At 35.8% G+C, this 288358-nt stretch overlaps 1 protein-coding gene across 3 annotated transcripts; it reads right to left on the reverse strand.

The window, feature by feature from the left end:
- Nucleotides 1–1260: 1260 nt before the first annotated feature.
- On the reverse strand, nt 1261–240338 carry ANGPT1 (angiopoietin 1). 3 transcript variants are annotated; one of them, XM_042972971.1, is made up of 14 exons: nt 239505–239562; nt 192509–192666; nt 188446–188555; nt 185744–185786; nt 184205–184317; nt 126570–126673; nt 98401–98556; nt 86876–86997; nt 73186–73418; nt 55335–55462; nt 46758–46859; nt 36115–36281; nt 13347–13477; nt 1261–1820 (listed from the first exon to the last, which is right to left on the reverse strand). In XM_042972971.1, the coding sequence occupies exons 7-14, from the start codon at nt 98530–98532 to the stop codon at nt 1660–1662; spliced, it is 1176 nt and encodes a 391-aa protein (XP_042828905.1). In that variant the 5' UTR covers nt 98533–98556; nt 126570–126673; nt 184205–184317; nt 185744–185786; nt 188446–188555; nt 192509–192666; nt 239505–239562; the 3' UTR covers nt 1261–1659. The 3 variants fall into 3 exon arrangements, with proteins under 3 accessions (XP_042828905.1, XP_007075893.1, XP_007075894.1); XM_007075831.3 differs by lacking the exons at nt 126570–126673; nt 184205–184317; nt 185744–185786; nt 188446–188555; nt 192509–192666 and having other exon boundaries at nt 239505–240338; XM_007075832.3 differs by lacking the exons at nt 126570–126673; nt 184205–184317; nt 185744–185786; nt 188446–188555; nt 192509–192666 and having other exon boundaries at nt 73189–73418; nt 239505–240337.
- Between the last annotated feature and the right edge of the window lie 48020 nt (nt 240339–288358).

The raw sequence follows: 288358 nt of genomic DNA on the forward strand, positions 1-288358 counted from the left end.
AAAAACTTGTGCCCCCAAATTCACTTAAGATAGATTATCCCATAGGAATATTTTCATTGAGAGAATTATAGTAGCTAGAAGTCACAATTTTTTAGATAACTGATTAATTTTCTCTTTTGGGGTGTTTTCCTTATGTTTCATACAGAATTTTGACAATTTTCTCCACTAAATAATTTTTTAAAAATCAGAAGTTGCTTATGAAGACAGAGCCTGAGAGAGAAAAACGTGAAGAAATAATGTAAAATAGTATAGTAGATTTCTTTCAAAACTTGTGTTTGTTTGCTTCAATGAAGGACAATCTTGCATATTCCAGATTAAACAGCTATTAGGTTTACCATGGATATAAACATGCTACGTACAATGGTATTTATAATTCTTCTTTTATTTTTATAGACTTCAAAGTGTATCTCTCCTAGAAACTGGAACAGGGTGAATCTGGAAAACATGCTTCACTTAATTAGCAAAAATTAAATTAGCATGAAATAACAGAATGAGGAATTGAAATGGTGATTTTAAAAATAATGAAGTTACACTTAAGTGCACACATGCAAGAAGATATTGTAAAATGAACTGTTCCAGTTTATTTGGTTTTACTCCAACTGAATACACTCTAAAATACTGGTTTCATGTATAATATCAAAGGAAATATTAAATGCATGTATATTATTTTAAGAGCATGATGGTATATTTCACATTCTTTAAATTTTACTCACGCTATAAATATATTTATATGTCACTCAGTTTTTAAAGTAAATGAAAACTGTAGCATGGGGGGTAATTTTTTGCTTTATATGTCCATACTTGGTCATGTCTATTTCTTTTCTGAAAACTGTATCAAAAAATCAGAGTAAATGGAGCATGTTTCTAACTCACACTATTATTCTTCATGCACTACAAGTCATTATCGTTTACCAAAATGGAATTTACATTTGAAGATGGGTTAACTGAAATCAACTAGTAAGTATGACTTAAGAGTTAGGCTTCTGAAATCCATTAACATTTAACCAACTTAGAGGGCAATGCTATTATTCTTAAACTTTTATCAAAATTGTGCAAAAGTATAAACTGATTTTTAGTAGGTTTGCATAGAAATAACACCATTTCACTTGTGTGATACATCTTTTCCAAAGGATTACGGCAGGCCTGTTTGTATTTTTCATGTATATTCTTTCTTTGTTGTTGTTCATTTCCCTCCTTCTCCCTTCTCCTCCTCTTCCTATACCTTCTCTCCTTCTTCTTCTCCTTCTCCTTCTTCCTCTTCTTCCTCCTCCTCCTCCTCATCCTCCTCCTCTTCTTCTTTTTCTTCAGTTTTTATATGAAATTAACCGTATTTATAATCTGGCTACCATAGTTCTAAAATAAGATCCAGTAGTAGTTTGAAGCACAGTGAACTGAGCAGTTTCTTCCCTTTTTAAAACATGATGGTGAGTGGCATTCCCCACAGTCAAGACTTATGAACACGATTAATCCCATCTAGAGACTTTTGTGAACTCTAAAGGCTCCAAGTCCACAGTCAAGAACCTTGGTGACTTCACATAAATGCCACTTGTGGCTGGAAGGGAGACAATATTGTTTGCTTCAGAAGTTTTCAAGCAGTTTCTTATCTGGTAGCTTCAGATTTTTTTTGTTGCTTTTATGACTGCTTTCGACATTATGCCTTCAAAAATCCAAAGGTCGAATCATCATAGTTGTGGAACGTAAGGAGTAACTGGGCCCTTTGAAGTAGTGCCACTTTATCCCATTCAGTTTTCCATGGTTTTGTCCAGCAGTATAGAACATTCCATTTAGATTGGATGGGCCACAAGCATCAAACCACCAGCCTGAAAAATTAGTTAATAATGAAAGAGAAAAGAAGGAGAAGAAACAATTATAAGTAAATTGAACATCTGGAAATTAGTGGAATTAACCAAGGTGGAATTCATTTACACTTTTTATGACAATTTGCAAATACGAGGCATTCAACAAAAAGCTTCTGGGTAAGTGCAACTGTTTTAAGCGACATCCAATTTAGGCAATGTATGAGTAGAGAGGAAAGCTTCCATGGAAACCAAGCTTCAGGGTCACTCCATTGGGACTCATTTCCCATTGTAATGATGGGAAACTTCTGGGATTCAAGATAAGATCTATTTCAGACCTAGATTTATATGTAGGGCAAGTAAAATGCAGATACCCTTAGTCATTCCATGTTAAGCTTGTTATTAGGACTAGAACAATAATTAGCGAGGAAGTTCAGAAGCTTTGACAACTGATATCTACATAGAGTGAAAGAAATGTTCTCCATCTACTTCATATTTTTGCCAACAACTGGCCCTCAGCTGCTTCTGAAACTAATTGGATACTGGGCAATGACTATGATGCACAAATTGAATTTGAATTACTATGTTCTCCCTATATTTTACAGCTATCTGGGAAGTGTTCATCAATAGTAGCCATATAGTGTCTATACAGCAGTATTTTTTTTCTGTGATTGTTCAAGCTCTTTCAAAACTTATTAAAAAGAAAAACAACTTGATGAGCAACATGGAGATCCTATGCTTGTATAGTTCTCTGTAAGGGTAACTTAGTAATTTATTTTTTTAATGAATTAAGTTCTTAGATTTTTAGATAAAACATAGTACTTTTTCTCTGTCTCCTGAAGTAACACTACTGAAATCTTTAGGGAGAGATCTATGCCAGAGACATTCTGGCATATTTTTATTTGGATACAGCTGACCTCCCTTTGATTACAGAGTTATACCTAAGGGACTAATAGCTAAAGAAAGAGAAAGCTGTACAACTGATGTTTAACTGATGTTAACTTGTGTATAACACAAGCATCATTTTGCAGAAACTTTAGAAAAAGTTAAATGGAGAAAAGCTTGTTCTCATTTTTCAATTTTGGAAGATGAATACAGCAAGGTTGTGTTTATAAAGTCATACTAGAGACATAGCAAGCTGTATTAATCACAGCGCGTATTAGAGAAGAATAAGGTATGTCTTGAATTTGGAAAGACTGTATTCAATGCTATTTTTCCAACTGTATGCAGACAACTAGATGTTAACGCAGTCAAAACATGAGAAACGAGAAAGTTCTTGTTTGGCAAGGAAGGAAGAACTGTAAAATTCCACATTTTTTTCTTAAGATTAATTCCTTTAAATTTTTTTGATAAATACAACTAGTAAAAATGTGTTATTTGTGTTACAAAAAGCATTCTAATATTAGGGAATGCATTTGCCCTAAAGACTCTCAAAACACCAAATGAAACCCAACTTGATTGCTCCAGTGTTTCGACTTTCTCCTCCTTTTCTCTGACTTTCTTGATCTTTCTTGACTCTTCCATCATGTTAATGATCCTTTCATAGTGTTTCAAATATCCACCACGGTCTCTGAAGGAAAGGCAGCTACTCTATTATTAGGAACTTCTATGAATCATAGAATGATCCTCCAAGTTACATTAGGTACTTGAGGTAAAAGTATGTATTTTTGTTTGGTTTAGAGAAAGTCACAAGAGTTCTGGACAACTGTGGGAAGGCAGAAGTCTGTTTCCAACAGCAGCCTGGCAATAAAGGGCACAGGCTGAAGGGTAGATTCATTAGGAAATTTTGGATGAGTTTAGCAAAGACACAAGAAACAGCAGGGGCACGTGAGAGAATCAGACAAATTGATCTTCTATATTTTTTCTGATGAGTAAAGGAGGGTAATGTTTGTGGTAAGGGGAATGGCATTTTGGATATCTTGAAAGAAGACCATATGGCTGGGTCATAGTTAACATGAGAAAATAGCAGCCTCAAGCTGAGAAGGTCAGAAGATCAAATCACAGTCTTTTATCCAATATCCTAAGGACAATGTAAAGGCATGGTCTATTTACAGGCCTACCTCATGTACTTAGCACCGTACCTAACAGTTTGCTTAACAAATGACTGGGGGAGTGACTATAAGCTTACTGACAGATTGGCTGTTTTTGACTATTTCTCCTTACAAATTTTCAGAGTCTGAAGTAGTTTAGTTTACTAAAAAGTTATATTTGATAGACACCACAATACATAACATCCACGCCTACTGTGTTCGTTCATTCTTTATTTATTCCTTCAATATGTAATTATTGTGACTACTGTTAACACAATACTCAACAAGACAGAAGTGGTCCCTCCCTTCATGGAACTTACTTCTCATGTGAGGAACAGACAAAAAGCAAGCGAATAAGTAAAATACTTACGATACTTCATGATTTAAAAAAAGAGAAAGAAAAGAATCAAGGAGCTATGAAGGAGAATAAAAGGAGACCTACTTGACTTTTCACATTCACAGAACAAGCTGGTATTTAATGAGATCTGAAGGATGAGAGGGAGGCAGCCATGTGAAGATGTGGAAAGACTCTTTTAAGCTGAGTATAGCACATGCCAATGTTCTGAGGAAGAAAGAGAGCTTGACATGGTTAGAAACTAAAAGAACATCAGTGGAGCTTGTTCACTAGAACATAGTGAACACGGGGGAAACTCTCAGGAAATAAAGGTAAAGAAACAGGCAGTCTTGGTGGAAAGTTGAACAACGTTCATGGAAAACTTTAGAGTTTATCCAGTCTACTTGTCCATCATCAGATGAATAAGCAAAACATTCTCTCGAAATAGGAACCAATATTTAACCAAGGGAACCAGATCTATCAGGCTGAATGTTTAATCAAATATTATTGAGAACCTTCATTCTGTAACTATGGTCTGCCAAAGTCATCCTGAGCATATGTGGCAGAATGATGAAGGGGAAAAAAATGATTTTAAAATCAAGTCAACAAATATTAACCAACAGAAAGATATAGAGGTCAGGGTTGAATAAAACAGAAATCCTGTCTTCAAAGACTGCACAGTTTTGTTCATGGGAGAGACAATAAGCTGCTTAACAATGAGGTGAGGGTTGTTAAACAGAGAAGAAGGAAATCTACGGATACAGAGGCAGAACGTCCTGTCAGTGGGTCCACAAAGTTGACTTATTTACCACCTGAGCTGTGTCCTGAGAATGAATGTGAATTCACTGAACAGAAAGAAATTCTGAACACAGTGTGTACCCTGAGAGAGTAGGAGAGAGTGTCTGTCAGCAGCCTGGCTTGACTGGACTGCCAGTGGGTAAGGGGTTAGACAACAAAAGCTTAGCAAAATAAACAGGAGAGAGAACACAGAGGTTTTTATTTTATTTTCAGAAATTTTCTTGTGGGCAATGGAAAGCCTATAGTGTACCAGACAAGAAATTAGAAGACCCAGACTTTGATGCTGATGGCACCAGTTAATAACCAAGAGATCCTAAGCAGTAATAATAATGATATTTGCTATTTATAAAATAGTTAATATACATTAGGGACTATGCTATAGCATTTATATGCATTCTCTTATTTCATCCTTCAAACAACCTGAGTTGATGTGGCAAGTACTGTAATAAAGACACTGATGCCTAGCAGTAAGGAGATGGTTCCAAGGTCATGGTCACTTAGTTCCTCATTCATAAGATGTGGTTTATAATGTCTGGCCAACCATTTTCCCAGCATAGTCGTATGGCCCAAATAAGATGACACATTGACTATTCGGCCCTGTAAAATCCTAAATAAGTGCTTAGTGTAAGTTATGTGGAAAGGAAGATGGAAGGTTTAGAGTAGGAACGAACACAAAGGATTACATCTTGTGGGGCAGGCACCATAATGATTTAATAATAAAGACCAGGTCATCAGTGCCAACATATCTCCTTATTTGCTTGGTAGGGTCTCTTAGAGAAATATGCAATAATTTGGACCCAAATGAGTAAGTTGTGCAACGTTTGCATTGTAAAAACAATGGCATTTAAGTAACTAACATGATTTGAACAATTGTTTTCAGTGATTTCTTTTGACATCATGTTGAAACCAAAGACCTTAATGTATTTGACGCTTTATCTTAAGACCAGTGGGCCATGCACATAATGGACTATCGCAGAGCAGTTGATGATAATAAAGATGACGAATTAAGATGGCACGACACGAAAAGAAAGGGTGATTATTTCTCATGACAATTTTTGTTGCAGTGTCCTTTATAAGATATTCTGAACTACAAGGAAACAAAAATAGCTATTTGTGTGCAAGTAAGTATTCCATTTCCTCTGACACATGCAGTAAAACAACAAAGGAATTTCTACTTTCTACTTTTCTTTGAAAAAATTGAACATGGCCAGCTCTTTCAAACATAAATCCTGAAAAGACAAGGTTTTAAAGCATGATTATAGAAAACAGGCAAAAGTATAGTGGAGTCCTTGTTACTCATATGTACTCCTTGACATTCATAGATAATCCTGTGTGCTCATGGGTAACCAGGACCTATGTAAATTTGCATGGAATGAAGGTGTTCTTTGTGAACATATAGAGAGTACGCCTGGGTTTGCAGTTCCTCTCTGATAAGATACCAAGTAGCTGGATAATATTATATGTGCTTTACAATCTTGGGGAAATATTAACTCTGTGTGCCTAGGAATAACAAATGTGCCAATATGCTAAAGAAGTTAATCTAGGAAAGACACTTTAAACTTAAAAGAACGCAGTGATGCAAGCAAAGGACAGAAGAAACCAGCAGTGTCCATCTGCTGTTGGGACAACTGATAAAATGTCTCAAATGTTTTAAGATTGGCAACTGCTGGCTTGTACGTTGCCAAGCATTTTTCTTTATAACCTGTAACCTCATGTATATTTTAATAAGAAATCTGAGATGCATGTTTCTAATTCATTTACACTTAACTCATTAAAATTTAGCTTTGTCCTAACTATGCCTGGCTCTCCGGCCTTTAAAAATCATTCCAGTCTTTTATCTTTGAAGCAGAAAACTCACATTTTATCACCAATAAATAAAACGTTGCCCAGAAAGTAGGAATTTGATTCTAAACTTTGTACTCAGGAAGTCCAAATTTATTTGAAAATCAGGAAACCTAACTCTCAAATTCTTCTGATCCTAAACAAAATGTCTCTCAACACTTCCTTTCTAAGGTAAAAAGTACAACAAACTGTAAAGATATATCTGTTCTTATGGATTTCTTTCATTCATTTTCAATGCATACATTCTAGTCAGCAATGCGCAACAGAACTTGCACAGAACATAAGAGTTCCTCTCTTGCTAACTAAGAGTGAGGCTGCACAAAACTGATGGTGCCATTTTTCATTATGAAAATCACTTACTGAGTTCACGTGCACAAACTTGGCCTTATCCATAGGTAGCCTCAAGGAGTAGCACGCGGGAGGCAAAGGACCTTTCCTAGATGTCTGCGTTCTCTCTGTCACCTCATACTATATCCCTCTCAGGCCAAGGACTTGGCTTTTTTTCCCTTTCTCTTCTTTTTGTTCCAAAGATGAAAAGTTGTTGATCCTGGACAGTGATCTTGAATTCACTTAAAACCTTTAGGTATTCTCTTACTGTCTCTTCCCTCCCTTGCACTTCATTTCACTTTTAAGGTTTAAATGAGGAAATCCCTGCTAACGCGCTGCAAACAGTAAAATAGATACCTGTTGCCTTTGAATGCCACTCATTTTAAAAGAGGCCGGAGAAGGAGCAGATAAAGTGATGGCTTATCTGGAGGTTGTGTTCAAATCTTACCCTTAGTGCTGATTCTGTGACCTTTGGTAAATTATCTAATGTTTCTGTATCTCATTTCTTGCCAAAAGCATTACTGTGGTGCTGATTTAAAAGGGTTTTTAGAAGTGTCATGTAAGTTATTAAATATAAACCATTTAAGATAATGCAATAGTGCCTGTTCATATGAGTGCAGTAATATTTGCTATATTATTATGAGAGTAAAATAACACAAAAGTAAGCATTTGATGATTTCTCATGCATTGTCAATTATTAACCTTCGGTGGCAGACTTGTACTATGGGACTATCAGTTCTGGTTCACTTTTTTTTTTTTTCCAAATTTACCATTTGAAAGACATTTTCTGATATTCTCTGCTTTTCTTTTCCCAATAAGCAAAAATTTCCTTCAGAAAATAGGAATATAAATTTGTACTTAGAAATGTTCATATTTACTTGGAAGACCGGAATCTAATAAATTTTTCCAGTTCTTGAGCTTAGTCTTCTGGGGTTTAGTTATTCTTAAAATTTAGTCCCAATTCTCATATCTTCTATTCATCAAATTGTTTCACGAGTGTGCCTGCAAATACATATGCATACTTCTGTATTTTAAACCTCAGTTCAAGCAACAGTCACATTCAGATTCACACTGATTTACTTTTATGCCTTCTCACTGGGATCATTTGTGACTTTGTAATGCCCTTTCAGAGCCTGTGATAAAGTATTCATTCACTCGACCGATATTTATTGAGCACATACTATGTGCCAGGCACTGTGCTAGGCACTCAGTATATAGTAGTAGACAGCACAGAGTCTCTGCAACACACATTTTGTGGAACATTTTGTGTACTGGATATGTACAAATGAGAAATTGCTTTGAAATAAAGTAATGCAATGTAGATTTCTGTGGTCAACCTTAAATTACCCATATGGATCTTTTCCCTCAACATTTTTGCCTTAAAACCTAGGGAATGCCAGTTATCTGGCAATGCTTAGCACATCCTTCCTGGATTATTAAAAACTCTAAGATGATTATATTTTCCCAAAGATCTTGTCACTTAGCGTCATTTGCCAGTTGGAGAAGCTGCTAATTTCTTTCATTTTCTTTGTCCTCAAGATTATATAGCAGGCAATATCAACTCTTTCTGCAAGCATTTATCAATTCTGCTGTTAGCATCTGGGAAGTTGTAGGGTGTACTAAGAAATTTATGTGTATGGCTTTATCCTGTCTTTTAAGGGCTGAACTGAGAAATATCCTTTGTTAGCTTTAGCAAAGTCTTGTCTGTCGTCTGACATAGTTTATGCGTGGGAAAAGAGATCAGAGTTTCTACCACAACAGATTCTTTCTGTAGAAGGTTAGGTCACATTTTTACATAGTTTTTATATTATACACTAAATGTGGAAACTGTGTTGAAAGAAAAGTAAGGTAAGGAACAGAATGTAAAACAATACCATGTTTTGTTTTGTCAGCAACCTTTAGTAACTGTAGTTTCTAATAGTCTTTTAGAAAGACTATTTGAAGAATGCTAATTTAGTACTAAAGACCCCGTTTTCTTGAAATGTAATATTCGCTTTGAATGTGACAATCTAAGTTGTTCCTTTTCAGAATTTTGGAGTCAGAAGATTTTTACATATTTGTTTTTATATACAATAAATCCCTATAAAACAAAAGCATGCATTGAATGAGATTACATTTTCATTTTCTTAATGTTAAATAGTAGATAAAACTGTTAAGTTTAAAAGAAACTGATTCCTTTCTTTGGGCTCAGGAAGGCACAAAACGAACTGTCCTACAGGACTGAAAATATTGCCTACAATCATCTCTTAACTTGGTCCCTCCCAATACTGAAGTATATGGATTTTTCACAATATCCTACATATAGGAGGAAACCTAAGGAGAAAACTTACAAATTTTCCTAAGGTCAGTTGCATCATAGAACAAAGACATTTCTGGCTTATAAATCTGGGCTGATAAATCACCTTTATTTAACTATTAATTAAAAGGGCAGTTGCACAGAAGCAACTGTATGGGGCAATTTTGACCTTGAAATATATATTCTGGTCCCAGAAGAAATCTGTAACAAAACATGAAAAATTTTCAACATTTACATTGGATGGAAAAATTGCTGGCTTTCTGGTAAGGTAGAAACAAGTACATATACTTCTGGGAAAGGAGGTATAAAGCACTGTGGTATCTATTTCTATTGATGTAAATGTACTTTCTCAGCCCATTACACCTCCTTTCCACTCTACACTATACTACGAATCACAACCCATGCACTGAAAAATAATATCACATGGTTTTCCTTACATTAGCCACAGTGAGTACATAGAATAATAGAATCACAGAACCAGAAGAAAGTAGAGACTTTCTTGTCTAGACCCTCAACTGCAGGAACATGCATAAGTAAGCTCTTTTAGATAAAATAGCTTTATATTCTCTTCTTGAAGATGTCCACCACTAGAAATGAACAATCCTCCTTGGCAGCATTTGATCCCTGGACACTCCATCTAAAGTTACTTCCCCTTTCTCCAACAACTCCATCACGTTATATTTTGCCTCCGAAACTGGTTATGGTTTGAAATTGTTATTTATTGCTTACTCTTTTGTTGATGGTCTCCCTCAATAGATGCAAGTTCTATTCTGTCTTGCTCATTTCTCTAAGAGTAGTTGATCTGTAATAGTTACTTGTTAAAAATATGTTAAATTGATAGAAGAAAGTTAAGAAGTTAGGATATTGGGAAAGAATAAAGAAAGATCAAAATGTTCTACTTTATGCCTAACTGAAATACCTTCTGCTTTCAATTAAGCTCATCTCTTGTTGTTCAATCTCTGTCATATAAAGGTGGCAACGATACCACATTCGCCAACCCAAATCCCTGCATGTATTTGCACAAAACTATTTAGGACAGTTAGTGGGCGATAAATCTTACTCTACCCTTAATTTCTTTCAGAAGAAACAAAGGAAAAATTTTGTAAATAAACAAGATGAAATAAAACTTTAATTGATGGTGACAGAAAACTATGAATTATTAGCTTCAAAGACTATAAAATCTTATTGCTTAAAGGAAACTATTTAAAATAGGCAGCAAGTTCAAGTACAAATTAAAAAAGAAAGGAAAAACCATTAGATGAAGAAAATGGTTCTAAGGGAAACTATGACAGAATAAATACTGGTAGTGGGGAGTAGCTAAGTAGGACCTAACGTTCCAGGCAATACTCAAGTTACCTGGACTGTCATTGACATTCATCCTTATGCTCTCCAGTTCTTAGCCATCGAAATTCCACATTTTAGCTTTGCAGAGTGAATAGGTTTGCAAGGCCTGGATTCTTTCAAAAGGATATTTGATAGGGTAATGGCGTTTATTACAAAAACACATTTAGTTAGACCATTCCAGCCCAAGCAATAAGTGGAAATTTTCTCTCCCCAACATATGTGTTTATTGGTGAGTAAGAAGCAGGTCCAGGAATGATTATGGATGAAAGAACATGACAAAGTTCAATCATTTGAAGCAGAAATAAAATCATAAATCTGAGCAATGAAATTTTCTCACCAACAACCAAGAGGTGCATTTTCCTCTTTGCTTAGCTCTATATTTCTCATTATTATGACAGAAATATGAACATATTGGAATGCTCTTCTAAGGCAACATTTGAAATATTTTACTGTTGTTCTTTCAGGCATTGCATTTATTTGGTAAGAAAAGCTATCTGTAAAAATAGACATGGAGAAAATGAAGCACATTTCAATATTAAAATGAACAGCAAACTAGACAATCAAAGTCCTTTTGTCTCTGTATAAAGTTGTTGTGACAATTCCATTTATGGGATCAGGGAAGTAATGAAAAATTTTTTTTCTTTCAGGAAAACAGTTTAAAACCTAACCTGTGGGCACCAATCTAAATTTTAACAACTGTTTTGGGGAGGGGGTCATAAAGTTACATATAGAGGACTTTTACCTATTTGATGAGGTTGCAAATGATGCCAGAATAGCATTTTAAAGTTTAAGGAGGAGGATATGATAGAAGAAGAATCATAACAGGTTGGCTTTGATAATACTAGAGTTGGTCCCATGTTGAAATGATGTTAATGTAAGTGCGGTGGAGGGGGGTCAATGGGATGTGATTTGGTGGTGGTAATAATGGAGGACGTGGGGATGGGAGGAAGGTGGAAAGATTTCTGTAAAACCACCCCTTCCTATTCTTCCATGCTCTGTTAACTGATGACAAAGTGTCAACCTAATGATCCATTTCACTGGCTTCAAAATTTGAACATGATTTCAAGGGTTACAAAATGTTCATTTATTCATGTGCCATATTTTTAATTGAGTTCCTGTGTGCCACATCTACTGTGCTGGGTGTTAAATATAAAATGGTAAGCATTAACTTGCTTTTATTTTCCTTATGTACAAAGCGGAGATAGAGTTTGTCTCCCTGCTTATCTCACACAGCTGGTTTGGCATTCAACTAAGGGAGTACAACCTATGCAATAACATATACTAATATATAATAATGGATTTCGAGGGTTTTTTTTCCCTTACTGTCAATGAAAACATGGTTTGTTGTAGATTAACACAGAAGGAGAACCAGGAAAGCTGAGGGTTGGAGTGACTGCTATTCCATTCAGAGAGAGAAAGAACACAAAAACTGTGAGAAGAGAAGCACAGGAAAAAAGTTTTCCTTTACAGTTTTGCTGGGTGCCAACTCCTTCCTTGCCAGAACCTATAGCTTGACTTGAGCTAACTTGCTTGCCATTGGGTTTCAGCCACATGTTTCTCAAACTTCAGCCAGTCATGCATCAACTTCACAGATTTTTGCCATCATCCATTTATAATTTTTATTAATATTTAATTTTTTCTTTAAATCAATAATTTGTTTTAGATCAAATATTGTGAATACTTTAAAAACGCAAAGATTATATAATTCTTTTAAAGAAGAAAACAGTACCACTTGCTACAATAAAAGGGAGATATAAAACCCAATACAATTAAAACAAGATCACTTTATTCACTTCTAGGTAGGTTCCATTGTCTAACCAAGGCCCTGAGCCTGAGGCCTAAGGGTTTTCTCCTTCTTTGCTCTAAAGATTATTGAATGATTATCGAGTAAGTGTTCAAGAAGTATTATAGATACACTAGCACCAAACTGAGAATTTCTCTTTTGACACAATCAGAAGGCTCAAAGACAATGAGAAGGTTAAAAAAGGATTTATCTTTCTTACTTGGTGATATAGTACTATTTAATGGTATCTCTTATACCAGCTCAAATGTCTTGCAGAAGTCAATACCATACATTGAAAAGCCCTAGTGTTGCTGGTCTGAATTTTATAACTTTAGATCTCAGTACACTTCTTTATTCTTCTTATTCCATTTCAATAGAATGGCCAATGAACTGTACTACATAGTTGCAAAATACTTTGTAAGAACGTGTTTTTTTTTGTTTTTTGTTGGCTTTCCCCTGTATGCTGAATCCCCAAATTGTTATCCATTCCACTATGGGTATCATTATGATTATTTAGAAGGTAGAATAACTGGCACTTTAAGAAGCTAAAGAATTTTTTCAGAACCAAGCTTAGCATGCCCCCTTTACAGACAATGGGGGAGGAGGCAAACTTATAAATATGCTAGAAATGTCTTGCACGAGAACACATGGTAAATTAGTGGGCAGAACAAAATGATCTCTAGGGACTTGCTCTTAAGTTTCCTGACCAGAAGATCACAGTCCTTTCTCATAGATAAGAAACTTCAAGCCTCAAACCAATGAAACATAACTTAGAGAATGGCCCCATAGGACTTACCTCCTGTTAGCATGAGGGCACATTTGCACATACAGTTGTCATTATCTGCATCTTTAGTGCTGAAATCAGCACCATGTAAGATCAGGCTGCTCTGTTTTCCTGCTGTCCCAGTGTGACCCTTTAAATACAACCTGAAGTTAAGAAAAGGAAAAAGATAAGCTATTCAACAGAATTACAGAACCCATAAGACCAGTTTGTTGAATGTTTGCCTTTTTCATTATTTCCTCCCTTCTTTGCACTCAGCCCTTTTAACAAACTACTGCAAGACCCAATCTAGGAGAAAGAGAAAAAGAAAGAAAGAAAGAAAGAAAGAAAGAAAGAAAGAAAGAAAGAAAGAAAGAAAGAAAAGAAAGAAAGAAAGAAAAGAAAGAAAGAAAAGGGAGGAGAAAGGGGAAGGAGAGAGAAAAAAAGAAAGAAAAAGAAAAAGAAAGAATAAAGAGAAAGAAAGGAAGAAAGAAAGAAAGAGGACGGGGGAGAAAGGGGAAGGAGAAAGAAAGAAAGAAAGAAAGAAAGAAAGAAAGAAAGAAAGAAAGAAAGAAAGAAAAGAAAGAAAAAAAAAAGAAAGAAAGAAAAGGAAGACTCCAAATGACAGATAGCAAAATTCTCTATGGCTTGTGTGTTTGGTGTTTTTTCACAATGCATACTCAAACTCATATGGTTCTGATAGTGCAGGATCCACAAAAGGAAAATGGGTTGATTTTACTACAAGTATTAATCTCCAAAGAAAAAAATGCCTTGTAGAGTGCCATTACAGCATACAACTATGTTAATGTTAAACAGTGATGATGTGTACACATTATTCTTAACAGCAATACTAATAATAATTGTCATTGATTGAGGACTTGCTCTGTGCCAAACAATCTGCTAAATGCTTTCCATTTATTCTTTAATTTACTTTTATATTAAATCTGTGATCTAAGCATCAATATACCAATTTTGCATTCCAAGATTTAGAGAAGATAAATAAGCTGGAATCTGGCTATGTTTGACTTTAAAATCCAAGTTCTTAATCATTATACATTCCCTGAAGAAATGTTTGTTGAGCACATATTACATACCAGGAATTTTTCTAAGCACTTAAGATATACCAAAGGGCCATGCCATTAAGGGGCTTATATTCTAGGAGTATCCCTAAAATTAAGTTCAAAATGCCAACTGTTTAACCTCAAATATGGAATTCTTCAAAGAACCTAACCTACCTTACTCTCTAGAAACATTTCTTATATAAAATTTAAATTAACGTACATCCAAGGCTCTGCAACAGTTGTACATATAAAAAATCATCTGGTTATTTGTGAAAAAGGCCTTTTCACTAGGACTGGGAATTTATGTTCTCAATTAGTATCTGATATTACTCTTTGCAGACTGAAGAATACTAGTCTATAATTCAAAAACTAGTGGATAAATCACATTTGATGCCTAATGTAATTAGTTCTCTGATGTCTGGTCATTTCCTACTGACCCTATATATATTGTTTTATATTCATCTGGGCAATTGGAACAAATGCACACTTGCTCAGGTCCTTCAGTGGTTCCTTGGGGCTCAGAATAGCTACACTCAGGTTGTCAGGTTGTCAATTTGATATACAAGGTCTTCTCTAGTAGACCCTCTACCTTCTTTCCAACTCTACCTAACATGGTTCCTCAGTTCTCATTCATCAAAATCATCTAGGAATATTCTTTTAATATCCATGTGTATTACCACCTCTGTACCTGAGTCTTATTTATAAATCTTATCCACTCACAATATAGTTAATATCTCTGTATGAGGGTGACACTACTGGGACTTAGGCCAGCTCTGAACAAATGTTACATTATTATTAAACACAAATAATATGAGGGGCACCTGGGTGCCTTAGTCAGTTAAGTATCTGACTCTTGATTTTGGCTCAGGTCATGCTCTCATGGTTTGTGAAATCGATCCCACATCAGGCTCCCTGCTGACAGCACAGAACCGGTTTGGGATTCTCTCTCTCCTTCTTTCTCTCTGCCCTTCCCCCACTCACGTTTTCTCTCTCTCTCAAAATAAATATTTAAAAAAATAATACAGATCAATTAATATTTGGATTTTCATTCTTTGATACCTATATTTGACTTGGGTTTGCACCTAAGTATATGTAAAGGTCCCCTTATTATTTTGCAAGGTTGATATTAATTTTAGAAAATAACAGTAATGTTATATGGTTGTGTGAAAACATTTTACAGATATTCTGCAGAGATCTTTGAGTCAGAGCAAAATATACAATTAAGCCCTACTCAAATTTTGTTGTTTTCAATGATTAATAGAACCTATAGTTAATAGTAGGTTGGGGGAAGCTTCTAAAGGTAAATTCTCATATATAAGCCTGTATTTTAAAACTCTGAAGGGCCAGCTAAAAATCACTGGTGACAAAAATTGTAGATTTTTTTTTGTTTTATTTATTTTTGAGTAGAGAGAGAGGGAGACAGAGTGTAAGCAGGGGAGGGGCAGAGAGAGAGGGAGGCACAGAATCTGAAGCAGGCTCCAGGCTCTGAGCTGTCAGCACAGAGCCCAACACGGGGCTTGAACTGACGAACCATGAGATCCCAACCCGACCTACTGAGCCACCCAGGCACCCCAAGAATTGTAGAATTTTTTAAATGTGGATTTACATTTCAGGTTGTAGACAGCCCACTTGGAGGCGGGTTTCATCAGGGGAAAGTAAGGTTGAGAGGTCACCAGTTGGAGCCTGGGACAAGTTACCTGTGTGAATTCACAACCTTCCAGATTTGATCACTTTCTCAGCCTTTCAGAGACAGCCACACATTCTCCAAGCTAAGAGAGACTCTTGTTAGTTCGCCACTTACACTCAAAATGGGAACATTGTGGAATCCAGGCTCTCGTTTTTCTTAGAGTTTCACACAGAAAGCCAAATTATAATTGGAAAGTTGCTTATTTAGTGAACACAGAATCAGTTTGGGGAAGAAGATGAATGATTCCAAAATTATGTGGCTGCAACTGCAGGCCTAAAATCTCCTGCTCCACTGGAACTGGGTGAGTTTTGCCCACAGGTGCTCTTGGATGAGCCATGCTAAATTCCAACTCTAATTCTTGGCTTCTCTATGATTACTGATGACTTTCCTTCTTTTTTCAAAAGGTAAGTCAATACCAGTATCCTGTTAGTAGCTCTAAGCTCACCAATGGGGCTAGAGATTCCAGAACATGATAATTTTCTACACTATCATTTGCAGGTAACTTAAGCACCAATGTTCTATTGATATTAAGTAAGTGACTGCTATGTGCTGGATATAGTTTATACTTTTATCCTTTCACAAGAGGGTTGCAGTTTAAGCCTCATAGTTTACAATGGTTTCTTTGTGTTACCATGGCAATAGGAACGCCCAATTATAAATTTAGGAAGTAGAGAAAAGCAAAAAGAAGAAAACAGAAAGTAACACAAATCTCATCTCTGAATATAACTACTCTTGACATTATGGTTTATGTGCATTTAGTCTTTTCCTTGTTTTCCCCTTCCAAATTGAAAATATTTATTTTAAAATATATATGTAATATCTAATCATATTCTTATAAAAATTTTGAACAATGCACATAAAGTTGTTGCCCACAGGCCTGCCTCAACTACCTGTCTAGAAGTAATCACTTACATTAGTTTTGCACCTTTCAAAATAGTTTCTTTTCATGTATAAATACAAACTGTATTCTACATATTTCTTTATACCATGCTTTCCACACATAATTTTATAACCATTTTTTCATGCTATTACATATCCTTCTCCACCTTCATTTGGAGCTATTGTATGACTATACCATCAGTTGTTACAAGTTTAAGGACGCCTTCATATATCTCTAAATATGTATGCAAGCATATAAAGGGTAGAATAAACATCAACGATGTCTTTTCCTAACCTTTGCCTCTACAAACTATATTATTGCTATATGTTAGAGTCTGTAAGTAAAAAGAAACATTTTTGCAGATCCTTTAATCATCAAAAGGTCAGTCTTCTAGTCCTGGCAGTTCTTCTGTATTAGAAAAGTTTTACAACTGGTCTCACTGCCTTGAATCTTGCTCCTTCCCCTTTGCCCTAAAATCCATGCTCTGTAAGGCTCATTCAAAAACCTGCATCTCATTATTCTTCTACTCTGGTTAAAATCCCTCAGTTGTTCTCCCAACACATGAAAGATAATGTCCAAATGCCTTATTGTGGTTTACAAAGACTTGGAAGATCTTGCCATCCTCTATTTTTTCCCATGCCACCTAACTCCATACATATCATCACTTATTTCCTGACCATTTCCTGACCAGCCTTATCAATTACTTTACCCCTCAAATCAACATATTCTCATTTCTGTGCACATTTCCATGTGTTGCCCACATTCCTAGAAGGTCCATTGTGCAGTATATGCATACATTAAATCACTGTGTTATACACCTGAACCTAATATGTTATATGTCAATTATATCTCAATGAAAAATAAATAAAAGTGAAAAGATCAACGTTTAGAGGATTTTCACTGTACAAGACTGAGTTAAACCTGCAATTTATATATAGTAGTATTCACTATGTCTGAGTCTATATCCTTAGCATGTCACAGGGGAATGTTCTAGGGAAGAGGCACCATGGAGAGTCATTTTCTTGCACTGAGAAACAGGGATGGTGTTTCATAAAAATATGTTTCTCACCACTATTTTAAGAAATTTACAAACGAAGACAACTATGCTTCTGTGGAATCCCACAAGGATTCTGGGAGCAACTGTGTAGTCAAGGGTAGGTCATCTGAACAGTTAAGGGGCCCAATCTTTCTTAGCAGCTATTTAGCTAGTACAGAACAGCAATTATTGACCCAAAGCCAACACTCCTAGCTAGTTATTTGATACAGGCAAACTAAGAGCTGGCCATTCACCAACACCAAGTATTTTTTTCTAATTAGATAAGGAAACTTATTTAAATTGAGGTTCAAACAGAATATTTAGGTGGTTCTTTTACACAGCGGTTCTGTCTAATTTCTGAAGTCTTTATGTATAGTTAACTAACCATGGCTTTCTCTTCTATGTTAATGATACTTCACTTAACAAAAGAGAAGTCAATATACAGAAGGGCCAAAGTTGGCCTTGCATATGAATGTAGTGAAAGGAAAATTGAAGTGTGAGTCATTATAAAGAATACTCCCCCAAAATAACACCATGGGAATCCTGGACATTTATTTCTTATGTTCAGCCAGTGTAGATGTGGTTTTCATGAAGGATGATGTGTTAGGAGATAAAAACCAAACATTATTCCAGAGTAAAGTATTTGGCTTAGGGACAGAAATATGGAAGATGAAAAAAAAAAAAACACTAAAAAACCCCCCAAAACCCAAAATGAAAATAAACAAAACACCTAAAATAACACAAAAACTCCAAAGGACATGATTAGATATGATTAAAACGGTAGCCACTGAGTAAAATGATGGTATTCATCCTTTTAAACCCATTTTTCCTAATTAATGAGGATAAAACCCCCACATTTCTTAGCATGATTTGGTCAGTGGCTGTACAGAATGTCAGCATTATGATTGTTTTCAATTAGCGTCTTTTTTAATGTTTATTTATTTTGAGAGGGAGACAGGGAGAGATAGATTGAATGTGCATGACTGTGGAGGGGCAGAGCGAGAGGAGAGAGAGAATCAGAGAGAATCCCAAGCAGACACAGGGATTGATCTCACCACCTTGAGATCACAACCTGAGCCAAAACCAAGAGTCGGATGCTTAACCAGCTGAGCCACCCAGGCGGCCCTCAATAAGCATCTGAAGGAAAAATGAAACAGACAGGTGCATGTTGAAATTAGTCACTACTCCCTAGTCATCTGAGATGGTTCTCTAGTCATCCTCAATGAACACATAGTTATCCCTTTTCTTTCACTTATAGAAATTTAAATAACCAGAAAGGCTAAATTGTATTTCTTAATAAATGTAGGACAATAGCAAGTTCTATTATTGAATAAAAGACTTCAAAATAGTTATGGATCATACAAATGATTCTATAACTTTCTTTTCTTTAAAATAGGCAGCCCAATGTCATGAAGTTGGTTTCTCACTAATTTTATCTACTTAAGAGACTCCTAGGCTTCTTCCATTTTTACATCTTTACGGTATTCAGGAAGTCAAGAGGCTCTTTCATTACCCAAGGCAGTGGGAGTTGTATGTATGACAAATTGAAGTTTGGCCTTGGCTCTTTAAAACAGTAGAAAGACTCTCAGATATCTGAACTCTAAGGTCTTTCAAACTGACAAGCTGAGCAGATCTCATGCAGCAGATTTCTCTTCTGCTCTGAGCTCTTGCCCCGCCACCATATGGAACTAGTTTGTCTTCCTCACAATCACTTGAAGAAAATGCAAAATGACCTCCATGGTTTTCTTTCAAAGCCTGGTAACAATGACTCAATCTGAGTTTTCCAACATTGCTCTCTCCCAGTTCCTCCTGCTCCAGGGCTGTCTCGGCTCTAACTTCCCTCCTGTCCTTACCGAAAGAGCTGGGCACCATTAGCAAAGAGACTAGCAGAGCATGTCTTTTAGATGGAGTGTAAATCATACAGGTGGCATCTTCTGCTGAAAATAAAGACAATGTATCTCTTGTCAAAACATATATAGAGAAAAGAGCTTTTGTTTTAGGCTTCTAGCAAGATTAAGCATTTGTTTGGTGTTATGAAGACATCGTTGGGAAGTATACAAATAATTAGTATTGTTGGAAAAAAGGGTGAGAGAAAAACTCAGAAGACGCTAAACTGTTCAAAAAATTAGTGGAAGAGATAAGCTTTGGAGGATATGGAGGACATGGACTTTTGGAGAGGGATGAAGAGGATATTTTCAGTAAAGGGGTTGTGACGGGCACCTGGGTGGCTCAGTCCAGTAAGTGTCTGACTCTTGGTTTCAGCTCAGGTCATGAACTCACAGTTTTTGGGTTCAAGCCCCACATTGGGCTCTGCGCTGGCAGCAAGAAGTCTGCTTGGGATAATCTCTCTCTCCTGCTCTTTCTCTGCCCCTTCCCTGCTCAAGCTCTCTCTCTCTCTCAAAATAAATGTTTATAAATAAATAAATAAATAAATAAATAAATAAATAAATAAATGGTTGTGAAATCCATAGCACAATTAAGTTTTGAGGTTATTTAACATAAAAAAAGATAAGAAAGAAAAGGGTTTTCATCAGTCATTTGAATGTGCTGGGAATATCAAGTGAAAAGACAGACAATGAAGTTATTTGGATACTAAACATTTAAGATAGATTTTATTCCTTTTATTATATTAGTATTTGAAGCTGAAATTCTTTATGTTTTAAACGCCCTTTTGTTAAGTATATAAAGTTCTAGTGGAAATTACTAAGTCTGGAAACCCTGAGATACAGGAAAGAATATAAATTTATCTTACCACAAGGGGAGACTTGAGTCCTATATATGTATATATATATATGTATATATTCTATCTTTTTTTCAAAATAGTATTTTTGAGATAAACGTTTTATTCTCTCTAGTTCGGGATTGTCTAGTGTATCTTGTTCTTTTAAATGATGAGAGCTTTACTGATTTGGTAACTTTCTCCCTATCTTCACAATTCCAAAATGAGCCAATCTTCAAGACAAGCACAAATATTGCAGAGGATGCCTCCTCTCTTCCTTCTCCTCTAACTTGTCATTCCATAGATAAATTGCTTCTCTTGTGGCACATCTCATTTTGGGTACTGTAGTATTATTATCTACATGTGTGCTTTCGCTTCCTTACCATATTATAAGCCAGCCATCTTTATAAACTCCATATACTATAAACACAACAGGCATACAATAAATATTTGAGTCAATTATGAACTAAGTTAAAATTGTTTAGAATTTAAGTTTTACCCATTCAAGATATGGCTTACATGTAATAACATTTTAACTCTATAATTTAATTATGTCTTACAATTCAAGCCCCCTGGGCATTTATTTTCTGATGTGAAATTTGCCCAATATTAATGACTTTAATAATCTGATGAAATTATATTGGGATACTGCTATAATGAGGATGTAATTCATTTGTATATGTTGATATTTGAAGAAATAGATCATGAAATAACCCATTAAAATAAATACTGGGGAGTCCATATGAGAAATGAGACCATTGAGTTTACAAAGGGACCTATATCTGTACACGTGTCTCTATCGCATAATTCCCTCTGGAACCTAGATATTCATTTAGAAATCTGTTTCAAAAGCTTTACCTTAGGGTTCCTGGGTGGCTTAGTCAGCATCCGACTCTTGATTTTGCCTCAGGTTGTGATTTCATGGTTCATGGGTTTGAGCCCTGCATTGGGCTCTGCACTGACAGCACACAGCCTGCCTGCTTGGGATTCTCTCTCTCTCCCTCTCTCTCTGTCCCTGCCTCACTTGTGTTCTCTCTCTCTCTCTCTCATCTCTATCTCTCTACAAATAGATAAATAAACTTAAAAATTAAAAAAAATCTTTACCTTGTTTGTTAGAGGACAGAAGGTTTGTTTTCCAATGTTGGATCTAGGGCTGCGATCTCTGTTGGAGGAGGCTCTATTAAGTCAGTGTCATTATGTACAACACTGTTTTTCAAATGTTGGAGCTATATTGTCTTACTCCGTAAGTGAACATAATTATTTATTTGTTTGCAAGAGCCTGTCAAGGAGTATGTGAGACAATGATAGGAAAATATCTAAAAAAAGTCAGTCCATGTATGAAAATATAAGCGAATACATCCTACAATAGACAGCTACATGGCGATGATCTACATTCATAGATATAAATCTATATGTAGAAGGAAAAGTTCAAAAGAAGTTTCAAAAGAAAAGAGGGTGCAAGTAGGGTGATTAAAGACCTAATAATGTGAAGTTTGACTCGTCAAAAATGAAGAATATGACAGAGATTTAAAGATGCTTAAAAAGACATAAAGATCAAACAGCTATAGGTGGTGTGGTACAAAATATGTATGAATGAAGAAAATGGATAACAATAAAGTCATTAGTAAAAATTCTTCTTTCTTTCCTTTCTCTCCTCATACTCCACACACACACACACACACACACACACACACACACACACACACACAAATGGATAAATAAAATATTCGCTTCTGAAGAGTAAGATTATGTCATGTACATGTGTGCCTCCAGAATTAGAATAACAGAATAGAGTTTGGAACTTAACTTTCTGGGTTTGCAACCTAGCTAATCTTTGTGATCCTCAGTTGCCTCGTCTGTAAAATGGCTCTAAAAATTATTATGTTCTTTTAATACTGTCCTGAAGATTAAATGAGGTGATACATATAAAATCCTTAAAGGATTGTTACAACTTAGGGAATCAAATTTCCCTAACCAATAACCATAAAATACACAGTAGCTCAGGAAACATAAGTTATATGAATAAATCTAAATTAAATTAAAATATATATGATATTGATAGATATACATAAACATATGGAGAGTGATGAAAATAACGAGATAGAGATGTAGCTAATTAAAGACGTGCATGTAGGTAGTAAGCTGGAGAAATTAAAAATGAAATTTTCTCAAATTCATAAGGTGCCATTTCCTTTGAAAATTATTCTCGTTCTATATAGAGCAAGCAGAATACTAAGTACAAAGGACAAGAAACTTGCTGACTAACTACCTAGTTTAAGGTCCATATTATTTTTTTAATGTTTATTTATTTTTGAGAGAGAGAGAGAGAGAGAGAGAGAGAGACAGAGCATGAGTGGGGAAGGAGCAGAGAGAGAGGGAGACACAGAATCTGAAGCAGGCTCCAGGCTCCGAGCTGTCAGCACAGAGCCTGACGTGGGGCTTGAACTCACAAACCATGAGATCATGACCTGAGCTGAAGTCAGACACTTAACCTACTGAGCCACCCTGGCACCCCAGGTCTATATTATTTTTAACCCAGATGCCTGAAAAATGATCCTTTAGTTCAAATGTTTATTCTTTATAAATTAAAATTTCAACTTTTTGAGAATCTTATGTTTCTTTTGACATAATAGGGTCCTTTATTGGCTGAATCCAGCATGTGATTTTTTTCCCCCTTTCTTTACTCATAATTGATACTGGGGAAAAAATCCCTGAAAATGATCACCCATAGCAACTCATCCTGTAATTGTCAACCTTCCTCCCCAACAGCTTTCTTCATCATATTCAATCTTCCTGAATTGGTGTCATTTATTCTTAGATGGAATTGGATTATTGAGTAATCGGCAGCATTGCTGTATATCAAACTAACCATTATGCTAAGAAGGAGTGTGTTATATTTGCTTCTTAAGCCTCAGGTGCCCTGAGGTAGCTGTTATTTAGTTTTGATCATGTTTAGTGGAAGATGTGTAAGTGAAAAATGTTTGAGATAATGTTGGTCATGGGAATCTGTGCTCTGATTGAGAAAGATAAATTTCCAGTTTTATTTGTTCTCTGTTTCTGATTGGTTTTCATTATACATGCATAAATTGCATGGTAAGTTTCCACCTATTTGTTTTCACAGCATACATTTTAATGTCTCTCCCTTGATTTGCAAATATTAATATAATGTAGAACTCTGTAAAAATGAGTTTATCAGCCACCCAAATCTCCTCAAGGTCTTCACACTGGAAACACTGTTACCAGCTATCCCGGTTCCAAAGTCCAGTAAAATACAGTTTTCAAAGTTTCTCAATGGCATGAAGGTTGCCTGTGTTCAAAACTCAGGAAAAATTCTTCCTGTAATTACGGAAAATAGAGAACTCGCACACTGTTATTTCTGTGCCTCTTCATAGTGCTGAGAGAGTACACTCTATTCTGTACATGTAAAGATAATTTTCATGAAGTCTGTGACCATGAAACTATACTTTCCAAAGTTCATAAATACACACTGTACTCATTCTCTAGTTTTAGTTCTAAATACAGCGAAGTTCTTCCAGTATTCCTCCCCTTTTCTAAGAATATGTAGAAAAAAATGAGTGCCAAATGAATTATATGGCACTAAGACCTCTCTAAAAAATACAAACAGTCCCTTAAACATACTTCAATTCCCCTGGGGTCATGTGTGGCTGACAGAGTCAGCTCCCCATGAGTGGATCACTGACTGGACACCCTTCTTGTGCCCAAAAGACCATGGCCATCTAAAAGAGTTTATGGGTTTGCTTTTTTCCCCCCAAATTAAGTCAAGACCTTGTAAAATTTGTGATTGAAATTGGTGATTTTTTTAGCATAAGCAAGTTCAAGGGAGGTAGGTTTGTTCTCATTTTAATGTCTGTTTAAAGAGCAGCAACAAACTTTCTTTCCAGCATCCCCTAGGGGAAGACAGAGGGGAAAGGGTGAGTAGAATGCTGAAAACCATTGAGAGGCATTGTCTGAGGTTTCTTTGCAAAGAGGAAATACTTTCTCTTGTTGTACTTGGATAATGTGTTGCTATAAGTTCTACAAATAAGGCTCCAGTGTGCATAAGCAGATTCTTCTGTTGACCAAAATCATCAGTGTGCTTATTTCTCTTCAAAATTAGTATAAGATAGTATCCAAACTCCTTATCATGGAACATGGCCTTCTGTTTTCTGTAGCACAGTGAACTCCCACATATGAGATACTTGCTATTTTCTAACTGGTGCAGGCTCTCTCCCATCTCTGGGTCTTTGTCCACGTTGCCTCTTTGGCTGGAATCTTATGACCTTTCTCCTTCTGCCTTCATCCTCCATACTTTCTCCTTGAACACCTACTCACATTTCACAAATCCCCAAGGATTTCCTCTGTGAAGCCTTTCCTGGTACCCTTTAATCTCCTCCAATGTATCTCATCCATCCTCAACCCCAGCTGAATAGACCACTTTTCTTTATTGCCCAACTAGAGTCTAATTCCAAGTGTTCTTACCCATGGACTTTGAGTGTGGAGTTGAATCACACAGAAATATAAACAAAATTCAGTTTTTTCAGTTATTCTGGGGAGAAGATCCATAGTGCCATCATTTTTTTTTAAAAAGGTCCATGATTCTTTGATTAAAAAAATAAAGACATGCTACAACATACTGCAGCTGCAACTTTTGTTTGAAGCCAGCTATATCATGTTTTCTTCTATCTTCTAAACTATCAGCACCACAAGACCAGCAAGGATGGTGTCTCCTCTTAGAGTCATTAAAGTTTTAGTTCTGCATCAACATCACCTGGGTGGATTTGGTAACACTGACAGATCTAGGCCTTATATCAAGATCAGAATCTCTGGATATGGAACCCAGAAATCTACACTTTAAACAAACACCCTAGTTGACTATATGCACGCTCAAGTTTGGAAACAACTAAATAGTATCAGGGAAATATTAGCAACATGATAAATTTTTGATGACTAGCTGGCTCGGCAAATAAATGAACGCAGGCTCTGATTTCAAAATAATTATAGTAACTTTTAAGAGAGTAGTATTAGTGAAGTTATACAGATTAAAGCAAAATTATACTCAGTTAAGAAATGAACAGAATAATAATGTATATTAGACAACTGCATCTTTGAAATTATTGTTTTTAAAGGAAATATTGACTTGATGTTTCTCATAATTAGAGTATCTTCTGGATTAGAAGATGTCAAAGAAACATACACCATTCAGATGTAATTCTTCTGCTAGGAACACAAGGTGTACTTTAAGAATCAGATTATAAATAGGTACCAACTATTCATTTGATCTTTAATCACATCTATTATTTTTAAAGCAGAGTTCATTGAAATAGTTCTTTTATAACAATGATGTGACCTTCAAATTTGTATATAATGATCAGACTTAGAAAGTTCTCTCTACAATTGATTAGGAAGGTATGTGAGGGAAAGGAAGTTGAAGCCTAAATATGAATAAAACTAAAATCTTTATGCAGCTATTTAGTTGAATTTCTAACTGAGCCAGGTAATAAAACAGTACTTTTGATTCTTTCAATAGAGAATAAGCATATCAGCATAAACCCTGGCCTTTGTTTGTTAGCACCAAGAGACATATCTAAGCACTTTGCAGATATTTTAAATATTTAGCTGGATACTTTATTTAATATTAAAGCTGAATGTTATGATGCTACTATTAAACAAGATTTGTAGTTGATGCATTTAATGTTGATATTTATTGATACTTGGCATAATTATTTATAATGCTTTTACGATGTTTATGATTGAAATGGGTAAACACTCTTAGAAAAGAAATAAATCATCTAGAGAGAAAAAAATTATAAGTTACAGAGTAATAAATATTTTATACTTTCATTGTCACAATTTTGAAGTTTCTACTCAAAAAGTATAATTAACTAAATCTTGTAATTTTCATTAAGCTCTCAGTTATTCATCCATGATGAATTCTATAAAATCAATGTTTACTGTCACCTAGTGGCAGTTATCAAAATTGTAGGCAGAGAACCTAGTTCTTGTAGCCAAAAAAACTACCTATCAGTGTCAACAACACAGTATCCTTTTTCAAGATCAGTTGGCCTACAAAACAAGGTACGTTGTCTTTCTATTTTGTTAATATCGTATTTCATTTGCTTGGCATCATACAATACAGAAATTCTTGCATATCATTTACAGGTAAAGAAAAGAAAAGAAAACAAAACAAAACAGAAGAGCCTAGAGTTGAATAGATGAGGGAAATGAATCTCATCCAAGCAACAAACCAAAACCTAAAGGACACAGCACTCTATGAAAGTCTTACACGGAAATTGGCATATGCCGTCACTCTAAACCATAAACGTCTGAGGGCAGGAATTTTGACTTGTTGATCTCTGATTTCCAGCATCTAGATCAATAAATGCCAAATAGTAGCCAGCTGTCTGTTGAATGAACAACAACCAAAAATCCTTGTTGATATGTCTTTCATATATTTATTAGACAGCACTTCCTTTCCAGTCACATGTCAAACCTTGTGGAGAGATCCCTGCACACCTAGAGGGGGCAATCTACGGAAGAGCCAAATAATAGTCAATTACAATCCAGTGTAATAAGGAGTCTGATAAAGATATGCACAGAGCACAGTGACAGCAGAAAGAAAGGGGTTCTTATCCAATGCAGGAAGCATAACTCTTCAGATCAAGCTGAGGCTTGAAGGATAATGAAAATCAAGTCAGCCACAGAGTTTTGAAGCTCTTAAAGAATAGGGGTTGAGTTCTGTGGGTTTTGTTTCACTCATAATGCCTTGCATATTGTTGTTGTTCATATTTATTGAATGAAATTGATCAAAACACTGAGTGAAAAAAAAATTGACTGAAATATGAAAGACCATTTCAAATGAGCTGCCCTCAGAAGCTATCACTAGCTGCCAGTCCTAAATCTCTTCCATATTACGAGTTGTGTGGCTGTCCTCTTTGCTCTTAGCATTATGCTTTGTTCCTGTCCCCTTATACTTCATGCTTAGGCAAAAGCTAACCATTTACATCAATCTAACCATAGGCCTAGCAAGACATACCAGGTCTTATTTATGAGGCTTAACATATGCTATTCCCTCTTCTATCTCCAATTTTGACTATTTTTCTAGCTAATTCCAATTTGCCATTTGTATGTCAACTTAGGCTACCCTGTGGAAGTCTCCTCAGCTTCCCAAATTGGTTAGATCCCCCTATTCATGCCGTACTTGTCTTTATCGGTGAACTCACTGTGTTCATGGTATTGTAACTGCCTGTTTGTCTATTATCTGCTCCTTCCCCTATCCTCATCACACATGTGTAGGCACATGTGTAAACACACATACATATCTGACTGCTGAAATCCCTGTGGATATTTTATCCTAGGATAGCACATACTAGAACATAACAAATATTTTATTCCTTGAAAACAGAGCTTTTATTTTTTCAGTAGTGGACAGCACTAGGAGGACTCCCAGTAGTGGGATCACAGGACATCTCTCTAGACTATTTCCTTGAGGCAGAGCTAGCTGTTTCTAACAACTCTCACCAACCTAGAAGTTTCTAGAATAGCAATTGTCCGAATCCCAGCATTAGTTTTTCTAGAGCAGAAATCCTCTGGGAATCTTAAACCTAACAGGACTGGGACATTTGTTTTGTCAGCTTAGAAAAATCCAGGACTCTAGAAACTGGCATTAATCTACTTTAATAAAATCAAGGGATTTTCCTGACCATTAGAAGACGTGGAGAGGTACAAAGTGACTTTGTAAGATCATTCTTTTCTCCTTTTGAATATTTTGTCTCGGTCAGAGTATAAAATACAAATTTTGTTGAATAAAACATTTTTTTTCTCTGTTTCAGGAAGGAACTATAACAAAAATTGTAGTCTAAATATAGTAAGATAACTCCCACATTGGAGACATTATTTGGAAATACAAATAAAATGACTTAAAGCCTTGAGTTTGCAATCTAGGCTAAAAATTCAAGAGGGTAGAAACAGCCAGAGGATTCCCTATTTTTTTTCTACCTTGATCAGTCCAGAAGCGCTGTAAAAAATAACTTTCTTCTTGGTATTTCAACACATCTGCTACTGGTTCTAGCCAGGACTGTATAGCCCAGAGGATCAGAGAAATGAAAAACATTTCACTACAGAGAGTAAAACAAGTTTTGCAATACCTACAAAAATGCAGGGCTTAAATTTATGTGGGAGGCTCTAGAGAATTCTTTTCACTCTACACTAATTTGTCCTTGAAATACATACATGACATGGGAGTATTTTAATGATAAAAAAAATAAGATTTTGGAATTGGAAAGATTTCATTCTTACCTTCTTATTTTACTTCTGAGGACCTGAGACTTGGAAAAGTGAAGTAACTTGTCCAAGGTCATTCAGAAAATAACTACAGATCCAAGGCTAGAATTCATGGCTCTTAATTCCCAATACAAGGCTTTACCCATTACATCAAACTCTTCCCCAATGAAGATGTTGGTCAAAAGTAAATTTTGTGCAGAAAGATATTTAATGGCTAAATTATTTTTAAGGGTTTTTTGGACAATTTTTTCCCCAAACATTCCATTCATCTCTTCATGTGGAATCTCTTCAGAACAAGGCTTTAACACAGAAATAGTTTCACCCTGAAGGTATCATTCATCCCCAACAAATTACATGGAGATAATAAAATATGGAGAATATTCTTAAACTGAGCATCAATATTATAGTAAGATTGTAACTATAAGATGAACATTGTAAATGGTTAAACATTATCATTCATACTTTACTAATAGAGATTTTCTGTTGGTTCAAAGAGGGGTTACCTTTAAGCTTGTCATTATACTATCTGTGATAAAGGATTTAATAATCCAGTTAATACCATGGTAAGATAAAAGAATTAACTTTAGGGAACAAAGTGTAACCAAGAGTAGAAAAAAAATTAACGTGCAAAATCACTTGTGTAATAAAACATGTTCAATAAACTGTGCCTTTCTAACAATGCTGAAATTTTTTCATGTAATTTTCTTTTTCTTCGTATACATTAAAGTAGCACAGTAAATTTTCTCCAATTGGTAAATCTTTACTTTTTTAGCTATAATAATATAATACAACACTTTTTAAACTATGCTTTACAAACATCTGAGGTACTAGCAATGAAAGGGCCAAAAGGATATTGTAGTAGGTCCCCACACTTTAACCAAAATGGATAAGCTTTATGGGTTTTATACATTATATTTTGTAAGAATTTTCTTTAAGAGATTACATATTCCATTGCAAAAATGAAAACAAAACCTTAAGTGAATTAAACTTAGCCAAACCAATAATGGGACAAATTAACTCTTTGTACCTTTGGATGTGATAAAATGGGAAGTACATAATATTGTTTATACAGCATTCTCGCCAAAAAGATTTAATTTGAATCTCATCAGGAAGAAATAATAAGGTGAATCCAGAAAGAGACATTTCTGAGGAACACTGACTGGGATTCTTTAAAAATACTTATGGTAGGTATGTGGTAGACTATTCTAAGTAAAAGTTGACTGAAGAGATCACAGATGAAATGAGTGAACCTGGACTGGGTCTTGAAGCCAAATTAACAAATAGACAAAAATCCCAATCAGTAAAACATTTCTGGGACAGTGGAATATGGATTTCAATACAGAATATAATTAATTTTTTTATCAAAACCAGTAATAAATTTCTTGGGTGTGATGCAAATTGAAATAAAAATATGTAAATTTTTTTATAGTTGCATGGCATTTAAATTTGTCCAATACAAAGTATGTTTGCATACTCTTTTTGATTGGATCTCCATAACAAATGGTGAGGATGATAGGAGAGAGGGCATTATTCCCACTTAAAGATGACAGAACTGAGGTATTAAAGTAACATGTAAACTGCCTACGTTATATAGCTAGATTAAACTACTGTCAACTTGGTTAATCTGGGAACTATGTTTCCCAGGATATCCCTCCTTGTTCGCCAAAAGAGGACTTGGTGTGAGATTTGGAAGGTGGGAGGAAGCAGAGGCCTGAATCTGACCATCAGTCAATATGGAAGAGATGCCTGTCAGTTCCCAGCTTGTCCTTTTCCACTCTGCATCCAGCCTGCCTTCCCATGCGGTCAACAGTCCCAGACCTGTCAACGGATGTTTGATTGGTAGCATAGCTACCCTGAAGTGACATAGTTCCTTAGATCTCCCCCTTTGTGGTCCTCCTCTGGTGGCTGGACATGCTTGTTTTCTTGGATTTCCCTGCAAGCTCCAGCTGGTCCACTGCTATGCTGGGACCTTCACCTTTCAGACCTTCACTATCCCAGTTCATCTCACAGTTGTGCAAGGTGTAATCTGTATAACAAATCTCTTATTTCCACAGTGCTTATAATAGCTCTGTTTTTCTGAACACGGATACAACCAACTTGGTTTTATGGACATGGAAGCCAGACTTCACTATTTAATAGCTTCCACATCTTCTGATTCCTATTCCAAAACACTTTCCAATAGATCACAGTATCTCACCACACCCACAATTAATCTGTTATTTAAGAATTTTTTAATGTTTATTTATTATTGAGAGACAGAGAGAGGCAGATCGTGAGCAGGGGAGGGGCAGAGAGAGAGGGAGACACAGAATCTGAAGCAGGTTTCAGGCTCTGAGCTGTCAGCACAGAGCTCGACGTGGGGCTCGAACTCACAAACTGTGAGATCATAACCTGAGCTGAAGTCGGACGCTTAACCAACTGAGCCACCCAGGTGCCCCAATTAATCTGTTATTTTTAAAGCATTTGTTGTGGTGGGGGTAGTTGTGTATTTGCTTTTTAAACTCCGAGTATTAGGGCCATCAAAGTTTTCATGAGAACTAAAAGGTCACTGTAAGCCCTAAACTGATGTTTCCAGCAATTTGATATTTCCTCTTACTGAAGTATTTATTAGAGAGACCAAATTTATCAAAGAAATAAAGGGGCATAAAATAAATAAGAAATATATACAGAAAAGTAATTCCATTCTAGAAAACAATTTTTGAGCTGCAACTTTACAAAAACTTAATTTATAGGACAGAAAATTGAGAATAAGAGATAAGATAATGCCCATGAACATTCAAATTATTAAAGACAGAAATAGGATCAGAAGAAACAAATTTTATCTGTTAGAATATGTGCTTTGAGTGTATTTAGTTCTAGAAATTGACTTCTGTATTTCCCTTTATTGAGGGATGGCCATATGGTGCACACTTATGATATTGAACCTCAAATAACTTCTACTCATCTCAGTACCTGTGACCGTGTACCATGCCTATATTTTCAAGTGAAAACAAGGTGTCTGATGCATAGTATCTGCTCACCAAATATTAGTTATTAACTATCACTTAAATATATTATCTTGAATTCTGATGAAAATGGTTCCTATTCTCAAGAAGCTTAGAAGTAGTAGAAAAGGGAAACAAGCACAGTTATTTAATAAATACTTGTTAATGACTTATAATAGAATGTGGATACTGGATAGTTCGTCACAGACCCATTAGGGATCTATGGGAGCACAAAACATCCAAACTGGCCTATGTGAAGATGATGCATTTCTCGAGGAGATCAGTGTAGGGAGATTTATAAAGGAGGGCTCTCAGGATCAATCCCCATGGAAGAATGAAGAAAGCAATACTGAACAGAGAGAGGATGAATTCACACACAGTTACAGTAGAGGGCTTGGCTAATCCCAAGTGGAATTCTGAACCTGGGATGGCCCTTCAGAATTGTCCCAAACTGGGGCAAGGGGTTCTTTATATACTCCTGTATTGACTAGTCATTGGATGCAATCTGTCTGCAGGACAGTGACCTCGGGTGATGTGACTTTCTTCAGCCACAGGCAATGCTCAGGCAGGGGACCCTGGCTACAGGCTGTAAACCAGCAACATTCCTGGAAGGTGAGAGAAGGAGCACTATAGTTCTGAAGGGAGGCTAGGAGTGAGTTCATCACAACACATACCATAACATGTATTGGGGAAAACTTCCTGATATAAAGGAGAATCTTACGGGTTTATAAGATGTATCTAAGTCAAGTTTATATGTGTGGGTGCCAATATAACATAACCAGAGACACAGAAGGTTTAGGGAAATTGCAAGTAGTTTCTGGAACATAATCATAATGAAGAGTATCTGGTCAGGTGAGGTTTTTGGGAGAGTGTATTAGTGAAAGCTGATAGTTGTTGGGAAAGTGTATTACTGACAGACTTTAATCTGTAGATATTTGAACATTGATGAAATATATGAAGGAGGGCAGAAACCAAAGTCAGATTATCTTTTAGAAAAACCATACCAACAATAGTGTGGATGATATATTTGAGAGCATCAAGATTGGAGGCAGGAAAACTGTACAATAGTTTGGGTGTTAGATGATGAGGACCTGAATAATACTACCTCTCTAGAGGAAGTATTTAATAATTTCACATTAATTGTGTGTTATTTTACATGATATGTTTATCATGACACTCTCACATTATTTTTTCCTTATATATATTCTCCTGGGTTCCATAGATTTTATTTTCTATCTGAGAAAATCATTTGGAGTTTCCTTAGAGAATAAAAGGAAAGTGTGTGTATTCTATGTACATTTGTAAGCTTATGTATCCATTCAACAACACTTACTTTTATCAGTTTGTGTCCAGAGCATGAGAAAAAAATTTTAAACTTAGATTTATACATTATGACCACAGCTATTATAAGTTTCCAAAATAAAATTTGTTAAGGTAGAATACTTAAAAAAAAAAAATCTCAAAAAATCATCTGAATTTAATTTGGAGGAGGAAAAAATATTGAAAAATTTAAAAAAAAGAAACCAAAATCCTAATATGAATTCCATAGTTCTGTTTTTAGTTGATATTTACTTGAGTTTGAGCAGGTCAGTTGACCAAAGCCTCATTTCCTTCATATTTAAAATGTGTCTAGTAATACCTACCTCAAAACTTCAGTGTGAAGACTGAATGCTTAAAGTGTTAAAAACCATTTCATAAATTATAAAACACTACACAAATGCTAGTGTTAATCCTTTTAATGAATTATCACTGAAATTAAAAAATTCCTTCTTAATTCAGAAGAAAGAGAAATAAGTGGATGAGAAGCAGAGGCAAAGTCGGACTTCTGGGCTCTAACTTCAGGCACACCTGGTGTTATTGGACTTGAGTGAGTGATGACACAGGTGGGGAGGGGAGTCACAAGGGTGTACTCCCTTTTCAGGCTTCTGTCTGATTTTCTTCGAAAGAGTAAATAGGACCATTTCATAGTGTGCTTATTTTAAGCAAGCTTTCACCAGAAAAGGCATTATGTTTTAATGAATTCTAATTTCCCATTTGATGCCAATATGAATCTTATACTCAACTGCATGAGAAGGTGATGGTTACAGACTTATTTTCTGCTGGGTCCTGCCGAGAGAGAGGGCCAGAGCCACCAACTTTACTACAGCAGCGTGCCTATCAAGGTTCACGATTCTCTCAAGAAAGAAAAATGGGGATCCCAGAGTGCATGCCTTACTCTATCTGGGAAGACTTGCTTTTCAATCATAAATCTGCATCATATGGGTGAAGATCAGAATCATACATCGTAGGGACAGGAAATGATCAATGAGGGCAGTGGGGCATTCTAAGAGGAAGTAAGTGCTCCTTCCTCACACAGATGCCAGAATGACATTCATACCATGCACCCTGAAGCCTACTTTGGTTTCTGACAATCTTCCTAAACCTGTCCATGCACTCTTTGTCTTAACACCACCCCAGCCTCACAAGCACATGTGTATGCATGCAAACACACACACACACCTACAAAGAACTGAGAGACATTTTGGAAAGGAACCAAAGCAAATTCTTCAGGAGCCTAGAAAAAGACTAGACTAATTATTTGCTAGTCCTATTGTCAAGCTGTCTGACATTAGCCAAGTTCCATATAGTTTCAAGTTTCAGGTCAAAACATTTACATAAGAGTACCCCTGATGTTTTACAGTGGTTTCTCTTGTTATAAAACTCCCCAAATATTGACCTCCTTGGAAACACATCTTCTTACACTCCATTGCATTTTATAAATGTCTCTTCTTTGGTTTCTTGAGTTGTCATTAGGTACATCCTCACTACCCTCCCATGAGATGATGAAAACTCTTTAGATCTATTTCTTATCCCACTGTTGTGACATCATCACTGTTTGTTTAAAAAAATGATCCTTATGTCTCTAAGGATCCAATCCCCTACATAATCCATTAAAATAAAATGAGATATGTTCATGAAAATGTTGTGGATTCAAACCCTTAGAGAATAGCATGCCTCAAAAAGACACAAGCAGCAGAAAGCGTGGAACTATAAGAGGGCCACACAGGTTGGAAAAACAGCAGAAGGCTTTAGTTGCTATCACTGCATTTTGCTTGAAGCTATGTGCCAACCCTTTAATGCACACAATCACGTTTCCAAGACTGAGGTAGAGTAGCTACAATATGGAGAGTTAAAAATCACTGCAACACTAATTTGCTGATTATGAAACTGTCACACGCAATTATTAAGGATTTATATGTGCCAAGTATTGCATTAATAGGTAGTGATATAAAAGTAATGGAAATATGTTCCCTGTTGTCAAGGAATGCCAGCCAGTTATTTAGTGACCTAGCTAGTTACAAAGCTGGACTGTGAGGTCTAGGAGACTAGAGACCTTATCACCGACTGAAAAATTACCAGTGCCTGGTAGGGTTCCTATAACATAGAAGTAACACAATAAGGGTTTGGGGAATGAATTTATCATCCTGCATTATTTGCTTAGCCATCTTTTAATTTTTTTTTTTTGGACAGTGTACAAGCTGCTGAAAAAAAAATCAGGATGTTAACAAGAAAGTGTAGAATTTGTCAATTTGTACACCTACAATGATGTATTGTGTACACTGATGCCATTATTTGAATTTATTCTTGCCTTTACATTATTTTCCAAAAAATTCTAAATTATGCCTCACCTTATCTTTTACATAAGTCATATAAAAACATAAACTTATACCTCCTCTTTGTCACTTTCAAAATAATGTGAAAAAATAACAATTTAAGAAAGGTGAATAAAATGTAAGTAGAAAAATCATAGAAAGGAGTACTTATTCCAAGCCACTGAGTTTGAGTCAATTCTCTGCCATCAGTTTCATAGGTATGAATTCACTGCACCTATTTCACCACAATAACAGCAATAAAAACCACAACAACAATACTATTGTGCTTGACTTAATTCTTCATCCTCTAGTATCTGAGCCAACATCAAAATAGTCTGTGAAAATTCAAATTTAAAGCTTTTAAGAAGCCTTTACTGAGATTTTTGTATCCCTACCAAAGGCCTAGACGACCTAATTCTCATTCTGAAGGATGGCTCTCATCACTCTGTCTTTCACATCTTTCCCCTGAAACTAGTCAGTGGCGAGGCCCAGGACAGTTGGGCCCTAAGTCGAAGGAGGACTTACCTGTAGTTTTGCTTTTCATTTCCTATGTGGAATCGGTCGTATTGTGAATAGGCTCGGTTTCCTTCCCAGTCCATTAGCTCGATTCTTAGTGTGTACTGCCTCTGACTGGTTATGGCAAAAATAAACTCATTCCCCAGCCAGTATTCACCAGAGGGATTTCCAAACCCCTACAAAAGAAGATAGAGATGCAGCGGTTACTTCAGACAAAACCTCTTATCATGTTCAGTGTTAACTATATTCTAAATAATAATAAAACTTTCTTTAAAGGGAAAGACATTTTTCACATTTTTTTCCAATTAGTGACTCAATACTTTTCTGCTACATTTCTCTCCATTGAGCCTTATGTCTAATTCTTATTACAGTAAAGGCTGATATTCGAATCTGTATAGGTCAGATGATTTCAGATTAAATGCATCTGGTTAATAGGTTTCACCAGTAAACACTTCTCAGTCACAGACTGCTTTTGGAAATGTTTCTAAAATATTAGCTAATGGAGCATTTTGAACATAATTCAAACGTTTTCAATGAATACTATCAGGATATTCTTGGACAAGATATTTAACAATATTATTATTGTTTTTGTTGTTGTTGCTGTTATTATTTTTCAGGAGTCAAATTATACACAGATAATAACTTAAACATATTACTAGACCTTTGACTTTTCTAGCTTTAACATTTTCATTTTTAAATGTTAATAAGCAAACCTGTAAACCCAGGACGGGAATCATTTAAATGCTCTCTCGTTATGGATTTGGGTTTTGAGGCAGAAGGTTGACATGTAAGAGCTAGTGAGTGAGCCTAGCTGGCTGCTTTGCACCTGAATCTTAACATGGCTCTTATTTTCGTTAGGGCAATTCCAGTCACGGTTGTTAAATGTTCAAAAATAGTTTCTTTGTGGGTGAAAAAAAAGAAGTGGTCCCCCAAGGAAAGCCAACTCTCAATGTTGGTGATGTGAAACTACTGACATTCTAGATTAGGATATTCAGTTTTCGAATCCTCAAAAAGTATTCTTTGGCAACGCTTGAAGTTTAATGTAATGCTTGAACTGCATGTTTGTCTTACTGGCCAAACCGTGAGCTCCTTGAGGACAGAAGCTGTGCTCCTTGAGGACAGAAGCTGTGCTGTATCTGTGAAGCCTCAAAGACTACAGAGTGTTAGCATACACCCAGTACTCCATATGCTTTATTGAAGTTTGAAGAAGGGAGGGAAGGAGGGAGGAAAACACTATAGCATTTAATAATGACATTCAGAGAAGTAATTAAACATAATTCTTGGAGTGGAGGCTCTGAGCACTGTTGTGGAGAGCAGTGGAACTACCAAGGCGAGGGCTGAGCCCCATGCAGAGACCCTGCACATCCAGGAAGAAGGCACTGTGCTGCAGGCCAAGTTGAAAGGAGAGGCTTTCGCCATTGAGATGAAGGTGGAGCTCCAGTGGGTACAGGAAGTGCAAGAGCTAGAACTGGTCTGTCCCTGGGCCCAGCTGGAGCTGGAGGTGAGCAAGGCCCAGCAGACAGCTGAATCGAGGTGAAGTTCAAGCAGATTACAATGGCCCTGGGCCCTGGCACCATCAGGGACCTTGTTGTGGCTGGGCCAGAGATGCAGGTAAAACTGCTCCAGAGCCTGGGCCTGAAATCAACACTCATCACAGTCAGCTCCACTCGCATCAACCTCTTCAACACAGCCTTGGCTCTTCTGGGGCTAGGGTCTGAAGCGCAGCACCCAGGCCAAAAGGGAGCCTGTATGCCCAGCTCCGAAGAGGGCTTGCTTCTCTGGTATCCTCCTGCCCCTGAAGCTCCTGGAGACAACATGCTGTGCCTTAGCTCGTACTGCACGGACAAAACACTTCTGAGCATTTAAAAACAAAACAAACCAAACAAACAAACAAACAAAAACAACATAATTCTTGTTGTTTAAAGTGCCCACTGAATCATGATCACTGGAGCTCTGGCTGAAAAAAAAAAAAATTTCCTGGCTGCACAGAGAGTCAAAATATTTGAGAACCAGCCCCATGAATCTATGTCCAAACAACCTCCCCATTTGTCCCAGGCACGTTGATATCTGAAAGACACACCTCCAGCATAGCAGGATATACACCCTGATGTTTCAGAAAGAAACATTCTGTTAACGGAGGCAATCATTTACAAAGGTTTTACTTTTAAGAAGTGTGACGGTAGTACTGAGATAATCACAGCAATTCTCATTTTCCCAATACAGACGACAGAATCTGAAAATCTTGTTTTTTTTTTCAAATTTAATGTATATCAACTTTATAGAATTATAACTATAGTAGAAGTATTCTTAACGGATTTCTCCTTTAACAAACTTAACACACTCCTTATTTGACATATATTGATTGCCACACCTGTGTGGCTCAGTTTAAGTGCCAGACTCCTGATTTTGGCTCAGGTCGTGATCTTATGGTTCATGAGTTTGAGCCCTGCATCGGGCTCCATGCGGACAGTGCAGAGACTGTTTGGGATTATCTCTCTCACTCTCTCTGCCCTTCCCCTGCTTGTGTGTGCTCTCTCTTTCTCTCTCAAAATAAATGAACTTAAAATATATAAGTTTATGTATGCATGTATATGTGTGTGTGTGTGTGTGCGCTCGCGTGTATGCCCAGAGGATACTAAATGCATTAAATACATTTGTGTGCTACTGTCTCTGCCAATTGAGTTACTTACTAAACATCAGTAGTGTTGGGTCCCCAAACCATTTATGCCTGTTCTATTATTGTTCTGATAAGATTTATAATGTTATGTAAATAAGTTAAGTATTAGTGGGAAAAGAGCCACTTGTTTTGTTCTGTTTTGTTTTTGATAAAACCTAATTTAAATATTAGGTTTGCTCAATAAAAGCAAATCACTAAAAAAATGCTTTGGAGTTATGTTTGTTACAATTACTCCAAAAGACTAGAAAAATAATAAAACATTAGAAGATTTTAACTTACGTTGCTTTGCAGGTGTCTTATTTGCTCTAGTGAAAACAAAACACAAAATAAAAACAAAAACAAAAAAACAGAAGGTAGAACTTTGATGCATTTAATTATGGGAAAGTTCTAAAAAAGAACCACTGACCCAGAATTCCAGACTCTGGCCCTACATTTTCAATAATGTGTAAATGAATATATAATTTTATACTTAAAATTAAAACAAAATTCATTAACATATAGAAACACACTTTTAAGATTATTCCCAAATTTAACTTAGTTTTTAATTAACTCAACACTCTTCATTCAAATTGTACTGGCATATGCTCCCCTGAAGCATATATTCTCCCCTGAGGTCCTGTAGCTCAGAGCAAAGATATAGGACCCCCAGAAGTCAGTATTCCAGTGCTCCCTTGCTTCTCTGTTTCCGAGATGCACAAGTCATACTTTGCCAAAGTTCCACAGTGGCAGAGAATATCAGAGCAATTTAGGATGTGCTAAGAATTTTACACATTTTCGTGGCAGCAAGGCTACATACCAGAAAGAAGAGTGAAGCTTACCTTCTCCAATGAATAAGCAAAACAAAAAGCTACAGGGCACTGAAAGTCAAAGAATTAGCACATTCTCAGTTGCAGCAGCCACTGGAGGAGAAAGAAGACTGCTGGGATTTTTCCTTGCATTTTCTTCTCAGCTTAGACGCGTCAACTCTCTAGCCACTTGAGGATTCCCTCTGGTGCGCAGTTAGAAGGGATTCAGCAATTATACTAAATGTGAATAAGGAAGCTGGGAATGATGAAGTGTTAAGTTTTAGGTCACATATTTCCATGCTGCTGAAAGCACTGCAGGGATAAAACTGCTCAGCTTCTCTAGGGAAAAAGGGCAGTGATCTCCAGTGAGCCTCAAAAAACAGATTAGTGTCATTCCTATGAGAGCCTCTGTCCCCAGCGTGGCACGCAGTCTTGTACCTCCTCTGAGTGGAGCTTAACATCCCTTCCTAAACAGTTTGCTTTTTCTGAGTGAAAAGAGAAGAAGCAACTGAAAGGAAAACAACAAAATTTGATTTTATAAATAAAAATTCTATTCCATGCACCTTGCCAGATAAACTGTCTAAACATGGTGCATGGTGGGAACAAGATGTTCGGCCACAATGAATCAAAATGACTGTTAGAGAGGGAGGGTAGGGAGGGAACTTTCTAAAAGCTAAGGGCAGCCATGCAGAAAACACTGTTTCATCATGAAGATGAAAAATAAGTCAAAGAAGGGAAAATGGGTTCCCACATTAGTAAACTGTCTATTGCATAGTTTATCAGGCAGACTACAGATCTAATGCCTAGAAATAAAGGCTTGGCTTTGATTAAGTATCTTCTACTCCCTATCTCTGCTCCAATTTGAAGCATTGCTCTGCCTCATATTTGCTGTGGAACCTCCGATTATTAGTTTTTAGCCTCAGTTTCCTTATCTGCAAAACAGGGATTAAAAATGTCGTTTCCATATATAAGGTTGTGAGAGAGAAATAATATATTGAAAGCATTTAGCTCAATGCTGATACATGAGAACAACAAAAATCTAGTTGTTGTTATTATAGTTAAAGGATATATCACAATACATAGTAATGTTCTGTTTACTTGCCTCTCTCCCACCAGACTGTGAGCTATTTGAGGAGAAGCAGGTTTCATTCTACTCTGTATGCAAAAGGGAACAAAAACAATCCAGGACTATGTCTTAGCCTGGAAATGAATAAGGGGATACTGAAACAATTATTTAAAAGGTTTTTAGATGCTAGGAACTAATGTATTCTTACGGCAAGTTGAGTGTTGGGTTTATATAAATAAGTACTGTCATTTTAATCCAAGAATTATTGAATAAGAAATTAGGGGTGCCTGTGTGGCTCAGTCAGTTAAGTGTCCGACTCCTGACTTCAGCTCAGGTCATGATCTCATGGTTCATGGGATCAAGCCCCGTTTCAGGCTCCACACTGACAGCACAGAACCTGTATAGGATTCGCTCTCTCCTCTCTCTCTCTCTCGGCCCCTCCCCAGTTTGCGTGTGCTTTCTCTCTCTCTCAAAATAAGTAAATAAACATTTTTAAAAATAAAGAAAAAATAAATAAGAAATTAAAACCAACTGGTTGACACTGGTTGACATAAACCAAAGTGTAGACTACTCTCTTATTTTTACTTCTGCTTCCTAATGGAGAGAGAAGCTGTGTCCTCCAACTGTCCCTTAGTCCTAGTTCTTTTCATCTCTTTCTGTCTATATCTCATAAGTTTTAAGAACTGCAAAAGAGGTAATTTTTGAGATTTTAAACTCATGCCAATAAATTCATAGCTCTGACAGTTGCTTTCAACCAGGAGTGCATATCAGAACCAGCTGTGGAGCTTTTTAAAAATAAGATGACTTGGTTCCCACATGGAGGTTCTGACTCAATATGTCTGGGGTGTGCTTAGAGATATGTACGTTTTTGAAAGGTTCCATGGATGAGTCTGCTTTGTACCATAGGTGGGGAATCATATAATTATGATGTGGAACAGCTATTCTGAATGCAAATGAGGAAGAATATAGTAACCAGATGAAATTATCTGAATGGTACACAGGAAAGAGAGAGGCATAAAACCTCATCTTCATACGGAGCTCCATATCAGGAGACACAATTTGATAATGTATTATGGGACTGTCCTTGAAAAAAAAGTATATTGATCCCTAAAATATAGAGATGGCCACATCCAAAAAAAACAGGCTCATACTTTATCATACACATACCGGATTACCATAGGTCTATATTTTACTCCAAAGAACCTGTAACATCTGTATAAATAAAAATAAAAGCTTATACAAATTTTAGTGCTAACACTAAAAAAGCAGCAAGTCTTTATCAAAAGAATAAAAAATAGTAATAAAAATCCGACAATGCTAGGTCATATCTTTTCATGGAAACTATTATGTTTAGTTACTTCAATCACAATCACATGTAAAATTTCAGATAGATTGTTAATCAATGTTCTTCCTCTTTTAGCCCTTTAATGAAAGGCAAAAACAGACACTGGAATTTAACCTAATCTAATACTTAAAGTTGGCCTTAAAAACTGCATGTTGTTAAAAAAAAAAATACACACAGAGGAAAGATCAATATTCATTAATTTTGGCCAAGACCTGCAGAAATATTCAGTTTTGGTTGTATGTTCCCAAGTTAATAAAATAATTGTCTCTATACTTTGTTGCTTTTTTTTTTTTTGTCGGATAATGCTTCTAGGAAGTGTTGACTTTCTATAGCTGAAACACAATTGAAACCAGACACAGTCGATGTATTTTATGGGTTTCATCTTTTTTCCATACAAATGATTAAAGAAAACAGATATGAAGGCAGGGTTACTGATCTATGGCTTTTCAGAGGTGCTTTAATACACAATTCAATCATGTATCTCTTCCTGTAACTGCTGAGACATTCATCCCAAGAAAGATCAAAAGAATGATTTACTTCAACATTTTAAATTTCTTATATATATTTTTCTCTTTTTAATGTGAAGATGTTAAAAAGCAGTTGAAAATATGTTCTTAATTTCTTTCCAGAAACAAAGAGCTCTAAGAAGGTATGGTGCTCAAAGAACTCCCAGAAGGTATGGTGCTCAGACCGAATATTTGTGTCAGTAGGAAGTTCTGTTTATGGGGGTAATTGTTTTCAATACAAAGCCAGGTTGTCTCCAGGGCATTAGTCACTACCTTCCATAAAGTTAGGCCACTAGAGTACTATTTGGAATTCCAAGCTGACTGGGCTTTATATATGCAAAAGTACTGCTGATAAGTGCCATTGCAGGAGGCCACTAAATGGTATCCTCCTGGCTTGAAAGAGTTAAAATGGTTCCCTAAGTGCCTCATTAAAAAGGCCCACTGCAGACTTCCCTCTCTGCAAACATCTTTACAAATCCATAAACCAGATTTTGCTGAATCCCCTCATAAGGAAGGTTAAGTGAAAACAAAGCTCAGGTAAAAGGCTTTTGTAGGCTTAAAGCCAATGTTAAGAATCAAATAAGTTGCAAATCTTCCCTGGTGAGAGAGGTTTAAAAATAATAAATTACAATATGAATTTGTAATTCATGTGCTGATAATTTTAACATATTGTTCTGGAAACCTTATGAGGCAAAAGGCAGCCCATAGATATCAACCAGAATAAAGGGAAGGAGAGAGGCGAGGCAGAAAGGAAGGCAGGATGAAATTTTATTTCTGTACTCAGCACTCAAGAAAGAGGTGAAGCATCTTAGTGTATAACAGTAGACTCGTAAAGATTGAGGAGGAGGTGGGGCATGCCAAGAAGTTTGTGTTTTCCCAAAGGATCCAACACCCTAGCAGCCAGCTCTTCTGATGTTAGGAACAGAAGTGGGTGCGACTGAGAAGAGTTGGCGGAAGGAACCTACATCCATTCTTGTTGGGAGTCCTTATTTTGTCCAGAGGTAAAAATCTCTGGAGGAAAACAATGGGAACACTTTCTACCATGTGTTTTGGTGAAAGTTAACCAAGTTGTGACATGTGATGAATTCTCTCAATTAAAACAAAAAATCAGTCAGACTCATTTTTGCCAAAATGTTTCAGATTTTGACACTTCTCTCAATTTTCTGACCATGTAGAATTGACACTCAGCTGATAAATTGTTCTAGTTTGAATGAAATAGGATAGTCTTTGTATTTAAAAAAAGGGGGGAGGGGGGAGGGGGGAGGGGTAAACTTCCCCAAAGCTATAATTAAAGAATAATTCAGTCTCAGTCAAACATCGAAAAAAGTTGCTTAAAATACATAAATACTTATAAGACATGAATCATTGCCATACTTCAGGTCAGTCTGTCTTACTTAATGTGTCTAGTTTGCCAAGGCAGCAGGTGCTTACAAATAATAATTCAGCATTATGGAAAGTCACCATGATGATCACTTTATATTCATTTTTCTATTATCATTGATATTAATAATAATGTTTTTCAGATTTAACTGAACCTGTATCTACAGTCTGATTCTCAGATGACTTCTTCACATTCCGTTTTAGTGGTTTAAATAATCCTGAGATAAGATAGTTTGCAAAATAATATTTTTGGCAAGTAAAAATTTTGCACTCTTTGATGTCTTATTCTTGGGTAATAACTACTGTTTATTGAAAATGTAGTATGTCAAGTGTTTTATTTATATCTAATCCTCACAACATCCCTGCAAGGCAGGTGAGGTATTATCATTAATGTCCCCTTTTAACTGGTGAGTAAGTTAGGTATAGGTTAAATGATTTGCCAAAAATACTCCATTTGCAAATGGCAGGGTGAAGATTCAAACTGTTGATACAGACATAATGCAAGGCCCCTTTTTTTGAGAATTTAGATGAAATGTTTCCCATATGTTCTTAGAATCACATAAGTAGAAAGAGACCTTGAAGTGGAACTAATATTCTCTGTTATAATCTGGTGATTTACATTCTACTGGAGTGTTTCCACTGAAGAGAGGTCTTCACCACTTAATAGGCAGTCCATTCATGTTGGAAAGAATCATCAGAGACTTTTGTTCATACTCGGTCAAATTTTGCCTCTCTGGAATGTTCTTCCACTCATTATGGGGCTTCCTTCTTTAAAGCAGTGTTAAAATTTAGATTCTAACTCAGGGATGGAGCTTGAGATGCTGCATTTCTCAGAAGCTCCCAGACAATGCTAGTGCTGCTGGTTTCTGGACCACACGGTAAGGAGCAGGCTCTAGTACCACCTATCTCCACCCAGTCAATTTAAATAGCTATCAGACAGTTTATACCTAAATGCTTTGCTTTCCCTTCAGGTTACAGCCCCATCCATTCAGTGTTTGCACCTTATAGGATAAGTTCACTTGTTCAAAATCCACAAGAATTTAAAGCATTATTAATGATGGAATCAGACTACAGTAGACACCAGTGAGTCTGCATTTTTTGAGACTATAAACTATTAAATAGACTGAGCACACTGGTCTTGGTTTTTAATAGCTAACAACACAAAATGAGCTTATAGTCAGGTAAATCTATCCATCCTTTAAATACCAGGTTCTTAAGCTAATTTGTCACTTTCATCCTATACTCCTACTTAATTTTGTGTATTTTTGGTCTAGGTGGAAGACTACATTTATCTCTGTAGAATTCTATCTTGTTGGCTGTAGCTTTCCTTTCTACCTTGAATTCATGCTTTTTTGAAGACATTAAGGTTCCAACTTTGTATAACTCTAAACTTTATTAACCTACATTCAGAGTATTCAACTATGTATCTGATAATAAATATAGTAGACACAGAGACACCACAAGAGATGCCCTTCATTTATTCAAATCATTTTAACTGTCATTTGACCAACTATGAACCTACTAATGTGTACAGTGTGATGTCTATTAGCTACAGTTTTCACACATTTTCTATAAGAATATTAAGACAGAGCTTAGACTCATACATTTCTCTTCACCTTTTCTTTAACCTTCTGAGAGGGGAATTTGTCAAAAGCTAGTCAAAACAAGAATTACCCAGAACATTTAGATGTAAATTATGGAATTAGTCCATAAATGGAAGCCTCTTCCATTATTGCATCTTGACATTCTGTCAGCAGATTTTAATAGTTAATTTGGTAGGCATTGACTCTATGACTATTGGATTGTGCATTATTTAAAGTATCTACTATAGGAGCGCCTGGGTGGCTCAGTTGGTTGAGTGTCTGACTTTGGCTCAGGTCATGATCTCACGGTTCTTGAGTTGGAGCCCCACATCGGGCTCTGTGCTGACAGTGTGGAGCCTGGAGCCTGCTTTGGATTCTGTGCCTCCCTCTCTCTCTGCTCCTCCCCCACTCTCACTCTCTCTCTTTCTCTCTCTCTCTCTCAAAAATAAAGATTAAAAAAATATAAACTATCTACTATATTATCTTCAAAAAGTTGATCTCCCAACTTGCTGACTTTCCTCTTAAAATGGAGACAGCTAATAGGTTTGATATAAAAAATGAATAAGAATTTATGTATAGGGCTGTGTCATATTAAGCATTAGAAAGATTAGCTACGATGATAGTGATGGTGACCAGTGATGTCTGCTATAATTCTGGAGACCCCAGTGAACCATGCTTCACAGTTCACACCCTTGTGTACTCCTTGAATCTTGAATGTAGACTGGCCCTCTCATTAACTTTAACCAAAGGAAGCAGTAGAAGTGATACAGTACCATTTCTGGGTCTAATAAACCTTAAAAAGATTTATTTTTGTGCTTGAGGGATGCCAACTGTCACATAAGAAGTCTGATAACCCTGGATCACCATACTGGGAGAAGCCCAACCCAGCCACACGAAGGAGCTCTTAGTCAGCACCCAGCAACAACTTGCCAGCTACATGAGTGAGGCCACTGGAAGTACCTCTCCATAATCCAGAGCCATGCACACCTCCTTTGACCTGGATCATGTACTCAACCTGGGTCTGAGTTCTAGCTTTCCCCACCCTCATTCAACCAGGAACAAATCCAGATAATACATAACAGTTCACCAAATAATTTCAGTAATACATTTTTCTTTCTGATGCACATATGGAAATCATTTACTGAAAATGATTTATGAGTGTTTTGTGTTTAATAAAAATAATGTGACTAATGTATCATTTTATTTTTAAAATAACTGAAAAAACACCTAAAAGTACAAGGGCTTATCACACAGTGTGGTGAAGGTAACCTCATGATAAAACATCAAAAAACTAAATTCCTCCATCTTACCATTTTATAATCTTTCCAACCTCTTTGGAAATCCAGACTTCCATCTTCGCGATGTTGTATTACGGTCCAACCTCCCCCATTAAGATCCATATTGCAAAATACCTGATAGAGATAGGTAGAACAAAGTCAAGTGAAAATTATGTCTGCTTTAAAGAAAAGAGCATCAAATATGTTTCAAAACCAGAAATAGGATAGGTAGGCCCACAGATAAATTAAATAAAAATTACTATGTGAAAAATCTTGGTTTAGATATCTTATTGGGTATTTAGTTTTATATTAGAATTGTTTCTGATTACGTTCCAACATATTACTTAAATTGCCTGTAAAAATTTAAATCAGTGAGCTGAAAATTGTCTCAGTGTCAGATTATAAAAAAATTTTTAAGAAGTTTTATCTTGAATGGTAATAGGCACTTAAGCATGTTCAATTTTAAAAAATGCTATCTAGGTTTCTAAAATTCCACTTTATTGCCAAAACATAAGACTCAGAATTCTTAAATATTTAATTAATTGAAATGGTGATATAATAATAATAATGATGATGATGATAATGGATTTGAAAAGATAATTAAAAATCATATATATTTAGCTATTACATATTTCATTGCACATTAACTCCTGTATAGTTACATACTACAATCATTAGTCTTGATGGTTCAGTATTACATTAGAGGCAAAATTTGGTCCACAGCATATGGAGAACATATTATTTGCTTAAACTTTTGTCATGAACAATAATAGGAGAATATGACATACTATATTCCTTTTGAGTGTGACAAGCATTTCTTCCCCCTGTGGAAAGTTAGCCAATGCTATCAAAGACTTATACTCATTTCAATTACTCTAAAACAATAGTATTTATTTAGAAATTGATTCATTTCCCCCAGAGTCCACCCAGGGAGAGAAACATATCTGTAACAGGATTATCTTCAGAGAGTAATCACTGTAATTGATGTAGTGGGGATGTGGCAGTTTGATTATTCAAGGTCCTAGACATGGAGAACACCATTCCCCTGGCAGTTGACCGCTAATGCATTGTGGAGTCTGGCTAAAGGTATAGATATGATGCAACAGTGGCAGACAGGCTGTGTGGGCACAGTGATAAGTCTGAGTAAAGGAAAAACCTCAAGCGTTTTCCCTGAAGCCCTCAGTCTGGAGCACAAATGGCTAAGGGGTATGAAAACAATGGCAACAACTGTCATTCAAAGGACAAATTGTCCATGTACTTCCTCAGAGTGAAAGGAACTACGAGACAGATGCCTCTTTGGGAGCATATAAATTAAGCAAACTGCTCTCCAGAGGGCTCTTCCTCTAATTTCACAACAGTCACCCATCAGTGTATCTTTATTGTCCCTAGGAATTGACCCACATCCAAGATTATAAACTGAAATTCCACTCCCTGTCCCAAGGTTCCCCTTCTACTAATCCCTTAACCAATCTGTACCCACTCTTTGGCCTCAACCCAACCTCTAGCTACTCTTTCCTCCTCCCCAATTCTAACTGATTCATTCACTTAGTTTTTACTCAAACAGCATTTTGGGGCATTGATTCTGTGTTACACTTGGGTATACTATGATGAAGAAAAACTGGATCTTGTCCTCAAAATGCCTAAAAGTTTCAATAGTGATTGTTCCGGTAGGCTTATGGAGATGTAGGAGTTCATAATTTTCAACTCTAGTGACCTGAAGAAGATACAGTGATCTAAATGAACAATTTAAGTGGAGAGCTAACATACAAGAAAAGACACATAGAATTTGAGGTAGCATAGTCATCCAAAAGGAGGGGGTGGTTTAATGAACAGCTGCAAACGATCTAGTGGAGGTTGACCACAAGGATAAGAATATGGATAAGAGACTAAAGGAATAAGAAAGCAATCACCAATAACAATAGCATGCTTGCTGTTAAGTGCTAGATAATTTAAACACTATACACGTATTTTCTAACTTATCTCACAATAATGACATAGATATGATAATTATCTCTATTTTTCAGATGAAAAAAACAGTGCTTAGAGTGTTTCAGTAACTTACTAATGGCTATTATTAATAAGAAGTACTGGATCTAGGATTTGAACCTCATGTCTACCTAATTCAAAATTATACTGGGAGTAATCTGTTTAAAAGCAGTGGCTAAGAGCATGAAAAGGGATTATTTGAAGAAGTAAAAGGTGGAAAAACATGTATCTGTGGGGAAGGAGAAGGATCCAAGAATGGGTTGATGGAGGTAAAATACATCAATAACCTTTAGGTAGGCAGGGACTTCATCTTATTTGTCACTGTCTCCACTGCCTAGAACGGGGCCTAGCCTATAGCATGTACTAAATGAGTATCTGTTGAATAAATGAAGATGCAAGAAGGAAAGATAAAATAGGAAAACCTGATCAACAGAATGGAGTGAAAGTTGGGGATAGATTTTGATTCGGGGAAGTGATCCACTTAATCAAATATTCCAGAGAAGTCAAGAGAAATAAGGATTAAGAAAATGCACACTTAAATTTAAAATGAAGGAGTCATTTGTGACCTTGAGGAGACAACTGCAGGATTCCAATGATAATAAAATCCAGATGGCACAGGTTAAAGAAGGCACAGGTGGTGCTTCAAGTGGCCAAGGTGGAATTTTACTGGTGATATTTAATAAGAGTAAGTGAAAGTGTCAAGGAAACATTTCGCTAGAGGAAACTAGTGTCATTTGTTTCTTTTTTAAAAATTTTTAATGTTTATTTATTTTCGAGAGAGAGAAAGAGCGGGAGAGGGGCAGAGAGAGAGGAAGACACATAATCCGAAGCAAGCTCCAGGCTCTGAGCTGTCAGCACAGAGCCCGACGCGGGGCTCGAACTCACAAACCACGAGATCATGACCTGAGCCGAAGTTGGACACTCAACTGGCTGAGCCACCCAGGCACCCCTAGTGTCATTTGTTTCTTAAAGTTTTACCCTGCCTTAATTGGTTTACCCTGCCAGAATTTTTTCCAGATTTTTATTTTTTAATGGACACTGATTGCCTGGAAGTTTGCTAAACTGTGTGTGCAAACTTATATACTCAGGGAAAGGAATAACTACATTTGTAAATATATGTTGAGTAGAGAAAACTATTCTTCACAGTTTTGTTATTACTATTATCTATGTTATTAAAAGCCTAGACAAAGTTTTAAAATCATTCACAAATTTTAGACAAAGAAATTTCCTTTTAAACAAATGTATTCAGTAACTTGAGAATGTTAAGATGTTCTACAAGCACTTCTTAGATAAAGACCAGAGAGAGTCAGAGCTACATGGAGAGAGAGAGGTTACTCAGGCAGATTACTAGGTTGGAAGCTGAGGTGCAGAGAAGGTAACAGGTTGGACATATGCTCCACAATTCTTATTCTGACTTAATAATAACAGCAATGATAATAGTTGCCATTGTGGACTATGATCACAATAGAGATGAATCACATATTGGTTAGGGGCTGGGACCTGGGTGCCAAATTGCCTGTGTTCAAATCTCCACTCTTTTCTCTCTATCGCTTAGATCTTTGCAAAGACTGAATGAGTCAGTGCATGTAGAATTTTTCAAATAGTGCCTGGCACATAATAGGCTTTGTCATTACTCTCATCTCATAGATGTATTTTACATAGGAGATAGTATGTGTTTACATTATGCATTATATATCTGTATAATATCTTACATATTACAGCACATATTTTCTGTAATATCTTACATATCATACTATAGATTACTATTATAATTACCATTGCATACAATTTATTGTTTATAATAAGAATATGAAATGTACAAAGTCAAAATCCATGGCAGTTCAATAAATTGTCCTTATGATTACCAGCTTAATATGTTATATTAATATAGTTTATATATTTTATATACTTATAATTAATATAGTAATATAATATCTAATATAAATATAATAATATTGACACCACTAATTTTTGAGCATGCTACTTTTTATTATATATCTATTTAAGAAGTTGGATTCACTATAGCCAAGAAAAAAAAAAAACAAAAAACACCAAACATGTTATTTCTAGTCAGAAGAAAAACAAAAAAGCCTATGCTTAACAGATGAAGGAAGTTTAAGAAAATAGGTGGTTGGTTTCAAAAGATTTGACATGAAAGGACTTGAAAAGTTCATTCGCCAATATTGTGTGGTCTGTGCTATCTGGTGGTGTCCTTCCTGGAGACAAGGGCCCTACTACATTTACAATGCCTGTTGTATTTATTGATCATATGACTTGGGCTTAACTCTATCCAAGAAAAGATTGAACTGGCTCCTATCCCAGGCAAGGTCAAAGCTTTCAAGCATTAAATACCTTTTAACATAATACAGAGATTTAAACCCAAACAAAAAAAGGAAATTTGATTCACATAGTTCTTATGGTTTTATGCTCCATACAAGTTGGAATGATTAGGCTTGAGGATGTTAATTATTTTTCCATAAACTTAAATAAAAAGAGGCTCAACACATTTGCTATGGTCCTTTCCCAAGAATTAGGGGACTTATAATTCAGAAACAAATTTTTAATATTTTACAATAAGCAGAGTTATGATTTAATGGTTTGGTTTTTTGGATTAAACTAAACTGGCTATAAAGAATTTGGTTTTAGAAATTCATGAAATGAAAGGAAAAATCCTACTTCCTACTACTATGCAGTGAAGATAATTCAGAGAGAAAAATAACCACAGTCATTAGAAACACAAAACTAAAAAATAAATACATGAATGATCTGATCCTATTTTATCTGCTTGAAAAATTAAATAGTCCTAGGAAACTGCCTTTGACTTCTACATCTCATTTGAAAAGATAACACTGATCTTTGCAGACATTATTTCTTGGAAGGGAGTGATGTCCGAAAAATAACTATAAAACAATTCTGTATGCTTGCAACTCTTACTCTAAGAGATGAACACTTTGTAATAGTTTGTGTCAACTACCTAATAGCTCAATTTTGTTGATTGGTCCATATCCCATATCTTACATATATGAACTTTTTGTTTTATTTTTATAGGCTGGCCTTAAGTTTCTTACCCTTGCTAGAGCTAGAGTTTCTGCAAGCATTACAATAAGCAAAGATTGTGCCAAGCATATCCAAAGGTAGCACCGAATTTTAGATCTACAAAGCACAATCTACTCAGAAGAGTGAACATCTGATGCATTTTCCAAGCATTTTTATAAGAGAATTCCAGGGATTTATATCAACATAGGAGAACAAAGTGAGATTATAAGGTAGAAAGGAGCAGGGTGGCTTATAATCAGAACATGAATCAATTTTATGATAATAAACCCTCTCCTGTGTCACTCACATAGGTTCATATTAAAAAAATATAAATGGTGCAACTTTAGTCACCAAGAAAACAAACACAATTATCTTACTTAGCTCCCTCTCCGCTGTACTCCCCTCCGCACCCCCCCCCCCCACTGCCCCCAAGAGATACTGTCTGGAGTTGATGCCTTTATTACAAAGCCTGTGTTCGATACTTACTATGTGATTTGGGCAAGTTATTTTTCTAAAATAGGGACAATGGGAGCACCTATCCCATAGAGTTATTGAAAAGAGTCAACAAATGAGTTTTTACATCTAAAGTGTTTAGAATAGACCTGGCAAACTGTGAATGCATTTGAATTCCTGTATTGACCAGCTTCTAAATTATACTAGGGAAAAGTCATACAATAATTTTTCTTACTAATGCCATGCTAAATGAGATTTTAAAAAATTGCTATGTATGAAAAAGCACAGGTTTATCAGTCTAAAGTTTCCATAATAGAACTGCATTAGTACTTGTGAGAGGACCTGTGATCATAAAGGGGAAAAAATAAAACAAAGGAAGGAACACCCAAGTCAAGAAGAAAGCCCAAGTCTTTCTCCTTTCTGTTCAGTGATCGTTTTCTCTCACTATGCTCTGCTATTTCCAATAAAACTAAAATCTCATGATAGTCCTGACCAGACAACATGTGAACTTCCCTCCTCTGGGGCTGTCTCCACAGTGATAAAAATTTGCCTCTTATACGTTTATACTGATATTATTGCTAACTTGCTCAGGCTATTATTTTTTCTTAGGCCCAAACCTTAAAGCTTGACTAAGCAGACATTTGGCACTTGTGAATTTAATATTTTAGATGTAATTTATTCAGGAACAACCCTGAAGCTCCATCACATGCAAAATCCACCATTTTGCAGAGGTGTAGGTTGAAATCATGCTATCCTGATGAAACCAACACAGAAGTCAGCCAGTGAACTAGTGAACTGAATTCTCCAACCCACTCTTTTATGTAAATATTAAAAGCAAATTTGTTCAAGATTATGAGTTAAGATAGCATATTTTTCTTCTGCCCTAACAGGAGCAGTGATTCTGAAATAGCCTGTGCATCATTTGTATCTCAAACTGCTGGTAGTTATACATGAATTAAAATACATGAAATGATCAAAACTTTATTTGTAATGTCCTCTCTGCCAAAACCTGGGGCCATGTGACAGTACTGGGTGATAGAGTGAAAAGGATTCTGAAAGTGTGAATGTTAATCTAAAAACCTTAAAACTTGTTTTATTTTTATATTCATATATGTCATAGAATCATTAGATGTCTAAAGGAAGGTCACTTAATATTTTTAGATAACTTTATTGTTATAGTCAATTCTATTTTAGTGGAACTGACAATAATTTGGGGATTCTTTCAGGTCTTGGGGAATACTGTAGGTAAATTATAGAGTATTTCTGTTAGCTCCACTCCTCTCTCCCAGGACAGTTTCTGATACGCTTAAACACTACTATGGATGGTGTGTGAGTATGTGGATGTGTATACATGTGTAAATTCAATACCAATTGAATTTACGCTTAAGTATTCTTTTAAGATATCAGCAAGTATAGTAAGAAGGCTTCATTATCATAAGATCCAAAGGATTCAAAATGTTTCCCTTTACAATAAGTTACCCTCTTCTCTTTACTACCAGAGTCACCATTGTACCTCACAGTTTTTTTCCCCCTTTTAATCCATGGAGCACTTAATTTAAGTGAGGTTTTGCACAGAAGCCCCAAATGAAAAACAGGTGAAACTAAACTTCTTTGGTGGGTGGCCCAGGTAGCAATGTATGGAACCCCCCCCCCCCTTCCTCATTATAGAACAGCATGAAAGGACTCTTTTAGAAGAAATTTTTGTCCGAGGAAATGGAAAAAAAAACAAAAAACACTGAGCTAACTTCAACCACTAATCCTTACTGAAATGAGGAGAGACAGGATGTTGGGAGAGTCCAGACTCTGCTCTTGACAATGATGTAACATCTGGCACACATCTCTAAGATGCATTTCTTTCACCCATCGAAAGAGACTAATAATCAAGAAGACTAAATTAGACTGACTTACTGTATACTACATGGAAGTGTTGGTATTATCATCAGAAGGTCATTTATTCATTCATTCAAACACATATTTACTGAAGACTTGCTATGTGCCAGACACTGTGCTGGGTCCCAGAAAATCAAAGACAAAAAAGGCACAGTCCTTGCCTTGTAGAACCCTGCTGGTGAGAAAGTCATTCAAAGCTGCTTGAGGGAATTAGGAAAGGCCTTCTAAGAACACTTGCTCAGTATCCACAGGAAATGAGGACATGGGACTGGTAATTTAGGTGGGGCAAAGAGAAGAGGAAAGTTGTTTCATCTTTTGAGCATGGAACATTACAAAGGCAGGTGGTCTTCCTGGAGCTTTGGGTCCCTCTTGGCACCTTGGGCTACATAAAGCTTTTACATGTCAAAGAGCATGGCTCTCCTCAAGGCTCTCCATATATTCTGCTTCAAACAGACTGTCTCAATCCCTACATCTCCACAGTATGTTGTAATTATCTGTGTAACTGTCTGTCTTCACCACTACAGTGGGATCTGTTTGTTCTATATTGTGTCCCTAGGCAGGGACTGATGAATGACACTCACTGAATATGTATTGAGTGAAGGAATGGATGGATGATTTAATGAATAAATAGGGGAAAAGCATATATAAAGGAGATATGACAGCAGGAACACAGTGTTTGCTTCAAAGTTTACTTTGGATCTTATTCAACATACTGATGAATCCTATCATCCAACCTACTCTTTTAGGTAAACATGAAAAGCAAATCCTATCAAGATTGTGAGTTAAGATAGAATACGTTTCTCCCACCCTAATAGGAGCAATGATTCTGCAAACAGTTATATGACCCTGGCTCCCCCTCTACAAGCATCTGGACTGTACATGATATGTGCCATCTGGGTCCTTGGGGCTTTGAAGATTGCTCCTAACTCTTCTCCATGTACTTGAAGTGCATACTACTTCAACATGTAATCTATGCAAGGCAAGCATTTATGAGCAATGGGACATCCCAGAAATGAACAGAGGATAAATAGAAAACTTTGTGAAAGAGGGACAGGAGGTGTGGGGTTGGGGGAGGTCTGTACAATAGGGTTTTCATCTTTTATGGACCTGGCAAACAGTATCTTTGGGAGAAAAGAGCTCAGGCATATATATTTTCAGTTTAACAAGCCCACAAATCAATCTGATTATTCAGCAATTCAACTAGGATCTGCTTTACATCTCGTAAACAAACACTTCTGGTTTTACCTTTTTGGGTTCTGGCATATTATTAATATAAATAGTGTAGATTCCACTTTTATTAAAACCAGCTTGATATACATCTGCACAGTCTCTAAATGGTTTCTCTTCCTCTTTTTTTCCTCCCTTTAGTAAAACTGCAAAAAAAAAAATTGCAATATGTGAACAAGAATATCAGTACCATTAGTACCCAAATGGACTCCAACTATAACTAAGCAAGCCTTTATTTCCTCCAAACAAATGTCAATATTGCATTTACCGACAAATAAATCATGAAGACAATAATATATCTGACCTGACTCACAAAATTACAAAAGTAATGGAAAAATCTGTAGAGCCATTTCTAACTGAACACTTTTTTATATTTTGCTTAATTACTTAAATCCTGTTTTTCTCTATAACTTCTAGAATATCAATTCAAGGGACAAATGACGTAATGGTGTAACACCTCTAACTGGCAATAATTATGTCAATTTTCTTGCAAAATTTCTAAAATGTTCTCACCTACATTTCATAGGAAACTTTTAAAAAATGCTAGAGCATTTTTGGAGGAGGAAGAGATAAAGATCACAAATTCAAACATAAAAATACAGTATGGAGGTTTAAAATGCTAAAGTAGGTAGTATTGTTTTTCTGTGGCTTTAGACTGATAAGCTCCTAGAAATTTTTATTTAAAAATTTTTTTTAAATAATTAGATTTAGAAAGTAGAAAAGAGCCTCTAACCTAATTTACCTAGAAACAAAAGGGAACTGAACTTTGGTTTTTATATAATGCCTGAAGTTAAACTATCAGGCCAATAAAACACATATAAAAGAACACAAATGAGTAAGGTTTGAAATGAACTTATATAAGGGAAGAGTTCAGTGAAGGGTGGAAGTCAAATGGAAAAGGAAATTTAATTAGAGAGGCTCTCCTGAGAACTTAAGTTTATTCATTGAACTTCATCCATTATGAAGTTCTCATTAGTGAAATAAAAATACAAAAATGACTCATATTTAGTAGTCCTTTGCTAAAGATACACATGGCATATGTATAAAATATTTATAATTAGTATTTTCTAATAAATATATATGTTAGTAATTTGTTGCATTAACCCCTCCAAGAAGTTTTTTTTTGGATTATCTTATCATCTTGACCTTAAAGTCTCATGTTATTTAATAAATACCTGCTTTCAATCACTTTGAGTCACGATGGCCTTTTATACTGAGAATATCAAAGGTATATTATTTAAAAATGTTTTAAAATTGATTTTACATGCTCTAACAATCTAAAACACTAGCCTGATTTAAATGTAAGATGCATGAGGTTATTAACTGATAGGTAATTTATAGGTAATGTACTAATTTATAGGTAATTATAGGTGATTAATTAGGAAGTCTAAATTGGTGCAAAGAATGACTATCTCAGTATAAATACTTCAAACTTTCAAAAATAATTATATTTAAAGGAAATAAAACATCCACTCAGATACACTACCATAACAAAAATACAGAATTATAACTTTTAATAGTGTCATGGTTTTCTGTATAGCTCATATCTGTGCTAATGGTTTTGCCTACTTAATAAATAATTACAGCTGCAATATCAACACAGAATAAGTAATCAGAAGACTACACATTCATATGACAGTGAAGAAGCACTGCACAGAATGTATGCAAATAACAATTTAAAATGAATATATAAATGCTTGTTCAAAAGCCCTCTTTAATTGTAATGGGTGTGTTGATGGGTTATGTAAAGGTAATATTCTGAAAAACATCAACACAGTTCATTTGTGCTTGCTTATTTTAAGTTAATGGACTACTAAACAAAACCTCCCTAAATTCCAAATGTTTAATCTGTTGAAAAAAGTTGAAAATAACCAAATTAGATGCAAAAAAAAGGGGGGGGGATGTAAAGAAATGCCAAAAAAATTTAAGCTCCTTTGTGAAGATGAACACAGGAAGATGTGGTCAAGAGGAATTCAACGGTAAACCCAGTTTTCTTTTTTGGGTAAGAAATGGAGAAAGTCACTTATCTAAGGAGAAAATGCTTCTCTTACTGAATAGACCACTTCCTGCTCTCCCTTATTTAGTTATGCAGTGAGAATATGCACCCTTCCCACTTCTCTGTCACCCACTCCTCTTTTCTTTTCCATTTCAGGAAGATGTGGGTGAAGAGGCCCTTGTGTGGGAAAAGGGAAACCCACACACATTTTCAATAACAGAGAAAAAAGAAAAACGTTGAGTATTACTTTATTTTTCTGGAAACTAATCGTATAAAAGTGATGTCCAAACCGTGAATATAAGTCTTATAACTGGAAAAATGCTTTGAGTATTCCACCATAAAATGTACAGATAGTACTATGGTTATACTGTGGAGTTCTTGTTGTTGCAATGGCAACATAACCTTATGAAGATATTTCATTTTCTTGAAATATGAAGTTCTATTTGAAAAATAGAAACACACTCTTTGCAGAAGAAATAGTCATTCTTTCCAGAAAAATTGGACTTCTTATATTTGATTACTTATTAATTAGTAAATATTATGCTTGAAAGCTCGATCCAGGCCATAGTTTAGAGTATTGAAGGATTTAAAATCAGTTTAAGAGCTCTGTACACAGCTCTCCTTTGACATTTGTACTATATACTATTGTTTGGAAAAGGTCCCTTCTATAAACTACAAAGTGTCTACTACATGTCTCCGAGGCAAGTGTATGAATTATGTTACTCAGAACAGAGTGACTGAATTATATTAAGAACTCAAGAAGTGGTAGTTATTATTAATGTTACAGTAATAATAATAATATGATTAATGGCAACACTATATTATTATTCTCTCTTATAGAAGGGACACTAGCAGGCTGGGAAAGGCCACCAAGTCTAGCCAATGGAGTGGTGATCTTCCACCCTCAAATCCAACATTATAGCTGCCCAAATATTAGGGAGTTACAATTGATTGGTTACATTAGGATTATATTGAACTGGCCTCTCCTTGTCAGAGTTGGCTAACTTGTTTATTTTATTCATCGACTGCATCACATCATACTATTGTTAAAGTCTTAAAAAAAAAAAACCAGGTAATCTAATCTTGCTGCATATATAAACTTCCTCTGAACAGTTAAAATTTAAAGATTATTTCAGATGAAATGTATTTAATAACCCATTGTTAATAAAGGTTTTAATTCCATAACTTTAATTTGCATGACTAATTATTTTCTTTGTTAATTACTAGAGATGTACAGCTACATATTATAAAACTGGGCACATAGCAAACATTTTAAAACATAGGAAAACAATAAAAAGATGAATTTAATGAACATTACAAGTGTCAGAACTAAGGATACATTTTTATAGGAGATCTTGAGTTTCAAAAAATTAATAAATTAATAAAATTAATAAAAAATAAATTAATAATAAAATTAATAAAAATAGAAGATGATATCTGGAGGAATTCATGGTAAGTGACAAGAGATGGATATGGAAAACATGGTGGCGGAGGATATAACAAGCATCAACTGGACAGAGCCAGGGGGAGTGAACTGGAAACCTTATTGAGGTGTTAATCTATCTGTCAGAGTAGTTTAAATTTTTTATAATAACAGACTGGTTTAAAAGCATGAATTAAAAAATTAATCTTTATATCTAAAAGTTCCCTCTTTGATCACACACTGTTTTCTTTTCCTCTTCCATTCCTTAATTCTTAATTAGTCTGTCTTTCCACTAATTGAGTCTGGATGCCCACCATTACTATCAGTCCCTTACTAAGCCTTCCTTGCTTTCCTTTCTTCCTAACTTCTATCACAGAGTCAGGCATTAAAAACAGTTCAGGTGGAATTCTGGTGCTCTCCACCCACTGTCCTTTCCTCTACTAATCCCTTGCATGGATAAATTCCAACTCAAGGAAGGACATTTTTTCATTCTCTCACCCCTGCTTCCAGATGGCAAACACTAAAATGAGGCTATTTAATGACATCCAAATGCGTGTTTTCTAAATGCAGCTATGTTCTCCATGCTGCTCAGTCAAACCCTTGGTCCTTTCTAATAGATTTTCTATTATACTTCCTGAAACGTGTACTTCAGACCTTTCCACTTTTCCAAGGCTAAATCTTACTTCTATCATCTCTCATTCTTTATACATGACCTTGTTTTATGGTTTACTAAGAAGACCAAAGTCATTTGATATTTCCTCCACCTTATTCACCCATACTACAGAAGCCGGCTTTGCCTATCTTTTCCCTTGCCTTTTGTGTTGATGTCTCTTGGTCCCTTTACTATTCTCTAATTGTCCTTTCCCTTTCATCTTCATTGAGTTCCCTTCCTCTCTTCACCTACCATATACATATTGACTAGATTCTACTCTCAGATCTCTATTTCTTATACATTTGCTCTTTTTGCAAGCTATCTGTCATGGCTTCAAACTTCTACATAAAAGCTTTCTAAGATATAAACATTTTGACATTGTATGTTTGCATCTCTCTTGACCTCCAGATCCATATTTGTTTGTCTATTGGGCAGCTCCTACTGCTACCTCAACTTTCATTTGCTTAATGTTGCTTAATATTTCCTTCCAAATTCTGTGTTCTCTCTTTTCCTAACTAGTCCCACTACTCTCCCTCAGCTGCCATCAGTTAAAAAATAATGAAAGCCTAAATATAAAACAAATAGACTGTGGCTTTTTAATTGGTTTTTCAATTTAAAAGCTTGCCTCCTGTCCCCTCTTAGTTTAATCTATGCTATATTAATTTACTCAACAAATATTGATTGAACATCTTCTACGTGCATGACTTTTCCTAGACAGTAAAGATACAAACATAAGAAAACCACAATCTTCTCTTAACGCAATCACAGTGTGATGGGAGAAAGACCTACAAGACCTACTATACATAGTAGGTCTTTCATTAGTAGGTCTTCCATGATAACTCATGATAGCTGTATCCATGATTAGTACCTTCCATGTAGAGGAGAACTCAATTCAAGCTACCTTAAGCAAAAAGTTAATTTATTCAATCATAAACAATCTAGAACCGAGTTTTAGGTAAAGCATAACCAGGTTTCAAAGAATGTGAACAGGAACTGGTTTCGTGCCTTTTTTTTTTCTTTTTGACTCAGCTGATGACTCTCTACCTGGTCACAAGATGACTAGCAACAGCTTCTAGAGCTATGATGTTAGCAGCTTAACTACAGCACCAAAGAGAGATAATGCACAATTTTTATTTTGGATATATGTGTCAAATTCATTGGGAATATTTAGGGAGAATATATTCTATCTGTCAGGTAAACTTGGGAAAGGCTGTCCAGAAGAGAGAACAGTTGAGTGAATAAAACGTGTAAAACATTTATCTGAACTTAATTTTAAAAGCCTGGTATGGCAATTTAAAGACTTTATGCACACCAATATCAGCAAATAAATCTAGAAAGTCTCAGGAAAGAATCATTATTCATTCTTTTCATTTAGCCTTATCTCTATAGGCTAATCTCCATGATCTAAAGGGAAAGAATAGGAACACAAGCAGGTGCATGTATGTCTTTCACCAGCCAACATTCAGTCAATAAGACACCTGAGACCCTGATTGTAGCAACTGTTGACTTTATCTGGCTCTGCCTTTTATTTGCCCAATGAATTTCAATCCAGATGGCATGTCTGCCACTGGGCTGACTGGAGGGAAGAACCATAAAGCTTAGGAGGAGGGTCATTTCAATTCAGATGAACCCTCAAGAATAAACTTCCTGGAATGTGGAATTGGTAATTCTGAGTCACAGGAAACCTAGTATAGAACACAGAAGGCAATTAGCCTTTGCTACCAAAAACAATGTAAAAAGCTGAAGGCCTTGATTCTACTAATTTCCTAATAAGTTGCTTTAAAGGGATAAATTCTTTATTCCTTTAAAATCTTAGATGTGGTTAATGACTCCTACCTCTAGTATTTAGCAAACATCAGAATATATGTGGATCAAGTTATTGGTTTAAGGATAATCCTTATGTTACTTATTAGACCATCATCACTACAGAGAGCACAGTACAGGAACTGACCCTAAATCCATAATTTTTCAATGTGACAGGTTAGTGAAGTTAACTGAGCATATGGATAAGTAAATCACCATATCTGATAAGGTGCAAACAAGCAAACAACTGATTGATTAGATTCTATTCTTTTCAGCCAGGTGTGTGGGCATCTCATGGAAAAGCCATTTGAAGATGCTCTCTAGATTCCTAATTTATTTGAAAGGACTTTTAGAAATAGGAGAAGATAATACCTTACATTTCTAGGGTGTGGAAAATTAAAAGGTTTACAGGCAATATTCAACATTTCAATATTGTGTGGGTGGGTATGAAGGTGAGCAAAACTTACCAGTGACTCTATAAATACATATCACATGTGTATAGCTACTTAAATACATAAAAGCTTGAGGCTTCTGAACTGAAAATTTCCAAGTTGGCACTTTATTTTATATAAAAGATACGCATATGAACCTAAATATCTGGGGGTTGACATCTCAGCATGATTGGTTTAACCTACAAAAATGGCAATTACATACAGTTTAATGTAGCATATTTATATTATATGTATTTATGTGTATATATGTACTATATAGAGTACACCTGAAGTCTTTGGGTAAGTAGCTAAAAGCTTCTTTTTAAAAAAATCTACTATTCTTTTCCCCACAGTCCCTCTAATCCTGGTATAAGAGAACACTTGAACATCATTCACTTGCTACATTATAATTTTAACTAAAATTTTTGTTAAAATTTTTTTTTCTAAAAAAAAAACAACCCTATTCTGTGTATGTGTATATTTTGTAGATAACTAGCCATCATCTTCTTGGTGGAAATATAATAATCATGATCGTAATAAAATCAATTGGCATACTAGTATTAGTAACTAGCACACTTACTATGTGTTAAACTCTGAATTTTGTGAGCCAAGTATGTTTTATATGCTTTGTTTCATTAGTCCTCATAAATACCTAATGTGGTATATTTATCAATATGTTGTATATATGAGGAAACTGAGGCTCAGAGATGCTTTCTAACTTCACCAAAACTTCTAAGTAGTGAGATTCTTTAACTATAAAGCTAAGAATCTTAACTACTTCTTACTGGCCCCTGGAGTGAAGTCAAACTCAAATAGGACTCCAGTGACTCATCTGTCACAGAGTCCCCAGCAATACCTATCTCAGCTGACAAAGTCATATCCAGGGTGTTGGGTAAATCAGGACAGGCCTTAATTCTGGATGGCTACAGACTCTTCTCATGGAAGCAAGAAGTACTGGAAGAGTGACAGGGGGCAGAAAAGACAAGAAAGAAGAAAAACTGTTGAGAAGAGAAGAAAGGAACAGGTAGCAGAATTATCTGTGAGATGGGAATTCTCAGCAGAAATGTGGAGCACTGGTGGCCCACAAATTCAGAAGCTAACAGAGAATTAGGAAATAAGAGTTGCCTGAGAAGTTACATTGGATTTCATAATATCTATATCCTAAAAATTGTGCTGACCAAAGTCTACCTCCATTAGTCTTAGACACTATTCTCACAAGCCTAATTACTTGATCTTCTAGCCTCTGAACTATTTGCTGAAGTGACAAGTATAAAGGACGTGCTAGTGGGGAAAGGGAGAGTAAGCATATGTGTGGGTATTTGTGTGGGAGTGTGTTTGTGTTCATCTTCTAGAATAAGGCATGAAGACAACAACAACAAAAATGATAATCAAAAGGGTTTTTTTTGTGTAGGAGGAAGAGACAGTAATCTTAAAAGTAGGCAAAAATAAGAAATGAGAAGAGTTTGGGCAGTGTACGAGGGACAAATTCTATACTTTTTCAATGGCATTGTATTATGATGCAAATTAAGTCATGCTGAATATAATGAATTATTAAAAGCTTTGGTTTTATTCAATTTTTTATGAAAAAGGAGAAGATGAAAACAATGCAGAAAATTTACTATCACAATATTTTTAAATTTTCTTAACATTTTACTACTTAATGAGGTACATTTTAATTATCTGGAGAATATATTACCCATACGTATAATTATAGGCATGTACATTTTTAATAATATTGAGGTGTATGCATAAAGTGCATAAACTGTTAAATCTATGTGGACATGCAAACCACCTTATGCCATAGGTAGATTGCTAATTTTATGGTATTTTTTTTAGTGTAGAATAATGAAGCATCAAGCTAATTCTACATATTTGTACTCTAGTTTGATTAGTGTATTTAAAAATTTCCAATGCTCTTCTAATGTGAAATGACTCATATATATATATATATATATATATATGAATGTATATTTAATGCATATACATATGTATATATATACACATACATACACGTATGTGTGTGTGTGTGTGTATATATATATATATATATATACATGAATGTATATTTAATGCATATTACCCTTAACATAGCAAAGAATGGGGAAAAAAAAGAATAGAAAATTGAAAATGGATTTACACACAACCTTTGTTTAAACAAGCAATACTCATTTTTCACAAAAATTATTTCTGTGTTATCCTTTTGGGCACCCTGATGGGCAGTTATAAGTGCTACATGACCCTTGCCATTTGTTCAGAAGGTCATTCCGTTAACAAAAATATGTCAGGTGTTTCATGTGTGTTAATTTCCCATGTAATGTTTTTGGCCTGACTGGAATATATCGGTTTTGAACAAAAGATTTCTCATGCATGTGGGAAAGCTTAAAGGGCATCTTTTGTGTTTTGTTTTAAGTAGACAAATAAGTAATTTCAGCAAAAGTCATTAAAAACGGACTGAAAGTCCTTGGGCAATGCTGTAAAATGGAAAGCAGTTGCCAGATGCTTTTGAAAACTGACACACAAAAAAACCCCACAACACAACACCAAAACACTTCAAGTTTTAAATAAATAAAGACTGACTGTCACCAGAGGTATGTCACTTCGATTCTTACTCTTACGGTAAAATATACTTGAAAAATAATACTTGATTGCCATGCTAAGTTTGTATTCTGAAGTTGGGATTTCCCTAGTCATCAGATGTGATACAAAACCAAGAGAAGAAACGGAATGATTGATATGAGTCATAAAATGTGTGGATTTGTCTAGGCCATCAAACACTAAGGTGTGTGGTACTTTTATATGAAGCAACCTGGCAGCAGAGCTGGGGCTAGAACTCAGATGCCCTGATTCCTATTCCTTCTAGACCACCATGCCTTGCCCTCTAAATGTCATATGTCACAGAGGATCCAAGACACTGGTTAGGTAACCATCTCAGTCTAAGGTAACCTAACTCTAGGGAGATGAGCTGGAGGATTAATTATGGTTGGGATTCAGTTTACTTGTGCATTTGTAAGTGTGTATATGAGGCCACAACAATGGGACAAACTTCCTTTAGAACCAAATCTCCACTTAAAATTAAACCCAAAGTTCAAATTCACTACTCTAAAGGAACTCATGCTTGCTATGAAAACAGAATGTTCACAACTTAAAATAATTATGAGTATATGCAAAGACACAAAAAACACACATATTAAAAGAGGTTTGGCTTGGGGCACCTGGGTGGCTCAGTTGGTTAAGCGTCCAACTCTTGATTTTGGCTCAGGTCATGATCTCAGGGTCATGAGATCAAGCCCCATGTTGAGATCTGCACTGATAGCGAGGATCCTGCTTGGGATTCTCTCTCTCCCCCACTCTTTGCCCCTCCCCCACTCATATTTTTTTTCTTTCTCTCTAAATAAATAAATAAATAAATAAATAAATAAAGAGGTTTGGCTTAATTGGTATTTAATTTAATTATTTAACTTTATCATAAATTCATTAAAAAGATACATGGCTCTTAGTAGGTCACATATTAATGTGATTCCTTATAGGAGATGGTCCCACTCAGAATGTGAACATCCAAGCCAGTAGTAAGATGAGATTCCAGTGTATTTAATTATGATGTTGATATTCTTTAGTTGAAAATAAATGACAAGCTCCAATAGGAAACTAAAAATGTTTTTTATCAATAGTTTTAAAGGTTCTTTAAATGCTAAAAATCAATATTATTTTGTTTATATGTATTTAAGCTTAACTGTATAGTTGTTGTATTTTTCAGGTTTTATTTCATCTTTCTCCCTTCTTAAAGCTGAAGACATTTCATGAGGGTTTCACTGTATGGTTGATGTGATGCATACGTACTAAATTATGTTAATAAAATTTTTTTCTCTCTCTCCAGGTAATTATAGGTATCATTTGGACTCAGAGTTAAGTACCATAGCTTATCTATAAGTAACCACTGCTCTATTACATCCCTAGACTCAGGAAATACTTGTTCAGTTCAACTTGAGTGTGGATGAGTCCAGGAAATGACTTAGTTGGAATTCTATTAAAAATATTTTGTGCTTTGAGGCATCTGGGTTGCTCAGACAGTTGAGCATCTGACTTTTGATTTCAGCTCAGGTCATGATCTCCCGGTTGTGAGTTTGAACCCCACATTGGGCTCTGCACTGACAGTGCAGAGCCTGCTTGGGATTCTCTCTCTCTGACCCTCTCCTGATCATGTGCATGTGCTCTCTCTCTCTCTCTCTCTCTCAAAATAAATAAACTTAAAAAAATATTTTCTGCTTCTTTGCTTTAATCAATCAGATCATGAAAGCAGAATAGAAGAAGAAATGGAGTTTACTCAAGTCGAAATGTTGGAACATCAAGGCAACACTTTTGTGCGTGTGCGTGTGTGTGTGTGTGTGTGTGTGTGTGTGTGTGATAGTTCAGTTTCTGAAGCTGAAACTCTAATTCCAAAAGAGAATTAACCACAAAATTTCAAGTCTCCCCCAAAAGATGTGGTTTTGAAATGATTCATGGGAGAGGTCAAAGGCTGTACTATTTTTTATTTTGCTATCATGAGTTTCACTATCTGCTATTCACGCAATTTTTTTCCACAGAAATTACAACTTTTCAAAAGGCAGATAACATGCTCCATCAAAAAGGAGAAATATACCATTTCCAAAAATAAACAGTCACTTTCCCCTTAAAGCCATTGGGTTTTATGAAAGGAAGTGCTAGAAAGTGTGGTTCATTTTAAGGAAATTGTAAATGTTTGACATATAATTTTCTGTCAAGATAAAGCATTTCCCTCATTAAATGGGAACAAGTGCTCACTGTGGTGTTCAGCAGATGACTTCCTGTATTTTTCTTTCTCTTTCTACCTAATGTTAAATTGTGCATTACAAGTAGTCAACGAAAACCCAAATATTTTACTCAGTCAATGAAAATGATATATTCTATTTTTATCAATGTTTATATAAGTGACATTCAAAAAGTTTTAATTTCCTCCCATTGCTTGTGATGTTTTTAGAATCATTCTTAACTCAAGGGACTTGCAGGAGTTCAAACTATCTCATCCCTTGACTGAATGATTTACTTCACAAACTCAATAGACACTACACGGGAGGTAAATTCCTTTCAGATGGTAGAATTATTCTGTTCTGAGAACAGAACCAAATGTCTCCTCAGCACTGGGAAAGAAATAAATGCCTCATTTCCCCTTTTCAGAAGACCAGAGGACTGAAAATAATGATCAGAAGTTCCATACCACGGCAATCAGCCTCTGGGAAAGATATTTTAAACAAAATAATTTAGATCACTTAAAAATTTATAGTATCCATCATTATGTCTTCACATGATGTGAAAGAAGTTTTTTTATATTTTTATTTTTTATTTTAATGAGCTGCATGAGAAGCTCCTTATAATTTGAAATTTGCGCTTCATATTAGGGACCTAACTAAACAAGCATGCGCACGTCTCTCGGTATTTAAGTTTCTTTTACTCCTCTCTGTCCTGTGTACATCCCAACACACACTGCTCCCTGTCCTTTCACGGGCCAGTCTGCTGGGTGTGGGCAGATAATATTTTTTTGCTTTCACTTCTTCTTGCTCATGTTAATTTATTTTTTAAAGTGTATTTATTTATTTTGAGAGAGAGAAAGAGAGAGAGGGGGAGGAAAAGGGAGAGAGAGGGGAAGGTGAGGAGAGAGAGAGAATGCTAAGCACAGTGCAGAACCCAATGTGGGGCTTGAACTCACAAACCATGAAATCATGACCTTAGCCCAGGTCAAGAGTCAGACACCCAATCATCCCAGGCTCTTGCCCATGCAATTGAGCCATACATGCAACCAAACTCTCCCTATAGGAAGCCACATTCCACATCTCAGTTTAAGTTCACGTCTCAGTCTGCCTTTTTTTTTTTTTTTTTTTTTTGGCCTTTCTGCTTATTTGCCATTAAGACAAGACATTTCATAGCAGTCTTGTCTCTCTGCCATAACACTGTTCACTACTGTTTTTTTCCTCCCTAGTTCTGTTTTCCTTTTGGTCTCTTTTTGGCCATCCCTTACAGAACTCTCAATTTTCTCTCTTTGATTTTACATTCTTATGATTTTAAACTGGGTTCATAATCTTACCATGTAAATTCTCTGAAATTACACATAAGCTTGTGCCTGAGTGTTTGCACTAAGAGAGAAGGAATGGTAGGCTACTTTTCATCAGATTCTCGAGTGGATCTACAACCCCCCAAATGGTTGAGTCATTGCTTTATATGCACTTCTAATGATTTCATTTGCTGCACGGACTTACTACGTTGTGAGGACACAGCAGTCTATGCAGTCATCCAGATTTCACTCTTGAATTCCATATTCCTATTTCTCTGATTTCCAGATTCTAATTTCCCATAGTCACCTCAGTCAATATGCCCCAAACTAAACTCATTATGTTTCCCCCTTATACCTGTTTCTCTTTACATGTTGCTGATTTTAAGGAATGTCATCAACATCCCATCAGTTACTCAAAGTAGAAAATTAAAAGTTATATTTGACTCTATTTCTAATAGGTCTTTATTTCTTGTTGATTCTGATTCTCTTTTTTCACAAATTTCCCCTCCATCTGTCTTTCCATTTTCCCCCTTTGAATCTGACTTCATTATTTTTCTCCTAGGGGATCCTTTTGAGAATCGGATGAAAACCACTATCAACTCTTTCTCTTCCCTCCCCATCATAGTATATTAGATAACATACAGGCTCGAGAATCAGACTCTGGGTTCAAATCTCAGCTTGCTCGTTTGCTAGCAGTGTGATATTTAGAAATTATTTACCTCTCTATGCTTAGTCTCCTTATCTGTCAAATAAAGCTAATAAGGGCACATGCTTAAAGAGCTGTTATCAGAACTGAATGAGTTAATATATGCAAAGGGCTCAGAAGGTTGTATTTACTCTCCAAATATTTGCTAATATTTAAAAAATGGCAAACACACCTATCTGGTCCTTCTACTTCCAAGCTTACAAACTCTCCAATACATTCTTCCTACAATGTGACTTGGGTAATTTTTTCTAAAATGCAAATGTCAATATTGTCCTCATATATTAGCATGACCCCCTTTTGCTTTCAGAGAAAAAAAATGCAGCTTCCTTGATCTCCTTCAGTTTACCTCTCTAACTCCACATTTCACTGTCTTCCTGGCTTTGATTCTGAGATTTAGGTTATGCATTTAGGTATGGGATGAACCATAGTAGTTACCTCATACTGTTATTGTGGGGACTAAGTTAATACACATAAAGTTTAAGCAATGCCTGAATCATAGTAAGCACTCAACAACATCCTTAAGAAGACTGTAGATGCTGTATTCTGCCCTCATCATGTCTCTGTCATGATTCTAATATTTCTCTTGTATATTTCACTAGTGTCCTGGCATGTTGGCCTCACCTCTACCAAACGTTTATGAAATGTCATTGTGTGTTTATCTGTCTCTCTCCCCACCAAACTCTAGTTTCCTTGACGCTAAAGACTGAATTACATCTTTTCTCTCTACCCAGTGGTCCAAACCCCATCTGCTATATAACAAGAACTCAAAAAATATTTGTTAAATAGAAATGGATGAGAGGAATATTCTTATACCCAGAAGGGAATAAGAAACATAACAGTTGCTGTATAACTATTTTTGAGGGAATGGATAAATTTATTAATTGTACCTTGGTATAGCAGGAGTATGCTCCAAGCTGATTTAGACAGTAAGAAAACCAGCCCATGGTGGAGGGTGGAGGCTAAATACTATTTTCTTTTTTTACTCTCTTTCTTTTTTAGTGCACTGTTACGAATTAAATTCTTGATCACATAATATGTTTCCCTTGTGTGTGCTCAATGTATGTGGCGATGGTTTAATCACTTCTGAACAGAAATATGAATGGTGAATGTCTGACAGTCACAGCCCCTGACTATCCTTCCCAAAAGAATGCAAAGCCTTGTTTCCATGCCATTATCAATGTAAACTTTTTAAGTCCAGCAATAACTGTGAATTGCCAAAACCATGAAGCAATCAGCTAAGTTTTGACGCTATGATAACATTGAGGGCAATATGTTTTTAGTGGGTAATGTTTCTAAGAATAAATGTGACCAAATGTCTGCAGACAAAGGTAAGACAAAAAAAGTATCTTACCCAGAAGACTTACAAAATGGATGCAATTCAGTTTGAAATGATTATTTGCCTAAAACACCACTATTGCCTGTTTGGAACAAGAAGAGGACAGGTTGGTGAATTATTTAAGAAAATGTGTTTGTCAAAAATTGTACTTAGCTTAAATGCATCTTATGACATTAGATATTTTAGTAGGAAAAGTTCTGTGAAACTAAACAAAAATAATCCCTATGTGCAAAGATGGATTCACAATTCCTGGGCCGAACACATGTTTGGGGAAATGATAAATTTCCAGCCGGCACTTCCTAAGAATGTTTTTATCATGTAACTTTAGTGAGTTTTAAGTACTTTAGAAGGCATAAAAATAAAACTACAATTTTTTCAGCATTTACTATGGATGGGCACTGATGCTATATGTTTCATAAAAATGTCTTTTAATTTACTATAAACTCATCAGGTATGCATTATGATCCCCTTTTAGACAAGAAAACAAAAGCTAAAAGAAAGAGTTTGGATGATTCTCAACTCTTGAGCATTGTGTTCAGACAATTTCCATGAAAGAAATTTTGCTTATAGATAGCACTTAATAAATTTGTGTTTAACTGAATCTTGTTACTTGGAAGAGAAAGAAAGAACTAAAGTTTAATGAGTCAACTATGTCATGTGCTGTTTGCCTTTACATGCAGTACCTAACTTAATCCTTTCCCTATCACTAAGAAGTACACACAATTATCCTGACTTTACAAAATGATGAAACACCTCATAAAGGTTAAATTAGTTGCCGATGACAGAGAAAATGCACTAAAAATTTCTTCTCTTACTTTGTAGTGATATGTTCAGGCCATCTCCAGAAGTGACTGGGTCAAGTTGGAAACAGAGGACCCTTAAAGTCAATTAAACATTTTGGCTTTTTTATCATTAACACAGCTCATGAGGATTTTGGAAAAGCTTTCAGAAGAATGCTCTTTGAATTTTTAAAATATATATTTAAAAAAATTTATGCATTTATTGTGATATATTGATTTAGATGTACGTGCATATATTTAAATTTAAAAGTAGAATATGTGCATATAATCCTTTGATAAATAATAAATCCATTTGATAAATAAGTTGTTGGTCACAAAAGTTTGGAAAGGGTTTACTTATATGTTTTAGAATTAGAATGAAAAAAATTCATTTTAGTGACTGATATTTAATCCAGTATTATGATATGCATCATTTAAAATTTTATATTCACCATAACTGAAGATTAAGGCACCAGTGAAAATGAAGATATGCAGAGAATTAAAATCTTGATGGATACCTCAATAAGAGGCATTTCCATTTTGTGTCATCTATGAGTCCTTAAATGATCAAATATTTAGTTAGAATGCTTAACTACAGAATTAAAACAAAGATTAGCAAGAAGCAAATAAAACCGATGGTTATAAGAGCACAGAACCCATTGGAAAAATGGGGCAATAGAGTTACATGAGGATCACAAGTTCTGTAATTAAATTGGAATTCATCTTAGGATTGTATCATTAAAAGGAAAATAAATATCAAGAGAAGTATTAGGCAAGTTGTCTCTATTATTTTTATTTGTTTTGGATATGCTATATGACAAAAGAGATATAGTTACTTTTCTTCTACCCTGAGTGTATGTGATGGGTAGCATCTATTAGGATCATAATTGTTTAATAAATGTTTCTCGAACAGATGTTTGGTTGCCTGACGTTGCACCCAAACTCCAAACCCAGCCAGGAATTTTACTTTTGCAGTCACTCCCACCCATGCCTCTAAAAGTTTAAAGACATATTTGTTAGACAAATACTCAGAAAAGAAGTGAAATTATGATAAGCAGGCAGACATATGAGCTCTGTGAGAATCACCAGGGCTTGATATTTCTAACATCATGGAAAAAAAAAAGAAAGAAATACTCAACTCCATGTGCTTTAAGTCTCAGGATGATAAGAAAAATATGTTTTCAATGTTCCCCCTAATGTATTCAGTTCAATATGAGAATAGATATGTCTCATATTAATACTTAATTTCTAAACACTCATGAGCTCTATTAAAATTCTCTGGCAAAATCATACCATGCTTTCTTTCCAGTGGACTCTAATTCAAGGTTTTGGCAGGCGCTGACTGATTAGCAGGTTTTTTCCTTCCCAATCACATTTCTGAGTACACCCAAATGGAGCTCTGGGAACTTACTGTTTAAATATATTCTTTACAAAGTATATGAAGGACTTGTTTAGACTATCTAAAGGAGATAGAATTCAAGGTAATGGAGTGTAATAGAGAAATGTGAAATGTCTTTAAAACAAGATCACTTCAGATGGAATTATCATCTATATTCGTATCTATACATGAAAGCATGGAATAGAGCTAATTTTTCATATAACTCAAGCCCACTGTTAAATTAAAGGAGTCTGTGTATTGCATATGCACACTGAACCACCATGTGAATGGTCACATAAGCCACAGTTTAGTGACAACCATAGCTTTCAGATGGAAGTGGTCTCTTTCACTCATCACTATTTACGATTCTTTGCATCTTCACTCAGAGAAAGGCTGATTAGCGAAGCACCACTACAGAAGATGACTTTAAGCTTCAAACTTTGAAGAGCCCTCCTGAGGCTAGGGAGAGGATCTGCGTGAAGTGGATGAGCACACCCAGAGGCATTCATTCAATAATCGTTGGGTGGGGCTGGGCAAATGGATAAATATTTTCTGAAGACACATAGGCGTAAATATTGTCAATGGTCAAATGGCTCCAGATATTCCAATCATATTAAAAATTTGTATTTCCAACACCTGAAACTAATATAACGATATATGTTAACTATACTGGAATTAAAAAAATTGCACTTCCATTGTCACAAAGACACCCCAGAATAAATATGCCTGGATGTTCTGGTTAGGTCTTCTCCACACAGGACTAAACATAAGTTATCTTAATAAAAGCCTTTAACAATAAAGATTCTTTCTCCTTCACAACAGTTATTGGTAACTTTCATATCTCCTTTTCCCTGCAGGTGACTCCTCTTTCTCCCCCTCTACAAAAGAAATATTTAACATTAGCTTTAATATGGGAATCTTCCTGAAACTCTCCCCAGGACTCTGAACCAACCTTGAATACTGGCTAATTTCTGCCCTCTATATTTAAATGTCTAACACCATGACATCAAATATTTATCCACAACAGTATTTCAGATTTTATCTAAGAGCAAGCAAGAAAGAAAAAACCAGCACATTCTTTTAGTGAATATACTGTGAATTCACAAATTCGAGCTTATGAATACATTCTCTGAAGTTAAAAAATGAGAAAATTGTGAGTGCAAATTTCATGAAATGCTTCTGAGACTAATGTTCTTTTTACTGCTTTTATACAGCAATCAATACAACCAAGAAAGTTATATTGAATATTTACTTGCTGCATGTTAAATCAAGTATCTACTATGCCACACTGAAGAAATTCTTACCACCTTCTTTAGTGCAAAGGCTGACGAGGTTATGCACAGTATCCATCAGTTCCAGCTGCTGCTTCTGAAGAACACTATTATTGTTGGTGGCTCTGTTCAATTGTTTCTCCAGTTCCTGAATAATGTATGTTTGACGAGTAACCAAGACTTGAAGATTCTCTCTCTCTTCTTTTAAGGTGTCCAACTCTTCCTTGTGCTTTCCCTCCATTTCTAAGATTTTATGTTCTAATAAACTACAAGGAAATAAAGACATGACTATTTTAAAAGCAGTATACAGAAATGTGATTCAACTAGTTCCTGAGTTTATTTAAAGTCAGCAATTTTAGTTAGGTATGTCACAGTAGAAATATTTTATAAATGAAAGACTCAGACTATATATAAAACAAATATTTAATGCATATATTAAATTAGGACTTATATATAGAACATATCAAATGAATAATTACTAGACCATTTGTTGTCAGAATAACGTCTGTTTCTTAAATATAATTCATTTCCTAGGGTATATCTCATATCCAAGGTAGCGGACTTGAACCCAAACGATCACAGTCTGTAAAAGTTACAGTTCAACATTCATTAAGAAAATAGGTCCAATGAGAAACTGATAGAATAGTTCAGGAAAAAATATGAACAAAATATAGAAACTATTTTTTTAAATTTACTTTTCATTCATCTAGGATTCTCAAAATATTAACAATGATTAAATTTCACAATAGTTCTGTTGGGGCTAGGTAACAGTATATTGATGCAGAAACCACAGGACCAGAAAGTAAGCTATGTAAAATCAAGTGAGTTAGATTTCTTGGGATTTTTGATGCCTGGTCCTGCATCATAACCGCAGCTTATTTTGTCTCTCAATTTAAGTTTCAGAATGAGGCCTAAAAGCACCACAAGTTCACAGATCACTGCATAAATGGTTCTGAAAAGGAAGACCACAGGCTGGTGGCACGGTTTTACAAAAAGACTTGGAATTTTGCTCAGGGTGATGTAATCTTCAACTGAGAAACCTCCTTCTCTCACAACTCTTCAAAAGATACTCCCCTTGCATATTGCACATTAAAAATGATAGAAAATGCAGAAGCACTCTTGGATCCTAGCAACCAACTGTAAATAAAAAGTATTTACATTTTATAGAGTGTATAATATACTAAGATTCCTCGGAGGAAATCCTTATTCTTTCTCAGTTCCATAATCAGAAAGTCCAACTAGCCCTTCGTTTACAAGGTGTTATTCAAATGTAACATACCAGACTGGGCACTTATTTACCTTGGAGAAATGTAGCACTGAATCATTCCTATAAGTTTTCAAAAAGGGGACTCCAGGGAATGTTTTACATGTAATGCTTAAAATCATAAAACAGAGCCTGTTAGAAGAGCCAAATTTTCCTACTTGATGTTCTAGGGGACAAGTTGGAATATCTGATTAGCCTGTACACAGATTAACAAGTGTGGAGAAAACTGCTCTTGGGCATTCTGGATCATTGCCAACAAACCTGTCCTCCAAGAAAATGTGCCTCAGAATATGACAGGCATGCTGCCTATTATACCAAGCCTGAAAAATACTGGGATACTTCTATTCATATCACCCTACTAATTTACAACACCTTGGGTAGCACGTCCAGATTCACATGTGAAAATTTCCACTGAGACCCATTTGGGGTAGCTCTGTGACTTGTGCAAGATAAGAAAAGCCGTGTCTCTAGGCTCATTTTCAGTTTACTTTTTAATTATTTTTGTTTATTCTCCTAGGGGTAATGATCAGATACAAGATGCTCATAATATAAAATCAGTTAACTTACAAAAAAATTGTCTTTTAAATTCACAAGGGTTATAGTATACTGCCAAGAAAACTGTTATAGTATACTGCCAAGAATTGGCTGTTAAAATGATAATAATGTAGGGGTGCTTGGGCGGCTCAGTCAGTTAAGTGTCCGACTTCGACTCAGGTCATGATCTCGCAGTCTGTGAGTTTGAGCCCTGTGTCGGGCTCTGTGCTGACAGCTTGGAGCATGGAGTCTGCTTCAGATTCTGTGTACACCCCCCTCAAAAATAAATAAACACTAAATTTAAAAAAGTAAAAGTTAAAATGATAATAATGTAAAGATCAAAATTTGGATGATGTAGTCATATAATACTGGATAAAAATCTGAATTACCATTTTGTTTCTAAAAACAGATGAGCATTGGCCTTTCAGTTTTCCTAATCAGTAGGTAACATTCAGGTTTAGAAAATATCATGCTATAGTTATAACTTGTATTTATTACTTGTTAAATGCCAATAGTGTTCTCAGCACGATGTAAAACATAAAATGATGCCATTCCTACTCTAGGGATTTATTTTTAGAGAGAATACATCAAATAAAACAACAGCAGCTGTAAGAAACTTCCATATCAGACATAATGTTATTGGGGGGGGGGTTTACACCAATGTTTCAATGTTTGTCTACTTCTTTTGATGTGCTCCCTATTTAAGAGAATATATACTTAAAGATGGTTACTAACTGAAATGTCAGTAAAGGAATTTTGTTTGTTTATTTGTTTTGTTTTTCAGGATAATTCGGAAGGAGCTGAGAATTTAAAGTTGATCAAAGAATTCCTGTTGCCAAAGGAAACAACTCTGGGCACAGGTTTATGGAAGAAAAGGCCTGAATTTTCTGAGTAAAAAGAATATCCACTTAACATGTTGGAAAAAAAAAACATTAATTTTCACAATTCACTGAACAACCTTTACTGCACCATGACTACCAGGTATCAAAAGAAATCAACATAGCCTGTCATCTTAAAATAGATATTTATGCAAAGTATAGATGGAACTGCCCACAGAAGTAGGAACCCTGTTCTGCATCACAGACACCTCACAGGATTTGGAATGGAATATATGCAGGAAAAAATAATATGCATGAAACTACAGGCAAACTGGAAACATGTCACATTGCTTCAGTTCACCATCTCTTCCAGCCATTTTCTCATCTCATTTCTTCACTTGGAGTTCCTTTAGCAACTTTTACACTGTAGGAATTACTAATTTTATTAAGTATATCCTTTATGTTAATTATAACTTTTTAGACTTCTTCAGGCAAGACTGATCTCCTCTTGGCCCTTCCGTTTTCTCTGACACTGCTCATCCCTTACTTCCATCTTCTCTTCACGTTTGGCTTCCAAAAAAACCCTATTCTCTTTCCTTTGATACTTCTCAACCATTAGTTATTTACTTGGGAAGTCAGCCCCTTCTTCTCATCATTCCAAACTGGTTTGAATCCAAAACTTTCTTGCCAGAAAAATTCACATGCCATCTCTATTTATTAATCACATTCTTGTAATATACCATTATAACTGGGTAGCACTTTAAAACCCTTATCTCCTTTGATTCTTAAAGCAACATAGAGATTCAGACTTAGTAGATATTACAAGTCCCAGTTAGTATGAATCTAAATATCTTATCCAAAAATTGTGCTCTTGTGGTGTCAGAACCAAGATAAAAAGCCGTGTCTTATAACTTGTCAGACTAGAAATGTGCCCATGACATCCCAGTGCTATGAACGCTAGCATGAGAGTCACTCCACTTTGATTTGGTATAATCAAATATATCTAATATACCTACTTCTTCCACCCATTTATATTTTATCAGGAATCAAGGCATTACGTTAACATCTCCTTAGCTCCATCTGGTTATTCTGGGAGCTTGTCTTTCACAATATTTCAACCTACCAATCTTTTACATGCATAAAAACAAAGTTTCTTTGTCAAGCCAGTTTTTTTTTTAATCTGAACTGAGATTTTCTTAAACACCACTCTGCCTTAACCGCTTTGCCATTAAATTTAATTTTATCCAGTTTTGTCCTGAAGACTTTTACTGGTTCTCTTACATTTTCCCTCTCCGTATCAGTTGGGAGAGGTCACTTCAGCTAGATACAGAGACCTCTATAAATGAAGGCTGATGTGAAGGACAACATTACAGCTCTAGTGTCTTAAAATTAAATAGCCAAAGTAATTATAATTCTCCCTGATGATGGCCTGGGGCAACGAGTTTAGTTTACACACAAAGGCATAATCCGAAACGTGGATGCTGATTCTACACTCCAGTACACTGTGTTCTAGAGTGCATTCAGTATGTTTTTATCAGGTGTTCACTTGTTAAGAATCCCTCTGTCAAGTTTTGGGGAAGCCTAGATTAAATAAACAGTTTTTATCATGACACATGTTTTAGGATGCGTGTTCCACAAAACAACAATTTACGAAACTGTGTACCTAAATCTATACAAATAGAGCTAGAAATCTGAAGACAGAGTTTCTCACAGGATTTTCAGTACTTCCTGTTTCCCATCTTTCTAGAAGCACTTTGAGAAGACACATGCATAAAATTTTGGCACTTAACTTCTAGTTTAAGGCAGAGGTGCACTTTAATGAAGAATAAAATAAACAAAATAATCTAGGTCTTGAACTTCAGTAAAAGGTTCTAATTGAGTATATACAAAACTTTATTTGAAGATTTTGGTTGACTTCTTTCCATTTCCACAGTCGGCCTCCTCCAACATGTCTTATTGGAAATATTTCAGATCATTGAACACATCTTGAAACTTTCACAGAAAAAGCTCTCCCTTTCAAATTGTTTCCCACAATAGAGTTCTTAACATAGCAGCCAATGAATTCACAGTGGTGACAGTTGCCTAAGCTCAATGTGTGTAAAGATAGTCCTAAAACAAGGAGGAAGATGTTGAAAATATAGAAACCTTCTCATTTTTATCTGTCTGAAACTGCTCACAGATGTTTCCATTTTTTAATTGTTTTTAATATGTAAGGTGTCAACATGTGTTGCAAATATGGGTTTTAAAGATCAATTTTTTCCCCTTCCAAACAAGAGTACAGGGAGTACAGGTTAAATTTATACTTTAAATTTTTAACTTGAACACAGCACATTTTCTCTTAAAATATAAAGCCAAATGTTGATGTAATTCAAATGTGGAGCAAAATCATAGATTACTACAAGTAAACATTGGCAAATATTTTTTTTTATTTGGGGTAAGTAAAAATAAACTAAATATGTGTGGAAGTCAGAAAGAAAGATAAAAATACAAATGGATACACTGTAAGATATAAAAATGTAATACTTCTATTAAAAAAATGCCCAATAAGTGACAAACCACAGAAACACATCTTTGCCACATATATGACAAAATTTTAATATCCATTGAAGGGCTTACATGAGTTAATCAAACAAAGATAAACAATGAAATAGAAAAAAGGGAAACATACATGAATACGCTAGTCATAGAAGAAGAAATGCAAGTGGTCAATAAACATGAAAAGGTGTACAACCTAACTTTTCAAGTAGGCAAGATTAATAAAGTGGTTAGCAAGGCTTGGGAAATTAGAAAGCCCATGCACACTCGGGGAGAATATAAAATTTGGAGATAATTTGTCAATATGTATGAAAATTTTAAATAATCGCATAAAAATTCTAATAAATTTTAAATTATAGTGTATCTATACCTAGGAATGAGAGACATGTGTATATAGTTATATGTGTAATATATCCATGATAAATTTTTATAAAGTAGAAATAAACCCAGCATTTAAAAAGTAGTTACAATCTATACACATATGTATTCATCATTTCAGTACGTATTTATGCATGTGTGTGACTGGATATGAGTGTGTGTCTGTGTAAACACACAATAAATATTCACACATGTATATCCTAGTATATTCATAGAAAAAGTCTGGAAGAAAAAGTCCCCAACTTAATCTGTTACTGATGATTCTCTGCAGTAAGTGGTAATGGTGGAGAAGTATGGAATTAGAGAGGCTTGGCCTTTAATTGTATACTTTTGTATATAATGTTTAGATCAAGTCTGTGTTACTTTTTTTATTAATCAGAGAGATGTGTTAAAAAGTCATGAGTCTAGAATGGTCTGGCAAGATGTTATCTAAAAATTTAAAACTTGGAGGGCACTTGGGTAGCTCAGTCAGCTAAGCATCTGACTTTGGCTCAGGTCATTATCTCACAGTTTGTGAGCTTGAGCCCCATATTGGGCTCTGTGCTGACAGCTCAGAGCCTGGAGCCTGCTTCAGATTCTGTGTCTCCCTCTCTCTCTGCCCTTCCCCTGCTCATGGTCTGTATCTCTCAAAAAGTAAATAAACATTAAAAAAAAGATATTTAAAACTTGGGCTGAATTAGCAAACGCCAAAATGTGGACTGATAACCTTGGGAGCTGTGCAGTGGGCTTTTGAGGATGCAGAGTAGCAGTGTAAACACCATCTCTATTTTATTTATGTTAAGAACTGTTAATGTATTTACAATATTTAATATAAACTAGGTGGTTTGTGTTTTCCATTAAAAATATTTTTCAGTTTTTGTTTTGTGTGTGTCTGTGTGTGTGTGTGTGTGTACAGAGATAAATGACATTTGTTGGGATAGAACTACCGGGACATTTGCCAGTTCATCATTCATTCAACATTCAAAAAGCACTTAATACTATATATACAATGTGTAGAGAATTGTGCCTGGGAGCATGAAGACAAAGATAAATAAAATATAATCTCTGTGTTCCAGAAGGTCACAGCCCAATAGTAGAGAGACAGATAAACATACACACACACACACACACACACACACACACACACACACAAGCACACATATACACACATATTACAGTGTGATGGGTTAAGTGAAATCATGGGGGAAAACAATGCACAGTGTTATCATATAAGCTGTAATGACTGAATATATCAGGTAGAGTCAGAGAAGGGTTCTTAGGGAAGTTAACATCTGCACTGAGTTTTGAAGGGTGAACGGGAGTTTGTGAGTTGAATAAAGAACTACAGAGCATTTCAGACAAATCAAAACATCAGATGAAATAACTTCAAGACTTACAGTGTGATACTAACAACTTGCATGATTAAACACTTGTTATGTGTGTCTGGCACTTCTCAGTGCTTTATATGCATTAACTCAATTAATCCTCACATCAATTCCATGTGCTATTATTATCATCATCCCAGTGTTAGAAATTAGGAAACCAAAGTACAATGAGTTTAAGTAACTTGCCCAAAGTCACAGAAATAATATGTGGCAGAGTCGGTTATAATAGGAAAATGGAAAAACAAAAACCTAGGCAGTCTGGCCTCAGAGTTCATGTTTTCGGCCATCAGACCATACTTTCTAAAATACAAGATTTGAATAAGTAAGGCTACAAAATTAGGATAATAATGATCATGGACTGTGTTCAGTGCTAAAAAACTTGAACTCTCTTCAGTTAGTTACAGAGAATCAATATGGGATTAGGTAGATGCTATACAGAGATTAAAAAGTTGGGCTGAATTAGTGTTGGGGACCTAAAAAGAGTGAAAAATCATCTGACTTGCATTTTAGAAAGAAGACTTTGGCAGAGCTCTGTATGATCAGTTTGAGAGACATAAGGCTTAAAGCACAGAGGTCACTGCAATGACCGAGACAAAAATAATGGGAGTTGGACTTAAGACACAGTCAGTGGCAATAAAATGAACAAGATAGATGAAGAAAAAAATATTTAGGGGATGGGACTGAAAGCATCAACAGTCACTGTGAGTTGCGAGGAATCAGGGAAAGGAAAAAATTAAGATTACCCTTGGATTTTCAGTTTGATTCTGAATTCTATTTCACTCTAAAATCCTAAAATTAATGAAATTGAAATTTTTAAAAATGCTATATGCCATTAAATTCATTTTCTAAATACATGAATAGACACCTCTCCAAGGAAGACATCCAGATGGCCGACACATGAAAAAATGCTCAACATCACTCATCATCAGGGAAATACAAATCAAAACCACAATGAGATACCACCTCACACCTGTCAGAATGGCTAACATTAACAACTCAGGCAACAACAGATGTTGGTGAGGATGTGGAGAAAGAGGATCTCTTTTGCATTGTTGGTGGCAATGCAGGCTGGAGCAGCCACTCTGGAAAACAGTATGGAGGTTCCTCAAAAAACTAAAAATAGAACCCAGCAATTGCACTACTAGGCATTTATCCAAGGGATACAGGTGTGCTGTTTCGAAGGGACACATGCACCCCCATGTTTATCAACAATAGCCAAAGTATGGAAAGAGCCCAAATGTCCATCGATGGATGAATGAATAAAGAAGATGTGGTGTATATATACAATGGAGATTACTAAGCAATCAAAAAGAATGAAATCTTGCCATTTGCAACTACGTGGATGGAACTGGAGGGTATTATGCTAAGTGAAATTAGTCAGTCAGAGAAAGACAAAAATCATGTCACTTCACTCATATGAGGACTTTAAGAGACAAAGCAGATGAACATAAGGGAAGGGAAACAAAAATAATATAAAAACAGGGAGGGGACAAAACAAAAGAGATTCATAAATATGGAGAACAAACTGAGGATTACTGGAGGGGTTGTGGGAGGAGGGATGGGCTAAATGGGTAAGGGGCATTAAGGAATCTACTCCTGAAATCATTGTTGCACTATATGCTAACTAATTTGGATGTAAATTTAAAAAAAATAAAAAATAAAATAAAAAAAAAAACAGGAGTGGAGGAAAAAAATGTTCCATTCAATCAATCTGTAGGTATTCCATTTACAAGGTACAGAACAGAGTAATATAAATTGAAATGCTTTTTATTGATCCCTACTATACACAACTAATATAATTCAGCCTAATCTAATGCTAGAAGTTAGCAGGATTTTACCTTAGTATTTTGTAAAGAACTTATCAAATGGAAGATGGCTTTAAAGACTGTGACTTAACTTTTCATTTCTTTAAGCATCTTCAGGATTAAAATCAATATTTTATTATGCCATGACAGTAATTTGTTTGTAAGATATAATTTAGCATCTTGAAAGTACACACATTTCAATCACTTAAAATTAGTTAACTTAGTAACTTCCCATAAATTCCAGCTAGAAGATAGATGAGGCTTGTCAAATCAGTTCAGTGAATTCCCAAGGTAAAATAAATACTTTATATTTCCTACTCCAGTATTAGCAGGAATAAATAATGATCTATATAGGAATAGGCCAAAAACAACTGGCTTACCCCTTTCTTTAAACTTATATCTGTTTGTATTACGAGGATACTTGACAGCCACATCAATTAGTCTTGAGGCTGCATCATGTTGAAAAAATATTTTTATAATATTTAAGACAGGAAATCATTATGGACTTGAACCCTAATTTTGCCATAAACTAGCTGTTTGGTCATGGACAAGTAAACCTGACCTTTGTGAACTTCCCTTTCTATATAAAATAGAAATAATAATAGATACTCTGCAGAATTAGTTGGTGGATTAGCAGTAATGTAGGTAAAGCACCTGGCACAGATGTTCGCCTGATATTAGGTAGGTAGCAGATAGTTTTGATAAAATTATCTTGTAGTGTCCATCACATGTGTAGTTTCACGTCACTGGATGGGTGTTACCAGAAATTTCCCTAATATTCACTCTATATATTCAACACAAGTATCAGGAAAGCCCTAGTACTGCATATTTGTGTACATAAGATGCTCCTTTCCCTTCCTGTGTGCCCTCCTGGTCAGGCAGAATAATTTCTTCTGGAATAATTTTTTGCCTGGCTCTGCTCCCACCTTGGAAAAAGTTGGGGTTAAGACAGAGATGGACAGGTGTCTTGAAACCCAATCAGTTTACCAAACTTTTAGATCAAAACATTCAGTTACATATTTGGTTCAGCTCTAAGGATTTGAACTATGATATCTTTCCCCATCCATCTCTCTTTTCTATGGTCTTGAGTTGACTTGACAGGAAATATACTAGAGGAATCTAATAAAAGTTGACAATTACACGTTCCACTTTGTGATCCAGCCCCCTATGTGCAAGGTAAACATTAATAATTTCTTGGGTTCTTGGTTGATAATTTCAATTACATGGGCCAATTACTCATCTCTTACTTCCAAATGCTCTTTCCTTGAGGTAAGGAACAAAACCATTGTAAGATTAGGATAGCATCCAACAAAAGAAAAAAAAAATTCCTAAAGAAAGCAAACTGGAAGCTTTTTGGAGTCACCCCCTACTAGACTGTTAGGAAAACAAACAGTAGAGCAAATGTTGCTAATCCTATTCTTGCTTTGTGCCTTTGGCCATTTAGTGGATAAAGAAGTGAATCTAATGAGCCCCAAAATCCTTTTTCAACCCTACAAGTGATGCATTTAATTTGTCAGGATGTAAATCAGCAGGACCTCTCAGCATGATTGTGTAGTATAATCCCATCCATAAAATATTCCTCCTTGTTCTGCCAAAGTGGTGGACCCTCATAAGGGCCAGCTCACCAACTTGGCAGCTGAGGCCCCATCACACTGAAAGCTGGTAAGTCACACACCCAGACACAACCCCTGACATTCCATGGGGAGGAAGCAAAGCTTAATTTAGATAATCCCCTTTGCAAAGTGTATTAGCTGATCCAAACCAGACCTGGCCAACTAAAGTCATGTTGTTCCTACATTTCAGACATGCCTAAATGTAGAAATAGCTTTTTGCTACATTTGGAGGATTAAGATTTATTTAAGGAATGGGTAGGGATAATCAATAAGCTTCTTTAAAAATATATAAACAGCTTCACGTATGACTTTGACCTTCAATCCACTTAAACGGTGTTGGGGGGGGTAGTAATTCTTTGTTGCTCTAGAAAGTGCTGGGCAGAGTTCCTATAATTCCATTTTACATAGGGAAATAAACAATAACAATAAACACAACAGGGGAAGTATGCTGTACATCACAAAAGGATATTTTTTTTAAATAAAGTAAAGCACATTTTACTTTAAGTGGTTCATAGAAGACTATACCTGGTTTAAGAACAAATATTCCACCAACCCTCCGCTAAACACATTTGACCCTTCAACACGAAGACAGATTACTACAGAGATACAGCAATGTCAGGAGATAGGGTACACTGATAGAAAAATGCCCTCAGGAACCACAGGTGAAGTAATGCTATACTTGAGTGTCAGAGAGAGAGAGAGAGAGAGAGAGAGAGAGAGAGGAGTGCAGAGTAGGAGGAAAAGATGCATCTAAGTTTTTTCAGGCATGAGCACAGAGAAATTTCAAGTGAAAACCTAAATCCCTGAATTCATTGTGAAATAGTTATATTTCTGGAAAAAGGAATTGTTACAAGTCTGAAAAAACCATCACTAGCAATAAGTGTTGTGATTTGTAATATAAGAAGGCCTGAATTTTCCTTAGAAATTAGAATTTAATAAGGGAAAAAAATCAATCAGCAGAAGGCAGGTATGTACTGGGGATAAAGAGCCTCCTCTGAGAGGCTGTGGCCCAGGACAAGCCTCTTTTACTTGGCCTGAAGCAGAGGTCTTTCAAGTGCTTGAACCTTGACTCAGCTTTACCAATGGAATAGAGAGAACAACTTGTAAGCAGGTTCCCTTCAACAGACAATTTCATGGTGAGAATTCCATAGTAGGAAATGATACTACGTGCCATATCAAGAATTATGATGGAAAAATAAAAAACCCAAAATTATTTGGAAATAAGATAGAAGGGATATATTTAAGAAACAAGAAAAGAAAAAGAAGAAGAAAAAGGAAAAGAAAGAATGAATATGAGAAGAAAAGAGGGAAAAAGAAAGAGGCAGAGCCACCTAGAGAGAGAGAGAGAGGGAGAGGGAGAGGGAGAGAGAGAGCTGAGTATAGTGACACTTAAGGGACAGCAGTTGTTTTTGTAGTTAAGAGTGAGACCTTTTAGTCCTCCCGGGTTTTTTTATGGTATCCTGACAGCTCAAGTGTCAGATGCGGACCAAGAGATAATACACATATCAGCAGGGGAAGAACTGAAGAATGTGGATTCATACTGACAACTTTTTAAAAGATAAATCATATATGGTAACATACTTAGTGAGAGACTGAAAGCACCCTAGGTTACACCTTAAAACGAAATACCATGCAATTATTAAGAATGATATTAGATGAATATTTATTCATGAGAAAAGGTATCTGTTTCCAAAGAAAGCAGGCTGAAAAACAGTGTGTATAGCATGACACAGCTTTCCACAAAAAATATATGTTTTTATATAACATATAGCAACATATGCAGCTTTCTCAATGTGTCAGGATTGTGGTTTTTCATTTTGTTTTGTGTACTTTCTCCTTTTTCTACATTAAGGGTCTGTTATTTATGTAATTACAAAAACAACTGAAAAATAAGGTAAAAACTTCATTTTACTTACCCATTCCTAGACAAAGCTTTCACAGTAGCATATTGAAATACATGACTATAAGGGGGTTCACTTTTAGCAACCAAGTTAAAGCATGGTGGGACCCTAAAACCGAGGGATGGTTGAAGTAAAATATACCTGCTACATGTATATGTCTGGTTACTGTGAAACAGCAGGAGAATAAATGGTACTTTTCAGCAGGATTTTCAATTCCAAAACATTTCATTATGCAACCAGTTCAGGGTCAAGTCCTGTCAAGTTTATTTATAGTTATACAGTTTACCCCGTGACACAGTACAAAGATAAATAAATGTAAAACTTAGAAATACAAGTCATAGAGTATGCATGACCCCTTTCAGACTCTAAATCAACAGTCAGGTTTATCTTCTTCATGTATAAGTTCCACTGTAATTGTTGTCACTAAGGGCTACTTTTAATGTATAGTTAGGGAATCTTTCAAGGCTGCAGATAGTGGTATTGAAAGACCATGTGCTACAGTGGAAAGAGCAGGGCTAGGAAGAAAGAAACCTGAATTACATTCCCAGCTGTGCCACCAGCAAGCTGTGTAACCTTGGACAAATCACTCACTTCCACTAAGTCTATCCCCTCATCTGTAAAGTAAGAGAAACAGCAGTCCTCGTAGGTAACTTCCTGGTGAGAAACATGATGGAAACTCTAGTTCTAATGACACAAGGTATTGAACTAGTTTCTAGCAACACAATGGTTTTAAACCCAATATAATGGACAAAAACTGAAACGTCTTCAAGCCATTCAAATATCCAGAAGCCGCTTAACAAGCAATGCATTTGTCCTACAGAGGTCATTGCTTTGATTGAATTATCCATCATGAATGCCAATAACTTCAAAATGATATAGTCTATATACCATCCCACCTCTGGGGTGATCTTTAAGTCCCATTTCACTTACCTGAGATGATTCACAGTTTATAAAACACATCTATAAAACTAAATAAATTATTATATCCAGAGTAAATAACTTTAAATGGGGAAAAGGCCGGGGGGGGGGTGGTGGGGGTTGGTGAGCAACTCTTAAATTAGCTTTACACGTAAATACTTTTCTGGGAAAAATAAAATCTGCTTCTCTCTAGTGCAAGATCTCTGAATTCAACAATCTTGTAGTTTTGTGAAAGTTTAAGGGCAGATAGAGTGACAATTCAAGTTATAGAGTTTCAGAGACTACTTTTTTCCTCTATTGCTACAGATTTCATCCTGCTGAAAACTGTCACTATTTTGTGTCACTGAATTCAATCACAGAATCAATTTTTGTGGATATGGTAGAATTTGCACAACTAAACATTAGATAAATTAGTGCTAAAAGTTATAAAAAGCAAATGTTTCAAGAGTGTAAGCAACAGTATTATTCTTCTTATATTGCCTCTATATTTCCATTTTTGCAAACCACCTCAATCTTTTTTTTTAAGTGTTGACAGAAAGGTGAAGGATAAAAATAAGTACACCTGTAAATATTTGGAATACAACAATCCTCACCTGTTTTTCTCATGAATCTTTAAGATTTCATTTGTCTGTTGAAGAAGCTGCTTCTCTAGCTTGTATGTTGATAATGAATTCTCTAGCAGTTGTATTTCAAGCCGAGAAGTTTGATTTAGTACCTCAAGATAAAAGATAAAAGATAAAAACATTTCAAACTTCAATCACAAAGACTGAAAAGAAGTTTTAGTTTTTCATTTAGCTGTGTTTCCTTTTAAAATGATACTTCTTCCAGAATAATTAATTAAATGGTCTACATTCTACTAATTAATGTTTTACAATGTGTCCTAATCATTGAATTCATTTGAGACTGAGGTTGCAGTTGAATGAGAAAATTGAATTGTTAAATCCATGTTCATATATAAATGTTCATGTCCTGAATCCCTAGGATATTATTCTATTGTGCTGCTTGCCTCCAATATTTATATGATGAGAATTATTATAAAGTCTTAGATATTGTATACAATAATTAACAGCTAATAGGCAAGTAAAATTTGCCTGCTTCGATCCCTTACCTTAAAAAAAATTAATTATAAATGTGTAAACAGCTCTTGACATAGTTTAGACAGATTAATGACTACAAAGTTATTGAATAACTATCATATTAGGTCATGCCAGCTCTTCCAGATATCATGTCATTTTATGGACATGGGCACATAACACACTAAGGAAGAATTGCTACCATCACTTTATAAATGAGGAAATTAAGGTTCAGAGAGAGGCCAAAACTGACGCAGGAACCAAGGGAAGGACTGGGTTCTGAACCCATATAGTGTGACTCTAATTTTAATGTTCTACACAACACTAAGAGGTTTAGTTAAACCATCTTGGGTCTTCATCTGAGCAAATGAAGTGACCAGGAACCCAGATTGCACTGAAGACAGACTGTAGTATTCTTTTCAACTGCACTACACTGGGTACTCTAGAAAATATAAATGTTCAACTTATCTTGAATCATCAAGATTCATATTGCTAGTCAGGCTTTAATATAACATGAGCCTGTGAGTCATAAGCCCAAAGGCTTTGGGTTCATTCTCCAAAAAAACACATCACACACTTCAATCCTATAAGATGCCTTCAAACTGTGCCACTGTCTTTATTCCTCCCTATCTCTGTTGTGTCCACCCCTTCTACCTGAGTCTTCTCTAAGGGTGGTAAACAAAGCAAGGAAAAAAAAGTATAATTAGCTTAAAAGCTTCCTATGTCATTTGAAAATTTAAAACCATCACACTTTTCTTACTGGGTGGCTCAGTTGGGTAAGCACCCAGCTCTTGGTTTCAGCTCAGGTTATGATCTCACAGTTTGTGGAGGTTTGTGGGTTCAAGTACCATGTCGGGCTCTGCACTAACAGCATGGAGCCTGCTTGAGATTCTCTCTTTCCCTCTCTCTCTCTCCCCCTTACCAACTTGTGCTCTCTCTCTCTCTCTCAGAATTTAAAAAAAAAAAAAAAAAAACTTAAAAAAAAAAAAAAGAATTACTTTTTGAAAGGGACCTGGAAATCCTTCTGGAGGATCAATATCAATCTATATGTCCTCCTCTAAAAATGACACTATTAGAGTTTTCCTCCTTTTCTGTAGCAGGTCTAAACCTGGGATTACATCAGATGCACATAACCTTTTCAAAATATACTGATACGACCAGGGTTAGACTTGGGCTATGAGAGGTTGTGGGGGAAGGGGATGGATTTGCAAGAGAGCAGGACAAGAACTAGGGAGAGATGAGAGAGGCAATTGTCTCAGTTGTAAAATTTAAGCAGATGTCAAGAAATTCAGTAATCAAGATAATATTTTAATGCAACATTTTGAAAGATCAAAATTAGTGCAAAAATATCCATGCTGAACATAGTATAATTTTAAAATAAAGACAGGATCTGCCTCTGCACATGTGTTATTTCATTTTGCATGACTTGATCTCACTCTCCTCACCTAGGTCTCAGTCCCATGGTGGGGGAGGGGTGACGTGTTGGATGGTGAAGGAGTGGGCAAGAAAATAGCAAGATGGGGCATTTGTGCTTTAAAAAGTTCGAAGTTTCAGGGCACTTCGGTGGCTCAGTCCATCGAGCAACCAACTTTGGCTCAGGTCATGTTCTCGATGTTCATGAGTCCGAGCCTAGTTGGGCTCGCTGCTGTCAGCATGAAGCCCACTTTGGATCCTCTGTCCCCTCCTCTCTCTGCACCTCCTCCACTTGCGCTCTCTCTCTCTCTCTCAAAAATAAATAAACAACAAAAAGTTTGAAGTTTCTATGATTCATTCATAAAATTGTCATAAATATAGATCTGAAAGCCAATCTAAAAGTTACTACTATTAATCAATACTTATGAAGTGTTTTAGAGTTAAAAAAAAATATTTTCCTCTACTGAGTCACTTCATTTGAGGAAAAACAGGAGCAAGAGAAACTGGGATTTGAGGACAGAGTTCAAAGCAGCCCAGAGGAGAGAATGGTAGAGAATGTAAGGATTGGGGATACACACAATTTAATTTTGAACTGGTAAACATTTTTTCTATGCAAGTTTTTTGTTTATTAACTAGAATTAATATATAATATATATTATTATACATATAATTATATATAATACTATATATAGCATAGTAATAATACTATAATACTATGTATAGTATTATATTAATACTATATTATATATAGTATAGTAATAATTATATAATTTATATATAATTTATATAGTATAGTAATACTATACTATATATTATTATACTATACTATACTAATTATTAGATACAGTATAGTATTGTTATTATAATATATAATATATATTATATAATATATTATATACTATATATTATCATATATAGTATATAATATATAATAATATATTATGTAATATATTATATATAGTATAGTATCATTACTATAATATATTATATATATAATATATTATTTTATTTACTACATTTATTTACTACATTTACTACATTATTACATTACTATAATATATATTATATATATAATATATATATAATATATATATAATATATAATATATATATTATATTATAGTAATGATACTATACTATATATATAGTATTATATATATATAATATAATATATATTATATTATAGTAATGATACTATACTATATATATAGTATTATATATATATAATATAATATATATTATATTATAGTAATGATACTATACTATATATAATATTATGTTATATTATAATTAATTATTAATAGTATTAATATATTGTAATAATTAAATAAGGGATGAGACATCTGTATCTTTTGGTGACAGAACAGTGCTTGGCACAGAAAGACACTCAATATTGATTGAATGAATGAAAGGTACATTGTTTCACTGAATCAGGCATATTATACGCAGTTAAGCAAAATCCATTTTCTGCCTCATTCACCATACACTCTGCTCACAACTGCAGACATTCTCAAATACCAAAATTTTTACTTTACAAAGAACAAAAATTGTTCTCTATGTCACATGAGAGAACACTGAGAAGAGAATTGAGCTATCTAAAATTAAAAATGAAGCTGTCTATATGTAAGTCTGGAGACTATAACAGTTCCTAATTTTTCTCCACTTTGTCCTACCTCCAGTCAGTTTGCTACATAACACCAGAATGATCTTTTTAAGTCACCTTATGTCATCACCAATGTTAAATATGTTAACTGCTTCTCTTTGCAATGTGAATAAATTCCAAAGTTCTTAGCCTGGCCCACATGGTCTATGTGATCAGAACACTACTTACTTCTCAGATCTCATCCTGCCATTCCCTTCCTTGTTTTATTATGCTCTAACCACATTGTCCTTCTTCTTGCCACCCCAACATGCCAAATTCATTGCTACCTCAGGGCCTTTGCATTTGCAGTTGCCCACCATATCCCAGATGCATGGCTGATTTCTTATCAATCAATTCTTCCTTATGGAGGCCCTTCCTGGCAACTGTTTGAAATATAACTCCCCCATCATCCTCCATCAAGTCACCCTTGTTTTATTGGCTTTATAAAATCATCGCTATTGGAAATTATCTTCTGTTCGCTCATTTGCTGTTTCTCTACCCCCAGGAGGATGTCAGTTACACAGAGGCAGGACTACTCCATCTGGAGCCCTCCAAACTGCCAGTGCCCAGCATGGGTGGCATACTGGTACAGTCAGAGCTATTTGTTGGATGATATACTAGACAATGGACAGTGAGTTAGTTTTCAAGTTGGGTCATTGTCAGGGAGAGGGTAGCAGGCCATGTGAATGTTAAGTGGGCCTTCAATGATAACAATCTAAAATCTAAATCTAAAGAAGCATCTGAATATAAGAGAAGGAGAGAGACAGATCTCAAATCTCACTTAGTCCAGGCTAGGTGTCAGGTCATCTCAGGTCACTCCTGAGAACAAATGCCAATCCCTTCTCTTATTTTCCCATCACTTTGACCAAATAACCACTTTATTTCAATTCTCTCCACTGATGTATTAACACAGGCCTACAGTTCAAAAACAAGCTACCATGAGAATTGTACAAGAAACTATGATAAATTGGATACTTTCTTGCCATGTGTCTGTGAAACTTGCTGCTTAGCAATAATCTAAGTGTTCCATTAAAATGACTAAGACATTTCATTTTGTTTAGCCTAAACATATTCCAATGTACATCTAGAAAGAAAGAAAGAAAGAAAGAAAGAAAGAAAGAAAGAAAGAAAGAAAGAAAGAAAGAAAGAAAAAAGGGAAGGAAGGAAGGAAGTACGGAGGGAGGGGTATCTTCCTTATGTAAGACATAAGACTTGAAACTGAGAAGTTATGAACTCTAAAATGTTAGTTCTTTCATTGAAAAATAAAAATTTTAAATAAAAATTACTAGTTTTGCAACCAAAGTGAGTTAGAGAATTTCAGCCAGCTTCCCTTTAATACTTTTAAGAGTGCCTCTGATCTTGCTTAAAAGGAAAATCTCCCACAAAAGAACATTTCCTTCTTAGCATGTTAGCTTTGAAATCAGGTTTGTTTGTAATTTATACTTCTTTTTACTTTAATTTTGTTTTTCAGATGAAAAATGTAACACAAAATATGATGTCTTGATAATTAGATTTTTACAATGGAATAAAGGCTGCTATGTGTTCAAGGAATCAGAAGATCACCATTTTAAAACTTGGTGAAAGAATTTATTTGGTCAATAGTGGGCAGTGTGACAAAGTACCCCCTCCAGGTTATCTGCTACTTTCCAAAGGGAAAGTAGACAACTAAGACGGCGAGACATGGATGCTTCTACCCTGAGTTAAAATAGCATCACTGAGAGTGCGGCAAGCTGGCATTTGTGCTTCCAGATAATAGGGAGTGGTGAGTAATTCTACAAAGAACTCCCACCACAGTGTTCAACTCAATCTGATTGAGCCTTTAGACTTAACTTCCAGTTTAAAGGAACCGTGCAAAATGAATAAGTTAAAATGCATCACAAAGAAATACTCAGAGAAGTTCAGAATATGGGACACTCTACAAAAACAATGGGCCCGGTGTCTTAAAAACCTGAAGAAAAAAAAAAATCGAAAGAGTGCTCCAAATTAAAAGGGACTATATTACATCTTAAAAAAAAATAAAACACCTATGAAAATTTTTGTAGAACAATTGAGGAAATTTGAAGGTGAAAATTAGCTAATCTTAGACAGTTACTGTTACTCTTAGTCATCATAATGTTACTGAATTAATACTATCTAATTGTTATCTGTAATATTTTATATTTTATTTATATTATATATAAATAGCACAAGGAAAATCTCATTGGGTTATGGAGTTTAGTACAGACAGTGCATATATTACAGAGCTAATGCACAGAGGAGTCAGAATGGAACCCAGGTAGTTTGTCTCCGGAGTCTGACTTCTTTCCTACAGGCTCATGTAGCTGTACACAAGCAGCTTCACTCTGGCTAAGAAAGGTACCTTCCCTCAGTCAATAGACTCATGGCTATTGAAATTGTTTCTTTCAAATCACCATGACATCGACATCTTCTGCTTGTCATGGCTAATGATATCTGATTTCTCTCCTCTCCCCACTCCAACACTAAACTAGCACTATGAAGCAGGAAAGTGGCCAAATTTCTCATGCTTCTTAGAGTATACAGAAAATGCTGTCATCCAATGTTCTTAGTTGGTCAGAGTAACTTTGTGGTAGAGTGCTTCTATTCAAAGTCCTATTCTGACCCATCAGCTATTTATGGGTATAAAGAATCATCAACATATAATCTTTAGGACACTACCTTTGATTTTAGGAGCACTGGGCCGAAATCTACAGAAATTAAGGGACTAGTATTAGTTAATATAATCATTTGACAAGCATTTATTGAGAACCTACTGTGTACCAAGTGATGTTATAAAAAGAGCAGTGAACAAGACAGAGAAAATCCTTGCTCTCTAGAAATTTGTATCCTAGTACAAGGGGTGGCCAGCTTTTTCTATAAAGGGACAGATAATAAATATATTGGTGGGCTATATGGTTTCTGGCACAACTACTCAACTCAAATTTATTGGGAAAGCATCCATACACAACATATACATGAATGAGTGTAGCTGTATTCAATAAAAACTTTATTTATAAAAGGAGCTGGCAATTCAAATTTGACCTGTGGGTCATAGTTCACTGAGACCTCCTCAAATGGGTTATCTAATACTTTTTCCAGACCTTGTGAGAAAGTTAATTATCAGGGTATTTTTCTTGGATGACCCATTAGCAAATTCATTTTACTGCCATTTTAACTAGGCCAAGGTTAAATATTTATTCAACTATCTCTCTTCAAGTTAAAGAGACCCAGTGGCTCAACTTTGAGAGCTGCCTTCTCAAACCTATTTCTGTCTAGAGACTGATGCTCATTGACTAATCTGTTCCTGAACTGGCTTAAACTTGCAATTGTACAACTGAAGTCCAAACAACAGGTGTATGACCTCTGACAAGCAGATGACAAAATGAGATTACACATATAAGAAATTTATTAGGGGGAATGCCTGTAAAGGAAAGTTGGGAAGAAGACAGAGGTGTCTAGGAGCACCTTCTGACTAGGATGCAGGTCTAATCACAGTGAAGAAGAAAGGGAAGGAAAGAAGACTGAGTGGAAATCTTGGCCTCCAGGGAAGCTGTGAGAAAGTTCAGCAAGGCTGAGGGAGAGCCCTTAGCCAAAGTCATGTGTCAGTGGAGTCCAACAGCTCCCAGGGGCAGGTCTGACTAAGTATTGCTACTACAACGTGTCACCGGGAATTGTGCCTTCTGCATCAACATAGTGATGGATTTCAGAGTACAGCAGCTGGGGTCATTGGTCAATGAAACCCCCACAGTAGGAGACTGGAAAGATGCATTTTTATGGCAATAAGAAATGGCTTCATAGCTAACTTATTTGATGGAAAGTTAAGGAAGAAATGGTTTAGACAAGTTTTGCCACATTAACTCAATTAAGCTACCTGAGGATAAGGATTGCTTTACTTATTGTATTCTATACAGTACCTATTAAAACCTCTTGCATTAAGAAGACACTCAAAACATACCTTTTAAAATTCGGTTAAATTCCATTCCTAAGACTATGGTTCCTATATAAATAATTGGAAATTAGAGGAAACATAGGCTAAGTGTCTAAGGAACTGCCCTATAGTTAGTTACACAGCCAGCAAATGGCAAGGATAACACTGGATTCTAGGATCACATGAGACAATGCGCGGCACATGGCAAAATGGCAATAATTGGTGGTGCCATCAGCAGGAGCAGAACAGCAACAGCAGCAGTATCCTTATCATTTATAGAAAACTTTCAGCTGCTACTATTAGGTTCACATTACTTTTGTCTTTTCTGATTTCCATCTTACCCTCTGCTTGGGCCCATTTAGTTTCTACAACCTTAAAGAGAGAAAGGAACCTTGAGAGAGGCAGAATAGACACAAAGGGAGCCAGTAAGGCATGTAGACTGTGATGCCAGACTTCCTGGGGTAAAATTTTTGCTCTAACATTTACCACTAGTTGTTTCACTCAGGACAAGTTGCTTCACCTCTCTGGATTTCAGTTCCCACATCTTTACTATATTTTTTTCTAATTTTTAAATTTTATTTAAATTTATTTAAATTCTATTTTATTTAAATTTAACTTTTAAATTTAGTTTACATATATTGTAATAATGACTTCAGGAATACAGTTTAGTGATTCATCACTTACATATAAGGGATGATGGTGGTACCTGCCCCAAAGTTTTTTTTTTTAATTATTAAGTAGCTAATATATGTAAAATTGCTTAGAACAGAGCCAAACACCTATTATGAGAGGTGAATGCTAATACAGTTTGTCTATTAGTGTACGTCTAATCAAAATAGGCCCGTGGGAGAAGTCAGAAATAGACTTCCACTACAGGAAGGGACATGAATAATGTCTGAAACTAACTCCTTCATAGTGCACACTTGGAAAGAGGAACTGGAAGTAAAGGAGATATTGGTACAAACTGATAACAGAGTGAGAAAAACACTACAAGCTAGGCTGAAGAGGAAGGTACGGGCATGGTGTTGGCACCTGATTCTCACCACTGTGGCTAGCAGGGTCATTTAGACGTGCTCATTATCTATTTCTTTTCTGATTATGGTGCCTGTTAAACATATAAGTATTTTTAATTGCCATTACAGTAAAACCATGTTTCTGCCACCTTTTGTTAAGTTCTGGAAGGTCTAGACAGTGGACTAGAAAGCAGTAAGTTACTTGTCTTTATACCATTATCATGTAAAAGTTAGAACACTAAAATATGTTGCAAAACCATTGATATAAGTTCCTAAAATAATTGAGAACCTGAAGTCAGTTTAGGAAAAGTAGCACTTACCAATGTGAAACAAAGGAGAATTAACATGGAACAAAAACGTAGGAGCATACTTGGATAGCCCAAAGGGTCTATTCGTTTATAAATGCTGATTATTAAAGAATAGAACGCATTTAGATTAAGAAACAATTTAGGATTCATTCTGCAAACTTGCCCCTGCATCTGTACTTGAGTGCACTTGAATGGCTATGTCTAAGTAGAACAAACAAGGCCTGTTGCAAAGGTTCAACAGAGCACCACATGTGTACACATTCACATGAAAACAGCTTTACAGTAGCACAGACAATTAGAAGACATTAAAATGAATATGAAGGGGTACCCAGTTGGCTCAGTCAGTTAAGTGTTCAACTCCTGCTCGGGTCAAGATCTCACAGTTTGTGGGTCTGGCTGTGCACTGACAGCATGAAGCCGGCTTGGGATTCTCTCTCTATCCCTCCCCCACTCTCAAAAAATAAATAAATAAATAAACTTAAAAAAATAAACAAAATGCAAATGAAAAGAACTCCCAGGATTTACTTCTTAAGGTAGAACATAGTTGGTCTGAGCTATTGTCTTCCTTCTCTACCTGTCTCTCATCACAAGTTCTGATAGATTTGTGATTTTTAAGATATTTTGCAGGTTTTAGCTATCTTGAAATTCTTGGAGAAACTAATAAACTTTAATTGGCCTTTAATGACTCTTTAGTTTTAGCTGTTCCCTATAAGGCGGTTTTTTTCCTACAAATTTTCTGTACTATTTTCCATAAAGTACATATTTTTTAGCCTTAAGGATGCAGAACAAGTTTTTATCTCTTAAAATCCAATGTACAATTTGTACGTTAAGATGCTGACAATGGGACTCCCCCCCCACCCCCCACCACCACAACTCCAACTTCTAGGTAGAAAATGAGTAAAAATATCTCAAAAGGATTTGGGGGATGGAAAAAAATAAAACACTGCCATGTAAGTCATTAAAACTCATAAATGTATAAAAATTTCAAATATTCACTCCAGTATGGTTGTGTCAAGTATGGTTGTGTTGTTTCAGTTTCTGAATATACAGAATGCTTTGTAGGAGAAGGTGAGTATTCTGTTCTTAAAAAAAAAAGCAAGAGAAAATACTCTCATATTATTTATACCATAAGAAGCCAATGTTCATAGATCGCCATACTTGTTTAGTATGATAATAAATGATTATATAAAGTCTCATACTTTTTAGTTATAACATGTAGCTTCCCCTTCCCCCTCCCCTGTAGTTATCTGATAATAGTGTGCAGCAAAAAATACTTTCCAAAGCCCATGTGGTTTACTGCTCCAACGTAATCCACATTTAAGTTCTTATTTAATTAGTTTAATTATTAGTACTACTAATCCAGAGAGATAAAAAAAGGAAAGGAATGAGAGTGCCGATTCAACTCACTAGCTGTATCAGTGTGAAAAAATTGCTCAAAATTTCTGACCTCTTGTCTGCTTTGAATGGTTTTCATAAATATTATTTGTACATGGGAAAGCTGTTTGTATAACACATAATGCTCCATCCAGATAAATTGTCATTGTTATTTATCTTTAAATATCATTATATGATCTGTGATGTCATTAACAGAAACAAAATAAAATGGAAATAAGGTTGCATCTTATTTTTTAATTTATATTGTTAAAATAATTAAATAAGGAGACTATTAGACTGAGGTGGCTCTAATGCCTCAGTAACCTACATTAAGTAAATCAAAGCCTAAGCCAGAGTCAGTGCATCTGAATCGAAGAAAATGAAAATTGGGAACAACCAATCACAAACAGCCAGCTAGGCTTCCTGAAATAAGGCCACTGCTTGGGCTCTCATCAATCAAATAATTTCCTTGATTTGCTTCCACATCTTCTCTGTTACAACCTTTCCTGTAGCTCCCACAGTGGAATGTTCCTAACCACTTTTAGCTAAATGCTGCTCAATTTCAATTGATGTATGCCCAAATAAACTCTTGACAATTCAATGTGCCTCAGTTTATCTTTTAAGAATTTATTTCAGCTTCAATTCCAGAAATCAACTACACTGGGATAGAATCATCCCCTGGGTTTCAGAATAGTAATGGGAACAACTACTTCCATGGTTAAAATGGGACCAAGAAATCATCTTCAAATCATCAAAAAGATTTTCACTGAACTGTAATAGTAGGTTTGTGACAGTGCTGACTAAAGGGCATTTTACTGATCTGTACTAAGTATGATTGTACATAAAGAAGTATGCTGTTGTCCATGGCGCTATATATATATATATATATATATATATATATATATATAAAACTACACATTGCTGCTAAGTTAATTTTGGTTTTCCTGTGTATCTACTGAACGCATAAATACTCTGCAGGTGCCATATGGCTAGTGTATTATCAGAGGCGAAACAAGACAGGTCAAAAATGTACATCAAAGGCACCAATTTGACCCAAATGGTTATTTTGTTTGACACATATCATATCATAGTTGGTAGCTGCAGTGTTTATTTGAATTTAAATGCTGATTAAGTCCTTTGCCAGTCCTGTTTTTGCAAACACACACAAAGCTACATCTACCAACCTTCATTAAATCAAAAGAAACATGCATAGCATGTCAGGCAGTCATTGTTGTTATTACCAATAAACAAAAATGTATATGTTTCCCCAATCTCAGTGGTTGAAATGTGCTCTGTGTTTATGGAGTATGCTAAAGGGTTGAAAAAATTCTGCTCAGTTAAGAGTTTGTCGACTCTGGCCCAGGGGTGTACCTGGGTCTCAACATCTGTCAGCTTTCTGGTCTGTTCTGCGGTCTGAGAGAGAAGGCTGGTTCCTATCTCGAGCATGGTGGCCGTGTGGTTCTGGACTGCATTCTGCTGTATCTGGGCCATCTCCGACTTCATATTTTCCACAATGTAATTCTCAATCTGCAAGAGATAAAGGACAAAACATACTACATTATAAGCAAAGCTTCTCAGTTGGAGCATGTAATATTTACAATGACAAAACAAGACACAGCTGGCAAATCAGCCATCTGGCAGGGATCCTCTGCATTTCTGGGAGTTGGGAAATGGGAGCAGAGCACACAGGGACCCAGTTGCTAACAAACTCCTTATATACTGATACATATATATAATCCTCACAATCATAATGAAAATTTGCACTTGGATAGTGCTTTCTTATTTTCTACAACTCCTTCAATCCTCACTGCAAAGATGTGAGTGAGGTACAGATGGCCTCATTGTTTTGTGTGATTTGTTTTGGTTTGGTTTTATTTATGGCTGAGGAAACAGAATCAGACAAGGTCATTGATGAGCCCAAGGTCACCCAGCAAGAATGCAGCAGCCTTAGCATGATCATTTAAATCTAAATCTTGGTTCTCTGGTCTTTCAATAGACCACATTGACCACCGGTCTCAGAAAAACTCAGCCTCCTGCTTTCATTCATGTAATGAAAAGTAAAAGACCATGCTGGGTTAGGGGAATTACACAAGCAGTGGGAGGAGGGTGGGTGCCCCAAACACAAGCTTTTAAGAGAATAGTCAAGTATAGGCAACAGTATACAAAATGAGCTGCAGAGCCACGGAATGAGCTAAAACCATTTTCAGTGCTCCTTTGAAAGCTAAAAAAAAATAAAAAAATAAAAAAAGCAGAAAAGCACTGAAAGTATAAGCTATAAAGCAGCATTTGCCCTCCTTGCCTTGGGTAACATTTAGTCCTCTATGGTGCCATCTTAGGGAATACAATGGTTGTAAAGTAAATTATACCACAGGGGTCAGGGGGAATTCCTAAGTGACACTCTGAGGGAGGTTGTTAGGCACCTGAGAGAATAAAGCTAAGTATAACCACGCTTGAAAAACACAGAAGAGGCCTGCACCTCCCTGTCAGTGCACTTAATTCTCCCCCACCACTGTGTGGTGACTACATTTTATTACCCAATTACACATATGGGGAAACTGCATCCCAGAGAAGTCAGGTCCAAGGCCACACACCACAAAAACAGCCAGACTTGGATTTGAACGCTGAAGTCCTTAACTTTCATACCAACACTCTTAACCACTTGATAGCTCTGCCAAGTTGTTCTTCATAAGCCGGGTTCCAAATCATTAACAGCTACGTGATTTTTACTGATTTAGTGAACCATAATGCATCCACTATTTTATAATCCATAGTAATATTATTGTCATGTAATAAATAAAGTCTAAACCTAAATTCCCCTTTGTGCAACTCTGGCAGTTCACTTTCTAACACCGTCTCTTGCTTATTTCTCTTTATCAAACATAAATCTGCCCCAAGATAAAGAAAATGAAAGGTTAGAATCAAAAATCTTATTGTTATTAATAAATTCTGACTATGTTCTTGGTCAATATAAAGTAACTCCCCTTCATCCTTTATTCCCAAAATTAGAAGTAGAGGAAAAAAAATTCAACTTACAAACATTTATTATAAAACAAATATAACATTGATAGGTTAGAATAGCTATCCAGAAACTATCTTGACAAAATGTAAGGTCTAAACGAAGCCACATCTAACCTTGGCTTTATTCCAATTGAACTAACATATTTGAACAACAATGGAAAGGTAGTGGAAAGGTAGGTCGGAGTATCAGGCATCTGTTGTCTTGGATTCTGCATCATGTTTTCCTTTTCCTCATAACATCCTTTAACTCTCTTTTTGGAAATTATGAATGAGTATACTCTCAAAAATGGCAGGTAAATCTTCATCATGGAGGTGATTACATGCCATTTACAGCTGACATTTATCGATTGTCTACTATGTGGTAGGTATTGAACTAAGTACTTTCTTTTTATAACAGCACTTAAACCTTACAAGTTTATATGGTATGTATTGTTATAGCTGCTTTATAGGTTAGACTATTGAGGCCTAGAAAATCCACAGCAATTTGCCCAAGAAAAACAATAACTCAACTCCCAACGCCAAAACCCATGTTCTCAATCTCTAACCTATTCAGCTAAGTACTATTTAATTACTCTGCATATTATTGTGTAGTTCCTTGACCTTGTATGTTTATCAAAGCTACATGGGAAGCATTTTTTAAATGCAGATGAAGGTACAAGACAACAGAACACTGAGTCAGAATTTTCATGGGTATACACTAGACAACTATGTATTTTACACGCCTCCCAATGTAATTCTAATTCAGGCAAGGACCAGTGCTTCTCAAAGTGTGGTCCACAGAAGAATTACCTATATGAGATCTGTTTGTGAACAGTGTGACGTGAAATGAGGAAACTGTGTCAGAAAGCAAATTACCTATGTTGCTAAGCACACTATTACCACTTGTATGTGTGTATGTGCATATAAATATAGGAGCAAGACTTTCTCAATGATGAAAGTGATGCTGTAATGCTTTAATTTACATTCTGGAATTCTGGAGCAAGCTTCTTAACTTGTTTGCAAAACGACAACTTCCTTGAGTAGCAGTGATTTAGACTACTGAATTTATTCAATGTCAAATTCCCTGCTTATCAAGAAAGCTCAAATAATAACTTGGTTTTCTATGTAGATTTCTCTACTGAGAGAGAACTCACTCATCAGTGAGCTTCAATATAGATCTCTGTGATAATTATACATCAGTTTTTTGGTTGTTTGCTTAAGTAGCCTCTATGCCCAACGTGGGGCTTGAACTCACAACCCCAAGATCAAGAGGTGCGTCCTCTACCAACTGAGCTAGCAGGCGTCCCTATACACCAACTTCTTATGCAGTTGGTTAGTGGGAGTTATTTCCCAGAGCTCAACTTGCTCTGGGTGTAATACAGTTACGTGTTTCAGTCTCCAATAAAGGAGGACACCCTCTGGCATATAGTGACTACATCAAGGATCAGCTGCTTTGTGACTCTATGTTAGCTCCTATCTCTCTATTCTGTACTACTATGCTTTTTGTTTTTAACTTTAAAAGGTAACACCAGCAAAGCAAAATAACTGCTTTATGTAAGCATTCATCACAGTCTCCAAATTCTGCTGACCCTACTGTAAAAATATGTAAAAAACCTATACTAAAATTCTTATTTGGGCTGCTGTGATGAGTAACATGAATATAACTCTAGTTAATTATTTTTTAATTAAGTGGGGCTGCTTTCTGTAGGAGTAACTGCCTTTTAATACAAACGATAATGGCACATTTAAGTAGCAAAAACCAGATGTAGTTGATTTAAAGGCTGAGGAGGGAGGCAGAAGTCAAATATACAATGTGTGATTAATAAGGAGGGCTACTTTCATCTTATCTCTCAACATTCCTCTGTAGATGTATAACTGTGAAATCCATCTTGATGTGTCATATCAGCCAGGTTCAGGAAAAATTTGTAACAAATTTGATTGTCCTCATATTTTCCCTACTGGTTTTAAAAACATGTTCACAGACTATGATGGCTACTTCAAGTTTTAATATTTTAGAAACATCTAAGATGTCAGTTTTAAGCTTACAAGTTGCTGACCGCAAGACCTGATAGATTATAAAGTAGGAGACTCCCAATTTGAATCATAAAATTATTTGACTATACTGTCATTCTCAGTGTCTGACTCTAGGTAAAGTACTGGCCAAAAAGCCAGCATGAGAAGGTACGATGGCATTAGAAATGAGATAATGAACAATAAATAATGTTTAAGCAAATAAATAATGTTACATTTGGTGATTTAGTGTTTACAAAAAGCTTTCATAGACATTGTCTGACTTGATTCTTATGCCAACCCTACATGCAGGGTATTGACTCTATTTTGTGGTTTAAGAAATAGGGCTCAGAGGCCTTAGGTGACTTAATGGAGATAAAAGGAACAACTCAACTCTACCTTCTGATGTTCCACTAGCCTCAGAGTTGTGGGAACTGCTCTGTTGTTGGACTGGCTGGTTGACTGATTGGTGAATGAATGATTGATCGCATTTTTAGCCAGCTCACTGAGAATTAATTTACTCATTCCTTTGAGGAAAACATGCATCATGAGAGGGTGATTACTTCACTCTGCTTCACCATATTGGAAGCCAAGTTTATTTGAAGGGCGTTGAGAGGCTCTAGGGCCAGTTATGTGGGAAGTTCACTTTGCTAGCATTTTTAATACAATTGGTCGTTAAAAATCCTTTCCTCAGCTCCTACCTTTTTTTCTTAGTATGTAGTTTATAACATATTTGTTTCCTTCCACCCATTACGTTTCTTGCAAGCTATTCTAAAATATAACAAAGAGAATAACAACAACAACAACAACATGCTAAGCCCCTACTAAGGTTGGGTATGTACCAGGTTTTTATAAACATGTGGCTCACTAGCTCCTTATAACAGTCCAGGCACTGTATTATGTGTCCTTATTTCATGACAAGGAAACAAGCTCAGGGAAGTTAAGTCTATGATCACACAATGAGTTGGTGAAAGAACTGGTATGTTGCTTTGAAAGAGGCTAGATGACCCTGCAGGTTGTGCCTGATTCTAAAGAATAGTCAGTTATCAAGCACAAGCAAACTACCATCAATGTCATAGGCAAATTCCAGTAACACATAATATTCATTCAGGGAATACATAAAACAGAACAGATGGGGAGAAACTTGTTCAAGGACAGATAATTTTTCATTTTTTTAATTTAATCATTTTCACACGGATTGGTGACTGTAACATTCTGGGAAATGTTATAGGGGGTAAGAAAGCAAATATACAGTCAGTTGTGCGACAAGTTGCATTAATAAACAGAAAAATATTTTTAAGAAGTCAAGATTATCAGTCATTTGTAGTTCAGTCATAAATCACTTGCCCATGTATTTTGCCCAATGACTAGCAGAGAATTAATGCTATTATTTTCCATGATGAGACAGAGTTTGAGAGAGCTTTCTTACCGGGTCTTCAAAATTCTTGCTGCTTTGTGTTCATGAGAACTAAAATCTGTGTGATATTATGACATGCTTGCATATGAAATTCATTCTCTATCATTTCACTTCAAGGGCTCTCTTAAATAACAGCATATCTTAAAGCACAAAGAATAGAATTTCTCCTTGTAATTCTTAAGGAAAAAAACACATTTTAAGCCCTATAAAAATTGACAAAGGCATTGTTCACTTAAAATATGTTGTAGATTAAGTGGACTCTCATTGAATGTTGGTGCATATGGTATTACTCAGTTATGGCAAAACAACCGTGAAATAAAGTAAAAGGGTAAATATGGAAAAGCAATAAAAAGGTAAAACAATGCAAAAAATGCCTTAAATGTTGATAGTTTTATCTAATATCATTGTTTCATAAATCAGTGGCAATACTGAAAATGCAACTATATCTAGGTTTATGGTTTTATTAAAAAGATGCCTGAGGCCAAATATATTATTTGCAAGAATTTCTATTATTAGATCTCTCAGTATATTGCTTCTTTTACCACATGGCAAAGTATAATTGTCTTTTTAGACAACAGATCTATTTAGCAGACATTTGAAATAGTTTCTGTGCTGATATGTATGACATGAATCCCATTTCTCATTTTGGTATCTAAAGGAGCACTTAACTATTTATGGAAGAAAGAAACCATTAGAATCAGTGAGCTGGAAGAGACATTAAATATCATGAACTCCAAAAATCTCATTTTACAGATGTGGTGACTGAGATTCAAAGAGGTTATAGAAAACAAGGTGAAACAACTAATTAATGTCAGATGCCAGGCCATGTCCACTCAATGTGTGGGAAACTTAGACTTACATCATCAGGTTGGGTCAACAATAATGGCTGCCAGTGTTATTGGCTCACCCCACATTTCCCAATACAGTTGGTAAATACTCTGATGGAATTTACCTCTGACTACATTTCTTCATGTAAATATTATTATCTCTGTTTGACAGGGAGAAGCTCTGAGCTATTGAGAATAATGTGAGGGTATGTTTGTTATATCACCTGCAACAGAATAGTAGCAATATCCCCACTAAGGTTTAGAGAGAAGCTAAGTTATCAAGGGCACCCCAGAATATCCCATATGAACAAATTCTTCTACAATAATTTTTCTTGGCTCTGACTTTAAAAAAAAATTTTTTTAACGTTTATTTATTTTTGAGACAGAGAGAGACAGAGCATGAACGGGGGAGGGTCAGAGAGAGAGGGAGACACAGAATCTGAAACAGGCTCCAGGCTCTGAGCTGTCAGCACAGAGCCCAACGTGGGGCTCAAACTCACGGACTGCGAGATCATGACCTGAGCCGAAGTTGGCTGCTTAACTGACTGAGCCACCCAGGCGCCCGGCTCTGACTTTTTTAAAGACCACATTTTTGTGGTTGCTGCAAGTGGCCAGTCACATATAGGATCCAGAGTTGGGTCAAGACCCAGGAAAGTCATTCTCTCTTCATATATAAAGAAATGTGATATTTCCTATGCCGAAACACACTTTACTAGCCTGACATCTCTCTTTTACACTCACCTTCACTTACACTCACCTTACACCCAAAAAAATTCAGAGTCATGAAATTTTAAAAACATTTGTAAGCGTCTACTTAATATTTCCCTTTACATGTTTTTAAAAGCAGTTGGTATATAAAAAGCACACTCAGGAGTGAGGTTATCTAGATTTTAATCCAGGTACTGTTGTTGATTTACTCCATAAACTTGGGCAAGTTACTTAAACAATTTGAGTTTTAGATCTTCATCTATGAAATGAAGGTCTGGATTAGATTATTTATAATGCTCAAAGCTCTCAAATTACTTGATTCAAAATTTCCCTTATAAAGTAACAGAGTATTCAAGATTTTAATTTTAATTTATTATCAAAAATTGAAATATGGTTGTATATATCTACATCTATAAAATATATAATATATATCCTTAATGGCAATTAGGAAACAATCATATAGGAACACAATATGAAAGTCTTGGATCATGTCTCTATAGCAGGCACATATGTTTAAATATAAAAAGTTAGAATTTCTGATTTCCTTAATCCCCAGGCACCATTCTGTCTAAAATATTTTCCTTGCTTGTCTTTCACCAACAAAACCTGGCTTTCTTCTTAGGTTTCTTATATTAATGAATGGCACCACTACCACCTACCCATTCATCCAAGCCACACGAGTCATCTTTTCTTTTCCTTGCCTTCATTTTCAACAATCAATCAGCACCAGATTGTGTTGCTTCTGTATCCTGAAGAGTGCCTAGATCCACCCCTCTCTCCACTTCCCTTTTTTCCTACCACATCTCTGTATCCTCACAGGCACTAACTCAGGTCAGACTCTTTTCATCTTTCTTCTGGATTTGTTTTGGCCCTATAACTGGTCTCCTGACTCCAGACTTCCTCCAGTCCATCATCCATGGCATAACCAGAGGGATCTATCTAAAACATTAATTTGTCGTCATCACGCCACTGCTTAAACTCGACTTCCAACGGTTTCCACTACCTGCAGATAAAGTCACAACCCCTTAATCAGCATAGAAGAATCTGATCTGGATTCGGCTTCCCTCTCTTTTGCACTCTATGCTCCAGACACATCAAATTATTTTTCCAAGCACACATTTTCTTCTGCTTCCATGCCTTTGCATATGACTTTGCTCTGATTGACATGTTCCTTTTCTACTTCACTTCCCTTTTCATAGGCTAGGTCCTGTTTTTCAAAACTAAGTTCATGCTTTTCCTCCTCAAGGCAACTTTTCATGACTCTCCTCTCTGTAATATCCTTCCTTTGTATACTTCACTTCTAAAGCATCCTGTCCTTTTTTTTTTTTTTATAATAGCACTGTCTCCAGTACACCACTAGCTCCTTGAGGGCAAACAACTGCTCAGCTTAAATAGAGTAAATTTATTTTAATTTATTTTTAAGTTAGCTCTATGCCCAGGGTGGGGAGTGAACTCATGACTCCAAGAGCTCCATGCTCTACGGACAGAGTCAGCCAGGTGCCTTTAAGTAATTTAAATAAATTCAAATAATGCATGAATGAATGAACTTGTATATGAAAATACTAACAGCCCCCAATTGTGAGCTTAGCCTAGTTACATTTGTTCCTGAAAGTATGAAAATCACATTAACAATTATTAATGATGCCTCTCTGAATATCAATGGGACCAATGTAAATGATGCAAAAGTAGACAGATCTGAAGACATATATCTTCATTTACTGAACCACATAATCCCATCTTTTCTTATTGTTCCTTCCTTACTTTTTCTTTTCTCAATCATCTTGTTATAGGTAATTATTTAAAGTAAGTAAAATCCAGCAAACACAATGGAAACTAACATGTTTTAATCACTGAGCTATACAATGAAAGCAAAAGAATGAATAAAACTTGATTCTGGTGACTAAGACTAACTATAATACAAGTATGTTACAAGTACTAGAATAAAGGTACAAATGTCCTGCCCACCTGCCTGTCTGATGGGGTAGGATGAAGGAAGAAATGAAACCTCTAAGCAAGGGAATCAAGGAAATCTTTCCAGAGTCAATCCTATATGAATATGGCAGAGACGGCATACACTTCTTACATCTGCCTTAATACACAAAAATGTGGCCTGAAAAACTTGGAGGATGGAAGATAGAGAGGGAGCCAGGAGGGCTCTGACAGCATACAAGGAGCTATGCTTGCTTAGGCAAGATGGCGTCCCTGACTACCTCCTAGAATGTGCTATTCAGGAGATGAAGAGAGAATAAGCAAAGGCATGCCTTTGAGGCTACACACAGCGCAAAAGCATGCTACTGGATTTCTAATGTGACATTCATTTAGTAGACTCAGGCAGATAATTTCTTTGCACTTTACCATATTTTCAAATACACTAAGCATAATGTTCACACCTTTAATAACACACAGAGTTGTGTCTGTGTGTGTATGTGTATATATTTACTTGCACACATATGCTCTCATACACATACGTTCTCATACTCCCAACCTGTATGTATCAAGTTCTACATTCATATCTTGTGGTTCTGTTCATTTCACTGTAATTTACTTCATTAAAGGTCCATTTAACATACCTCACTTTCCTTTGGATGAGATATATTTTATGTCAAATTTAATCACTATAGATAATGTTTTTTAAACAGTCATGGACAGCTCCAGTATTCTGCCTAACAACTGAGAAAACTTTTTTCCCAAATTCTGAATTTACACTTTAATGACAGAAAAAAATGGAAGAACCACAAAGCAACTTCATACACATTGTTTTTATATCAATTAAAAGTGATAACTTATAAAATAAAGAAGATACGGTTTGAAACAAAAAATTGCAGGTATATCTTCCTTTAACTGTATGTGTTTTAGTTTCTTATCTGGAATGAAATTTAACCCCTTGCATGCTCCATAAAATACATTCCGGTTCACTTAAAAAAAGAAAGCTTTGACATCTGAACTAGAGACCACCCCAGCAGATGGTAAGCTCTAAAGGGCTGATGGAGTGTAAGAGCCTCAATAGGATAATTCTGAGAAACATATTTTTCAAACTATATTCTTTTCTCCTATGACAGTGATACAAACAAGTGGCTTATGATACTCATCTTTAAAGAAAACCTCCTGCATTAAATGAAACACTGCAGCATGGATCATGCAATTTAAATACTCAGCAGATGCTATAATAAACACATTAACAGAAGTTTAAAAGCCTTCATAATTAACAACTTTACAGATTTTTCAGGAATACCACCACTAGGTAGAAAATTGCTATCATTTTACTCTGGTATTTCATATGAAATTGCAAGATATTAGCACTTAAAATCTAACCTTTTTCCAATAAAAGCCCTCTGTTCAACATTCTGACTTTTTAGGCTATTATCTTTCCATATATACTGCTTCCTTTCTTGAAATAAAGTTGATCTATTTATCTTCCTTGTCTTCTTTAATATCTCTTAAATTTAGGGTTTTTAAAAATTACCTGCCTTTCATTTGCTTAAACAAGGTAAAATTAATGGTAAAATTACATATATGTGTGTGTGTGTGTGTATGTGTGTGTATGTGCGCGTGCACGCACATGTGTCTGTGTGTTTTCCTGTACAATGTGGGGTTACTCAATGGAACATACAATAAGTTTGTACAGGCATAAAACTGTCAACATCATTGTATAATAAACATTCCAAAGTATTATGTGTGAGGTCTAACTTTTCCTGAATAATATTTTTTGAGTAGTTCTTATTTAAATTACCCTTGGTCCAAGTACTAGCAAGATTAGAATGGAAACAGTTATTCAAAGCCTAAGAAAGGGACAGTGATTGCTGACAGTGATATGAAATCCTTATTTTTCCTCACTTTCCTCAAAGGACTACATACACCAGACATTGTCTCTTCTTTCACAAAGACCACTTTGGTGCCTTGGCAATGCTTATTATAACTCAAGTGCTATTGGAAGGGAGCCCAAATTACCATTACAGTGAATTAGCCCCTCTTAGAATTAACCACACACAAGAAAAGAGAATGAAACTAAGCATAAGTAACTGTTAAAATACCTGTTCTCATTGCCACATGTATTGCCAGAGGGATTTTGTAAAAGGCCCTTTTAAAGATTCGCTAATCTACTTTTGGGAGCTATAGATCACCTCACAGTGTTCCTTCTGATTTCATCCCCATCCCCAACAAGCAATGACCACTCACAACCTTCTGTTTTTCACTAACTGGTCTAAAAAGACCAGACACTAACTGGTCTTTCACTAAAAAGGCTGGTCTGATTTATTATAAAGTCTAAAATCTTGGAATCTTAAAAATATTAGATATCATGAAGCTCCCATTAAGATTTAGCAGATGGGGGTGCCTGGGTGGCTCAGTTGACTTTGGCTCAGGTCATGATTTTGTGGTTCAGGAGTTTGAGCCCTGCATCGGGTTCTGTGCTAAGAGCTCAGAGCCTGGAGGCTGCTTCAGATTCTGTGTCTCCCTCTCTCTCTGCCCCTCCCCTGCTCACACACTCTCTCTCAAAAATGAATAAACATTAAAAAAAAGATTTAGCATATGTCACATTTTGACATATTTGCTTTGAATTTCCTTTTTAGTAAAAATTAAAATGTTGCAAAGACAACCTAAGCACCCCCTCTACATACACAGCAGAATCAGTCATTACCCTAAAATTGATATGGACTTATGCTACATAGGTATATAAACAAAATAATAAACCATACCATCTAGTATATTTTCAAGATTTCCAAAAGTGTTATCATACTATAGGGTTCCTTCAACTCTTTCATTTTTAAATCTGCATCATGTTTTTGAGACTGCAATGTATTATTAGCAGTGAAGTTTTATTATGAAGTATGGTACTGAATCAGATTTAATAATTTTAACGGCTAATGTAAGTCTTGTACCCCAAGGCCTGACTTACTCTGAAGAGAGGAGTACAAACTATTACCCATTACTCTGAGTTCTAAGAAGGAACAAATTGTTTCTCAGCATCTCACAAAACCCCTAGGATTTCTTCTCTGAGGAGCGGAAGGAAAGCTGTGTGATGAACCTTCTCCCATTTATAGAATGTATTTCTAGAATCTGTACAAATAATTTTTATCTTTAGCAAATAGTTATTTCCCAGAGAGAGCAATTAGGGGGTTGAGAAAGAAAGGGAAACAAGAAAACAAGTTACCAGAACTAAAAATTAATTCTATAAGTCTTTCTCAAATGTAAATTACTATATTAAGATTTAAAAATAACCATGCCCACAGTTATAAAGGCCACCCTCCCAACTTCCTATCTATTGAATAGATTGTATAGTCTAGATTTTAAGGTACAAAATGACAAAAAAGTACCAGTTTTCCATGGCTTAAAACAAACACAACAACTTTCTGCTCAACATAATAAGCAGTATACAAAATGATATATTTATTTAGTATGTTCTCAATTACAGTAAATGTATTCAGACATTTGTATGCATTGGGAAAAGAAAAGAAACACTGAATTGTGAACACTGCCTGTCTCTGGCTGATGGGAATACAGGTGAATTTTATTTTCTTCTTGAAATAGTAAATATTTTCCACTTTCTTTAAAAAAAATGAGAATATAATTTTATATTCAGAAAAAAAATAAAGAGAGAAAGACAAAAATGTGCTTAGACTGCATTCACTCTGTGGGAAACTTCTAAACACCTGGCAATTTTTTAGTGGCTTGGTCAGAGCAAACCTGGGAAACATAGGCTATGATCCACAGACATGTCCCCCTGATTCCACTGGTTTATCTCCTCTAGCACTGTCCCTTACCCCTGGCTTCATGAGAACTAAGGAAAACAAATGAATGAAAATAAAAGAGCAGAAACAGCCACAGATAGACTCTCCTGAAGAGGAGAGGTTTTGTGGAAAGGCTGTAACAATAGCCACTATTAACTGAGCACTTTCTATGTGTCAGCCAATGAGCTAATGTCTTTTTTTAATTTTTAAAAATGTGTATGTATTTATTTTTGAGAGAGAGAGCAAGTGGGAGAGGAGCAGAGGGAGAGACAGAGAATCCTACACAGGCTGCAGGCGGCCAACGCAGAGCCCCATGTGGAGTTAGAACTCACAAACCGAGAGATCATGACCTGAGCTGAAATCAAAGGTTGATGTTTAACCGAGTCACCCAGCCACCCTGAGTTAAGGTCTTTAAACACTTACGTTAAATTCCTCACAACAGCCCTTTGGAATAGATATTATTACCATCTAATGCCAATAAGATGTTTAGAAGTACTGAGCAATTAAATAATGTAATCAGGGGTACAGAGCCCAAATGTTGGAGCTGGTATTACAACTTCAGTCTGTCTGATGCCCATGTCCATTCTCTTGCCACTAATGTCTGCCTCAGCTCCTTGGTTAGTGCAAGGACCACAAATGGGCCATTTCATGCCCAAATGTGTCTGGCTACAGTATTTTGTTTGGCTAACATGTCATTTTGAGTACAGTTTCAAGCTTTCAGGCAGGACAGATAATCTCCAATTAGCTACTGCTCCTACCTCTCTGGGACTTAAACTCCTGGAACTTTTAGCTCTTACTGTAAGCTGCCTTGATCCTAAAGGCATGGCCACCAGTTTGGAGTGATGGGGTGCAGCGTGAGGAGAAGGCACCAAACATTTGCCTTATTACCTTTCAATGGTTAAAAACAAACAAAAAAACTCTTCATTCACTTGTTATCTCTTTTTAAATACAATGAAAAATCTCCTTCACCACCATCATGGTCAGGAATATTGAAAGAATGGCTGGGTCAATATGTAGGGGGCCCTTTGAGGCCTTCCCAAACCAAGCATAAAGTAATTACTTTATATGACAAGGTGACTTATTCTTTCCTCAGCTCATGATGATATGCTATTTATGGCCTCATTAATTATCTTTGCTGAAAAGTATTTTCTTTCATTTACTCAACCAAAACAGAGATACCATCTTCATATAGCATATGGGTTAGTATCATGCTTGTTCTCCTGTTCATTACACCATCATCCTTTCAAACAAACACAGATGTCAAGTGAGTAGTTATTCTAATTTTATATACACACACTGAAAACGTTCTCATAGAGTGCATTCCAACATTATGACTTAAAAACTTAACAACAAAATTTTATCAATAATCTTCAAACCTTTTCTTCTTCTCAAAATAAATGTTTCCTAGGTTTCTAAATTAAAACACACTGAAGTCTAAATTGAAACTGCTAAACTAATTTTTGCTCAAAAATTTTTTGTTGTCAAAAGTTGTACTTACAGCTAAATATACTTACAAAAATTTTACAGATACACATATTTATACAGAATATTGAATTAGAATACAATGTATTCTAGGGGCTCCTGGGTGGCTTAGTCGGTTGGGCTTCCGACTTCGGCTCAGGTCATGATCTCGCGGTCTGTGAGTTCGAGCCCCGCATTGGGCTCTGTGCTGACCGCTCAGAGCCTTGAACCTGTTTCAGATTCTGAGTCTCCCTCTCTCTCTGACCCTCCCCCGTTCATGCTCTGTCTCTCTCTGTCTCAAAAATAAATAAATGTTAAAAAAAAAAAATTAAAAAAAAAAAGAATACAATGTATTCTAGAATACAATGTATACATATACATATATACATATGCATATACATATGGGATAAAATAGTAGACTGTAATTGTTTCCCCTTGAATATGCCATGTTTTATCAAGTAGGTGTAAGATTACAGAATAGTAGATCAGATAAGACATAATGGTAAACACATAGATGTGGGAGTGTAATTACGTATATTTATAGAACATATACATTTACATATTTTCTTATATGGGATGAACACAGTTCAGTAAACATCTACTACGCCACTTTTATATGTTTTCTGTATTAACAGGCCTTGTGTCATGGAGATATAAAGACACAAAAGGTACAGTTCTTGTCTAGTGAGAAAGGTAAGTATATTAATAGACAGTGTCATTATAATGTGGAAGAGAAATAGCTTGCACAAGACTGTGAAGCATAAACCCTCAGTTTGTAAAATCCATGACAATTTTATTCCATATATTCATAGAGAATAGTTTGGTAGGTCTTCTCAGTAAACTCAACATGACTGAGCACAAACATAATTTGGAGGAAGCCAATACTTAGCAGCTTCTTATCTGTCCTGATATACATTCCCACCCAGGGCTGGCTGCTCTCAGCATTCAGTTTCATCATGACTTTTTTTTTTATATTGAAATTATCAACATTATTATTTTCAGAAAACCAGGAAGCCCAAATTTTATATATCCCAGGATGTCACTTAAGGCTTTTACATTCTTGACCTCTTTAAAGCCAAAACAAACAGTTAAACAGAGCTCACTGCAGAACCAGGATTCTCACCTGCCTTACCTAACCCAGAGTCTATGACTGTGCTACCACAATCCATGCCCATCAGCTCAGGTGTAAGAACTTCTCTATCATCTACTTGATTTCCTTTAAGTGCGAGAAAGGTCTTGGTGAACCCACGGGCAGGCAGAATCTTATGGGATGCTGGGCTATCTTCAGCGTAGTGTTGCAGAGGGCTCCCGGGATGTGTCACTGAAGACTTGAGTGATTTGCTTTTTTCACTTATTGGCCATGTAAACTTTACATGTAAAGTAAACTTGGCCATGTAAACTTTGGCCATGTAAACTTTACATGTAAAGTCTTTTACTTGTCTGAGATAAATATTTCTCATTAGTAAAATCACCCTGCTAATTTGACCTGTCCTAAGTGTCTCATAAGTTCACACTCAAATAGATTGTGAAAACATTTGGTCATCTACAAGATGCTATGCAAATGACAGATACTTATATTTTGGTCTGGAGCTAGGTTCGGAGAAGCAGTTTGAAAAATCTGTTAAAAGAAGTGTGAATTCTCTGTTGCAGCTTTATATAAAGAGAATTAACAGCTCAAATTAGCCATTGTATTATTTATTTTAAGAGATTCAGATATACAGCCACATGAGAAGTAGCATATGGAAAGAAACCAATGAATAAGAAAAAACAGGAAGCTTTGGACTCTTACAGATTTGGGCTGACAACTGACTAGCTGTGTGATTTTGATCAAGTTGCTTTCCTTCTCTGTGCTTCAGCTTTCTGCATCTAGAAAAGGGGAATAGTAATATACTGACATCACAGAATTGTTTAAGGACTAAAGAAAAACCATGAGGGATTTGTTCTTAAAGGTCTGGCTTCCTAACACTAACACCGTGACCATGAAGAAATCACTTAACTATTCTAATCCTCGGTTTCCCCACTTGTAAAGTAAATGCAAAGATACTTATGTCAAAACAATTTTGTAAAGTTAAAATGAAAATATTTTGTAAATCATAACCATATAAAGATAAATGACTTATTACAGCATATTTTCGATTCCTGATACTACTGTCTGTCTAATGCTAAAGAGGTTTGCAAACCTTCATTCTTAAAGAACTGCAAAGTATCTTTACTATTTATACTCTAAACAATCTATACACTATATGGTGGCCAAAATGTCTGGGAACAAATAATAATGTTTTATTGTATTTTAATGTTTTTTAAATTATATATATATTCATTAATTCTTCCAGACTTTATAGCCACAGGGTATACAGAAACCTCTTATGCAACATATGCTAGTTGTTTCAGACCCTTAGAAGGAACTTTCTCCTTGAGCAATTTTAACCCAGAAATATCTACAATTGTGATTTTGACGATGATTAGACTCCGAATTACTAGGCCAGCAATGAATAAAGTAAGAGAATGCAGTGAATAAAGTTCCCAGATGTCCTTCATAAAAATACTGTGTGTGGTAGGAAGAGGGGAGGGTGAGACTGGGGGAAGATTGTAAAAGGGGGGAAAAAAAAGAGACAGCTTATTTCTTTAACATTTTAAACATTACAGTTAATACAACTAGCTGAACAATCTGACTTAAAAGCAGATAAATTAAAGTATAAAATTATTCACATTATAAAAGTATTCATCACTCTCCTTAGGATAACAGGGACCTGGAAAGTAATAACACTTGTTTTCTGGTAACTTGACTGATAAACTGAAGATGAAGCATTTCAAGTCACTGATGATAACTATCAATAAAAATTTAAGACAAAGCAAATATGACATTAAACAGCAAAAAGAAAATTTACTTGTATGGTCCACCACTGGACATTTGGCAAACTTGACAATGAAAGGCCATAAGTGGTTCTTTCCTCCACGAGAAGCAGTACCTCATTATGAGAGATTAATGTTTAGAATTTCAAAAACCTCAGGGGCTCAGCACTTCTTCATTTAATCGCACAACTAAAAAAAAAATCCTTATGGATGCTTGTTACATAAAAGATTCCAGACAAGTAAGCCTTTTGGGATTTCTGAGCTTCCTGTGTCACTTACCATTAATGCATCTGAAAACCACTGTGCTACTGGGCGTGAGGCAATGAGCCTTGTCCTTGCCTGGGGCATGTCTAATGATAGAACACGGGAAGGTCATGGCACTATGCACTCTGGGATTTCATCTTCAAATGGGATTCTAGACAGGAAGAGATTCTCCAACAAAGAGGCATTAAAATATTCCAACTTCCAAGACATTCAGAGAGGCACAATCACAAAAACAGAATAAGGTTGTTTCTCCTGAGGCAAAAACACAAAGTCAGGTAGAATAAGGACATTCTCCTTTTTGTTTTGTTTTGGTTTGGTTTTTTAAATTTAAGAGAAAGAGAGAGAGGCAGAGAGAGACAGAGACAGCCTGAGCAGGGGAGGGGCAGAGACAGAGGGAAAACAGAATCTGAAGCAGGTTCCAGGCTCCAGGCTCTGAGCTGTTAGCACAGAGCCTGACCCAGGGCTTGAACTCACAAACCTCAAGAACATGACCTGAGCCGAAATTGGACACTTAACCAAATGAGCCACCCAGGTGCCCCTGTTTTGTTTTGTTTTTTACTGTGACCACCAGTAAGAGGAATAGTTTCAATCAGGACAAGAAACAACTACAATACACACACACACACACACACACACACACACACACACACACACAAAGGGGCTTACATGTGCTCACAAAAAGGAGACAAACGTTTCATGAAACAATACTTACTCTAGTGATACAGTAAAAAGTAGAACCCAGGTTTCTGACCCTATGAGACTTAGATATTTTATTTCATTTGTACAGGAAGATTTGACTCAACCAAGTTTTTAGTTTCACAACCTACTAATGATTGTGATGTTCAATTTAAAAACACTGGATTATTGGGGTGCATGGATGGCTCATTTGGTTAGGTGTCTGACCCTTGGTTCTAGCTTTAGGTCATGATTTCACGGTTTGTGGGTTCGAGCCCTGCCTCAAGCCCTGCGTTGAGCCCTGCACTGAGCCCTGCATTGGGCTCTGTGGTAACAGCGTGGAGCCTGCAGGGATTCTCTCTTTCTGCCTCTCTTCCTCTCTCTCTCAAAAATAAATAAACATTTTAAACACACTAGATTACAAGCTGATATTCATAACTACTATTTATTATAGTCTCATTGTGTGTGAGGCAAAGTGCTGAAGAGTTTGCAGACATCATTGCATTTAGTTCTCAAAATCACCATTAGAGATGAATGCTGTTACCACTATTTCACAGATGAGGCATCCGAGATGAGAACTTCGCTCTGTTTGTGCAGCCAGGAGATGGAACAGTGGGACTAGAAGTCAATCCTTTCCAAACCATACTCAGAATTACACTTGTTACACCATCAAAAAGCCAAAAGTTGGTGGTATAACAGAAAGAATTCTGACTGGATTAGCACACAAAATCTATGCTTTGTCTTGAAGATCATTGTGCCTGTATACTGTAAACTCGGTGTAGCTCTTCTTGGGACATGGGTTCACTTGTTTTTTTTTTTTTTTCAACAAAGCTTGCTGTCATTATTATAAGTGACCAATTGCAGAGCTTACTGTGTATTGTTATATTTAGACATTCCAGTATGATGAATTCTAGATGATTACTGAATTTAAAGGCAACTTTAGTTTGGTAATCAGCCTCTAAGATAGTCCAATGATCCCTTCCTTCTGGTATTCATATTCTTGCCTAGTCCCCTTCCTGCATTCTACTGGTTTGTTTGTGTGACCAACAGAATATGGCAGAAGAGATGATATGTCACTTCAGATAAAAGACACCACAGTTTCCATCTTGGTCTCTCTCTCTCTCTCTCTGGGGGGAGAAGCAATATTATAAGCAGCCTCATGGAAAGGGCCACATGGTGAGGACATGAAGCCTTTGGCCAACAGCCAAGTGAATGACCTTGGCATAGATTCTCTAGCTCCAGTTAGGTCTTTGGAGACTACAGCCCCAGCCAATACCTTGACTGCACCCTCACCAGGAACCCAGAGCCAGAACCACCCAGCTAAGATATCCCCAGACCCCTGATTGTCATTTATCATGAGAAGATAAATGTTTACTATTTTAAGCTACTAAATTCTGGCATAATTTGTTAAGCAACAAAGATAATTAATACAAACAGAGCTTAGATTTGCAGGATACTATTTCAACAGAGTTTTTGTCTGTTTGTGTTATATAATACCTTTAATGGCAAAAAAAGCAGTCCAAAGGTAACAGAATACTCAGGTTGCAAAAATTAAGAGAATAAACTAAATCATGAATAGTGTAGAAAATAGTTTATTAGGTTTTCGAGGCAAACTAGACAGTCTAAAATAAAAGCTAGCAACCCAGTTTATGAATCATTGAGACTCCTAATCTCAAGTTAATATAACAATGTCAATATATTAACTAATCAGCATCTTCTTTACCCTTGTTCTTTCCAATTGTTGATTATTTTAAAAACCACTGGCACGTACCACATAAAGCTGAATTAGAAAAAAGAACTGAAATTCATATATGTTGAGTTCCGCTGCTACTTGTAGCTTATGGTAGGGCTAGTCTTTGAAATTTGAAAAGTAGACCAAGTGGGCACCATCATCCCCCTTGCCTCCCCCTTCCTCTGGTGCTTAGGATTCTCCAGCATCCTAACCCCTTTCACCATGGTATTCACCCAGGTCTGCTTTTCCTCACAATGACTTCGCATTGCATTAGTTTACACAAGCATAAATGAATGACTTCCAACTTAGTGCTCTTCTGGTTAGTTTAATTTTCTAAATGGTACTTGTTTACTCAATTAAATCCTGATCTCTGGGTTCATAAAGATCATTATAAGCTGAAATGAAGATTTCATAATTGAAAATATATATACTTTACCTATGTCATATGGACCAAAATTGAAATTCCTAGGAAAAAAATATAACAAGTTAGATGGTAGAACTGCCATTCAATTATTTATAAATTTAAATTCAGTTTCTCAACTTCATTGACATTGAGGGCAGGAAAACATTTTCTTGTGTGTGAGCTTGTGGGAGAGCATCCTGTAAATTACAGGATGTCTAGCAGCATTGCTGGTCTCCACCCACTAGATGCTAGAAGCACTCCAGCCGTGACACAGAAAAATGTCTCCTCACATTGCCAAATGCCCACTAGGAGTCAAGGTCATGCCCAATTGAGAACCACTAATATAAATAATTGCTACATTTCTGTGCAAGTATGCATGTGAGTTTACTAAGAGGATATAAGAAAATATTTCAGGAAATGTTGTCGGCTTATTTAGGAGGTGACACTCTCCTGGTACTTCTAAAATCGCAATCATACCATAAAACCAGTGTGTTTTTCTAATTCTTATCCTGCATTCTTGAATAAAAGGCAGAGCTTGAAACCACTAATTTTATTTTAACCTTTTTAATTCTATTATTTAACTCATCAGATAACTGAAATTTGGCCATATTTACAAAACACAAATAGACATTCACACAGTGCAAGGGCTGGAAAGGATCAAATGGCTGTTGTCTCCTGAAATTTCCTCTCTTTAAAGACCATGGCCTAGGGAAAAGAAGCCCTCACAGAGATTCAGTCATTCAGGAAGGACTAGAATCCAAGTCTCTGACCCTCATCTGCTCTTGATTGAGGTGGAAACAACAAAAGATTCTTTCTTCTTGGTTAGTAGCTCACCAACACTACATATATTTTCTCTGTGTTTCTGTGTTATATACACCTACCTTGGGACAACAAACAGAAGGCATGAGTTCGATTGTGAACTCTGCCAGGTATTTGCACGACCTGGGGGTAAGGTTCAATTTCTCTGCCTCAGTTTCCTCATCTTTTAATATGGGAATAATACCAAAGTATTGTGAAGGCTTTGTAAACTATCACATGTGATTAAAATGTGAATTAGTTTATTGTCATGCTAAAATGCTCAAGATTTTTATTCAAATGGTAATATGAATATACACTAAAGTTTATCTCAGATAGAAAAAGTGACAATTTCAATCCTGTCAAAACTAAATTTACAAAATGCTTATGTTGTTGCTGTGATAAGGTGCTAAAAATGGCCTCTTTGACAAAGGGTAAATCCTTTTCCATTTCCTAACTGTTCTTTTCAGTATCTCAATTCTTTACTCTCTTAAGTGGGAATTAACTTCAACACTATTTTTAGTCAAGTACAAAATAGATTTTCTTCATGAACAGGAGAATTCCTATTTGGGGAGACCTGAAGAAAGTATGTAAATTTTGAAGGAACAAAATTTTTGCCAATGTGTTTGTAAGTTACACATCATATTTAAAATCCAGAGGTTAAATTTTGAAATATACTAGAACATGAAAAATAGACAATTGATCACTCTGGGAATTTCACAGCAGATGCAGTGATGTGTCTGTGTTGGAAGATGAAATGATGTATACATTTAAGGGGTGAAATGATGTCGTTCATGAGAGATAATTCATAGAAACATTTCCTCTCCAAAAAGATACTATTTACGACTTGAGTATAAAAAAAAAAAGTTTGATATGTTCTACCCTGATTGAAGCTTTCCTTTCCACAGGCTCTCTTAAATATATTCTTTAGTGCATCATTAATTTCTGATGGCCTGAAAGACTTAGGTTTCTCTAAGTGCCTCACTTTCTCTTACAAAACAGGCTAGACTTTCTGGAAAAAATCTGATTTACTGTATCTTAGTAGTAGAAGGACCTAATTACGAATAAAGAATTAAATAGATGAACATAATGATGATTCTTTTATGGCCTCTCATTATTCTCTTAAAAGAGATGACCTAGTTAAAGAGAAATGACTTGGAAAGACACTACCAGTGCTTAGCACCCAACTCCTGAAATGCCTTTCTCTCTAGTGAAAGTCAGCTGTTTGGTTTTCTTCCCAAAGAATTTCTGAACTTCAGTTGGCTGCTTTAGGAACACTGACCTTAATTCCCATTTAAAAAAGTGAAGGGTTAGGATTAATGTTTCTTTTTCATATATGCTGCCTTACAAAACCTTTTCCATTTACTCATTAAAGAAGTTTTCCAGCCTTTTTTTATTGAAAGGATTAAGACCAGGTTATTTCCATCCTAAAAGGGTGAGCAAATATAGCTGTAGAAAGCAAATAGGAGACCAGGAGAACCAACTGCAATAGACTATAATATAACACTACAGACTAGATTATCAGGTATACTTATCAGGAAATTATTATAAGATTATAAAGTATAATATTTACATTTAATTATAATTTACACAATGGCAGTTCTCATGAGGAAATATACTTTAAAAAAAAACAAACAAACCAACTGCTCACATGTACTGTATATTCTGGCCTGAGGTCACCACAGTAGTTGTACAGGTTCTGACCTGCCCAAGGGCACTCAGCCATCAGTGTGAGTGGGGGCCAAAATCAATCCATGTTTAGCTGTCTAAATTTTGATGCTTGGTGCAGAACTGGGGCATTTTCTGATGTTCTTGAACACATTATATGGGTTAGTGGTCACTTATGAACTATTTAAGATCCCAAATGGCCTTTCATCCAATGGTGTAGATGCAATTTTTCCTTTTTAACAACACTATCAGAGAAAAAGAAAGTCCATGTCTACAGGCTAAATAATTGACTTGCATTTCCCAACCCGACACTCTGTCACCAAAACGGACTAGGGAAACCTATTCTTCACTGTTAGAAATTCTGGTAAAAAACTAAGGTGGTAGTAGATGGTATGTGTCTAGGGGAGTTAGAAATCCTTAAATCTTTCTTTTGCCTAGTCCAATCTCTGTCCCCTTGAGGTACCCTAGGAAAATATAATTCAAAGGACAGTGGCAAAAAAAAAAAAAAAAAGGCAAGAGAGAAAGGAAAGAGAGCAAGGGAAGGAAAGATCAGAGAAAATTTATAGAAACAACAAAACAAGTAATAAAATGGCAATACATATCTATCAATAATTATTTTGAATGTAAATGGACTAAATGGTTCATTCAAAAGTCACAGGGTGACAAAATGGATAAAAATACAAGATGTATCTATATGCTGCCTCCAAGAGACTCGTTTCACACCTAAAGACACCTGCAAATTTGAGAGTGAGGGGATGGAGAAACATTTAGCATGCAGATGGATGGCAAAATAGACTTTGAAACAAAAGACTTTAACAAGAGACAAAGAAGGACACTATAATGATAAAGTGGATAATCTAAGAGAATATAACAATTGTATATATTTATGCACTCAACATGAAAGCACCCAAATACATAAAACAGTTAATAACAAACATAAAGGAGATAATTTATAGTAAAACAATAATAGGGGACTTTAACACTCCACTTGCATCGATGGGAAGATCATACAAACAGGAAGTCAAAAAAGAAACAGTGGCTCTGAATGACACACTGGTCCTGATGGATTTAACAGACATATTCAGAACCTTCCATCCTAAAATAGCAGAATACACATTCTTTCAAATGCACATGGAACAATCTCCAGAATAGATCCCATATTAGGCCTCAAAACTAGCCTCAACAAATTCAAGAATATTGAAGTCATACCATGCATCTTTTCTGAACACAATGCTATGAAACTAGAAGCCAACTACAAGAAAAAATCTGGAAAGATCACAAATACATAGAGGTTAAATAACAAGCTATTGAACAATGAATGGGTTAACCAACAAATCAAATAATAAATGAAAATTTGCATGAAAACAAGTGAAAATTAAAAACACAACAATCCAAAATTTTGGGGATGCAGCAAAAGTTGTTCTAAGAGGCAAGTTTATAGCAATACAAGCTTACATCAGGAAGAAAAAAAATCTGAAGTAAACCACTTAACCTTATACCTAAATGAGCCACATAAAGAAAAATAAAACCAAACCTAGCAAAGGGAAATAAATAATGATTAGAGAAGAAATAAATGATAAGGAAACAAAACAAAACAAAACAAAACAAAACAAGAACAGATAAACAAAATCAGGAGCTGGTTCTTTGAAAACATCAACAAAATTGATAAACCTCTGGTTAGACTTATTGAGAGAGAGAGAGAGAGCCCCAAAAACCCCAAAATACAAATTATAATCAAAGAGAATAAATAATAACTGCCACCATAGAAATGCAAACAATTGTAACATAATATTATGAAAACTTACATACCAAAAATTTGGAAAAAGAAAAAATGGATAAATGCCTAGAAACACAAAACCTACAAAAACTAAAGCAGGAAGAAACAGAAAATTTGAATAGACCAATTGCCAGCAATGAAAATGAATCAGTAATCAAAATCACCAAAAAAACCACAGAAGTCCAGGACCAGAGAGCTCCACAGGCAAATTCTACCATTTATAGAAGAGTTAATGCCCATTCTAAAAACTGAAAATGGGTTAAAGATTTAAATGTGAGACCTGAAACCATAAAAATTTTGGAAGAGAGAACATGCAGTAATCTCTCTAACAGTGGCTATAGCAACATTTTTCTAGGTATGTCTCCTGAGGCAAGGGAAATAAAAGCAAAAATAAACTATTGGGACTATACCAAAATAAAAAGTTTCCGCACAGTGAAGGAAACAATCACCACGACTAAAAGGCAACCTATCCAATGGGAGAAGATATGTGCAAATGACCTGTCTGATAAAGAGTTAGTATCCAAAATATATAACAAACTGATACAACTCAATATCCAAAAAACAAGTAATCCAATTAAAAGATGGGCAGAGGAAGTTAATAGACATTTTTCCAAAGAAGACATATAAATAGCCAACAGATACTTGTAAAGATGCTCAACATCACTCAATATCAGGAAAATGCAAATCAACACCATCATGAGATATCACCTTAGACCTGTAAGAATGGCTAAAATAACAAACACAAGAAGCAACAAGTGTTGGCAAGGATGTAAAGAAAAAGGAACCCTCACGCACTGTAGGTGAGAATGCAAATTAGTACAGCCACTGTGGAAAATATATTATGGAGGTATTAGAGTAGAACTACCTTCTGATCCAGGAATCACACTCCTGAGTACTTACCCAAAACATACAAAAACACTAATTCAAAGACAAACATGCACCACTATGTTTATTGCAGCATTATTTACAGTAGACAAACTATGGAAGCAGCCCAAGTGTCCATCAACAGATGAACGGATAAAGAAAATATTAATATATCTTAGTGTTAGTGTTTTTTTGTATGTATGTATATATATATATATATATATATATATATATATATATATATATACACATGTATATAGATAGATAGATAGATAGATAGATAGATAGATAGGGATTAAAGAGTATATTTACCATGATGAAAAAATTATATTAAATTAAATAATGACTATAAAGGGGCACCTGGGTGGCTCAGTCGGTTAAGCATCTGACTTCAGCTCAGGTCATGATCTCCTGGTTTGTGGGTTTGAGCCCCACGTCAGGCTCTGTGCTGACAGCTCGGAGCCTGGAGCCTGCTTTGGATTCTGTGTCCCCCTCTCTCTGCCCCTCCCCCACTCATGCTGTGTCTCTCTTTCTCTCAATAATATAATAAATACACGTTAAAAAATTAAAAAATAATAAAATAAAATTGTACAAAATGCCAACTGTTTTAAGTTAAAGTACTATACATTTAGGGTTGCCTACATGTCATGCTATTAATTCTTTTACTATATAATACTAGCTCTAAAATACAGACAATGTAAATACAAAAAACAAAAAGGAAGAACAGAAAGAAACAAAGGGAAGGACAGGCAAACTATGGAGGATATCTAGTATTAGGCTAAGGGGAATCTGAATTTCATCCCCCTGAATTAGGCTAAGGGGAATCTGAATTTCATCCCCCTGAAAAAGGGAAAATCTGAGGATACAGGCCTTCACATCTAACCTTGGGTCCTCACTAAATGACAAACTTTAAAAAAAATCTGTTAAAAAGCTAAGTTTATTTCTAAGCTATCAATATGTGATTTGTGGGTCAGTGCATCAAGGAAAAAAAGTATTTCTAAGATTTTTGAGCTTGGAGTTTAGGCAATTTGCAACTTTGAAGCACATATTCTCTAATGTTCCAAAAGATCAAGTACAATATCTACCTCCCTTCCTCCCTCCCTTCCTCCTTTCCCTTTCCTTCCTTCTTTTCTCCTTCTCTCCCTTCCTCTCTCCCTTCCTTCCTTCCTTTTCTCTTTCTAATGCTTAATCTACAACACTCCATTTCAAAACACAGCTCATCACTGACCACACAAATTCTTATAAGCAGGGCTCATTTTTAGTAGGTAATGAACTGTAAGGATGAAGCTTAAATGATGCAATATTCCCAATGTTCTAGCCTTACATAAATAAATAAAGCACCATTTGTTTCATTTCACATCAATACACACTTTTGCAGGGAATGTTCTATTTCTTTTGGCACACATAAAAAATTCTAAGTATACATCAACATCTTTCTAATGTCGAAATATAGCTTTTGTTTGTCGTTTATTCCAAAACAAGTATATAATAAACATACTGGAAATTTTTTGGTGCCTTGTTCAAAAATGAACAGGCTGAATTTCCTCACCAGATGCCTCATGACATTGGCATGAGCATAGCAGGAAATTTACAAACTCCCAGTCATAATCCCATCTGGATGAATCTGCTATGTGTGCTAGCCAGCCCAGACCTCACCTGCAGGTACTGAAATGTAATCCATCTAGGGATTTCCTAAAGATAGCAAACCATTGGAGATGAAATTTAATGACTACTACTCAGGGAGCTATCTTAAAGTATCTTGGGCTTTGGAGAAATGGGAAAAGTAGAAAGATGTGAGGGAAGAAACTACTATTTTTGAGCACAGATCATAAAAGCAGGGACAAAGCTAGGCTTCATCAATTTAATCCATTTACTCTTCAGAGCATGCCCTGTAATGTGTTATTCAACCTGTTTCCACACTAGGAAACTGAAGCTCACATGTGTGAAAGCCAGTGTTACATAATTCCTTGGGGAGGTAAGATTTGAACTGAAAAATCCTGACTCAAAGTCCAAAGCTTTCAATTACAGTCTTGTCAAGAATATAAAAGCAGATAAGTGGATTTCATAGAAAATAAGACCCAAGGATTAATATTTGTAAACTCAAACTAATATTTTTGTTAATATTTTTAAGTTGTTAAATTGACATAATCCTTAGAGGGTATATCCATCCAAAATGAGCTTTGATGTTGTTGTTTTTAAAAATCACATCTGTTGCCAAAATTGACTCTGTTACATTGGTATACACTGCTGCTTAAGACGTCCCAACTGACCTAGAAGTCTGGCCAAATGGGTAATTGAGAAATTATCCACTGGACTTCTCTAACTATAACTAGTCAATCTCGATAATTTGCACTGTAAAATACGACTTTTCCATATGAAGTTTGAAGCTGAATTGAGATAGATTCACGACTCAATTAAATTAACTTTTATAGGTATTAAACACCCTTGAATTTTTTTAGTTTAAAAAATAATGGGGGGCGCCTGGGTGGCTCAGTCGGTTAAGCGGCCGACTTCGGCTCAGGTCATGACCTCACGGTCTGTGAGTTCGAGCCCTGCGTCGGGCTCTGTGCTGACAGCTCAGAGCCTGGAGCCCGCTTCTGTTTCTGTGTCTCCCTCTCTCTCTGCACCTCCCCCTTTTGCACTCTGTCTCTCTCTGCCTTTCAAAAATGAATAAATGTTAAAAAAAAATTAAAAATAATGGAAAGAAGTGCTACCTACTTTTGTTTTTGCTGTTGTTACTATCATTATTGTTATTTTAGGAACTATATGTTTTAACCTGCAACTTCCTCTAAAAAGGACTATGTACTTGTTTTGAAAAGAAAGTATGTGGTAAAGAAACTGCAATTGAAAATTTTACCAAACTCAAATCTCCAGCGTATATCATACGTATAGTATAAAGGCAAAATGCAGATGCCACTGATGTTAATTATCCTAAGAGAAAAGGTGTGTGCACGCACATGTATATACATATGGAGGTATGTATTATACTATGTACATATACACATGTATGTGTATATATAAACTGTATACATATATGTATAAATTAACTCATTCAAGGCTATCTGTAATTCTAGAGGTTATTCATATTTTTCTTAAATTTTCTAGTTTTAAAGACCCTTGTAATTTTATTTTTCTTATTTTAATTATACAAGCAAGGTTACAAATATGGAGGCCAGTGGGTATTTAGGGATGAGGGATGGGAGTGATCCACCCTGAGAACAGGAGTATGTTATCACTGACATTGTTTAAAATTGCTATTGTCTGATGATGATAAGATGCAAGCCAACTTTTAGTTGGTTTTCTTATTAATTTTAAATTATCTACTAAAAGGCACCTGCAGCAGAGTGCCTCAATTGGCCTCACCTTGGTATGCCACTGACTGGGGGCCTTCTAAGTGAAAATCACTTTGTTGAAATATCTTCTTTCCTCATTTTTAAAGTGGAACTAGAAGTGTTTACTGCATAAACCTGTCATGAAAATTAAATAAGTTACAATTTGGAAAGTGCTTAGAATAGTGATCTGCAGAGAGTGAACATTATATATATGAAAAGTCTGAGTTATAAATTTGCCAATTTTATAGATTAGGAAACAGTCCCAGAGAGGGTTAAAACGTTTATTCAATGTCAATGTGATGAAATCTTGGTTTAAATTAAAGTTTACTGATACTAGACCTGTACTACTCCACCTCTCCCACACACAACAGGGGTTTTATGTTACTCATGCTTCTACCACTGGATCAATCAACTTCTACTGGGTATTGCAGATATTTCCATATTTTGCACTTCCCAAATTATTAATTTGCATATGTATTTTTAATCTAAAATGTTACATTATTGCAGGAACAGGTGCACTGAGGTGTGATAAGGTAAAAACTGATATTTATTAAGGAAAAGTAAATTTTACTCAACCGTTTAAGCTACTAAAAGCATGCAAATTAGGTTGTTATTGTTATTTTAAGAAAAAAAAACATTGTGTATTGAAAAGTGTGCCTCTCTAAGAAACCACTAACTAGATGTTGGGGTCTTGAGTTATCCCAAAGGGATACTGGTAAAAAAAAATGATGAAAGAATTCCTTCCACACAAAAATCTAAGAAAGTACACACACATTTTATAACTATGAATATTGTTTGCAAAAAATTTAGCAAATGTGCTTTATTGTCATATATCAGAACCCTGGAATATCTTAGTTTTGAAAATGTGGTTTGAAAGAGAAGGAAAACACAAATATCTAAGAAAAAATTACTACGAAATGTTAATACAATAATTAAGTGGAATATAGAGAGGGAATGCCAAATATCTAAAGTCTATTAGACACATGTGTCAGGGACTTAAAGTCTGTATGTAGTAATAAATCATTCAGTCTTTGATTTTGTTTGCAAAAGCAGCATTTAAAGGCTATGTGATATATTCATCAGCCAGTTATTTGTCATCAAATGTTTATTGAGTGCTTATTATGTGCAGAGTACTTTACTATATACATGCAAGCATATACACTTATGCATGTCAGAGAGAAAGAAAGAAATACATACACATACACACACACTAGAAACTAGACGCCATTTTAACTGTTTTGATTATATTTTCACTCAATTTACCTTTTTGTTTTTTATTTCATTTCTTAATGTGATATCTTTTGGGGTTTTTTTTTGTTTTCTTTTGTTTGCTGTACATTAGATTTCCAAAACTTATTTGGTAATTGTGTGGGTTTTTTTTTTTCTGTCTTTCTTTTTTTAATAGCTGATACAGATATAGTCAGTGTGAGTTTACACTCTATGAACTGCAGCTCCTGTTATAAAGGAGATTACTTTTTTAAACCAACTCTTCTGGTGGCATGCCAATCCTTACTCATTTTATCAAGCAGAAAATGTATCTCAAAAATAGATATATTATTATTCTGAGAGAAAAATCTTTCCATCCCATATTACACCCATCTTATCTACATATCTCCTCTACTAACCTGGGGCTGAGCCAGAGTGCAAAAAATGAGTTTTATTCACCATGGTGATCACTGTGTAAGGCAGAGTGCCTTAATGCACCCCACCATTCACTCATTCATATTTAAGGGGGTTTTGTTTATGTGTGTGTTGGTTAATACTTTATCATTGGCAAAAGAAAAGCAAGCTGGGAAGTGTATTAAGTACTCTTCCAGATGGATTTCACTAATTTGGGGAAGGCCTGAAGTTTAGATAAGTGGAGACTGTAGAAAAGTTGGATTCTTCCTGTTCCTGGTTTCCTTAGTGTTTTAATTTCATCTCCTAGTGGGCAGCTTTTTGTTTTATGTCACTGGGCAGATGGCCATTGGCTCTCTTTTCTGGTTTTATTGGAAGTTTCTTCAAATGGCTGTGGTAAATTTCAATGAACTTTTTTTATCATGCTCATTTCACTTAATTTGCTGGTTGGGGAGTTCCAAGTCAAACAGAAATTTCAGGCAAAATCCTAAAAGGAAAACTTGAATCCAAATCAGCAGGACTTAAAAGCAACACTGTGTGTGCCGGGAACTTGCCCAGAGATCAACCCAGTTGGATAGTGATAGGCAGCTGTGACATTACCTGTCAATGTTTGCTTCTCCAGAGGTTCCCAAGAACCACTTCATGCTTACTGAAGCTTTACTTCATAGCTTGGAGCCTGAGTAATAGGATATCTTTGAAAGAGAAGATTAGGTACCCTCATGAAGGCTCCTTGCTGGGTCTTGGCAGAAATGCGAGGGCAGCCCTGAAGAGGAATTACACTCACGAAGTCCCCTGAATTCTCTCTTTGTGAAACCCCATCCCCTTTGTTGCTTGCTTCTGGCAAACTGAGAGCATCCTGAGAATGGGTCAAGGATCTTTCAAAGGAATCCCTGCCAGCAAGACAGAATCACATTTCCAAAAGCAAACAGTAGCATTTTTCCATGTCAGACTAGGACGTTATGACAACTGGGTACAGAGACTGTGAGCATGACAGGAATGGGACATGGGAAGGTATTTTTCCAAAAGACAGCATATGTCCTATGGGGTATCAATTTTTTAAAATTAGTAAAAGTTTCTTGGTTGTTCCATCATTTTTCTTCCTTCTCTTTTTCTGCTCTACAACTGGGTGGTCAAAAAATTTTTTTTAAGGTATATAAGATAGACATTTAGGAGTCCTGAAGTCTGAGGGACAGACTTGATTTATGTCAGGGATTATTACTCTCAAGTGTTGACTTCATTATTTACTTCTGTCTCTGTATTCTGAATTGGCCCAAACAGGTCAGTTATTATTTCAGACAGACAAAGGAACTTAATTTTTTAGTTGTATAAAATGGAAGAAATATATCAATAGGTCATAAATCTAAATAAATTAATAAACTACTAAATAAAAAGGGATTTTGATATATGCTTATAAAACTTTCCCCTCCCTATTGCATTTTTATTATTTTCTTTCAACAAAGTAAATTACAAGAACACAGAACAGTTTAGATAAACCACGTATGACAATTAGGAAAAGACATCCAAATCAAGCTAAGGCATCTGTGAATCCCACACCTGTCACAAGTTCTGCTATGATTTGTCATCAGTTGGACACTCTAGCAAGTTCCAAGTTATGCATGTGCTCTCCAGCACAAGGCTGTTATAGATATGCTCCCACCATGGCAGATTTCAAGCGACCAACTGATGTCACTACACACATAGTTGAGAAAAGAAGCAACTCTTGTGAACCTGTACCAGCCAGGGTCAGCGCATTATATGTAGATATCCTTGAAGTTAGGAGGTAACGAAGAAATCCTCTACTCCAAATCTCTATTTTTTTAAGTAGGAAATGGGTTTCAAGATGGAGTAATTTATGTCAAGCCAAGCAAGAGTGGCTACATTTAGAATAGATATTCTACATTATTTCTAGGTCAGGACCTTTCTACCACACTAAGATATAATGAATGACTCCCCTTGTGCATCTTTATATTTATGTCTTAACAATGATAAAAGAAAAACAATGAGTGGTTATATTTTTAAAAATAGAGATGATAATAGAAGCTAATATACTGAGGCGGGCACCAGGGCTTACTAAAAACGATCCCCACTTCTTCCCATTATACACCTCTTCCACATCTTCTGTCCATGTCATTTGGAAATTTCTGGGTTCAAATCCATACCATACAGAAACTGATTGCTGCTCAGAGAACTAAACTCTGGACTTCTCTGTCTAATCACAGCACACCACCAGGACTTTTTGCCTTGCCAGTTCTCACATCAGTATGAAGGAACTCTTTTTAGTGACAACAGACATATGGTCCCTTCACACTTGATCTAGATCAGTGCTTCTGAGGATTCCCTGGGACATTTTCAAGGAGTCTACAAGATCAAAATTATTTTTATAATAATATTAAGATGTTATTGGCCTTTCTCATGATGTTGAGATTTTCCTTGGTGCAAAAGCAATATGGATGAAACTGCTGGTGCCCTACAGCAAATCAAAGCAATGTTACCCATCAATATCAGTCATCACAGCATTCTTCACCACCACAAATTTACCTTAAAAAAAGTTTCCCTTTATAGGTGTGCTGTTTCCAAGGGGTACATGCACGCCAATGTTTATAGAGTGCTATCGACAGTAGCCAAAAGTATGAAAAGAGCCCACATGTTCATTGACAGATGAATGGATAAAGATGTGATACAGTACAAATGGAGTATTACTCAGCAATCAAAAAGAATTAAATCTTGGGGCACCTGGGTGGCTCAGTCAGTTGAGTGGCTGACTTTGGCTCAGGTCACGATCTCACAGTTCATGGGTTTGAGCCCCGCATCGGGCTCTGTGCTGACAGCTCAGACCCTGGAGCCTGCTTTGGATTCTATATCTCCCTCTCTCTCTCTGCCCCTCCCCAACTCCTGCTCTGTTTCTCTCTCTCTCAAAATTAAATGAACATTAAAAAAAATTTTTTTTTAAAAGAATGAAATCTTGCTATTTGCAACTACCATTTGTACACCCCTCCCACTAGAGGGTATTATGGAACTAGAGGGTATTATGCTAAGTGAAATTAGTCAGTTAGAGAAAGACAAATATCATATGACTTAACTCATAAGTGGAATTTAAGATACGAAACAGATGAACATAAGGGAAGGGAAGCAAAAATAATATAAAAACAAGGAGGGGGACAAAACACAAGAGACTCTTAAATACAGAGAACAAACTGAGGGTTGCTGGAGAGGTTGTGGGTGGGGAGATGGCCTAAATGGGCAAGGGGCATTAAGGAAGACACTTGTTGGGATGAGCACTGGGTATTATACAAAGGGGATGAATCACTGGAATCTACTCCTGAAATCATTATTGCACTATATGTTAACTAACTTGGATGTAAATTCAAAAATTTAAAAAAAAAAAGAAAAAAAAGAGTTTCCCTTAACAATCCACTCAGTGAAATAGTAAAGATTATTAATTTTTATTAAGTCTTAACTCTTGAATACACATTTTTAATATTCGGTGTGAATACACAAAAATGTGTATAAAGCACTTACACCACACACTTAAGTGTAATAGTTGTCTCCAAGAAAAGACCTCATAAGTTGTATGATGTTCAGACTGGATCTGCCTCTCTACTCATGGAGCACCAAGTTCATTTGAGCGACTGACTGACAGACAAGCTATAGTTATTCAGAGTCGGATATCTGGCAGCCATTTTCTCAAAATGAATGAAATGTGTCAATTAAAGGAAAACAACTGACAATATTTGTTGTGAAAAATAAAATTCAAGAGACAATCAAAATATTGAAAACACTGTATTCACTACTGCAAGCCAGACATCTTTCCATTATATAAAGACTTATAATGAATGCATTAAGTGTTGATATTAATAAAGGTGATTTTTAAAATATTGTATAATAAAATATATCATTTCATTTGGCCATCTTTTAAATTTAATAATCAGTATCTCCCAAATGTTACAAAATCACATTGATGAATGATCTATTCAAAGTCCAAGAGAGACTGAAATATTTTCACATAACAGTATAAATATTTGTTGACATGGATTCAGATTCCACATTTGAATGAACATTAAAGAAACTTGCACAAGTTTGGGAGTAGTATCAAAGAAGAATACTCATAATTATTAGAAGAGGTTATAAAAATACTCTTTTTTCCAACATACTTCTGTAAACCTGTATTTTCTTCATATACTTCAACAAAAACAACATATTGCAGAAGGAGATATGGGAAGTCAGCTGTCTTCAATTAAAAAGATTTTCAAAAACGTAAAATAATGCCACTCTTTTCTCTGAAAATCTTTGTTTTAAAATGTATAGTTGTTTCTGTTGAAATATATTTATTTATGTTAGCAAATAGTAGCTTTATTGCAGTTATTTTAAAATAAAGTAATATTTTTAAAATGTTTCCATCTTAATTTTTAATGTAATTAATATCAATAGATAGTACTAAGCAGACAAATGGGCCTTGATAATTTTTAAGATAGCAAAAGAGCTCCGATCTCAAAAGGTTTCAAAACCTCTGATCTAGATCTACTGTTCCAAAGAGATATGATTTAAGAGTTAAAAAAAAAGGTGGTGGGGGGGGGCGGTATGGTGGAACTGTGTGACAGACATTCATTGATGGTTTCCATTAATCCCCTCTCTCCCTTTAAGTGCATGCTGCTTCTGACATCAAGAGATGGGCATCTGTTCCCTTTCTCCTTTAATCTGGGGTGGCCTTTTGACCTGGCTTTACCAGTACAATGTGGTAGAAGTGACATTCTGGGATTTCCAAGCCAGGTTTTAAGAAGTCTTGCAGTTTCTACCTGAGTATCTAGGAATATTCATTCTTGAAATACTAGGAAAGCAGCCACATGAACAGTCTGCATGTAGTTTCTCTGGTCATTAGACCTCGGCGAGTCCCCAGCCAATAACTAGCAGCAACAACTGCCAGTCACCTGAGGAGGCTCTCTTGGATGATTATTAATTTATCACAGTCATAATTGTGAAGAACGTATGGTGACCTCAACAACTTTGCAAAGGCTCTTGAAAGAATATTTTATACAAAATGTCTCGATCAATAACCAAAAGACCCTTTGTCAAATGGGTCAAATTCAATGTTGTAAACAGAAATTTATTCTGAGCCTTCTTTTACAAAGCATTCTAGTCCACTATAATCTGAATTAACAAAACTGCCTGATTGTCCCATCCTGTACACCATCCTGATGGGACTTTATAAGGCATAATCTCTAGAGTGGGCCTCCTTTATTGCAGAATTTTCAATGCACATCCTTGAATCTATAAAGAGACTGAGGCAATAATGTTCTGTGTCTTGGCAGGAGTTGGTGGTACACCTAAGTTGACCAGTTGAGAGGGTGAGGCATTTCCTACTGCCAAGAACTCTTTCCACATCATGTGGATCATATTAGTACTAGAAAGTACTCCTGCAGTGTATTACGAAGAAATAGAAAGTTCCTATATGGTTTAATAAAGAGATTATATGAAGAGTGATAAACACGTCCACTTTAAATCTTTTAAGTGATGCACAGAATTAGTATTTTTATGGAAAAGAGGAAGAGAGAAAAATAGGTAAAAATTATAATGTGTTACTCTTAAGATGTAGGTTACATAAGAACAAGGAGGAAGAAGAGGAGAAAAAAGAGCGTGGAAAAAAGAGGAAGAGAATATTCATTGAGTTCTAACAATGTCTACACACTGTTTTAAGCGATGTACTTAAATTTATTGTTTATAATCATAGTTTTATGAGGTAGCTACTAGTATTATTACCATTTTACAGAGAAACAGAAACAATAAGATAAATTACAGTGAACATAATATATATACTCCAGGTAAAAAGAAAAAAAAAAAAAAGGACTCCTTTAATTTCTAAGATGTGAAATTGTGAAACACAGCAGGTAGAGCATTTTCAAAGGTTATTATAGACTTTGGCTCAGAGGAGGCTGCAATATTCTGTTGTTGAATTTGCAGATACATGTCTCAATGAATGTCCACATAGTGAGAATACATTAATTCACACAATCAAGATAGTCTCTTTTGATTCAGATAAGTCAAATATACTTAATATTTAAATTCCATATAGTTTAAGTCATGGTGACCCAGTATTAATAGGACTTCCTAGAATAAAAATGTGGTGACATAAAAATGGAGAATTATTATGCCTAGAAAAGTCAGGTTCTAATCATGACTTTGCCACTACCTAGCACTGTGACTTTGGGTCTTCAGTTTTCTTATGGTAAAATGGTGAAAACATGTCTTCTTCCTACCTCATGGGTTTGTTCTGAACATGGTGAGGGCTATACATGCTGTGTTTGAATGCCCAGCGTCAGTCCTTGGTTTTCATCAGGAATAGCTAAATCTACCATGCATAACATGCTGAAGTTTAGTTATCCAAAGTCAGGTTAGCCTGGGAATTGGAAAAGGATAATTCTGCAGGGGTCTGGGAGAGGTAAATTTGATATGTAATGCAATTACCCTTCACAATAATGGATGTGGCAGAACCTTGACAGGATAGCAAATTAAAGAGGATCCTTAGTCTACGTTAGTTCCATTGCAAATCCTCCCCTGGAGACTCTTCCATGTCCAGATTTGAGAATTGGCTTAATTTTCCTGGACATCTTTTGTCTGTTTTAGCTTACAGTAAGGCCAAACAGAGGATAACATATAATGAAAACAATTACACGCTGCCAAAGTAAACCTCTGTGCAAAAGAGGAGGTTTGTAGCACTTTAGAAACATTTAAAATATAATTAGGAATATATATATATATGTAATGTACAGAGCAAATCCAGACAACAGAGCTGTAGAAAATAGTTGTGGCTACTCCCTTCATCTAAAAATAATTTCAACTTAGGAAATGTGGTAAGGGTGCTGTAATATTCTGTTGCACATTTTTTATATGCCAGAAATATTGAAACATAGGTTTTTTTTTTCCCTAAAAAAAAAAATCTTGTTGCAGCAAGCACTTCGAGAGTACAAAACCAGGATCTCATCTTCCTACTTCCTTTTCAAAATGTGTTGTAAATTACATATTTCAAAGGCTTTAAACCTAAATTCAATAACTGCATTCCCTTCAAGGCCAACAGGTCAAATACACTATAAGGTAAACTACCCATAATAAGTTTTACCACATCATCTACTCTTCAATGATCTCAAGAATTCCTTATTTTAAATCTCATGCTCAGAAAACTTATTTCTATTATCAACTCATCCATTTAATATATATATGGCTATTGGAGAGAGACCTGCAAGTATAGACTTAACTTTTATGAAACTGAGCACACTGGAATTTAACACTGACCCTATAGTAAATAAGAACATGCATTCGCTTATGATTGGAAAGCAGGACTTAATTCATTATGATCAACAAGGTTTGACAACTCAGTTCAGTTTGGTTCATAACATTGAATTGAATGCTCTGAAGTTTGTCCTGTGCTTAAATTTTTTTTAATGTTTATTTTTGAAACACATGCGTGTGCGCACACATACACATACACACACACACACACAGTGTGAGTGGGGGAGGGGCAGAGAGAGAGAGGGAGACAAAATCTGAAGCAGGCTCCAGGCTCTGAACTGTCAGCACAGAGCTCAACGTGGGGCTCAAACTCAGGAGCTATGAGATCAGGACCTGAGCCGAAGTTGGACACTTAACCGACTGAGCCTTTCAGGTGCCCCACTTGTCCTGTGCTTAGTACAAAGATACTTTGTGACACCAGTTCCTTATCCCCAAGAAGTTCACAAAATGATCAATATTGTTGTTAGGGTCCAAAGGGGGTAACCAAAATCATGATGTGGGATTAAATCATCAGAGAATCTATAGTTTAAAGATCCTGAAAAGAATCCAGAATAAATCCTGAAAGGAATGCTGAGAAAATGGTGCAGAATGATCAGAAGAATAAAAGGTCTTTAATAAATACATTCATAGAGGGGAGCCTGGGTGACTCAGTTGGTTACACTTCTGACTTCAGCTCAGGTCATGATCTCATGGTTCATGAGTTCAAGCCCCACAGTGGGCTCTGTGCTGATAGCTCAGAGCCTGGAGGAGCCTGCTTCAAATTCTGTGTCTCCGTCTCTCTCTGTCCCTCCCCTGCTCGCTCTCTCTCTCCCTCTCTCAAAAACAAATAAGCATTAAAAAAAATAAACACGTGCATAGCAATTCATATTTGCCATCTTTTCAAATGTTTTACAGATAATAACTGATGTAATTCTTAGAATAGCTTTCTAAGGTAGGTATATTTATTATGCCCACTTTGCAGATGGAGAACCTAAGGCATAGAGAGGTTGAGTAATTTGTCCCAAATCACAGATCTAGAAGACACCAATCTAGGTTCTGAATCCAAGAAGTCTGGCTCCAGAATTCATGCTTTGATGCCTCTGCTATTTATTCTCTCCACTATTAAAACAGATGGGCGTAACAAAGAGTTCTTTTTACCTTAAATCCCAATGCATAATACTTGCTGTCATTAAAATTTTTTTAAATGATTGTATTTTCAAATTGGCATATCAGCTGCCAGGACAATTGAAATGAAAAATTTAATTTAAAAATTAACCACTATTCCAGAATTATTTTAACTCATAAATATAGTTGCCTGAGCCTTAGCCCAGATTTCTGTCCATGACTATGGCCTCAGATGATGTGTGTCTTCATACCCTTGGGCTCCCATCATAATGTGGGCTTGGTCTCCTGAGCACTGGCGAGCAAGTTTTGCAGTATATGCAGTATATGACAGAGACAGTTAATGTCTCTGGCCCCAATCATCTAGAAGACTGGCTCAGTCTTTTTATTTTCTCACTAATTTATTTTTAATTTCAAAATGTTATGTGTTTTTTAATAATAGATGCAATACTTTAAAGATTTATTTTCTAAAATAAAAATAACAATAATCTCTTCTACTCTGACACTCTTGGGTTAATAGTCTGACATTCTGGTGTGAATAACTTCACAGCTTTCCCTAAGTTCTTATATGTAAATATATGCATATGTATTTGCCTTAAAACATATGCATACCATTTGGCAAAAGTGGAATCACATTATATGCATTACTGTGCAATGTACTTTCTCAAAAGAAAACCACTATCGATATCCATTTAAGTCAACCAACACATCAAAATCATTTGTTTTAATATCTACATTACATTTAAAAATGTAGATGTGTTGAAATTTATTCAATTTTTTTACTCTTGAAAGAAATTCAGCCTGTCTCTAGTCCCTTAGACAATAATCCAGTAAATATATTTGAAAATAGTCTTGTATATAATTGTATGACTACTGATCCTTTTATTTCAGGAAGAAAGATTTCCAAAATGGTATGTAAAATGTCAATCTTGCCAATTGATTCAGAATGATGGAAGTTATTTGCACCCACTCCAATGTTGGAATACATGTTCTCCCACATCCTCAAAAGTATTGGGTATTATTCTTCCTTAAAATTGCACTAATCTAAGGGAAAAAATAATTACATTTTACTGTCATTTTAATTTTTACTCTGACTAATAATGAAGATAAATACCTTTTTAGTGTATGAGCTATGGCAGTTACAAATTTACTGATATGTTGTTCTTTTGATTATTTTGTTATCAGTTTTCAAGAAACTTTTGTGTTATCAAAGATATTAACTCACCATCATAAATCAATCTATGTGTTTTACCTAGTTTATATCACTTTTTGCCACACAAATATGTCTTTGTTTGATGTGCGTGGCTCTTGGGTTTTCTGTTTCTCCTAGGAATATCTCCTCCACTCCAACTCTTCTCCAAAATTATTTTCTAATATTTTAATAGCATTATTTACATTTATATTTTTCAATCCATTTGGAATTAATTTCATGTGTGGTGTGAGGTAATATTATTCCCTTCCAATAGAAGAGCTGGTTTTGCCAAACTGTCCACTTAATAAAGATCTTTTACTCATTGGAGCACAATGCCACTTTTGCCTTATATTAAGTTTCCATGTATGTGTGCATCTAGTTCTGGTCTCCTTATTCCATTCCACTGAGCTCTTTGTCCGTTTCTAAGCCAAACTGTATTGTTTTGATTATGGCGGCAGTGTCAGTCTTACCGATCACTGAATAGGGCCTAACACTGGATACTCATTGAATGTTTGAACATGATTTGCACAGTGTAGAAGAAAAAAGTTAGTGTTCACACCAGAAGTTATAACCTGAAATTGTCACACAGGTCATATGTTACTTTTTAATTTCTTCCATCAGAGCTTGCTGATGTCTTAACTTTTTACCTGTAAGTACTTATTACTAGTATTATTTTTTGCACCTGACAGTAAACATTACCTAAAAGGCAAAACTATATGGAATAAAAATAGATCAGGGCCTACCTAGGGTTTAAGGTGGGGAGAAGGGACTGCCTGCAAAGGAGCACAAGGATACTTCTTGGGACCACGGAAATGTTATGTATCTTGACTGTGGTGGTGGCCACATGACCACATACATTTGTTGGAGCTCATCAAACAGTATAGTTTTAAAATGTGAATTTCATTGTACGCCAATTATATCTCAATAAATTTGACTTACCACATATAAATGGAAAATATGTCATTTTTCCATATTTTGGGGGTAAAATCTTATCTACTTTCTGCACTACACAAAGCTGGAATGCAACTGTGACTTTGTTTTAACCCTCTGTAACAAAACAAGTGAAGAATCTTAAGTGAAGCCACTGATGCATTTAGACTTTCCATCTTTTAAAGAAATCTATGTTTGACCTGTTTTTAACTCTACAACAACTTGTGGAGACCATCCATCTTGGGGGAAATGATTCACTCTATTACATAGGTTCATAACATTTCACATACATACACAATACAGTCCCCAGCAAGCATTCTGTGACCTGTGAAATATACTGACATTTTTCCTAAAGCTAGGGGTTGGAGATGGAGGTCTGGTTCTCAGAAGCATCGTAGCAGTAAGTTTCCACTTAAGGAAACTGAGGCCAAATGGATTAAGATTGGTAGAGCTCTACAGCTACGATGTTCTCACTCCCACTTTCTCTACTTTTGTCAGTGCATTTTAGGGAAAACTCTTGTCCCAGTTGACTCTTACTAAAAACATACAAGCAAGAAACTAGACCATATCTCAGAAACCAGAGGCCAAAAGCAAGGGAAGATTGATGAGCATTTCTGCCGAGAGCTAGCCCCAGTCTCAGTCCCAGACAGAAGGCCAGGAGGTTCAGCATGGTAATCCATTGAAACAGCCCTGATGGAAGCTCCAGATTTAATGTTATCAGGGTTTATCCTAGAGGAGTTAGTTTTCAGAGTCAGAATAAGGAAGAGGGGAGGGGACGAGGGTAGGTTTAAGAGATATCATGACAATGTGCCTGCTTTTTCTCACTTGTGAAAATGTAGGCTATCTGGAGGTAAACTGATAGAAGCCATCTTGAATTAACAGATTATCACTAATACCTTTTAGCCACTTCTATTAAAGTGCAGAGTACGTTTATGTGATTTTTGTTCCCAGCACCATTCTATTCTTCAGATGATTTTGCTAAGCCTTCCCTTCTGTGTTTATATTTATATGACATTAATTTTTGTATTCATTATTTGGACAGGATAAGTCAGCATATTAAAACAATATGAAATATCAATAACCACAGCAGGTAAAATGGCTCTTCCTAGAGTTTCCTTTTGGATCTTTTTTCCCCTTAAAAAGCTGAAAGGTGATCAAGTTTGGCAAAGTGCCCTGTATTTCTTTCAAGTGGGGTTTCTCTTTCTATGGTTTGGAGACTACCAAGGTGATACTAACAAATAATAAGGTAATAAATGTTATCAAGTAGCATAGAAAAGAGCACTCTAAATGTTGGAAACGTTCAACAGGAGTGAGTCAGAAAGGAATTCCTAGAGATGCCCAAGCTGAACCTAGGTGCCTGCTTTCTTCTGTTCCTTTATTGAGCACCTGAAATCTCTTACAAGGCAGGTGGTTAAAAGATTTCATGGTGGGAGACAGGTCTGAACTCAATGACCTTTAAGGTTTCTTCTATTTCCATGCTTTTTAATTCTATGTTTCTACATTTTCATTCAGAATTTCCAGTGGAAAGTATTAGGCCATGTATAATTTACTGGTTTTGTAATTTCACCTTCTATTGCTAAATAATTTCCCACCCACTGTTTGCCAATTAAAAATGACATTAAACACTTTGTTACTACTTTGCACTGATTTATGAAAGTCATAACAAAAATGGCAGATGTAAATATCTATGTTAACATTTTACTTTGGCTTGGACTATAAGTCAGGATATTTTATAATATCTAGAAACAAAAAATATCACCTCTATACTTTTGGAAATAAGTAAAAAATACATGGATAATTATGTATGTGTTTCTTTGAAACATATACAAATTTAACTCTATGTCAGTGTGTATCATTAAAGGGCATAGAGAATCGGATACTTCTCAGTAGCGGGAAGAGTTGCCAAAAAAAAAAAGCAAGGATGTACTTTTTAATTATTGTGTGCCCGGAGCTGGAAACTGAGAATAAAATAATTGGCCTCAAGGAGGATATCAGAGTATTTTGCCTACTCATTCTTTAGCGAGAGATCTCATTATCCAGTATTGGAACAGAAGCTTCCCTGCTGCTCTGCCCAAAAGTATTTGGTTATTGGGTTAGAAAGTGCTTTAGCATCTGAATATGATACAGAAGATTTTTGTCTCTGTAGTTAGTATTGGAAAGAGAGACCATGATCTATCTGGTCATAGTGAGGCAGTGGTAGAACAAACAGGTGAAGGTGACTTGATGACAACATCAGGTAGTAGTAGAAGCTAAGGCCCTTGTCTACCTTGGCAACATTACCAGAGGATCAGAGATTGACCAAATGTCATGCTGAGAGGTTCAGGACAGGAATTTGTTGACCTCTGGCATGACTATTTATCCTATCTAATTAGCTGAATTGTTTCTCATTCATCTCTACATTTTTTGCCCCTGTAGACCCTGAAGTCTAGATTTTCAAACACAAATAATAATTAAAAATTATTACAATGGGCAAGCCACCATTACCTATACAAATGGGAGATAATGGAGACAGGTAAGAAAATTAAATTCACACACAACTAACAATACCTTTTTTAAGATTTTTTTTTTCAAACACTGACTAAAAACCGTCTTTGCTTACAGTTTTAACTCCTTCTAAATAGTCTATGAGATGAACTAAAAGGAGGCCGAAGAGGCTGACTGACAGTTGAGCATCTATCCTACTTTGCAGTGAGGACTGTTGGGCAAGTTGACAAATGCTAGTACCAGAAAGAAGGGACTCTGGCCAGAGAAGAGAACTGCAGACCTGTCCTTGAGAAGCTCAGTGCTCTCCTACCTTAAAGGAGTACTTAGAAGCTCAATTAGGTAATCTTCATCACTTGCTTTCAACTTCTTCAATAATGACATTAGTTACTTATAGAAGGAATATGTGACTTCTTTGTTGTTTGTTTCTTTTTTAATTTAGCAGGAGAGTACTATAAACCACGCTTCCTAGAGGAAATGTACATGTATTTATTTGTTTCACACTGCCTTGTCCTCTGGAAATGCCCAGAAGGACAATGGGCCAGGGACATCTGAAATGTCTATGGCAAACAATATGAACATGATGCTAGCTGGAAAATTTTAGGCTCAAACAAAATAAAGCCAGATGCTCCTGACCCATACAAATAATACCTTTGTCTTACTGTGACATAAAAGGTTTCCTCCACCTTAAAAAAAGTTCCCTTTATCCCCTCTTTCTGTAAGTTACAAATCTGATAGATAACTCACAAAAAAAACCAGGTGTTTCACAAACATGACTTTGTCATTAAAACGGTTCCCAGGGACCACTTCTTTTATAGCTTCCAGATCGTTGAAGCTATGCTACGAAGTCAGGAAGCACTACCCTTTTCCAACCTAAAGTCAGGTCCAGGAATATTGAGGAAGGTGATCAAAGAACTAGTCGGGTCCCAGGACCAATCATTCACAGTGGAAGTTCCTCATTTGTCTCCATTTTCCCTACCCCATTCCAGTCCTATAATCTTGCTTTGTTGAGGTCATAATACCAGTCCTCAATGGCCACACGCAAGCCCAGTTAGCAGAGTTGTATTTACACACTCAAAACATTTCATTCTGTTCCCCAAACATACCAAATGCCCTAACAGACCAACTTGCCCATGCATGGAAGGGCTTCAGTTTCCTATGATTCAAATACTGAAGTTGGAATGAAACTACATTGAATTATTATCAGATTATCAGGGTTTGGCTGACTCTTTGCCCTTCATCAGGAGACAGATAAATTCTCCTGAACTGGCTTGCTACCAAATGCTGACAGTAACTCTAACTACTACAGGAGGGATTGAAATGTTGAGCATCCCTGGAGGATCTGTATGCATTTTAAGCATGCAGCTACCTGAATACCCATAGTTTATTAATATGTCCAAAAGAATAGAAATACTTTTCACAAATTTAGTTCTTATTTTATGTCAGGTATTTGATTCCATTTAAGTTTTACAATTGTTTATTGATCATAAGACACGTAGAACATAAAAACACCACCTGACATACTAATAAGTTGTGATGATTTTAATAATCCATTTTGTTTTCTCATGAACTGACTGAGTTTGAGATGGTAATGGAAATATTTCATTTTATCCAAGTAAATAATTTTAGACTGCCCACGTTTAGTTCTACAAAGTGTCACTTTGTAGTTGTAGTTTTAGTTTATGGGCTAAAATGTAGTTTTGCTCATTTAAATAGCTGTTGAGACTAAGCAATCTGCACATGAAGATTCATTATGCTACGTGTTCTACTTTTGTGTGTGTTTGAAAATTTCCATAAAGTTAAAAATATACTTTAAATCTGTTTTATTAATTGCTTTTTTTTTTAATTTTTAAATTGTTTTTAAACCAAACTATTTCAAGGGGGACATTAGGACTTTACTCAAAGATGAGTTTGATTACAAAGGCAAGTGGCTTGTAAGCTTTAAGACACTTCACAAGTTTTTTAATTTTTTTGTGTGTGTAATGTTTATTTTTGAGAGAGAGAGAGAGAGAGAGAGGGAGAGAATGAGTGGGGGAGGGCAGAGAGAGAGAGGGAGACACAAAATCTGAAGCAGACTCCAGGCTCTGAGCTGTCAGAACATAGCCCTATGCAGAGCTCAAACTCACAAAGCATGAGATTATGACCTGAGCCAAAGTTGGATGCTTACCTGACTGAGCCACCCAGAGGCCCCAACACTTTACAAGTTTTAAATTGTGAAAGATTATGTATTTTTTGTAGTACTCACAACCATGAGAAGTCTTTTGATGGTGCATATAATCCATTTTTTGGTCTCAAAGCAGATTTAAATAAAAAATGTTCTGGACAGAGTGGTACCTACCTTTTCTTCCCCCTAGTTTTCAAATATTTTTTAAAAAATTCACAGAAAGCTAAATATAATTCATGTATTATTATTAAAAAGTGTTTCTTATTCTGTTTTTCATGTCTATTTTTAGAGGGGTGGGATGGAATAAGGAGAGGAGAGATCACCATTAGAAGTAGTGTAATCTTTATTCCACAAGGAAACAGTCACAGAAGACACTGGGACATTTTCAGTATTCCATAATACTAAGCTAGTTGTTCTGGGAAAATCATGAGAAAGATTTTTTCAAAATCTTTCAGAGTTATTTCAGTAGCTGTAATATTTAACCAAATTAGGAAGAAACAAGATCAGATAAAATGTGAAAGGAAATAGAGTATGTATTTAAAACACACAAATTAAAAAGCACACACTTTTTAAAGCCTCCATTGGTGTCCCAAAATATTCAGGTCAATTTTAGTTTGGAATAAATTAATTTAAAAGTTTTGAAAAATATGTAAGAATATGTTAATGTTACATTCAGTAGCTTTAAGTAGGGACCGATATTTGCACAGAACAGTAATTACTTGAGAGAGAGGAAGTGACACAACTTCATGGATAAAGCTCTTATTTCATCTTCTATTCCAGAAGCTTCCATGTTCTCTGACTTTTTCTCTGACCTATACCTTCTCCATCATCGAAGCAACCTTTTAGAAGGTCAGTGACAGAAGGACTGTGATAGGCTTGAAGTAAAATGTTTAAAAAAGGGTAGTATTTGACATTCTAAAAATTTTCCCTGAAAACAAGATTCAATTCCAATGATGTTATAATATGTTAAGCAAAGAAGTTATCAAAACAAATGATCGTAATTTTTATTGTATTATAAAAAAACATTTGTTGGGGCGCCTGCATGGCTCAGTTGGTTAAGCCTCTGGCTCTTCATTTCAGCTCAGGTCATGATCTCAAGGTCATGAGGTGGAGCCCTGCGTCAGGCTCCACACTGAGTGCAGAGCCTTCTCAAGAATCTTTCTCTCTCCCTCTGCCTCTCCCCTGCTTGTGCACACACATGCTTTCTCTCTCAAAAATAAAAACAAACCATTTGTTGCTTTGCATATTTATTAGCATAAAGAAATATGCACGTCTCTCCCAGATTTGTATGTGTTTATCAGGCGCTTAATTCTGTCTCTTTAACAAGTTCACTATTTCAAATATAGGTGATTCATTAACTTATAGAAATGAAACAGTAAAAGACTTTCAAGATCCTTTGTAGACAAGGAGGGTATGGCTGGCCCGAAAGTCTGTTCCAGATGATTGGCTGAACCAGGTTCCAGCCTCACTAAGTCTCTCTCCACAGGGTTCTAGTTTCAAATCCTTTCCACTGCACCACCGTAAGAATGTGAATCCTGGGGCACCTGGGTGGCTTAGTCAGTTGAGCATCCAACTCTTGATTTTGGCTCAGGTCATGGGATCAAGCCCCACATCAGGCTCCACTTGGAGCCTGCTTAAGATTCTTACTCTCTTCCTCTGCCCCCTCCCCCACTCTCTCTCTTAAAAAAAAAAAAAAAAAGTGAATCCTGATAGCCTATATGGAAAAGTGACATGGGTCAACACAGTGGTTAGACACACCAGCAAATACCACCATTGCTTTGGGATGCAATCTCACTGATAACTTAAGATGCCAGGTACCACACTTGCCAGGTAGGAAGGTTTTAGAAAATGTTGGGGGAGCTGAAATGTACCCATACCTAGACTGGCCCTCATCAGGGGGGAGTCCACCATAAAAAGTGGGAATTAAATTAGAAAGTCTTTTCTCTCCTTCCAGACTCCAACTTTGCCAGATACACAGTAGAGCCACTTGCACATCATTAGAGAGATGGTGGGAGCTTTTTCTGAAACATGTAAATATTTGCTAAACACATACCAACTACTGTTTATCTACTACACTTATAGTTTATCTATACTTTGTTCTAAGACATTTTCTGAGGTAGGACACTGATATTCTAACCCCCATTTGTATGATGTCAAACTGGGAAAGAGGAGAGTTGGTTCCTTTCAAATTTATGCAAACATATTTCAAAGTATGTTTAATAATTTAAGTCCCCATCCCCAAAAGCATGCTGCATGACTATTACTGAATATATTATGATCCCTCAGCCAAATTGATGAATTCAATAGTACTTTTTAAAAAATTTTTTGGTAATGCTCCATGAAAGCAAGATGTTTTATCTGATTTGTTCCCTGCCCAGCAAATGCAGGTCCTCAATAAGCAGTCAATGAATAAATGAATGAGCTTCTGTTTGTTTGTTTTTTACAGAAGTGGACATCAAATATCATAACTGTCTGGAAAACAGTAAATGTTATCTAGAAAATAGATAGATAGACAAAGGATCAAATCAGAGCTTTCTAAGCAGGGAACAGTATTAATATGCTCACTTGAAATTTCTTTTAAAAATAACTTGAAAGTATACAACTTTACAGTAGATCCTCCTAGAAAATGGCTGATCTTCAAAAACACATGAAAGTATGCCACACCCCCACCCCCAATATGCAAATGATTGATTTTAACATGAAATGCCAGTTTCTAACCTTTAATCCTTCCATAAAGTATTGCTTTTTTAAATGTGTTTCTGGTGCTCCTGCAAACTGCTTTGTAGCTTGCTGACTGGCACAACCTTCTAAATCCATAATCTTTGCTTTTGGGGAACCAAGACATAGACAACTTATTCAAAACAGTCTTTATTTTAAGCCCCTGTGGTTCATATGCAATTGTTCTACTGATCAGCAGTTAATTCTGGGTAATCCATTGATATTAACTGATCATCTGTCACTAGAGTAGATGTGAAATATGCATTTCTTTTCCTTTTCTTGGAAAATTATATTTTTAAAGCTTAATATTCAGATTAAACTTCCCTCTCCTCTTTTTATTCTTTTTCCAAATAAAAACAGTCTCACAAAACTGCTAAAATGCAAGAGTTATCAAAGAACCACTTGTAACAATTTTGGCTGTTTCTACAGGTTGGAACAGTCATTTCATTTTGGTAGCCTTATACACTGTTGAGTAGATTAGAGAGATGAGATAATGCACTAAAGATCTGAAGCGACCTGCTTTTAACTCCTCAAAAGGATAATACATAACTGAGGGCAATGAGTGGGTTGATTGATAGTCATTAGCCAAAGGGTAAGATAGTTGGACTTCACATAAAACTTTCATTTAAGTTCAACAGCCCTTTGATGCAGGATTATTCTATGTGCACTTAATAATATGGTGAAATTCACTGTAGAGTTCAGATTTGCATATACACAAAAACTGTAACATACATGTTTACATGTACATAAAATATGTCGTATTTTTGTACGCTCTCATTGTTCATTTTATAGATTCTAGTTCTCTGAAAAATCAGTGTGAAAAGATCTTTTAAAAAAGCAATCTACAATTAATGTTCAAAACTACAATATCCAGGAAATGTGATGTCTTTGTTTTGCCTTAATGCTTATATTGGATAAAAGAGCATTCTATCAGTGGTTTTCTAACTTGGCTTCTCCTCCATCCTCTCCACCTCCAGGATTTTAAAAGAATGATGGAAAGATTCAATCAGACATTGGGTGATTACTTATCTGGGATGCTATGAAGATCCCTCTACTAAGAATTTATCTCAGTAAGACACTTCGGCAGATTTGCAAAATTATATGTTTAACAATGAACATTTCAGTTTTGTTTGAGATGGTGAATAATTGAAAACAATCCTGTATCAGTTGGCTGGCTTTTGGCTGTAAGTTACACACTACTTGACTAAGGAGGCTTAAACAATAATAGTTTATTAGCCCCTAAGCATTCCTGAAAAAAAAATTTTAAAAAGCTTCTAGCATTAACTCAGCAATTTAGGAATGTCATCAAAAATTCAGAATCTTAATCTTTACAGCCTATTATTCTTGGCATAGTTTTATTGTGAGGCTTCGTTCCTCATGGTTATAAGAAAGCTCCTATAGCTCTAGGCATCCCACCTCACACAATCACATCCGAAGTTAGGGAGAATAATAGAAAGCCCAGAAATAAACCCATGCATATATATGGTCAATTAATCTACAACAAAGGAGACAAGAATATACGATGGAGAAAAGATAGTCTCTTCAATAAATGGCATTGACAAAAGTAGACAGCTACATGGAAAAAAAAGAGACGAAGAAAATAAACTGGACCACTTTCTTACATACACACAAAAATAAACTCAAAATGGATTAAAGACCTAAATATGAGAGCTGAAACCATAAAACATCTGAAAGAAAACATAGGCAGTAATCTCTTGGCCATCAATCTTAGCAACATAGTTATGGATAGGTCTCCTCAAACAAGGGAAACAAAAGCAAAAATAATGGGACTAAACCAAAATAAAAATCTTTTTCACAGTAAAGGAAGCCATCAACAAAATGAAATAATAATCTACTGAACGGGAGAATATATTTGCAAATGATATATATCGAATAAAGGGTTAATATCCAAAAGATATAAAAACTTATACAAAACCAAAAAAAAATATGATTAAAATGGTCAGAGGTCCTGAATAAACATTTTTGCAAAAAAGACATACAAATGGCCAACAGACACATGAAAATTGCTCAATACTACTAATCACCAAATGCAAATCAAAACAAAAAGCTATCACCTCACACCAGTCAGAATGGTTACTAGTATCAAAAGGAGAAGAAATAACAAGTGTTGGAGGGGCTGTAGAGAAAAGGGAAGGAACCCTTACACACTGCTGGTGGGAATGCAAATTGATGCAGCCACTATGGAAAACAGCATGGAAGTTCCTCAAAAAAAATGAAAATAGAAATACTTTATGATCTACTAATTCACTGGGTATTTACCCAAGGAAAACAAAAACACTAACTTAAAAAAACATGTACTCGGGGCGCCTGGGTGGCTCAGTCAGTTAAGCGTCCGACTTCAGCTCAGGTCACGATCTCACGGTCCGTGAGTTTGAGCCCCGCGTCGGGCTCTGGGCTGATGGCTCAGAGCCTAGAGCCTGCTTCCCATTCTGTGTCTCCCTCTCTCTCTGCCCCTCCCCCGTTCATGCTCTGTCTCTCTCTGTCTCAAAAATAAATAAACGTTAAAAAAAAAAATTAAAAAAAAAAAAACATATACTCACCCCTATGTTCATTGCAGCATTATTTGCAGTAGCCAAGACATGGAAGCAACATAAGTGTCCACTGATACATAAATAAAGAAGATTGTGTGCATATGTGTGTGTGTGTGCATGCACGCATGTGTGTAATGAACTATAACTCTGCCATAAAAAAGAATGAGATCGAGGTGCTCACTGGCTCAGTTAAGCATCCCATTTCAGCTCAGGTCATGATCTTGTGGTTCGTGAGTTCAAGCCCCACATGGGGCTGTCTGCTATCAGCACGGAGCCTGCTTCAGATTCTCTGTCTCCCTTTCTCTCTTCCCCTCCCCTCCCCTCAAAAATAAATAAACATAAAAAAAAAGAATGAGATCTTGCCATTTGCAACAACATGGATGAACCTAGAGGGTATTAACTGAAATAAGTCAAACAGAGAAAGACAAACACCATATGACTTCACATATATGTGGAATCTAAAAAACAAAGCAAACAAAAACAGAAACAAACTCATAAATACAGAGAACAAATTAATGCTTGCCAGAGGAGAGGGAGTGAGAGAATGGGTGAAATGGGTGAAGAAGATTACAAGGTACACACTTCCAGTTATAAAATAAGTCACAGAAATAAAAAGTACAGCATAGGGAATAGAGTCAATAATATTGTATGGTGACAGATGGTAACTACACCTAACATGTGAGCACTAAATAATGTATGGAATTCTTGAATCACTATGTTGTGCACCTGAAACTAACATAACATTGTATGTCAACTATACTTCAATAATAATTTTTTAAGTCAGGAATAGATTTCCCTAAGTATATCTATTTTCTGCCTAGAAAGAAAACCTATTCTAGAAACTCTACTTAGCCTCTGACCAGGTTTGGGCCATGTGCCCTATGCCTTAGCTGAAAGAGGGACTAAAAAACTGAAAAACTGGTATTTTCAGCCTATATTAAGAGAGGCAGTATTCGATAACAAGGAGAGAGACGCTATTGCATTGGCAACAAGTTGGGTCTGCCAGAAACCTCAATGTATAAAAATAGAATATCCATATTGTATAATCCTGTGCTATCATAAATGATAATATGGGTAAGATTCCAAGAGGGAAAAAACCAAGGTGTAAAAAATTTGATGTACACAGTGGATATACACCAAGATGTAAAACTGTGGTTATCTCTTTGTGATAGGAGTAGAGGGGTATTTTCACTTTCTTTGTATTTTTATGTTATTTAATATGTTTAAATTAACATAAATTGCTTTTATAATAATGACTGTTTTCAGTTTTCAAAAATGATATGATCCAAAGAGAAAAAATTATTTCTTATCAAAATACTAATGTTCTTTGGCTCAGATTGGAAACAAAAAAATTGAGCAGTCAAAAATTGAATAAGACATTTTAATCCAAATTTATTTTGCATTACTGTCATAAAGAAGACAAAAAAAAGACAAAACAGAAATCAGGCAAAATGGTCACTGGAGGACTTTAAAACTGGAAAAATAAAAATATTTTGTTAAGAGATGATAATACAACCAAAAGCATCAAAGAAAAGGCTGCTGCAACTTAATATATTGGAAGCATTGCTCTATGGATTTCTCCTCTTAGGAGAATGACTTTCACTCTTGCCAAGATCAGCTTTGTCCAGGCCACAAAAATTAGAATAGTCTAAGGGAAAAAGGAAAATGCTCTTATTTTGGACAAAGTAATTCACAGTTTTAACAGCATGCTGGTATCTGCCAATATTTTAATGTTTGGCTAACACAAATGGCTAACAGTTTTCCTGGTTCTTTGAACATTTTAAATCATTTTAATCATGTAAGTTTTATAAATAAATACTTCAAAATGCAAAAACTTCAAACCACCAAAAATAAAAGTAAAAAATGAAATTCCTGTTGCCTCTAATAATCCTTGGCTTTTTTTCCCTCCAAAGAAATAACTACTGGTAAATTTAGGATTTATCTCTTTAGATATTGTGTATATACTCAGATTTTTTAAAACCTCAATTAAATCGTACTATACATATTTTTGTGCCATGAGCTTTTTAAACACGATAATGTCTTATGTATATCTCTATTTAATTACATATAGATCTCACAATTTTTTTTGTCAGCTACTAAATCTAAACACTCTTCTTTTGATGGACATTTAGATCGTCCCTAATACATTGTTTTCATATATATAAAATGCTGCGCTGAACATTTTGTACACCCAATTTTGTTCACTTGGGTGGGTTATTTAGTAGTATCAATTCCTAGGCATAAAGTTGCTAACTTTAAATGTATATACATTTTAAATTTAATAGATAGTGACATACTGCCCTCCAAAAAAGCTGCGCCAATTTCACACTCTAGCCAGCAGGGTTTGAAAATGTCTGTTCTTTCCATTTCTATCAGCACTGAACATCAACATACGTAGGGGAATATCATTGTTACATTGTTTTAATTCATATTTCTGTAATAGTGAGGATGAATTCTCTCATGTGTTTACTCAAATAAACATTTATACTAATAGCAATACCTTGGATTCATATTGGGTTATTATCTCCTGGATCAACACCATGCGTTGACCCTTAATTATATTAGCCATATTCATCTTTATAGAAATACACTTTCTCGGGGCGCCTGGGTGGCTCAGTCGGTTAAGGGGCCAGCTTCAGCTCAGGTCATGATCTCGCGGTCGGTGAGTTCGAGCCCCGCGTCGGGCTCTGTGCTGACCGCTCAGAGCCTGGAGCCTGTTTCAGATTCTGTGTCTCCCTCTCTCCGACCCTCCCTCGTTCATGCTCTGTCTCAAAAATAAATAAACGTTAAAAAAAAAATTAAAGAAAAAAAAGAAATACACTTTCTCAGCTATTTTATATTTTTTAATTATAAAAATATTTATATATTAATGGTAGTAAATTTTTAAATGCAGCCACAAAGAACAAGGCAAACATCACCTATAATTCTACCACCTTTAGACAATAGGTTATCCATATTCTGATACACAATTATATATGTATATAATATGTATATGTATTATATAAAATAGCTACTTATATGTATATCTGTATTGAAGACATTTGCTCTTAAAATTGAGATTGTATTTCATATCCTTTGTTTTATACAGTGTATTATAAATACTATATTATGTTTTTATATTAATTAGTCTTCAAATTATGGCTATCACGTGGTATCACAAATTTATTAGCCAGACCACTGTTTTGTGTTGAGCTTATAAATTATTTAATTTTTTAAATTTAAAATAATATTTGCTAATTACCCTAATACATAAAATTTTATATTCCTCTCTATTTCCTTCATATATGTTACTATAAGTAAAATTATTGGTTCTAAGGGTATAAACATTTTTAATTCTGGGGATTTGTATTTATATTTTAAACTATGTGTATATGTGTCCATGTTTTAATAGTTTATGCTCCCACTAGTGATGTTTCAAAGTGCTCATATTTATGTATCCTTGAAATAATAGGTATAAAACATATTTTAATCTTTTATAACTTAATAGATTAAAATTTTATTATTTAATTGGCATCCCTATAGCTACGACTGATTGTGGACATTTTATTACATTTGTTTGAGTTTAATCATTTGTATATATTCTTCACTGAATGCCCCAACCATAATCTCTTGCCCATTTTTCAATTTAGTTGTCTATATTTTCATATTGATGCATAAAATCTTTATATAATAAAGATATTGATATTTGTTTCCGGTTTCTTTTATTTTTTAACCTTTACTTCTTAAATAAATCTGTTATACATATAAGGTACAAATTTAACTTAAGCAAAACTATGTGACAATATAAATGGAAAACAAATACTGGGGAAAAAATGGCCTAGTTTAGAAGTGTTGAAATATACATGGACATTGTTCATGTTTCTAATATACATTCTACTGTGACATTTTCAAGTTACTAGAAATGACCATCAATAGCCAAAAATATATGAAATTCTTTTTTTGACTGTCCCAGAATCAAGTAGTAGGCTCTTTAAGAAGGTTGTCAATATCTTAATGAAATATACAAGTATATGTTCTCTCAAGCCTAATGTTTAAGTTCTAGAGTAAGATAAAGGAAATTCAAATGATGCTTTGTGAACTTCAGCAACATATTTAACTTCTGTGTTTCCTTTACCTCAATTATAATACAGATGAATAATAATACTATCTTATAGGGTTTTTAAAAATAATTAAATTATGTAACTTATATAAAGCACTTAGCATTACAAAAAGTTGGAGCAAAATTGTTACTCCATAGATCATAATAATGACTATTTTAGAATTATTTTCATTACTTACAAAGGAATTTTTCTACCATTAAATTCTATAACAAACAAAAAGCAGTTTTACATAAAGTCTAGCTTCTTTGGGAAACTCGTTTAAGTCAGTTTATCTCCAATGAAAGCTTGCAATGTATTAGACTTTCGAGAAAGCTTGAGCATCTTTGAAGTGTTGGTGACTCAGATTGATGTGTTTCTTCCTCTTTGGTGTTCATTCTTAGCCCTTGGACAATTGAAACAGAAAAGACATGGCCTGAGGGCATTCTTTTCCACAATGGCACTTCCACAGATTTGACCCAGGCCATGCATATGGCTCCCAGTGGGTGGATTTTATTTAAATGAATGACATTGTTCTATGTTTAATTCATGATGCAAGGATTTAAAAGCACACGGATAGGATAGATCAAAACATAACTCAATGGGGATCATATTTTTAGAAACTAAAGGCTGCCCCTTATACAGGTGATCTATAAAATACCAAAATGGATAATTCTTAAAAATCCTCATATTTAGAGCAATATATAAATGCCAGAGATTAGTGAACTGCTTTTGAATTTCTACCACTAATTTGTAACTTTAGTTTCTGTTCATAACTGACAAGGCTTCATGCACAAATTAAAATCTTGTTTTCAGAAGAAAGAAGATGGAAACATGCTTGAGCATCCTGAGAATCTGGCAGCCTACCTAGACCTTCAAGTGCTCTGCTCCTCAGCCCATTACATGGAAAAAGGTAGTTAGCTCTTAGAGAGGAAAGAAAACACAACATGAAAGTCTTCTCACAAAAACACATCTGAGAAAGCTCAAATGAGTGAATAATAGAAAACAGCCAACACTCAGCTGCTTGGGGTTGATCACTCGGTTTGTTTTTCTTTCCTCTCCCTCCTACTGCCTGCCTTTTGGTCAGTTCTTTGCTCCTTGGCACCTCTAAGAGAGGGGGGGGTGTGTGTAGGGTCAGACAGGGGAAGGGAGAAGATCATCAGTCAATTTTGCATCTTGCTAGTCACTCTAGAGAAAGGTTAGGTTAAAACAGAAGAAGACAATGAGGATTAGGGATTATCTGTAACTTTCAAAGACCATTGTTACTCCATTATTATGAAAACTCAACCGTGGGCTTGCAGGCTCACTCTATTTATTCACGCACATGGTGAACAGGAATGCGAATTCAGTAAGCATTCCCATATAGTCCAGCACTCACAGTGCTCTGGAAGTAAGAGTAATGTACAGAAATATTATTCTCTTAATAACAACAAAAAAACAGCAACTTGGGTCAGACACAATTAGGGAAAGCCAAAGTCCAGCTGTTTTCAGGATTTATCCAATATTAGTAACACTGCGATTCTGGAATAACAATATAAAATGTGCATTCAGAGGTGTTTTTCCATTTAATTCACTAACTTCTAAATGTTTGCTACTTTGCCATATGTTTCTAGTTTGTGTACACTGAATATTTTAAAACTGTCATCTTCCAAGAGCTATTTGATGTTCAAGAAGCCTTTTTTGTTGTTAGAAAGCAGAAACGTGATTTGTACAGGGAAATTTTACAAGTTTGAAAAGACTGCTTTCTAGCTTTTGTTTCACTTCATTCCCCTTGATGTCTTTTAGAGAGAAGAAATGTATTCCTCCATCTGATACTAGAAAGATTCTTCATGTTGAAAATAGAAAAACAGAGTAAGAGATAGGCTTGGGAGGTGAGGGCTTTGCTGTCTTTATGAACAGCTACTGTTCAAAATCAACCCATCCAACTCCTTGAAAGCACAGCTTCAGCAATGAAAGATGTTTAAATAGTGATAATGGATTGCAAATAAAGGGACTCTTATCTTTGGAATTTTGAAGTAGACACCAGGAAGCAGTGCAAATTTAGTTTAAGGCTTACCCCCAAAGCTGAACTTTCATCTTTTATGTGTCAGTCTGTGCTTATGTGTTTCAGATATACATAATGGACCTTTAGAAGCTGGTTAATCACATATAAAAATAAAACTTACAGCATTTTATATTAAAACCAGGAATTTGAAGTAAGATTATCTCTTTTTTAAAAAAATTTCCCAGGAGCTCAGTGTCAGGTGAATGAGGGAAATATGTGAGAGTAACACATACATTTATCATGAATAGCAGAATAAATCTTATTCTATCCATTAATTCCTTCATCCACTCACAATTTATTCATTTCTTCATTCATTGCTGTTCCACTATCAGTAGTGGCTCCTCAAATTTGGAAAGATTAAGTATGATCATAGATAAAGCTCATTTTTATTATAATTTACAAAACTCGGGGCGCCTGGCTGGCTCAGTCGGTTGAGCATCCGACTTCAGCTCAGGTTATGATCTCACGGTCAGTGACTTCGAGCCCCGTGTCGGACTCTGTGCTGACAGCTCAGAGCCTGGAGCCTACTTCAGATTCTGTGTCTCCCTCTCTCTCTGACCCTCCCCATTCATGATCTGTCTCTGTCTCAAAAATAAATAAACATTAAAAAAAACTTAAAAATATTAAAAAAAACTCCTCTAATTAACCCAAAGACAGCTGATAATAGAAAACTGAATGGCTTCAGAAGTGGCAAGAAATATTCTAACATGAGCAAAAGAATAGTTTCTTTAAATAGAACACTTGGGGATGGGTGAAATAGGTGATGGGGATTAAGGAGTGTACTTGCCATGATGAGCTCTGGGTGATGTATGAAATTGTTGAATCACTATATTGTACACCTGAAAGTATGTTAACTATACTGAAATTAAAATATAAATACATACATACATACATTAAAAAAATAAAGAGCCCCAGGTTTTCCTAACTGTTACTAAACCAGTGGCCTAAAGCCAATTCTTTCATTTCTGTTGATATAATATCTCACTTTTCCATAAAAAAAAAATCACTCTCTCATGGAGTTCTAACACTTTACACCGTCAGATTTTGTCGCAGGAGCTCGTCTGTTCAGCTTGGATTCCCAGGATGCAGCATCCCACCAACTTTGCCAATGGGACTCTGACCAGTTGGTTCTAGACACCATCCTCTAGGCTCCTTGGTCCCCTAGTCTGGCTCAGAGGCTCTGTCCTAGTTTGCTAAGGCCCTCCTGTTCCAGTCTATACTCAGTTCAGTGCAGCATGGACAGCAATCTGGCATTTTCCTTCCTTGAAATGGGTTTCTCCATCAAGAGTTCCTGATTCTCTTAGTGCTCTATTTTTACTCTTTCATGGGCAAATTCTCTTAACACATAAGCAGGGCCAATGAGAGTACAATATTTCTTCCTGCTAGTATCTTTGCATTTCAACTAGGGTCATTTTTCATATCAGAAATGCCTTCTTTTGAAGACTTTTACAATATCCATGTCCCTTAGCACCCTATTTCCTTCTAAACTTTCAGAACCCCCACTTATAATTGTTGTGCTTATTTTCACCTTCTTTATTGTCTAACTTGGGCCTCATGAAAAGTGGAACATACTGATTGTACTTATTTTGAATCCTCTGCATTTTGCATAGTACCTGGCATGAAATAACTACTAAATATATATGTGCTGAATAAATTCATCCATTCATCCATCCATCCATCCATCCATCCACCCAAGAATTATTGAGCCACATGTTGTGCTAGGTAATGGAGAAGTTATGACAGACTCAGGGGAAAATAATTAGGGCCAAGTGGGCCTCTCAATGCCCTTCAAATCACACTTCACTGGCAGCAACTTACATTACTTGTGCAGGCCAGTCCTGGATAAAGGTTAGAGGGGTGAAGCACAAGCAAGGACAGAACTCACAAATCATTGGCTCCTGACACTTGCAACAACTTTGAAAGCCTTTAAAACTGTTACCTTCAATTTCAAGGCTCTAGTACTCACCCTGCTAAGAAGGCTTTTGACACCCTAACCTCGTAACTTCCTCCCCCGTCCATCTCACAGCAATTGGCAGATCTCAGGATTGATGGTCTAGGAACAGGGGAGAAAGTCCCTAGGTCAAGATCCTAAAGCTCTGGAATTCCCTCCCTCCCAAGCTCTGCCTTCTTCTACATGAGGCAACATGCCAAAAGAGTCCCCTTTACTCCTGCAGTCCACAAGTGACAGAGGAATATACAAAGCTTCACCATTGTCTGAAGTTCTCTTTCCCTCATTCTGCAACTGGGTTGTATTTGCTGTAATTGCTGTAAAGTGTCCTCTCTAAAAACCTAGGTACTAATTTCAACCATAGAACTAGCTAGAAAAAGGAAACTGTGAAAAAAGAGATACATTAAATTCACTGAAATCTTCTCATGCTATGTTAATTATATACAACAATAGCCGTCAGGTTATGTACCAGAATATCAAATGATTTGACACAGTGAACAAACAGAAAGTGTGCTAGTTTCTCCTGCTAGTACAAATATATATGTTCAGCATAAAATCAGTTTAACTATTACATATTATTCAAGGAAATACCTTATTTTTTAAATGAAACTTTAGCAATTTGTGGTTAAATGCCAGTTATCATTTATCTCTTATAAAGTATTATTAAGCTTTAAGCTTTTCAGCTTCATGAGATGGTATGTAGCTGTTTGCACCAATTAATTCTTATTTTAATTTTTTGTACCCCTACACAACTATTCACATTTTAGAGATACAATGAGAGAAACAATACTGTTTCAATAGATTTGAAGAAAATTACAGAATATATAAAATTGTAAACAAGGCTTAAGAACCTCAAATCCCAAAGTCTTGATTCAACTATTTACCCAATATTTAAAGATCTACTTTATAACATGCATAATACAACAAAACTCACATAATTCTACCATTTGTTTTTGCCCAAGGAGAAAATGACTAGACACGCCTTCCAGTGACAAAAAAGAAAGGAGGCTAGTCTATAGGTTTCAAACTCTTTTAAAAAAAATGGCTTACAGGTGGAGTTTTGATTTGTACGTTGTCTCCAAGCTATTTAAAGTGCTGCCATATGATTTTCAAAAGTCATAAAAACCAACTAAATGTAAGTAATATTGAAAAAAACATCATTTGGTACACATTCCTTCTAAATTCAACAAACATCTCTTTAGTTCCTTATGTATTATTTCACCTAAATATCATTCAATAAAATTGATAGACTTTTAAAAATATGTAATACACATAGTCAGTACAAAATATATAAAACTATGTAAATATAAAGTATATAAAAATACAAAACAAACTAAAATTTCAAAGTATGTAGATAATTTGAATGTAGCTATGCAAGTGAAAGAAAATCTTATAGTTATTAAGATTGGAACAATTTTTTGGATGAAAACCAAAGCACAATGGAATCAGCCACTGGATTCCTATTGATTAATAAAGAAATATGTACCAATTTATAGAGGTTATGATGCTTTTAGTGGCCGTTTCAAAATAATCCAGCTCAAATTGGTATAAATAATTAGTAAATGCATTGGCTCAAATGACTAAAAGTTCAAAGCCAAAACTAGCTTCAAAATTACTAGATACAATTACTTGGATATGTAATCAAGAACCCATGATCATTTTCTCTCTTCTTTCTAACATCTACAATTAGATTTCACTCTAAAGCTAGTTTTCCTGTGGTTGTCTGAAGGTAAGAGACACTGAAGGGAGCTACATGCTTCTTTGCATATGTTACAACACTTTCCCCACCCTGACATTATTGACACTAATGACATTTTGGACCAAGTAATTCTTGTGCTGTCCTGTGCCTTGTAGGATGATTAGCATCACCCACTAGGTGCCAGTAGTATCCCCCAAGCTGTAACAATGAACAGTGTCTCCAGACAAGGTCAAACGTCCCCTGGAAGGCAAAATCGCCCACAGTTGAGAATCACTGATATAAGAAAAAGGCCCATTAGGCAAATATGGGGAAATTTTCCCAGAAGCCCTTGGGAAATATTGTCTCAGATTAAACTGACTTAAATTGTATGGTCATACCTAAGCCAATCATGAAGAAGATCAGACATACTTTCATCAGAATTATATCTCAATAAACCTGGGGGGAAAAAAGAAACAAAACAGAAATATTCTGATCAGGACTAATTGGGTCAAATTCCTATTAACAGAAAAGAGGTCAGCTTCCCTTCAGTCTTGGGGATTACATAAGGGAAGGTGGATTCCTGAACAAAATTGGGAGTTCTATTAGGAAGAAACAAAGGATTCAGAGTAGGCGACCAACAACATTCACAAAACAGTTCCTCAGAACAAATAAGACTGACTCTGAAATGTATATATAAAAGATATTACTCAGGTAAATCTTCATAGAGAAAAAACAGAATTGTGGTGAATTCATTTATTGAAATTTTCATTAAGCATATTCTATATGCCAGGCCACGAGGTGCTAGAAATAAGGTGATAAACAAGATGGCCTCCTGCCTCATGGAACTTATAGAAGGCCCACTTAGAAGAGGTCATTACAAAAACTGTGGTGAGTATTGTCACCATATGCCATGAGATTATAACCTCACCCTGCTGAGAATAAAGGAGGACCTCTCTGAGGTTTGCCTGCCATGTTCACTCTCTATTCCTAGCAATGGAAAAGTGGATAACTCATAGCAGGTTCTTATAAATATTTATTGAATGAATGAATAAATGGATGCGAAAATATTAAGTTCCTACTAGGCATCAAACACTGTTCTAGGTTTTATAGATGAAGCAGTAAGCAAATTAGTGAGAAGAAAGAGACAGCAGTCAAATAAATAGATGTGGCAATAAATAAAACAAGCTTGGTTGGTGACATAACTAAGAACATAAATATTTTTGTTTTGCTCTTTATTTAGTTGAAGGATGACACATCATATGTGTCAGGAATATTCCATTTACTCCTAGGTAATTCAACCTATGGTGGCTTTAAGTTGCAAATACAGTTTTAACCCAGAAACTAAGTGACCAGTTCAAAGTGATTACTGAAACTTTAAATGTGACTCAGCATTAAGTCTTCTCTGCCTCCCTTGGAACAGCTTCAGGTTGAAGGCAAAGTCCTGATCCCTCTGCTCTCCCTACCTCCCATCCTCTAATCCTTTGTAGCTGTTTTGTTCCTGACTCAGATAAAAGTAAAAACTACCAAAGCCAAGAAATAAGGGTCTGTGGAATATTATTGGGACTACAGTGAAATGAGTAAGCTACTTGCCTCAGGCACAAAATTTAACCAAAAAACTCAGGAATCAAGATAAATAACAATGAAATATTAGATATTAATTATAACATTGATACTAAATATTATGCTAATATTAATGGGAAATTATTTTAACAAAATATTTTTAAACCAAAAATAATTTTTAAATATCCACAATGAACAAAATATCAAAATTTTAAATAAAGACAGGATTGATGACAGTGCCTTGGTGAGCCATACTGGAGCCTGTGGTAAAAGGAAAATTATCAGTAATACTAAGTCAGGGCAGTGAGTCTTGTGAATGCTGGATGGATTTTAGACATATCTTGTAGGTAGACTGGTGATTGACTACATGTGACAAGATGCACATTCACTCCAATTATTGGGAAAGGAACATAGGAGGATAAGTAGGTTTGGTAATTTCTGGAAGTTAATTCAGAAAAAAATAATGGCCAAATTGCAATTATGGCACCTGAAAATGTTTCATCTGATCATGATGTCCAAAACAGCCTTGATATATGGGTGTGGAGTTTATGATAATATCCTTAAAAGCATTAATTGCTCTGTTACCCTCAATAGACCCTAAAGGGAGAATATTCAATGGAGGCAATTCTTTGAGATCTGGTGGGAAGAAGTAAGAGGGACCGCCAAAACAATGGAATCCAATTACAAAGCTTCTGGGAGTCCACTCTGATTCAGACTAAAAAGCAGATTAAAATTCAGATTAAAAAACAGACTAGCTAAAGAAATAAATGCACTACATGTCCTTACAATTATTTCCCATTCACACTGTTACATCCAATCAACCTTTTGATGAAAATCAAACAAGAAACAGGTTGAGGTTATCACCTTTGGAACAGGTTGAGAGTTTAGGCATTTGTGTTGCAGATTAAGGGCAGATAAAAATCAACTGACTGGACAGTTTTTTTTGTTTTTGTTTTTGTTTTTTAACATTACAGGAGTCTAACTAAACCTTTTGCCAAGACTCTCCTATGAATAGGTAGTGAGATAGCCATGGCTGTGATACATTTTGCTGCAAAACTTTTAAACAAGAGTTCTCTCTCACGACCAAAGAAAAATCTCAATACTCTAACATTATAATACCTTGTTATAAACAATGCTAACAGGAGCAACTCTTTAGGAGAGTTAGTTACAATGTGCAGTAAAGTACTAAAGGAATTTACCAAATTTATAGACAAGATATATGATAATAGATTAAATTTATGGAAATCGTGTAAAGAATTCTATTTTACAGAACTTGATTTGAAGCCATTTACCTAATAACTATTAGGTAACAGAAGCTCTCACTCATCGATGATACATCTAGTAAATTACAACAAAAATTCATGCAGAAACCATAAATTAGGGTATACTGGGGAAGAGATATATATTTCAAAATGAGATAAAATTAACATTTTATTTTTTTAATTTTTTTAATATGAAATTTATTGTCAAATTGATAAAATCAACATTTTAGAACACCAGTTTCAGAAATTATTTGATATTTGATTTTTCACTTTGCAATTTTTATAGATTATATAAATTAATCTATAAATGATCACAAATTTGCCTTGATGTGTAATGTGTAATCACAGAGCCAAAAATAATTGATAATTTTATCAAAGGCTAATTTTGATCATGGTTTCTTTAAATTCTCATAATTGAGAAGCTGTGACTAACAACTTTTAGTTCTTTGCTCTATATCTCTAGGGATATAAAGTCTCAAAATAATTAAAACAGTCAAATAAAACCTCTTTAAGTATTTTAATTCGTTCTATTAGCATTTGATTTTGAACCATAGATTTTAATTAACCATACACATTAATTAACGAACCACAGAGATGAATTCACTGATGAATTATTTCTTTGGAAACTAACTCTTTTGCTTATATTTCATATACCTGCATTAAAAGCAATTTTCCAAAAGAACCACTAGCTTTTTTGAACAATTTTTCTGTGTTAATCTCTGTATCAAAATGTTTTTTAGATTGTCTTCTCAATTTAAATATTTTCAGGTTATGAATAATAAATGATATGTGAGGCAACTAGAACTGATTCTCATTGATTCAAAAGCAATTTACTTCCCAGTATATATATAAAATATATAAAGGGCACTTTAAGAATGGAAAATTTTCAACTCATAAATATATATAACTAAGATGAAATATTATCACAGGATTGTAGCAAACAGTTGAACTTGAAAAATTCAACACAATCATGTACAAATTACGAAAGATATTAGCATTTAAGAAAAAATTCAACTCCTCTAAAGGAGAATGTTCTAGAAACTTCTTTTTGTAAACAGGAAAGTAAAAAACAAAATCCACACTATCTTAGATATTCTGGCCAGTGAAGTAAGATGTGAAATAGAAATAAGAAGTAGAACTGTTGAATGAGGGAGAAAAAATTATTGTTTGCAAACTATTCAGAAATTCATTAATTCAGTATCTTTATTTTGATAGTTCCAGGTACTGTTCTAGGTGCTGGGAATAAAACGGTAAATCAAACATATAAGTTCTAAGATCCTCCCCATCTTTAAGTTTCTCTATTCAGTGATTTATTATTACTTCTCCACTAAGTGCCACACTGCTCTAAAGGACCTCAGAATGATTAAAGGTAACAGTGACCAAAAATAATAGGGGCATAAACAACACTGAACATTATTTGTCTTGCACATAAAAGTCCAGACACATCTGCTTAGGTCTGTAAATGAAACTCTGCTCAACAAAGTCCTAAGAACCCAGATTGTTTCCAGTTTACTGCCTGGTCATCCCCATAAATAACCTTCTTTTTTCATGGTCCTAGAATTCTAGCTATCACATAAATTTCAAGGAGTAAGATGGAGGAAGAAGGGAAGAAAAAACAGAAAGCACAAGTCTACAGTCTTTAAAAAAAAAAAAAAAAAATCCCAGAAGCAGCCACGTCATGTTTCTTGTGAGCTTCCCATTCTTCCCGTTCATCAGAATTTAGCTACACGGTTATTGGTGCAGCCGCTCTGGAAAGCAGTGTGGAGGTTCCTCAGAAAATTAAAAATAGACCTACCCTATGACCCAGCAATAGCACTGCTAGGAATTTATCCAAGGGATACAGGAGTACTGATGCATAGGGGCACTTGTACCCCAATGTTTATAGCAGCACTCTCAACAATAGCCAAATTATGATAAGAACCTAAATGTCCATCAACTGATGAATGGATAAAGAAATTGTGGTTTATATACACAATGGAATACTACGTGGCAATGAGAAAGAATGAAATATGGCGTTTTGTAGCAACGTGGATGGAACTGGAGAGTGTGAACTGGGAGGGAGGGGAGGGTGGGTGATGGGTATTGAGGAGGGCACCTTTTGGGATGAGCACTGGGTGTTGTATGGAAACCAATTTGACAATAAATTTCATATATTTAAAAAAAAAGAATTTAGCTACATGGCTTTGCTTGTCTGAAAAAGAGACTGGAAAATTTAATTTTTCCTTTGTTTTGTATTTCCTTATAGACCAGCTAGGAGTCTACCAAAAAGGAAAAAAAAAATGACGATTGTAATTCAGAGAAGTGGGTTACTGGGGCAGAAAACTAGAGTCTCATTCAAATAAGGCAATCATAAAATCATCTTAACATGGACCTCTGGGATGGAGTACAATGCTTCCCGCCTCCTAATACAACTGAAAATATAAACTTAAATCTCTAAAGTTTTGGGCTACCCTATTTGTCTGCTAAAGAAAGAAGTCTATGAATAGCCACTGCATATGAGAGGAGATGTGAAGGAAAAGATATTAACAGTCATCTTCCACAAAGCCGTGATTCTTTAAATTTTGTCAAACTGGCTACAGTTAGTATTAGAAACTTCTTTAACACCCTAAGTAGGTAATCGGAGAATGCAGGTCAAAAATACACTGCTTATAACTTCTGAGTGATTGCTGAACTACATGGTCGTCAAATCTATTTTTCATCACCTTCATAAGGAATGTGGGTTGCATCATTCTAAACTGGCATGATTTAAAAACACCTTGTACAAAAGCAGTAGTACTAAAATGAGTCGCTCGTCTGTGATTCTGTTTACCATGATTACATGGTAAAGTGGATATGGATGTGTTCTACAGAAGGGACTATATCTAAGTGAAATGGTTTTCTCAGAGAGTAAAACTTTAGAACAAGACTATTCATTCTGAATGATCTGGAATGAAAGAACCCAATAACTTCTAACACTATCTAGGCTTGTGTTTAGAGTCAACTAAGATTTCTTTTAGTGACATTCCAGCTTGAGTGCAAACCATTGATAATTTTATAAAATGAACCTGAAACCTTTCAAAGGACAAACTCAAGTTTCCCATCATAGAGTTTTGTATATCAGATCAAGTGTGTGGGTTTATTAAAGTATTTTCCATTGCCAGAAAAGGTTTTCTTTATCCACTAAAACCCCACTCAAATGGGTATCAAATGTCTGGTGTGTCCTGTCACACGATATAATTTAAGTCTGAAAATGTCCATGATTTGTTTTAAGGAAAAAGTTAAAATCTTTCTCAATGGAAGCAACAGAGTATATCACTGATAAGGTGAAGGTGATCCAGTAAAGGGTCATGACTTAGCCCTTTGTGAGCAATGGAAAAAAGAACAACAAAAAAATACCTTGTCTGCTCCCATGTTATATAGCATCAATAATCGAACCTGTTTTAATTTTAACACGTCAAATTTCAAGCTCTGAAGCCAACCCTTCCATATACACAGTACTGAGTAGCCATGGTGGGCTCTCCCATTCAGTGTAATCATGATAGAGCTATTTAACAATTATGTGCAACCATGTACTAACTACTGAGACAAAATAAATGTGTAACATATAATCTGTATTTTTAAAAAAATTTTTTAACGTTTATTTATTTTTGAGACAGAGAGAGACAGAGCATGAACAGGGGAGGGTCAGAGAGAGAGGGAGACACAGAATCTGAAACAGGCTCCAGGCTCTGAGCTGTCAGCACAGAGCCCGACGCGGGGCTCGAACTCACGGAATGCGAGATCATGACCTGAGCTGAAGTCAGACTTTGAACCGACAGAGCCACCCAGGTGCCCCTAATCCGTATTTTAAAGAGCTAACAGTTCAGGAGGGGAAGGAGTATAACCAGAAAATATAAGAATTCTGACTCAAAATCCCTATGACCAATGTAACAGTAAAAAGCTAAAATGAAGGAAAGATCACATTTTAGAAGAAGTAAGAAAACTCATAAGATGAAGGTGGCATTTGAAAAATATCTTGTACACTAGGCAGACACAGTAAGAAGGGCTTTAGGGAGGTGCTGTGAGATGGGAAACTGAGGGCTCTGTTTAAGATACACTAACTTGTTGGGGCACCTGGATGGCTCAGTCGGTTAGGTGTCTGACTCTCGGTTTCGACTCTGGCCATGATCTCCCGGTTTCATGAGTTCAAGCCCCACATCGGGCTCCAGGCTGACAGTGCAGAGCCTGCTTGGGATTCTCATTCTCACTCTCTCTCTCTCTCTCTCTCTCCCTGCCCCTCCCCCACTTGTGCTATCTCTGTCTCTCTCAAAATAAATGAATAAACTTAAAAAAATTTATAAAAAACAAAGATATACTAAGTTGTCAGTTGCTTGGCACACACAGTAAGAGTAGCAGCACAGTGAAGAAAGGATGGACAGATGAGGAGTTACCCTACATGTGAAGGGCACTGATGAGGGTGTGAGGAAAGCTACTTAATTTATAATCATGAGGTAGCCATTATAGATTTTTATGAAGAGGAAGTCATGACAGATCTGGACTTTTAGGAGAAAAATCTGGCAGCAGGGTGTCAGGCAGAATGGATAGAAAGGACTCAAAGGCCATTGCCATTAATCACATGCTACAACACCAGGAGCATCCTGGTTATTTATGTAGAACTGAGATAGGTGAGAAAAAGGCAGTATTCACCTTTGCCAAATCTCTTATCTTTGGGAAGATGGCTTCCAAGCTCTGCATTCTAATTCAAGTTTTCTTCATTAGAAACCTCTCCAGATAAATCTTTTCTAACCTCCATTATTTCTGCTCCTGGGAGGAGAATATAGTATCTGCCCACATTTAAATGTTACATTTCCTAAGAGCAACTAAGATAAAGGGGGCTGTTGGCAGTGAGAGTGCAACTTACCTCATCAAAAAAAAAATGCTCCAAATTCATTCAGGGGAATCAAGTCTGACCAGGAAATATCTGAAAGGCAAGTTATTTTCTCTATTCAACAAAAAGAGGAACGTTAACAGACGGAGCAGAAATATTCCGTGACTGTGAATTGGATCAGGTGGTTTCAATTCCAGAGTACTTAAACACAAGCTATTTAAACAACAGCAGCATTTTAAAAATTATGTAATTCTATAGTGAAAAAGGGGGGCCTTAGGGGGACAGAGTTTTCCCTTGAGTCTTGTAAAAATGATAAATACATCAAGCAAGGCGAATAGAATTGTTCTGTCTCTGAAAATTGGCATGTAGGTGTTTACCTTCTGTAAGGTTGTGACCTCAGATCATTTACTAGAAATTACAACTTCACAGCATCTTCAAGAGACTGAAACACAATAACACACTTTTCCTTTAAAAACAAAAAGATTTTATTTTTGAGTAATCTCCACAACCAACATAGGGCTAGAACTTACAACCCCGAGATCAAGAGTCAACACACTCTACAGACCGAGCCAGCCAGGCACCCCCACACTTTTCCTTTTTTTATGTGAGATGTGTATGAAACAGATATGTGTTTTGGATATATGAAGGAAAGTTCAGACTTTTTTTTTTAAGTCAGAGAACACAAAACAAAATATGCAGCAAGGATTATTAAATCAAATCTGATGGAGAATAATGATTTATTTTATCTTCTCTAGACAACCCACTTTCCAAAATTTTATTACTTTCCATGACAACTGTATTTAGCTGAACGTAATGTAAGCTTTTTCAAGCTAAAAGAATTACAGCTGCTTTCTTTAGACAACATCAACAAAATCTGATAGAAGAACTAGAAAAAAAGGGCACATGAGTGTGTGTTCTCTTGTTTGTGATGATACCAAGTTGCTTAGTAATTACATGACAGGCAACTGAATTTGCTATTGGCCTGGGATGAACCAACAATGGATCTGATGACACATTTAACTAATCTGGATTGGTAATTTTCATGTTTCTCTATTTAGTTACTTGAAGAAAATAATAAAAATATAGTGCAATATTTACTGATCATGTCAAAACTACTTGAAAATTTCAGTAAGAAAGCTAAGAAAATTAAAAAGGCTAATGGCTTTTGTAGGTATAAGTAAAAAGGCAGTTCATATGTAAATGACACTGGGAGGAAAAGATGAAACAACATGCGGCTCATGCAACATAAGAACTTTGGATCCAGTCTAGAAGCTTGCGTTTTGTTCTCATAATGACAGTCAGCTGAGGCCAGGCAGGGATAAAATACTGGACTCTGTCACTAGCCATAAAGCTTTTCTTTCAGAGTTCTCGTGCTTCCTTCAGAGTTCCTGAATTAACAGAGCTTTGTTTCTATTCAGACAAAGTTGTAAAACTGCCTGAAGATAACAGTTCTCTCAGAGTGAAGGGAGGAGAATCCTCCTTCTGGAATTACGTGATGTGTTCAATTATTTGTACAAAAGGCAAATACCTATCTTTTACTTCTCTTCTAATATAGAAGGTTAAGAAAGTATCACAAACCAAGAATTAGTTCATAAATTTATTACTAATATTATTTTCTAGGTCTAAAGTCAATCACAACCCCTCTCATTCTGCCATGCACACAACTGAAAAGAGAAAGAGGGAGAGAGAAAAATACATGCACATTGACCCAGGAAGGAAACTTCAACACAACCAAAGCTTTGGGTTATTTCACACCTCTTCTTTGGAGTGGAAAAGATCAAATATCTAGGTTTAATTAATTTCAGAGGGTTCATAGGATAATGCTTCTTAGTTGCCATTATGTCATGCATCCCACTTCTATTCTGTCAACCATTGTACTAAGTACTTTACATGTGTGACTTCATTTAATCTCTGCAATAACCTTACAAGCTAATGTGCACCCATTTTACAGGTTAAGAATATTAGGCTTAGATAGGATAAGACAAGAGCCAAAATTTCAACTTGGATTTGTTTGACTCGTATTCCAAATGCCATTAGCCATGACACTTTCACAGAATGCATACCTTAATCAGTTTTGCATACTGATCATTGCTCATGGCTCCTAGTAGTTTATTTCATCAGCAATTCATTATTCATCTCACTTGCCATCTGAAATTATTTTTCTGTAATTATTCACAGGCAAAAAAAAGAGACTTTTTCCTATAATTGCTAACACTGGACATATTGCCTCTGACCAGCAGTCAAAGGAAAATACCTGGGCTTTGCTTAGCCCCAGTCCAAATGTGAAAAATGTTTTTAATCCCCAGCAGAATTAGTCATAACCATAAATGGCATAGCCCATGAGTTCTTAATGAATGAATCAATAGATAGATAGGTAGATAAAGAAAAAGAAGGAAGGAAGCAAGTGAACAAGCAAGTTGCCATTGTTTCATTTAGGGAAAAAATCAGCAAGATTTAATACTGTGATTGCCTCCATCCAATCAAACATCATAGATTCACTGTTAGTCATTTGTGTCTCCTCCATTTACTTGACTTTCTGTTCATACACTGGGTAGAGTGCATCGTTATAGCCGTGTACAATGAGATGGAGAAGAAAAGCCTCAGGTTTCACACTCTCTCACATGCATAAAACTTTTCTTGTCAACTCTGGGGAAACTGGGAATTGGCCCAAAACTTTTGTTATCAATCTGTCACTTAGATCATCATTCATATGTGGTCCATGGAGATTGAATCACTAGATATTTGGTTTAGAAATGTCCTTTCATTACATAAGAACACACAAGTAGTTCAGAAATTAAGTTTTTATTGTCCTAATACTTTTTAGCTCTGGAAATATTCCCATCAATGTAAAAACATATAGATATGTACCAAGTCCCCATAGAACCAATCATTAAAAGAACAGATCTAATATGGAAATTATTCATTCATATTCCTTCTAACATTTATATTTGTTGATTGATACATAAATTAGAGCATGTGTAAAAAAATAATCCTAGAATGTTTAACTATTTACATTCTACCAGAATATTTCTTCCATTTGGAATTTTTCTAAAGATAGTCATAAATTTTGACACTTCAATTTTGTTAGTGCTTATAGAAATAGCAAGACCATATTTCATTTTATTTTGACAGGGACAATACAATATTATATGTTACTGGATATAATTAAAAAATTTTTTTTTCTATTATGTACCAAAAATCTTAGAAGTGCATGTAAAGGTAAAGAGTATATCCTTTATTTATCTCATCGCTGCCAGCATTTCCCTTTGTGAGTGAAAAATTGTCTTTTCTTCTCTTGTCAAATAACAATGGAAGCAGTATTAGTCACAGTTTGCATGGAAATCTGCCAATAAAAGAAAGCTAAGTAACATTTCTCTCCAAGTCTAATAAAAATGTCCTGTGGCCTTTTGTGGGGATATAAAGTATGACTCAAGATACCAGCCAAAACAAAGCAAAACTGGAGGAAAGAAAAGAAACAGACAGTAAAGTCTCACTTTTTCTGTACCACTTACAAATACCTAAAGCTATGTTGAAGAATAAGAGAAATGTTACTTCAGTGTCTCTGTCAATCCTCTCTTGAGCTTGGAAAAGGAAAGAAAACCTCCTTCCCCATCATAAGTGTACAAAAGAGGAGTCTTGCTGGTAAGGTTAGCATCTGTCAATATCAGGCCTGGTACAATAGCCAAGCTGCTCTTTGAATTGTTTGCTTAATGAGATCTCCCAGTGAATAGAGTGTATCTGCAGCTTGGGGTTTCACAAGAGACACAATACTGCATATGGATTATTTTAGATAGGAAGGAGGTTATTTTCAGCAAGCAAGTGAGAAATAGAAAGTGAGAAACAGAAGCTTTATTATAATTTGAGTGTTTGCATTGAAAATGATTGAAATAGTTTTCTATACATAGTCTATAGGCTTGAAAAGTCATATATTTTATCCCAATCATCTCATTTTTCTCTGGAACATTCTTATTTATACTGGCTTCCATTCATTGTTTGTGTTCCATTTGTGGACCACTGCTATAGAATTTTAATGAGTTCCATGTTAAACACCTATTAAAATTCATTCTTTCAGAGTCATCCTGTAGGGAGCAAGCCCATACGTACTCTCTGAGTTTACTAATATTCTCTACTACAAACGAAAATAATTGATTCTACTTTTTAAGAGTAATTCCAAGAAACATAAAACAACTACTTTGGCCTACTGCAAACTCCATATTCAGTTCCAAATGCTCAACTTCTGCCATTAATTACAACTGCTATAATTTATTATGCACTTGTATGACAGGTAATCTGATGTGCCCCATTTAAACTTGTCAACAACCTGCAAGAGAGGTATTACTTTCTCTTATACAGATGGGAAAACTGGGGACCAGAAGAGAATTTGAGCATTTGCCTAAGGACATGCAGTTATAATTCCAACCTGGATCTCTTTTTCTGTAAAACTCACGCTCTCTCATTATACTACATCGTAGTTGCTTCACAATGTACATAAAATAGCTTTTTTTTTTCTTCAAATATTTTATTTTATAGAACAGTTTCAGATTCATAGCAAAATGGAGATGAAGGTACAGAGATTTCCCATGTATCCCCTACCCTCTTACCCCCACACATTCACAACCTCTTCATTATCAATATCCTCCAGCAGAGTGGTATATTTGTTACAACTGATGAACATACTTGACATATCATAATCACCCAAAGTCCCCAGTTTACACTTGGGTTCACTCTCGGTGTAGTACATAAGCTTAGACAAATGTATAATGACATGTATCTATCATTATAGCATCATAGAAATGTTTTTACTGCCCTAGTTTTACATTTAGAGTTTCCTTAGTCTAACTTAAACTTTTTACTTAATCTAATCTAAAAACCAACTTTAGCTTTTTAAAAATAGCCTTGCACAAAATAATAGACATGTTTTTAGGAACCATTAAACCTATTATGGCTGAATTCAGAGAACAGCTAACACTGATCTTGTTTTCTTGGTCAGGCCTCAGAAATTTTGATTCACCACTTTAGAATGTCTTCCAGGAGCTTCTTATAAAAGTTTTTAACACGATCACTTGCATTTGTTAATTTGTTTTCAGTCTCAAAATCTCTAAATGTCACACCTGGACTATGAAAAGGCTTGGACTTTGTGACATAAATTTTACACCCAGAGTTTCCTTAGTCTAATTTAAACTTTTTACTTAACCTCAGCTCAAAGTTGACTTCAGCTCAAAGTTTGTGGGTGTGAGCCCCGCGTCAGTCTGTGCTGACAGCTCAGAGCCCCGAGCCTGCTTTGGATTCTGTGTCTCCCTTTTTCTCTGACCCCTCCCTGTTCATGCTCTGTCTCTCAAAAATGAATAAACGTTAAAATTTTTTTCATTAAAAAAAAAAGAGCCATGCATTTCTCATATGTTCTCCCATTTCACGAATGGAAATATTATTTTTACCAAAGGCTTTACAATGATTAAAGTGGATGTTCTGAAGCCTACTAGTACTTCTGTGAGCTGTCTGTATAATCCTTTTCTCAAGTCTGTGTTCACTATCATCAATTGATAACTTGAAATTGGCTGTGGTGGGAGCATTTACACCATGGAAATGGATGATGACTACAAATCTAGTTGGTTCGCCCTGTCCCCTACTACAAGTTGGTAAACATTTACCAATACAACACTGATGAAGTGCAGTTACACTTCATCATCGTCATCAGTGGATATGAAGTGCACCTTCATTCCTCCAGGTACAGGGAGTATTGTCTGTTGATGGCTTTCAGCCATACCCCTCTTTGAACTGCCCTTAGCTACAGGGAGTTGCCCACACAAGATTATGACTCTTCTCCATTGGATAGCCTGGTTGACACGGGGTACAAAGACCTGAGCCTCAAAAAGCCATTCCAGTTCCAGAGCCGCTTGTGGGATCAGCTAAGGCTGCTGGTTCAACTGCATCACAGTGTAGCCTCTCCTTTTGCCCTGGTCCTACTGCCCTCTCTCTCTTACAGGTATTGCTCCTGAGAGTGAGCCCCCAAAACTGCACAAAAATCTCAGTGTCTATTTCACAGAGAATCTGATCTGAGACATCAATGTAACATTACCTGGCACATAGGAAGTGCTCAATAAATGTTAACTGTTAATAATATATTAGTAACAATTCCTTCACTGTAGCTTAGTTCCTAATCTAGTTGTAAGAGATAAAGGAAAATGGTCTTAGGTATCTTTCCTCTTTTTAACTTTTTTTTAATGATTTATTTTATTTTATTATTTTTTTAATGTTTATTTATTATTGAGAGACAGAAACAGAGCATGAGCATGAGAGAGGCAGAGAGAGGAGGAGACACAGAATCCGAAGCAGGCTCCAGGCTCCGAGCTGTCAGCACAGAGTCCGACGTGGGGCTCGAACCCATGAACCGTGAGATCATGACCGGAGCCAAAGTCGGACGCTTAACCAACTGAGCCACCCAGACGCCCCATCCTCTTTTTAAGTTTTTTAAAAAGAGTCTGCTATGGACAAACACAAAACAGAAACAAAATAATCATTGTCTATAATCTTAGTTAACTCTTCAAAATGCTGGATCTGAATGAAGCATATACATTTGGGGCAAGTAAACACTTAGAAATTGAATGGATTCCTTAGGGAGTTTATATAGTAAAAAATCTCTTCAAGTGTCAGAAAAAAATGGTAACATTTGACTAAGCTAATAAAAGGATTTTAGAAGTTCATCAAATTTAGATTGCTAAACGTTAAGCATATGGAACTTCTAAGGTATTGCACTCAGAAGTCTTTAATTGTAATATGAATGCAAATTTCATAACACCACAGTTCCGAGAAGGATTACTAAGGGGCTGTTTCTTCAGTAATCTGATTAACCAATAAAAGCCTTCTTTGGTCAATTTCAAAGACAAAAATGGAATCTGATGGTCACATTATTCCTCTCCTGAGACTGTGCAGGACCAAAGCATAATGTGTCTCTAGGGAGAATTCAATGCAAACCATAGCTCAAAAACATCGGGCAGCCATTCACAGCCAACCAGTAAAATAATATTCTGTGTACATTCTTGGTTATGCATGAATATCATGATGACTACTAAGGGATTAATTATGTTATTTAGAATCATAATATTTCCTAGAACCCTGTGAGGAACTTAACAAAATTAAGTCATAATAATTCACATACTGGTTATATATTAAAATATCTCTATTAGAAAGGCCATTTTTAAAAATTTCCATGCATTGAGAAATCACATTAAAGGAATATTGTTTGGTATCCGATTTCTAGTATGGAATTCAGGCTCAGTTAACAACATAATGGCTACATGCTATTATAGGAAGATACAGTCTTGATTTTTTCCTTTTTATTTGTTGACTTATTAATTTACTCAGACAATACATTTACTCTGGACAATACATTACAGAAGGCCCTGAGAATAATGAGATAAATGAGAAAGGTTATCCCTATTAAAGATCCCATAGTTTTATAGAAGACACACATACATAAAATAAATGCAATTCCAAGTAGAGGTAATTTAGTAGATTTCTTCCCATCGTGTTTTACTTGCCTTTTGAAGATAATATCACACTGCTCCCCTAGAACCTTTATCTCCATTAGCCTTCCCTGCCTCCTCTGTTAAGGGGAGTTACAAACTATATCTCCAGACACATTAGTCTCAAACTGAGTCTATCAGAGGCCTAGCATGGATTACCCCAACCAAGGTTTCCTGCCTTTTGGATCTGTAAGGATATGAATGGGAGGCTATAGGCAGTTATTTTCCTAGTACGTGAATAATAAAGTCAAGGCAAAAGGAGATGAAATTGGTCCCATGCTTACGTCCATAAGATGCTAAGAGTTGGTTTCTATTGCTGATCCTGGAAGCAATCTGGGTATCTTTTCAAAATAAACTGGGATCAAGTTTCTCTCAATCTCAACAAAACTGCTCATTATTCAGGTACCACGAGTGGCTCCAGGTTTTGTGGGGCCTGACACTTATACCATTTGGGAGTTCTCTTAGAAAAAGAATACAAAGGGCACCTGGGTGGCTCAGTTGGTGAAGTGTCCGACTTCGGTTCAGGTCATGATCTCATGGTTCATGAGTTTGAGCCTTGCATCGGGCTCTGTGCTGTCAGCTCAGAGCCTGGAGCCTGCTTCGGATTCTGTGTCTCCCTCTATCTCTGTCCCTTTGACACTCGTGCTCTGTCTCTATCTCAAAAATAAATAAACATTTAAAAAATTAAAAATAAATAAAAAATAAATAGAAGAATACAAAATTATAAATGCACAACCAGGGAAAAACATGGTTATTTCAAATGAGAAGGAAAATACAAAAGTTACTGGCTCCCTGGAAGGTTACCTCTTTGATAATTTACCAGACATTGCTTACACAGAATTGCTTCCTATATGCAAACTGGCCTTCCTTCCCACATAGAACTCTACCACATCTGACAACTCCTAGGACTGAGCCATGTGCAAGTGAGGGGCCCTAAAGTTCAGGCTTCACTAGTTTCAAGGTAAATCTGCCTCCAGCAGCACATGTGTCTAAAGTACAGTGGGATAATAAAGAGAGAAAAGGCAACCCTGGGAACTGGGAAAGCTTTCTCACAGGGGTGAGCATTCACAGGATAATCGGCTTTTTACAGCAAGGGAGGTAGGTGGGGCCAAGGTTGTGTGAATTCTCTGCACTATGTTGTGGTGTCAAGGAATAACAGTTGAGAGAATCCCTCTCCATATAATCCTAGAATGTGCCTATTATTTGGTTTTCCTTCCCCTCTCTGCTCTTCCTCCTCCTCTTTACTTCCTTGGCCTTTGAGCTTCTAGGAGGCAGGGTACTTCAAAGCCCTGCTTTCAGAATTTTTACATACAGCATATGCTTGCTATTTTTGAGATATTTCACCAAATCACAATATTTTGTCCTTGTCTTTAAATTAAACATAACATGGGGCACCTGGGGGGCTCAGTCGGGTAAGCATCCGATTTCAACTCAGGTCATGATCTCATGGCTTGTGAGTTCGAGCCCTGCGTTGGGCTCTGTGCTGACAGCTCAAAGTCTGAAACCTGCTTCAGATTCTGTGTCTCCCTCTCTCTCTGCCCCTCCCCCTCTCATGCTCACTCTGTCTCTCAAAAATAAATAAACATTAAAATAAACATCACATTCAAAAAAGGAGAGGAAAAGAGGAGCAGAACAACAGCAAATAACAAGGCTTTTCTCTTTTACATCAAGACCCTTAAGACATTAGGAAGCTTAACAAGAATAACAAATGCTATCTTTTCCATATAGTAACTATGTCACCAAAATTTCATCAAATGGTGCTGGAATGGAGTGGGGTGGAAAGCCAGAGAAAAATTTTTAAGTGGAAGGAAACGACACTCCAATATTTTTTAAAAAATTAAAATCAAGTAAGTTCAACTTTTCACAGAGTTTACACAAGAATTCTAACATGGAAAAAGAATGTGAGTCCAAACTCTGCTAACCATCCACTCTCTTTTCCTGATTCCCCAAAACAAAACAAAACAAAACAAAACAAAACAATTTGGATATGATAAGTCCTGGTAACTATAGTCAGAACCAGCCTGCTTTAGTCAATAATACAGTTAAAACTAAAGAAAAAAGGTTGGTCCCTGGTTCCTAGAATTGTGAAGGGCACTTTTGTGTGTATTCTGGAGGAATGGGGGTTGGGAAGGCAGTCTGTCTAAGGTCCATGGTCAAACTTGGCTTTGAATTTTCTACAGCAAGAGGGTTTAAGATCCTGTAACAATTCCCACAACATCTCATTAAGTACCCTACCACACATCCTGTCCAATCAAACTGTGATCTCATTTCAAGTATCAGAGCACCAGCTCTGAGCCATCTGTGAAGCAGAAGCAGAACCTCCTCATCCGTGTTGTACTGTACCAGGCACTTCTTCCTCCCTCCACCTGCAGACACCATCCTGAAGATGCTCTTGTCTGCTCAGGGTGAATGGTCACCTAGCTGGCCTGTCCTTCAAGTCAATGCCCAGTGTTCTGTTTCCTCATGCCCTGGTCTATAACATTTCCCTGTTTGATTCTCCCTTGGCTGAGACAAGATTTTCCAGAATAATTGTAATCACCAATGAAGACCTCTCTGCTATTGTATTTTTGAAATTGTATGAATGTTGACTTATTTTAGACCGTCTGTTGGTATTGTGCCCAGGTGTGGCCTATGGTAGGGGAAAATCCTTATGTGGAGGAGTCAGCATCTTCTCCCAACAGGAAGATAAGGGGAAATGAGCTATTAGTCTAAATGTCACTTATGGGGAGGAGGCAGTTCCCAAGATAGGACACTAGAATTAGGAAGACAGAAATAAAGCGAGGCATTAAAGCTGCACTGCTGAAAGAGGTCTACCTAGCAAGTATATCCAAGTAAAGAGATCCTCACGTTGCAGATTAAAGAAGTCACAAAAGCTGCACTGCTGAAAGAGGTCTACCTAGCAAGTATATCCAAGTAAAGAGATCCTCACGTTGCAGATTAAAGAAGTCACATTTTAAAAGCCAACTTGCCCAGTAGGGGAGTTTTCAAGGACCATTGAGAACTATACTTTCCATGTTTTCTATTTTTTTTAATGTTTATTATTCATTTTTGAGAGAGAGGAAGAGCACTAGTAGGGGAGGGGCAGAGAGAGAGGGAGACACAGGATCTGAAGTGAGCTCTGCGCTGACAGTGAGAGTCCAATGGGGGGCTCAAACTCACCGCGAGATCAGGACTTGAGCCGAAGTCAGAAGCTTAACTGAGTCACCCAGGTGCCCCTCCATTTGTTTCTTTCATGTGGCCTTTCTCCACTTATTACCAACCATGAAATACCTGGACTTGATGTTTAGGAACCAGGAATGTTTTCTTGCAGACTACAAATAATGATATGTGATATACAGGTTTCTTTCCCAGATGACATTAATCTGTTATGTGGTCATCTGCTAACTATCTCAGTATACAAGAATTCAGTTAGTGTGTGTGCAAAGTCTTCTATGTGTTTAGCCCATGTGAAGGTACCTTGAGAAATTACAGAGGACATAGAAAGAAGGTCCAGGGCCTGTCATGTGGGAAATAGGATTAACTCTCATGAGACTTTTTAATGCAACAGTAGGGTTTGCAAATTATGATATCCTATACTAAAAGACGAATCAAAATAAAAACAAACCAAATGGTGCCATTATCACATGTGTCAGAGAAAACACAGGTTTTCCCAAGATTCCATCTTCAGCTCCTCTTCTTTGGTCACCTCACACCTCTTTTTAAATGACATCATAGTTTTCTTTCTAGTTCACATCTCTCATGGACTTTTTTATTGTGGTGATGCTCGAAGTTGTTTTGTTTTGCTTTTGCTAGTGCTGAGACTGAACAAGAACAATCACAGACACCTGCCAGATACATTTTGAAGCAAGGGCACGCATTTTGACAGTGATTGACAATAGCCATATCGCCAGTAATACCTAACTCTTATAAGAATCACACTTGTCATTTTGACCTCTTAGCTCATTCTTTAATCAAGCTGGAAAAATTCTGAACTTACACAGAGGCATTTTTAAAAGTATTCATCATGTTATTAAGTGTCTGTCTCTAAACCCTCAGATAAAGTAAAGGAATGTTGCCTTTCATGTACTTTGAAAATGTGAATTTCCAAATATGCCAGAAAAGATTCTGATAGGAGAATTTTTCCACTTTAAAATATAAGCATCAGGTCATGTTGCATGGTCTTAGAGTTATTACAAACAAAACCAAAAGGCAAAAAAAAAAAAACACAATTGTAATATTGAAGCTGTTTTAGAGAATGGATAACCGGGTTAGTTCAGGGTAACGGGCTATTTATTACTCTAATTAATAGATGCTTATAAGTTACAACTTCAAGTTGTGAGATTCTATGGTACCTCTTACAGGGCCATGAGAGAAAACAGGGGAAGAATCATTTAAAGCACGAAAGAGCACAGTGAGCTACATATAAGGCACAATTGGTTACTGCCAAGAGTGAAACCAGGACTTACCAGGGAGGCTCTCTAATCAGCATCTCCTCCCTTAACAGTTCAGTTAACAAATCTGGACCAAAAAGCAACTGAAAACTTCATCTCTAATTACCAACCCCCCTTGAAGCTTAAGTTCCCAAAGACTTTGCTAAGAGAATGGGTGTCACTAATCAATAATGACACTAAGTGAGACACTCCCAAGGAGCTCTCTTTCTTAGAGATGTTTGTTAACCCAGCAGGAAGAGTCTGCAATGAAATGCTTCTTACTTCAGGGTTAATTATTTGTCTTTTCTCCCCAAAGCCAATGGGAGCTTGAAGAAGTATGAAAGCCTATTGCTGAATTCCAAGAGCACAAAAAGAATCAACTCTGCTGGATCCCTAGCAACTAGTTGGTTTTGGATTGTTTTTGTCTTGGTAAGGGAAAAATTGCTGGAGTATGGTCACAGAATAGTCATTGTTTTATAGAGTAAAGGAGTTTTCTATAGATTATATTATTTTTGAAATGCAGGCCTTCACAAATCTTTTGTTTTAGGACACTCTGACAGTATGGTGGTGTGTTAAGATCTACATAAAAGTGAAAGCAATAAAGAGGTAACACAAAAAACCACACACCTGGGTCAATAACTGGGTTGCATTTCATTTCTGAAAAAAGTATTCATTTTGCATGCAGATTATTTTTCATTTAAAGTAACAGGCTAGGTAGTCACATACATACATATAAATCAACTTCTTGGGTTAGAATCTTGCTTCTGGAATGTACTGAAAGAATTTATGTCCCTTTCTTTTTTGTTTTAGAATTAAAATTTTTAACTTCATTTTATAGAAAAAGAGTCCTTGAAGGCATTTTAACTCTTAAGGTAATACTTAATGTTGGGGAATTTCACAAAAGTCATGAATCTAATAATAAGGTAAAAGTAAGTTTACTATTTTTTCAATCGAAAATCAATTTTTTGACCAAAAATTTTTTGACCAAAAATGGTCATTATGGGGTCCTTATAATATTTCAAAGACTGCTCTGCGGTTTTGTCTGTAACATCTTCAGGCTAATTATTAAGCACTCACTGCGCACTCTGTAGTGTCTTGCCCCATTTTACTATCATAGTTGACAGGTGTCAGGTTGACATGCCTCAGTTCCCACTAGACTTTGTGCTCCTTGAGGGCAGAGCTCATGCCTATTCACTCTTCCTTATCTGGAATTTAAATATTCTTCCTAGATTGCATCTGTCTTTGTGGCAAACTAAATAATGGCCTCTCCAGGGGTGCCTGGGTGACTCAGTCGGTTAAGCGGCCGACTTCGGCTCAGGTCATGATCTCGCGGTCCGTGAGTTCGAGCCCCACGTTGGGCTCTGTGCTGACCGCTCACAGCCTGGAGCCTGTTTCAGATTCTGTGTCTCCCTCTCTCTCTGACCCTCCCCCGTCATGCTCTGTCTCTCTCTGTCTCAAAAATAAATAAACGTTAAAAAAAAATTAAAAAAAAAATAATGGCCTCTCCAAAGATGTCCACATCTTAAACCTCAGGACCTATGAGTCTATTACCTTACATGGTAAAATGAATTTTGCAAATGTAATTAGACTAAGGACCTTGGGATGGAGTGGTTATCCTGGATTATCAGGGTGGGCCCAATGTAATCACAGGGGCTTAAGAAGAGGGAGGCAGGAAGAACAGCATCAGTAGGAAAACATACAACTATAGAAGCAAGAGGATGGAGTGATAAGAGAAAGTAGGAAGAAAGACAAGGATTGCAGGTGGCCTTTAGGAGCTGAAAAAGGCAAGAAAACGGATTCTCATCTCAGGGTCTCCACAAGGAACCAGACCAGCTAAAATCTTGACTAGGTTTGTAGTATTTTATTATAGCCGCAATATGGAACTAATAGAGTCTGTTATTATTTGGTGCAATACAATCATCTATTCCTCTTTAGTTTTCCTCTGATGAACCTTGTGGTGTCACGTCTTCTTAGAACAGGCAGAATGTGAGCAGTGAAAACTCTTGGGCTTTTAAAAGTCAAACTTCCTGGGTTCAAATCTTGGCTCTGTACTAATTAGCTGCCTGACTTCAGTATCCTTTAAACTCTCAAACCCCAGTCTCATTGGTAAAATGGGAATAATAGTAGTTCTTACATCAGATGGATGGTTTTCCTTTGAGAAACAGGTTGCGGTGTGTGTGTGTGTGTGTGTGTGTGTGTGTGTGTGTTTAGCACATCATTAGTATATGGTAATTGGTCAGTGATTTTGTTTTTTAATAGAAAATGTAAGTATAGAAATATTGACTGTCTAAATAAAGCATCTTAGATGCTACAAAACTACAAAAACATAGATTGTAGTTAGAAGTCACTTGTTGCTTTGTCTACAAAACATCTGTGAGGAGGAATTTCCTGAGGGTTCAATTTTCTGACAGGCTTGGTAACTGAGGACAGATCCAGAAAACACTGTAAGTTAGGCCAAGATGATTGCAACGTTGCTCTGGCTGTGCCTGAGTAAATGCGGTTTCCTTCACCTAGCATCTTCTCCCAGGTCTCTGGAGCCTTGCACGTGCCACACCTCTTCTGCCAGCAATGTCTTCCTCCATCCTACAACTGCTAACCTGCAATCTCTATGAAGTCTTTCTGACTCCTCAAGCTCCCAGTTATGAACTCTTAATTCTCCCTATAGGTTCTTCCGGGAAACTGCTGTTTATTTTTTATCTCAGAGTATCATGCTAGGCACCAAGGATATAATTCAAGAAATGCAAAGACTAGATTATCTGATAAATCAGTTTTTGAGGGTGATCTAGTGATTTGAGTTAAACATAATACACTGCCCCAATTACAATTATCTTATAAATCTATCTTAAAATCAACTTTCTCAGCCCCTATATTTTTAATTAATTAATTACTTAATTAGAGAGAGAGAGAGAGAGAGAGAGAGAAACATCAGGGGAGAGGAGCAGGGAGGGAAAGAGAGAGAGAGTGAAAAAGAGACAGTCCCAAGCTGGCTCCACACTGAGTGTGGTGCCAGAAAGGGGCTTGATCCCATGACCTGAGCTGAAATCAAGAGTCAAACACTTAACCTACTGATCCACCCAGATGCCCCCAACATTTTAATTTAATGAGGAATTATATTGGTACATATTTCAGTAAACTCTAGCAAATCAATCAAGCATAGATGTTGCTTTGAGAAAAAAATCATAGAACCTCTCAAGTAACACAATGAATTACAGTAAAAGCATAGCACTGAAAACTTTTTACTGTGTGATAGATGTAATGATGTTTAAGATTTTTTTTTTAATTTATGGAAAGGTTACACAATTAAAACAATAACTATAAAATCCTTTAAAAACAAATCAATTTCATTTTACCCAGGGACATTACAAGGTATAAATAAATCTTATTCTAAATAAATTATTTTGGGAGAATTCTATAATGATGCTATAATGTAAGTCAGGTGCGACAACAGCATTTACTTGCCTGCTAAATTTTCTGAAATATAGCTTTCTAAGGAAAGCAAGGGGTGTCTGCACAAGTGTTTAACTCACCTGTCAGATTTTAAATAAAGTGTTTAATATGTATTAGATATCTCATAATGCTGTTAATGACATTTATTTCAAGGGAGATACATATTTATACAGAGAGAAAGATGAGAATTGCTGTCTCACTATCTATGTGCTTTATGGAATCTCCTGCTTTATCTGTACTTTTTATGTATGCATTCATTCCTGTAAGCATTCCTTACATTTTTCAATTTTTAATTCTTGTCTTTACAAAGAAAGGTCTTATAAAAACAATAATGTATTTATTTGTTAAAAAACCTTCAGCTTAATAAATATTAATATTTCACATGTGGAATAGTTCCATATTTTTCTCCATTTTTTAAGATACTTTTTAAGCACTGAACTTTCTTAAATAGTGGTTGAGTATTGCCCAATTTATGAGGATGTAGGGGAAATTAACGTTTTTTTTTTAATGATTTAAAATACAGAGTTGATAAAGGGGTAAAAATAGTCAAAGCGAATTTCAGACCTTTTATTTAGTTTCGTGTGATTTTTCTTTATTACTACAAAGCCCAGTGGCCACCAAGTGGCAAATAAATGTTGGGGAAGGAACATTCTATTACAAGTGGGTTGGAAAATGGAGAATTCTTCCCTGAGTTCTTCCCCAAGAAACCAGATCTGCCTTGTGAAATAGTTCTGCGGCTTTCAAAATCCTATGCAGAGAACGGGCATATTCAGGCACAGTGTTTAACTAGGTTATTAATAAAGAGATATAGAGTAAAAGATTAAAAGTAAAAAGATTGCCTCAGTCCCCTGTCATGCGAGATGAAAAAGAAAACTGTACAAATAAAGACAATGGGCAATATTTTTCTCACCTGGAAAACCAGTGGATTAAAAAAAAACCTATCTTTTAAGTCCTTTCAGCTATTAGAGTTTATGATTTTAAATGGATGAAACAGTATATTAAATTCCATCATAAGCCAGACTTCTAGGACCAACTCTACAAAAAACAAATCTTACCTTGTTAATGCTTTTTCTTATCTCAAATTGTAAGTTTCAATAGATACATTGGTACAAAAGGGACACACACACACACGCACACACACACAATACCAAGTACTTCTGACTAGTGTGTTCGAAGTTTATGTTTCATCTAGATGTTAGAGCGATTCCAGGTCCAACAATCTTCAAAGGCAGGTTTTCAAAGATTCCCTTAACCATTCACGAACTTACACATTCTTTATTAAGCTCCTGCTATATAACAGATATGGTGAAAGGTGATAGGAACAGGTAACTAATTATGACATAGTCATCATCCTTCTATATAATAAATTTGAAGTAAAAATACAATATTAAGTGAGCACAAATGGAAAAAGAGGCAACCTCATTGAGGAAAGGATGCATCTTGGAGAAGGGATCATAGAAGCATTTAAGTTATTGTCCAAATAATAAGATTTCATGTATGAGTAGGGAGAAATGAGATAGCATTACGCAGGGAGGTAACAGACTTAGCAAAGACCTGGATGTGTGATGTGCTTGGAAGATTTTGAGAACAGTGAGAGGTGTGGCATGTCTAACAGGCCAGGTGGGAATGTGAGCAGCACAAGCCATGAGATAGAAAAAAACAGGCTGCAAAAAAAAAAAATTAAAAAAAAAGAAAGAAAGAAACAGGCTGCACTAAATACATGCTAGAGAGTTTGGACTTCACTATATGAACAGTTTGAAATCATGGAAGGTTTTTAAGCAGAGGATTTGAAATAACTCCTCTTGGAGTTGGGAATAGAGAATGAAGGAGATGAAGATATAGAATGATTGGGGCCAATGAGATCATTTATTGGCCAACTCAGAAAGTCCAAGAGAAAGATCTTAAGAACATGAATTTAGTAGAGGAGACGAAAGAGTAAAGAGACTTCCTCCCCCACATCCCGAAAGTCAACTCAGCTAATACAAACTTCTAAAGAGATACAAAACCTCAAATATCAATCGAAGGTTGCAGGCTGGCCTAGCATTGGCCCTGAGTAGATGGCAGTGATTTGTAATTAGTGTACTAAAGTTAAAAACTAAACTCTTATGGCTTCTGTTTTTGTTAGACTGATAATGTTTAGTTGTAAATATGTGCCCCGTTAGTTTAGAAAATAAACTATTTGCAAACGTTTTGTTCCCCCAAAGTGGTAAACATTTCCCTTGAATCATATTTGAACTCTTAGTTGTTTAGCAAATCCATTTAGTTGTGGCGAATGCTAAGTTAAACCACAATGAAACTCATTCAAGAATCACTTTTACTTACCGAAGTGTGTATGAAAGAGATGTATTTGTTCCCCCTTTATTTACTCTCTATCCACAATGTGGAATGGCAGATGGATATTAAAATAATGTTATAGTGGCTGCAGTTGGAAATGGGAAATGACTGCAAATGGGCAAAAGGGATCTTTTGGGAGTGACAGAAAGGTTCTGAAATTAGACTGCAGTGCTGTATGCGCAACTCTACAAATTTACTAAAAGTCACTGACCTGTACACTTAAAATGGGTGAATTTTATGGCATGCAGATTATATTTCATTAAATCTGTTAAGGATATTATTGAAGTACATTTATTATGGATTTTAAATCTGCTAACTGTGATGGTAAAACCTATAGTCATTTATTTAGTAACAATTCATAGAAAAATTACTAGGAACAGGTAGGTTCCTAGACAAATGTTTCTCAAAATTTAATGTGTTTAAGAATTATCAGTGAATAGTAAATACAGATTCTAATTTGGGAGATCTGGGTCTGGGTCCATAATTCTATTAATTTAACAAACCTCAGGTGATGCCATAAGCTGGCAGAAAAATACATCCTGGTGTCACAGCTCTAGGACCTGGGAATATAGCAGGGAAAAGGAAGGCAATTCCTTGTTTCCATGGAGCTGGCTTCCTAGGCCAACAGCAAACAAGAAAACAAATAAAAGCTCAAGATAGTTTCTCATTTATATTACACATAACATTGAAAACAACCCTATGATTCAACATCCCTTCAAAATATTTGTAATTGCTGTCTCACAGGTGTCAGGCATTGTGACAGGCAGAGGAGACACAGTTGTGAATAAACCACAGTTTTTGATCTTGTGGAATTTACAATCTAGTGCTAGATTCATTTCACCCTCAAAACAACCCTTAGAGGCATGTAATAGGATTCTCTTGATTTGACAGAAGCAGAGGCCACACAGCTCATATCAGTGCTTGTTCTCAAAACCAAGACTTCATCTCAAGGCCATGTTAAACTATATGCTCCTTAATTTCATTGTTATATTTAAGAAATGAGAAATTTAGATTGCATTTACTATCACAGAATACTATGTTTGTTTGGGCTTTGGTGCCCTTGGTAAGTTGGGTTCTTTGTACAGTCTGTTAACATGGCTCTCTCCTCTTTCCGGGTCTCATGTTATGAAAGCACTCTTGTGCTTATACGGAAGATGGTTGCTTAGGGCCACATTTCTTTCTCTTCTTCGCGACCAGTTTCAGCAACCTTCCGAAAATCTATTTTTATTCTCTCCTGGCAATTTGAAGTTCATCTTCATTTATCATTTGGAGACGTACTTCTCATGCTACTTATTTCCTTTTTTCAGCTCACTAATGATGTAATTAAACAAATTAGAATCCAAAAATGACCCACTGAGGACAACTCCTCAGATGCAGTGCTCATTTAATGTTAATCATCCAGTTCTCCAATGGAAGGTCTCAGCTTAATGTGATCATACTGGGGTGCAAGAAAAATCCATTGCCATTTACACAAGGATGTAAATTCCTACACACATATGGGGGAAATATTTGAAATTCAACAACTTATTTGCATGAATATGAACAACGATGAAAATATAAAATGGGAAATTATATACTAGTATATGTTTGAACATTTAATAATAGCCAACATTTAGTGAACATAAGTCTATAATTTATATTACTTGTATCTCTAGTTTAAAAAGCCATCTTCCAGTATAGCTCCATTTTCCACCCTAATCATCACCAGCACCACTATTTTGAAGGCCTGAAACTGAGAGCCAGTGAGGCAAGAGGATATCTCTGTAACTGTCTCTCCAAAGCTCATGTATTTTTCTAATACTATACCATCCCATTTTATATCACTTTAATTAATACTTTTAATTTTTGGTTGTCATCTTAACTGGCCTATTAATAAACTAATCATGCTACCCTTCTAATTTGGGATATGAAACTTCTCAGTACTCTTCCAAAAATACTCAAGTTGGAGAATGTGAACGAGAGGATGTCTCCCCAAGGAACAGTTGACTCTACAAGAACCAGTAATTTGATCTGGCCTATTACAGAGAGATGTTAGTACTTACCTTGAAAAAAAGTTTTGTGAAACAAATTCCAGGTTTTAGTAAGCTGAAGGGGAATAAAAAAAAGAATAATAAAAAAAAAAAGACTCAAGTATGTAAATGTTCTGTAGTATTTGAATAACTATGGTTTCAAGACAATTATTTTAAATACACAAATCTGGTTTTAATGGCCATGCTTAGAAGATGGGCAGAGTGCTAAATGTGTAAGTAATTATGAACTTGGCACAGTAGCTCTGTTTATTTTAAGCTCTCTTTTGCTGGTTTGGTTGAGGATGTTTACTTAACCAGACTCTATTAAACATGCTAAAAACATTATTGCAGAGTTTGTCTTTGTGAGCACTTTTAATTGACAAGCTACAGAAGCAATAAATCATCAGGCATAGTAGATGATGGCATGGGGCTAGAGCAGAAACAAAGAAGACAGGCAGGTATCTTTTTATCTTGAACCAAAAATAAATAAATAAAAAAGAAAACTCAGTTGAAATAAGTGTTTCTGAAAAGCAAAGGACTGATAGTACTGGAGACTGATGTCTTCTATTTACCAGACACCAGGCCCTGTGTAGGAAACTGCTGGAGGCAGCAGCTCTCCAGCATGCTTCCACCCACTGGAAGTAGATGATTAAGCCCTCTCTGCTGTCAGGAAAATCCCATGCTGGTAACTACTGTGTGAGATTCAGCCTCTAACTCCCTACTCAACTCACTTACTTTAAGAGTGTGAAAAATTCCTAACACCTTAACCATCCACAACGCTAAAGGCTAGGAAAGATGGAAACTCTTGGGTGTGTTTCACAGTGCCGGGACAAGGAGCTGAGAAATCACAGAAACTTTGGTCAATAATGACCCACATGGAAACCTAGTTTTTTAGCTTTACTACACTTTCTTTTCCTTCCCCTCCTTCTCTCTCTCCTCCTTTCTCCTTTTCCTCTTTGTTACCATCTTCATCTTCTTTGTTGTCTCTATCTTTACTCGTCTATCTGGTGGTGGGCAGGGGGGAGGGCTTAATTTCATTTAAATAATTTCAGTGGTATTTCCTGATAAAGACCGTTTAGCTGTATAAAAACGTATTTAAAATACTTACTGAAAATAATTTGATCATTTTTATGCGCAATGTTACTGTGTCAGGTTCTCACAAATTAAGTTCACAGTAGAGAGGCGGTGGTTTTATTCTAAACATGGGAACTAAAGAATTTTTGCCATATCCTGCAATTATTTACCAAAATATTTTTTTAAAGTCAGTGAATAGGCAAGCAGGAAAAAAATGTTTATCTTGACTATTTACATAATTCTCAACCTGATAGAGATTTTAGGCCATGACTACCACAGAAATTATCTAATGTGTTCTTTTGAAGTTTGTTGACAAAAACCACTCCAGACATAAATCTATTTTATGTGGTGTGTGGTCTTGGAGGGAAAAAAATATGTCTTATTGAGCTGAAAAATGGGCATCCTAAAATAGCCCTACCAAGTTTATAGCAGGAATATATTGATAAATAAAATAATTAACATGGGAGAATGGTTATAGGCTACATCTTTTTTAAAAGGCAGCATATGGTATTAATTAACGAACAAAATGAACATTTTTTAAATTTCTTTTTATTGAAGTATAGTTGACACAATATTACGTTAGTTTCAGATGTATAGCATAATGATTTGATAAATCTACACATTATGCTATGCTCACCAGAAGTATGGCTACCATCTGTCACTATACAAAAAGTGCACATTTTAAAATGAAGTTTAAAATGAAATGAATTTGGGGCGCCCGGGTGGCTCAGATGGTTGAGCGTCCAACTTCGGCTCAGGTCATGATCTCACAGTCCGTGAGTTTGAGCCCCGCGTCGGGCTCTGTGCTGACAGCTCGGAGCCTGGAGCCTGTTTCAGATTCTGTGTCTCCCTCTCTCTCTGACCCTCCCCCGTTCATGCTCTGTCTCTCTCTGTCTCAAAAATAAACGTTAAAAAAATTTTTTTTTAAATAAAATGAAATGAATTTTGGGAGGACCCAAATGCAATATATTATTATATAAAAATTTTCACATATATAGGGTCTCTCATGTACCACAAATACTGTTTATAATAGAGTTTAACATTTAAATATAAATTTTTATGTCAGTAACCACAGCACCACTTATTTATGAGAAATAAAGGAATGTCTAGATGCATATTAATCACTGGGTCTTATAGGATGCCATTTAGGAAACTGCTAGGCTCTTCAAATACCAGAATTAATGCCATTAATTTAGAAACAATTAAATATAGATTTCATTATGAGCAATGGAACTAAGAACTAGGGCTTCAGAGTCATACAAACCTTGGGGGAAGCTACTTAACCTCTTCTAACCCTAGGCCTTCATCTGTAAAAAGGTGATAATAATTTCATTGTACAAAATTTTCAAGACTACAGTTAACAATACTATATTGTGCATCTGAAAGTCGCTAACAGAGTTCGTCTTAAAAGTCCTCACCACACACACACAAGATTGTAACTATGTGCAGTGACAGATGTATTAACTGACCTTATTGTAGTAATCATTTCACAATATGTACACATATCAAATCATTATGTTTAAACCTTAAACTTATATAATGTTATATATCAATTATATCCCAATAAAGCTGGAAAAAAATATCAATACTTAAATGAGATAATTTATGCCATGGCCTATGTCCAGCACCTAAATGTACTCAACAAAAACTAATTTCTTTACCTCAGGAAGTAGGAGTACTCTTCCCAAAGATAAGAATCATGTTCCATCTATGTTTATAGCTGTCAAAATGCTTAACAGAGCATCTTACACAAGTAGATATTCAACAAAATCTGTAGGAAGAAGTAAGAAGAGAAGAAAGGTTCTAATCCCAAACCAACTCCTGATTTAGGACGAGAGACAAAACTTACATAAGTAAATATTTATGTTTGAAATTTACATACAAAAATAAATACCACCCTAAAGGCACATACCACTACTAAATTACTGGAGTCAGAAAAGGAGTTTGTCTTGCTGCTCAAAAGGCATTTGAATAAAAGGATTCTTTGGCTCTTCATAGTGTTCATAAAAAAAAAAAAGGAATGAATACAGGAAGGCAGGCTCACTAGGAGGCCCTTAAAATAACCTGGGTGCACAGGGCATGGACCAGACTGACGCTGTGGGAATGCAGAACACAGGAATTAAAAAAATGAGTAGGAATCAGCAGAATTTAGACCATCCTGGAGATGGTAAGTAAATGGGAATGGGCAGGGAATGCCCAGGGTTTCTGCCTAGAAATGATACAAAGGGAAAGCAGAATAGACAGGCTAAGGGGAGACCATGAATTCTTTTCTTTTTATTTTTTTAAGCATGTTTAGATTTAGGTGATGGCAGGACATCTAAGTAAAGATGTTCCATAAACAGAAAGAAATCTTGACTGAGAAGAATATAAAAGGTCAGGGCAGAAGAGGAAGATCTGGAAATTGTCTGCATAGAGGTGGGTGGTAAATAAAATTGAGTGCTCAAGCATCCTGACTTGCTTAGAGGACATGAGCTGCAAAACACAGGAGATTATAAAAAACCTTTCTTAATTTAATTACATTAATTTTTCCAAGTATTTCTGGATTCTCCCTGGGGGTTAATATATTGCCAAATTTTACATACCACTGAGAGCTAAAAGACACTTGAGAGATTTCTGATTCCATTTCTTCATTGTACAGAAAGGCAGAAGCCCAGAGGTGTGAAGAGACATGCTCAAGGTAAGTGAGCAAATAAGTTTCCATTTGTTCATTCATTCAGTAAGTACAAGTATGCAGATATAGAGGACTGCAAATATGGGATGATTTAAAATTTTATCTTGATGTGTTCCTATTTACAAATTGTCAATCCTTTATGATTGTAATATAGTCATACTTGTGCTAAGTTAAAGTATGTAAGTGTAAAGTATACTTTAAATGACTGACCCAAAGGCATATAAACTACCATAACTGGGAAACCAAAGGTTTTCTCCAAACATTAATATGTCTTTCAAAAAACAATAGGCTAATGGTACTGAAACATAATCACATTTAGAAACACTTTCCCATTCTAGTTGGAGTAAGTCAGAAAAACCCATAGGTAATGTAAGATGCTTTCTAAACTTCTATTTGAGGACATATGAGATCCCCATTTTTTAAATGGGAATCCATTTAATTAATTAATTAATTAATTAATTCCCAGCTATATTATATGCTTAATTTGAAACGTATAAAGTAGCACTTAAAACTAGAGAAAAAAAAGTAAACATTCCAAGTCACTTTTTATATAATGTATAAAAAACCAAAGGGGAAAAAATGAATAAATATAGCAGAAACCCAGCATGGCTATAATCTAAGCTTTCAGTTGCTTAATTAGAAAATCACTCAATTAATTTCTTGGTAGTTACCCTAACTTCATGCCCCTTTCTCAACTGACAATAGCCAGAATGAAAAAACAAACAAACAAACAAAAAAGGTGGCAGTGGGGGCAAAGAATTCATTAAACTCTAAGTTTACATTTGATTGTTTTTCGGTAATAGACAATGAAGTGGTTATAAAGCCTATGACTGAATATGACCAATGAGAGAAAACTGATTAGCTCGGTAGCAAGTGTAGTCTATTTTTATCTCTTTGGAAAATTCTTTCACAGAATGTTTCCTTGCAACTTACACATACATATTAGTTCATATTCTAGCCCTAAAGATCTTTCAAAACAATTGAAATAGTTCCTGTGCCCTAGTAATCTTTTTAATATTTGAAGAAAGTTACCAAATTCCCTGAGTTTCTTTGTACCCTGGTCATTCCTCTAATGAGTTATCCTAAGCATCTTGCTCTATTGTTTTTTCTCCACAGAATCTGCTCCTGTTCACTTTGGACTTTCTTTAACATGGCACAGCATCATAGAGTAGACAGGAAGCCATTTCAGGAGATCTTTATTTGAATCTCTGCTTGTTCACAAGCAGTCTGTTTGACCTTATACAATTTATTTAGCCTCTTGAGCCTCAGTTTTCTTATCTGTCAGATTTGAAATAAGAATAATAATCTCAGAGTCCTGATGTGATGACAAGATGAGATCATACATGGTCCAATGTCTGGCCTACCTCTCATCAAAACCACACCTCTAATAGGCGTCAGATCTTTTTAGGTAAAAAGAGGAGTCCCATCACCTCTTAGACTTATATATCATATATTAGCTGGAAACCCAGGAGAATTGAAAGTGTACTTAAATACTTGCATGTTTCACTGTGTGAAACCCCTTCAAGTATCAAAAAAGTACGAGCTCCTTCTTTTCTGAAAAGATTTCCTTCTGTAAGACAATGGTAGTAGCTCTTAGATAAATTTGATATTTCTTATATAATAACCCTCATTCCATATCTTCTAGCTTCCTTGTTCTCGTATCCCAAATATAGTCATTTCAGCTTATTGCTCTGAACGATGGCAATGATTGCATTTCAACACACACACACACACACACACACACACACACACACACACACACACACGGTTTGATATAGAAGTACTGCTGAAACTATGCCTAAATTTCACTGTGTCCCATGAGCCCCAGTAATTGAGCCTGTTAAGCATCTGCCTGTAAGAAGGTGCCACATTTTTTTTTCATAGGGCAAATAAGAAAACATTCTTTCAGCTACACTCATATTTCTGGTAACATCTGCACAATGTCTTCATGTCACAGACCAGAATTAAATATTCTTTCCCTAATGCAGAGTGCACAGCCCAGTCTTTATTTCAAAATCCTCAAGTCTCATTCTCTATTAAGCATATTCCAATCATCTACCAACATAATAGATCATTTCTTTTTTGTACTCCCATTTTCTATTTCATTGACTTCTATGAGAGCATCTATACAACTTAAAAACTCTAATTTGTTTATCTAGCTCTTTAGACCATGAGCTTTCTGAGGGCAGAGAAAATGTCCTAGTCATCCCAAAGGCTTAGAACAGTATCTAGCTCAACATATTTTCCCCTCTCCAGTGAATCTCTTTGGTTCTTATGGCAAAATTATGTGATGGAAAGACTGGTACTAGAATTTAGGAGGCTTGGGTTTCAGTCCTTGTTCTGTTTCTTAATTAGCTATTAATCAATGTCTTTAAGAAAGGTAATTAACTTCTAGAGGCATCTAAAATAAGACGGCTGGGCTAAGTCATCTTTAACATTTTCCTTGCATTGAAAATTCTGACTCTCAGAACTCAAGTATTGATGTAATTTATAATGTGTGAGAATAATAAACAATCTTTGAGAGTACATAAGTACACCATTCTAACCAAGATAAAATGAGATTAGGTCACAAGTATATCACTGAACATGAAGTTACCATATAGAAGAACACAAAATAAACTCTGGTTAAAGTCTTCTCTCAAATTTTAAGTACAGATTCGGACTATTTGGGTATAATTTAGTATGCTTGATGGCAATGGCATTCATTAGGAGTCCCCAAGAGTGAGTGTCCTTACAGATTCATTTAAATTGCTCTCAGTATATCCCCTGTGAAGAGAGAATCTGGCTCTGTGTGTCCATGGGTTATGTGTGGGTGCACCATGTCTGAATCACTGGCACCAGTGTCTACTGCCAAACAGAAATCCCTAGACCTCAAACTATTAAGTGTTGAGCAAGATAATTTAGCAACACTGGGAATTCTGAAAGTACATATTATTTTGGCTTAGGATACCTAGGGGAAAGAACAGGTTTTTTATTATTAAACTGAACCTTGAACATCATTATCTTTCACATGGAAACTAGACACAGTTAATGAGGAAAAAGCAAACACTCACTTTCCAAGGATACATTTTCAGATTGAGATAATACGTCAACCTTCTGTTTCTGTCAGTTGGCTCAAGTGTTTGTAGAACAATATTACTGAGCGCTCCAATAGGGTCAACATTCTAGCATTAGGTCTTACTCCTTATTCTCAGTGATAAATGAAACAGCTCTGTAAATATATAAGAATGTTTTGCATCGAGAGGTAAATTTTTATGCATTTGTCATCAATAATATCTAAAAGAATCTTTAAAATTTGGTTAAGTCACGCTGATATGGAATAGAAAAAGACGTACAAAGACATACAAACTGACAGGGTTTCCTTAATATTTATGAGTTTAACAGTAATACTCCTCAGTCTCAGATTCCAGCATTATTCTTGTTACTTTACAACATTTATGAGAGTGAAAAATCATTTAGCCTGACCATGCACATAGAACAGTGATTTGTAGAGCAGATGATGGCTATTAATTTATCATGGAAGATAAATTATGCTTCTACTCTCTTTCTGAGGGGCAGAGCACTCCTGAGACTAAATAACAAACCAAAACCCTGGTGAGTGAACCATAAAGGGGAAATCCAGCATGTCAAAGGGAGATTTACATCAAATTAACATATCTTGAGATGTTATTCTTCTTCCCTGCAGGGGTATTTCTGTCTAGACACCTAGGACTGGTCATTAGAATCAATGTACTTTCCCCTGAACAGAACTGACAGTACATACTAATTTGCAACCTCTAACTTTGCTTTTTCTACAGCAGTGCTCTCCCTGTACATGCTCTCCATAATGAGTTGCATCATATCCCCTGTCATATCAGAATCTTGTTTCTCACAGACAGAAAGCTTCAGGAAGCAATTTACTGTCTTCTTCATTGGATTATCCATTTTGATGAATTCTGGTCTCATCAGAATCTCACTACTCAGTGGATATTTTTCATTTAAATTTTGTTTCCAAAATCAGGAGTATTTGGACACAATGGGAAGGAGAAAAAAATGAAAATGAAGAAAAAAAACGTACATTCTTATCCTTATTTTTATCCTTTGGAGATGTCCCTGGGTCCTTAGCATTCCTTCAAACCATATAATTCTTTACCTTATATAAGTTATGTATTATAATATCTTACTTCTTTCACAATAGATTATGAAGAATAATTGAATATGACTCTCTTTAATAGGCAAATGTCATTAAAATAAAAATCAGTGTAATAAGAATTCACTTGGAAATTTGAAGTTATAAAAAACTAAGAATCCAAATGTCTCTATAAAAATTAAATTGAATATTTTAGTTATAAAAATATGTGATACTATCAATCTTTACTACAAACAATACAATATTTTAATTTGTAATTTGATCCTGACTGTAACTACTTTGAGGAAGCAGGTTGAAATAGTGATACAAATATGTGATCAGCTAAAATTTTGGCTGACTTTGGCAAAGCACCTGGGTTTCTTAAATATATACTATGGACCTCCTATAGTTGATTCTTTCTCAAATTCTACTTATGTTCATACAATAGGCAATCTATATGCATATCAATGTCTGAGGACAAGCATCAATCAGAAATCAATACACTTTCAGTTAACTTTTATTGAGCATGTAGTCAAAATCCTACCAGGTCTTAGCAAGAGTAATCAGATATAATTTCTGTTTTCAAGTTCAGAATCTTTCAAAAAACAGATATGTAATCACACAGCATGTGATTGCATGTTCTAAGGCAGCACTGTCCAATAAAAATCAACTGCAAACCATAAATGAGAATCCATATATATAATATTAAAGTTTCTAGAGGACCACATTTCAAAAGTAAAAATTAAACAAGTGATACTAATTTTAAGAATATGTTTTACTTAGCCTAATATATCTAAAATATTACCATTTCACAAGTATATACATGTTTTGATGGTATGTTTTGTATATTTTTGTACTAAGCCTTGGAGTGACATGTGGATTTTACACTTGCAACACATCTCAATTTGTACTAGCCACACTTCAACTGTACATATAGCTAGTAGCTATCATATTGGACAATACAGGAAAGAGCATACAAGTTCTGAAGGAACATGGAGGAAAAAAAAATAATTCTTCCTGGGCTATCAGGAAAATTGAACAATAGAGCTGACATTTACATTTCGCCTGTAAAGATAAATAGGATTTTATTACGCAAAGTGAGAATAGTTTGTAGTCAGATTGTGAAGCTCTATACAAAGTTTGGATTTTGTCTTTAAGGTATGGTATACTCCAAGGCAAGGAGTAACAATCAGAGTTTCATTTTCAAAGCATAAATATTGACAGAATGGAAGATGCATTGGAAAATGGGAAGAGTAGAACCAAATGGCCTCAAGTATGTGATTGTTGCAAAGAACATGAGACATGGATTTAAATATGATCTATATGCTTAAGTGTCCCAAATTTAACTTCTTCAACCCAGTGTCCCTCTTAAACTCCAGACCTGATAATTTCATGCTTGACCTCTCCATTCAGATACATAATAATCAAGTCTCACGTAAAATAACAAAAACTCAGCTCCTACTCTTCCACAAAGATGTGCTCTACACACAGTCTTCCCCATTTCATTTGATGCCCCTCTTTCCTTCTGATCATCAGCCTGTTAGATTGAAAGCTTTAAAGTCATCTCTCATTCCTCTTTTTCTTGTTCTCTCTCATACCAATCTCTCAGGAAATCCTGTTGATTACCATCAAAACATATCTACAATCTAACACTTCTCTCTAATTCTACTGCTACCACCCTCTTCTGAACCATCATTCCTCATTGAATTGTTTTAATAGCTCCTACCTGGTCTCCTTGCTATTACCCTTGTCCCTGAGAGTATATTTTCAGCACAAAAAAAGACTGGTGTTTCTGAAATTTAAATCCACTTTTCTCTTGAAACTCTTCAAGGGCTCCACATATTACTCAGAGGCAAAGTACCTATATAACAGATTAGATTGTTCCCAATTCTCGTTAGCTCTCTATAATAGAATTATGCATTCATGCTCTTTGCCATGTGAATTTTAAGCATCTTTCACAAGAGTAGACAGAATTTACATCCTTGTCCCACTGACTTTGGGCTTGAACAAATGACTTTCTTTGGCCAATGAAGTATGTAAAGGAGATCATGTTTCAGTTCTAAGCCAAAGCTTTGAGAGACATCTTATATTTTCACTCACTCCTCTTGCTGTATTCTATTCACTATGAGAAAAGAGCAGCCCAGATAGCTACGACCCAGAATGGGGATATACAGGGGACAGTTTTGATCCCAGCTTGCAACCTGAACCCAAGCCCAAACAATCCAAGCCAAGCTTAGCAGAGTCAAAACTGACCTGCTGACCCAAGTGAGAAATAAATGCTGTTGAAGATAATGAGCTTTGCCATTGTTTGTTATGCATGATTATTATGTTGATAGCTGTCTAACAGACTTTGCGATGGCCTATAACACCCTTCATGATCTGCACACCTCCTTTCCTCCCTTCAACTCTCTTCCCTCTTTCTGGGAACTTTCTGGGGTTATACAAATGTTCCATACAGGGTTATATGTTTTATGATTGCTTATTTTTTTAAGTTTATTTGTTTATTTGGAAAGAGAGAGAGAGAGACAGCACAAGCAGGGGATGGGCAGAGAGGAGAAACAGAATTTTAAGCAGGCTCTGCCCCATCAGTGCAGACCCCAGTGTGGGGCTCAAACTCATGAACTGTGAGATCATGATCTAAGCTGAGATCAAGTTGAATGTTCAACCAACAGAGCCACCCAGGTGCCCTTGTTTTATGAGTGTTTATAAACAGAGATAAAATTAATTAATTTTTACATTTAAGATATGTATATATCGCTGTATATAAACTTACTACAAAAAGGAAATCAATAAATATTGAAAATATTGAACTCTACTTAGTAGGTTTGCTTTTTAAAGTGCTATAAGTTATCAATTCTGAAACTATCTTTTTAATATTTGAGTCATAAGCAAACCAGTAAAGATGTTGTGAATAATGAAAAACAAGTTTCTCCTTTTGAAGAAGACATATATATTTGTGTATGTGTACATGTGTATATATATTTCAATGTGTATTTCCTAAGAACACAGACATTTTTAAAGATAATTGCACTACATTAGCAAAACCAGGATATTTAATATTGGTACTGTACTGTTATCTAATCTAGACTTCCTACTCATATTTCATCAGTTGTCCCAATAAGGTCCTTTATAGCTTTATATATATATGTATGTATGTGTATATATATATATATATGTATATATATGTATATATATATATACATATATGTGTATATATGTATATATATATACAGAGAGAGAGAGAGAGAGAGAGAGAAGGAAGATTAGATGGAAAGTACCCTCTAGTATAAAAGAATTGGGAGATAGAAATGTTAACTTATGTTTTATAAACACACATACACACACACACATTATACAGACAGACATAGATGTAGATACAGAAATAAAAATGTAAAGATATCAAATGGATAGCTATTGAATCCATGAGACAGACATAGATGTAGATACAGAAATAAAAATATAAAGATATCATAGGGATATCTATTGAATCCCTGAACCAATCTGATATAAATAAATAAATGAAAAAATAAAGAAACGAAGAAGAAGGCAGATGTCTTCCTTAAAGGAGAATGCCAGTCAATAAATATAGATGTAATAATGGATTTAGAAAATCATCAATGGATATAAAAGTAGTAATTTAAAGTGTGATGAGGAAAAGATATTTACATATTCTCAAATTATTTCCTTACATATACTTACTAAATACAAACTGAAAATGTGGCCTTTATAGCAGAGAAACCTGCTGGATTACTATCAGGAAGTCAAAGCTAACATCACCAACACTGGAAAAAGCCAACATCTTTGACACTTGATATAAAGTACTGAGAAAGACTGAATATCATTTTAGTACTTTTCCTATAAAAAATGCATAATCTTATTCAATTCAAGAACAAAGCAAATCCAAATCAAATGCCAATAGCCTGAACTCTCCAAAAATGTCAAGATCAAGGGTCAAGAAACACAGGACACTGACACACACAAGAAACACAAGAAACTTGACATTAAATTCAATACATGGATAGAGAATAAACTGAGCATTGCTGGAGGGATGTGGGTGAGGGAGGATGGGTTAAATGGGCAATGGATATTAAAGAGGGCACTTGTGATGAACACTGAGTGTTATATGTAAGTGATGAATCACTAAATTCTACTCCTGAAACTAATATTACACTATTATGTTAACTATCTAGAATTTAAATAAAAACTTGAAACATAGCAACTAAATAAATTAATAAATTAATTAAACACATCGTCCTGGATTGAATTCTGGACAAGAAAAAGAAAAGGTATAAAGGACATTATCAGGATAACTGATGAAATCTGAGTAGGAAGTCTAGATTAGATAACAGTACAGTACCAGTATTAAATATCCTGGTTTTGATAACTGTAATGCAATTATGCTTAAAAATGTCTGTATTCTTAGGAAATATACATTGAAATATTTAGAAGTTAAAGGGCACAATGTCTTTAATGTCCTCCCAAAGTTCAGGGGGAAAAAATCTGTATATATTTGTATATTTGTTGGTAAATAGGTAGGTAGGCAAGTATAAAGAAAGAAAGAAAAAAAGGGAGAGATGGCGGGAAGGAAGAAGGAAGGAAGAAGGAAAGAATGAACAAATGAGCAAATGGGGCAAAATGTAATCAATTGGTATATCTTGGTAAAAGATATGGGAGTGTTCTTTGTACTACTGCAACTCTTGTATAATCTGAAACGAGCAGTTTTCAAATGCTCACACTGCTCTTAACATACTCAACTTACCCTATCCTACTTTTCCTTCTTCCATAACACTGACTACCACCCTTCAACATGCTATACATTTATTATTTATCTATATGACCTTCCTAGAACAACTAAAATGCAAATCTATGAGGGCAAGGATCTGTATCTTTTTTGGTTCACTGATATAGTCTAGGGTCCTAGGAAGTGCTTGGCACAAAGTAGGTGCTCAATAAATCTTTGTTGACTGACGAGAGAGATAATCAGGGTGAACTGGGAAAGTAGTGATGATAATAGAAATTAATTACTGCATTGACAATAGCTAACATAATAATAAATATTTATTGAGCATTTACTATTTTATTTCTATGTATATTACCCATAGTAATTCCAAGTGCTTTACACATATTACTTATTTAATCTGCCAAAATTTCTGAGATAGGTACTATCATTATATTCACTTTATAAAATGAGAAACCTGAAGCACAGAGAGTAGTAGCTTTTCCAAGGTCACCCAGCGATAAAGTGATGGGACAGAAAGAGAAAGCCAGATATACCGACTCCTACAGTCCTCTGTTGTGCCTTTTGAGCCAAAGGGAGAGGCAGTGTCCAATAGCACAGAGGCAAACCATTCAGGATCAGACACACCTGGGGTGAGTACTGAGTCTATTAGACATTAGCTGTGCAACTTGAAGACAGTAACTTAATTACTCCGTCACCGAATTTCTTAATTTAAAAAGATGCACATGATATTTACCACATAGGAATGTGAGGCTTAAGAGATATAAAGTGCCTGAAAGTGATTAGAAAATCATAATCATTATTAGTTGTACCCTCCCTCCTTAAAGTGAGTGATGAATTTTTGTTGTTTGTTTCTCAGGTTGGCTTACTAGATGGTGATATTGTCGAATAAGCTAGAGAACAGTTGTTAATCATGGTCAATTCCCATTTTAGGTATTAGCCACTGTTTGGTCTCTGGCATTAATAGATAACACTTTCTCCTTTTTTGTTGGACTCAGTATTCCATGTATATCGCCCCTTTATGTGTCAGCAAACTAACCTTCTTAGGATGATCTACATTGGCACCAAAATATGCAGGTGCAGCATAAATGGAACAGAATTTCTCCTGTTCTCTTCTTGAAAAGAGGATGATCTTGGGACCTCTAGAGAGCCTATATGAGTGGGGAATAAAAACAAAGTGATACTTCTTCCCTGAAGTGAGCTGTAAATAGAAAAGAGTGGGAGGAATTGGTATGTGTAATGAATTGCTATAATTTTATGAAATATTTTTAACATTAGTGCTGCTCAGTGTGACAACGAAAATGTCAGTAACGATCATTGTTCTACTTACTGTGTCAACACAGACTCACTTCTTGGTGATGTTTTTGTTCTATTATTTGCATATATGACTTAAATTAATGACCTATTTAGTATTACTATATATTTCAATCCGGAGTGTAGGCAGAGGGTTTTGGTACTTCATAAATCCCTTATTAATAAAACAAAACAACCCCAAACTTCTGATATTCTCAAAGAAAAATGTGTCAGAAGAACAAGACCCTGAATCAGTAGTTTCCCTTGAAATGCTGGGGCCCAAAGATGACAGTACAGGTGAGCACACTGTTTGGAGACTGATGCCTGCACAAAATTTACTCACATGGGGATATACTTTGCCTATTCCACAATATAAATGAGTCCTATTTCTCTACCTTTACATCAAATCATGTAACCAGATACACCTTAGCTTGCAATCAACATATTTTCACTCTTACATGGCACTTGCATTAGGCAAACAGCATTTGAATGTAGTCCATGTTGTAATATTTATTGACTTTTTAAATTTGTACAAAGAACTTTCTACAGTTATTCATATATAATAGCTCAATAAGTCTAGTGATATTAGGTATAACTCTTTGCATATTTACCCTGGAGGATGAGTAGATATTACATGAAATTTATCCTTTAAATAATTTTCTTTGAGTGAAACAAGCCTCCCTTCTTTCAATTTGTTTTAACGTGGATACACCCACAAAGTTTAGAAGTAGCTAAATATCTGATTTTTTAAAAAATTAATGTTTATTTATCTTTGAGAGAGAGAGAGAGTATGAGCAGGTAGGGGGCAGAGAGAGAGGGAGACACAGAATCTGAAGCAGGCTCCAGGCTTTGAGCTGGCAGCACAGAGCCCGACATGGGGCTCGAACCCATGAACTGTGAGATCATGACCTAAGCTGAAGATGGACACTTAACCAACTGAATCACCCAGGTGCCCCAAAATACATGCTTTTAAAATTCAGTCTTTAAGAATGAATCTAACCATCAGGAATTGTTAAAATTTTTTAAATAAAAAAAAATGCATTTGATTAATCAGTGTTGAGATACCTGGGTGGCTCAGTTGGTTAAGCATCTGACTCCTGGTTTCGGCTCACTCATGATCTTGCAGTTTGAGAGTTCAAGCCCTGCATTGGGCTCTGCGTTGACAGTGCAGAGCCTGCTTGGGATTCTCTCCCTCTCCCGCTCTCTCTGCCCCACCCCTGCTCATGCTCTCTCTATATCCCAAAATAAATAATTAAACATAAAAAAAAAAAAAGATGAATCAGTGTTTTGGTTAAAAGCACAAAATTAAAGGAGGATGGCAAAAGTGTCTTATCCAAATCCAAGCAAAGTTGATACAGAACTAAAATGACTTGAGTTCTTAGGGGAATCATATGGGATATTAGATAATGTTTAAAAGATACCAGTTTTTCAAAAGTGATTTTTAAAGCCATTCTACTAGATAAACTATCTGTATTACTTCTTGTTAGTATCCACATTTCATGGTTCTACAGCTAGTTACACATTCGGAGCATCTGCTAAAGCTCAAATTCTGCTCTAGCTTCCTGTAGAGGAGTTAAGGATTATTTGCTTTTATATGGTTCATTTATGTCTGTGGTATGTGATAAAGGTGGTGATTTCTTGACACAGAAATATAGATGGGTTTTCCCCATTAAAAGCTCTATGGGGGGGGAGGGGAGGAAACCCTTATAAATCACTGTGTGGTCTTGTAAATCATGCAGTGTTGTGAGATATTTTCCTCCCAGGTTTGAATCAGAATAACAAGCACACATGAAATTGTCAAGAGCATCCAAAAAGAAAGCAGTATCACCCAAAACAAACAAAACAAAGTCTAATATTATTTTAAGCAAAAATCCTGAAAAATTGCTTGACCCAAATAAAATATTTCCAAGAGTGCTACCAAGAATATGAAAATATTAATAGGTATATATGTATTCCTATTTTAAAACAGGAAATTATAGAAAGATACTAAAGCTACGGTAATAGCAGTAACAACAGAATAAATTCTATTTATTGAGCACTAACTGCCTGACATTTTGCTAATGGCTTTCCCCTGATTTACTGTTTAATCCCTGCAATCACACCATGAAGTTAGCATCATGTTACAGATAAGAAAAGTTTTGACTACTATCTGCATATTTACTAGAATATCCTGTAAATGTACCATGATAATTTTATTTCAAGTTATATCTCATTTAGGGAAATTATTTGACACTATGTAACTATGTAACTTCTCTTCTCACTTTTCATGGTCATACTTCTAATTAGGGACAGAGAAAGTCTTCATATGTGCATTTCTCAAATAAAAAAAAATACTTATGCTTCTAGATTTGCAGTAACTCTTTCCTACCATCTGTTTCCTAAATAATGATTACCAACAGTAGACATCAATTGAGCACTAACTGTTCATGAAGTACAGATATAGAAAAGAGATTAACAATGAGAGAAAGTATTCTCCCCAAACTGATATACAAATACACAAATACATACAACACACAATATTTTTAACCTTATGATACTAGGCACAATATCTTCCAAGGAATATCCATACCCTAAAAGAGTTCAGCTTTTACAGATATTGAGTTTTATTTATTATGAGGGGAAAGCTTTTATCAACAGAAGATTCTGGCTTATTTTAATAACATAGATACCTTAGTACTATAAATATAGATCTGTATTTATAAGGTGACATTTATTCATTTCATATTTTCTTAAAGTGACTGAAGTGGGTTACTCCTTTAAATATGGAACTGGTTATTTTATAAATCATTTAGACAATAATTTGTGAGATGTTCTAATGGGGAAAAAGACAAGAAAATCTCATTATAACAGAGATGATATGGTGGAAGTCATCCAGTACCTATGGTGATCCTTTGTTGAACAACAAAGATCTTTCTTTTTAGATCACTGACCTGGGAGTATCAAAGAAAATGTGTTTCTTCTGAATTTCTAAATTCTTACACCTGATGTGTTTACCTTTTCCTTTGACTGCTGGAAAATTTAGTCTAAGTATTGATTCTAAAATTGACTCTATCAATTTTAAAGGACTACATAGTGTGTGTATTTTACAATGATGATTCTGTTTTTCTATCTTTATTTTCTGTTAATCTGATTCCCAAGTATTTATTTTATATTTCATATGTGTATGTATGTGTATGCTTACATATGTACATATATGTCTGTGTATTAAGTGTGAGTGTGTGTATATGTGTGTACTTTAGCTACATAAATCTCCTTATAGAATGAATAGAGTAAGACAGGGCAGTAACATTTAGAAAAAGAAAACCAACAATCATTCTGACACAATGCCTACCATAATATATCATATTTTTAAAAATATGTATTCTACTACATTCCATACAGACATATGCCAAATTTTCTTACCCCTAAGTAAAAAATGAAATTAAAGAAAATGCAAGCAATGAAACTTGCTTCCATCCTTCACAAGGAAGGTCTTGTGGAAAGAACATGGACTAGCAAGCCAAATATGTGGATTCCCACACCATCTTAACTTGGGCTACCTGTTTGAATTTGTATGAACTGCCCACACTCCACGAGCTTTAGCTTCCTCATCTCAAAAATGAAGAAAATCTTTCCTTTTTTTTCCTTTTTTTTAAAGTTTATTTATATATTTTGAGAGAGAGTGAGTGGGGGAAGAGCAGACAGAGAGAGTCCCAAGCAGGCTCCCCACTGCCAGCAGAGAGCCCAACGCAGGGCTCGAACTCAGCACCGTGAGATCATGACCTCAGCTAAAATCAAGAGTTGGAAACTTAACAGACTGAGCCACCCAGGTGCCCATGAAGAAAATATTTTCTATTTACCAGATGTTTGTAAGTTTTCATGAGATTAAGTAAATTTGTCACATAGTACAGACTCAAGAAATGCTCATTCTTAGTCTTCCTCATGGAAATCTCTATTCACTAGATTTTTACTAAACACACATGAGACATTCTGAAAATGTTTTATATATCAATTATAATGAATTAAAGGGACCTATTTTCCTTTACTGGAATGGGCTATATAGGGAAAAATTTACTATAACTTTACGTTCAAAAAAGACATATGTTCAGTGAACTTTTTAAATGATGGTGCCCAATGTTTGTAAAAATATACATATGCATGTATTTCTGCTTGTTAGGAATGGTTCACTCTCTCATAATGCAAATGGGAGTATACATAAATTATCCACAGACCGTCTCAAGAGGTCTCAGAACTTTTGTATGTTACCTTTGATCTAGAAATTTGACTTCCAAGAACTTTGATGAAAAATAATTAAGGTGGGCCACCTGGGTGTCTAGGATGGTTAAGCGTCTGACTTTTGATTTCGGCTCAGGTCATGACCTCATGGTTCGTGAGTTCGAGCCAGACGTGACTCTGCACTGACAGTGCGGAGCCTCCTTGAGATTCTCTCTCTCTCTGTCCCTCCCCAGCTTGTGCACAGGAGTTCTTGCTTTCAAAATAAACTTAAAAAAGATAAGAGTAGGTAGAGAAATTTTACAAAGATGTTCATTGCAATATTATTTATAATATAAAAATTGGTTTAAAATCTATATTCAATAGGAGGTTAATGAGTAAAGTGGAATACATTTAGATAACTGAATTCTGACTATCATATAATGAGATGGCAAAATACATTTCTTGACATGAAAAGATGTACGTAGCATATCATTGAAATAAAAAACAGATCTTGCAATATCATATACCGAATAACCTCATTTTTTGGAATAAATTCATATTTCTGTAAAGGAAAAAATCTAGGGGAGTTTACAAAAAAGATGTGAAAATGGCCATGGTTGTTTCTGCAACATTGCAGGTGATTTTTATTTCTTTTAGCCTAACTGTATTTTCTCATTTTTCTGTGATGAACACCTGGCACCCATGTAATAAGAGACATCAGCTGAAAAACAAAGAAATGCCTAAAGTCCAACTCAACTTCTGTTTTGTGCTTCGCTGGTGGTACATTCCAGGGCAAATGGTTTAGAAGAGAACTGAGCATAGCATGCTACTTATATGGTGTGGTCCACAATCCTGTCCTTTTTTTTTTTTTTTTAATAAATGTGTTCTAGTGACCTTAAACAACCTAAACATAGGATAGTTGAGAAGAAGATTTGTGGAGAGGGTGAATATGCTTGTGAGATGTTATCAGCACCATTTATATTTTATCTCTTTTCTCTTAAGATGTGCTGCTATTGGACAAGACCATTGCATTTGTTACAACAGAAATCAATTACCAGACAAGTAATCTGGAGCAAGTTCTGAGCCAGTTTTCTCTCACTTTTGAGTATTTGGTAGTGTCCTAGACGCTTTGATATAACCCTTTGACTCCTTTTTTTTTTTTTTTTTTTTTTGTCACTAGAGTAAACTAGTATCTACACGTCTTGCTATATATAGAGAAATACACTCTTAAGTAGGAACTAGTATATTTTCTGCTCAAAAGAAATATCACATATTTTGTAAGCCAGCCTAAATGACATGCTAATGGACTGAGATATAATGTACAATCCTGAATATCTAATTTACTACTCTGAAGGGGCTTGAATTTGGGATGAGTATGTCAGGTTTCTCTTATAAATCTCACCTGCCTAACGTTGTTTCTGTCCCTTTGACTGAATGTAATATTTATTTTCATGTCTTTAAAAAAGGACAATAAACAAAGAAGCAAAACAAATAAATCTACACTAGTATTAATGTGCCCTATAAAAATAATATGTACGTCCTGTTGAGAACACAAAGAATATCAAATAGGAGGACCATCTAAGAGGAATAACTGTCTAGGGTATACTTCCCCAAAATGTTGCCTATGCTTGTAAAATGAAGTGACTTGGAAATAAGTTCTACCCTCTTCCAGTGACCTTTGGCCCCCATATGTCTTCTTCTCTACCCACCTTCTCAAAATATTCCCTCAGAAGCCTTTTTCTCAACCTAAAAATAGCTCCCAGATGTCTTGCTACCTCACTGTGTAGCCTCCCTCCCTTTTACTGAGATTGTATGATTAGGAAAGATAGCAGGAAGGATTTAACAACAGGACCCCTTTTTTGGTTCAAAATGAGTTCATGCATAGCAGGTCTGTTTCTTTATCTCTGTGTGAATAGTACAGAAATGTAGAACACCCTTTTCTGTAACTTTACTTACAGATAACATTTGGAAGTTGTAGCACACTTCTTTGGTTTACAGTTTAAATTTACATGTCAGTATTTTTCTAATTTTTGGTGAAGTGGTTTCAGAATAAACTAATAGCTGACTTAAACTCTATGTATCAAGTCATTTGCTAAATGTCTTAATGGAAATCTCTGTTTACATTTCTAGCAAGTATCTCCTGTTTTCCCACATTCTATGATTGATAACTATCACTGAATTTCCTGGCAATGTGGTTTAACCCTGGTCTTCTAGTCTAAGAATGAAAATCAAGTAAATACAAAAAGCTTTGCATCATTCTCTTTGGTGAAGCCACCACTTATGTTTTGAATGGGGCACAATGGTCAAAAGGGGAGTTTATAAATAAGAAAATAGATATTTATGGTAATTTCTGCCCTTTCCTCACGAGTCACTGTGGGTAATGTTTGCAATTTTGCTGTGGCTGTTGTTAAACATCCATTACCTATTGCCAAACTTGCAATAAAATATCTCTAATAAGAGAGGCAGCAGGGCCTGACTGAACTCACAATCAAGGCTTTTGTCTTTAAAGAAGAATCTGGTTGGAGAACCTCCCTCCTCATTAGTCTCTTTTGTCAACAATTTCAAGCATGGAAACAGCCTTAGAAAGACCCATGACTTGGGATTGGAATGAAGCTGTAAAAAGCATGTTTTTATAAGAACAAGAAGTCAGAAAGTTGATCTTCATTGGTTTTCTGCCTACCATGTGGAACGTACCCCTGAGACCTGGTGTGTGCACCAGCACTTCAGCTGATGGGAGAACAGGCACTGTGCATTTCTTTCAAGAGAACAAAGTTTTAAAAACATCTTAATACAGGTTCAAAAATGTTCTATGTGCTGTAATAATTAGGTCAACCAAACATTACTTGGTCAACATTAAAACAGAAAGCTGGGTAACAGTTGAAGTCACAAATAGCTTTCCGTGAACTTGGATGTCTTGAGCAAAGCGGAGATGTTTGCATAATCTTTTCTGTAGCAACAACATTCCACATGCATATTTCTCTTTAAAAAGAAACTCCATGCTCAGTGGTATTCTGGGTTCAAGGCCTGAATAAAAAGCATCTCAAGTCAAAAGTCCATTTCTAAAAACTGAGATGTAGGGAAGGTCATAAGTTTTTTACTACTCTTTTAAATCACTTATGGATGACTAAAAACCACGTTGATTCAAATACACATTCACTTAAATCTTTGAACTTGAACTTTTAGCTATCTACCCAATTTCTTCCCCCAAATCATCCCAAATGTTTGAGGTTTATACAAACAAGATAAATCACTATATACAACACCGAGCAGAAAAGGTGAAATGCACAATAAACTTGTTTGCATAATTTTTCTCAAGGCCTGGAAATAAAATGTTAAATGTAGCTTACCATTTTTGTGGTGTTATTCTAAAATATGGGTCTCATGGTGTATATGATATAACACTCATTTTTAAAAAATGGAAATATAAAACTAGAGATCCCAGTCTAAAAAATAAAAAGCAAATCTTTGAATTATACTTATTTTGAACATCTAACTATCCCAGGAGATTGATCAAGACAGCATTTAATAAAGCAGTATTTTCATGATGAAAATTACTTTGCTTTCTGCTTTGAGCCAATGGGAGATGTGTCCAAAATTGTCATTTTTCTTCAATACAGTAAACTTGTATCATTTTATGAATAAAATTTAATTTTATGAATTGAACTATGTGGTTAGATCATAACTTTACTAGCATAACAATAAATTCTACATAATATTTTCATACATAGTTTTATTATAGATTATACATTGAATTGTTACACATTAATACGTACTTATCACCGCACAGAGTTGTAAAAGTAAGCCTGAAACCCCTCTAGAGATGGCAGAAGAAAATAATTGCTACATGCTTATGCCTCATCCTTGTAAGGAAATAGTGATAATCACCTTAATAATGATTATGTATAACAGTAATAGCCAACAAAACTATGGTAAGGGGTGAGGCAGTCAACCAACTAACCAGGCTGCCATTTTTAAGGAGAATTAAACATCACCAGAATAAATTGTAATATGATTATTGGTTAATATAGACTTCCAAATAAGTATCTTTTGTAGTTGCTGAAGTAAAAATTGATACTAATCACTCCAAATTTGTGCCAGTAAGTAAAATTTAAAATAACAAATACCTCTTTGCCAACCCCAATCTCTCTTTTTTGAGAGGTAAGTTTCAAAGTACAACTGCCAGCTTTACCAATAAATCTAAAACCAGCCAGGTTAAGTTGTTTATATCTCACTCTTAGTTCACTAAAACTATTAATATGTGGATAAGGCTCTTTACCAGAAGCAAGTAATCTATTTCATTGTCAGAAGTTTAAACCATTCACTATGCCTCCCCAAAATTTTATAATTTAGGAAATCACGCACACACAATACACAGAAACGCAAAACACATACATACCAAAGAGGAGGAAAATATCTAAAGAAATTTTGGGGGGACAATGACTCTGTAGATGGAAGTGAATTAGTAAGTAAAACTATTTCAGCTCCTTCATCTATGAAAGCTTTTTTTTTTTACAGAAAATTATGTTCATATTGAATGTGAAACCAAAAATAAAATGGAATATTATTTGATTTCTGTTCTGACCAATAATTTCACTGAAGTTTCTCCAACTGAAGACCAAGCTGGGATTAGAATAGTTCTTGCCCATGTGTAGATGAAATTGCAGTATATATTGATAAACAAGATTTGACTAATATTCCTAACATTAATTACAATGGTCTGCTAACTGGGATTTTGGACTTAAATTTTTTTTAATGTTTATTTAATTTTGAGAGAGAGAGAGAGAGAGACAGAGACAGAGACAGAGAGAGACAGAGCACAAGTGGGGGAGGGGCAGAGAGAGAGGGAGGCACAAAATCTGAAGCAGGCTCCAGGCTCTGAGCTCACAGCTCAGAGGTCTGAATGGGTGCTTGAAACTGCATTGAGTATTTTATGATTATTCTGTAACATGCAGAATGTATACAAAGATAAACAATGAGTTTATTTATCTTTCAGATTCCAATAACTGCTATTTCTGTTTCAATGTATTACAGAAAAACTGCTAATGGCAAATCTGATTTGTGAATTTGGCTTGTAACTTTAATAAACTTTAGTTCATCAAAAATTCTTAGAATTGTCTATGTCAAAAGAAAGTCTGACCTAATTACAGGTTGAAAATGCTTGAATCAAAATATAGAAATATCATAAAAACTACAAGGTTTTCTAAACTGAGACAAAGGAAAAAAATAATTTTAAAACATTTGAACAAGACTTTGCAAATGCCTAGTAAATAATTTTTATTCTAGTGAGAGAAAATGACTAATTGTATCTAACAAGTGATAAAGTATTTAAAAAATTGAAATGCATCAAAATGTTATGTTTGGTGCAGCAAAATATGCCCTATTATAAAGAAAAAAATGTGAATTTTTTCTATAAAATAGCAGTTTCCCTGCCCTCTCACTAAATAAATATTGATCACATTGAACATGGTCCAGGAGGTCTAATACCATGTTAATTGTTTTGCATGTATTATCTTATTTAATCTTCCCAAAAACCTCATTAAATAAATTCTATTATCTTCCCTTTACACATGACATATGACAAAATTAAGGCCTAAAAGGGTTAAGTAACTAGCAGAAAATCACATGGTTAGCAAGTTGAAACCCATGACAATCATATTTCCAATCTAGTGCTCATAACTCCATCTAAGACTATCTGAGCTCTGTTCAGTAAGTTCCTATATTTGGCAATGCTTAGTTAAGCTCTGGATATGTATTACTCTATATCCTGGTTTCTCTCTCTCTCTCTCCCCCCCCCCACTCTTTTAAATCTCCTATGAAGTAATCTTTGGCTTCATTTTATATTCAAAGAGCAAACTTGTCCATGTGCCCTGCGACTACCTGAGGATACAGTATGAAACACTTCAATAAATAAAAAATTTTTAGTCGATAAGACAAAATGAGAAGTTGATTGGAATTCAACCCATAGTATGTGAGAACTGGGCATAAATAAGAAATCCACTGTATTCTACACCAATGTTTACAACAGTTTCAGTGTTCATAACTCAAAGACACCTATTTTCACTGTACATTAACCATTACAAGTTTTAGACTACTTGGTTGCATTGTCAAACCAGTTTAGATAAAATAAGTTATTTCTTATACGTAAGTTTAGACCTTTTAATATATGCTTGATTGCCTTTGCAGAAAGTCACTGTAGTAGGGAAAAAAATGGCAGGCTCCAAAGACACATCAAATAAAACAGGGAATTGAATTATAATGTAAATTTACTTTAAAATCCATTTTCAATTTTCTGTCCTCTGCTTTAGAAATAAGTGAAAAGAGAACAAAGGACTGATTGGTGACTAAGTGCTGAAAACTTCGGTCATAAGTTTCATGGACTCCGAGTGATTTTCAACAGATTGCCCTATGAAAATGCGCAGAAACCATCACCATGACCTCACTACTTTATTCTGAACATTCACGTCTCTTGTGTTATGCTTCCGTTCAAGGGGGAAGAATGCATCTGAGTCTTGGACAGTATGAATCTGGTGAAATACTCCAGGTATCCTCCAAGTAGAACTGTTCAACAATTCCAAAATGTGGTGAATTATAAGGTGCTTGGTTTTGTTGTTGTTGTTTATTTATTTATTTGAAAGAGAGAGAGAGAGAGAGAAGGTGTGTGAGCAGGGGTGGGGCAAGAGAGGGGGACAGAAAGAGAGAGAATCTTAACTAGGCTCTATGATGACAGCATAGAGCCCAATTTGGGGCTCGAACCCAAATTAGGTCACGAGATCATGACCTAAGCCAAAATCAAAAGTTGGCCACTTAATCTACTGACCCATCCTGATGCCCATAAAATGCTTATTTTTAATTCAGTATCTATAAGCATGTTCTACAGCATGTACAGATTCTCAATCCCTCCTTTCTTGAGGTGGGACAAAGGGTTGAGGGGTGGGGATTAGAATAGGGATAGGATCAGGGGTGGGAGAGTTTAAGCAAGAAATGTATGTATCGACCATGTCTTTGGATACATAAAAAGGGCTACTAGCTGCCTATTTGGATTTTGTGAATAAAACTAAAGGTAAAATAGGATTGATATCTCATAAAATAGATTGAGCCAGTGAATTAAAACTCAAACATTTGTGCATGCATGAGTGAGCACTTCTCTGCTGTTGAACAAAAGAACTGCAAATCTTAATGTAAGATCTGTTTTCACCTAGAGTCAGTTTAAATCCTTGCTAGAACATTAAAGGCCTTCTAATGGAATATTTCTGCAACACACACACACACACACGATATATAGAGAATACTCTGTGCTAGTCAACTTGCTGCCTGATGAACGCAAATGGGAGTAGGGAAGAAAACTAACTTTCAATTTAATTATAGTATATTTTTATGATCAAGGGAGGCAATTCCAGTTTTCTCTTATTTAGATATAATTTTAAATTAAATATTAATAGACATAACCCTTTACAAGAAGGCATTGCCTAGGTGGAGTCCAATGCAGAAAATCTATATTAATACTCTTTAATGAGACTAAGCTATTCATTTTTGGCCTCTTGTCACATCATTTTGGGGGGCAATCAAAAATCATGAAGATACTTTGCTAAGTCTGCATAGTATCTCTAGTTGCCTGAGTCTCCAAGGACACTTGAAACCTCAGGCGTACTGCAGTATGCCTAGGACACACAGAGCCACAGGAAAAATAAGAAACATCTTTTTGAAAGTTAATTTTATATAAAAATGTGTAAATAAAGGAAGAATTTTATATTAAAAATTGATAATTGATACATTGCTAACTCATCATATTTATTGCTATCATAACAATATTTATAAATTTTGTATTGGGCTGGATCATTTAAAGCTATACTTGCAAACTCTTGGGTTTTCATTCTTTCTCTCTCTAGGAGCATTTCATGGGAAAGCTTGAGAAACTTAGGTGATTAATTACAGTAAGGCAAACCTAAATTAAATTTTAGTGAAAGGCACCATACTGTTAAAAACCCTAAACAGCAGGCCACTTGTCAGTATTTGCAATAGGTACTTAAACAAAGCAATTCAGTGTTTCCTCTTCTCTTGAATTAATTAGCTATTGATCAGCTTAAGATGTAATCTTATCACATTTAAATTCTCCAAGTCAAGATACATATTACAATCAAAGTGATAAAAATGTACAGTGTCACTGCTGAACTGGCAGTATTTTATTCTTTTGTCTAAAATAATAATGCCACTTACAGTCACTGGTATCCTAGAGTGAATACAATGCATACTAGATTAAAAAAAAAAAAATCATTGCACAACCCCACTCTATTAAGGGTTTAATGTTACTGAGCCTATTCTTCAAAATCCAGTTACTTTTAACTTACATTCATATAGGATACATGTTGTGGCCAAAGTGTACCACAAACAGTCAATAAATTCTATACTAATTATATTTTGCTTGTTGATGGTTTGTTTTCATAAATAAGTGAATGAATAAATACATAAATAAATTTTTTATTGGTGATATATGGGGCTTTCTCTACACACTGAAATATACAAAATGTTTTATATACCATTCTATTTTCAAAACAAGCCAATAGGTATATTATTTATATTCAATTTTTTATTGGAGAACATAGCAAACAAGTGCAGGAAGTGTCAGTTTAAATAACAAATCACTAGTTAAGAACACTTATGTGGTCAACATTTTAGTTATTAGCTGTATAATAACCATATGAGAACTTTGCCTTGGGCTATAAAACTTCAGGAAGACAGATAGTGCAAGACTATTTAGTTCCATTTTCTTGGGGGCTAAATGAACTATCAGCTCTTTATTGTTTATTTGAAAAGTAAGTACATGTTTTTAGATGGTAATGACATACAGCAATAATCTTGGCAATGATGATGTGAAGAAAGAGAGGAAACAGAGAAAAAAGCCGAAGGCCAAATCTGAAATTGGTCCCATTAGGACTCTGAAACCGTCTCTTAAGCAGAACAGATTGGCTCCAGGTAGCATGAACATTACTTAAGCTTCCCTTGGAAGAACCAACATGACTAGATAATTGGTTCAGCCACATAAAAAATATTGAGTTACAACATTAGTGTGAAAAATATATACCTACAGATGGACTCTTTAGGGCGGAGAGGACTTTAGAAATTGAGGAATTAAACGTGTAAGATCTTTACAACTGAGGTTGCTGGTACACATGTCCCTATCTCATAGGTGATCATAAGGCTTTCACAGCTTGGGCTCCATATGTAAAGAAATAAAATGTGACTCTTGGGTTTAGGGTCATTTAGCAGTAAAAAGGCTTATGAATCACAAATCAGGACACACAAAAATAATTCCTTGCTCCTGTTCAACTCTATGTTCGATACAATCCCAATAAAAGGTAAATGCGTTTAAAAGGAGCTTTTATTTTTTACAATATGTACATTAATAACAAGCATAAAACAACCAACTAACCAATCAATTAATGCTCCCACACACACAAACAACTCTAAGAAAGAAGGAAATCATAAAGTGAGAGCTGAAAAAGAAACACTAAAATTAATCTTTATTTCCCTCTTATTCTCTTATACTAATAAAAGAAAGGTTGCATTTCTGTCCCTGTGATAGGAAGGCTTCTAAGATGGACCCTAATCTTCCCTGCATCCTAAAATTTACAAACTTGTGTAATTTCTTCCGCTAGAACATGGGCTGGGTTCAGTGGTTTCTAATCAATAAACTATGGCAAAATTTATGGGATGTCACTTATGCAATCAGGTTGCAAGACTGTGACTTCTAGCTTCCTAACAGACTCTGTCTATTGCCTTTTAAATATGCATGCTTCGATGAAGTAAGCTGCATGTGGAAGAGGTCCATGTGGCAATGGAACTATGGCCCTCAGTTCCACCACTCACAAGGAACTGAATCCAAATAAGCTTGGAAGGGAATTCCCAGTCCAACACTCAGATAAGACCACAGTCGAGGCCAGTATCTTGATTACAGCCTCACGAGGAACCATGAAGCAGAGGACTCATCTAAACTGTGCCCAGATTGCTGAACAACAAAAATTGTGATTTATAAATGCTGTAAGCTACTAAATTCTGAATAGTTTATTATACAGCATAAAAAATGATTACAGTCCCCAAATGCCCTCCTGAAAAGTATAATGCATTCCAGTTCACCTAGGACCAACAAGAAGTCTATTAACAACATCCTTTTAATAATAATACAACTGTCTGCAAATAAATGAAAGGTGGCAACATTGTCATTATGCTATTATCTTTTATTTTTAATTAAAACCAGCATCTGCAGAGCAAATTTTGTTAATCTATTTTGAATGACACAATATTTAAATATTTTACATATATACGTAATATTATATATATGTAATACATTTAAACTCCTATGTACAGCTGCTGACAATTGACAATTTTCGGGTACTCATAAATAACTCATTTTAAAAATGAAAGTTCTCCAGAATAAATTAAAGAATTGCTTTAAAAACTGCACAAGGATTTCTCTCATTAACACATGTAGACATGTAGAATACAATCTAAAGATCAAGAGACTTTAAAAGCTTGAATAAAATAAAATATTAAGTGTATTATAAAATTTAGACAAAGATTCAGATAAATTTTAAAATAAATGCATTTTTTTTTTGAAATATACCAAATAAAGAAAGGTTGGGAATTACCATTCACTTGGGGCTATTTCTGGCAGTAATTAGATATACTAATTTAATGTGGTAGGTAAAAGCATGAATTCTGAAGTCAGTCAACTTGGGTTCTTTTCCTTACTCTGCTATCTAACAAATATGAGACACTGGACAATCTCTGTATGCCTCATTTCCTTATCTCTCAAATAAAAATAATAAGGATATATGTTAGATGAGGATTAGACCGGATAATACATGGAAAAGCATTTAAATTGCTTCTAGATATAGTAGGAGGTTAAAAAAGTGCTAGTAAAGTACAAAAGTGATCTTATGCATATGGCTTACCTCTATCGGTTTTTTCAGGTACAAAATAAGAGATTGAAGAAGACAAGTTTTTTTTTTTAATTTTTTTTTTTTTAACATTTATTCCAGAGAGAGAGCATGAACGGGGGAAGGTCAGAGAGAGAGGGAGACACAGAATCTGAAACAGGCTCCAGGCTCTGAGCTGTCAGCACAGAGCCCGATGCGGGGCTCGAACTCACGCACCACGAGATCATGACCTGAGCCGAAGTCGGACGCCCAACCGACTGAGCCACCCAGGCGCCCCAGAAGACAAGTTTTTAAAGTCCTCTACAGTCTCAAAATCTTGATGATTTTATTTTGTATCAGTCAAAAATACTTAAAATAAGTAGAAAATATGCAGTCATTCATTTATTCAATACTTATTTATTTATTAAGTCCCTACTATGTGTTGGGCAGTATATTAGATGTTGATAACACTACGATAAAGGTCTGCTCTGACTTCCTGGAGCTAGAGAAGCCGTCAAAGATAATGGTTATGAACCCAAAGTTGCAATCAGATTCTCTGGGACTTAGGGCTTTACAATTTTAGACCATTTCCTTAACTCTCAACAGCCCAGTTTCCTCCCCTTTGAAATGGAATGATAATGGTCACATTCTCATAATTCTGTGGTGAGGACTGAGTTAATACAGGTAAAACATTGTAAACAGAACTTGGAAATAGCAAGTATGCAATAAATACTAGTATTGTCAGGAGGAGAGTGAGACAGGAAAACAAACAAGTGTATTGAGTATGATAATGGGTTGGGAAGGACAGAACACAAGGAGCTAGAATAGTGAATCAAGAAAGTTTCCCAGAGTCAATATTTGACTTCATATTAAAGAACTAAGAGAAATAGTTTAAGAAGGTACAGGTTCCAGTAAAGACTTCTGTCTAGAACTGTCTAATGCTTAGAACTGCTAAGCCCTCTGGGAGCCTTTCTACTACCCCTCCTGATATTTCCAATCCTGGCACTGAAAGCATTCACATAGACTAAAAACTCATCTATCCAGGGAATTCAAACATGGACTGTGAGAGGTTGGTCTGACTAAGATTTTTGTATAAAGGTAGAAAGTGAACAAAATGACTTCTAAATTTCCACTCAATTCTAAATTGCAATTCAATTACTTAAATACCCATTTTGCTGAGTACAAAATATGAGTCAGGAATATGATAATTTTCTTTATAGTATTGTTTATGCCTATTGTCCTGGTGAAATTAATAATGGAGCACACTTTGAATCTCAAAAGTATCTACTGCCACTAGAGAATATTAATTCTTCCTAAAGTGACATGCCTCCAAGGAGTCTGTCGTGCAGCTCCATGGAGACTGACAAGCTGGATTCTATGGCTGAAGAAAATAACCTCCTTGGTATTCCTACTAAAGTAGGGTTTTATTCTACTAAAGGCTATTGTCATCTATTGCTCCTCTTAGCTCTGCCCCTAAACCTGCCAAGCCCGATGTGTCCCATATATTCTTTGTAGTTGCAGGTCAGAAAATAATTTTTAAAAAGGAATTATTTCCAAACCCAAAGAAAACCAAAGGATTTCAGCATTTACCTGAATACTGATTGTTAGAAATTATAATTAAGAAACATATCTAAATTCAATCTCTTCTCCAGCCCCACAATTACTACCTTAAATTAAGATTTCATTTCCACTTAATGGATTGTAAATATAATGTTGAAATGCTAATTCTAACCTATGTCTTAGTCAACATCAAGGCTTGACTGAAGATTTAGAACACAGACTTGTCAACTGTTCAAATGACCAAAAGTTACCATTAAAATATAACTTGTCAGACAAGACACTACAGTTTCTTAAAGTTCTTAATAGGCTGAAACAATAAGCACACCCAAAGGAAAACACAATTTAATACAGATAAATTCAAAGTTCTACCTCTAGTTTAAAACAAACAAACAAACAGACAGACAAAAAAGGACAGGTGAAGGAGAACAGATTGAAAAGTTGTTCACGTAAATAAAACTAGGGACTTATGTGGGATAGTGTTATCCAATGGCATATAATAAAGCTACTAAAAATGGGTAATGTCTAGGTTGAAATAAACAGAATGTCCAGACCAGTGAACCAAATAGCCCCATGCTTTCTGCACTGTTAGGACCACATGTAGGTACTGTGTTCAGCTATACAACTTACAGTAAAATTGACCAAAGCCTATTAAGAACAGATGAAGAGGGAAAGAATGCCTTTGCAAAGAATGCAAAAAGAAACGTTAGGGAGGTAAAACAGGCGTACAACAACAATACTATAATAATCACAACATTGATGAAGTAGTGCTTTCTATGTGCTGGAGTGTTGGAGACACTTTAAACAAGCTGTTTGCTTTGACTCCTGCATAAATACCAGGAGGTAATAGTATTAGCTTCCTTTTTTTCCAAATAAGGAATCTGATACTCAGAAAAATTAAGTTGTCTAAGATTACTTTCACTCCAAATACTTTAAGGTATTTGTGTAGAAGAGAAAGGCTTGTTTTTTCCACAGGGAAATTAATGGAAGCTACAACTTTATACAAAAGAAAAATTCTTCATATTCATAATTACATTAGAGTGGAATTATCTACTTTCCCAGTAGCAAGATCTTGGCTATACTTAATCAAGCTGAGGTGAATGGTCAGTGCTGGGTGGGAGGTGAGCTTAGGTAACCTTCAGGTTTCCTTCCAACATTAAAAACCATGACAAGCATTCTGAGAAATGGAGTACTTTTTTTTCTTTTGTCTTGGTCAAATCAAAACAAAACAAAAAAATCATTCAAACCAGTTGTTATGCTGAACAGACAAGTCTCTTCAACAAAAATAGCCATTCCGATTAATTTGTGTACAAATATCCTTTAATACATTTCTGTCACTGGTCACATTTCATTTGGATTTGCTAATTTTTAAAAGCAACTTTATGAATATCACCTATACATAATATTAGTAGCACTAATAACAGCAGGGTCTTTATCCACAAGGTTTGAGAATACAGTTACCTCAAAATCTCTCACGGCCTACATTACGCATTGCAGAAGCTTGATGCTGTGAATGCAGACAGCCATTCTATTCTCACTGTCCCATTATCTTTTCTGTATTGTATTAACTTAAAATTATTTGTGTGACCATTTGATTAATACCCATTTTCTCACTAGACCGTACACTCCATGAGTGTAGAGATAATGTCACCTTTGTCCCCAGTGTTTTAGCACTACGTTTGGGAAAAATAGATGCCAATCAACAGACTAACGGATGCAACCTTGGATAGAAAATTTTAATTAACCGCAGGCTTTATAAACCATTTGCACACGCTCTAGGTCAGACACTATTGCATACAAATAATGTCTCTGCGGAAAAGTTTAAGGAAAAACCACTCTCACACTGTTGGAGAACACTACTATAAGTTATATCATCTATGAAAACTAAAAAGCACAATAAATACAGCCCTCAAGTTAGCCTTAAATTGGCCAAAGTATAGAATGTTTTTCCATCCCTAATTTATGCAATTTTATCACTGCGATCTATTTTTTTTCTGGAAAGCCAAGCCAGATTTCTGGCTTTTCAAATTGCACTTCATAAGCTCCTAGCTAACACACAACAGGTTTGTCTTGAGTTACCAAGTAATGAGATTCGACATCAAGCAATATGGATAACACCATACCACATCTTAAAAATACCTTTTTATGCAGCATACAAAAGGATAACATGATGCAGATTTTTCTGGCTTGCTTGAGTGGTACCTTCAACCAAATCACTTTCTGTAAGCTAAAATAAATGGAGAGTATCTCACAGTTGATCTGTGTACATCCTGTGTGATGCTCATTACAGCTGTTACAGAATAGATGAGTCAAAACCATACCCTTATTCAGAAACTAGAATAGTTTACAGATATGATATAATAAAATAAAAATTTGAAAATATTTTGTTTTACAATATTTCAATTAAGTGATACAGTTTTGATTTCTCATTCTGTTATACCTCGTAGCTTGTTTAATGAAAGACAAAGAAAATTAATACACTTTTTGGAAGAAAAATTATATACTAAGCTTTCTTATTCAATGTATAAGCCTATAGCCTCAAGGGCCTAGAATAAAGACATTTACAGAGGCTATAATGTTAAGTATGTGCTATTAGCAAATTTACTAATTTTTTTCATTTGCATTATTGTAGGAGGGTAATAAAATACATTAGGTTGCCCTTAATGCATCCTCAGTGACTTGCAAAATTCATGTTTCTATTCTCATGTAGGACTTTGTTGAAAGTGCAATCTCTCCTGCATATAACTATCATATCACCCATAAACATTAAGATGTATACCAGGTTTTTAGGAAAAGCCTTATTTCTCTTACTTCAGGAAGCTCTGAAAGGATTCTTCATACATGAGAAGTTGAAATCTATTACTTTGTCAATCTTTTTTGTTCTCAAATGGCTCTCAGTAAGGATCAAGCACTGCCCAGCAGGGCTGTTCTCTGATTCTTAGTGAGAACGTTACAACAGAATTCATGTTACAAGAGAATTAGCTAATATGTCTTCTTAACATCTAGAGAAATCCATCGTATAACATAATCAAGCATGTCTATTAAATCCAAGGCACTATACATTTTCACTAGGATCTGATTGTGTTTCATTGTTTATTAACTTTATTAACTAAAGTCCACACTTTGTTCAGATTTCCTTAGTTTTACCTAATGTTCTTTTCTTTTTTTTTTTTTTTTTTTTGGTCCAGTATCCCATCCATAACATAACATTTACACATTATATACCCTTAGGCTACTCTTCTTTTTTTGATGATCTTGACATTTTTGAGGAGTACTCATCAAATTATTTGTTGAATACCCCCTACATTGAGATTTTTCTGATATTTTTGACATGATTAGACAGGGGGTATATACATTAAGGAGGTAAAGTTACTCTCTTTTCTCCCTTCCAACAATGCACTCTTTAGAAAGAAGATACTATGTGCAGCCTATGCTTAAGGAGTTGGGAGTTATACTCCATGTCCTTTATGTGGAACATCTATATAAATTATTTTAAATTCTGCACAGAAGATTTGTTCACTGGGACTTGAACAAGAGAATTTTAAACCAATCCTCTTCTAAACACTAACAAACGAGGCAGCCCTTAGAAAGCCCAACTTAGCTTTGTTGGGTACAGTTTGTAAAGAAAACATTAAAAATTTAAATAGATGTAATTTGTAAACATATGCTATGTTTCAGACTTCATTAGGCGCTTAGTGAATTTTGTCTCGTATCTTCACCATAACAACCTTTTTGAAAAAAGCATTACTATTCTCATTTCATACCATGCAGAAATTTGAAGCTCAGAGGGGTAAAATAACCTCTCCAATTCACACCTACAGTCCATCAAATGCTGAAAGCTAAACTATGTACATGCACATGCACACAAACACACACACACACAGGCATTATATATTATGAAACAACACCTTCCCATATATAACAAAGACAGGAAGTATTTCATAGACTGGTTTGTCTTCTTTTAAAAAAGAGAGTTGGTTAAGTGGATATTTCCAATTCTAATTTTTCCCCATTAATTTTCCTCATCAAGAATGTAAGTGACTTCCCTATCCCCACTACCACTACACTAGCACTGGCCATCCCCTGGTTTGAGGTGTTCAATTCTCTAGGGGGTGTGGTCATTTGAGTGAATAAGCTTCATGATATAAAGTCATGAGAATGTAAGAGAAATATGTGTCAACTTCCCAATTAGCATATTTTATTTCTAGGCATAAATATGAGTTTGCTTAACTGTCCACATGTTCCATGTTACAAAACCATTATTCTTGCTCAGCAAACATGGAATTTCTATGTTTTTACAGAACAAGATTTTACTCAAACATTTTACCTGAAACCTGCATGACAAGCAGGGCACACATATTTTTTATATTAACCAGGAAGGAATATCTCTGTGTTGTACCATCATGAAATGCACCATAAGGCATGATCCACTTGGTAAGTGCTAAAGAGCACTACACATTTTATTATTACAAAATGTATGTGCTTACAAATATAAAATGACCCAGTTGAAAACACGAAGTTGAGCTCAGGTCATTTAAGATACACACACACACACACACACGTCAGCAAATATCTCTCAATATACCTTAATACTTCTCTGATCAGATTCTTCACTGAGATGGCTAATGCCTTTGTTTTTAAAATGGAACCATGAAGTTTTATTTTTTAGTGGGATTCACTTAATTTTCAAGGATCAAACAGACTTAAAAGAATCCAATCATTCCTTTATGTAAGTTTGTATATAATACAAATAGAATAGTGTAGTATGTATCCTGCCTGATAGTACAAATGGAGTTTTAAGTGGTTGGAAGCTTCAATATAAGGTTCATTTACCTTAGGCTTAATAAACAATTTGACTTGACTCCTTAACACATTCTATACTATAAAACCTGTAAATGTGTGGGGTACAACAAGGAATGGAAAGTAGAATGGGGCTCTTTACCTCTACCTGAATTAAGAAATTTTAAAGCACCCTAGGATTGTCCTTTCCTCCTCTCATTTGAAAAGGTAGAAATGGAGTCAATCATGTCTTATGTGGTACTGAGAATTACTCTTGAGGCACCTGGGTGGTTCAGTCGGTTAAGCATCTAACTCTTGATTTTTGCTCAGATCGTGATCTCCACAGTTGGTGAGTTCGAGCCCAGCATAAGGCCCTGTGCTGACAGCATGGAGCCCACTTGGGATTCTCTCTCTCCACTCTCTCTGTCCCTCCCCTGCTTGACTTTCTCAAAATAAATAAAAATAAACACTAAAAAAAAGAGAGAAAATTACTCTTAAAGTCATCTGAAGTTAACAGCTCCACATGACACAAATACAGAAACATTTTGTCATAATTTAACATTTTTTCCACAGTACTTAACTGCCTGAATAAAGCATTTTTGTAATGTTCCCAGTTCTAAAATATCAGTGTTATCTTTGACGAAGACTTCTGTTTTATTTTTCTTGACCTAAGTACTATTATGATAGTCCCCTCAGAAGTTCACCTGTTCCCTAATTCTCTAGCTGCTTTCTCCAGCCTTTCATCTGTTTACTTCATCACCTTATTACTTCAGGCAAGTATTAGAGCTGCACAGGCCACTCTCCCTGCAATCCCAACTCTGGTCATTCATCCTTTCATTAAGCAACTGCAGCATCCAAAACCATTTTCTCACCATTATTACTGTATTACTATTTATGTCCTTTAAAAATTTGACAGTAAGTTTCTATTACTGTGTCCCTTCCTATCAAATTCCACTGCTTAAGAGTGAGTTGCAGGGTCACAATACTTATCATACTTACTTATTAATAAGTATCACATCTACTTATCAATTTATCCATCCAACCAACCATCTTTACATCTATCCATTTATCTAATACTATATGGAGTATGGGCAGGAGGGATGCAAGGAATTTGCTAAGGCAAAGAACACACAAAGTGAAGGAAGAAGAGTAAATCATGATAGTGTAATATAACTTCTAGGATTTAGATATGGCTGAAACATAGAGAACCATGGAGAAAATTGTGAGAGATGAGATTAAAGGTCAGTTTAAGTAAGCCACAGTGTTTGAACCCCAGTCTGAGAGTATTTTGGAGCCATTGTTGAATTTTAATCATGAGAATGGCATGATTGGGTTTTGACTTCTGGAAAAGCTCTGGTGCCCAGTGCAGTTTGTCCTGGGACAGATATTAAAATCTTGCAAAGTAATTTCATATATATCATGCCACATAATTATAACTTCTGTAATCTTTCTTTCATACATCTTCCTGCTCTCGTTGCTACATCAGATCCTAGAACATTTAATCTTGAGTTTATATTCTACAAAACTAGGTCACCCATTCACCGTCTGTTTTATAACTTACCTTTCTGTAAATAAAAGCGTTTAAAATCTACTACTTCCTCTGAATTAAAAAAAAAAAATCAGCTGAGGATTATGGACTACCCCAACCCAATTTCTATGTGTAATTCACCATTTTCAGAGCTTTCAACATTAATTTCTTCACAAAAGCAGAGAAAAAAGGGAAGAAAGAAGTGAAAATTGGTATGAAATGAGTAAGTGACCACCCTATGATTAAAGTGGATTCAGAACTGGTCTCATACATAGGCAGCTGCTTGGGGTTGAGGGGAGGATGTGAAGTTATTGAAACCCTATCCAAAATATTTCTTGTAGGTTTCCTTTACCTACAGATTCTGCTACAATTTTTAAAGGCCCATCCATATTTATCTTGGCCTGAGAAGTAAGTGATGGAAATTTTAACCTGGTTAATTTCCCATCATCTCCACTTCACTTGACCTCAGTCTAGATATACCTATTTTTCTTTAAAAAATAAAACTTACATTACTTTGATGACAAAAGGGGCACATGTTCATATCATACAATAAATAACAATATGCATACAAGAGAAAACAAAAATATTCAACTGCACCATTAAAAACAAATCAACACAAATGTTATGGATGTGTTTCCTGTCAATGGTTTTATGCATATACTTACAAATACACACCCACCTCTCCACCCACTCTCATCACACAAAGTCAAGTCTGTAACGTATATGGAGTTTTCCAAAATGAGGACAATAACAGTGTCTACGTACAGGGTTGCAAGGATCATATAAACTAACACCTTTAAACTGTCTGTCCCAGGGTTGGTATATACAAAATGCTAAAAATATTAGCTAATATTTTTCATGGTTATAATTATTCAGGTACACTAATATATTCACTTAAAATTTTGTGGGCATTTTCTCTTGTCAAATATGATTTTTTAACAAATGTAGTTGTGATGTCACTGAAGACATGGCTTTTCATTAGACAATCCTGGGTTGGGGTGTCTGCTGGTTCTACTCTTTACTGCTTGTGGGAGATAATGCATGACTTCCTCATTTGAAGCTGTGAATAATACTGCTTATCTTTCAAAAAATTTTTTTAGGGGTCTATGGGTTCATAGATTATGGGTCTATGAAATCATAGTAAATACCAAATAAATAACAATATTTGTTTCTAATGTTCCTGCTACGATAGCTGTAATGAATATATTCATATATATTGCTTTTTCCTTCTTTTGAATTATTTCCTTGGGAATGATTCCCAGGAGTAGGATTACTGAGTCGAGGGTTATAAACAATAGTTATGTTCTTTATATTTACTGTTATGTTGTTTTCCATAAGTTTCAACCAATATATAATGTAATAAGCAAAGCACTTTATATATTCAAGGAATGTTCCTATACCTGTTTCATTCAAGTCCACATCCTCTGCTCATCAGTTAAGAAGAAGAGAATCTGGGATGGATTTTTATTGCAGGAATTCCAAGCTACTGGGAATTGAGCAGATGCTGCTAACTCATTTGACATTTAGGAGACCACCAGTCAGCCGTGCTCAAGAACAGCTTTCAGAAACATCTGGATTTAAACTTACAGCCTAATCATGACAGGTTAAGTAGTAAATAGTTATAAAATAGCTTCATGCCTTGAGTCTCAAAAATCTGAATTCACTGAGATTTTTACAATTTTTAGATGATAGAAAAATTCAAATAATGTAAGCATTAAGACTCACATAAACTATACAGTATATCATTTTGGTATTATGGTTGACTTGGAATTTAGGAAGGCTCAGAGGATTTTTACAAATACTATTTTGAAGGTAAGAAAAATCCTTACAAATAATTATTTTACTCAAAGGAGCACTTTACTCAAAGGAAACTATCTTTGTGCAGTCTTCAAGTTACATTTATTGAATTTTAATTTATGTGAACCTGAAGTAGTTTACAAGAATAGAGAAAGGTAGTAAAAATATTGGCTTAAAAACCAACATTTATGACATTCTACTTATGTCATGAGCCTTAATTAAATGCCAGCCTCTGGAAGGCAGAGTTCATGTCTGATATATTGTTCTTCAATGATTACCATAGAATAAGTACCATAGTAAGCCCTTGCATGTATGCCTATGGAAATAGTGACTAATCCAGTCACTATTATTGCATTAATATATTACCTCCAAATTCAGTGGCTTGTAACAACCATTCCATTATGCTCATTAGGCTCACAGACTCTATGGGTCAGGATTTCAGACAAGGCACAGTGGGAATGGGTTGTTTCTGCTCCATGATGCCTGGGACTTTAACTTCACATCTGGAGGTAATGGGAGTAAGTAGGGGTTGGAATCACCTGAAGGCTCATTCACTCATATGTCTACAGCCTGAGATGGAATGACTCAAAAATGGCGATCTGTTAACCAGAGCACCTACACATGGCCTCTCTATGTGGCTTGACTTCCTCACAATATGGTGACCTCAAGGTAGATGGAATTCTAACATGGCAGCCCAAGGCTCCAAGCATGAGTATTGTAATGAACAACATGGAAACTTAATTGCCTTTTATGACCCAGACAGATTCAAAGAGAAGGGAATTAATTCTTTATGAGACAATGACATGCAAGATACTTTACTATTTATATGATATATTACTATATATGCATAAAATACTACTATAACCATTTTTGGAAAACACAACCAATAATTACATTCTAGTGCTGTTTTCCATTTGACTTCTACTCTTCCACTGTGTTAAATTTGTATTTTCTTTGAATAGTTTTAGTACCCAAACATGGTGGGGAGTTTTTGGTTCTAAATTTAAAAACTGTAAGTGGTTTTTCAAACTACACCTTCCTAAAAGATTCTGATACACCCTACTGAATGGACAGGTAGAAATGATTGCCCAGTAATCATAAAAGAACCAATCACACATTAATCTCATTTCCACAGGGGATATTTTGTATCTGAACATAAGAGAAATTCTCAAAATATTTGGTGAATTATTTAAAATACAAGCAATTTAATAGGCTTATAGAGTTTGTTTGAATGTTTTAGTTGCTTCTGATATATTTTTGGCCATGACTTTAAAAATTAGATACGGTGGAAGATATTTCATAATAGTAGAATAATATATAGGGATATTTTATGCTTAAGATAACTAATTTCCATAGTGATCTTTTTCCCCTACAAACTGCGTTAAGTTTAATTTGTGAACTCAAAGTATGTAAGCTTTGGTCCCATACGAAACAAAATGATCACAAAATAGTTTTCCTTTCTCTCTGACCTGGAGGCTGCTTAGCTCCTATATATACTCAATCTCAGTTAAGAGTTTTCTTGAGTACTGAGTGTGGGATTTCTACTTTCACTGTCAACTTTAATCATTTATTTGAATGTTTCCTTCGTTCATCAGTTTATCTTGATTGTCAGTAAAAGATAATGACAGTTCTACTTTCACAGTGCTTATTAATTTTCTGTTCTTTTTTCTAAGCAACATCTTGGATCAAGATTACTTTTATATCCTGAAGAACTAAACTAAAATAAAATAAAGACACATATGGCACATGGTCATTTTCCCAAAAATATTATAAAAGAACCTAATTCATTAATGTTGAAGTGTTAAATAATCTCCCTTATTGACTATATTTTTTCCTATTTGGTCTTTAACCAAAAGAAATACAACCTATACCTACACTGTAGTGTTTGTAAGTAAAAATGCAGATAAACTAGTTTAAAATATCACCTTTATTTGTATACTCATATCTGTGTAACATCAACTGTGTAAGTAACTCATTATTTGAAAAAGAATGTAAAAACAACAAATAGTTATTTGCCTCTGACATGTTTTCGGTTTAAATAAAAATTTGCATCTGGTCAGGAAGAGTGCTAAGAAATAATTCTCCTAAGAATACTAGTTTTCTTAGAGCATTTCTTACACATGTTTGGTGAATTATTCCAATCCCTAAAGAAGATTATTTATTCTGAATATATTCTCCAAAAACTTAGAGGAAAACATCATTCATTTGAACCTCTTCCTACTCTCCATCAATCAAAATTTGTTTTAATTTGTGAAGGAAAAGTGAAAGAAGCATGAACAATAAAGAGCTTTAGATATAGCCACTCAGAATTTCTGAGTTCAGATTTTACACTTGTGTCAAAGTAAATATATAACCTTTTAAAAATCATTTGATTTCACTGAACCTCAGTTTATCTGTAAAATGGAGATGGTGATACCTACTATTTATAAAAATGTGCTTATCTGTTTGGATGATGATACTGCTTAATGAAGGTGGACTTATTAATACCCTATTTGTTACTCAATACCTGTCTTCAAATAGAATGTCATTTTCATACTTGCTTTGTGGACAAAATATCTGACATCCATTGCCCTCTTTGAGATAAACTGACATATTCCATTCACAAAGCAATAGTAATTTCACTGGCAGGAGATGGGATTATGCTAAATGGATGAGATAAATCACATCATAATCATGTGTCCACCTAAAATACAAACTATATCACTAAATATAGGAGGTCAATTCCCAGCTTGTATTAATATGTATTTGCTATTTTGTCAGCTTTTTTTTCTTTCCTTTTCTTTTTCTTGTCAGCTGACTCTTGAGAGGAGATGAAAGGTATCAAACATGGTAGATGAAATATTATAAATATGGAAGGGATGAAATATTAGAAATACAGAGGGGATAAAGAAAGAAACCCTTAAAATTAAGAAAGTTTTATACTCCTTAACTTAATAGTTTCCTGCAAATTGGGAAAAGGTCCTTGTTATTAAACATTAACACTAATCTTTCAGACCATTTCACTGACCAAAAGTTGCCCCTAAACAATCTAAGCACCACAGCATGCATTTACTCATGTATATATCCTACCAATAGCTATGGAGCACCTACAACATGGATGTGCCCCACACTGCCGATCGTCAACATTCCATGGAGAACTGAGGTCAAGCAAGTAGATACACATTGAATTTTTTTCTTCCTTAATGTGTTTTAATCTCTCCTATTATGCAAAGGTGGATGAAAAGCATACCTGAATTCTACTTTGCCCCCATCCTGTCTTGTCCTCTCTCTTCTTTGGGACTACTTGAAAAAGAATGAACAGAAGGGAGTTAGTCTGGAGTCTTTCTACCTCATGTGCTTGATAGTTACAAAAAGCTACAACTCTCAAAGCCCAAGCATCTGAGTGGTCAGGCCTCCAAGATCAGGAAAAAAAGAGGAAGAGCCATCACAACTCTCTGCAAGTAGCAGTGTTTTGGCCTTGGACCAAAATACCAGAAATATTTTAATTAATAGGGACAGTGATAAATAAAATAGGAAGTGAGATAAGAGGCCATTGCCTGAGAAAAGAAGGCTTTTCTTCTCATTTTTACAACTCTCTTGAATGACCCACAAAAAAAAGTGCATGCAAATAATATTTTAAGTTCCAGGATGTGCTTTTGCTTTTCCAAGAAGGATTGTCCACAGATAAATCTAAGAGGGAGGTCATTAAATGGAACGGAAGATATATAGAATAGACAGCTTCACCCCATGTAAAGCAATTGTAAGCCCTTCTTTGTGTTTTAAGTTTTTAGATAACTAGTCAGATTCAATTAAGCTCTGTAACTTCAAGAAATGGTGCTTCTAAGGAGATAGGCAGGAGGGACTATAGACGTGGGATTCCTGGTCTGTTAACAGACCTGGGGGAGGCTAGAGAGAATTGGGCTATTGTGCTTCAATCAGCAGCAATAACCTATGTGTCACAGTCAATTTAACCACGGAGCTTTAGAGTTAGGATGTGGACAAATGACTGAAACAGTACTTGAGAAAGGGGCGAACATGTTTTTGTATGAAAGCATTAAGGGTTTAGGTGCAAAGACTACTACAGAAAAAAAAATTTTTTTAATAGACTTAAGGTTTGAAGATTGACAAGAAGGGACACGGAAAAAGTTGCTATAGCTAATCCCACAGTTGGTTAAGATCATAGGTCACGGAGCCAAACTGCCTGGAATTGGAGGCTGACCCCCCACCACTTAGCCACTAAGTAAACTTGGACAAGTTACTTCCCTTCACTGTGCCTTAACTTGCTAATTTGCTATGTGGGAAAATTATAATGCCATCTACCTCACCCTGGCTTTTGAAGGTATTCAATAGATTAATACATGTAAAGTCCTTCCAAATGGCTTGATAGTTGGTAAAAGGGTTCAACATTTAACTATTACTATAACCCAGAACTGCCCCCAAGGAATAACTAATATTTACTTAACATTTGCCATGTGAGAGAACTTATGCAAGGTAATTTAGGTAAATTAACTTTACTCCTAGCAATCAGCCTATAATGTAGGTACTGTTATTACCTCAAGTTTACTAATAATACAAATGAGGCACAGAGAAGTTAAGAAAGTTGCCCAAGGCCACATAGCAAGGAAGTAGTATTGTCAAAATTCAAATCCAGGCAGTCTGGCTTTAGGTACAACACACTTCATCACTGCATAGCTCTCTCTTTGACATAGAAAAAACAGTGGACACAAACAATGCGTTTACTATCTATTTTAGTGGTTTAGGCTTCTCAACAACAGCGGCTGTAGTGGATTCATCACTGTCTCCCAGTACCCAGCAGACCACCTTGTGGATATTTGATTAGATAACTGGCTAACTGGCTGCCTGTCCTTTGTGAATAGCAGGTGTTTAGTTCTATGACTTATGCCTGTATTCGGAAATCCCACAACAGAACTCACTGCCGTCTCTTATGGAGCAGTCCTCTGGACACTGCTATAGTCCCACGATCCCTCACTGTGCCCCCAACCCCCAATAAAGGGACAGTCACTGGAAAACTTGTTCATTCACCCTCTCTCTTGCCCATCCTCTTTCCTGCACTTCCACGCCATGGCTGCCAGTACAAGAAGCATCACATAGGACTTATGGAAATAATGCCAGAGAAGAGACGGGGGATGAAAGGGAAAGTCAGGAGGCCAGGAATGAGTTCCTTTGAGTCCTTTTGTCCTTCCTGCTCAAAGGACTGCCCCCATCACATATCTTTTCTGGTTTCAAGTCCCAGAAGTCTCCCCACTACAGAAGGAGAAGTAGGAGTTTGGAAAAAAGTAGGCCATTGGAAAGCCAGAAAAAATGATTAGGATTCTCATTTCTAACATAATAAGAAAGTTAATAATAAATTCATATAAGGCTTCACTTTGGAGCCCTCACTCCTCAGTATATCAAATGGCCGTGTATTATTCATCTCCAAAAAAAAGAGAACAAGCTCATCAGGGCCAATACAATTAAAGATGTCACCTTCAGATGATTGTCCTCTCTCAGCACATTGTGATATGTTGCAGCTTAGGTGTATTTGGAAAGTGGATTTAAGTTTGGTTTTATCTAGTCTTAAGTAAATTAACCTTCTCAGTCAGGATAAATGGCTTAAATAATACCAAATAATCTTACTTGCATTTTATTAATGTTTCAGCACAAATGAATATGAAATTGGCAATTCTGAGACTCCTTTTCCTGCTATCATATACTAGAAGTAAAAACAAAGGTAAGCTAAGTTGACCTAACAGGAATTATTGAAAATTCTGAAAATATGTAAATGCCTACTTAAAATTCAGATCTCCTTTCACTATCCTTAACAATGAATTCTATTCTAAGTGAATATTGTAGTTTGAGATATTAGGTATTTTCAGTGTAATTCATGTTCTGAAATTTAAGATAAGTAAATGTAAACTATCATGCATTTGGATAATTCAGGAAATAGATAAGTTATACAATCTGCTATTAATTGTCCAAGAGTTATCTATTATCTTAACATATTTTGGTCATGTTAGGTATGGGTGGGCCTCAACATTCTCAGAGTCAAGAACAACCTGTATTTTTGTAACTTACACATTAACATTCTTTTTTTTTAAATGTTTATTTATTTTGAGAGAGAGAGAGAGGGAGAGACAGAGAGAGAGAGAAAGCAGGGGATGGGCAGAGAGAGAAGGAGAGAGAGAATCCCAAGCAGACTCTGTGCTGTCAGCACAGACACCTGCAGGGGGCTTTAGCTCACTAACCGCGAGATCATGACCTGAGCTGAAATCAAGAGTCGGACACTAAACCGAATGAGCCACCCAGGTGCCCTCACATTGATAATCTTAACCTGGCTTTGTAGATGGCAGAGTTGGACATTCTTACGCTAACTTGTCAAAAAAGATTCAAACTATCAAACATTATGTTTCTTCCTGTCTGCCAGTAGACTGGTTTTGGCAGCTTTACCTCACTAATATTTGATTATTTGGAAGTTTGATTGCAGTCATTCTGAAACTATATTCCTTTGAACATACAGGCTCCCCTGATGAACGCCTCTGGGGGAGGAGCTGAGGAAGAGGGTCCAGGCAGGATCTCACTTTGGTTCCCTTCGAGCCCATCTATTTGCATCTAGATTATATATGAAGCTTCTACCTAATAATTTGCTTGGAAACGGGGTTCCACTGCTAAGAAGTATTTGGAATTTATCAGTTCATTTGTTCAAAAATAGTAAACCTTCAGTATATTATTCACATTTTAAAGTTATAAATACTCAATTTATTCAATAAGTTATTCATTTATTCAATAAGTATTTTTTTTTATTTAAAAAAAATTTTTTTTAACGTTTTATTTATTTTTGAGAGAGAGACAGAGTGTGAACAGGGGAGGGGCAGAGAGAGAGGGAGACACAGAATCGGAAGCAGGCTCCAGGCTCTGAGCCATCAGCCCAGAGCCCGACGCGGGGCTCGAACTCACGGACCACGAGATCGTGACCTGAGCCGAAGTCGGACGCCCAACCGACTGAGCCACCCAGGCGCCCCTCAATAAGTATTAAAACTAATGATTATTATAGCTCTGTTCTTATTATTTAAAAGCTGGGTAAAATTGGAAAACAAAGAGAAGACTAGTGATTTAGTAATAAGGATACAATTCTCACGTCTTGTATCTGTGCAGTTGAGATAAGGTGGATGCAAAGTCTGCTGGGTGTAGCAAACCTTTAGCCACAATAAATATCTACTGTATTTTAATATAGTCAATTACATATAAACAGTAAAGAGAAGAACAGTGTTAAAATGTTTTACAAAATATTGGGATTATCTCTAAAGGTTTAGTAGCAAAATGCACTTTGGAGTTTTAAAATATTTATTCATTCTCTGAGAATGGAAACCCTCTAATAATCTTTAGGGTCTAGTACTATGATTCAACTCATTCAGGTTTCATGATCCTAATGAATTAGAATGATACATGTAACTAAATTTTCAGACCACCTTTCAAAATTATCATCAGCAATTCCACAGAAATATACAGTAAGTTTACAAATTTTATACCAGTGAGTTTGGTGGCTTCCATGTACACATTACTGTTTCAAGATATTCACATCTTATTTGCATATTACTAGTATTTCAGCTACTGACTTACTTTAGGTACAGCTTGATACTTACGCTAATTTGCATGCCCTTTCAATAATTCAATACAAACTTAGGAACTACATGCCAATGCAGACCCGTAATAAGTAACCTGTAGCCATGTAGCATGTATATACAAGTAACATTTATTATATTTGCTATACTCTATATTCTCCAGTACTTATCACTAAATATGCTAACGTCCAAATATGTTATTGATTAAATTATTAGCTGCCAGTAGGGTTATGCTGGGCTTTATGTTTTATACCATTTTCTCTGTTAAATATTACCTTTTCATATGTTTGAAGGAAGAAGTCAGGTCATTTGGCTAGGTAACCTAGACCAAACAAACTCAAAAACCTCTTACTTCTGCTATTTCTGTGTAAGAATTCGAGAAAAGTATTTGGTACAGAGTCTCAAAATATAAAGAAAAGATAATCCTTGGAGTGCTTCATTCTTTAGAAACATCTTTGATAAGGGAGGGGGCATATCTTTTGTACACTTTGTAAAGAGATTTAAACACTAAGAGGCCCTCCCTTCTATGACCATGGGGCCAGAACCAAAGGAGGTTTGGAACTTCCCAACTTCACAGCAAACGATAATCTTGTATTGGAACAAAAGGGGAGGATGACTCAGAATGTAATTAGGGTTGTGCATCTAAGCAAATGGTATTAAAAAAAGAAAAGAAGACAAGTCTCAGGAAAAGGATGCTGTTTCTACACAGAGACAAGGCCATGGCAGAATGAAAACAAAACCTCCTCAAGTAGCAAGTTATAGCACAGCAGCTGATAAACCTCTGTAAATTGTGCCTGAACAACCCACTTGTTGCTCCTCCCCTCCCATCATCTACACAAATGGGAATACTTGTAATGCTTATACCTAAAGCAAATGATAGAGGGAGGAAAGGTTTCTAAATAAATTGAACCTAAGAGGCTGAGCTGAAGCCCCAGTGCCATGAAAACAGAATGCCTCTGATGTTTTGTCAACATTCTTGCTGATGCCACAACCAACAGGTTGAAACAAGTACATAAAGCAAAGAACCCTGGCACCAAGGCCTGGTAAACCCAGATGCTGGTGATCTGCATTGTTATTCAGGTGCTTTTTCTGTTCTAACATGTATTTGCTTTTGGAATATTTCTCTGTCCACATAATGATGGGCAGGGGAAAGGAAAGACATGAAATTTCCTTGCCTGGAACTCCTCTAAAATGTCACCTCACAGCATGTCCAGATACCAAGCCAAGAAATGGCTTACTCAGGCTCTCTGCCAACTGGCATGGACCTAAAGATTATTTGACCTCCTGGAGGGCGATCTTTTTCCCACACAACAAACTTCACAATTTACCTTGCAATGGTCCCAATATTAATACCATATTCCTTTTGTGGTATAGGACAGGGGTCGGGAAACTTTCTGTAAAGGACTGGATATTAAATGTTAGCATCTGTGGTCTCTGTTGCAACCCCTCAACTCTGCCTTTGTAAGAAGAAAGCAGCCATAGACATCACATAAACAAATGGGTGTGGCTCGGTTTCAATAAAATTTTATTTATAAATGCATAGACAATTACATTAAGGAATGGGTGTGGTTTTATTTCAATAAAACTTTATTTACAAACACAGGTGGCAGTCAGGATTTAGTTCAAGGGCCATAGTTTGCTGATCCTTGATTTAAATGATGGAAATTCAGAAGATTAAAATTTGTCCTAGTACATAGTTAGATGGGTATCACAGGGAATATAGTTGAGTGTTTCATTTTCATACAAATATTTAATTATAGCCCAAATCTACTCATGGAATTCATTCATTTCTCTATTCATTAAAAAAAAAAAAAGTGTTCTTTCCAACTATGTTCCAGGTATTGTCCTAGAAAAGTAGATCTGCTATAAAAAATAACAGACGAAATAATAAATAAAAACTAGTGAACAAGACAGGCACAGTCTCTACCTCATAGAGTGTAAGGTTCAGGAGAATATCTTTTGCAAATATTTATTGAAGGTCTACTATGTGTTGTGTATATAGGTATACTACAGAGAATAAGACAGACAAGGACCTCTTCTGGCATTTACATTATAGGTAGAGGGAGAAAAAATAAATAAGGTGACAAACAATAAGCAATAAGAGGTCATGCTGTGCCACAAAGAAATAATACAGCATTATATGCCAAAAAGTCACTTAGTAGAATTCAGGAAGGTGGTAGGTAATAGTGCTCAGAAAAGACTTTCCAAGAAGATGACTTCCGAGCAAAGACCTGAATAAAAAGAAAGAGCCATCCATGCCAATATCTGGAGGAAGAATTTTCCTAGATAAGTAAATAGCATGTAAAGTCCCTGAGACAGAAATAAACTGGCCTTTTATAGAAATAACAAGAAGGCTAATGTCATTTGAGTAACTGGAATAAGGGAAATGTTGTAAATGATGAATCTAGAGGGGAATATGGGGGCAGATCATATATAGCCTCAATGTAAAGAATTTGCATTTTAGTCTTACATAATGAAAAACTGTAGGAAAATTTTAAGGAAAAGAATAATACATTCATATTCATTTCAGATCACATTGAACCAATAATTCCATATGAGATTGGTGCTACTTAAAAAAGGCTTCTGTGAAATGGCATGGTCAGGGGTAAAGAACAGTTGCAATCACCCATAGTAAAGGACCTACTTGCCCTGGTTCAAAAATCCTGCAATCTGCCAAGGCAGACAGTTTGAGAAGAGGCTTGCTTCTTCCTACAGAGAAATCCAAAAGACTATGATAGCTCCAACTGCCTAACTTCTAGGACTCAGAAAGGTTTTTCTGTCTTCTTGGATCTTTTGATTCTAAAATATAACAAGCAACAAATAAAACCTAACTATTCATTGAAAAGTTAATACAGGGGAAGACTCTCTACTTGGCTTGAAAACCAAGAGCTGATCTCAGATGAAGTTGGTAGGGACATTTCTACAACTGGATTTAAAAGACAATTATTCCTTTAAACTTTCTTGGCAAGTGCTATTTTTTCCCATCTTAGTGCATAAATTATATATGCATATTTTCTTCAAGTTTAGTGACAATTTTTTAAAAACATACTTATCAACTGTCCACTCATTTCACACATTCAGGAAGCACCCCTACAAGTGCAAATAAAACACAGAACATCCCCTCTGGCTTATTTTGCATAGTCATGAGCCACCAAAACAATGCACAGATGGGCGGTCATTTCCAATTACATAGATTCATATGTGCACATATTATACGCAAATATATGTCATTATTGTATGCAGTAAATTGTTGCCTACTGGCCTGGAAGTCCAAAATTATTTTTTCCCCAAAGGAAGGTCTAACTGACCCTCAAGTAAACTAGCACAAAGGATTTAAGCAAACTTTAGCCTCTAAAAGCAGTTACAAGCTCTCCTAATTTTCATTATTTTATTCTAGCACCACACACTGGAGCACCTGATGTCTTTTATTTAATATTATGATGGTAACAGAGATATTGTTCAAACCCTTAAAAAACATTTCAGATATATATGGGTAAAGAACTATTCACTACACTCAAGGGGACTCATACTCTGAGTCGGAAAACAGCCTCAAAACAAATAATGAAAACGACAGGAAGCGCAGTGCTAGCATGACACATGCAATGAACGTATTATGACAACATGGGAGAACTCAGCCTGGGAGGAGAAGTGGAGCGCAGGTACATGTCCTAGAGAAACTGGCAACAAAACTGACTCGAAGAATAATTAAGTGGACAAGATGGAGTGAAGGTACAAGTTTTTGAGATCCTAGATCACTGGCTAAATACAATTTGGATAATTAGTAACCACCTACTCCAGACTCAATATCGTTTTGATTAATATCAAGACAAAAGTAATTGTAGGATGTAGTGCTTGCCTAAATGACAACTTACAATCTAGTTAGGGAGGTAAAGGGTACACCCAAAACAAATTGTTAATAGTACATGGTAAAGTATAGATTGCAACACATAGACAATGCATCCATTTATTCATTCAACAAATATTTACTGTCTGTCTGCAAAGGACTGTATACTGTTTTAGGCCCTGGGGATATGGCAGTAGGCGAATACACAAAGTCTCACGGACGTCACATTCTAGTGGATATTAATATGGGTTAATATTGGTAATATAGGAGTTTCAAAAAGATGATTATAATTCTCTGAAACAAAGAATGTAAGTAGAGGATGTTATTAGTCAAAAATTGCTGTCAATAGAAACATTTAGCCAAGTGTTCCAGTAAAACCTTCTCACTTATTAAAATATTTTGGATGGCAATTCATACCTACATTTTCTACTAATAATCATCAATTCATCAATTTTATCTAATGTAAAATATTTGCAGTAGCTAGACCCTTGTTCTCTGTTACAAGGTATGTTTTTTTACTCAATTTATACTTTCAACAACAACAACAAAAAGACATCATTTGGCGAAGGCAAAAGACATATACGTATACGTATACATATTAGTGAACTTCTGGGATACAGGAGAAAGAAAACAATAATTCAAGAAGCACAAGACATAGTGACATTAAACAGTAGACATTTCTCTGTCAAAGAAAGGTAGAAAGGAATCAAATGAGAGTGGCAAAGTCACAAAGGCCATTTGTACTTACTGTTAATATCCCAAGACCTGGTCATCTCAGGTATTGGGTACGGTTTGCTCATAATTCTGAAAAGAACTATACAATTGAAGAGAGTTGAATCTAGATACACAGCCCAGGTGTTTTACCCAATGAAAGGGTGATTTTTGAGCTTATTATTTATATTGCTCTTCCCCATCTGACAAGTGAAAATAATGCTAGCAACCTAACTCACAATTGGTGTTAATTGACAGGTTACTATGTAAAGTTGATCTCCTTGAATGAAATCCATCATATCAAGAGACAAGTGCCAAAACAGTTCCAACACTTATGGTAAGCGACACATCATTTGCCCCCTCGCATACCTTATTTCTCATCTTGTTCAATGGCAAGACCAGAAATGAGGTGTGAGAGTGTAAGTAACAGCCAATGTCTTGTGAAGAATATTTGTAAAAGAATCCAGTTTACCAAACTTCATGGAAGGTATCAGATTAACATAAATTATCATCTGTCTGCATCTAGCATTTGGAACACACATTCTACATCAAAAACTTTCCTGGTAGTGATGCCATGAGCTGCATAATAATCACCATGCTTTGATTAATTATTTGGCTAAATGGATGATTTAATTGCATTTACACTGATAACCTCAGTTTCTGCACTGCATTGCTTTTTATCCTAACACAACTATTCGGAATCAAAATAGAAGTAGTACAACTTGCAGTATTAAGCATACTAGTTACAGTAAAAAGATTTCCATTTGAATTATCAAAATAAATACATTACAAGAAATTTAGAACCTGAAGTAAAAAAATCCTCTAATTAAGGGAAACTTGAGAGAGCTTTTTAACAAGTCCTTTGCTGAAAGAATTTATTTGGTTTCTTGATCCTCCTACCAATCGCATTAACAATGACAAAAGATATGCAAATTTAAGCAGACAATAGTCAAGCCAAATGCTCTGACTCATACCAACAGGGACATTTTCAGCATATAATCAGCTCAATTCACGTTAGCAAGGGTCAATGTAACCAAAGAATATTTGCATAGTTACGCTTGGCCATAATCTGAAAACTATGCCATAATCATTGACCAAGAACAATGCAAACAAAAATCAAATTTATTTCACACAATAAATTAACATACGAAACATGTGCATGACATAAGCCCAATAGAATCACATATTTACCTTATTGCTGCTGAATCATTGCATAGCAACAAAAAATATGCATTACTATGCCTGAATCACCATTCTGACTCTATGTTTTACATAAACAAAATATTACATTTTTGGTAGAATAGCTTGAGTGGGACAATTTGGGACTAAATTTCCCTCCCAGCCCCTTCAAATTATCCAGACTAATTTTAATGTTTGAATTCTCATTAAAAACTAGATGGATGCTGTAATGAGAATAGTAATAAGCAATTTAACCAAATTAATTTGTTTACTATTAAAATATATTTTGCTAAAGATAAAACAGATATCCTATTACAAACTACTGCTACAATTAGTGCTTGAAATTTAAACTACAATTATCAAAAGGGTGCAGAATTTGGTTTGCTTTCTATTCTTCCGCCCCTATTGATCTTTTTCACCTGTAGTCTACAATAGGAAGATTAACTACAATTCCAGGTTTGGAAACTCTGAAACTACCCAGTTTCAGTTAACTTGTCAAATAAAGTATCAGTGATCTTAGTTCAGTCCCTAGTGGACAAAAGTAGAATAACTATTACTCGCATGATTCAGCAGGCAGTGCTCTAAGTGAGCGTGACAACTCGGGGGAAAACAGAGCATTTGTCGTTCGCCCATCTTCTTAAAGTGCTTGCTCTGTTAAAAGACTAATTTAAAGAAGACTGGACTGGCTATGTTCCTACCTATATGCACCAAATGAATTTTTAGCAAAGATCTCCAGGAGAGAAGAATTTTCACAAATGTGATATTGCCACCCTTCTACTGACATAGTTGAATACTCTTGTTATCTGCTGTTTACCTGTTACACAAACGGAGAGCAAAGAAAGAAGGAGCTGCAGAAAGTATGTTCATATTTTAACAGACATATTTTCAACAAAAACTTCTAAATGGTTTATAGAGAAAAACTGAATAAAATGTGCATTTTGATTTTTATAAATTGGGATTAACTGCATATTCAACATTACCATTCATCTGGATACTTCCTGCATGGCACTGTGGTTACCACAATGTCCTGAGAAAAGAGGTATTTCAGGACTATAGCAAAGCCTACACGTGCTCAGCTCCAATCTGCAGGTGCACGCTCTGAAAACAGCAACCACCAGCTCAATCTCTCCTTTCCCACTGGGCAAACAACCTCTTCCTGAGGAGTTCACATTAAAATTTATCTTCAGGATTTTCAGGGATGGAAAAAATATATGACATAAATCTGTCCTCTACTATTCTATTACTTGCTAAAATTAATTGTCTTTATATACTTACACAATTTCTCCAACCAAATATCATACTTTACACTTACTCTCATTTCATATTAACTTTACTAGAGGTTGAGAAAAACAAGTATTTGGTGACGATTCCTCACCCTAGCTGCACAAAATTCCTGGTGTGAAATTGATTTGATTCTAAATTAGTATTGTCATTATTTTCTTTTTTCACCAACTTTCTCAAGACACACAAGGCTTTTTGTTTTTTTTTTTCCAAGTTGGGCTTTGACAGAAAAATCAAGCTAAATTTTAAGTAAGAGGAAACCAGAAACATCATAAAATGTGCCACTGCTAGGCACATAAACGGGTTGCCACCCTACCTTCACAGGCTTGCACAACAAGCCTGAAAACCTTGGCTCACCCATGAAGTCACTGGGAGCCCGCCGGCTTGCATTTGCAAACACTGCCTCCCTCCCACCCCCACCCCTGAGCAAAAGGTAAACACACAAATGCCCCCCTAAGGAACTCTAAGTCAGCTGCAGTGCAGAACGGAAAAGGCTCTGTGCAATTAGAAACTGAAAGCAATCACTTACTTTTTGCAGCCACTGAGTATAATTTTCCATCACATGCTCCAGATGTTGAAGTTTCTGGGAAGAGAAATCCGGTTCCACGTGTGGAGCATCTCTCTGCAGAGCGTTTGTGCTGTACTGGTCTGTCGTACTCTCACGACAGTTCCCGTCGTGTTCTGGAAGAATGAAAGTGTAGGCACACTGCCCATGTTGAATCCGGTTATATCTTCTCCCACCGTTTTCTGGACTTCGCCGCTGGTTGCTGCACCCTATGTGAGTCAGAATGGCAGCGAGGAAAGCAAAGGAAAGGAAAACTGTCATTGTACTGCCAGCTCTCTCCTTCTGTGCCTCTCGCAAAAACTTGCTCCTTTCTTCTGACCTTTAAACTAGTCTTTATTTTAGGTAAAACTGCTTGTTTGTTTGACTTTATCCCCCTCAGAGAAAACTTTTGAAAAAGAATCACAGAAAACTAGCCATTTGTTAGCTTTGTTCTAAAATGTTAGTTTTTTTTTTTTTTTATTTCACTATAATGGTAGTTTCCTTGAGATATTTATTGCATAGTAGCTGAGATTTATTGTTTCCTCTCTGTGTGACCGTTCAGCGTAGAGCCTGCCTGAGTCAGCTGCGTGTACATATTCTAGACCCTTTCCCCTACCCTATCTGCAGCAGATCTGCTATTTTCTCCCAGACCTCAGTGAGTTTTATTAAGGTTGCACATCCAAGCCGAGCTGGAAGCAGGCAGCCTTTCACAAGATGACTTGACAGGAATGCATGAGTGTGCCCCTATGCTAAGGGTGGCTGATGGCTTGGAGCAGCGGATCGTCTTACAAATTGGCTAGATGCGCACGACCTCGATCATGTACAGCCCTCCCGCCCCCTTCCGCAGACAATTGCCTCCAGCCTTTAGAAGATCCCGGGCAAATCAATAAATAGAGCAGTCCACCTTAATACACTTTTGCTGTGCATGCTGACCTACTAAAACCTAGCAAACTAGCACTAGGTTTTTAAAGTTAGTATGTAATCGGGGAACTCTAAGAAGAAACATTAGCATAATGTCCAGTAAAATAATTTTTGATAATGAATGATGTCTGTATAAATATTTTACAAAATTATCCTTGACTCTGGGAAAAAGAATTTAAAAACATTTTTAGAGATGGTATTCTCTCCTTGTATTCACTCAGACTTTTAGGAGTTGGAGACAGTTATCAGGGAGGGTCAAATTAGCAAAACAAATTTTCATAACTTGTCACTCAAAGGAATGTAGATAGCATGTGCATATTAAGCAGAATAATCTGAGTATTTAGATTTCTGAGATAAGAATTTTAAATGAAACTATACCCCTGATCAGAACACAGCCCTGTGTGCTCTGTGTATACAAATTGAGCAACTTTCTTACAAAAACAGTGTGGTTACAATTTAAAACAGTGGCCAGAGAATTATTAATTCCTGTGGTACGTCCTAAGCACAGATTTCACAAGGACCTCTTTGGTGTTGCTATGGCTATCTTTAACACTGGTATGGAAGTTCGCCATAAAGTCTCCTGTGACTACACAGAAAAACTATCTGAGAATAAACATATATCAGGTGTGTCAATGGGCCAGCAAAGGGCTGTCTGGGAGAAATCTGTTTCCATTAAGAAACAAAAATTATCAGAAGGTAATTTCCCAAATGTAGGGTGTAAACATTTGAACAAAAGGATCAGTAAAACATAAAGAACAGGGTATAATTATAGAATTAAGGTTATGGCACTGAAATCTTTACTAAGTATGTGCAGAAAACAGGAATTACGAGCAGGGGCTTTCATCAAGAACTGGGAGGGATTTTCAGGAATGGAGCTTCTCAACGGCTGTCATGGTATAAAAACAGAAGCCACAGATGTTGACTCTTGTGTCCTCAAGGTACAGGTCAGTGGGTAAAGGGCAATAAGATTAGAGATTGGTGTGTAGGGAAAAGTTAGAGGAGAGGGCAAAACAAATTCCAGGAAAAAAATGTGATTTACTTAGGAGAAAAATATCGTGCCCAGATTTATCAGTCTTTCTCATAGCAAATAACAAATTTCTGATCTGACAGAAATGGAAGCAAATAATACCAAATATAGCAATAAAGCCCTCGAACTGCCTTTGCAGCTTCCTCCTTCTGTCGCATGTCTCTTTGTTGGCTGATATGTCACTCATGTGCACTAATAATAATGACATTTATTAAGAGCTTAATATTTTCCAGGTTGGTATTAAGCACTCCTTACATACGATCTCATTTAATTATCCCAATGAATCTGAAACATGGATATTATGTTTAATCCCATTTTACTGATGGGAAACCTAAGTCATAGCAAACCTAATTGGTCACAGCTCACATAGCCAGCCAGGGATGGTGCCAGTATGTCAAATCTAGTGAACCGATTCCAAGCCAGCCAAAAGGCTTCCAAAGGGCTCCAGCTGCACTGATTCACAGCCCTAAAGCAGACTAAGTGATGGTACTGAGAAGTAAAACAACTGATTAAAAACCAGTTTATAGCACCAAAGTGATTTAATCCTTCTTCTGTACCCCCCAAAAAAAGAAACAAGAGTGACAGGTAACCTGTGCAGTAGAGTTTTTAAGGGCCCACAAGGACAAAGTAAACTGGCAGATAGTCTAAAATCATTTTCCAACATTGATGCTTTGAAAATTATTCCTGGAAAAAAGAGAATCCAAAACCAACACCCTAAGTGATTCATTAAGAACTAAATACAGCTGAAAATCAGCAAAAGATACAAGAGTGAGTGGTGAGGCTTCTATTAAAGTGTTCCTGTGTTTTTTAACAGCCAAGACTTACAATTCTGTTTCTCTATGTAGAGTGTGAGTGTGTGTGTGTGTGTGTGTGTGTGTGTAAGTTTCTGTGAATCTACACATGCTTGTTCATATACACTTTTCCAATCTGAAGAAATGTAATGAAGGAATGCACACTTTCCTGAGGGAAGAGTACACAACTAGGAAAGGGAGGCTTGAAAAGCAAGTACTTAAAAGGAGGGAGGAGACAGAGAGACAGAGACATTGATTTCTTTCTTTTCCAGAAAAAGAAAGAAAGAAAGAAAGAAAGAAAGAAAGAAAGAAAGAAAGAAAGAAAGAGAGAAAGAAAGAAAGAACGAACGAACGTACATGACACTGCAAGTAGTAATGTCAATCTGGGGGCGGGGGGGGGGGGGGGGGGAAGGTCTCAAGATAATTTTAATCAGCTGGAAAACACAGGGACATGTACAATGAACTCCTGTTTGGGGACTTCAGTTGAGGAACACTGGGTGCATCTGAGGATCCTTATGAGATGCTAAGGACAATATTCTTCCAAGGACGTGAACCTAACCAACAGCAATACTGTGGGTCGCTGTTGCTGACTATTCAGCCATTTAGGAGACTTCAGAATTTAAGAAGTAATATGAAAAACAACCCATGTTAAAAAAATATATTCCTCTGCCATACCTCCAAAAAGGTTTAAAAAAAAGTTCTAAAGAACTAAATAATTGTATTCAGTTGAATACTGAGGTAGCTTGATCTTGAAAGCTTTGTATCCTTGCATTTTATTTGCATTATTAGAGCTCTAGAATAAGAAGGTTTATGCTTTAAATTTCTGATCTCTTATCTGTAATAGTCCTAGTAAACATTAGCCTCATCCAGAAATTTCCAGTGGGGCAGGGAACACCATTTACATGGAAACTTGATGGCCCTAAATCTGTCCTAACAACTAGTCACCGTTACTTCCTTCGGGAACCTTTCTTAATTTCTGCAGGCTTAATAAGTGATTCTGATGTGTTTCAATAACCTTTTTTCATATCTCCATAATGGCACTTTTTACACAGCTTTCTAATTATGTCTTTTTTGGCTTATTCCCCTCTCTAGCTGTGAGCTCATAAAGTAATCTCTTTCATCACTGATTTCCCAGCACTTACTGTGCACTTTGGTTGAAGGAATGAAAGAACAAATGAATGAGTGAATGAGCTAATTCAATTACTTCTGTTACATTTTGAAGGTGCGGGTGAGTCTGCCTAGAATTGGGATGAAGCCAAACTTGCTCTAAAGAATGAGTTAGATATAATAACATGGCACAATAAAAATGCATAACATTTTTTAATCCATAACAAATTTCCTCATTTAACAATTACAGCACCCCCGTAATTATGTATTATTATTTCCATCTTGCAGATGAGAAAGATTGTGGCACATACAGGTTAATTACCCAAGATCTATGATCTCTTATGTGGCAGAGTAAGATACTCAATTTGATACTCAATCCATATATCTAGGGTGCACATTCATATCCCACTGAGCTATAATGCCTTCAACCATACTCAGGATTAGGAAACAGGGAAGAAAGGATTTCTTAAATTTAGGGGACAGGAACAACATGGCATTTATAACTGAGATGAGTCTCCTCCTCCTCTTAACCATGGCCATCATGGATTCATGTTATAATCTTCCAAAACAGAGCTAATGTTAAGCAAAGATGCACCAGTATGGTTGTCCCATCCACTAACAAGCATCCAATCTGATTGTTCAGATTATACTTAGGATCAATTCTGAATGGTCTGACCTGTGCTATATCATTTGTTATATATATTACCCTAAAATAACATCAAACAATATAAAATAGAGTTTATTCCTCAAAAACACCATCGGGCACCTCTCAAGTTTTCATATAGATCCCTATGATGACAAAACGGGTGGGAAAGCATTCTCCTCCCTTGTATACTTAACACAATGTCATTCAGCACATATTCTGTGGATATATTCTTGAAATATATCCTATATTTGAAGGGCACCATATTTTATGACTCTGCTCTGGCACTTTCAGGGTTCAAGAATATCAGCAGGGCTATGGCAGTGGCAGCTATGTCTAAAAGGAAGAACTTGGCTGTAATCCCTGGAGGCAGAGCCAAGACCCCTTCACTCAACTATGTAAGCATCAAAGGTATCCACAACAGATGGAAATACCACAGGGGGCTAAAACAGAAAAACAAGAAGATGGAGAATATCACCTGGTGACTGATGGCACTTCATGAGTACATGTGAAATATCCACTGGTACCTCTCAAACAAATTGGAAAGACTGCAAAGAGATGGAGATACTGCAGTGGATGGGGTGAGGAAGATACTGCGGTGGGTGGAGAAATATAGGTAGGTGAAGAACGTAAAAACTATTATGTAAATATTTCCCTGCCTCTGACAAGAGAAATTTCTGGTTTGGTGGGTGTCTTGCTATCTAAATCAGTTTTTACCTGTAGCTACCTATACGTTGGAAAGAGCTCAGACATGATTAATTTATTCCACATAAGAAAGTAGAGAAGGGACTCAAGGGAAGATCTGGAAATAGAAAACTGGGAGCTAGAGAGGTTTGGAGAAGAGTCAGAAGAAAGAGGAAACCTGTGGCCGTGTGGCTATGAGAAACTTGGGAAGATACATCGAGTACAGAGTTTTACAGTACAGTGATGTTTCCCGTGAGATAAAATCCCTCTTTCTCAGTAAAATGAATGGCTTTTGGGCAAGTGACTTCTTTGGCATGAGCGAGAAGAATCATTGGTCATATATGGAGCTAATATCTGGGTTAGACTTTTAATGTGAACACAAATAAAACAATTTATTTCATTTTGGTCTTTCACACTAGATTAGAGCCTTCCCAGAGCCTAGACTGTATCTATCCCCTTTTTCTGGCATGCAGAATGCAACTAATAAATATTTGTGATCCAGCTGACTGTCTGACTGACTCATAATTCCTGATGATGAGATCTGAAGACATACAAGCATCACCCTCCCTTGTAGGTTTTCCTGTGTTCATCTTTACTAGGTTCCAAGACCCCACTTTCTGGAGAGTCGCATAAGAGATTCAGGATCCATATATTTCAAAGCAAATTCCAGAAATGAAATCGCAGCAAAAACAGTACCCACCAGTCCCAGTCACCCACAGACTATGGTTGAAAACCATTCAAGAAACATTGTAGAAATACCTTCCAGTGTGAGGTTACTTGTTAATTCTACAAGAGATAACTTCTACAAGTACCCAAGTCATAAAAGAAAACAAACAGCTGGAGACTGTAACAAGTAGAAATACAGATGCCAACATTCCCCTCATACCAGAATGGAGAAAGATTTCCATCAGAGACCCAGTGAGATGAGATTTTATTATGGGAAAAAGCATACAAACCACTTTGTATTTATTAACTGCCTCCTGTCTTCTTTTTTTCCCTATAGAAATCTTGATTCCTAGATGAGAAAAAAATGCAAAGGTCTATCTCAACTTTTACAACTTCAGATAGAACACATATTTTACATCTTCTCAGAAACTCAGAAAGAATATGATTGGAAATGAATGGCTGGAATCACCATGTGATGAATCATGTACCAAATGGCACGTGGATGGTGACTAATCCTTGAAGCCAAAGCTGATAAATGACTTCCACTGAACAGTGACCGGAAGATACAAGACTTTCTGTGATTCTGTTATTCTGTCTGTGATTAGAGAGTTGTGACAACCTCTGCTCATCAGAGGTTGGATGAACTGTTCTGTAGTGGTTAAGGTGGGAGGCAAATTGCTTTTTTGTTTTTGCTTATTTCCTGTTTATGCTATTTAACAAAATTGAATCATATCGGATAAGACATTTAATTATTCTAAGCTTAATTTCCTTACCCAGAAAATGAGGATAATAATACAGTATCACTTTTATAAGGGAGATGTGAAGATTAAACATAATAATGGATATAAAGTACTCAACACATGTCTAGAGCATATCAAGCGCTTCTAATGTTGTTACTGTTTCTAAATTTGAATTTTCTTCCTTGTGCTCAAAAATGATCCTTTTAAACTTGTTTTGTTGAATGTTATGATTACATTTACCTAACTCCATTCCCTATAATTTCATCTTCTCCATTGTTTTAAATTGCTTCTGAACCTCTTAAAAATCACGTTTAAGTGATTCATATGAGAAGGTGACCACATTCACAACACATCAACAGCTTTGGTTTCCTTGAGGGCAGGGACTAATGTTTTCTTCCTCACTGCTGCATCATCACCACCTGGAACAGTGAGTGCCTGACACATAACTGGTGTTCAAGAAATATTTGTTGAATGAATGAAATGAGTTGGAAATAATTTAGTAAGACTATACTATTCTACAGAGACATCTAGTAGGGAAGACACACATATAAACCAGTCACTTGGTAGTGTGATGAGAAGTTTATTCCCTGGGAACCATGGGAGCAATGTGGATGCCATTTAAGGCCTCATCACTAAGACTTGTTATCAGATTCATTTCCGGCCAATTCAACTAGATGACCTTATTTTCATGACTTCTTTTATGACTAGACTTGTGGCATATATCACTCCATTCTGTTTCCTAGGATAAGGAGATAAAGCAGCAAGTGTTTGCCTCTGATAAAATGAAAAAGAACTGAAAAACTCTACTATTAATCTTATAAGAAATATATAGCCTGGCATGACTTGTACATAAGCAAAGGAAATCTTTTTTTCTCTATTTTTTCTTCAATACTAATTTTTCTTCCCCTTGGGCTCTAATCAGATTAGGAATTTGGCAATTAAATTAGAAAATAAATTCTAGTGGTATATAAAACTTGTAAAAATAGAATGGCCTAATCAGCCTCTTCAAACATTATAGGCAATGGCCCATCCTTTCAATGTTAACCTTAAATGAAGTACCCATTAAATCTGAACTGTTTTTATTTTCTTTTTCATTGAATATGTGCTTTGATTCTTTCTTCTTTATCCTCCTCTTACAGTTAGTAAAAATCCTGAAAGAGAGAATTGGGGCAAATAAAGAAAGGCTGGATTACCACCAGTAATAACTGAAAAACTGGAAAAGATTGTCATAACCATTTTATTCTCTATAGGTAAGTATTCCTTTTACTTGTGATATATGCAGATGGATCATTTTAAATTCCAGAGGCACAAAACCTGAATATTTAGCAAAATGTGTCCCAAATTTGTATCACATTCTCCCTCAGTGTATTTATCAAAAAAGCATACATGCCCTTTGTACTATTATTTACCTAATAGTTTCCTTAACTCAAATTTTAAGTTTTCTGTGTATCCTAGATTTATCTTAAACGAGAGTATCTGGAAAACCAATCACAGGTGCTTTTTCCTAATGTATATTAAAATAAATACAGAATATTAAAATGAATGTCCACAAACCACCTGCCAAATACTTTATATCCTCAGTGGAATGTGTACCACACTTTGGGAGACATTTCTTAGAGCTATCAACAATAGGGTACTCCTTCTTTGTACAATGAGTGAAGCAATACCTCCTGTCAACTGCAGCTACTGCAGTTCCTCAGGATCAGTTTGCATCATGCCCCGAGTGTTTGGGGATCGTTCCCATTTTTCAGCCAAATCTGAAACATGAAAAAGGTTTGGAAACAGAGGCTTCTGTACTTACACTGCCAGAGAGCACATGAAAGACTTCCCTACATCTCAAGCTGGAAGTCATGGCAAAGGGCTGGCAGCAGCCCTAAATGTGATGCTCTCCACTAACAAAAATGTCCAACTGGAGGCCTGAAATTGAGACTAATGATTGACCAGGAATTTCAACAGCTCTTCTCATGATTCTGTCAAGGGAAAAAATAGTGAGGTTATTTAGTGTCTGAAGAGTAAATCTTCACTCCTTTTTTTGTCTTGTTTTTGGATGAGTGTTGGGGAAATAGTAAACAAATTTCTCCTCAAGAGTTGCATTCCCCTTGAAGAATTTACATTCCTTCCTGACATCCCTTAAGGAGCCATAAAAACACATCAGTTTAAAAGAGGGAAAGGAGAGTTAATATTTAAAGGAGCAGTTAAGAATAGTTAATAATAGCTAACATTTGAATACCTATGATATGTCCAGGACCGTGCTAATCATTGTACCTGTATTATCTGTTCTGTTAACAATCACAAAAACTCAGTATGTAGGAACTTTTATTACCATCATTTCACAGAGAACATAACAAGCATGGAAACTTCAATCAGGACTCAATCCCAGGGTTTTCTGATTCCCAAAGTAAAGCTTTTAACCATATATATATACATATACATATATATATAACCATATATACTATATATACCATATATACTATATATATATATCCATATATATGTATATATATCCAAAAATCAGGAAGATGATTATATCTGGGAATCCAAATGAGCAGGTGCTCTCAAAGGACTTACAGAAGGTTTGCATATATATATATATATATATATATATCTATCTCCATATACATATGTATATATCTCCATATATATATATGTGGAGATATATATATATGTATATGGAGATATATATATGGAGACATATATATATATATGTATATATATGTATATATATATATATATATATATATATATATATATATATAAATGCAAACCTTCTGTAAGTCCTTTGAGAGCACCTGCTCATTTGGATTCCCAGATATAATCATCTTCCTGATTTTTAGCATATATTTTTCCCTATTTGCTTTATCAAAAGAAGCACAGAACTTTATAACCAATTACACCATAGGAAAGTTATAATTGTTGAAAATGAAAGCTATTGATAAAAGTTAACAATTGTATTTACTGTAAGTCAATCACTTTACATACATTATCAAATTTAACCCTCAAAATTATCTGTGATGTGCTTGTTTTCACAGATGAAGAAACTAAAGCTTTACAAACTAAAGCTTTAGAAAATAAGAAACTTGGCCCAGGTTACACAGAAGAAGTGGCATTTTAACCAGTCCATCTGACTTTAGGGCCCAATCATCTTAATACACTAAAAAGAAAAAAAATTAAAATAAGTGGGGAAAAAAAAAAACATTTACAAGGCATTTATATGGAGGATGTTAGCCAGTTGTATTCTTATCTTCACTGAATAAAAAAGATATTATTAATTCATTGTCCTCAAAGTTGAGTTCTGGGCTGGCAGCAACAGCATCACCAGGGATCTTGTTCACAATGCAAAATCCCAGGTCCCATCCAGAACTACTGAATCAGAAACTGGAGTATGGGACACAGCTTCTTTTTAACAAGCCTCACAGGTAATTCTGGTGCTCATCCACTGGTTTAATTCTTTAATTCCTTACCCTAGCAGAACCTTAGGATCACTTGAGAATTTTACACAAACAAGATACTTGGGCTTGTTCCTAGAGATTCTGATTCACTTGATCTGGGGTACAGCATAGACAAGGACCTTCAGGTGGGGGGCACCTGGGTGGCTCAGTCCATTAAGTTCAGGTCATGATCTCATGGTTTGTGAGTTCGAACCCCATGTCAGGCTCTGCGCTGACAGCTCAGAACCTGGAGCCTGCTTCAGATTCTGTGTCTCCCTCTCTTTCTGCCTCTCCCCCACTTGCACTCTGTCTTTCCAAAAACTCACATTACAAAAATTAAAGGGAATTTTTTTTTTCAATGTAACAGGTGGTTTAGCGTATATAGCCATGGTGAGAACCAATGGCTTGACTGAAAGAGCTAACCAAGAAAAAAATGCTGGGTTGTTTCCAGACAATAGTAAAATGACTTAGATATGCCTAAAAACATTTCTGGAGGGTTCTTTAATTCTAGGATTATGAAACAATGACCTTGGTGCCTAAAAGTGTTATATATTTAATTTCCGGAGCATTTAAGGACACAAAGATGACCACAGATTAAATAAACCAGTACCTCCACGGTTCATATTGTTTTGCTGTTTTTGAAGTAATTTATCTCCTAAATTTCTTTTAAAATCTTTAAGGAATAAAATATTTATGTCTTGATCATTCTTGATCACAATTTTGACCCTTGTCTAATAATTTACAATTGCTGTTATGATGATATTTTGTTTCTGTTTACACAAAGCATTATTATTTGTCCCTCCCAAAATAAGCAGTCAATGCCTATATTCTAATCTCTAACTGCTCCAATATCTTATTTTTAATATGGGATGAATGAATGGGAAATCAGCAGTGAGAAGAAATTCTTCCTAAATAAATCACAGAGGGTTTAGAATTACTGGTTGTATCTTGTGATTATACTGCCTGCTTAGATTCTACATCTTCCATAAGAAAACCATGAGCTTTGGGAATAACTATTTTCTTGTATCAAAATGTACATCCTTACAATATTATAAGATTATATTAATATAAATTCTAAATATAAATTTATATTAATATAAATTCCACAAAAAGTAATGAAGCACTGATACATGCTACAACATGGATGAACCTCCAAAACATTATGCTATGTGAAAAATGTCAGAACAAAGGGTCACACGTTGTGATTCCATTTATAGAAAATACCCAAAATAGGTAAATCCACAGTAGAGCAATTAAGGAGATTACTGGTTTTCCAGGGGCTGCAGGTAAGGACAGGTAGGGAGCGACTGTTTAATGAGCATGGGTCTCCTTTAAAATTGATGAAATGTTTCGGACCTAGGTAGAGGTGATAGTGACACAATACTGTGAATGTACTAAATGCCAGTGAGTTGTATAATATATAATGGTTAATTTTAATGCTATGTGATTTCACCTCAATAAAAAAAAATAATTTTTTAATGTTTATTTATTTTTGAGAGAGAGACAGACACAGAGACAGAGGGTGATTGGGGAAGGGGCAGAGCGAGGAGACACAGAATCTGAAGTAGGCTCTAGGCTCTGAGCTATCAGCACAGAGCCTGACACGGGGCTCCAATCCACAGACCATGAAATCATGACCAGAGCATAAGTTGGACGCCTAACTGACTGAGACACCCAGGCGCCCCAATACAAAAATAATTTTAACAATAATTGGCATCACATCCTAAAAAGCACTTTTGGCAACTGCATTTTCATTGGATTACCATGAGATGCATTGAAAACATGTATTTTTTAATTTTTATTTTGAAGAAATTTAATAGGAAACTAAAAAGGTGGTACAAGAAAGACCCATGTACTTTTCACTGTTTCTCCATTGTTTACATCTTACCAGTAATTATAATTATAGTATAATATAATCAGGAATTGGGCATTAGTACAATGTGCATATATATTTCTGTATCATTTTATCACATATATAAAATCATATATCCACCACTACACTCAAGATACAGAAATATTCCACCACCACAAAGATTTCTCTCATGCTATTCCTTTAAGTCATAGACTCTCTTCTTACCACTAATATGTTTTCCATCTCTAAATTTTTGTTATATAAAGAATGCTATATAGATGGAACTATGTAGTATGCTTTTTCTTGAGACTGGCTCTTTTTCATCCATCATAATGTCCTTGAAATCCATCCAAGTTTGTGTGTTCATTTCTTGTCATTACCAAGTAATATTCCATGGTATGGATGTACCATAGTGTTTAATCATAATCTATCAGTGGACAATTTGATTGTTTCTACTTTGGGGTTATAACAGATAAAGCTGCTCTGAAAAACTGTGTACAGGCTTTTGTGTAGATACAAATTTCCACATCACGGCCATAATGCCCAAGAGCATGAATGCTGGATTCTATAGTAAAGGTTTATTTGGTTTTTTTAAGAACCTGCCCAACTGTCTATACTATTTTCCAATTCCATTAGCAGTATGTGAGAAGGTCACTTTTTCCATATCCTTGCCAAATGATAATTTGGCATTATCACTATTTCCTATTTTGGCTGTTCTAAGAGATGTGGAGTCATATCATAATCTAAGTTTACATCTCCCTAGTGGCCAGTGATATTAAATATTTCTGCATGTGCTTCTCTGCCATGGTATACCTTTGTCCTTGTCCATGAAATTTCTCTTCATGTCCCTGCCTGTTTTCTAGCTGGATTGTGTTTTTTTTTTTAAATATTGATTTTTAAGAGTTTACTATTTGTATTAAGAGTTTTAAAAATATATCCTAGGTATGAGTCCTTTGTCAGATAAATGGTTTACAAATATTTTCTCCTAGTCTGTAGTTTGTCTTTAAATTTCTTTCTTAATCAGGTCTTCACAGTACAATAGTTTCTAATTCTAATAAAGGCTAAATTATCTTATTTTTGAATGAATCATGTTTTTGATATATTAAGAAATCTTTACAAAGCTCTAGGTACTAAAGATTTTCTCCTGTTATCTCCAATTTATACTTTACATTTAAATGTATTGATGATTTTAAGTTATTTTTTTTCTATAACATATGAGGTATAGGTTGATTTTTGTTTTGTTTTGTTTTATTTTGAGGGGGGTTGCTTATGGAGTGCTTCAGTTCTACTTATTGAAAAGATTATTCTTCATACATTGAATTGCTTTTGCACCCTTAGAAAAATAAATCAATTGGTTGCATTTGTGTGGGTCTATTTCTAAGTTCTTTATTCTATACAATTGATCTATTTATCTCATTTTTCAACAGTATCACCACACAGTCCTGGTTTCTGCAGTGTATCATCATTTCCAAAATTCAGGTGGAGTGATTCCTTCTACTTTATTCTTCTTTAGAAAAAAAAAAAAAGCTTAAGCTAGTCTAGCTCCTCTGCTTTTCTACATAAATTTTAGAGTAATTTTGTCTAAATCGACAAAAAAATCTTGCTAATATATTTACATGTGTATGCTAATTTGGGGAGAATTGACATGTTTCCTATTCTTTATCATATTGAGTCTTTCAATCTATGGATGTGATATGCCTCTCCATCTAAGATCTTTGATTTCTTTCATCAGTATTCTGTAGTTTTTCTGTACATACGGCCTGCATAAATTATTAAATTTATACCTATTTCACTTCTGAATGGTTACAAATGCTATTGTTTACTTAATCTTGATTTCTACATTTTTATTCACAGTGAATAGAAACATAATTAATTTTTTTAAGTGTTTATTTATTTTTGAGAAAGAGACAGAGTGTGAGCAGGGGAAGGGCAGACAGAGGGAGATACAGAATCCGAAGCAGGCTCCAAGCTCTGAGCTGTCAGCACAAAGCCTGACGCAGGGGTCAAACCCACGAACCGTGAGATCATGACCTGAGCCAAAGTCAGATGCTCAACCAACTGAGCCACCCAGAGGCCCTGAAACATAATTGAGTTTTGAATGCTTATTTATATCCTGTAGACTTCTTTAACTCACTTATTAGTTCTAGAAGGTTTTGTTTTTGTTTTTGTTTTTGTAGATTCCTTGGATTTTGTACATAGGCAATCATATTATCTGCAAACAGGAATGATTTTCTTCCATTTCAATTTATATGTCTTTTACTTTCATTTCTAGCCTTATTTTCCTGGCTAAAACTTCTCCACAATTTCTTCCATAAATTAAAAGAGAAGGGGAAGTTTTCAAACTGAAAGGGGTAGTTTCAAAAATAAAAACTACAGACAAGTATCACTCATGAATATACAGGCAAAAAAACTTCTTAGCAAAATGTTAGAAAACAGAATCCACACAAATAACATGAACAAGTGAGGTTTATTTCAAGGATACAAGGCTGATTCAATATTTGAATATCAGTCAATGTAATCCACCATATTAATAGGCTAAAGAAGAAAAATCACCTGATCATATCAACTGATATAGAAAAAAATATATCTGACAAAATGTAACATCCATTCATGATAAAAACCCTCAGAAAAACTAGGAATAGAGGGGATCATATTCAACTTGATAAAATATGAAAATAATAAACTATAGCTCAAATTAAATCAAATGAGGTGTGTTATCTATTCCCTTTTATGTATCACGCACTAATATATGTGTTGAGAATCCACTATGTCACTATACATATGTTAATAACCAGTAAATTTCATTACTTAACACATAGTCAGTAAAGTCCACAAGAAAGATTATGCATTCTACAATGAATCCATGGGCAAACTGATTCAAAATGTGTTTCATCCCTTGATCTGGAAAGTCTACCTTAGAAACAAGGTCAGATCCTTGTGTTTTTATCTCTACCCTTTCATCCATTCAAAAAATTCAATATCAATATCCAATATACAATTCAACATCCAATATTCAAAAAATATTCATTAAAGCTATACTGTATGACTACACTGCTCTAGGTGTTGGGGGCACAATAGTGAAACAAACTTTCCTGACACTGTGCTAAATTATTAATATATACCACACTGCATATTATATAATGATTAATATTATGAAAAAAATTAAATAGGAAAGTAAGAGAGGGAATACTGTGATGATGGTGGTAGTGGTGTTAAATAGGATGGTCAGGAAAGACCTCACTGAAAAGGTGATACATTGGCAAGTATTTAAGGATATCAGTACGTTGGGCAGAAAAATGTCCCTCTCTCAAAGATGTCCACATCCTAATCCCTGGAACTTGTGAATATGTTATCTTACATGGCAAAAGGAACTTTGCAGATATTAATAAGGTCACCAACTGTGAGATGGAGAGATTATCTGGGTAGGCCTAATCTAATCACATTTAAAAATCAAAGCATCACACTTAAAATCAAAGCATCTTTCCCAGTTAGGATCAGAAGGAGATATGACTATAGAAGAAAGGTCACAGGGATACAATCATTTTTGCTCTGAAAAAAACCAGAAAGAGTATCACAAGTCAATGAAGGTGGATAGCCTCTAGAGGCTGGAAAAGGCAAGTAAATAGATTCCCCTTTAGAGCTTTCAAAAAAGAACACAGATCTCTGAACACTTTGATTTTAGCCCAATCAGCCCGTGTCTGACTTTTTTTAAAATTTTTTTAACGTTTATTTATTATTGAGAGACAGAGAGACACAGAGTGTGAGCAGGGGAGGGGTAGAGAGAGGGGAAGACACAGAATCTGAAGCAGGCTCCAGGCTCTGAGCTGTCAGCACAGAGCCCAATGTGGGGCTAGAACTCACGAACTGTGAGATCATGACCCAAGCCGATGTCAGTCACCTAACCAACTGAGCCACCCAGCTGCCCTGACTTTTGACCTACAAAATGATAATAAATTTGTGTTGCTTTAAACCACTAAGTTTGTGGTAGTCTGTTATAGCAGCAATAGATAACAATACAGCAAGGGAGTGTGCTAATTGGTCAAGGAGCAATGGGGAAGCTGTTGAGTTTGAAAAAGAACAGTAATAAAAGATAGGTCAGAGTGGAAGTAAAAGATCATGGAGGACCTTGGTGGCCAGTGTTTGTTTTTCTTCTGAAATGGGAAGCCACTGTTAATTTTTGAACAGAAGAATATGATCTCTCTGTAAGGGGGAAGGACAAAATCCTAGAGCCTCTGAGGTCTCTGAGGAGGCTCCTTCAGTAACCTAAATGACAGTGGCTTCAATAAGGGCAGTGGCTATGAAAATGAGAAGCAGTCAGGCAAATATTTTGAAGGTAGAGCAAAAAGGACTTCCTGGTGGCTTATACGTTGAGTGTGAGAGATATCTCAAGGTTTTGGCCTAAGTAAATAGAAATATGAGTATTGTTAATGAGAAGATTATTAGATAGAGAAAACTATGAACAGAATAGGACCTTAGTTTCAGACACATGAAACCTGAGATACTTATTGAAGAAACACAGCTAGTAAGCAGTTGGATACATGACTCTAGAGTTAGGGGAATGGTCCAAAATGGAGACATAAATCTAGATATCTTCAGGGAGCCTGAAGATGGTACTGGAAGTCGTAAGAGTAGGCACAATCACCAAGGGAGTAAGGGTAGATAGGAAAGAGAAAAGTTCTAACAATTTGACTCTGAAGATCCCTAGTGTTAAGAAATTAGGAATATGGGAAGGACTCAGCAAAGGAGTCTGGAAATCAAGTGAAGTATGTATTTCAAGGAGGAAGGTGATCAATTATGACAAATGTAGCTTTTAGGTCAAATAATATGAGGACTGAGACTTGAGCAATAGTTTAAGCAACATGTCGGTAGTAGACGCCCTTTGAAAAGAGCAGTTTCAGAATGGTAGGGATGTAGGATGCTGATCCTGATCATATTTGGCTTAAGAAAGACTAAAAGGTAAAGAATTAGCACTGGCAAATGATGATGATGACCTTCTCAAGGAGATCTGCTGTACATAGCAACAACATCAATCTCAGAGGAGGCACCCATAAAAGCATATGAAAGGTTTAGCACTGCATTTTCTGCTAATGTTACGGGAAAATGAAAACACAAGATTTAAATCTCCAGCCCTGGTGTGAAACATGCTAACCTGTACACACTGACCTTATGTAGATACTGCCTTTGGTCTTTTTTTTATACCTTATTATGCCTGTAGAGTTACTGAAACAATATCTTTGAACTTACCAATAAACTCTCCTATACTGTCTTGCACAAATAAAAAATCTTTAAGAAGCACTGTTGCCAAAAAGTAAGTCTAACTATTGACATATGAATGCAATATAACTCTTTTTCTTGGCTTGATAAGATTTTTTTTAAGTGAGTTACTTTTTCATGGCAAAATGTTGTAGTTTCTTATTAAAAGGAGCAATGACTAGCAGCAGGAGATTTATGCTTGCAAAGGTATATGTGTTCTTTGTTTCACTTTTTTTCCCTTAAGTATTGTAAGTTTTTCCCTCTTTGACCACTTGTAGGGGCAAATCTCCTGAGTGGTATGAAATGACTTGGTAATATCTTTAGAAATAAAAGAAAAAATCTGTTGTTTTGGGATTTTCTAGCAATAATATCTAGAGAATTATTTTTCTTCTGGGTTTATATACACCTTTCCTTAAGATTGTTTCCTCTATATGGGAGATAATCACATTTCTTTCCCAATTCCTTCATCCAAACATGGCATAAAAAGGTATTGATGAGGGGTGCCTGGGTGGCTCAGTCGGTTAAGCGGCCGACTTCGGCTCAGGTCATGATCTCGCGGTCCGTGAGTTCGAGCCCCGCGTCAGGCTCTGTGCTGACAGCTCAGAGCCTGGAGCCTGTTTCAGATTCTGTGTCTCCCTCTCTCTGACCCTCCCCCGTTCATGCTCTGTCTCTCTCTGTCTCAAAAATAAATAAACATTAAAAAAAAATTAAAAAAAAAAAAAGGTATTGATGAGTAAGTCAAAGGTTATTTTTACCTGAGGAGCATGATAGAAGGGAAACATAATCGGACTTGGCACTTTAGGACGTATGGTCTCAAAAAATATTCCTACTTGGACAAATTTAGTATTTGAGCAAGGGGGCTAAATGGATGATGGGCATTAAGGAGGGCACTTGTTGAGGTGAGCACTGGCTGTTATATGTAAGTGATGAATCACTAAATTCTACTTCTGAAACCATTATTACACTATATGTTAACTAAGTGGGATTTAAATAAAATTTTTAAAAAAGGAAAAATAAATTGAATTAGAAATATAAAATCAATATAAGTTTTACATTAAAAAATAAATGAGAAGAAAACATACTTTTAGGTTATGAAAGCCTTTCCTAACTTAAAATCTAGAATCCAGTTTAAAATTTTTCTTAATTGTTTGTTAAAAACACATTCTTATACCTCTGTCTTCCACTCTGACAAAAAGATCCCTTTTCTTTTCAGTCTTTAGCCATTGCTAAAGTGTTACCTATCTGTCCTTGTACTGTTTCCTGGATGCCATATCCTGTAACCTTGTGCTGTGACCTCAGCATGACAGCTGTTGCGATGATTTTGGCTGAGGCTGTTGCAATTACTCACCCAAAGCAGTAGACTGTTGGCTCCTTACACCTACTGTATGCCTGCTGCTCCTGCCTGTTGGCCTTCTGATAGGTTAAGTTGCTCTGTCAACTTTACTAGGTAAAAGGTCCTGTGGGAGGCTTGCTCTGTACAGATCGACTGCGTAATGTTACATCTCTGCAGCAAAAGAGCAAATATTACTGTCCTGAACCTCCAAATTTCATTTTGTTAGGTCCATTTTCCACAAATAGCCATCATTCAGTGAGGAGAATTAAATCCATGACATTGTAGGTAAATTATAAATGCAAACTATAGGTTAGGGACCCTTGTACAATTAGTCTAAGATTCAGACAGCCATTACACTGAAAAACCAAAATGTTCTAAAATAACATTTAGAGCATTATTTATTAGAGTCATTTTGGAGGTTCAAAAAACACATGATTAATTTTAAACAAGGAAAATCTTAAATCATAAAGTTCTGGCATTGAATAATCTAAATAAATCCTTTTATTTGGCAGTTAAGAAAACTGTAACTTGGGGCGTATGGGTGGCTCAGTCAGTTAAGCATCCGACCCTTGATTTCAGCTCAGGTCAGGATCTCACAGTTGTGAGATTGAGTCCTGTATCCAGCTCCCCATTGTACACGGAGCCTGCTTATGATTCGCTCTCTTCCTCTGCTCTTCTCCCACTCACGTGTCCTCCCTCTCTCCATTAATCAAGCAATAAACAAATAAATAAACAAAATACAAAATTTAAAAAAAGAAAACTGTAACTCGAGGATTTGTCCCGGGTATGATGGCTTTCAACTAGACACTGGTTAATACACTCTTATAATATTTGCATCATACTTTTATGAGACAGGCTCCAAATCAGGATTTCAGTATCCAAGCACCAAAAGCAAATTGTATTTTTCACTTTTAATTTTCGGCTCTGAAATCTACTCAGTAGAAACTTTTCTCCTTTCTCTTCACATTTTTAACTGATTTTCATAAAAAGTACCTTCTAATCCCATAGTAGAGTTATGTCACACCTGTAAGATAGTTGGGAGATCTTCAGGATAAATTCCTACATGGCAGACCAAATAAAACGTAACTATACATAATCACAGCCATAAAAGCTAGTCTCTTGCCCAGGGCCTAAGAGAGATCAGAGCAGTAAAAAGAAATTAGGCAGATCAGTATAGTGCTAGGGAAGGGTGAAAAGGACCATGACCTGTTATTCTATTTGCATCCTTCTCTGTCTAGGGTTGTGTGTGTGTGTGTGTGTGTGTGTGTGTGTGTGTGTGTGTGTGTGTGTTTAATTGTGGCTGGGGGAGATGGTGACTCTATTTTCAGCCTGATGGCTGTACTGTGCTTACAATTTCTCACATAAATGATTTGATACCTGTTAAAGGACATAAACAATTCATGGACTCTGCCTGTTGTCCCAAACATCTAGGTTCCAATCCCTGTTCTGACACAGTTGCTGTGTGCTTTGGGGAAGGCTCTTACTTGCTTCAAACTTGGGCTTTTTCATTTGTGACAGGAAAAAAACCCTGTCTCCTGCCCAGGGATCATGGTGAAGTTGAAATGAGATATCACAAGCAGAATGCCTGGTATTCACAGAGATCCAATTAGTTTGGTTTTCATTTGTTTTTATAAAGTAAGACTGCATTAATAAATAGGAGGAAAAATACAAGCAGTACAGAAAAACTCAGATTGTTGGTTTTGTTTCTTTGCAAACTAGTGATGTTTAAAAACCCTTTCCAAGAATACTATAAATTCCCCCAGACTCCAAGTAGAATTCTTCCTAATGCCATGTGAAAGTTCACCGGGTTTGAGAAACTCTATCTGGAGATGCCATGTCTGATACAAGAGCCTGGCAAAACATTTTTTGGCCTGGTTCATTTCTGACCCTCTGAGATGTATTTTTCCCCTGTCCCTCTTCTCTTTTCTCTAACTCTGTTTTTATTCTTCCTAGCACTGCCCCTGATAACTGCCTGGGCAAAAATCCAGTTTTTTGTTTAAATAATGTGTGCCCTTCTACGACAGGTTTAGTGAGAAGTGAAGGGGTTGAGGTACAAATGGAGGAGAGAACATAACCCACACACACTTCTCCTCCCAGCCCCAAGAATGCCCTCAGTAACCTCTGTCATGACCCTCCTTTCCTTTCTGGCTCAGCTTGTTCATCTATTCAGGGCAAGGGTGAAAAGTCACTGGGAGGAGCCACACTAATTACACTAGGAAATCTCCTAGTGATGTGAAAACACTGGGGGAAAACCAAGGAAGAAAAATAGAAGCACGAAAGAGAAGCTGCTGCCAAAAATTGTTATTGAATCCCTTCGGATTTATTTAGAGCATATTGCTCTGCATATAAATATGAAAGCAAACAAATCTCTAAGCCAGCCTTTTTAGGCCAATTTGACATTTCAATGGAAACTAAAACTGTGCCTCCGTGATGCTATAATATCTGGATGAAAAGTGAAGAACTTTGTCAATAAACACATATCTGTTAAGCTTATTACCCAAGTCCAGCCCTGAGTTTGGACACTGATGAGAGGATAAGAGAAGTAGAAAAACAGCACTCTTCTATTCAAAGAGCTTACAATATGGCAGCAAACATTAATAATTGGGAACACACTGGCTAAAATATCAGCCCATCACTACATATATGCCGACCACTTTTTTTTTTTTTTAAACATTTATTTATTTTTGAGACAGAGACAGAGCATGAACAGGGGAGGGGCAGAGAGAGAGGGAGACACAGAATCTGAAACAGGCTCCAGGCTCTGAGCCATCAGCACAGAGCCCGACACGGGGCTAGAACTCACAGACTGCGAGATCATGACTTGAGACGAAGTCGGACACTTAACCGACCGAGCCACCCAGGCGCCCCACCGACCACTCTTTTTATTTACCTACTATTATTATTATCACCTATTATTTTTCTTTACAGCCTTTATCAACTAAATCTCTATCAGTTCTATCGATCTTGTCATCCATCTATCTCTCAGTCCCTGCATCCATCCATCCATTTATATCTCTATCTCTATTTGTCTATCTAAAGAGAAAAAATATTATTTATTTACTTAATTTCTCCCTTCTAAAATGTAGGCTCCATGAGAAAGGGAGTTTGGTTTTGTACACTGCTATACTATGGTCTAAGAACTGAGTCTGACATGTAACTGATATTCAATAAATATTTTTTGAATGAACTAATGGCATAGAACAATGATATATTAACAAGCGATATCAGGAAAATCTTCATGGACAAAACCATCTTTAGCTGAACCATGAAGGACAGACAACATCTGGATAGATAAGAGAAAGACAGCATTCTAGATACAGGCACAGTATGCCCTAAGATGCCAGGGCTAGAAGAGCACAGCTTAGGAAATATGGGGAAAATATTCCCACCCTCTCTAAAAAAAAAAATGTGTAGCCAATGCCTGGCTGCCTAGATTTAGGTAGATAAAATATTAGAATTATTTTTTTTAACTCACAGGTGTTGATATCATTCAAATATAGTCTCCAAGTATTTGTCTTCTCCTTCTAGGAGCTTGCATCCCAGAATCCTCATTCAGGAATGGATCTTCACTGATTACCAGAAAAATTGAAATGTAAACTTTAGAGACCTCAGAAGAAGAGTAGCTACTGTTAATGACTACCTTGTGTTCTGATTTTCAGTTTGTTCTCTGATCTCTTTTGTCCTTCCTGCTTTATAGCACTTGTGGTAGTACTCTATAAAGACTTCTTTCCTCCTCTTCCCCAACACCAGCCTAATGTTTCGTTGTATGTGACATGACTAAACCTTGAAGACGTTATGCTAAGTAAAATAAACCAGACATGGAAGGATAACTATTGCATGATTCCAGTTATATGAGGTATCTAAAATAATCTAATTCATATAATAAGAGACTAGCAGAGTGGTTGGCAGGGAATGAGGGGAGGGTGAAATGAGAGGTTGCTAATCAACAGGCATAAAGTCTCGATTACATATGACATAAAAGTTCTAGAAATTTGCTGTACAACATTGTCCCTATAGTTAACAATACTGTACTATACATATACAAACTTGTTAAGAAGGTAGATCTCATGTTAGGTGTTACTACCACAATAAAACAACATTAAAAATAAAATTAAAATTATTAAATAAATAAACCCTGAGGCTAGAAACCCTGTCTTCTGTTTGTTCTACTGGCCACTTGGCCCTCACATACATGAGGCCACACACTTATACTTTGGTGATGACCTGAAATCCCAGGTACACATCATGGCCCAGCAGAAGCTATATATATAAGAGAGAGTTAATTCTTTTTTTTTTTTTTTTTTTTTCCAACGTTTTTTATTTATTTTTGGGACAGAGAGAGACAGAGCATGAACGGGGGAGGGGCAGAGAGAGAGGGAGACACAGAATCGGAAACAGGCTCCAGGCTCCGAGCCATCAGCCCAGAGCCTGACGCGGGGCTCGAACTCAGCCCAGAGCCTGACGCGGGGCTCGAACTCACGGACCGCGAGATCGTGACCTGGCTGAAGTCGGACGCTCAACCGACTGCGCCACCCAGGCGCCCCAAGAGAGAGTTAATTCTTAAGGTAACAGATCATTGCTGAAAAAACCCATGAGTTCCGAGAATCATAGTCATTTCTTATTTAAGCAATGGATCTTAGAAATAAAATACTCATTTATTTCCATCTTCAAAAATGCTGACTGCTATTAGTTATACATGTGTAATGTGTCTAGCTATATTCAGCCATCACTATTATAGGCAGTAAGGTCTAGGTTTAGTTTGACTTATGTTAAAAATACATAATAGAAATGGGTGACATGGTTAACAGTGGACTGTTGATAGAAATAAAGTAGTTCAGCTAATCCTGACCTTGGACCATTTAAGCACATTACAAAACACTTTCTCAACTCTTTTGCCATTTAAATAGTTTGGTATTAATTCTGTTGAGGCTGTCATTTTTATACGAATAAATTATTTGCTTAGCAGTATAAAGCTCCATGCTGGTGAAAATTTGGTAGTATCTATAGCTCTTCATTTATCTTTTATGAGCTTCTCTTTTCCCTGCTGTCCCTTAATTCAAAGGTTCACCTTGGTCTTAAATTCTTCTGTTGCTATACAGCTTTCCTCATGGCTCTAGGTCAATTTGTCTATAGACAATTTTCCAATGTATAATTAGCCAAAAGGCAATTTCTTACATGGATAAACCTCTGAAAGCAACTCCCTGAAAGGGATGGCTTTTTGAAAATTGCTTTTTGGTAAAATTATCCATGTTCCTCCCTAGATCCATTCACAGGGACTGAACTGCCATTGTATACTCATGACTCCCACATCCATATCACTTGTTATATGACATTCAACTCATATGTTCCCTAGGAATATTAAATTGTATATGCCTAAAAGTGCCCTTCTCCATTCTATTAATGCCAAATTATTCCTCCAGTATTTCAGATCTCAATGAAAAGCACCACTTGTCACCCACTTTCCCAAATTAGGAACCCAAGCCATTACAGATTCATTCATTCTCTCATCACCCTCCATGTGCAATCAGTTGCCTTGTCCTGCTGATTTCAACCTCATAATTAAATAGAATAACAAAATCATCATATCTGTGTTTCCCATAGATTCCTAAGTGCTTCTCAATCAATCACCTTCTCTTTGTTACTGTTGCCTACTGGTGAAGGTTGGGTCTGCTCCATCCATTTCTCTCTAAGCCACTCCAGGACTATTATAAGGAGATAATAATCTGCCTCCATCTAATTTTTCCCCCTTTACATTCCTCCTCTACCTTGCTACTAGAATAAGCTATATTCTCATATTAAAAATTATTTACAGACTCCCTGTTGTCTACAGCAGTGGTTCCCAAGAATGCATTCCACGAAACACCAATCCTGCAAGATGGTCTGTGTTCAAATAAGTTTAGGAAATGCTGCAAACCCTGTAAGATGAAACATCAATCCTGCAAGACGGTCTGTGCTCAAATAAGTTTAAAAAATACTGTGTACAAACCCTCCTCCTGCAAAATCACAAAGGCCATTGACACAATAAAGGTCCTAAAAAGACTTGAAGTAAACCAATACATAACACTGTCTAACCCAGCATATGCCACATACATTTGACTTATGCTTTCTTTTTTTTCCCAAGCAACAGTTATTACTAAGTATCGGGACACATTTTGAAAATGCCAGCATACTGTGATTTGATCATGCTAAGGAACTGAAATAAATGACTTGCCCCAGTTCACTGCCGCTGTCTTATTCCCTGCCCTCCTTACCCCACAGTTCATATTCTGGGCATGTGGTATGACTTGTAGTTCTTCACGAGCCACACCTTCATGGTCTTTGGCATGTTGCTCCCTTTACCTGAAATGCCCTATTCTAACCCCACCACCCGCTTCCACCTTACGACTAACTCCTACTCAACTTTCAAAACATATCTTAAGTTTCATCCCCTCTAGGAAACTTTTTCTGACCTTTCTGATCTACCTTTGGTTTCCCTCATAATGTCTTCCTATTCATCATAGCACTGAACATCTTTTAACTAAAACTAGCTTTATTTCCCCATTTGTACAATATCCTCAGGAACCAAGTCACTAGTACAGAGTAAGTGCTCAAGAAATAGCTGTTGAACTGAAATAAACCAGCCCATGATGAAGATAATGATGATAGTATAGTAAAGTTTTTAATAATGTATAAAATACCATAATCCCTCACTATTTAAAAAATATTTTTGAAAAACTGTTTTCTTTTAAAAAGGTAGTTTGTAGCATGCACCTTATTTCTTTAATTAATGTCATTCCATTTATTAATATTGTCAGTGATTTATAATGAAATTTTCCTTCTCACTTGCATCTGCATGTTTTGATCATTCATATCAGATACTCAAATACTTTTTTCTTTACTAAGAAGAGGAAGAACAAGAAACTACTGAAAATGCTCACTACAGCAACATTCTACTGTGGAACTGCACCACCAGTTTCGATCTTGAAATCAACACTACCTAAAGTCAATGTGAGGACACTGAATCCATGACTTTGCTCAACCTTACTAAACAACAGCTGCTCTTCATTTTATTTGCCTCAAACCTACCAAACCTGTTTAGGCCATGAAGCAGGTCTAGGCCGAGCCTCCTATGTTTAGCTGTAAATAAAAGATGACACTTTTCTTCTAGTAAAATTACCTCATGCCATGTTTCCCCATAAACTTCAACTCACTTATACTCAAGATCTAGGTTTCCAAGAGTGAGCGGAGATCACCCACAAGTTTGATGTCCTTATCAACTTATGTATAAATACAGGTTGTGCCCGTAGGTGTAATGTACAATAAATGTTTTTGAGATGAATATTCACTAATCCTAACTGACTTGTATTAGAGAAGATATCTCCTTCACTTACTCAATTATGAATTTATTTGATAAATATATGCTGAGTACCTATTATATGTCAGGTACACCTATTATGCTGTCAAAAGGATCATAGTGGGATAATAATAGTAAACATAAGTATAAATAATATATTTTAAAAAACTGTAAATATAAATATAAATATAAATGATGGTTGGGGCACCTGGGTGGCTCAGTCGGTTGAGCATCCGACTTCAGCTCAGGTCATGATCTCGCAGTCTGTGAGTTTGAGCCCCATGTCGGGCTCTATGCTGACTGCTCAGAGCCTGGAGCCTGCTTTGGATTCTGTGTCTCCCTCTTTCTCTGCCCCTCCCCTGCTCATGCTCTCTCTCTCTCTCTGTCAAATATAAACCTTAAAAAAATTAAAAAATATATAAATGATAGCTGCACATATTGAGTATATACAATGTGTAAAGTGCCATGCTAAGTCATGTATGTATATTATTCCATTTGATCTTTCCAACAAACTTGTGAGGTCAGTGCTTTGCTATTCCTTTTCATATAATATGACACTGAGACTTAGAAATGTGGTATAGCACTTGAAATCACAGACCTAGTAAACATCAAAGCCACATTTGAATCCAGACCACCTGTCTACGGAAAAGTTCCTGTGCTAACTGGGTAAAACATCCCAACAGTAGTCACACAATACCACTCTACCATCAAACTTTCCACAAACACATACCTTGACCAACTGCTGTTATACTACATCTTAAATAGCATTGATCAGGAACCGTTTCAAGGGTTTTAAACTTAAGGCATAGGAAATCAAATTAAAATGTTTATTTTTTAATCAAGAAACTTTGGAGCATATGTTGCTAACAAGTATTTGATGAATATTAACTGATTGTAGTTAATGGTAAACTGTAGTTAATGTGGTTGTACTGTGTGACCTTTGAGGTACCTTTCAACCAAGAGATTCTGTGATTAAAGAAGTGGCTTAATCTAGTTGTTCCTAGATCTCATCTCCAGACTGCCTCTTGAAAATCACATTTAATTCAGGCTATACTCAAAAGAATGGACTGAACTAAGCAAGCCACTCATCCATATTTATACCAAAAGAAAGAGGTTACCTGCAGAGGAATAGCCAGTTAGGGTATATTCTGTCTCAACTTGTATCTTGTGAGAAAACAGAACTCAAGATAAAAAAAACAAAAAACAAAAAACAAAACAAAACAAAAACAAAACAAAAAACAAAAAAACATAGTAAATGTGTTGTATGGCATCATGGAAGAACAAGAACTACTAATTTATCCAACTGTGTAACAAATGAATTTTCTAGGTAAGTAAGCTATTCTAAAACAGTGATAAAAGTTTTTTATAGATCCAACACACTAGAAATTGCTTCATAGGATTTAATCAGTGCAATGAATTACGGCAGATCCTGAATGCACAAAGAATGCAATTCCCTGATGTTCATCATGTAAATTTCCTTCCCTACCCCAGCCCCTGGCTCACTTAACCATATATTCTCCCCATAGGCCAAAAAAACAAGATTGCTTGAACAGTGTATTTCCTGACTAATTTATTAAGATGGCTGCGTGGGTTATACAATATTCCCAACCCAAAGGCCACTCAATGGCAAGAGAAAATAATCCCTTTTTTAATTAAGAAAGAAAAAATATCAGACTGAATTCTAAGCTATTTGACCAGTTTGACCTGGTTTTAGACCTTATTCACATTTCCATGAGCTCAGAGGTGAACTCCAAATCCCACTTTAGGTTCAAGTTTTGTTTAAAGTACTGTTCAGGGGGAAAGAGTCATTTTTCTAGCTGTCCTGGAATTTGAATGTCAGTAAGGTGATAACCAGGTGCCAAAATGACAGGCTGTTATAATATAACATGATCCAAAGCCCATTTATGCACAGAAGTTCTGGGCCTTGTGGTAAGAACTGAAATGTTGTACATCAGTTCCTAACTCCTGAATGTATCTTTTCCCTGTGGGAAGCAGAATTTTCACAGGAATTTTGGAGCTGGGTCAACCAGTGACCTGAAATTACATTTAAATCCAGGGTCCCTACATTCTTTAAGGAGGCATTTGTAGCAAACCAAATAAAATACCTTACGTAAGCCAGGAAAACTTGTAGCAACAAGCTATAATCATTGTCACTTAAAAAAAAAATAAGTGTGATCAGGATGAGAGTGCACACAAATAATTTAATTCATTATGAAAACACTCCAATTTTAATTTGCTTTACGGCAGCATATCCTGGTTATTAAAAGCATTATCCCCAAGAAACACAGATCTTGCTTCAAATCCTGCTTCCTTCATTCACTAGGTGACCTTGAATATGTAACAGAAGCCTCAGTTTCCACAAGTGTACTCGTGGACTTATTATGTAGTTTAAATGTGAAAATGCAGTTAGAAGCTCTCATTATACTGTTTGGCACACAAAAAGCACTCAGCAAATACTGGCTTCCAGGATTTACCCATTCAACCAACAACTGTGGAAAGTCTGCAAGGGTCAGGGACTAAGAAAGAACTAAGGGAAACAGATAAAAAAGAACTAAAAGCAGGATGAAAATATGGTTAAACATCATTGCTGTTGTTTTAATTTTTGTGTTCTTGGGTATTTTTTCATTGGCCCTGTTTCCTCCAATGGAAACAATGGTAAGCCTCTCTAAAACTGAATGCCATATCTGCAATTTCTTTTGAATGGCTTTTCTAGTATACAATGATTACTTTGTGGGTGGCTAATTTTTCTCTGCCCCAGACCAATTCTTGACAGTTTATGAAGTATATACTTAGCCAATAACATAGTTAAGGCTCAGTCAGACTTTCTTATATATGAGCCTTATCACTGCTAAAATCATATCATGGACATCTGAAGAGGTTGACAGGATTAGAGAACTTTATGAGAGCAAGACCTCTAGAAACTAAATTTGTCTTCCCACTGAGATGCCCTTACCCCAGCAGAGACAACTTTTTCCGAATTGCTCAAGATATCAGGGGTCAGAAATCCATCAGGATTTAGCTTCTAGCCTGTCCTCACTTACCAAACTTTGCTTCTATGACTCTAAGTACATTGCAAAAGTATCATGGGTTGCTTTAAAAACTGTGTATGCAGGGGCTCCTGGGTGGCTCAGTCTGTTAAGAGCTGACTCTTGATTTTGGCTCAGGTCATGATCTCACAGTTGTGAAATCGAGCCCCTAGTGGGGTTCTGAGCTACTCATGGAGCCTGCTTAGTATTCTCTCTCTCCCTCGCTCTCTGCCCGTACCCTGTTCACACATGCTTTCTCTCTCTCTCTCTCTCAAAATAAATAAATAAACTTTAAATAAAACTGTGTGTGTGCACATGTGTATGTATGTACCTATGCACACGTGGGAAGTGTGTGTGTGTGTGTTTTGAAAGTTACCTACAGAAACAGTCCATCTGCAAATGACAGAAGTGAGCCTCAAAAAAAAAAAAAAAAAAAAAAAACTGTATGTAGAGAATTGCTGAATTAAAACGAACTATATATATAATTAAAATTAGTGGTTTAGTGGGGCACCTGGGTGCCTCAGTTCATTAAGCCTCCTACTTCAACTCAGGTCATGATCTCGGGGTTCATGAGTTCGAGCCCTGCATCAGGCTCTGTGCTGACACCTCAGGGCCTGGAGCCTGCTTCAGATTCTGTGTCTCACTCTTCTGCCCCTCCCTGGCTCATGCTCTGTTTGTCTGTCTCTCTCTCTCTCAAAAATAAACATTAAAATTTTTTTTTAAAAATAGTGGTTTAGTAAACCAATGACATAATCCCATTGATAATACCAACTTGATATTTTAATATTAATTATATGGTTCAACTTGGTGTTTTACCCAAATAAAAGCTCTAAAACTTTTACCATCTTTGGCTCATTAGTTTGATCTCAAAAGAATTCTGAAACTACTTTTATTAAATTTTGAGCTGTAAATCAATTTTCTGTTTTTTTTTTTTATTTTGGATAAGACTTACATTAATGTTAACTTTTACACCATGAATACAATCCAGCATTGACCTCATGAAAACTAACTTGTTAAACTCAACATCAGGTTGAGGATTAAATAGGTTTCTAATATAATTCACCTTAAATTCTTTTTGAAACTGGGTTGGAAAATGCTGGTTCCTGGGTTAGAAGGGTAGTTCTGTCTTGTCACTGACCAGTTTTTAAACTCTATGATTCTTTGTTTCAACTAATAATGTTTAGATTATCTGATGAATGCAAAATAAAATGTTTACTTAAAAATTAATATAAGCCTATTATACTTCAAGAAACTTAACTGTGAAAGAATTGAGTTGAGAGTTAGAAAGTTTCCTTTAAAATACTTCATACTATGGGGCGCCTGGGTGGCTCAGTCAGTTAAGTGTCCGACTTCGGCTCAGGTCATGATCTCATGGCTTGTGAGTTAGAGCCCCACGTCGGGCTCTGTGCTGACAGCTCAGAGCCTGGAGCCTGCTTCGGATTCTGTGTCTCCTTCTCTCTCTCTCCTCCACCCCTCATGCTCACTCTCTCTCTCTCTCTCTGTCTCTCTCTCAAAAATAAACATTAAAAAAAAATACAAAATAAAATAAAATACTTCATACTATGAGATAAATTCAAATAACTACTTGGGAAACTTTTATTTGTGAGGAACTGCTTGGAAGAAATAATTGTGCTAAGTACAGGTAGGATGACAAAGAAAATTTTAAAATCAGAAAGATCTAAATTCAAACGCTGTGTTCACAGTACCATCTTGGGTAAATTATATAATCTCCAAGGTCTCAGTTTCTTCCTCTGTAAAGGAGGGATAATATGTATCCTAGGGCTGCTATAAAGAGTAATGAGACATAGAAGACATCTAGCATGGTGACTGGTACATGATAAACGCTCAAATACTAACCACTTTTTCTTTTCCTTTTTAAAAGTCTTTGTACTAAGGGCAAGAAATCTTTGTTTCAGTAGAAGCAAGATTGAAATCAATAGGCTGTGAACCCCTTGAGTCTAGGAAGGCAATATTTCATAGCAGTTACCAGTGTACAATTTAGGGCCTTATAGACTTGCATTCAAATTCAAGCTCTGTTACTTATTACCTTTGGGAAAATAGGCAATTTATTTTAAGTTCTCGGAGATGCAGTTTTTCATCTGTAAATTGGTTATCATAAGGCTTAAAAGAGACTATATAGCATAGTATCTATATCACAAGAATTCAATAAATTATAGCTATTTTTATTATGCTTATATTTCCAAATTTGAAACAGTGACTGGAATACAGAAGGAAATCAATTAATATCTCTGAAAGAATGACTGAGCACATGATTGTTCCTTGTTGATGAACAACACTCAGAATCTCTGTGTGTCTTCTGGGAGCAAGGCAGGGCCTGGAATCCCACAGCTTCCTATGGAAGGCATGTCATTTTCAAAGACATCTTTCTTGACATGGAAACAATGCCATGTAAGCCACTTGTGTTCTTTTTATGAAACCAACTAGAGATTCCTCAATTTTTTTGTCCTCAGAGGACTATTCTATGACATTTTTCGTGGGTGTGCCACCGATTGTCTCTAGTCAAACACTGGGGAGGTGGGGGGGGGGTTGGGGTGAATATGGCTAAAAACTGGGAAATCAAATAAAGTTAGATCAGTCCCATTGGATATTCTTGAATTGGTTGCACAAAAAAGATCCAAAAATTGTTTACTCACATAACCATGGGTTAAGAAATACTGGCACTTCATTAGAGTTAAACATCAAAATGACAAAATGACATTAGAGTATTTATACTTCAATGGGTAGGTATCTCTAGAATCCAGAAATATCAAGAGTTCTATTATTAGAACATTTAAAATTATGTCATAATTTTAGACTGACATTTAAAAAACAACATGTGGGCTCCCTCTGCTGGATCTTCAGACTGTAAGTGCCAGAAACAGGTTTATTACCTTATAGCTACCTAATCAATTGGTGATGAAATTAACATGGGGATGAGGATCCATCTCCAAATCCATAGTAAAAGAGTTTGCCTAATAAAGAAGCTGAAATTGGTTGGAAATATTTTTTTCTGTTAGTATTAAAAATCAAGGACTTTGTTTTGTTTCAAATAGGAGACAGCAGATTTTTTGTTTGGTTTTATGTTTTAAAAAGGAGGCATAGACTTTCTTCCGAGAAGGGTCACATGTGGTCCATGGTGCCTGTTGCCAGGGTAACCATGTCTTCTGTCTATACATGTCAAGGCTGGTTGCTTCGTTTGGAGACAATCAGACTCAAAGGTAATCAGAGTCAGGTCAAAGGAAACAGAAAATGCAAATTATGATGTTCGTGCTGCTTTAGAAAAATTACAATGTGGTTTATCCTTTAACTCAACTCAGGATAAGTTTCCACTTTAATAATGAATTTCTTTAAATTGTATTAATAATACTGTCTCCTAAAAAAATATGTTCTGGTGAATACATAAGCACTTCATGCCTTTGCACTGGGGACTTTCTCTATTTACTAAACTTGGAAGGAGATGTGAGGACAAAATGTTCTTCAATAAAATTAGAACTTTTCTCTTCTGAGAGTCATAAAACATTTATCCAAAACCCTATAAAAATATTACCCCTTTTAGTTTATGGAGTATTTCTGAATAATGTTCTTCTTCTTTATTTTTTTTAATGCCCAATGATCCTGAATTTAGATGTTGCATTTAAAAACTGTTTGCTGAGGGCAGGCTATAATTAGTATAAGGAATACTGAATTCTACTTTAAGAAGAGCAAGTTATTAGTTTGCTTTGTTTGTTTATATGAAGAACAGAAATAGAACTTGTTGCAGAAAACTGGAGTCTGATCTGTCCCTTAATTTAGTGTAGATTTTTATAGCGAGATGCACATTTAATTATACAAATGACTGCTCATATATTCATGAGAAATCACAATTTATTTTGTCAAGTTTCATGGACTTTATACTAGTATCTACTTTTTATTATAAAATTTCCAAACCCATAATTTTTTTTAAAACCTTACTTCATAAACATTGATAGTGTTCCCCATTTCAAAAATAGCCCAAAATATATCAGTATATGCAAAATTACCTCTCTCATAATATCTCTGGAAAGGTAACCAAAACAAATGTTTAAGTTGAAAAGTCTCACTAAGTTACTAGCTACAAGGATGACTGACATATCTACTTAATTTGCTTGTAAAGGTTAAGCACGTATTTCCTCAAAGTCTTCATTTTTCATTTTCTCTCCTATAGTACATTATGTTACTGAAAATTTCAAAAAATCTTCATCCAAAAGAAGCACATAACTATTACTTTCTTTTCTCCAGGGTTTCCCTTAGACCCATCTCCCAAGGGAGCTGGAGAAACTAAGGAGAAAATGTATGTGAGGAAAGATATGAATGTACATTGAACTATAGATAGAGTGTCTTACAGACAGAGTGACCATATGCTCCAATTTACTGGGGACAATCTCGGTTGATGCCTGTTCTCCTGGCATAACTATTAAATGTGATATCATTCTCAAAAATGTCTGCTTTCAATGATAAATTATATAACTATCCTATTTACAGTATAAGCACTTCTGACTGTATTACCATTTGTTTTCCAAAACATAATTTCAAAATGTGCACTTACCTAAACTCTAATCTTTTCAGATATCAGTTATTCTGGTAATTGTCTGAGAAAGGCTGCATACTATATGCAATAGTCTTCTTAGTGAGACTAAGATACATTCACCTATTTAAGCCTACTCAACTTTGCCTACTCCAAAAACTCTGAAATTTTTGGACTACCAGCCTACTCATTTTTTTTTTTTTTGCACAATACTTATTAATATAATACAACATGGAGCTATGACTGTCTATATATTCCAACTGGCACAGGATCCATTCACTATCCCTATACTTATACCCTACTGTACCCCATCTGAAGAATTAAAATTGTGGGGAAACAAAGGTACCTATTAGAGTGCCAGCTGTAAGAACTCTGCTAGAGAATATCAAAGATGCTCTAATTTAAAGTAAAAAGTGCTCACAAAATTCATGTCTACAATGCTTAGAAATTGGATTGCATTTACCTCCACATTTCATTGGGTTCAATTGTTCTTTATTTAGTGATTATGTTCAAAGCACCAGTTATACACTATTTGAAGATGCATAACAGAAACTATTGTATCCAGGTACTTAGAGTGGATAAGAGACATCTCTCCATTCCTGATATCACTTAACTCTGTTCAATTTTTCCCGCATACCATTCATAGGCTTCTACCACACTATGTAATTTTTAGTTGATTGTATTTACTCTTTATTTTCTGTCTTTCAAACTAAAACAGAAATTCCATAAGAGTAAATGTTTTGTCTCTTTTCTTCAGTAATTTACCTCAAACATTAAAGATAGTAACACAAAGTCTATTCTTAATCAATTTTTCTTGAATGAACAAATTAATGAATAAATGAATTCCTTAAGGGAAGATTTAGTCATGGGACCTAGCTCATTATAGGCATGTTTTCTGAAGAATGAAGAAATGAAGGTATAAATGAATGAGAGTACAGGTATGTAGCTGGATCTCAGAGGAGGACACAACATTGGAAAGGTATGTTAAGAATGGAGAACCTCGAATGTCATGTTAATGACCTTGCTACCATTTATTGTGCAATTACTATGGGTCATGCCCTATGTGAGGAATAATATCAACAGATTCCTACAACACATCCAAAAGATAAGTATCACTTGCTCCCTATTTTAGATAACAAAACAGAATTTGGGAAAGACTGTCCCAAATCATGTGAAAGTTGGTAGTGACGTCAGTCAAACAGAATTTTCCGTGACTCCAAGATTTATGTTTATTAGTATGCTTTTCATTAGTCAGTGGAGAACCATAAAGATAAGTGATTAATGGAGTAAAATCATTGCCTTGTGTTTTTATAGATAACTGCCACCACTACAAGTGATAGGATGTACAAATAAGAAATTAAATATGGGATTTTAGTAGGAGTTGGAATTCCAGCTCTGGAACTAAAAATTCAGGATGAGTTTATAGATTCCAGAGTTGTACTGTCCAAGGCAGTGGCTACTAGCCTCGTGAGACTACTGAGTACCTGAAACGGGACTAGTCCAAACTGAGATACATGCTCAGAGTAAAGTACACACTGGATATTAAACAGATGGTACCAAAAAAATGTAAAATATTTCATCACTAAATTTTAGTTCATTACATGTTAAAATGATGATGTTGTAGATACACTGAGTTGAATAAAGTTTATTAAAGTTAAATTATTATGTTTCTTTACTTTTTGTAAGGTGGCTACTAGGAAAATTATACATGTGGCTTGCATTATATCTCTGTTAAACATTGCTCCTTGAATTCTTAATCAATCACAGAAGGAACAGCTTAGAATAAGGAGGCCAAGAAAAGAATCCTGAAAGAAACCTATATTTAGGGGCTAGGTAAAGAAGGAGATAGCAAAGACTAGACTAGGAAGCGATCCAAGATGACAGTGTCAAGAAGTAAACTTGGCCACATGTTGCAGAAAGGTCAGGGAGGATGACAACAGAGAAGAGTCTGTTAGATTTGCTAATTAGGAGCTTATTTGCCTTTAGGACTTTTTACAGAGTGGTTGTGGTAGAAGCTGGTTTAAAAACAGGGGTAGAGGTGGGACTCAAAATACATACATATTTAAGGAAATGGGTGATGTGAATATGCTTGTAAGTTTAATGGAGGGAAAGAGATTAAAAATTCAAAGCGGGGCACCTGGAGGTCTCAGTCGGTTGTCAGAGTCTTTGGTTTCAGCTCAGGTCATGATCTCAAAGGAGAGCCCCACATCAGGCTCTGCATGGACAGTGTGGAGCCTGCTAGGATTCTCTCCCGTTCTGTACCTCATCTCTCTGCTCATGCAGGGATTCCCATAATTTTATTTCCTACAGACTCTGAGATGGAGGAGATAAGGTTAAGTCTGAGAGTTAGAAGACTGAAGCTGAATTTGAGAGCTTGAGAAGTGTGGAAAAAACACAGTAGCACATTATCACTAAGGAATAATAAAAGACTGGGAAGTGAGCGTGAAGCACAATGGAGTTTGAATAGCATAAAAACTCAGAAGCATCTGTTGACACAATGATGTTGCTTTCTCCAGCAGAGCTAAACTTTCTGAGGCTTACCAAGATTATAAATTGACAAAGTAAGAGTGAATGAAGGTCCAAGAGCTTCTTCTGTTGCTTGTGTTAAAGTAAATCCAATGCCCATATTGGATAGAAAAGCTTCCAAAGCCAAGAGGGGAGATTTGAGAGGACGTAAGGGAGTCAATAGCAGTCTTGTTGCACACACATTTTGCTTATCTGCTAACTGATCTCACAGGCATTTATAAGGTCTCAGATCATCCTTGTGGAGTTCCAGCTGGCTGGTGATTTTCTCTTCTTAACTGCTTACCCTGTGGACTTCAGGCTAGCACCAGACAGACAGACAACTTTCAGGGACTTTACCCAGCCCCCACAGGTCAAGTCTCTGTAATTACTCCTTCAAATCACAAGACATATCAATAGATCAACAGATAGATGGGTATCTTCCTACCGTTTCTGCATCTCTAGTTAATCCTGTTACAAGATTAAAAGCCTAGGAAAAAGATAGCAAACCCCAGAGTTCAAGAAAAAGGTATTTTTTTTACGCAATAATTTATCAACTTATTCTAGGTGCCAAAATCATATGTCACATAAGACTGAGTCTTGACAAGCTTTCATTAATACAAAAAAGTGAAATTAAACTGTCTGCATGGAGTAGAGAGGGGGCTCAAGGCAGGATGATCATTCTGCTTGGCTGGATTTTAAAGAAATGCTGACTTAAGTGTGTGGTCTATTGTCTACAAGATACATTTGAGAACAAGAACATAACCAGTTTCTTCTGTGGGACCAAGATACTGAATAAGTAAAAGGAGAAACTGATGTTTGGAAGCAATTTTCAGGAAATGGTGTGGACTCCTGAGTTTTAACACTGTAATTCCACTTCAAATATCACCTATTCATTATCTATTAATCCAGATCAGCTCATTCTCTCATATTTCATGAACAGTAAGTTCTCAAGTTCCTCAAACACAAATCTCTGCAATATTCTCTACTTTTCCTCCCTCAATTTCTTCCAGCACCATTTACCCATCTTGCTGCCCTCTGCCACTGCCTCCTTAATTGGCCATGAAATCCTGTTATTTCTCCTTCAGTACTGTCTCTTACATGAATATCCTGCTTTGCAACTTGCTGCCACTGCCATTAGTAAGGTCATCATTGTTGCTCAGTTGGGCATTTTCATGAGCCTTGTAATGGGTATTTCGGCTCCCAGAGTTCCCACAAAACAAATCGGATCCACTCATTTTGCTGCATAAATATCCTGAACCCTTTCTAGAGACATTTCAAACTCCTTATCATAGTACCTTCACATGCAAGGCTCTGGCAAGCATTTTCTACATCCCCATTCCCCACTTCTCATCATCTCTACCACTGAACTTCTTCAGTCATTCCTAAATGAGACCTTTCCTTCCAGAACTCTGTGGCTTTTAGTATACTGTTTCGTGGCTTAGAATGTTCTCTACAAACCTTCTGCTTGTGACAAATGCCGTCTAATTCTTCAAGACAGGTTCAAGCTCTCCATTAGGCAGACCTCTCCTTGTCACCCAGAGTAATGCATGCAAATCATCCTTTTGACACAAATTACGTGTTAAATAATAATTATCAGTTTACACAGAACTTCTCATTTTGGCACTGTCATCTCCTGAGGGCTATGATAGCACGTATTAGTAATGCTCTATCTAGCCCATAGGAAAGGCTCCAGAAAAGTTTATTAAAAAAATGAATTAATGGATATCACAGACAACCATTTTTCAAATGGAGGCTTACAATCATTGTGCAAGTCCCCAGGCTAGTCCACAAAAATCTGTTTCATATATACAATACCACAGTATAAATATCTTTCCCAAATACTCTATTCTAGAACTTTAACTGCAAAAAGACAATATTTTAGCCATTTAATAAGTTAGATCTATATTGTAGACTTGCTCAGAAAACCAATCAAAATTTATACCATTATTTTTATAGTTAAGAATATTCCTCAGTTTACAGGGAGAAGGGCCACTCCAGAAATGAGAGTTCTCCAGCAACTTCCAGGCCATCTGCTTGGTAAATAGGAAGAAAGAAATGAAGGGAAGACTGCCAGAAACAGCTTTTATTTTTGTTATATAAGAAATGGCTGCTGGGCCCTGGCATACAATGAGAAGTTAAGCCTGTGATTTGAGGTATACAACTTACCTCACCATAATCCAGAATACTTTCAGGCTATGTCAGAGAAGTTGGAGAAATGGGATTCAAGGAGCAGCTCTTGCTCTCTGGAATATCTCTTTCTGTCCATATATTCCAATGCCAGAATGGATATTTGTAACTTTGGTTATTAATATTTTAAGGAGTCCCTCTGAATGTTAAATTATCAGAGAAATCACTCAACAAAATCCTTCTGAATTATCTTAATAATAGCAGCATTTTCATCTAAGCATTCACTGGACAAACTTTGATTGAATGCCTACCATGTGCTAGCCAATGTCCTAAGCACTGAGGATAGAGGTAATCTACAGTCACATGAACAAATCATTAGTCAACAGAAGTTTACTATACATGAAGTAATATACAGAAGTGACAAAAAGAGACTATTTCTGCCCTCATGAAGCATATATGCTCGCAGGAGGAAATGTGTATAATTATAATGTGATTGGTATATTCAATAATTGAGTGAGTTTTAAGTATTTTAGAAGCATAAGGAGGGAGTTACTAATCCAGATGTGGGAAAAATGCAGGTAGGAAGGGTACATGTGATGAACAGATTGAAAAAATGACCCGAAGGGATGCCACCAAGATGTTGACATAGGTTTTTCTTGACTTCACCCCCCAATACAAGAAAAACAACTAACATCTATTCAATATCAAGACACCACTGACAGACTCCTAGAACATGGGAGTGAGGCTGAAGCAAACCCCTGCACCACAGAGACCAAGAGAAATGACATTAGAAGGGTAAAAAAAAATGGCCACACGTTGACCAAGTTGCCCCTCCCCCAGGCCAGTGCACCATCACATGGAAACATCTGCCCTGAACCTTCAGTTCCCCCAGTGGGAAAAAAGAAGCCACAGGGGATAACCAGCATTCCCAGAATTATGAGTCACTTTGTAGGAGCCTCTATCAGATGTTATACCATGAAGATTGTAGGGGAATGTACAGGGCTCAATCACTTGGAATTTGACTGTGATGGAGAAGGGTGAGAATGTGTAGCAACCAGCACATGAATCTTGGCAGACACCTGCAGTACCCAAGCAGTAGTCCCAACCAGCAGTTTTGCTCATCTACGGAACCAGGTTGGGGTTGTGCCCTGGCAAGAGAATGCCATGGGATGCAGATCTGCCTGATTTGGATGCTCAAACAAGGAATTTTGCTGAACCTAAAGCCTGATTTGCCCATGCCCAAGGTAAAAAAACTGACTACAGCCCCACCTGCTGCAGACAGTGTCTTCCAGCCCCATCTGACTGGTGACAACTTCTGGAAGCTGTGCAAACCACCAGCACTCAAGCCTAGAAGCAGGCAAGCAGAGCTGACTGTCCCCACACCAAAGCTAGTAACTACCATGGAGCATTCCTGTGCTATATACAGGCAAGAGAATTAATTCATAGCCAAGGCTGAGGGTAGCTCCCAGCCCCTCCCAGCAAGAGAGCCTGTTTGGGAAATTGAGAGTAGCCTGAAGAGGCCCCACCCATTCCTCTAAGGCAAGGGGGCTGAGACATAGCCCCACCCACAGCGGAGAATGTCTTCCAGACTGGAAATAACTCCTGGAAACCTTGATAACCAGTGGCATTCAAGTCATAAGGTGGGCAGGAAGAACCAATAGTTTGTAGAATAAAACCAGGACCCTATTCTATCAGAGAACTTGGGGGTACAGGTCAGCTTGAATTAAGACAACAAAGAGTTTTATTAGCTTTAGAGCTGTTTCTCCCACTGCACCTAGTCAGGGAATCTAATTCATAGCCCAGCTTATCACTGAATACAGCCTTCAGCCTGTCTAACCAGGACACCTAACCAGAGCACATGGAAAGCTGCACAGCCCACTCAATAGCTCTATACACAGTAACACTTATATAGACAGCACAGTCTGTGGCTTCTCCCATTTGTAGAACAAAACTGGCCTCACCTAACTAGAGAATTCAGTGCATACTCTAGCCTGATTTGGGTTGCTAATTAACTCACTGTACAGGCCCTGAGTCCTGTCCTGCTACATTGCCAGGCCAGGGAAGCTAATTCATAGCTGCATCTACTAATGAATAGAGTACCTAGTCCTGACTCTTCAGTTAGCCTGAAGAGACAATGTAGACACCTATGAAGCCCACTCTACAGCCTTATATGGGCAGGGAACCAAGCTAGCAGTCCTACCCAACTGTTTTCAGCCAGTGGAACACTGTCCCTCCCCAATCCCCGTCCTCAAAGCTCAAACAATTGCCTTGCCCAAAAGCAAACTATAATAACAGACCTCACCTGCCCAAGAACATTACCAGCAGACATACGAAGAAACACAAACTGAGCTGACTGGTGAAGAAATGTGTCTACCAAAGCAAACTTGTGAAGTCTGAAAGAGGAGCCCAATTATTTAAATACACAACTACCAATATGAGGAATCCAGAATCCACCACCACCCCCCCCCACAAAAAAATCAGGTAAATATGACACCACCAAAGGAAACTAATAAAGCTCCAATAACTGACCTTAAAGAAATAGAGATCTATGAACTGTGAGACAAAGAATTCAGAATAATCCTCTTAAAGAGATTCAGTGAACTACAAGAAAACAAAAACAGACAACTAAACAAAATTAGGAAAACAATACATGAACAAAATGATACATTCAACAAAGAAACAACAACCATCAAAAAAAGAAGGAAAAAGAAATTCTTGAGTTGAGAAATATAACTGAACTGATGAACTCAATAAAAAGTTTCAGAAAGAGACTTGAGTGTGCAGAAGGAAGTATCAGCAACCTGGAGGATAGGACACTGGAAATTACCCAGTAAGAGGACCAAAAAGAAAAAAGAATAAACAAACTGAAGAAAACCTACAGATATTATGAGACACAATGAGAAGAAACAATATTTGCATTATAGCAATTCCAAAAGAAGAAAAAGACAAAGCAATAGAAAGTATACTTAAAGCAATGATGGCTAAAAACTTCCTAATCCTGGAAACAAAATGGACATCCAAATGTATGAGGCCAAAATAAGTTGAACCCAAATAGGGATACAGCAGGACACATTATAATTAAATTGTGAAAAGTCAAAGACAAAGAAAGAATTTTAAGATAAGTAAGAGAAAAGAGAGAAGTTACATACAAGGGAAGCCCATAAGACTACAGGTGGATATCTCAACAGAAATTTTTCAGGCCAAAGAGTAGGATGACATATTCAAAATATTGAGAGAAAATAACCGTCAGTCAAGAATTCTATACCTAGTAAAGCTATCCTTCAGAAATTAAGGAACAATAAACACATTCCCCAACTACAAAAGGTGAGAGAGTTCATTACCACCAAACCTGTCTTGCAAGAAATGCTGAAGGCAGTTCTCTGAATAGAGGTAAAAAAAAAAAATGCTAATTAACATTATAAGTACACAAAAAAGTAGTATAAAGATCACTGGTAATGGTAAATATATACTCATATTTAGATTCTGAAGTATGGTAATAGTGGCGCAACTCTCCTTTAAGTTTTTTTAAATGAATGTAGTAAAATAACTATAAGTGCAATAATCTGTTATTATTATACACACACACACACACACACACACACCATGTAAATTGTACAGCAATAACCTAAAATGTAAGGGGAAGGAGAAGTAAAAGTGTAGTGTTTCCTAATTCTATTATGGTTAAGTTGTTATCAGATTAAACTAGGGTGTTACAAGTTTAAGATATTTTATGTAAGTCTAATAGTAGCCACAAGGGAAAATCCTATAGTAATTACACAAAAGAAGTGACAAAAAAGTCTAAGAATGCTAATACCAAAAAATATCAAACCACCAAAAAGACAGCAGGAAGAAACAAGGAGCAACAAATCTACAAAACAACCAGGAAACAATTCACAAAATGGCAACAGTAAGTCCTTTCCTATCAATAATTACTTTAAATGTAAATGAATTAAATTCTCCACTTAAAACATAGAGAATGGCTGAATGTATATAAGAACAAGACCCGGGGCACCTGGGTGGCTCAGTTGGTTGGGCACCTGGGTGGCTCAGTTGGTTAAGCACCTGACTTCGGCTCATGTCATGATCTCACAGTTCATGAGTTTAAGCCCCAGCATCAGGCTCTGTGCTGACAGCTTGGAGCCTGGAGCCTGTTTCACATTCTGTGTCTCCTCTGTCTGCCTCTCCCCAGCTCACGCTCTGTCTCTCTCTCTCTCTTAAAAATAAACATTAGGGGTACCTGGTTGGCTCAGTCAGTTAAGTGTCCGACTTCAGCTCAGGTCATGATCTCACAGTTGGTGGGTTCGAGCCCTGTGTCTGGCTCTGTGCTAACAGCTCAGAGCCTGGAGCCTGCTTCAGATTCTGTGTCTCCCTCTCTCTCTGCTCCTCCCCCACTCACACTCTCTCTTTCAAAAATAAATAAACATAAAAAAATTAAAAAGATAAATAAAGATTAGAAAAAAACACACACACACAAGATCCAACAATATGCTGCCTATAAAGGACTCACTTTACCCTTAAAGATACACATAGACTGAGAGTGAAAGGATGGAAAGAGGCATTTCCAGCAAATGGTAACCAATAAAAAAGAGAGTAACATACTTACATCAGAAAAAATAGACTTTAAATAAAAAATGGTAAAATGAGACAAAGAAAGCCATTATATAATGATAACGAGTGAATACCTGGAAAAGATATAACTTTTATGTGCCCAAAATTAAATTTATGTGCCCAACATTAAACATTTATGTGCCCAACATTTATGTTGGCCAACATTAAATATTTATGTGCCCAACATTAAAGTACCTAAATATATAAAGCAAAAGCTAACAAGGGCTAAAAGTAGAAATAAACAGCTATACAATGATAGCTGAGGACATTAATATCCCACTCTCAACAATGGATAGATCATCCAGACAGAGAATAAATAAGAAAACAGTGAATTTCAAACACCAAATTGACCTAAGAGACATATACAAAATATTATATCCAACAGTAGAAAAGTACATATTCTTCTCAAGTGCACATGGAACATTTTCTACAATTAGGCCACAAAACAACTCTTAGCAAATTCAAGAAGAGTGAAATCATATCAAGTATCTTCTCTATATAACAATGGCATGAAACTAGAAATCAATAACAAGAGGAAACTGGATAACTCACAAACACGTGGAAATTAAACAACACTCTCCTGAAGAAACGATGGATCAAAGAAGAAATTAAAAGGGAAATTAAAAAGTTTCTTGAGACAAATAAAAATGAAAACACAACATAGCAGAACTTGTGAGATGCAGCAAAAGCACTTCTAAAAGGGAAGTTCATAGCAATAAATGTCTGCATTAAAAACAAGATCACAAACAAATAACCTAGCTCTGTGCCTTAAGGAAAAGAAAAACAAACTGAGCCAAAAGTTGGCAGAAGGAAAAAAAAAAAAAGATTAGAGGAGAAATAAATGAACTAGAGAACAGAAAAACAATAGAAAAGATTAACCAAACTAAGTTGGTTCTTTGGAAAGATAAACAAAATTGACAAACTCTTACCTAGACTAACCGGGGGAAAAAGAGAAAGGACTCAAATCAACAAAATTATAAGTGAAAAAAGAAACATTACAACTGATACCACAAAAATTCAATCATGAGAGGCTACTATGAACAACCATGTCAAAAACTGGAAAACTTAAAAGACATGCAAAAATTCTTAGAAACATAAAACTTACCAAACAAAATCAGAAATAAATGAAAAATTTAAATTACTAGTAAACAAATTACTAGTAAAGAAAAAAAACATGCCAAATCCTGATGAATACAGATAAAAATTCTCAATAAAATACTAGCAAACATAATTCAGCAGCACATTAAAAGGATCATACATCATAATCAAGTGAGATTTATCCTTGGGACGCAAGGATGGTTCAACACCAATCAATGTGATAGATCACATTAATAGAATGAAAGAAAATAATCATATTACTATCTCAATAGGTGCAGAAAAAAGCATTTGACAAAATTTAAACATCCATTCATGATGAAAAGTCAGGTATAGAACAAACCTGTCTCAATATAATGAAGGCCATATATGACAAACCCACAACTAGCATCACACCCAATGGTGAAAGGTTGAAAGCTTGTCCTCTAAGATCAGAAACAAGACAAAGGTGTCCACTCTCACCACTTCTATTTAACATAATACTAGAACTACTAGCTAGAGGAATCAGGCAGGAAAAAGAAATAAAAGGTATCAGAATTTAAAAGGAAGAAGTAAATCTGTTTGTATTTGGAGATGACATACTTTTATATATAGAAAATCCTGAAGATTCAACCAAAAACTGTGAAATCTAATTAATAAATTCAGTAAAGTTTCAGGATACAAAATTAATAATTAGCAGGATTCCTACACAAAAATAACAAAATTTCTGAAAAAGACATAAAGAAATCTATCCCATTTATAATAACATCAAAAACAAAATACTTAGGAATACATTTAACTAAGGAGGTGAAAGACATCTACCCTGAAACTGTAAGATAATGACGAGAGAAATCAAAGAGGACAGAAATAAGTGGAAAAGTATCCTGTGTTTATGAATTGGAAGAATTATTATTGTTAAAATGCGAATATTACCCAAAGCCATCTATGGATTCAATACAATCCCTATCAAGATTCCAATGTTGTTGTTGTTATTTTTTAATAAAAAAAAGGGAGGGGCACTTGGGTGGCTCAGTTGGTTGAGTGTCCGACTTTGGCTCAGGTCATGTTCTCATGGTTTGTGAGTTCAAGCCCTACATCGGGCTCTGTGCTGATAGCTCGGAGCCTGGAGTCTGCTTTGGATTCTGTGTCTCCCTCTCTCTCTCTCTCTCTCCCCCTCCCCCACTTGTGCTCTGTCTCTCTCTCAAAAATAAATATTTTAAAAAATTAAAAAAAAAAAAAAGATTCCAATGGTATTTTTTACAGAAGTAGAAAAAATACTCCTAAAATTTATAGAGAACCACAAAAGACCCTGAATAACCAAAGGAATCCTGAGAAAGAAGAACAAGGCAGGAGGCATCACATTCCCTGATTTCAAGCTGTACTAAAATAAGTTACAGCATGGTACTAGTATAAAAACAAAAAGATCAATGGAACAAAATCAAGAGCCTAGAAAGAAATCCAAGAATATATGGTCAGTGAATATTTGACAAGGGAGCCAAGAATATCAATGGAGAAAAAGTCTTTTTAATAAATGATGCTGGAATAATTGGATATTCACACATGAAAGAATGAAACTGGACCCGTATCTTATACTGGTCACAAAAATTAACTCAAAATGTATTAAATACTTCAATATAAGATATGAAACTCCTAGAAGAAAACAGAAGGATAGAATTCCTCAACATACATCTTGGTAATGATTTGTTGGATACTACACCTAAAGTATAAGCAACAAAATAAAAAATAAACAAGTGGGACTGCACCAAAACAAAAAGCTTCTCCACAGCAAAATAAATCAATAACAAAGTGGGAAAAAACCTCAGAATAGGAAAAATATTAGCAAACCATGTATCTGATAAAGGGCTAATATCCAAAGCATATAAAGAAGTCATACACCAAAAGATAAATAAATAAATAAATAAATAAATAAATAAATAACCCAATTAAAAAGTGGGCAAAGACCTGAATAAACATTTCTCCAAAGAATATACACTGCAACTTTGGATTGCAAGTAACTTGTTCTGTGAGTGTTCCACAAGAGCAAAAATTTCTAATAAATTTTAACTTGATTAAGGAGTGATGTCTTGCAATATGAGTAGTATGTGATGCCAAATGTCACATAATCACAATTGAGCCAATGGTTTTCTCTCTCTCTCACGGCAGGATTGTGGGTGATCATCTTCCATGCTCAGATGCTCAGTCTCAGGCCACAGTGGTTGGCAGAAATCAGTGATTTTTCAGAACATTGAAGGTGCCCACAACTGGCATTAGTATATTTTTTGTCACTTCAAAGTACCTATGGACAGTCCTTTGTTTTTCCATACAGGAGTAAGCTTATGAATGCTCTGCTTCCTTCTAGGTCAGGCTGCCGGCAGATATAGACCCTTTCCTCTGCTGCCTTGTTGCCAGTTACATTAAATACAGTATATGACAGGAGTTTATTAATACTGTACTGTAGTCAACCTCCGTACAAGCATATACAATGGCCCTCATGCAGAAAAAGATTCCATTGAGCCAATAGATAGCAGTGATTTCATTAGTGATAGTGAAAGGCATCCTACAAAATACCTCTCCTCTCTCTTGTTTCCCCCACACCAGCCACAAAGGTTTTCAAAGGTAAGTGCAGGTTAATTTATTTTCTTTATATTTTGTATTTTCTGTATTATTTGTATTATATTACAGTATTGTAATCACTTTTATATGAGTATTTTTGGATTGTAGAACAAATCATGAGTTACCATTATTTCTTATGGGGAAATTCACCTTGATATGTAAGTGCTTTGGATTATAAGCACATTTCTGGAATGAATTATGCTCACAAACCAAGGTTTTCCATATATGAAAGGCAAACAGGTACATGAAGAGATGCTCAATATCGCTAGTCATTAAGGAAACGCAAATTAAAATTACAGTGAGATATCACCTCACACCTGTTAGAATGGCCACCACTGAAAAAACAAGAGATAAGCAGTGCTGGTATGGATTCAGAGTAAAGGGAAGTCTTGTACACTGTGGGTGAGATTGTAAATTGGTGCAGCCACTACAAAAAACAATTTTCTTCAAAAAATTAAAAATAGATTTGCTGTATGAGCCATCAATTCCACTTCTGTGAACATATCCACAGGAAATGAAAACACTAACTTGAAAAGTTATCTGCAACTCCATGTTAATAGCAGCATTAGTAACAATAGCCAAGACATGGAAACAACCTATTTGTCCATGGATGGATGAATGGATAAAGAAGTGGTATATATATATATATATATATATATATATATATATATATATACACACACACACACACACACACACACACACACACACAATAAGATATCATTCAGCTATAACAATGAGGAAATCCTACCACTTGTGACAACACAGATGGACAGTGAAGGCATTTCACTAAGTGAAATAAGTCAAATAGAGTGAAACAAATGCTGTTATGTCTCACATGTGGAATTTAAAAAGAGAAAACCAAACTTACAGAAAAGGAGATTGGACTTGTGGCTACTGGTGGCTAAAGGTGAAGGGAGTGAAAATTGGTGGAAGGTGGTCACAAGATACAAAATTCCAGTTCCAAGATAAATAAGTACTAGAGATGTAACATACAATATGATGACTACAGCTAACAGTGCTGTATGATATATAGAAAAGTTAAGAGAGTAAATTCTGGACTCGGAGGGAAGATGGCAGCGTAGGAGGATGCTGGGCTCACCGCGCGTCCTGCTGATCACTTAGATTCCACCTACACCTGCCTAAATAACCCAGAAAACCGCCAGAGGATTAGCAGAACGGAGTCTCCGGAGCCAAGTGCAGACGAGAGGCCCACGGAAGAGGGTAGGAAGGGCGGCTAGGCGGTGCGCGCTCCACGGACTGGCGGGAGGGAGCCGGGCGGAGGGGCGGCTCGCCAGCCAAGCAGAGCCCCCGAGTCTGGCTGGCAAAAGCGGAGGGGCCGGAGGGACTGTGTTCCAACAGCAAGCGTGACTTAGCGTCTGGGAGGTGATAAGTTAACAGCTCTGCTCAGAAAGCGGGAAGGCTGGAGGACAAAGGGAGGGAGAGTTGCTGAGCCCCCTGACGACAGAGCTCAGTTTGGCAGGGAACAAAGGCACTCGCCAGCGCCATCTCCCTCGCCCATCCCCCAGCCAAAATCCCAAAGGGAACCAGTTCCTGCCAGGGAACTTGCTCGCTCCGAGAAAACACCCAACTGTGTGCTTCTGCAGAGCCAAACCTCCGGCAGCAGATCTGACTCCCTCCCGCTGCCACAGGGCCCCTCCTGAAGTGGATCACCTAAGGAGAAGCAAGCTAAGCCTGCCCCTCCTGCCCCCGTGCACCTTGCCTACCCACCCCAGCTAATACGCCAGATCCCCAGCACCACAAGCCTGGCAGTGTGCAAGTAGCCCAGATGGGCCACCCCACCCCACAGTGAATCCCACCCCTAGGAGAGGGGAAGAGAAGGCACATACTAGTCTGACTGTGGCCCCAGCGGTGGGGTGGGGGCAAACATCAGGTCTGACTGAGGCCCCACCCACCAACTCCAGTTATACACCACAGCACAGGGGAAGTGCCCTGCGGGTCCTCACCACTCCAGGGACTATCCAAAATGACCAAACGGAAGAATTCCCCTCAGAAGAATCTCCAGGAAATAACAACAGCTAATGAACTGATCAAAAAGGATTTAAATAATATAACAGAAAGTGAATTTAGAATAATAGTCATAAAATTAATTGCTGGGCTTGAAAACAGTATAGAGGACAGCAGAGAATCTCTTGCTACAGAGATCAAGGGACTAAGGAACAGTCATGAGGATCTGAAAAGCGCTTTAAACGAAATGCAAAACAAAATGGAAACCACGACGGCTCGGACTGAAGAGGCAGAGGAGAGAATAGGTGAACTAGAAGATAAAGTTATGGAAAAATAGGAAGCTGAGAGAAAGAGAGATAAAAAAATCCAGGAGTATGAGGGGAAAATTAGAGAACTAAGTGATACACTAAAAAGAAATAATATACGCATAATTGGTATCCCAGAGGAGGAAGCACCCAGCCAGCAAAGGTGCTGAAGGGGTACTTGAAGAAATTATAGCTGAGAACTTCCCTGAACTGGGGAAGGAAAAAGGCATTGAAATCCAAGAGACACAGAGAACTCCCTTCAGACGTAACTTGAATCGATCTTCTGCACGAC

This window comes from Panthera tigris, chromosome F2, assembly GCF_018350195.1.
Source record: "Panthera tigris isolate Pti1 chromosome F2, P.tigris_Pti1_mat1.1, whole genome shotgun sequence".
Lineage (NCBI taxonomy): Eukaryota > Metazoa > Chordata > Mammalia > Carnivora > Felidae > Panthera > Panthera tigris.

Bases quoted from the DNA above. Each gene is read 5' to 3' on its own strand.
- ANGPT1 (XM_007075831.3), bottom strand. From the start codon at position 239,801: ATGACAGTTTTCCTTTCCTTTGCTTTCCTCGCTGCCATTCTGACTCAC. The intron at 36,282-46,757 runs GTAAGATGGAGG...CTTCTTTTGTAG, and splicing joins GTTGGAAAGATTATAAAATG to GGGTTTGGAAATCCCTCTGG. The intron at 13,478-36,114 runs GTAAGTCCTCCT...TCTTAACTTCAG, and splicing joins AATGAAAAGCAAAACTACAG to GTTGTATTTAAAGGGTCACA.